At 43.3% G+C, this 288,358-nt stretch overlaps 6 protein-coding genes, 3 long non-coding RNA genes and 1 pseudogene across 22 annotated transcripts; 4 read left to right on the plus strand and 6 right to left on the minus strand.

Moving 5' to 3' along the window:
* The first annotated feature begins 2,243 nt into the window (after window positions 1-2,243).
* Window positions 2,244-73,178, plus strand: MAK (male germ cell associated kinase). Of its 10 annotated transcripts, XM_019420126.2 has the most exons (17): window positions 2,361-2,514; window positions 4,539-4,624; window positions 9,117-9,441; window positions 17,593-17,647; window positions 18,309-18,430; window positions 22,421-22,500; window positions 25,318-25,450; window positions 28,692-28,863; window positions 29,837-30,004; window positions 36,047-36,352; window positions 40,707-40,879; window positions 43,559-43,707; window positions 48,770-48,901; window positions 51,099-51,173; window positions 53,644-53,763; window positions 55,084-55,113; window positions 57,535-57,961. In XM_019420126.2, the coding sequence occupies exons 3-17, from the start codon at window positions 9,341-9,343 to the stop codon at window positions 57,687-57,689; spliced, it is 1,971 nt and encodes a 656-aa protein (XP_019275671.1). In that variant the 5' UTR covers window positions 2,361-2,514; window positions 4,539-4,624; window positions 9,117-9,340; the 3' UTR covers window positions 57,690-57,961. The 10 variants fall into 10 exon arrangements, with proteins under 10 accessions (XP_019275670.1, XP_019275671.1, XP_019275669.1 ...); XM_019420125.2 differs by lacking the exons at window positions 2,361-2,514; window positions 4,539-4,624 and adding an exon at window positions 2,244-2,352; XM_019420124.2 differs by lacking the exon at window positions 4,539-4,624.
* Window positions 73,179-75,020: 1,842 nt separating this feature from the next.
* TMEM14C (transmembrane protein 14C) lies at window positions 75,021-82,147 on the minus strand. Its single transcript, XM_019420137.2, has 6 exons — window positions 82,020-82,147; window positions 80,960-81,022; window positions 80,565-80,641; window positions 79,622-79,723; window positions 76,432-76,519; window positions 75,021-75,517 (listed from the first exon to the last, which is right to left on the minus strand). Exons 2-6 carry the CDS (start codon window positions 80,980-80,982, stop codon window positions 75,463-75,465), a joined length of 345 nt encoding a protein of 114 aa, XP_019275682.1. The 5' UTR covers window positions 80,983-81,022; window positions 82,020-82,147; the 3' UTR covers window positions 75,021-75,462.
* A 5,034-nt stretch (window positions 82,148-87,181) lies between these two features.
* On the minus strand, window positions 87,182-144,435 carry LOC128777718 (uncharacterized). The gene is made up of 2 exons (XR_008423050.1): window positions 144,397-144,435; window positions 87,182-87,871 (listed from the first exon to the last, which is right to left on the minus strand). It is a non-coding gene; the product is annotated as an uncharacterized LOC128777718 (long non-coding RNA).
* PAK1IP1 (PAK1 interacting protein 1) lies at window positions 89,220-102,273 on the minus strand. Of its 2 annotated transcripts, none has more exons than XM_053904912.1 (10): window positions 102,123-102,273; window positions 99,479-99,644; window positions 95,863-95,983; window positions 95,713-95,787; window positions 95,125-95,177; window positions 94,582-94,727; window positions 94,390-94,487; window positions 91,931-92,030; window positions 90,579-90,702; window positions 89,220-90,189 (listed from the first exon to the last, which is right to left on the minus strand). In XM_053904912.1, the coding sequence occupies exons 1-10, from the start codon at window positions 102,204-102,206 to the stop codon at window positions 89,990-89,992; spliced, it is 1,167 nt and encodes a 388-aa protein (XP_053760887.1). In that variant the 5' UTR covers window positions 102,207-102,273; the 3' UTR covers window positions 89,220-89,989. The 2 variants fall into 2 exon arrangements, with proteins under 2 accessions (XP_053760887.1, XP_019275681.2); XM_019420136.2 differs by having other exon boundaries at window positions 89,220-90,190; window positions 90,583-90,702; window positions 102,123-102,272.
* On the plus strand, window positions 107,807-117,009 carry CUNH6orf52 (chromosome unknown C6orf52 homolog). Its single transcript, XM_019420017.2, has 4 exons — window positions 107,807-107,952; window positions 108,173-108,350; window positions 113,358-113,403; window positions 116,652-117,009. Exons 1-4 carry the CDS (start codon window positions 107,882-107,884, stop codon window positions 116,798-116,800), a joined length of 444 nt encoding a protein of 147 aa, XP_019275562.2. The 5' UTR covers window positions 107,807-107,881; the 3' UTR covers window positions 116,801-117,009.
* Window positions 144,436-153,111: 8,676 nt separating the features above from the next.
* LOC109249650 (glucosaminyl (N-acetyl) transferase 2 (I blood group)) lies at window positions 153,112-208,772 on the minus strand. Of its 2 annotated transcripts, none has more exons than XM_019420141.2 (3): window positions 207,851-208,772; window positions 160,592-160,684; window positions 153,112-155,457 (listed from the first exon to the last, which is right to left on the minus strand). In XM_019420141.2, exons 1-3 carry the CDS (start codon window positions 208,770-208,772, stop codon window positions 155,267-155,269), a joined length of 1,206 nt encoding a protein of 401 aa, XP_019275686.1. In that variant the 3' UTR covers window positions 153,112-155,266. The 2 variants fall into 2 exon arrangements, with proteins under 2 accessions (XP_019275686.1, XP_019275683.2); XM_019420138.2 differs by lacking the exon at window positions 207,851-208,772 and adding an exon at window positions 183,996-185,330.
* LOC128777720 (uncharacterized) lies at window positions 171,998-176,461 on the plus strand. The gene is made up of 2 exons (XR_008423052.1): window positions 171,998-172,042; window positions 176,409-176,461. It is a non-coding gene; the product is annotated as an uncharacterized LOC128777720 (long non-coding RNA).
* Window positions 208,340-209,477, plus strand: LOC128777719 (uncharacterized). The gene is made up of 2 exons (XR_008423051.1): window positions 208,340-208,449; window positions 208,596-209,477. It is a non-coding gene; the product is annotated as an uncharacterized LOC128777719 (long non-coding RNA).
* Window positions 209,478-229,768: 20,291 nt separating this feature from the next.
* LOC128772451 (N-acetyllactosaminide beta-1,6-N-acetylglucosaminyl-transferase-like) lies at window positions 229,769-235,904 on the minus strand. 3 transcript variants are annotated; one of them, XM_053904913.1, is made up of 2 exons: window positions 234,294-235,899; window positions 229,769-231,148 (listed from the first exon to the last, which is right to left on the minus strand). In XM_053904913.1, exons 1-2 carry the CDS (start codon window positions 235,216-235,218, stop codon window positions 231,111-231,113), a joined length of 963 nt encoding a protein of 320 aa, XP_053760888.1. In that variant the 5' UTR covers window positions 235,219-235,899; the 3' UTR covers window positions 229,769-231,110. The 3 variants fall into 3 exon arrangements, with proteins under 3 accessions (XP_053760888.1, XP_019275687.1, XP_019275688.1); XM_019420142.2 differs by lacking the exon at window positions 229,769-231,148 and adding an exon at window positions 233,847-234,140 and having other exon boundaries at window positions 234,294-235,904; XM_019420143.2 differs by lacking the exon at window positions 229,769-231,148 and adding an exon at window positions 233,847-234,137 and having other exon boundaries at window positions 234,294-235,902.
* Window positions 235,905-254,327: 18,423 nt separating this feature from the next.
* Window positions 254,328-255,180, minus strand: LOC109249569 (F-actin-capping protein subunit alpha-1-like; annotated as a pseudogene).
* Window positions 255,181-288,358: the final 33,178 nt, after the last annotated feature.

The raw sequence follows: 288,358 nt of genomic DNA on the forward strand, positions 1-288,358 counted from the left end.
TCTCATCTCTTTGTGCTACATTCTGAGTGGTTTCTGCAGATTTTGGACCAGTTCCATAATTCTTTCTTTGGTTCTAACATGCTGTTTAACTCACTTGTTTGTTTGTTTGTTTTAAAATATGTTGATAATGATTATGTTTATTTTTAACTATTTTTTCTAATATTCTGGCTCAATTTTTTGTTCATTTTTGTGATTCTGTATGCTTTCTTGTATGCTTTGCCTGCATAGCTATTCTACACTCAAGCTGATATCTCCAATGTCTGAAATCCTCAAAAGCCTAAATATATTATTGCTTTTTTTTGCTAATGTGCATTTAAGGAGCTCCGTTTTTCATGTGGCTATTGGCTGATAGTTTTGTGAAAAACCTGGACGCCTAAACTGAAGATGCTTTCTCCAGAGAAGGTTCATGTCTATTTCTTCTGGGACTTAGATGATGCTACTGCCCTGGGACCGCTTTGGCCCCTTCCCAGTTTCTCAGGTTGATTTTCTAGTGTCTGGTTCAGCTCAGCCCCATGGCCACTGGTCCACGGCTTCGTCTTCTTGTTGCTGTGCTGAAAGTGAATCTGCCTTCGGGCCAGTTTTGCCTTCACATATATTTACTGCTCCTAGTCGAGGATCAGGTACCTCTTAGAAGGAGTTGGGAGTGCTTGGTGATCTTCCATTCTTCCTACTGCAATGATGAGATAAAAGTTGTGTCTTAAGCATGATGTGTTGTTTCAAATCAAGAGGGCTCCTCAGAGGATCTAGTCTACCCTCCTGCCCTCTTCTTGTTTTCCTCCTTGCTTCTTCTTCTTTTTTTTTTTTAACCTACCTTTTGTCATTCTGAAATATCTTTTTTTTTTTTTTTTTCCGGAGATTCGCTACTTCTCTGAGTTTTCTTTTTCAGTCCTTCTCACTCCCTCACCTCCATTTCTCTACCCCACTCTTTCAAGTATGGGGTTTTCCAGAATGCCAATTCTCCTTCCTTCTCAGTTGATCTCATCTACACGCTTGGACTTCAGCTGTACTTCTAGCTCTGACATAACCCTAAATGATACATCTATATTTCAAATTACCCTCTCATAATCCCCATTTGGATTTTCCTCAAACTCAAAATTTTCAAAACTGGCTTTATGATCTCCCCCATATTCCACCTACAAATCTGCTTCTCTTCAACGTTTCTCCACTTTTGGACACCACTATCCACCACTCACCTAAGCCAGATGGTCCTGTTAATTTTAACTCCTAAATAGCCCTTGAATTCTCTTTCTCCTCTGTTCTTATCATCACTGCTGTAGTTAGATCTTCATGGTTACTTCCTGATGAGTTGCAATTGCCTCCTTTTCTTTCTCTTGCCTCCAGATTCACTGCTGAAATTTGCCTGACGGCAATGCTGCTTTTGTGATCTTTCTGAAATGCAGATATGAATGTGTCACTCATCTGTGGAAGATTCTTCATCGGTTCTCCCATTAATGCATGGTAAATCTTAGGTTTCATAACTGGGCATGTGAGACCTCCATGATCTAACTTAAAAAGCTTTTTACTTTCCTGCCTATTTTTCTTTAAGCTGCAAGAAGGCCGTGAGCATATCCATCTTGTTTACTTTGGCTAGTGCCAAGCCCAGGGCTAATAACCTCACAGATAATTACTAAATGGGTACATCACTGCCTCATCTCAAACCATCTGATTCATGGACCCTTTTTCCTAGCCAATCTGGACATTTTTTGCTATAACAAAAGTCTGCCCTCCTCGCACAACTGTAGGCTAATTACTATTTACTCTTTTATTCACACATTCATTAGTCTATCTTGGAATTACCACTAACACTGTAACTGATACATAGAAGGTTCTCTGGATGAATAAATGAAAACAAACTTAGAAGTGTGGCCTAGGAGGTAACACATACATGAAGCATTGACTAATATAAAGGACTACTCCAAGAGCAACTTTTCCCCCAGGTGGTATATGCATAAACCAATATAAGTACAGGCAACCTGTATCTTTCTCCTGCCCTTTCCAAGTCCGAGAACCAGATTTAATGAATCAAATTCTTTTCTGGAATGAATCCACACAAAACCAAGACAAAATAAAGGGCAAACCAACCTCCTACAAAGCACTGAAAAGGTAATCAAGACTTTCCCAAGCCCCAAATACAAATAGCAGAGAGCACTAGCTCCATAGGCACCGCTGTGCTGACGGAAGCCCCGCCCCAAGGGAGGCGGGGCCCGAAGTGCGGGGCGGGATTTGTCCGGATCGACCACGCCCTCTCTGGGCGGGGCGTAAGCAGGCGGGCAGCGCAGAAGCCCTCGCACCCCCGCGGTTTCCTAGGAGACGAAACACAAGGCGCCAGAGCTTCACAAGGGAGCCTACGAGGTGAGCCGCCGGTGCGGGCAGGTAATCCCTAGCGGGCTGCGGGGCTGCCACCCTCCGTCCGAGCCCAGCCCCAGCCTGTCCGGCGAGGCCTGCCCGGCATGTCCCCTCCGCGCCCTGTCCTACGAGGGCCAACCTCCGCCGAGAGAAGGGGCCTGGACACTGGTAGGGGGAGGGACGGCGGGGAGGAGGATCCGGGAGCGGGGGTGGAGCGGGAGGGGTCCTTCTGTGTCTGCTGCGATCCGTGCTCCCCAGGCCCCCCGGACCACTTTTCCGCGCTCCTCGACGGCGGGGAAGGTTCGGGGCGGGAGGATGACGGCGGGCATCCGTCGGTCTGAGGGACCCGGCCCCCAAACCTCTCCCTTAGGATCCCCCTACTCCCCCCCCCCTAACTCCCCCAGTCTCCACCCCCAGTCTGGAGGGGAAACTGCTTTCACGAGTGAGAAGCGGGATCGGGTCTCGGGAAGGCAGCCGAATTGAGTGCCGAACGACTAAAATTAAAAAGGAGGTAGAAAGAAACTGGGTCTAAATTCCGCCCTCATTCGTGCACCCCAAGGGACTCCCAGGTAAAAGCGGGATCCCGGCGCAGGGCCCCAGGACGGACCCCTTTCCCCGCACACCCGCAGGACCCCCGCCCCAGGAGGCTTTAAATCCCTGTCCGCGAAAAAGGACGAGACTCGGCTTAAAGAAAACTTTCTTCCTGCAGATACGATTTTCAAATTTAGGGACAGAGTCGGGGGCGGGGAAGGGGGGAGCAATAAAACTGATTTTAGGGGCTTGTAGTTTCCGTTCTCAAAGGGATTCATTATATTTAAGTGACCATTTTTAATGAGCAGACATCTGTCCCGAGGACAACGAAATTCTCATAGAGTCAGTTATGGGACTTCCTTCATTCAGAAAACTCATTTGGTCAAAGCAGCGGAGGAGGAGCGAGTTACTCTCCAGCCTTTTGGTTTTCCTCTGTGACCCCACCCCCCAGTTCACCGCGGCGACTGGGGAAGGGAGAAACTCCCCCTTCCTCCTCCACCCCCAGGCGGCCACTTAACTGCCCCAGCAAACCTGGCCTTGGGCAAGGATGCTCGATCTCCGCGTTGGGGTGGTTCTTTGTTTTGTTTAGTTTAATTTGGGAATACCTTGTGAATATTAGCACACGGCACGATTTTTTTTTTTTTTTTTTAACCCTGGCAGCTTTGTTTTCCCATTGTAAACCTCTCCTTTTAATTTCTGTAAATACGTGTCTTACTTTGAGATCTTTTCTTTTCCTTCCTGTTTTGCTCTTTAAACAAGTTCGTGATTTTTAAGACGTTATTATTTTTTTATTTTTTTTTTAAATATAAGTAATGCCAGCCTTGGAGTGATAGAATTACAGTAGGTTCGACAAAGACAAGTTTCAGACTTCCAAAGGTTATCTGTTCAGTGATTGGCAGACAAGTTTTACCCTCCATTTGCCCTCTATGTTAATCTTCTTTAATCCTATCTAAATCCCTGTTAGCTGGCAGAAGCTCCTGAGAATACGGCTTAAGTTTACAGTAATTGTACACTTAAATAACAATACGAAAACTATAATGGGAGAGAAATTATAAGGGTATTTACTTAATGTAGGTCTGTAATTGGGCCTCTAAGTCTTTTTCTTTAAATCAAAATATAAGGTTTGCTTAGCCATAGAAAGTCACTAAATATCATAGCCTTATTGTAAAAAATTCCAAGTTCCTAACAGTTCTGTTAAATAAGGATCATAGTTGTATTACATTTACTTGTGTTCTGCCTCGCTGTGTATATCTACATACATATGGAAATATATACACAGTTTAACCCTTGAACAACACAGGGATTAGGGGTGTGAGCCCCCAACAGTCGAAAATTCTAGTATAACTGTTGAATCCCCCAAAACCTAACAGTCCGCTGTTGACAGAAACCTTACTGGTAACATAAAGAGTTAATCAACACATAGGTTGTACGTTATATGTATTGTGTGCTGTATTCTTCCAATAAAGTAAACGAGAGAAAGGAAATCATTATCAAGAAAATCATAAAGAAAATACATTTACAGCACTCTATGGTATTGATCAGAAACAAATCTGCATGTAAGTAGACTTGTGCAGTTGAAATGTGTGTGTTCAAGAGCCAACCCTACAGATGGAAATATTCACATACATAAGATGTCGTGTTGATACATCTCTGTCTTGCAGGATTAGTCTTCTATAGATGAACATAGAAGAATAAATGTAACCTACGGAGAAATATTATTGTGTGTGAACTGGGGACCATAGGCAATGTATGTTTCTTAAGTTATATCTATTGGTTTTGACTAGTAATTCGTTTAGGACCTTACTACGCTACACCGATGAAAGCAGTTGTTTACGTGCTATCAGTCAGTAGATACATGGGGGAAATTATTTTAAAAAACAAGAAAAACCTTTCGCCTTGATATCTGTGCCTCTTTCCATTAGGCCATTGTCTTTGTATTTTCAGGGAAGATAAGGGGACAGCTGGAATGGTCAGCCTCTAACTCTGGAGAACTATTTATTTTCCAATTCAAATGACCCAAAGAGGCCTTTCTAAAATTTTATGTAAAGGTTAAGCAGGGCTCAAACTGGACAGAGGCTCTGAGAGCCACCAATCAGACCTTTTGAAAATCGATGTGATATCCATAATCTTCGTCACCCACCCCATGGCTGGGAAATGGCCAAGTCCCTTGTTCATTCTTCCCTGAATGTAAGCAGACCCTATGGGATAGCCACCTTCACTTGAAATAAACTGTTCCCAGGGCCGCCAGGGTGGCTCAGTTGGTTAAGTGTCCGACTCTTGATTTGTGCTCAGGTCATGATGTCACCATCGGTGAGATCGAGCCCCATGTCGGGCTCCATGCTATCTGCTTGGGATTCTCTCTCTCTCCCTCTCTGCCCCTTGTCCCACGTGTATGTGCTCTGTCTCTCAAAAAAAACAAAAACAACAACAACCCCCCCCCCCCACAGAACCAAAACAAACAAACAAACTGTGTTTCTAGTGTTTATTTGGAACACTAGATGTGGATGGTTAGGCTTGGAATCCAGTTTCTATAGCTTCCATTCCAAAAACGGTTGGGGTTTCCAGGCCAGTGCAGAAAGTCATCAATGAGTGAATGATCTGTAATGCTAATAACACCGGTGATGGTGGTGCTGGTTGGTCTTAACAGTGGAAGACAAAGGAAAGGAAAGATTAATTCCACTTTTGGGGGTTAAGTCACCGCGAGGGAGAATTTTAACTATTGTTTCTTGCACACTCTCACCTCTGCTTTTCTGTTCCTACCCGGGCAGCTCCCTCTTTCATTCCCTGCTCACGCAATATGTCCTTTTCCAGAATTGCCTACGTTACTTCCTGCCCATCAGACCTTTGGTGCTTGTCCTCAGTGAGGTATTAACATGAAAGAAAAGATGATGCTATCATCCCATTGAATTTCTGAAGTAAGAAATTCATTCTCATAAGGGAGCTCCACTTAGACTGTCTTCCTCCTGAACTCCTACTTTCTTTTCCTTCACTGTTTCTGGCCTGTTATTTTCCAGTGTCCTTCCGAGCATGGGGCCAGATGCAGGCTCGGGGTCTAGTAGGGTAGAGAGCACCACTAGCAATTTCCATTCAGTAGCATCTGGATGTTTTAGGGTAAGGAACTGGGTTAGGAATCTTCGGGTGGAGGTGGGGGTGGGCAGCTTTCATTGTGGGGCAGAGTCTGCATGGTTTTGAGGCAAAGAGGGGCAGGGGTGGTTCCTTGAGCTGCAACAGTGATTGTAAAAGCCAGTAAGAACGGGTTGTTTAGAAGTTGGGGACCACCCTACAAAGAACAAACAGCCTCAAGCCTAATGCAGTTACTAGACTGACTCCATCTTTGATTCTCTGATTATAGACACATTATTTTATAGATTACAATCCTACTGATACAATGGATATATTCTCTACATTGTTACTCAACCAGAAGGATCAGTCAACTTACAGAGAACACTTTTCCTTAAAATAGAAGTGTATGTCTTCTTAAATAAGGTAACTAGAAAAGGTGTCAAGCAACATAACATGTTGATAATGAACTGCAAAATGCTGATTTAATAAAATTCTAAATGATAAGAATAAATACATTTTAGTCCACGTTTTGTTCAATCATAGCACATGGTACAAAACAAACAACCCAGGAGCTCCCAGCTGGCTCAGTCAGAAGAGCATGTGACTCTTGATCTCGGCATTGTGAGTTCGAGCCCCATGTTGGGAATAGAGATTGCTTAAAAATAAAATCTTAAAAAAAAAAAAGATCTTTCAAATATAAATTTCCTTATACAGATAAAGGAAAAATCAAGAAAAGCAAATACATGTTTGTGTCAGGAATTGTGCAGGAGTGTTCACTCTATATTAATGCCATAATTTTTTTTTTTTATTTGAGAGAAAGAGTGGGAGTGAGGGAGAGGGGCAGAGAGAGAGAGAGAGAGAGAGAGAATCTCAAGCAGGCTCTAGGCTCAGCACAGAGCCTGACATGGGGCTCAATTCCATGACCCTGGGATCATGTCCAGAGCTGAAATCAAGAGTCAGATACCCAACCGACTGAACCACCCAGGCTCCCCTAATGCCTTAGTATTTCGAATCCATGTATAGTATAATGTAAAGACCACTTACAAAAAACTTCATTTTTAGGCCAATGGGGAGTCATTTATTGGCATCCATTAAGCCCAGTAGCTCAGACTTAAGCTGAGGAAGGACCTCTAAGTAGATATGGAATCTACCACTACTGCTGTGATCTCTTTTTTAAGATCCTGGCTTCAGAGTTAGCACAACCTACATTAATTCGCACGTGACTTTGAAGGGGTTATGATCTACATGAAGTAAAATAAATGGTAAACAAATACACACTCCCTGTCATTAAAAAGCCCCCCAGGGTTCTTCCCACATTTCCTGTGGACAAATACATTCCTGTCTTGGGAAACAACACCATTTTATTGTCCTTCCCTGCACATATTTGTCTCTTTTTCCCGAAAGTCTTCTTTTGGAAGCCTTGGGTACTTTGCCAACTACGACATGTCTCTGTGGGTCCTAAACTTCTGCACATAATAGAGAAATGATTCCTATGATTTTATTTGGTGGAAATGAAACAGTGTTACAGTGAAAGAAAAGTCATCTTTGAATGAAGCACCGAATTGTAACAGGCATTTTAACACCAACTATTTTATTTTTTTTTATTTAAAAAAAAATTTTTTTTTTAACGTTTATTTATTTTTGAGACAGAGAGAGACAGAGCATGAACAGGGGAGGGTCAGAGAGAGGGAGACACAGAATCTGAAACAGGCTCCGGGTTCTGAGCTGTCAGCACAGAGCCCGACGTGGGGCTTGAACTCACGGACCGCAAGATCATGACCTGAGCCGAAGTCGGCCGCTTAACCGACTGAGCCACCCAGGCGCCCCAACACCAACTATTTTAATGGTGCCAAGCATTTTATTATCATCTGCAACTAAGCATATAACATTCTGTATAACAGAATGACAGATTTTTAAAACATGTTTATTTATTTTGAGAGAGAGAGAGAGAAAGAGCACAAGTTGGGGAAGGCCAAAGGGTCACAGAGAATCCCCAGCAGGCTCTGTGCTCTCAGCAAGGAGCCCTACACAGGGCTCGGACCCACAACCCATGAGATTAGGACTGGAGCTGAAATCAAAAGTCAGATGCTTAGGGGCGCCTGGGTGGCTTGGTTAAGCGTCCAACTTCAGCTCAGGTCATGATCTCATGGTCCGTGAATTCAAGCCCTGCATCGGGCTCTGTGCTGACCGCTCAGAGCCTGGAGCCTGTTTCGGATTCTGTGTCTCCCTCTCTCTCTGACCCTCCCCCGTTCATGCTCTGTCTGTCTCTGTCTCAAAAATAAATAAATGTTAAAAAAAATTTTTTTTTAAAAAAGTCAGATCCTTAACCAACTGAGCCACTCAGGCGCCCCCAAAATGAAAACTTTTTAAATAAATTTGTAACAATGTCATGCCATTATAGCCTTCATTTATTTTAGTGGGTGTACTTTTCAGATATTTTTCTACAGCTAGATTAAGATGCTGTTTGGGAAGTGTTACATAACATATGGTATATTCACCATACGACTTAAAAAAAATTTTTTTTAATGTTTCTTTATTTTTGAGAGAGACAGAGATAGAATGCAAGTGGGTTAGGGGCAGAGAGAGAGGGAGACACACAATCCGAAGCAGGCTCCGAGCTGACCCCAGCACAGAGCCCGATGCCAGGCTCGAACCCACGAGCTGGGAGATCATGGCCCGAGCCGAAGTCAGACGCTCAACCGACTGAGCCACCCAGGCGCCCCAACCATATGACTTTTCTAAAATGTGCAGATTCCTGGATTCCGAGTACAGCTGGCCCAGGAGTTTCACATAAGGGATCATGGGCCAAGTAAATGTGATGCAAAAACTGATTCAAAGAATGGATATAGAATAGATGGTGATTTTCCAGTGCCTGATTTAGAATAATATAGGTTATATTCAGTATAAAAGGAATCCTACAAATTCAACCAGTATTTACTGAATATTCATGGGATAAATAACACAGTGCGATGTAAATGAAGATTTCATAAATGAGTATTACCAGTCTGCTTCCGCAAACTCCATTCCACATCGCACAAAGGACTGACTGACAAATGGTTAGCATACTGGCATACATATTATAATTCTTCCCCGTGCTTAGGTTACCAGGAGATGTTTGAAGAAATTCCTTAATGAAAATTCCTTTTATTCATCTTGTTGTTTTCTTTCTTCTCGAGGGTGTTCGTAAGAATGAAAGCACCGTTTCCTTGACAGATTCCTTATTGCTGTACTTCATGAACCTACGTAATCTTGGGCAAGAGCCTGTGTTTAACGATGACACAGCTGTCACCAGTGTAGCAACAACAGTCCAAGGGAAGAAGACGGATAAGGAAGCACTTACGTTTATATTCAACAAGGGAGTCGTCTCAGTCAACAAGTTGTGTTGCATTATTTTTCCGAGATGAACCGATATACAACCATGAGACAGCTGGGGGACGGCACGTATGGAAGCGTTCTGATGGGCAAGAGTAACGAATCTGGGGAGCTGGTGGCCATCAAAAGGTACCGTGCGCGACGCGGCCGACTTTGAGCGTCCGATCTTCCTTTGCCCTTTCTTTAGAGACAGGCCTAGCTCGGACCCCATGCTTGTTTGGCTAATGCGGACTGCCGTTCTGGAGAAACACTGCCAAACGGGATTCCCCACGCACGTTGTTTCAGTTTTCTGGTTTGTCCGGCTACATTAATGATCGAAAAATATAAGTGCTCTGCTTTCTATGCCTGAGAAATATGAACTGAAACTGAAGGCAATGTTTGCAAAGTTTTTAGAATTTAAAGTTGAGTACAGAGTAGACCATATGATTGCTTTCAGTTAATAGGCCTTGAAAGATGGTATTCATAGGACCAGTCGAGTTCTGAATGGCGTATGGTATTTTCCTAAGCTTACCAATGAAATAGAATTAACTATTATTAACTTAATCATCTTCTTTTTTTTTTTATTTATTGATTTGGTGGGGTGGGGGCAGGGTCAGAGAGAGAGACGGGATCCCCAGCAGGCTCTTACGCTGTCAGCACAGAGCTGGATGCGGGGCTCGAACCCATGAACCGTGAGATCATGATCTGAACTGAAGTCAAGAGTTGGACGCTCTAAAGGCCTTTCTTTAGAGACAGGCCTAGCTCAGACCCCATGCTTGTTTGGCTAATGCGGACTGCCGTTCTGGAGAAACACTGCCAAACGGGATTCCCCACGCACGTTGTTTCAGTTTTCTGGTTTGTCCGGCTACATTAATGATTGAAAAATATAAGTGCTCTGCTTTCTATGCCTGAGAAATATGAACTGAAACTGAAGGCCCGACTGAGCCACCGAGGCGCCCCAACTTACTTACCTTCTTAAACTATCGTATTTCGTATCTATTATACGTAAAAAAAGTTACTCCAAAGCTTAGTGACTTAAAACAAGAACAAACCTTTATTAATTCACACTGTGTGGGTCCGGAGTTTCGGGGGAGCTTAGCTGGACGGTTCTGGCTCCAGGTGTCTCATGAGTCACAGTCATCCGAAGGCTGGAGTGGGACCGAGCGTCCATTTCGAAGGTGGCTCACTAGATGAGATTGCTAGGGCTGCTATAAAGAAGGAGCACAGACCGAGCATCTGAAACAGCAGGTTGCCTTCTTCACAGCTCTGGAGGCTGGAAGTCAGAGATGAGGGCGTCAGCCGAGTTGGTTTCTTCCGTTGCCTCTTCCGTTGCCGAGGAGGCTCCCAGATGGCCGTGTTCTCCCTGTGTCCTCTCAAGGTGTCCTAATCTCCTTATAAGGACACTAGTAATATCAGATTAGGACCCACCCTAAAGACCTCACGTAACCTTAATTAATTCGTTCAAGTCTGTCTTTTAATCACACTCAGTTCCTGGGAGTTAGAACTTCAACGTGGATTTGGTGGGGGGAAATGTAGCCAATAAATAGGCTGCTGTAACAAAGCGGAAGCCACAGACTGTGCGGCTGAAATGAGAGAAATGTACAGATTTTCAGTTCTGGAGGCTGGAAGTCTAAAATCAAGGTGTCAGAAGGCTTGGCTCCTTCTGAGGGCCATGAAGGAAGGATCTGTTCGAGGTCCCTCTCGTTGCCTTCTAGATGGCATTTTCTCCCTGTCTGTCTTTCACATGATCTTCCTTCCGTGCATATCTCTGTGTGCAAATTTCCCCCTTTTGTAAGAACACCAGTCACACTGGAATAAGTTCCACCCTAATAACTTCATTTTACCCTCACTGCCACTGTAAAGGCCCGTTTCCAAATCAAGTCACAGTCTGAGGTGCTGGGGGTTAGGACTTTAGCATATGGGTTTGTGTGCAGGGGTGGGCACAGTTTAGCCCAGAACACTCACTCACTGGCTGAGAAGTGGCCTCTTCACATGGGCCTCCACAGAGGGTTGCTTGAATATTCTCATGACGTGGCCGTCGCCTTCCTTCAGAACGAGTCTTGGAGACCAATTGCCAAATCAGCCAAGTGATGGCAATCTAAAATTTAAATGCTTTAACAAATGCTTATCAAGCGTTAAAAACTCTAAAATGTCATGATCGAAAACATTACATGTTTAAGGAAATAGTTTTATAAAATACTGACAGTAGCCATTATTATCAAATAAATGTACAATGTACCATAACTGAAATGAAATGTTTATGAGTGGGCTTAGTAAAATTCAATACCCATTCATGACTGGGAAAAAAAACAAAACAAAAAAACAACAAAAAAAACCTCTTAGCAAATAGGAATAAAAAGAAACTTCCCTAACTTGATAAGACTTATATGCTGCATCATCTTTATGTCAAAATATCAGAAGTATTGCCAGTAGAGTTGGTTTTAAAGCCAGACTGCTTGCCATATTTCTACTAATTAAGATTGCATTGGTGATCTAATTAATTAATGCAATAAGAGAAAAAAAAAGGGGGGATAAGTATTAGCCAAAATGAGATGAAATCATCCCTATTTGTAGATTAAATAATTGTATGCACTCACACAAATACTTCATTATATGTAAATTTATATATAAAATGTTTTGAAAGACCTGGAAAGCAACACATACAACTCACGAAAGCTGTGGCCTCTGGGAAGTGGGTAAAAAATGAGGAAGGAGATGAGGTCCGGTGGAATCATGCAACATTATTACCGGTGTTGGTTTTATTTTACAAAATGCTCATCGTGTCTTGTGGGTGGCAAAATCACGTGTGTGTTTCACGGTCCCATTTCGTAAAATAGGAACGAGGCCTCACCTGCAGAGAGCTGAGTAGAGCCTTGAAAGCACTGAGGCGTCTAAAACTGTAAGAAGTCAAATTCATTTGAGGGCTGAGAAGAGGCCATATGCATATAATTTAGGAATGCTTTGGTGTATGAAATTAAAAAAAAAAAACCTAACCAAATAACTTAAACAGGCATTTAACTTAACAAGTAACTTAGAGATTTATTTCTCTCACATAATAAAAAGTCTGGAGGTAGGCAGCCCAGGGCTAGTACCTTGTAAGGTCACCACCTTACAAGACCTAAGTTTTTCATAGACCTAAGTTTTCATAGACCTAAGTTCTGTTGTCTTCAGAAAATAGGCGCCTCACCTCCATCCAGAAGACCTCTGGTTACTTCTCATTGGCCGGAAGCGTGTCACATAGAGCACCCGGCTATTCGGGAGGGAGGCTGGGAAGCTGAGTACTTCGCTGAGCATTTTGTACCCTGAGCTGTGTTAGTAAAGAGGAAGGAAAGAGCGGCTTTTCGATAGTCAACTCACAATGTCTGCTGCTTTCAGTATCTACCATGTGCTAGACCGTGTTCCTAACTTAAGTAAGGACACAGCAAAAACAAATGAGAAGGAGGAGGAGTCATGTGGAAGGCTTGAGAAAAAGTTAAATGTCCATTCAGCACATTAATTGTTAAGCTCCCACCACACTGGTGCTCAGGCCGAAATGGGAATGAGATAGATGAGTTACAATGTAAGTGAGGAAAACCAACGGATTGGACAAATTATGACATAAAATATGGTAAGTCCTCTGATGGGGGAATAACGGGTCCCAGGGGAGCACAGAGAAGTGATGCTGGAGAAATGTGCTGGAAGCTTCCCGTAGAAAGTGAGATCTCAAGAGTGAGGGGAAAAAAAATACCAAGAAAAAGAGGAGGGAGAAGAATGCTCTAAGCAGCAAGGATAATATGTATGATGGCCGGGAGGCAAGAGAATAGGAAGGTTTGCGTGGGCTGCATAGCTGAAAGAAGGGTAGGTGGCCCGAGTGTAGGTTCTGAGTGCGGCAGAGGAGGGTCATGAGGCTAAAGGGTGAAGTCACAAAGCCAGGGCAATGAGTTCGTGTAGCTTGACTAGAAGGCGATGAAGGATTTTAAGCAGGAGAGTCGATACGATCCAGTACTGCTGTAGAATGGTCCCTTTGGCAAAAGAGCGGATACCTGATCAAAGGGGTCAAGGCTGGACATGAGGTGACCAGTCAGGAGGCTGGTGTAGTCCTCGTGGTTAGAGGTGGTGGTGACCTGATCTAGGAAGATAGCATTGGGTATGGACAGAAGCGGAAGCACTCAAGAGACATTTAGGAGCCAGGCTCTGTAGAAACTGGTGACTGGGCATGGCGGAAAGGAGGAAAGCATGTGGAAGAGTCCGGGCTCACTCCTGGGCTTCTTGCTGAAATGCCTAGTGATGGTGCCGTTCTCCACGACAGGGGAAATCACAGGCTTAGCGGTAAAGCTGGGTTCACTTGTGGACATAATAGCTTTAAGGTGCTTATAGGTAACTGAATATTTGCATTCAAAACAGGTCTGGGCTAGGAGCACCTGGATGGCTCAGTCACTTGAGCATCTGACTTCAGCTCAGATCATGATCTCATGGTCCGGGAGTTCAAGCCCCGTGTCGGGCTTTGTGCTGACAGCTCAGAGCCTGGATCCTGCTTCAGATTCTGTGTCTCCCTCTCTCTCTGACCCTCCCCCGTTCATGCTCTCTCAAAAATAAATAAACATTAAAAAAAATTTTACATCTTATTGGCTAGAAATGGATCACATGTATTATGGATCACCTTGTATTATCTGCTGCCATTTAAGAAAAAAAAACTGCAACACCATTCATTCTTGTGGTTAGCAGTAAGATCCTCTTATCTCATTAAATTTAAACTATTTATTAAACTCTCTACTTTTTAAGGACTTGAAAGGCAATTCTATTTCTGACGGTCTCCTGTTTGGGGGATAGTTCCTCATGAGCCCATCTGTGAGCACAGAAATTCATCCATTCATGTAGTAAATATTTATTGAGCACTTACTGTATGCCAAAAAACTGATCTAGGCATGTGGGGGTGTCCCCAAGGAGCTTACATTTGAGGAGAGGGGAGGACTCAACATCATAAGTAAGTATTCGACAGTATGTTAGAGGTGATAATAAGTGCTATGGAGAAAAAGCAGAGTAGGAGCAGTAACCTAGCAATAGTACTATCCTTTTCTTAAGAGGATGAGTTGGGCTGGGGCACCTGGGTGGCTCAGTCGGTTTAGCATCCGACTCTTGGTTTTGGCTCAGGTCATGAGCTCACGGTTTGTGAATTCAAGCCCCACATCAGGCTCTGTGCTGACAGTGCAGAGCCTGCTTGGGATTCTCTTCTCTCTCCCTCTCTCAGCCTCTCCCCTGCTTGCATGTGCTCTCTCTCTCTCAAAATAAATAAACTTAAAAAAAAAAAAAGATGACTAGTTGGGAATAGATGATTAGTTGGGCATAGCACCTTAATGAGTATAAATGAAATTCTGATTCACTAAGGATATTTTAGAAATAATAGCAGTGATGCCATTCATGTCTTATTGTCGCTGATCACAGATATTGGCAAAAACAAGACCATCCAGTATTTACTGAGTGCTGAACGAAGCAGTTTACAATAACCTTTTCATATGCAGTGGTTTCTACTTTGTAGCTACAGAATTTGAGGCACAGAATCGTCAATGGGCAATCTGTACAAGGTCACACGATCCATAAGCCACTGAGCAAGGATCTGAATCCAGCAGGGCAATGCCACAGCCCATGTTCTTAAAAAAAAATTTTTTTTCATTTTATTTATTTTAGAGAGAGAGAGACAGAGACAGAGAGAGAGAGAGTGCACAAGCAAGAGAGAGGGGCAGAGAGAGAGGGAGAGAGAATCTTAAGCAGGGTGTGCATTCAGCACAGAGCCTGATGTGGGCTCAGTCCTACAACCCTGGGATATGTAGAGATTATACCTGAGCCAAAATCAAGAGTCTGACGCTCAACCGACTTAGCCACCCAGATACCCCACAGGCCACATTCTTAGCTACCATGGCGTGCTGCATTCATTTACTCATTTCCTTACCCTTGTGTATGACACTCTTGTAAGGGCTCTGAATAATTCCTACAGGAATTAGTTTAATCAATAAAGACGACTTAAGCTTCCTGAGAATCTTCTAGAACATATCAGTAGGAGATTATACTACTAAATGAAAGCAGCAAGGCATATAGAGTCTTTATTTTCATAATCCAGCCTTGTAATTTCTATACACGAGGAAACTTTTTTTTAGAACGTGAATCCTCTTTTTTCTCGTGTCCCATTTTGCACGGTGACTAAAAATCTGTTCATATAAAAATACAACTTCTACCTGCGGTGTATATAGTGGAATTATTTTGTTGCCTTTATTACTTTATTACTTTTGGTATATTTATCCCTAATGGTAACACTGGGATGGAAGAGGGAAAGTAAAGAACAAAATTCAAGAAAGCTATTTCTGGGCAACCTACTGAATGGAAGAAGATATTTGCAAATAGTATATCTGATGAGGAATTAATACCCAAAATATAGAAAGAACTTATACAACTCAACACCAAAAAAAACAATCCAAATAAAAAATGGACAGGGGACCTGAATAGACGTTTTTCCAAAGAAGAAATACAGATGGCCAACAGACACACGAAAAGATGCTCAACGTCACTAATCATCGGGGAAATACAAATCAAATCCACAATGAGATACCACCTCACATTTGTCAGAATGGTTCAAATGAAAATGACAAGAAGTAATAAGTGTTGGTGAGGATGTGGAGAAAATGGAACCCTTTCGCACTGTTGGCGGGAATGTACACTGGTGCAGGCACTGTGGAAAACAGTATGGAGGTTCCTCAAAAAATTAAAAATAGAAATACCATACGATTTAGGAATTCTATTACAGGGTATTTACCCCACAAAAATGAAAAACACTAATTCGAAAAGATACGTGCACCCCTGTGTTTACCACAGGATCATTTATAATAATCAAGATATGAAAGCAACCCGTGTCCCTTGATAGATGAATGGATAAAGAAGATGCGGTATATGTGTGTGTGTGTGTGTGTGTGTGTGACAATTATAGATATAGATATATATTATATATATAAATTAATATATTATATAATTGATATATAACTTACATATTATATAATTTATATATAATTCATATATATCATATAATTTATATATAATTTATACATATTATATAATATATATTTTTATTTATATATATGTATGTATAAATATATATTGGATGTAATTTTATATATTATTGTAGTTTATATAATATATATTACATTTATACAATATATTTATATAATATATAATTCATGTAGTATATATAATATATACTATTAATATACTAGTAATATAATATATATGCCTGTATAATATATATTATATATTTATATATTTTAATATATACTTTATATATTTTATATAACTTGTATATAAAAGTATATATAAATATACTTATATACCTATATAAATATACTTATACTTACATAAATTTATATAAATTATATATATATAAAGTGATAATTATACACACACACACACACACACACACACACACACACTCCAGAGGAATATTACTCAGCCATTAAAAAAGAATGAAATCTGGTGATTTGCAATGACATGGATGGAGCTAGAGAGTACTATGCTAAGCAAAATAAATCAGAGAAAGACAAATACCATATGATTTCACTCATATGTGGAAATTTTTTAAAGTACAACAAAGGGAATAATCAATAATACTGTAGTTACATTGTATGGTGACAGATGGGGACTACACTTATGGTGAGCATTTCATAATGTACATAATTTTCGAATCCCTATGTTATATACCTGAAACCAATACAACATTGTATGTCAACTATACTTCAAGAATAAAAATTAAGAACAAAATCCTTTTGAAAAGAAAGCTATTTCTAAGGTTTGGTTACTTTTGAATTTTTATTGACTTGAATCACTTAACTTTATGGGCTTCCTGTTTAAAGCTGGGGTAATGATACAGAATTTGTCAGATCAAATTATTTTACTACATTTGCTCCCAAAATTTATGACTTCCTTCCCCTCTCCACCTCAGTGTTTCATATTTATCTGTTAAGTTCTAGAAAGAGATTTGGAAGAGGCCCTGTTAGAAAAACACAATCAACTGATTAGAGACATGCTAGAATTCACCCAGAAAGGAAGATTAATGGTAATACTTTCACCATTGTGTTTAAAGCAGAATTTCAGGTATGACATAAGTGTGAACCTGTACCAAACAGCCTTGAGATATACAGAAGGGAGGTGGCTCCCTTTTAAGGAGGAGGAAGAGAGAGATCACAGCTTGCCCAAAATGGAAACTAGAGTAAGAAAGCCAACAGTGTTATTGGTGTTGGAAATCCAGTCCCTGTACACTAAACTTGTCTTATTTTATTTCAGGATGAAGAGAAAGTTTTATTCTTGGGATGAATGTATGAACTTGAGAGAAGTTAAGGTAAAAAGCCTACGGATGGAAAGAACCCAAGGAGGCCTTAACTCTGCCTCACCCTGTCCCACTTCTGAAGATGGCTGCTAAAGGGGTTGTTCTGTTCTTTGTAGGAAGCAGTCCAAAGATAACTGTATTTCTTACGTTTTTTTTATCCTCCTACGTAAAGTAATTTCTCATTCCCCATCCAAATGTCAGTGGAGAACAGAAAATAACTCTACCCTCATATTTGAAAGTATACACTCTCACTTTTAAAAGAGCACTTTCCTTCATGCTGTCAAAGGAAAGACAACTTTTAACAACTACAAACCATTTCTTTCTATGTTACGCTGTATAACCTGGATACATTTTTGGAGACATTTGTATGGAATGTCACACAGTTAAGTCAGAAAAAAGTTAAACCTGTTGAATAGACGGGAGAGACAAAAGTGACAGATTGAAACGTTTGGTGGGTAACATCGACTGTTTATGTTGGCCCTTCCATTCATTCCGGGAAACAATCACTGCTTACTTTAACTTAGTCATGTAAAATATTGTAGACACTGAAACTTAATTCATTAATGAGTTCAGAAGATCACTTGAGGTAATTATCACAGGTAGCACTGATGAGGTTTTGCCAACTTCTATAACTTGGCTTTAAGAATTTTATTGCGTATTTGCTGTGCTGCAGTCTCTGAAGAAGCTTAACCACGCCAACGTGATCAAACTAAAAGAAGTTATCAGAGAAAATGATCATCTCTATTTTATATTTGAATATATGAAAGAAAACCTCTATCAATTAATGAAAGACAGGTATGTCTTTATTTTACAAAAACCATAATTTCTTCCCTGTTACCTCCTCTCTGAGTTCCTTGGACCCCTTCAACATGTCACACTTTACAGCATGAAGGGTTTGTCACCCCGAGAGTGAATCTAAACTAATTAGCTGATATCTTCATAACTCGAAGAAGAACCAGCTATGACACAGTCACCATTTTTCTGGTGTCATCTCGTAAAAGTCAAGGTGGGGACACCTGGGCGACTCAGTCAGTGAAGCATCTGACTCTTGATTTCGGCTCAGGTCCGGATCTCATGGTTCATGAGATCGAGCCCTGTGTCGGACTCTGTGCTGACAGCACAGAGCCTGCTTGGGATTCTGTCTCTCCCTCTCTCTCTGCCTCTCCCCGACTCATGTGCTCTCTCTCTCTCTCTTTCTCTGTAAAATAAGTAAACATTTTTTTTTTAGAGCAAGTAAAATGGACATTAATCTCCCACATGTGACCAGGAGCTACCACCAAAATATTAACCTCCCCAAGCTCGTGGCACATGACTGAAGCTCTCTCTCTTCACACGTTTAGAAATTAAAATGAGGATTTCTTTGGAATTGGTAACACATTAAGTCTTATCATTCACTTAAATGTTCTAATAAATGAACTTACTAGATCCCTTCATGAAACCTGCTTCCTTCCTCCTCTTTCATTAACCTTTCACAAAGTGCTGGAGAGAATAATGAAGCAATGAAAATTTTCTCAATTTTGTCCAAGGCCAGCTTTATCACTGAGCATGCAACTGTAGACAGGTTTTGTTTCAAAAAGTATAGTGTGTGCGTTTATATGAAATATTTATCTTGATTTTTTTTTCAAGTTTATTTATTTGCTGCGCTGACAGTGGAGAGCCCACACGGGGCTCAATCTCACCAACCATGAGATCACGACCTGAGCGGAAATCAAGAGTCAGATGCTTAACCAACCGAGCCACCCAGGCGCCCCCATTTTACCCGCTTTTAAAGCCAGAGGTGTTCAACAAAAGATCCTATAATACTTTATAAACACACTTCCCAGTGGAATGCTGATTGCTATCTGTGTATCTCTTTCATACACACACACATACCCACTCAAAGTAATCCGTAAGGATGGTGAGTGGATTTTTCTTTAATCACATTTTTCCTTCTTTCAAAACATACTTATTGAATGCCTTTTATGCTCCACAGGCTATCATTAATAGCAGTTAAAATAATGGTAAAGAAAATTTCAACCCCTCAAATCAGTGTTTATTTTTCTCCAGCTCTTTCTGGCCCATGGAAACAGGCATGCATGGTTTTTTTTTACTTAGTTTCAGTTTTAGTGGTGATAACTTTTTTATTTGATTGATTCACTTACAAGCGTTTTGTTTTGCTGATACATAATCTTCACTTACTATTGTTAGTATGTTCTGTTAAATGGCTATACCATGCTTCACTCCTCTCTTTTATTTAAAAGAAATAACTATCAGGGGGAGAATACGTTAATTATACTGTATCATACTGATGAGATTATTTTGTAGTCATTAAAAGTGATAATTATAATGAATATGAAAATGCCTATGAATGGATAATAAAACAAATAAAAATTATAATTATGTAACATTGAAACGTAATATAAAAGTTATACATGTAAATGGATTAGTATTGGACCAGAATACTGAAAAATCAAAATAGTTTTTTAACCAGGTGATGATGGATAGTCCTAAATGTTTGGCTTCTAATAATCATACTCTTTAAAATGTATGAAATGATATATTGAGATATAGTTGTGGAAGAAAAAGATATATTTAAAAAAATTTTTTTTAATGTTTATTAATTTCTGAGACGGAGAGAGAGCATGAGTGGGGGAGGGGCAGAGAGAGAGGGAGACAAAGAATCCGAAGCAGGCTCCAGGCTCTTAAGCCATCAGCACAGAGCCCCACGCGGGGCTCAAACTCACAGACCACCTGATCATGACCTGAGCTGAAGTCGGACACAACCCACTGAGCCACCCAAGTGCCCGAAAAAGATATTTTTAAAAAAAGATATGAAAGATTTAAAAAGTAAATATAAATATTTAAAATGTTATACTTTCATCTGATTTTAAAAATATCTAAATCTGTGCTGAGTGGATAATGCGATAGCAAAGGAACAATAAAAATAGTCAAGTTTGGAATTTCATGATTTAGTTCTGGATTTCTAAATTAAGTGGAAATAAAAATGATACTGTTTGATGATTATTCAATGTAAAAGGGATAAATTTAACAACAGTTGTACATGGCAAAGAGCTATTTGAGGCTAAGTGGCTTTCTTACACTTTGTTTTTGGTAGCTTAACTTCCTGAAGCATTATTTTGAGGATCAAGATTAATTTAAAAGCCTTTTTTATTCACATAATCTTTTTTTCTATTGTAACTGAAGGCCAATGTATATAAACCTTTGCTCTGATGCTATAACTGTACCTTTAATTTATAGCATTCATTATATAATTTAAATTGTTGGCAAGGATAAAAATATTTCGTTTTTCTTAAAATGTATTTTAAAAATATTTCAATAATATGGGGCTGGCTCAGTTGGAAAGACATGTGACTCTTAATCCTAGGGTCGTGAATTCAAGCCCCATGTTGGGTGTACAGATTACTAACATAAATAAATAAATAAATAAATAAATAAATAACTTAAAAAATATTTCAATAATATATGATCAATAGTATTTTCAAGCTTTATATAAGATCAGTGTGTATCTTTCTCTATTGTGTGTTTTTAGCCCATTTGGTGAGATATTTTAGAACATTACATAAGCATATAATATAGTTAACAATGTAATATTCAGAAATAGGCCATTTTCCATATGTTGAGAGCATTTTGAATAAACATTCGAATCCAGGGGCGCCTGGGTGGCTCAGTCAAACGTTAAGCATCAGACTTGGGCCCAGGTCATGATCTCATGGTTTGTGAGTTTGAGCCCCGCGTCGGGCTCTGTGCTGACAGCTCAGAACCTGGAGCCTGCTTCGGATTCTGTGTTTCCCTCTCTCTCAGCCCATCCCCTACTCGCTCTCCATCTCTCTCTCTCTCTCTCAAAAATAAATAAACATTAAAAAAAACCCACTCTAACCCAATCAATCATGCTGTGATAAAGATGTTAGAAAATGTTGAAATTATGATGAGCTTTAAGAGCTTAAAATGATTACTTCTAAAACACTGCTTGGTTTCAGGGTCAAAGAGAATTAATTCATGTTAACAACTCATATGTTTCAGTCTTAATTTAGGCTTTATTAGGGTCTTTATGTAAATACCATATAAAGCTGCACCGTCCAATACTGTAGCTAGTAGTCACATGTGGCTCTCGAACTCCTGAAACGTGGCTCGTCTGGACTGAGATGTTCTTTAAAGGTAAAATAAAAATACACACCAGACTTTGAAAACTTGGTCCAAAAAAAAAAAGTAAATTCATTAATAATTTTTATATTGACTACATGTTGAAATGATACCTGGTGTAGATACTAAATGAAATATTGTTAAAAATTAATTTCACCTGTGTCATTTGTTTTAATGTGGCTACTAGGAAAAAAGTAAACACATAAGTGTTTCTCATTTGTGGCTCTTAATATATTTTTCCATTGGACAGTACCAGTAGGCAATACAGAACTGAAGCAGTTATGCCCCTAAAACTCTTAAAGCCTCTATCACACAGATTTGCACACCTGGCTTCCTTGACTATTAGGAGTTTTCCAATTTACTTTGCTTCTCTTGGGACAGTTTAAAATTTAGCTATTGAATATTCATGCAGATACATTCATTACTGGGTTTGAGTTTCTACCGAACATCAACACAAACAAAAATTCTAATGGTCACGTTTCAAATTTACAACCTTTCAACAACTATAGAGCTACCTTTAACCAGTATCATGAGGCTAACAGGGGCTCGGAGGGAGGAAGAACATCTCCTTTCTTGTTTGTTTTGGTTGGTTGGTTAACAGAGTTACACGACTGTTTGACTGTTTATTTGTTCGTGTCTTCACAGAGACAAGCTGTTCCCTGAGTCAGTCATCAGAAATATTATGTATCAAATATTACAAGGACTGGCATTCATCCATAAACATGGTAGGTTTAAATTTCATTTCCCTGCCTTTTTAGATGACTGTCAAGGTCATGAGGTCACGTACAGGAATTGTCCATAAACTGTTAAATAACGTTCTATTGAGTAACTACAACTTTGGAGTATGTGCCTACTATATAAAATGGTATTTCTGTAATCTCTAACTATCTTCCTCCAGAGCAGAATTTGTTAACACTTTGATCATCAGCTGTTAGTCCCAGTTACAATAAACCCATCCTATAATCGCCTGCCCTGATTTTACCTTGGAAATGAAAACAAACAAAATGCCCTTCTTTTGGGAAAGATCGGAATGCTTTGATCACATGACCCCTTATTAACGTTTAAATAGTTTAAAGCGCCCATGCTATGGTGTTTTATAGTTTTCCTTAGTATTTACATTTAGTTGTTTCTGTTCTTTGTGTTTCTTATTGTTGCCGTTTCTGTTCTTTGAGTGAAATTAAGGAAAGTGCTTGGTCTTATTTTTATGAATCTCTCATTTATGTGATCTTCATTTATAGTCTTTTATATACCTATCAAACCAAAATAATTAGTCCAAAAAGTTAACATAATTAGTATGAAAGTTTTTAGCGAACATTTGTTTAGAATCACTAGATGTTCCGATATTAAATTGGAAGGGTTTGTGCCAGACCACCGCTGCGTTCTGAACGGAGGCATTTGGAAATCACCAGCATCAGTCTCCTTTCACGTTTCATCCCATAGTTTATATGAGAAGATATGAAAGGAGAAACTTTCCCCTTTAACTGTTACACGAGATAATTTAATGTCTAAAAATGCTATTTAAGGGCACCTGGGTGGCTCAGTCGGTGAGTCAGCTGACTCTTGATCTCGGTGCGGGTCATGGATTCACGGTTCGTGGGATCAAGCCTCGCATCAGGATCTGTGCTGATAGAGCAGAGCCTGCTTGGGATTTCCTCTCTCCCTCTCTCTGTTCCCCTCTCCCACTCACGTGAGCACACATTCTCTCTCTGTCTCTCAAAATAAATAAACATTTAAATAAATAGATAAAAATGCTACTTATGTATTCCACATAAGCATTGTCAGAACATTCCTGAATCCCACTTTTTGGTCCTTTAAACGTCTAAAACCTACGGTAACATACTACAACCCACTGGTAAAAGCCAGTCATTTATTAATTACATGGAAATAGAGGACATATGCTATTTTAACTGTTCATAATGGATTTTCCATCTTCAGCCCATTTTGTAATACTGACCAGCATGGTAACTCGTGATATTTGCCTGAGTTAATTTATGCCAGTAGAAACCAATGTGCGGAAAAATCAAAAGCATTATGAATTATTTGATTTTTGGAAAGACTTTTGTGATTTACTGATATTTTTTAGGTTAGGAATAAAATTGGTTTAGATTCCTTGGGTCTATAGGAGGAACTCCCAGCAACGTCAGAGCATAAGAGATTGCAGGAAGAAGCTGGCTTGGGGCTTGACAAATTAAAAGTAAAGAACACGAATGGTGTGCAGTTGGCTCCACAACTGATGACAGTGACTGGGGACGCCAGACTCCAAGAACAATAGATATTTTTACAGAAGCTACATTATTCTTGCTACAGTGGACAAGCATCTCAGATGTACTACTTTGAGCAAACATTTTTAAAACAGTGGCTGTCCCAAAATAACACTAATATTTTAGTTAAAATAGGACCATGTTACCAATACCCTTATATTAGTGAGAATGGGGAAAACCTCAACTGTACAAATATGTAATTGGTTTGATTCTCTACGATTTTACGGATTATGTCAGTCTACTCACCACCACGTGTGTTCCTGTTCTTGTCTCCGCGGTAAAAAAAAGTGCAGTGTATTTCCCTTGGAAGTTTGTGAAATGGATCTCAGAACAACTATTTTGAATAAGAAGTACCAGATGACACTGGGTACAAAACTGCTGTGATGTCACCAATGTAGAGCCCGCACTGGCTTAGAAGGAATTAGAAAAGCTTAGGCTTAAAACTCGGCTTAAAACGTTCAGGCTGAAGCTACGTGAAACCTGCTCCCACAATGATCACCTACAACAGACCCTACAAGGGACCAGGCCCCCTCTTGAGTCTCCCGCCTCGCAAGGTCATTGGAATACAGGCCACCCGCGTGTCACCGGCGTGCTTTAGATGGCCCTTAGAAATGTACGAAGAGGGTTTTCATGTCCTTCTTCCTGGGTTTTCTGCCTCGTGTTCACTGACCTGCCTTTCAGCTTCAGTCACCATTTATTTTACATACTGAATTGGTAAATAACCATTATAATTATTGGGCTTTTCAATAAAGCAGCTACCAAGGGAGAACTGAGCTGGTAAATAGAACAACTGCAAACGAAAGAATTGGCTAAAGTGGGTGCAGTTGCGTTTTCGTTTAATGGACTTTTCAAATAAGTGACGTCAGCCTGAATATGCAGCTTTCCTCGGGCTTTGATTAGGCTCCTTCTCTTCTGCCCTCCCCCTCCTCATCTGCTACACAACAGTGACCATAATACGTCCTTAAGATGGTTGTGCAAATTAATGGAGATAATCATAATGTGGCAGTGTCTAGCTCAGTGCTTGAACTTACGGGATTCACAAATAGAAATATGTGTTAAGTGGGAATTTTTAATGTCCTTAGGTACAGTGGGAACTTTCTTGCCAATTTATTTTGAACGCAGGGTGCCTGCCACCTTCACCTTTTAGACAATAGTTAGGGTTTATTTTTTTCCTAAGTTCACATTCCTAATTACAACAGAGAAGTTCAGTTATATTTTGTTTAGGTTTCAAGTATGTTTAAACGTGATGATCAATTATTGTTTTCCCTCTCTGTTCCCAAGGTTTTTTTCATAGGGATATGAAACCAGAAAACTTGCTTTGTATGGGCCCAGAACTTGTGAAAATTGCTGATTTTGGACTTGCAAGGGAATTAAGATCACAGCCACCGTATACTGATTATGTATCTACCCGATGGTGAGTAGTTTCATGCAATTCTGTAGAGGTTTATGTCTGTGTTAAAGTTTTACCACAAAAGATCGTTACATCGCTTTCTGGAGGTTCCATATCGAGTATTTAAAAGAAAATATAAAACTGACTTTTGCATTCTGTGGAGAAAGAAGGATTGGGTCATGACTATTCTGAAGGAAAAAGGATTTCATTAATTGATTCATTCATTTGACAAACATTTGTTGAGCATGTACTATGTGCTAGATTCTATCTCAGGCACGGGGAACACGGAAGTGAACGTCACAGGAAAAAAATCTCTGTCTCATGCTACTTACGTGACATCCAATAAACAAATAAAAACATCATGGGGGGCGGGGCACCTGGGTGGCTCAGTTGGTTAACCATCCAAGTTCAGCTCAGGTCATGATCTCACAGTTCGTGAGTTCGAGCCCCGCGTCGGGCTCTGTGCTGACGGCTCAGAGCCTGGAGCCTGTTTCAGATTCTGTGTCTCCCTCTCTGTCTGACCCTCCTCCGTTCATGCTCTGTCTTTGTCTCAAAAATAAATAAACGTTAAAAAAAATTTTTTTAAATAAATAAATAAATAAACTTAAAAAAAAACCCCAAAAACCAAGAAACGTCATGCACTACCAACAGAAAGACATGCACATCCTCATCAGAAGACATGTAATAGTCCCAAACTGCAAGCTACCCAAACGTCCATCATGAGCAGCGGAATATATTCACCCAGTAGAATGCTTTACAGCAATGAGAATGAAAAGCCTACAGCCACACACAACAATACGACTGAGTCTCACAGATATAATGCGGAGAGCAAGAGGCCAAACAGGAAAAAAGTACATATGGTAGGATTCCACTTATATAAAGTGAAACCTAACGTATGCTGTCAGCAGTCAGGGTAGCAGTTACGTGAATAGTGACAGTGAGTGCGGGAGAGGGACCTCCTGGGATGCTGACAACACTCAGTTTTTCTTGAACTTGGTGCTGCGTCAGTGGATGTGTTCTATTTGTGAAAATTCATCAAGCTGCCCTCTTACAATACGTGCACTTTTCTGTGTGTGTGTGTGTGTGTGTGTGTGTGTGTTACATTCCAGGAAAAACAAGCATATTGGTAAATCAGGTGGTGATACATTATTATGGAGAAAAATAAAATATGGAGAGGGACAGGGAGTTGGGTGGGTAGGGGAAGGACAGGGCATGTTTCTATTGTAAAGAGAGGCTCTCGCTGAGAAGGAGAGGCCAGGGCAAGAAGGAGCTTTCACGCAGACAAAATGCTGAGCGCAAAGGCCTTGAGATGGGAGCGCCATGTGTGAATTCTGCCAAGAGCAGAATGAACAGGGACGACTGTAGGAGGAAATGAGGCGAGAGAGTGTATGGAGTGGCCAGATCTCATGGGTCCTTACAGGTCATTGTAAGGACTGTGGTGGCTTGTTAATCCGGGCGTTCGCCCCTGGAGGGTATTGAGAAGAGGTGTGATATGATCTGACATGCCTTGGAAGTACCACTCTCACTGCTGTATTAAAATCAGGTTTCCGAGGAGCTAGGGAAGAAGCAGGGAGACCAGGCAGGAGGCTGTTACAGTAATTCTGGCAGGAAGTGACAGTGGCTTGGATCTGGTGGCCACGGAGGTGGTATTTTTAAAGCAGCGCAACCGTGACTTCCTGGTGAATCAGATGTGGGGTGTCAGATAAAGGAGTCAGAGACTTTCAGGTTGTTTTTTTCTTTTTTTCTTGAGCAACTGGAAGATTGGAGTCAGCACTAATTGATATGGGGGAGCCTCAGTTCTGTTTTAGGTTGAGTATCTGTTTTCATCTGGGTAAATTTAGGTTCCATACTGAAACGGAATGAAATTGAGACTTGTTTTCAACATCCAAACTTGGCAAAACATTCAAAACAATGAATTTTATCTCACAGAAAGCTCAAGGCATAGTAACAAGCATTGGCAAGGACGCGGAGAGTCCGGATCCCTCACACATCACTGGTGTGAGCGTGAAATGGTGCAAAAGAGTCAGTGGTTCCTCAGGGGTTAAACATCCAGTTACTACCTGATCCAGCAACACCACAGACATTTCTCCGTATGTAGCCCAGGGAAATGGAAACACACATCCACACAGAAACTTACACATGCATGTTCACAACGGCACTACTTATAATAGCCCCAAATTGGAAACCACCCAAGTGCCCGTCCACTGGTGAGTGGGTAAATAAGGTATACTAGGGCCATATAATGGAACACGATTCGGCAGGAAGAAGAATGAAATCCTGATACATGCCACAGCATGGAGGAACCTTGACAACATGCTAAGTGAAAGAGGCCAGTCACCAAGGACCAGAAAGCGTGTGGTTCCACTGGTAAAGCTAGAGCACTGGGAATACAGGGTTTTTGGGGAGGTATGGGGTTTCTTTGGGGGGCAATGAACATGGTCAAAGTTGATTGTGATGATGGATTACACACTCCATGAATATACTTAAAGCCCCTGAGTCATACGCTTTTAAATGGAGAGTTGTATGTTATGACATTATGTGAATTATATCTCAATAAACCTGTCAAAGGTACTCGGGATAGAAGCAAAAAAAACAAAAAAAAAAACCCAAAAACACACACTGTGACACATTTGGGCTGAAAAATCTACACATTTCAATATGGAAAAAAATAAGTGAGAAGTGAGAATATTTCCTACCATGTAGCTTTGCTCTCGTAAATAGTGTATTTTTCTCCATGAAAATACATGTTAGTTAAGGGAATGGAATCAATTGAAGGAATCAGCACTTTCAAACAGATAAGTAAAAAGAAGGAAAAAAAAACCCCACACTACTTAGGGACAATCTTTGCTAATCTTTTGTTTTCTATCCTTCATATAAATATAGCATGGATACAATGCTTGGTAAAATTATACAACTGTTCTCATTCAGAATGTATCTGCTTCCGTTCAGAGCCCTTCTCCCCGCCACCCCCCAACCGTGTCTTACAGCATTTATTTCCATATTTATTCATTTGAGTTCCTATCTTAGGCCACTTGGACACTTCATTTAAATTTGTCTCCAGCTCCACCAACTGTTTGTGGTCAGGGAAAATATGTTACGTCCAACGTAACCCCAACACATTGTATAAATGCCGGATGCACAGAAAGCACTTCATACCGATCCCTTGGTTGAAATGCGTGACCAAACAGAATAGAACCTTACTGCCACGCCATCTTTGAACCCACAGTCAAATTGGCCTGTTTTCTTTTGTTTTCTATTTTCATAGGTATCGTGCTCCTGAAGTTTTATTAAGATCTTCAGTTTATAGCTCTCCCATTGATGTATGGGCTGTAGGGAGTATAATGGCCGAACTGTATACATTAAGACCACTTTTCCCAGGGACAAGTGAGGTCGATGAAATCTTTAAGATTTGCCAAGTTTTAGGGACTCCCAAAAAAGTGAGTACTCTCGTCCTTAAGTTGTTATAACTTTTGGTTATTTATAACTTTTACCTTGGCTATCTGATATCTTTCATTTTCAAATAGGCTTATGTTTTAATGGTTATTTGTTCTTATAATCCTTTTTTTTTTTAATTGGGTGGGATGAGAAGCCAAAGTCCCCACCAGGCTAAAGAAGAAAAGATTCTTGCCTTTAAGAACTTAAGGGAATACTCTATATTTAGCATTGCTGACTGCATAGATATCCTTGCTTAGACTCTCCTACTTGCTCTGTGAATGTTCATTGGCATCGCCTCATTAATCCCAGGTGTCCTGGACCATTTCACTTAAGCTTTTCGTGTTTCTATGTACCTCTGCCCTGGATATGTGATGTCTTGAACCGACTACTTTTCAATTAACTATTGCATTCAGCTAGACCTTACTTTCTGATACGTACTTAATAAGTATGTATCATTATCATTACATCCTAATTGTATTCACATGTGCCTTGTAGTTAACATCAGACAAGTAAACAGTTATTAGAGATTTACTGAAATTTGTCATTTCCCAGCTATGTGCAGTTTTTAACACTGGATGGGATGTATATAACATATAATAAGGGTCTTTGGGATGATCAGCCGCTTTGTATATCTGTTGTCCTTGTTTATTCAAAGTCACCTGGATATCATCCTCAAGGTCCAAACACCTGACAAGAGTTGAATATTCTGAAATTTATAGAAGTGCTTTCTCATTTTTTCCTAACAGTTCTATATTCCTTCTATACTCTCCGTAGCACTGAATTGTATACATAGTCTGGTGTTTCATTCTTTCATCTATTTATGGTAGTTAACAGTAACATTTTCATACACCAGTGATTTTATATTATTTCTATGTTTTTAAATTGATTACTAAAAACCATTTTTCTTTTCTTTTTCTTTCTTTTTTTTTTTTTTTTTTCTCTCCCGTCCCACCTACTTATATATTCCCTAAATAGAGTGACTGGCCAGAAGGGTACCAGCTTGCATCCTCTATGAATTTCCGCTTTCCCCAGTGTGTTCCTATAAACTTAAAAACTCTTATTCCCAACGCCAGTAATGAAGCTATTCAGCTAATGACTGAAATGCTAAATTGGGATCCAAAGAAGCGACCAACAGCAAGCCAGGTAAGATGAATCCCCCTGATACAGTGTTTTTTCCTTCCCTCCCCTCCCCTCCCCTCCCCTCCCCTCCCCTCCTCTTCCCTCCCCTTCCCTTCCCTTTTCTTTTTGTTTTGAGGGTTTACAATACCAGGAATATTTTCATTTACAAAGACAAGTCTATTCTCAACCAGGGTTTTACCAACAGAAGTAAGCCCAAAACCCTAAGGCATCCAACATGTCCTGAATTAATTTCTAGGCCTACAAGATGCCTGGGAGAATTGAGAAGACAGCCACACCAATGATGTTCTGTGTCTGGCGGTTCAAATGAGGTTGAGGCTGAAAGAGATCAATTTCTCTAATGATAAAAATTCAGGGGGCGCCTGGGTGGCTCAGTCAGTTCAGCATCCGACTTCGGCTCAGGTCATGATCTCACTGTTTGTGAGTTTGAGCCCCGCGTCGGGCTGACAGCTCAGAGCCTGGAGCCTGCTTAGGATTCTGTCTCTCTCTCTCTTCCCTTCCCCCGCTCATGGTCTGTCTCTCTCTCTCTCAAAAATAAATAAACATTAAAAAATATATTTTAAAAAAATTCAGGCATGTGACGGAGAATTAGGAAGAAACTCATCACTGGTAGTAGAGAGGCATCTCTTCAGTTAGGAAACAGATTTTCTGTGCTCTCCTGTGGTTTAGAGGTGGGTCCTTGTTCACTCCACACAACAGTGTCATCCCTCCATAGGACTGGAATATTGTTCACTCTGCAGCCCCCACAAGAGGGCAGCAGGTGGTACCCTCGCTTGGCTCCTCTGTGACTAGCCCTTCTACATCCTACAGGTGTTCTCTCGAGTCGCAGTCTTGAAAATGCCATGGTTCTGTTTGCGAAGGGCTTAGATTAAAAAAAATCTAAGCTTTAGCGTATACTTATTGTTATTTAAATATAAATTCAGTATTAAAATTGCCAAAACAGGGGCACCTGGATGGCTCAGTCGATTGAGCATCCACCTCTGGATTTTGGCTCAGGTCGTGATCCCAGGGTCGTGGGATCGAGCCCTGCTTTGGGCTCCACAATGAGCATGGAGCCTGCTTAAGATCCTCTATCTCTCCTTCTCTCTCTCTCTACTCCTCTCGCGGCTCGCACTCTCTCTCTCTAAAATAAGAAAAAAAAAATTTAATTACCAAAACATTATTTCAGAAATAATAAGGTTGAGAAATGTTCTCGAAAGGTGAACTGGAAGAACAAATGGGAAAGAATAGTCAAGACAGGTTTGAATAAGTAATTGGAGGACAGTGGTGGGGCAGACAGCTTGCCCTATCAAATATTAAAACCACCTGTAAGGTGATAGTAATTACAACAGTGAAGGTACTAGCATAAGAATGGACAGACAGCTCAGAGTTGCAAAAGCTGTAAGTCAGCAGAGGGGTAAATACGGCATCACAAATGGGGGGGGAGGGGTACCGTCACAGGGACAATTAGTTAATTCTTTGGAAAAAAGTAAATTTAGGTTATTCCTCACCATACTTTTCAATTTTTCAAGTCAATCACAGAAGGTTTAAATAATAAGAAGGACAAACTATTAAGAACTAGAGAAATTATAGGTGAGTATCTGATCTCAGGCTAAGAAATAGAGGAGTATAAAAGTAATAGAAGAAAAATTTCTTCTCTGAGTTTTCCCTCAGATTTCCCTCAGTAGAGAGATGCCTCTCTACTACCAGTGATGAGTTTCTTCCTAATAGAGGAGTATAGAAATAGAGGAGTATAAAAGTAATAGAAGAAAAATTTGCCTCAGAAATCTGAGGGAAAACTCAGATTTTTTTTTTTCATCATGATAAATGCACTCCTTAATCCCCTTCACTGAGTTCCCCCTATTTCCTCCCTCCCCTCTGGGTGACCAACAGTTTGTTCTGTGTAAGGAAAGCTCAGATTTGATCGCATAAAATTAAAATTTTCTCTTATAAAAATCTTAAGATTAGAAGGCAAATAGCAACAAATCTTTTTAACAAATGTGGCAGTGTATTTTCTAATGTTTCTAAATATTGGTTACTTTTGTAATAAAAATGCAACAAAACTCTTTAACTCTTACCTAAAAAAGAAGAATGGGCATGAGACATGTTAAAAAGTCACAGAAAGGGGTGCCTGGGTGACTCAGTCAGTTAAGCATCCTACTCTTGGTTTCAGCTCAGGTCATGATCTGATGGTTTGATAGATCAAGCTCCACATCAGGCTCTATGCTGGCAGCGTGGAGCCTGCTCGGGATTCTCTCTCTCTCTCTCTCTCTCTCTCTCTCTCTGCCCCTCCCCTGTTCATGCACACACTCTCTCTCAAAATAAATTACATTTTTTTAAAAAAATCACAGAAAAAGAGGGGCACCTGGGTGGCTCAGTCTGTTGAATGTCCGACTTTGGCTCATGTCATGATCTTGCAGTTCGTGAGTACGAGCCCCGCATGGACCCTGGAGTCTGTTTCTGATTCTGTGTCTCCCTCTCTCTCTGCCCCATCCCCACTCATGCTCTCTCTTTCTCTCTCTCTCAAAAATAAACATTAAAAAAAATTTTAATAAAAAAAAATCAAAGAAAAAGAGAAAAATTACCAAAAATATTTTTTTTGATGTTCCCCCTCTTATTCCCCATGGTAAAATGCAAAAAAAAAAAAACAAAAACAAAAAACAAAAAACCAAAAAAAACAAAACCTTTGAAAAGCTATTTCTCTAAGTAATGGAAAATAGTTTTGCAACATAGTATATCAAGAACCTTAAAAACAATCAGAAAGTTGGATAAAGATTTCTGCACACAGATGTTAAAAGCTAATTAAAAACTTTCCATTGGGGCGCCTGGGTGGCTCAGTCGGTTGAGCGTCTGACTTCGGCTCAGGTCATGATCTCGCGGTCCGTGAGTTCGAGCCCCGCGTCGGGCTCTGTGCTGACAGCTCAGAGTCTGGAGCCTGCTTCAGATTCTGTGTCTCCCTCTCTCTCTATGCCCCTCCCCTGTTCATGCTCTGTCTCCCTCTGTCTCAAAAACAAATAAAACATTTAAAAAAAAAAAACAAAAAACTTTCCATTGGCAGTATAAACCTAAATGTTTCCAAGGGAACATTTCAAGTTTAAACATCATTAGACTGTTTGCTACAATTAAAAAATGGAGACTGCTATTTGAACAAGATATTATAGCAGATATTATAGTAGATGCTGTTAATGCCTCACCCAGATCTCCTGTGCCAGGATGATGCACCTGTCCTCCAGCTTCTGTAAAGTGCTGGTTGCTAATGCTCACAGCTGCTCCCTTTCCTGGACAATTGCTCCAGCCAGCAAAAACCAGCATCACTGAGAGGTTACGTACCCATACATCTGCTTTGGGGACAGTCTAGATCCTTTGCATGGCTGACATAAAGATACCTTTGTTTTAAGAGGGCAAAACCCTGAAGTCAGATTTTCATTTCAGAATCCCCCTCCTTCTCTGTGGATCAGGCCAAGGTAGACTTGATCAGAGTTGGTATCCTAGGTTGACCCCTCCCCACCCTTCTCCTTCACCCACGTCAGATTTTTTTTTTTTTTTTTATGAAAAGCACTCCCTCAATATATCACTGGTACCAGATCTCCTTCTTAGGCTCTGTTTCTAAGGAATCTGAATTAAGGCAGACAGTATGAGCTCCTGAAGTTATGCACACTTTATACCTTCAGATAAATTATATAATCTGTGGGCACAGAACAAAAAAAAATGGAATTTTTAAAATGAAACCATTTTAGAGAATTCTCAAGTTCAAATGCTAAGTTTAAAAGCAGGCTAGAATATTATAATACAATATGATTTTATTTTTAAAAATATACATATATTACATGACTAGAAGGAAGTTCTGAAAAAAACAACCCGTCACAATGTGAGCAGTAGTTTTCTTCTGGTGTTGGCATTAGAAATCATTTTAATTATAGAAATTTCTATACATCCTTTTTAAATCATTCTTTTTGTTCATTTTTTTTTATTTTGAGAGAGAGAGAGAGGGAGCAAGCAGGGAAGGGGCAGGGAGAGAGGGAGAGAGAGAGAATCCCAAGAAGGCTCTGAGCTGTCAGCCGGGAGCCTGATGTAGGACTCGAACTCACAAGAAGCCGTGAGATCATGACCGGAGTGGAAACCAAGAGTCAGACACTTAACCGACTGAGCCACCCAGGCACCCCTCTATGCATCCTTATTGTATGCAATGATCAAATATTCTCTGCATGAGCAGTAAAAAATAAATTATTTCTAAGACTCTCCTCCTCTGGAAGGACGGTAGCTGATATTAAAGAGGAAAGATTGTTACAGACGAAGCCGTGAAATTACAAAACGCATTTATAAAGGTTCCGGTTCCAAAATATAGCCCATTTCAAATTCAGGAGTATTGACACACTAATTCATATGACTTAATGCAGAATTTGAGTGCCTTCTGTGTGTCACGCAATGCTGTATTTAAATTGCCTGTGTTTGTAGAGCTCCACTTAGCAATGTCAGTGTAATTAACACGGACACCAGCTGTGGTAGGGGACATCGCAGAATTAAAAACTCTTCTGCCTCCGCCAAAATCCACCTCCCTGCCCTTAACCTCTTTCTTTTCCACTATGTCATAGCCTTGCTTTTTAGTAGAAGCAGGGAGGCCTAGTTAGGGAGAGATGGAAGTTATAGGATACAGGGGCCATGCTGTCCCCCCAGAAACTGCCCTTGCAGGCCTGAGAAGCAGCCAACTGTGGGTCAGGGCTGTGCTCACACACAGGTGGGGACCGGCTTAGGGCAGGATGTGCAGGGTAATAGGGCTGGGCGACCTCAAGGACCCCCTCCCACCTTCCCTCCCCTCCCCCCCTCCCCCCCCCCCCCCCCCAACACAAACAGCGGAACTGGGAGCCTTCCTCCTTAATCCAGGCACAGGCTTACTGGTAAGGGGCTCAGCCTCCACAGCTGAGCTGCACAGAAGACTTCGGACGTTCTCTAGGTCAATTTTCATCCACCTTGGTGCTCCCGACATTTGGATCAGATCACCTCTGTTGTAGGGCTGTCCTGTTATTATACTCGATGCCAGGAGCGCCTCCCACCCCCAAATTGTGACAATAAATAAATGTCTCCAGAGGGGACAAATCGCCCCAAGTTGAGAACCTCTACTGTAGCTCATGTCCCCAGACAGTCGTGAGGGGTCCTCCACTCCACCTGCCACCTCCATGCAGCAGCAGCAGCGAGTGGCTGACTGAACTAGTTGAAACTCAGTGATCAGGGGCACCTGGGTGGCTCAGTCGGTTGGGCGTCCGACTTCGGCTCAGGTCACGATCTCACAGTCCGTGGGTTCGAGTCTCGCGTCCGGCTCTGTGCCGACAGCTCAGAGCCTGGTGCCTGCTTCAGATTCTGTGTCTCCCTCTCTCTCTCTCTGACCCTCCCCTGCTCACGCTCTGTCTCTCTCTGTCTCAGAAATAAATAAAAACATTTTTAAAAATTAAAAAAAAACCCTCAGTGATCATTTTTTATTATTATTTATATTTTCTTTCCATAAATATCTGGTATAGTGCTATAATACACTCTAAAACATATTCACTTGTCATCTCCTTTCTTAGAATTTTTTTATTGCTAGTAGGTATGTAGTTATCCTTAGGCTAAGTGTAGGCCTGAATTTTATATAATGTGATAGTTAACCGTTGAAAATGAACTACATAGGTTTTTTTAACTCATTTTCTAATGCCTTTGGACCATGATCAGTATCTAGCATTTTAGTTTGAATGAATCGCAACAAATTTGGCCAGTGTTTATAAGCTAGATTTTTTTTTTTTTCATACAGAATCTTTAAATACAACGGTTGTGTTGCCTGGATGTTAAAATTACATGTGAGTTTGACATTCTTCCTACTATGTTGTACTTTGCTTTTTAAAAGAAATTTCTTTCCTAAATCATTACTTCCCAGTCCTCTTTTTGAAGGTACCACATAAGGGAAAACTGGATGCTTTCTGAGTCTTTGAAGCTTATCTAGTCTAGTTCTATATGCTGAGCTCGCCGCCGGTCGGTAGTTCATGTGCAATACGTGTAGGTGAGACCGTTTTCCATTTCTTATTTCCCTGCTTTTTGTAGGCACTGAAACACCCGTATTTTCAAGTTGGTCAAGTATTAGGCCCTTCCTCACATCATCTGGAATCAAAACAATCTTTACATAGTAAGCAGGTGCAACCACCAGAGCCGAAGCCTTCTTCAGTTGATCTAGAACCTGAGCCTCTGCCGGACATCAACGAGCAGACTGTCAGACAGCCGCAGCCGAAAAACAGCCACCAGCCACTGCGGTCCATCCAGCCGCCACAGAACACGAGTGTCCTGCAAGCGCCAAAGCAGCAGAAACAGCCACAGACGCTATTTCCGAGCATCGTCAAAAACATGCCGGCCGTAAGTAGCCCGTGAGGATCCTTTATACGCAGTAGTTTGGTTCAGTTAGGCTTTTGTTTTCTAGGCATTCCTAAAAATGCCTAGAAATGTTTGTTTATTTTTGAGAGAGAGAGAGAGAGAGCGCACACAAGTGGGGAAGGCAGAGAGAGAGAGGGAGACACAGAGTCCGAAGCAGGCTCCAGGCTCTGAGCTGTCAGCACAGAGCCTGATGCGGGGTTCAAACTCAGGAACAATGAGATCATGACCTGAGCTGAAGTTGGACGCTTACCTGACTGAGCCACCCGGGCGCCCCCTAAAAAAAATTTTTTTTTAAGATGTAAAATATGATTCTATGTTAAAGTCCTTGCTTCCTCTGGCCGGGGCTTAGCATGAGATAACTTAAGATTCTAATATGGTTTATGAAAAGAAAAACTACCAAAACTAATGTAATAAAGTTTTGATGTTAACAGATTTTAACAGTTACTTAGATACAGAAGAACTGAAAGCATTTAATAGAATATGGGACTCAAGAGAGCTGACCCTAAAATCTTAAGGATTTTAACAGTAATTTTATACTGGTTTTAAATACTATTGAACATGAACAGAATTTTTTTTTTTTTTAAGTGTCAGGCATAGTATAAAAACTTCCTCTTCCGACTTTGGTTGTTTGGTCGGTTCAGGGAGCTCATCATGTGCCATATTACTGGCTCCTCAAGATGTATACTCCCAAATGCACTGCGTTATGGGCATTTTAGGACTGAGAGATCTCAAAGAAAACTGCCTAGTTCCTTATCCATTCCTGCCACCCCTATAGAAGCAAGCCCTGCTCGCAAAGCCCTGACGTATTCTAACATACAACTAATTATGTGTATCTTATGTGTATTGTTTATTATCTGGCTCTTCCTACTGGAATGTAAGTTTCATGAGGTCAGGGATGTTGTCTGTTTTGTTTATCAGTACAGGCCCCAAACCCAGAATGGTGCCTGGCACACGGTAAATTCTCAAATATCTGTTGAACAAATGAGTGAATAATTGTCCACATTATTTCTGTTCAGCACCCCCAGGGTCCTGACGAACCCACATCACCTTTGGGGCATTTCTGACTATTAGAAAGTTCTTCCTTATACTGAGCTAAACTCTGGTCTTCTTTAGCTTTTAATAAAAGTTCATCACTCTTCGAGAAAGGCAGCCATTCAGATATTTGAAACTAGCCCTTATACTGCCTGCCCTTTTCTCTAGGAGAAACATCCCCGGTTCCCCCATGTGCTCCGCACATGGCATCATTCACCAATGACTGAGTAATCCTTGGTTCCTGGGTAGGAAGGAGCTGTTGAGTCCCCCTTACCATCCTGCTTCCCCGTTAGAATGAGGCTGCCAGAACCAGAGGTGAACAGCAGGCAGGGAGTATAAAGCATGGTGAATCACCTCCAACATCCCAGAACCAGAGGTCCATCCACTCGTGCCGCCAAAGATTACACTTTTGTCTTTTTCTTGGAAGGCACATCAAATGTTGACTCATACTGAGAGGAAAAGAAAAGGAATATTTACTGAGTAGCTACTAAGTGCCGTGTACTATGCCCAGCCCTGGTATGCACTAAGTCAAAGTACCCAATACCCTAGCCCTATACCTTCATGATGAACAGAATGGCAGGGAGCCCTTGGGCGGGCCACTAGAACTTTCTTCTAGATGGACATTGATCCACTGGCAGCACTCTTGGTCAGAGTACCAAACTACGTACTTAGTCTGCTATAACAAAATGCCATAGACTGGGTGGCTTTAAGCCAGAAATTTATTTTATCACAGTTCTAGATGCTGGGAAGTCCAAGATCAGAGCGTTAGCCAATTTGATTCCTAGGGAGGGCCTTCTTCCTGGTTTGTGGATGTCACCTTCTTGCTTTGTCCTCATATGGCAGAGAGAGAAAGCAGGCTCTCTGGAGTCTCTTTCATAAGGGCACTAATCCCCAGTTACCTTCCAAAGGCCACTTGTCCAAATACCATCACATTAGACGTGGGTTATAAATTGGGGGGGGGGGGGGTGGTCAGCAGTACTGACCCTGCCTTGTTGTCCTTTTGTCACTTCACTGATAGCCTCAAAGACCCTGTCACCCATTTTGTCAAAGGCCACACAGACTACATACATTGTGTGCTTCTTACAAAAAATGGTTGCCTAGGTGGTCTGCCACTCCTTTCCCTTGATGCTCAAAAACTTTCCCTTTAGTAACTGATTTTCGAATCTTTGTCCTCATCCTATACCAAACGTATTAAAGTGGAGTTGGCACAACTCCACCTCCTATGTTACAAAAATTACGTACATTTGCCCCTTTCCAGTCTTCTCAGGCATACGACTTGATGTTACTGACACTGTTCAGAAGCACACAGACTCAGCACCCTAAAAAACCATCCCACCAAAACCAGAGCCTCAAACTCAGCTAAGTGTAACCTTTGATCAGCTCTTCTTATCTGGGACCTGATAGCTTTTTATTCTCCTTAGTCTAGAGCTCATTCTCCCTGGCAAAGAAAACAATAACAGAAGTTGGCAAATACCATTTTCGTCATGGGCCATCACTGTGACACCACGGGCTCCAAGCAATAGTATATCCATTCTTTCAACATCGTGCTCCAGAGATAACTGTATTTGCTGACCTTGCTTCCAAATTCCCTAATTTTCAATTGCCTTTTGGACTCCTCGGTTTACAAACCCCAAAAACACCCCAAATAAATTTGAATAAAACCACTCTCTGATCCAAGCCAAGTCTTCTTCCTCGTTCCTTATTTCTGTTGACAGGGCCCCCATCCTGAAGTGATTGCTGCCTTTCCTTCTCTGCATCCATTAGGATTACACTCAGTGACTTACGATGGAAACCTGACCCCTGAGGCCCCAACAGTAATGGGTTGTTTTCCCACATGACAAGAAGTCAGTGGTGGGCCAAACCAGGGCTGCGGCAGCTTGTAGAAGGAACCAGACCGCTTCTGCCTTCCTGTTCTACCATGGTTAGCAAGCGACTTTCCTTCCTATGGCCACAACATGGCTGCTGTCCCTTTGGGACGGCATCTGCATTCTAGAAGAGGGAAGAGTGATGGGGCCCCTGGGTGGCTCAGGCCCTTAAGCGTCCGACTTCAGCTCAGGTCATGATCTCACAGTTTGTGAGTTCGAGCCCCGCGTCGGGCTCTGTGCTGACAGCTCAGAGCCTGGGGCCTGCTTCGGATTCTGTGTCTCCCTCTCTCTCTCCCTCTGTCCCTTCCCCGCTTGAGCTCTCTCTCTCTCTCTCTCTCTCTCTCTCAAAAATAAACATTAAAAAAAACAACAACAACACTGGCATGTCATGCTAGCTGTCCCAGAAATCCCTCTAGTAGACTTCCACTGACAACTCATTGGCTAGATTGTGTCACATGGCTACAAACAGCTGCAAAGGCAGCTGGGACTTCAGGTATTTAAGCATACCGCTGCAACGAGTGCTGCCACACTCTTCTCTCACATCTGTTCACATAGATGCAAAGTCCAGGCCTTTAATTCCTTGTTAAGAGCACACGTGTTCTTTCCCGAGCATTCCAACGACTAGGAATCTGTTGCCCTTGCCACTGCATGCCAGTATAACTGCAAAGGCCTCCCATCTGAAGAGTCTGGCCTTCGGGAATGCCGCCTGTATCTCCTCACTTTTTAGCTCAAAAAACATCCAGTGTTTTCCACTGCTCACAGGAGAGCTGCAGCTCGTTAGGCAGACGCTGGAAGGCCTTCAGACTCCGGCATCAGTCTGTCCTTGCAACCCTGTCTTTCACTACTTCTAGCACCAACTATCTGCCTTGATAAGCACCAACCACCCTTCCTTCCCAGAACACACTCTGGCACTTTTCTATCAGAAAGTCACCCTCTTTCCCTCTTCCAAACTCTGGAACAACAACAGTAGTAATAATCGTACCACCTAACTCAGTGACTCTCGTCACGTGTTAGGCCCCAACCGAAGGACTTCCGATGTATTTTACTATTAAATTCAGAAACACTAATTAGATGAACATTGGATATCACCATTTAAGGAGGAGGAAACCGAGCCTTTGAAATGTTCAGTCACTTGCCCAGAGAGACAGTCACACACATGGCAGTTTTCCAAATTATACGGCGGTGAGCAGTTCCGATCCTTAAGTGTTCGAGTCCTCCCCCAACCCAATGTCAGAGATCTCTCCTTCCTCGGAACCCCTATCCTGTTTTTAGCACGTGCTACCTATTTTTGTTAACACTTTTCAACGTGTGTACGTGTTATCTTAACGGTACGGAAGGCCCCTCGAGGTCAGGTACTCTTAGTATAAGGTAGAGTAGCTTGTGCATAAAAGGCATTCAGCAAATGATTAGAGATGATGATGACTGATTTTCCACCACAGAAGCCAAATGGTACCCTGGGGCACAAAAGTGCTAGGAGGCGCTGGGGTCAGACGGTGTTCAAGTCTGGAGACAGCTGGGAAGAGTATGAGGATTACGATCTTGGGGCCTCCTATTCCAAGCGGCCGAGCATGGGTGTATTCAAAGAAAAGAGGAAAAAAGATACCCCATTCCGGTAAGATTTCACATCCCTCAGGAAAATCTATTTTTATCACGTATCAACTTTATGTCACTCGGGACATACAAATGCAGGGAGACATTAAAGGCAATAAGTAGCTTAATATTGTTCTCTTCCATAAACCCCAAATCTGCACACGTACCTCCGGGAAGGTAAGAATCTTGGCTTCTCACGGTAAAGATTCTCAGTATTAATGGCTGAGTGCTGCAGGCGCGTGGAGGGAAGGGCTCTTGTTAAGTTTTGAGCGTACCCTGATGAAATACGATCCCACGATTCCCATCTGAAATCCGCATGCCTATTTGAAGAAAGCAAAGCACAACCTACAGAGGCAATGTTTTCTTCCGATGGCGTTCAGGTTCCCTTATTTGTTTGTTTGCTATTCTAAACCTTTGGGATCACTTCCTAAACTTTTCCTGGGAGTTGAACGTCTCCAGCAGCCCCCTGTCTTTCTCTAAGCCAAGTATTCATGAGTGCACTATTCACCTTTGAGGTGAGGGTGGGTTAAACGTTGTGAACCAATGTGTGGGGAAATACTGTCTTTCTCTCTCCCTCTTTCTCTCTCTCTCTCTCTCTGGAATAAAAGAATAGGGAGAAAAACATATTGGCAGGAGGCAGGGAATTTTATCTAATAGCTATCTGGCATTCCCTTGGGGTCCACATATCTCTGAAGGCACATGGAGATTCTGTGAGGGGGACCTATGCTTGGATAATCCTCAGTCAATACGTTTCTAGTTTCTCAAATTCCATAGGGACCCTTCCCTAAAATACATGAACTTGAGGATAAACCTGCTTAATCCCCCTTTGGAAAGTCACACCTCTTAGCATTTTCATATGTGAGTGGCAGGAAGGCCAAACAACTTTGGAGATGCTAAGCAAAAGGAGAAGTCAGACGACCAACACCTTCCACTTGGAAGGCTTTGTTGTCCTATAGTATTTCTCTTCAAGGGAAAAGCCCACATTAGAAATAGGGAATTTTAGCCTATTTGGAAAGCACGTGTTGGAAAGCACGGAGATTCAGAACCACTAAAGCACCAGGACCCAGTGATGCTTATTCTTTTAAGTGTACTAGAATGTTCTGTGAAACTGTCTGATTTTTCAAAACCTACGGATATACATTGTACATAATTTGTTGAAGATTCAGAGTGTTTATGGAATAAGGGTATGGAATAAGGGAATAAGTTAAGACTTATTTTATGAAGTCGTACCATGAAATACTCCAATTACAGTCAATCCTCATAATATTTCACTTTATAAATTATTTACTGTTTTCCACCTATTGTTAACAAGAAACAAGAAATAAAATGATTTAATTTACGATGGGAAATTATAGATGTCAGCTTGAAGATGTCAGCATCTTAAAGACGTGTAGAGAGCTGTATAATTCCTTTTTTAAAAAATAATTCTTTGCGTCTGCGTTGGCCTACTCTGTACATGACTTGAAAACTTTTTTTTTTTTTTAACCCATGACGTTCTAATTCCAGCTGAATTTTATCACATACTTTTAGGGGTAGAAGAGATTTGAATCCAAACCTATAGATCGAGTTTGTAGTCCACATACTTAATTCTGGCAAGGAAATGATTGATAAATTTCAGTATCAATTATTCCTTTTCTCTTGAAATTCGTTCGAAAAACTGTATGACAATCAATTTTTAATGTATTTCTTCCATTTTTTATTTTTTGGTATCTTCGAATGGCTTTATACGATTTAGACATAATAACAATAATGATTAAGATACTTCCATTTATTAAGCGCCTACCTAAATTTTAATTTGTAATCTTCATACTCCAGTACAACTATCTGCCGAGTAGACTACTGAGAGTCAGATAGGTTGAAGGAACAGGTTGCCTAAAGTCAGACGAGGCCTAATCCCAAACTAGACCTCTGTCTCTTTTTTTGCACTGCACTATTTCTTAAGCAATAAGAGCTCAAACACTTGGCGCACTGAATGGACCCTGCTATTGTCCGCTCAGTTCCTCTGGCGGCCTGGGCTTCCTCATAAAGAATACAAAAGACCCAATGCTAAAGAGTGAAACTTTTACTTACGAGGTTGTCTCTTTTAGAGTCAACAAAAGCAAGATGTTTATACTTGCGCGCACGCTCGGTAGACGTTTACTAAATACAGAGATGTATTAAGCCACGGCAGGAACAGGATGTGGTCTGTCTGCAGCCCATCAAACGTATAGCGGCAGAAATAAGACCTTCGAGTCAGCATGACACCAGAGCAGAGCGTGCACTGAGTGCTGCTAACGAAGGAGCTGCAAAGAGCTCAAAAGTCCTGTTTACGGGCAGCAGAGCACTTGGAGGAGAGGAGGCTTTCTGGAATGAGCGGTCTTGAAAGTGGGGCGAATCTCAGCAGCTGGCATGACTACAATGGGCTGAGCCAAAGGGAAAGAAGGCAGGAACGGGTGGGGCCGTTTCTCATGAAAGGGTCCACCTGCCTGTGTCTAGAACTACCCCTGAGCGGGTGGGGGCAGCCAGCAGCTGAGGGCCAGCCAGGCCAGTGTCAGCCTCCGAGGGGGACCCAGACGGCCTTACCGATCAGACGTTGCGTGAGTAGGCAGTGACGGTGGCCGCGACGGTCCTCCCGCAGACGCGCAGGGGGCGGGTGGGGGACGCAGTAGCTGCCATCGTCTCATTTTTCAAGTAGTGACGCTACCTTGTGTGGACTTTCAAGGCTTCCAGAGTCGGTGCCCTCAGCCTCCCGCCACTCAGCAGGGGAAAACAAGAGCTTACCCGCTGCCGTTTCCCAGAAATCGGATTCTGAACTGTCAACTGCTTCCACCGCTAAGCAGTACTACCTGAAGCAATCCAGATACCTTCCAGGTGAGCAGAGAACATACAACGTTGATGCTAACTAGGGGGGGGGGGTCAGGCTTAAGCGTCCTGGAATATCGGCAGAAAGGGCACCACTGAAACAGCGCTCTCTGCCGGCTCAGCCTGGTCACTACTTGTTCCCAAGTACTTTCTGGGTCCCCTGCCTCGGGGAAGTCTGCTCAAGAAATGCCTGGCAACCAAAAAGATGAGAATAGGCTTCAAAAAAAAAAAAAAAAAAAACCTCCCTCTCCCCCCAAAGCTCTGCCTTTAGCAAGCGCTAAGTTTTATTAAAACAATTCTGCACCCCCGCGACACCATTTTATAAAATGTAGCATTTTACACTGTTTCCTAAATGATCGGGATTGTGTTTTTGAAAGATCATTGTGGGTAGAGCATATTAGGGGCTCAAGAGGCCACTGCACGTGTCTGGAACGAGAGGGTGATGGCTTGTTCCAGAGTGGTGAACGTGGACACAGAAATGGGTAAAATCTCCATGTATTTGAGCAGTGGAAAGACAGGACTTGCTGACAGATGGGCACGGGTGGTGGTAAAGAACGGAAGAATCAGTGTTGTCCCCTGGGGGGGGGGGGTGGTGACTTTACCCGAGAAAGGGGGAGATCAGGAGGGGACGGATGTGCGTAACTAGGGAATCTCGGGAGTTGGGGTTGGGATGTCTAGTGAGCATCTGAGTTGATCTATCTAGGAGACGACTCAATATATGAATCCGGAGCTTAGGAGAAAGATCTAGACAGATGGTGGGTAGTTTATGTCACGCCTGCAGGTAGCATTTTCTCCTCAAAGTCCACTTTAAAAAGAAAAGTTTAAATTCAACCTAGCCTAAAAGGGAATCAATTTTTAAGTGACCATATATCTATACAGATTTATCTTTAGTCCAAAAAGAGGGAAAGATGAAGAGCTGAGAAAAGAAGTTTTAGGTGGAGGGAAAGACCCTGGCTTCTCTGAATAGAACAACAGGCCGCACATTTAGATTTTACAAGAGCTTAGGAGAGAGTGAGGAGGGGTGAGGTGGGGAGAGCCAGCAGTATTCTGGTAAGACAGCACCGTGAGGGCAGGGGAAGGAATTCTGGGTTTATTCCAGCTCCGAAAGAGGCCTTTGGGGGGAACCTTGGGAGGTGAGTGGTGACATGTGACATACGTGTTAAAAAGACTGTGTAAAGGGTGGATTGCACAGGGCAAGACCAGAAGCAGGGAGGCCAGCTGGAAGCCACTGTGGTCCCCCAGGGAAATGAGGATGATGACTGAGAGGGAGCAGGGCTCCTGATAGATTTTGGAAATGGTCTTGCTGATGGATGTTGTAGAAAAGAAAAAGACAAAAGCCAGTTTGTGGCTTGAATCCTAGGTGGATGGTGGTGCTATGCTCTGAGATGGGGAAGACCGACGGGGAACAGGATTGGGCAGGAAAGAGGTGGTCAGGCTTGCATGCGGGCGGTTAGAGTCGAGATGCTTGTGAAACATTCCAGTGTGGCGAGGCCATGCAGGAGGTGGGAGGGAAGAGCCAGGAACACTGAGGAGGGACCTGGGCTACAGAGAACGGCGACACCCAGACAGTATTTAAGTCCATGCATTGAACAGGATCACCTACAGAGAGACTGTGAGTGGGAACAATGATAGCGGTAGAGGAGGAGGAGGAGGACAACTCGAGAGAGAGGAAAGGAAGGAGCCAGGCAGCTGAGGGGGAAAAACCATGAACAGGGGGTTTGCAGAAGCTGAGAAGGAACCATTTCCCTGAAAGAGTTTGCTGCTTAGCGGTTATGAGAAGGGACAGAAATGCCTGATTAAACTGAACAGTGGGGAGGTCCTTGAAGGACCTGAAACTTGGCGAGCAGTTTCAGTCTGGAATGGTGAGGGAGAACGAGGCTGGAGTGGGCTGCAAAGTGATGAGAGGTGAGAAGTTAGTGACTGAACAGGTAGACAACTCTGGAGATGCTTCGCTGTGACATTTTGGTGTTGATACCATGAGGAGTTCCGATCCTGCTGCAAAAGCAGGGATGTAACAAAATTCCCAGAACACAGATTCATGGGGGATATTTTCCCCTGTTTAAACATAAATCAATCCTATAGCAAATCGATATTTTCTTATCTGTACAAGGGAGCCCTCTGGCGGTGGGAAAGGCAACTGTAAGTTTTTATCAGGATAAATAGACCCAAAGCACTCTGTTTTCATAGTTCTGCTCCCTAATGTGGTTTTCTGGGACATATTTCAGGATACCTGAAACTGGTCTGGTCATTTCCTTTTTAACTAGAAAGATCGATCTGATCCTGCAAATTACTGTGGGTCAGAAGCATGGCTATAATTGAGACCATAAATAGACTTGAAATTAGAGCTTGAAATCTAAACTTGAGTCTTTCTGTTTCCCTGTTGGCATTTTTTTGCCTTGAAGATGCCCCTCTAGAGCTGGATGAGATTTGAAACTAGAATTGAGCTCAGTTCAGTCACTTAGACAAACATTTACTGAGCACCTGTCATGAGCCAGCGATGACTGCAGAGGATAGAAACCGAAATAAGAAATGATGCTTGACATTTACGATCCATAGTTATTTTTATAATTAAGTATCTTTAGGAATTAAAAAAAAAAAAGAATATGTTTGGGGGCTTTTTTTTTTTTTTTTTTTTTTTTTTTTACCATAAAGCCAAGCATAAAACATAAAAGCATCAATTGATTCTTGTCAATCTTTAGGATCATGGGAGCTCTAGAAATGTACCATATACTTTCAGGGCAGCATGGCATTATTCTGCAAGACTTGGCAGATCTGTGACATTGGCCTGCAGGGAGAGGGACGCAAGAGTCCTAGTTATTGACCTGCTACTGACCGGCTGTTTACTGGAGCAAGACTTTGAGACTGTTTTCTGTTACTTACAGTGGGACTGCACTCACCTCTCCGCTCACCCTGTAAGCCTTAGGTACTTAATTATCGCATAAGGGAGCCGCAGAGTGTGCGACGGAAGTGAAAACCATCTCTGGGGGTGCCCTCTGGTCTCACTCCCTGCTCCCAGAACTGGGCTCTCTGGCACAAACCGATGCCACCACGCAGGCGGGGAGGGCCGCTCCTTCCACAGCACTTTTGAAACCCTGCTCCTTCTCAAGTCTGTTTATCGCCTCTGTCCTTCCTTCCACCCTGTGTATTCAACGTGCTGTGTTATTTCTACACTTGCCTTTCCCACTGCATTTTAAATTTCTTAACCTGGCACACAAATCCCTACTTGATTTGACCCCTGCCCCCTTCTCCATCTTTATTTTGTGCCAGTCCCACTTCTTTCTCCATCCATGGAATGTCTCGGGGTTCCTTCCCATCTTGGGTCCCCAGCCTACACTGTGGCCTCTCCCAGGAGCACAGCTCCCACCCCCTCCCGAGTCCTAATCAGATTCACATTTCAGCTTAAAATTACTTTTTTTAAAGAAAGACTGGTGGGACTTTTAAAGAAAGTTTCTTCTGTTATTTGCCTGTCCTCTCAGCACCAGATTCCTTTAAACAATTTATATACCATTAATTACCTATTTGTAACTGTTAATGTTTCCCTTCCCTTAGGTTGTTAAGACCCGAAAGGGTAGACACTATTTTGCTCACCACTTTTTGTCCAATGCCATACACAATGCCTGGCATGTGATAGGTGCTCAGTAAATATGTGTTCACTGATTTACTTTCCTCTGAGGCAAGGGATGATGGTATATTCATTTCTACCTCTGTCTATCAGTGTTTGGTATATAGAAGGTGCCCAGTAAAAGCTTGTAAACTAATATGTAAATGACTTCACATTCTAGATTGTGTCAATTTCCAAGAAATCTGGAATGTTCAAAAAGACAAAATTGAAGCAATTGTCTTTGCTAATGGATATATTTAAAAAAAAAAAAAAAAAAAAAAAAACTAGGGATATCCGAAGGCTAACTGGATTAACAAAATAATTTAACTGCTCAGGGCCCATTCTTTGTTGAACTACATTTATGAAAACTGTTCATTTAAGGAGATTAGTTTTTCCCCCCTACCTTGCCTTGTCTTTGGGGGTAAAGGATTTTTTTGTATTGACTTTTTCGTATGAGTTATTGCTACCTTTTTAGTAAGTGCATCTTCTTTACTGTCAGGCAAGTGCCTATGATATATAGTTCTATTGGTAGGTCTTTTATCAGAATCCGAAATCCATAAGGAGCTCTATGCGATAAGAAAGGCAAATTATTTACATGGAGGAGCGTTTCATTAGAGTACTGATGACTGGTAACTTTGAGGCTCAGTACAGAATAGCCTGGCCTTTTTATGGCTTCCAAACAAGGGATATTATTCTATGTCTCATAAATGTGAAACCTTGCTGAGGAGTTCACTCTCTGAAGAGCCAGAGCTCATCCTGTCCGGAAAGAGGTGCTAACTTCCTACGTTAATGGTAGTCCTTGGTGAGGCTTTTTCTTGTATTTGCTAAAGAAAACACATGTACGACCCAGAGACGTAGACTGTGTGATGTCTTTACCTTCTCGTAAGTTGCATCCAATTTATTATCAGTGAAAAGAAGTCACGTTCAGGAAGTTTTCAAATCTCTTAAGAATAAGTTAAAACACCACCCTTTGACCATTAGTACCGAAGTCTAAAGTTGCCTCCACATTTCACAGATTTCAGAAAATCATAAAGAGTTTAGATTTTATTATTGTCTAATATGCAATAAGTTTCGGAGATCTTTACACACCACATGCAAGCTCTCAATTCTCCTGGCTATACTGAGTGTTCCTCAAGGGTCTGGCGCATATCCATGTATTTTTAAGTACGTACTTAAAACAAGTCAATTTGAAGAAAATTTTTGTACCACCTCAATTTTTATAAGACGTTGAGCCAGAGATGTCCAATGTTCAATGATCATTACTTGTATTATAGAAAATACCTTGTGTTTGCAAAACGCACCGTGAGGATTCCACATTATTGAAGGAACTGCTACATTGTAACATCAATTTATTTCCATTCGCCTCCAACTTATTTCCAGTCTTCATCTGAATGTATTATGTATTTATCTGTCAAGTTAATGATCACACCCTAACTTTTCAAATGACTACTTTGATTTTGTTCTTCTAAGGTGTAAATCCCAAGAATGTGTCCTTGGTAGCCAGTGGAAAGGATATAAACCCACATACTTGGAGTAATCAGTTATTTCCTAAGTCATTGGGACCCATGGGGGCAGAACTTGCTTTCAAAAGGAGTAACGCAGGTAAAGTAAAAACACACTTAAAGTATAAATTTACATTGCTTTCCTTCTGCAGATTCTGACTTCTAACTGTATTGCAGCTGCCTTCTTCCAACTGAGATAACCTTGGGGGGCACACCAAAGTTTTCAAACTGGTACTTGAGCACAGGTGGTTTTAAGGCAGTCATGTGCCAGATCTCGACTTCCATGTGGATTCTTCCCTAAAATGGATCTCCCTGAGCTGTGTCTCTATTCTCCTACTTTACAAAACAAAAGACAAATTGCCTGTTTACTATGGTTGTTTCCTTTTTCCCCAAAGTGTAGAAATATCACCTATACCTGGGGTGCCAATCCAAGAGACAGTTTCATAAGTTGGGAACAATGTTGAGAGAGCGAGTAATTGTGATAACTGGGGAACAAGTCCTGTTGAAGTCAAGTGGTTTCCAGTTCTTAACCTTCACAAAATTGAAGAGCCTAATTGAATTATTAGCTGACAGATAGTCAAAACTCATTTCTAAAATCACTGTATGAGTTTTGGTCTAGAACTCTGAATTCACAGAATGTGGTGACAAAGCTGTAATAAAACACCTTTCATTCCCAACTATCTGTTTATGTTAAACAAGGTTTCTCAGTGCTTCCATTTCCAAAAAGGAACAAGAAAAAAGGGACGGAATTGGTCCTGAAACCTGATTTTAGCAATAAGCAACATTCATTTGTGGACACGCGGACAGCTTGAATAAGCTGCCGTCTTTCTCAGTGAGATGAATTTCCCCCCAAAATAATGCCTTTTAATGTCTAGTAATCAAAATTTATACTATTCAGCTTTTTTGGTTAACTACATACAATGAATTGTCATAATTATAACTAACCTAATCCAGGAAAAAAGTATTTTAACATACTTAGGGTTATAAAAAAAATTTTAAAGGTTTCAATTTATACATACTTTTGAGTGGTCAATTTAAAGACTTTTAAGCCTGAACTTATATTTGTTTTTCTTAACCTAAAATTATATTTGGATAAAATCTGGGCTTTGACATGAATGAAAATAAAATTTTAGAGAGAAATGAGATTAATGTGAAATTTCCAGCTGTTAAAAAGGAATATGTTCATGTATTTTGTAAGTCAGTATTGGTGGGCATAAAATCACCACGGTATTGGGGCACCTGGGAGGTTCAGCTGGTTAAGCATCTGACTTGGGCTCAGGTCCTGATCTCACCATTCGTGAGTTGAAGCCCTACACTGGGCTCCATGCTGACAGCTCAGAGCCGGGAGCCTGCTTCAGATTCTGTGTCTTCCTCTCTCTCTGCCCCTCCCCACTTGCACATGCTCTCTCTCTCAAAAATAAACCAACATTAAAAAAAAAATGTCTTTAAATCACCATGGTACTTAGATTCCATTGGTTATGGTTAAAGGAGAGATGGAATAGTTTTATTTTTCAATGTCTATAATTATAATATGCCACAAAGGACAACTTTTGGAACTATAAAACTTATGCTGAAGGATCTTACATATCATTTGAAAATGTGTAAAAAAGTAAAGCATTCTTTTTAAAAAATAGATAGTTTTCTGGTATTGGACCCAAAAACCACCTGAGGATCACTATGGTAATCTACTGGGATATTCTTTTTTTTTTTTTTTTTAATTTTTTTTAAGTGGTCTTATTTCTTATTACTTTTTTTGATGTTTATTTATTTTTGAGAGAGACAGAGACACAATGTGAGTGGGTTAGGAGCAGAGAGAGAGGGAGACACAGAATCCGAAGCAGGCGCCAGGCTCTGAGCTGTCGGCACAGAGTCCGACGCGGGGCTCGAACTCACGGACCGTGAGATTACGGCCTGAGCTGAAGTCGGACGCTCAGCCGACTGAGCCACCCAGGCGCCCCATCTACTGGGATATTCTGATGTGACGTTAATCTTAACACTGTGGACATTTTAAGTGTCAAACACTGCAGCACTGTAATTCACTTTTTTTTGCCAGTATTTTAAAATAATATCCACCGAACCAATACAAATGAGTTATGGTTAAATACAACTTTGAGTCTCGGGGGAATCTATACTTGGCTGGCATCAGATGAAAGCTGTGACCGCACGTGAGAATGCTTTCTCATGTTAAGGGTTCTTCCTGATCTTTCATTAATCATCTAATCAATCCATTTTTGTTCTCTGCTTTTCCTAAAACATTCTTATTATTCATTCTTTCTTTCTACCTGCCTTCTCTTCAGAGGAAAGCATAATTAAACCAATTGAAAAACTATCATGTAATGAAAGTTTTCCTGAAAAATTAGAGGATCCACAAGGTAATTTCTGGGCATTCTAGATGAGTACAACTTGTTCTTTGAATACCTTGTCCACTTTTCTTTTCCACATTTGCTCTGAATCCTGTCATACAAGGCCACTATGAAGGCCAAGGTCACCTTCTTTTAGAAGTCAGACGAGGACTAGGAGAAAGAGAAGCATTCCACATCATCAGAAACACCATTCTTCAGTAGTTGGAATTCTAAGACTAACATGCTCTCAGGAAGTTCTATGCTCATCTTAAATTAATGATGACAATTTATATAAGTGAAGCAGATCTACTGAAAAGAATTAAAAGATTTCCTTATTTCGTAATCAGTATTCCTGCAAAACTTTTTTTTTAAGTTCTGAAACTCATTTTTGAAGCGTTAACAATCATTTAAAATTAAAAACTAACCAGGTTAATGGAAATGGTAGATTTCCTAGGGGTTCAAGGTCGCTGGTATAAACAGTGCTATGGACTCCAGCCTAAAGATTTGCAGCTCACAAGGCACTTCAAAACTCCGTAGCCAAAGTAATTTAAGAAAATTTCTTTTTCTGTGCATTTTTCCGTAGCAACTTCTTCTTGTAATAGTAAGATGCAGCCTATTAACTATTCGGCACACAACTTTTAGAATCTGGCATATCCCCATACTATCACTCAGTAGGCCTTGTGACTGTGGACAAGTTCCTTAGGCTCCCTACGTCGGTTTCCCCACCTACAAAATGGAGGAAATAATATTTACCAATGTATTATTATATAACCATACCTGGGATTTTTGTCACAGTAAGCATTTAGTAAGTGTCTGCTCTGGTGAGAAGGATGAGACCAAGAGCAATGTTCTGAAGCTGCTGCTGAACGTGATCACTGCCTTGAACTTTCTTTCAAAAATCTTTCAAAGTAGAGGGCTGACTGCTGATTCTGAATGGGCACTCGAGGGAGGCGATCATGCTTATATTCAGTAGCGTTAAAACTGTATAAGCTGGTAACGTGCTCACTGTGTAAAATCCCATTTCTGCGACGACGCTGCTGTTTGACGTTTGTTGGTTCAAGAGCAGACACTTACTGGGAGCCTACTATGCACAGCGCTGTGACAGACTCAGGGACGAGAAGTTCAGAGTCCAGACTTGCGAACAAGTAACACTGTGAAAAATGCTTCAGTCATAGCTGCCAAGCAAGCAGTTCTTGAAACCACCACCACGATCTGAGCCCCGTTTCACCTCCTTGCTGACACACCTGTCTCCTCTCCTGCACGGCTAGGCTCTCGAAGGAGAAATTACATCCATTTCTTCCCTTATTTCCAGTTTGCTCTTCAGCTCACTGTCCTTTGTCCTCAGATGGCTTCAGGCCACTGAAACAGCTCCTGCCAGGTCCTGACGTTATCCTAGTGGCCAGATTCCAAGGGTGGTGCAAATCCCATCAGACCTCTGCCTCTCTGGCCTCCCTCCTCTCTCTGCACACTGTATCCTCTTGGCTATTCAGACCCTGCTCCTCCCATCACCTACCCTCCCTACTCCCTCTTCTCCACGGGGTCCTTTTCTGTCCTTTCCCTCAATGCTGGTGCTCCCTGGGGTTCCATTCTGGATCTTTGCACATCCACGGTCCCTCTGAGCTGGCTCCTCCAAGCGCATGGCCCATAATTGCCATAGCTTGATAATTCCAAATCTCTAGGCCTGCTCAACACTACAACTCAAATATCCCATGGCCATCATGTCTTTCCAACAAACCTGATTCTCCTGTACTGCTGTTGTTAGTCACCTAAGATACAAACTTAGGGGTTTATATTCCTCTTTCCCTCCCCCTCCTACCCCATATACCCACGCCGTTCTCTTCTGCATTGCCTCTGTGACTCCCTGAATTCAGGTCCTCATACTTACTCATTTCAGCTATGGCAATGACCTCCTGTCTTCTGCCTCTACATTTCCCTCCTTCGGCCCCTCACTCTACTGCCCCCAGGTTGATCATTCACTAATAGCGAGGAGGATGACGATGATGACAGCTGACGTTTATTGAACACCGGATTCTATGCTAAGTGCTTTGCCTACATCTCATTCAATCCCTACAACAACCCTATGAGAGTAGGTGCGGTCATGATAGTGATTTTACAGAACGAAGACAAAGCACAGAAAGCAGTGCAGGGATGGGGGCTTCCTGGCAGGAGACATACTCTCAGGGTAAGAGTGGAGTCATAAAAAAAAAAAAAACCTGGTGTGTTCAGGGCAAACAGCCTTGGGTTCACATTCTAACCTGGTCACTTACCGTGATAATTTAAGCAAGTTCTGAGAGCCACAAGGCGTGGGTAAAATATACCTCCCAAAGGGTTGTTATACGGACTGAATAGGATGATCTCTAAAGCCATAGTACAGTGCTTGAAATAGAGTCAGTCCTCAAAAAATAGAATCTAGAATTAGTAGGCGTGTAGTATTCAAGTTACTCTCGGGTGCTTTAAAATTTTCACCTTCTGACTATGAAACTTTATGATACATCACTAGGAAGTCTTGGAAGTTATGCTACTTACAATCAGTCAGGATACATTCCTTCCTTTCTCAAAAAAGAAGTGGGGTCAGCTGGCCAGAGGATACACTTAGCACCTCTTGGTGCAACAACGACAGGTAAGAACTTTAGAGTTTTTAAGATTTCTGACCAGAAAGGAGCTTTTTCTAAGCTTCTACACTTTGCCCAAGCGGAGACTTTTAAATTAGTCTCACTCACCTTGTTAACACAATTCTAATGATTTTTGGCAAAATGCCCCTTCTTCTGAAGGTGCGGTCTGCGAGTCTCTTGTAAGAGCTGCCTTTAACAAAGTGGTGACTTGCAAGGCATACGGATTATGCTGTTGAACCTGCACAAGACTGGATGAGGTAGACCTTTTACAGAGGAGGAAAGTGACATCAAGTAATTGGCCGAGGGTCACCCAGCTCCTAAGTGGTGGAGCTGGGAGAGGAGCCGGTTTGTGAAATTCGAGAACATGCTGTGTGACCCAACGGGATGTAAAGAAGGTGCATTTTTCAGAGCTGCCCACCCGGTCGGTACCTGGCACAGGGTGGGGGCTTCATAAACACGGAGATGCTGTTCGTGTATCACTCCACAGGCAGTTCCCGTGCAGAGTGAAGGGAGCCGTGGCAGAACTTTCCCACCCTGGCTCTGGCTTTGCACCGGTAGTAGATGGTGGAGGCTTGGCTTATGCCCCCGCCCTCCGGTTATGACCAAGTAGGCTGTGTGCCCTGCGGTGGCGTGGTGGTGATTCTGTACTTGAGCTTGACCAGGTCTGACTATGAAGGCTCTCAAAACGACTCTAAAATAGAAGTCCTCAGGAAAGCACTTAAAATAAACATTAAGGCAGACAGAAGTTTGGGAAGATAGGGAGTTGTATAAATTCCCTCCGAACTTCAAACTCCTGGTTAGAGTTCACACTCTAAAGTTCTCTGAAGTCCAACCTCTAAAGTTCACGCTGTTGGAGCTAAAACCGCGAGAAGCACGGGACTTCTGTAATTTATGATTTCGGACCACGGTAGCACTGCTCAAACAGTACTAGTTACCTTATCTGTGAAAAGCATCGCTTCATTATCTCTCTGCTGAAACAAAATATGTAAGTAAACACATTATACACAGCAAGTGATTTTTTTTTTTTTTTTTTTGAAGCCTCAGGTATTTTAAGCCAGCCTGACAGTGAGTCAGCAGCCATGGCTTAGTAGCAATTTTTAGAAGAAGAGGAGAAAATCAAAATGTTTCAAATTGGTTTGTTATCTAAGTGTCTGCTCTTAGAAAGTGAAAGTGGGCATTTTAGAAAACGATTTTTGTAAGATATTGAAGGCCTTTGTATATTAAGCATTCTGTCAGATTAGCATGCATGTTCCTGTTTTCTTTTCTTTTTTTTTTTAAGTAAATGCTTTCTCATAACTTTTCATCTCTTCATTTCCTCTGCTCATCAGATGTTCCTACAGATGGTGATAGGAGGAAAGGTAAAAAAAAGAAGTAAATATTAATCATCCTCAAGTGGTCAATGCCAATCCTTAGGAAAACACTGTTCTGTAAGAGATGTGTCTTTCAGTACCCACTGGTGTGAGAGTTTCCCACAAAAGAATAAAACCAGGTCATTACCGTATTTCCTCGACTATTTCCCCTTCTCTCATAGCCTTCCTCTCTACTCTTCCCCAGCCTCGCCCCCAGGATTAGAGAAGAAAAATCGAATTAATTTCTTCCAGCTTCCCCATGTAATCTCTCACCCCAAACTTCCCAACACCTCCTCCCCGACTCCCTGCCTTGTGGTAACAAGGACTTTGAGGAGTGACTTCTTCCCTACACGGCCGGCCGCCCTTTGCAAGGGCAGGGAGGGCCCTGTTCTAAGTGAGCTATGTTCATTAACTCTACTCCAGAAGGTACTGTTATTACGGTCTTCATTTTACACGGGTTTTATTTCTTGCTAAAGGTTACATAATCAGGGCACGGATCACAGGCAAACATCTTTCCTTTGGCAAATATTTTCTGCAGGAAGTTAAATGCCCTTGATAGGACACGTGCTGTTTTTAAAAAGAGGGCACAGAAAGCGTGAGAGGGCTGCCTGCCCCACTAAGGAGGTGCGGGGCAAGGTCCGGCTGACACAAAAGTGTTTCTTGCCTTGCCCCCGGATCTCAGCTCCTCTGGCAGCTGCTGAGTTCTTCACCAAGGGTGCTTGAGTCCTGAAATTATTATTTCCCAGAAAGGAAATCTTGGCAAAATGATTCCCTCTTCAGCAGTTTTAAAAATGTTTTCCTGGACATGGTTTCCCTCAAATGCATTCAGGACCTGACGTAGCTAGGTCATGAGCTGGGAAAAAAGTTCCGTTGCTCCCCAAATCCCTCATGTTGCAACACCAGAGGCTCGCCCAACTGTTAGCTGAAGACTGCGTCCCCTCTCCTGTCCCCTCTCCCGTCTCTGAAATCACTCACCAGGGGACTCTCTGCCTCTCTCTCCTCCTCGCTCCACTCCCTCCCTCTCACCTGCTCTCTCCTCCACCCACAGGCCCATTAGGTCTGCAGCCTTCCGTGTGGGCTCACAAATTTAACAGACTGGTGTGTGTCCACACTCCTGTGGGATAGAACAAAAGGGCTGTTCCTGGAAAACCTGGTTAACTGTTTAACCAGTTCTTCCTTCACAGTTCAGGGTTAACTGGCTATTAACCCACCTTGTCAGGTTGCTTTCTATCAGCTTGAACCTGGAGAATTTTAAACCTGGTAAGGGCAGGATGATAGGACCAGGTGATTATCCCCAGGGCAGTTCCTCACTTAATGCTTTATTCCCATTAAGCTGAGGTCAGCGGCAGACCCACGTGCTCCCATAATTTCCCCTCCACTCCCAGTTTTACAGAGAAAGTTTAAGAAAACAAAAACAAAACAAAACAGGGAAACCATGCAAGTGAATACAGTATGGGTAGTGTTCAGTGTACAAAATGGTCAGACTCGTCTCAAAATTGACACTTAGTTTAATCCAAGAGTGTCAGCCACCACACAGTGTGAAACGATACTTAAATCCCAAATTGAAGGATCAAACATCCCTCTTCAGATAGAACATCTATGATGCTCAGCCGTAAATATGAAGTGAGGGCAGGCGAAGGAAGGACTGGAGAAGAGATTAAAGTTCTCTGCAAAATGATTTACTGCTCTGTCATTTGAGATGTTTAAGCAATTTTAGCTTGTAAACTGTTCAGATAACAAATATTTAACAAATCAAAATTTCACAAATATTTAATCAGCCAAATTTATGAATAAAGCAGACCCTACGATGAACGGTTTGGGATCTTAGGACTGGCTCACCTTTTAAAGGAATTCTGCTATCGCCCTTCATTTTCCCAATTAAAAAAAAGGAAGTTTCTTGCTTCTATAAACCACATTTTCATGGTTAAAAGAAATCTACTATGGGATCCCATCTGTGGAGCTCCATGAAGCCCAAGCTTTATAGGATTCACGATTACAAATAAAGTTTCCGTAGTGAGTATTATTCAGATGTAACCACTGTGTGATTTTACAAAGTCACTAAATAACACTGTGGGTTATTGCCTGTTCAACCTGAACCAAGAATTTTCTTGGTCATCCTAATTCATGTTGCCAACCTAAGTGTGATAGGCATTTGAGTGAAACCACAAAAGCAGCAGCAGTAGTCAAAACTGTAAACCAGAAACACTGGCCCTTGAGCTACTGAGAATTCTCTATCAACATCACACCACACTAGAATTTTGCGTTTTACTATTAAAAAAACAAAACAAAAAAACCCTTAGAGACCACAGAACTAATCTTTTAAAGATAAATTCAAAACTCCCCCATGAAATGAAAAGATTTAAACTGCCTTATTTTCAATTTGACAATCCAATGAATAAAGTTCTAACTTCCAATTCTGATTTCTTCCAGAATACACCTGGAACACAAAACCCGGTCGGGGGCAGTTTTCAGGACCTACTTACAATCCTACGGCCAAGAATCTTAACATTGTGAACCGCGTGCAGCCGGTTCCCTCAGTGCACGGAAGGACAGACTGGGTGGCCAAATATGGCGGCCACCGGTAGGAGAATGGTGCAAAGCCCCACAGCATTCTCCATAGAATACTCCATAGTCCACGCAAGTCCCCAGACCCTGGGAAATGTGTACAGATGTCTATTTCTACTGAGTTCTGGAAGCAATATGAAGTAGTGGGTACTCTGCAGAGCAAAAATCATCTCCTACTATTTTCTTTCTTTCCTAGAAATGAAATCCAATTTCTTAGCATCAATTGCCCACAGCGCTGACACGCGTACGGGTAGGACTTTACAAAGTATTGAATAAACTATTTGCCAAAGTATCAAGTGTTTGATCTACAAATTAATAGTTACTAAGTATAAGACACTTTTTTAAAAAAGCCTCCAGAAAGTAAGTGTTTAGAATGTTTTCGGTTTCATCTGTTATTTGCCTAAATTAATTAATATTTTGATTGGCCTCAGAGGTGTTTTTGTTTTGCTTGGTTTTGGGTTGTTTGTTTTTTTTTTTTTTTTTTTTAATGGCAACCTCGGTGGTCTGTCAATCAGAGCTCGTATTTGGCTAAGGCTCTATCTTACCAGTTTGTCAATGGCAGAGAATGCTGATTTATCATCTGGTTTTCTACTCTGAAATTATGGAAGCAGTGGTAATTCTTGAGCAGGGCGTCGTTCTTCGGAATAAATTTATCTTTAACATAAAGATTTCAAAATTATGACACCCGATGTTAGTGGAGAAAGAGTCTATTGTTTGACTTTGACCAACACAACTCCTGTGACTTCGTGGAGACTATCAACCTCAATGGCTTAATGACTCCCAGATCAACCAAGGTTCTCATCTTTACATCATTAAGAGAGTTCTTGAAACTGTGATGCTTGCTCATCACACTTTCAAAATACCTTGTTTCCATGTTCCTACCACACACAAAGATGAGGTGCGCCAGCTTTCGCCCAAAGCAAACTCTTGCTGCGCTGCAGATCGCTGACCTGGCTCCGACCCTGATATTTACTCTCAAGAGCAAATGCAATTCAGTTGCTATAGCAGTGATTCACTTAGTACAATTTTTTTTTTCTTAGTTCTGTTTCTAAACTGGTACTTAAAAGAGACATCTTGAACTTGGGACTATATTTAAATTTGCCATTTTATGGACTCAACATTAATACTGTATATTCTTTTTAAAGAATAATACTGTTATCAACTGTAATTTTTACGTGTTTTTTGTCTTTGTAACAAATGCTAATGTAATTGGCATCATCTTGTGGACATTATCCAAAGACATCATAAAATAATAGTAATACGGTATTTTTGTATAGAAGATTCAGCTCACCTTGTTGAAAACTGTTAAAATCTGAAGAGTAATTTATGATGATGGTAATGGCTATATCTATTTATACAGTTTTAATTAGTGTCTCAAAGCTAAAAGATTATTTTGTGTTGCTGGAAGATTTTACACTTCTTGATAGAGATTAAAATTAATATAGTTAACTGGTGTGTTTTCTCTACACTTTTAAACTTTATACTTCTACTCTGAGGCCTATTTGTTCTTTTAATTATAGACTTTTGTTTTTCTAGCAGTTTTAGGTTTATGGAAAAATTCACTGGGTAGTACAGAGTTTCCATATACCCCTCCTTAAGGGCCCCTCCCCAATTTTCCCTATTAACACTTTGCATTAGTGGGGGACATTTGCTGTAACTGACGAGCCAGTATGAGTACATTAAGTCCTTCGTTTATACTAGGGTTTCACACTTTGTGTTGTCTATTCTCTGGGTTTTGACAAAATACATAATGGCATATATCGACCGTGACAGTATCATAGAGATTAGTTTCACTGCCATAAAAAACCCCATGTTCCACCTAGTCATTCTTCTCCACTGCCTCTTCGCCCCGCCAAACCTCTGGCAAACACAAATCTTTTTATGGTCTCCACTGTTGCTCCTTTTCCAGAATTGTCATGTAGTTGGGATTATACAGTATGTGGCCTTTTCCGACTGCCTTCTTTCAAAATTTAAGTTTCCTCCATGTCTGTTCTTAGCTGATCTCATGTCTGTTTACTGCTAGCTAATATTTCATTGTATAGATGCATCACAGTTTATCCATTCAGCCACTGAAGATCGTCTTGTTTTCAAGGATGGGCAATTATGAATAAAGCTGCCAGAAACATTCACTGCATACTTTTGTGTGGGCATCAGTTCTCACCTCATCTGCATAAATTCAAGAGGCATAATTACTGGATTATCTGGTAGGAATATATTTAGTTTTGTAAAAAAGCAGCAGGCTACTTCCAAGGTGGCTGCACCATTTTGCATTCCCAGCAGCAGCGAATGAGAGTTCCCACTGCTCCACATACTCACCACCACTTGGTGTTGGCAGGTTGTCTGTTCTAGATTTTGGCCATTCTTATACGTGTGCAGCAGTATGTCGTTTTAATTTGCAGTTCCCTGACAACATAGGATGTGGGCTATCTTTTCATATGCTTATTTTCCAGCTGTATATCTCCTTTTACGAAGTATTATTCAGATCTTCTACACATTTAAACACTGGATTATTTATTTTCTTTGTTATTGAGAGAGAGAGAGAGAGAGAGAGAGAGAGAGAGAGAGAGAGAGAGACAGCGTGAGTGGGGAGGGGGAGAGAGAGACAGAGAGAGAGAGAATCCTAAGCAGGCTCCTCACTGCCAGCACAGAGCCTGATGTGGGGCTTGAACTCACGAAACCGCGAGATCATGACCTGAGCTGACACCAAGAGCTGGGTGCCTAACCAACTGAGCCACACAGGTGCCCCTTCTTACTGCTGAGTTTTAAGAGTTCTTTGTATATTTTGGATAACAGACTTTTATCAGATTATGTCTTTTGCAAATATTTCCTCCCAGTCATTGGCTTATCTTTTCATTCTCTTAACAGTGTCTTGTGTACTGCAGAAATTTTTAATTTTAATGAAATGCAACTTGTCATTTTTTTCTTTCATGGATTATAATTCTGGTGTTGTATGTAATAAATCATCACCAAACCCTAGGTCACCTATGATTTTCTCTTGTTAGCTTTGGGAGTTTTATAGTTTTATATTTTACATTTATATCTGTGACCTGTTTCACGTTTGTTAGGTCTATGTCTAAATTTTCTTTCCATTTTTTGCATGTTTATCTCCAGTTGTTCCAGCACCATTTCTTGGAAGAAACTATCCTTTCGCCACTGAACTGCCTTTGCTAGTTCATCAAAGATCAGTTGACTTTATTTCTGGGCTTTCTGTTCTGTCCGATTGATCTGTATCTATTCTTCCACCTATACCACAGTGTTTTGATTACTATAGCTTTACAGAAGTTTTAAGTCAGGTTAACATCAGTCCTCCAACTTTGTTCTTCTCCTTCAATTTTATGTTGGCTACTTTGGGTCTCTTACCTCTCCATATAAACCAGAGTCAGGTGCCAACATCCCATAGAATAATTTACTGGGATTTTGGTTGTATTGGACTGGATCTAGACCAAGTTGGAAAGAACTGACACCTTGACAATATTCTCTTCTTGTAGTGCATGGACCATCTCTATTTATTGTCATCTTGACATCTTTCATCAGTGTTTTGTAGTTTTCCTAATATAGATCTTATAAATATTTGTTAGATTTATTCCTAAGCATTTCTTCTTTAGCGTTAATATAAATGGTATTGTATTTTAATTTCAAATTTAAATTGTTCATTGCTCATATATAAGAAGGCAAATGACTCTGTGTATTAACTTTGTACCTAATACCTTTTATTACCATTTATTAAGTCCAAGAGTTTCTTTGTTAATTCTTTGAGATTTTCTACATAGACAATCATGTGATCTGCAAACAAAGTTTTCTTTCTTTCTTCCCAGTTTATCTTTTATTTTCTTTTCTGGTCTTATTGTACTACAAGGACTTCCAGTAAAATATTGAATAGGTGAGGCAAGAGTGAACATCCCTGTCTTGTTCCTGATCTTAGTGGGAAAACATCTAGTTTCTTCCCATTAAGTACAATGTTACTTTATCAAACAGATGTTCTTTATCAAACTGAGGAAGTTTTCTACTCCTAGTTTGCTGAGTTTTATCAGGAATGAGTTTTAGACTTTGTCAAATGCTTTTCCTGCATCTATTGCTATCATCATTGGTTATATATATGATTTTTGCTCTGTAGCTTGTTGATGCGATGGATTACATTAATTGCTTTTCGAATGCTGAATCAGCTCTGTATATCTGGAATAAATTCCACCTGGTCATAATATGTAATTCCTTTTATACACGGTTGGATTCAATTTGCTAATATCTGGTTGAGGATTACTGTATCTATGCTTATATTTTATACTACATATATAAAAAGACACTATAGAGACTAAAGAAAGAAACTCAATGCTGAGACAACTGAATGGTTTATATATATAAAATATAGGCACATGTATAGATACAGATAGAGTGAGAGAGAATGTACCTAATGTTAACAAGTGAATTAAAATTAGGTAGAGGTTATATGAGTAGTTATGAATATTAATGAAACTTTTCTGTAGATTTGAAATTTTTCCAAATAAAACTTAAAACAAGATAAATATATGAAGCAAGATTTATCATAAATACAAGAAGAAACGGATATAAAAACAATCAGAGTAGCACGCCTGGGTGGCTCAGTCAGTCTAGCGTCTGACTCTTGACTTGAACTCAGGTCATGATCTCACGATTGTGAGATCAGTTCTGCATTGGGCTTGTGCTGGGCATGGAGCCTGCTTAAACTTCTAGCTCTCGCTCTCCCTCTGCCCCTCCCCCACTCACACATGCATGTGTGCACTCTCAAAACAAAAACAAAAACAAAAACAACCGAATCAGAGTAAGAGGCTTATTTCTCAACAGATCTAGAAGCCTAAAATAAGTAAATAAGTATTTGGATAATACAGTAAACAAAGTTTATCTGACATACATACCATATAGAGATACTTCAACCAATAAGGAAAAAATTCATGCACTTCTCAAATATACATAGCATTCACAAAAAGTTGACCTTATATTAGGTCACAAAGAAAATTACAATCTCCCAAATAAAGAAATACATAAGCCACATTTTCCCCACATTTTAATAAAACTAGACTATAATAATAAAAGGGTATATGTCTCCAAATTTTATCCACTTAAAAATATATTAAAAATATCATTCTAAACAATGATTCAAAAAGGAAAAGTAAAAAAAACCTCTTTAGAAATGAACAACATGCCTCTAAAACTTGCAAAATTCAGCCAAAACAGATCTCAGAGAAAAAAAGTATACAATGGGTCCATTTATGAAAAAAAACAAAACAAAACTAGGAACACTGAAAATATGCTGAATTTGAGCATTTAGCTTAAGAAAGTAGAAAAAACAAATGAAAAATTAAAAAAGATTAAAGATATAATTATAATCAAATAAAAGATTTCACCCCAGTAGCAACAAGCATATCTAGCATCCAGATCTTGATTTCTGATAGCATTGTCCAGTCTGGAGAAATGGCTGATTCTAGCGCTGAGCATGAAATACACAAGATGATACTGGAGGATCTTACAGTGCTAGAAAGGAACAAAGTTCTAAAAAAACAAAAGCAAAAGCAAGCAAGCAAAAGAAGCCTATGTTGACGGGCTATGTCAAAGGGACACAGGAGCCAAACGAAAGAGCTCCCGACAGCCAAAACTGCAACAATTTGAGAAAGAAAATTAATAAAGAAATACTGTATTATAACCCAAAGTGGGAAATACATATCCTTGAGTCCATACTGATATAAATGAGTAAGTAAGTAGGGGAGAAGAGACAAATCTCCCAAACAGCAGAATTCAAAGTCATTTATGTAGATACTCTGCCCTCAAGGAGGTAGAGTACAATTCCCAATCCTTAAGTACGGAGTATGTATAGTGACTTCCTTTCAAAGAGTACAGTAGGGGAAGGGGGAAAAAAGGAGTAACTTCACAGTGGAGAAGCCTGACTGAATACTACCTCAAGCCAGATGATCAAAGTCAAAATCAACAATAATACTATATCCATATATGTGACCTTAATAGGATGTGATGAAAATGGCACTTGACCTCTATGGCCTTCCTCCTAAAATTTTAGAACTCCAGTCTAACCGTAAGGAAAACACTAGACAAATTCAACAAAAAAGCATTCTATAAAACATTTGATCAAAACTATCACAGTCATCAAAAACAAGACAAATCTGAAACAATCATAGGCCATAGGAACATAAGAAGACATGATAACTAAATGTAACATGCGGTCCTAGGTGAGATTCTGTAACAGACAAGCAATATTAGTTTAAAAACTTAGAAAATCTGAACAAAATATGTACTTTAATTAACGTACCAACATCGACTCATTAGTTGTAACAAATGTATCATGCTAACATAACAAGGAAAACTGGATGGGGGGTGGGGTATATGGGAACTCTGTACTATCTTCTCAAAATGGTCCTAAAAAATCAAGCCCATTCTTAAAAAGAAGATTGGATCAGTCTATATTTTCAGCAAATATTTACTACGTGCCCATTACGTACTAAAGTGTACCATATACGATGGTGACAAAAGGGTCACTTGTCCTGATCACATTAAATAAGCATGCATAAAACTGTATATTGGCAAATTATTATGGGTGTTAAGAAAAAGAAAAGGATGTTCGTGAGACTAAAGAAGAACTCTAAATGTTAAGAGAGAACCGAATGGTTTTAAGTCTAGGAATCTAAATATACTTGAAATATACTTCCGTCTCCCGGCAGAAGAGAAAGAATTGTTGGGACGAATCATGAAAACAAAGAGTTCTATTAGAAGATTAAAAGATGGTGAGGCTTAGACTTCAGTATTAGCAATTGTATGGGAGAGAGCAGAGTATGACTGTTAACAGAAAGTTGCTGGATTTTAGTGTTTATCTTCTTTCTTGCTGCTTTATAGAACTTTCTCATTAATTTATTATGTTTTGAATTGTTTCTCTTGGATTTTCTAGATAGACATATATTAACCATTTAAAATGTTTAATTTCTTTTTCCACTATTAATTTAGACCTCATTTATTTCTCATAGTTTTACTGCTTTATCTAATGTCTCCAGAGCAATGTTGATCTTGTCAGTAACCCCAAGTATGTTATTTCTAACTTAAAACAAAAATTTAATGTTTATTTTTTCTGAGAGAGAGAGAGACAGAGAGAGAGAGACTACAAGCAGGGGAGGGGCAGAGAGACAGAAGGAGACACAGAATCTGAAGCAGGCTCCAGGCTCTGAGCTGTCAGCACAGACCTCGATGTGGGGCTCGAACTCACAAACTGTGAGATCATGACCTGAGCCGTAGTTGGGACACTTAACCGACTGAGCCACCCAGGCGTCCCATAGTATTTCTAACTTTAACATAAAGCCATAGGACTAGATAAGTGGTAGCTAATAAAAACCTAACACAGGTAATGCTTGAGTGGATCAGCAGAGACATTTATAGTAGAGTCAATTCATTTTGCTCAGATTGCTACCTAATTTAAAAAAGTTACTATTCATCAAAACTCTACAGTATCCAACAGTAATCTTAATAGAAATACAAGGAACTAAAGGAATATATGAAGACATTAAAAAAACTAAATTAACAACCAGAAAACAAAATGGCAGTAAGCCCACATCTATCAATAATTTCTTTAAATATAAATGGCCTAAATGCTGCAATCAAAAGACATAGGGTGGCTGAATGGATAAAAAACAAGACCCACCTATATGCTGCCTACAAGTAGACACTCATTTCAGATCTAAAGACACACACAGACTGAAAGTGGAGAGATGGAAAACATTTTCCATGCAAATGGAAACAAAAAGCTAGAGTAGCAATACTCATCAGACAAAACTGACTTCTAGGGGTGCCTGGGTGGCTCAGTGGGTTAAGTGTTCAACTCTTGATTTCAGCTCAGGTCATGATCTCATGGTTTGTGAGATCGATTGAGCCCTGTGTCGGGCTCTGCACTAATGGCCTGGAGCCTGGTTGGGATTCTCTCTCTCCCTCTCTCTCTCTGCCCCTTCCTTGCTTGTGCGTGCACATGCACTCTCTCTCTCAAAATAAATAAGCATTAAAAAAAACAACAACAAAAAAAACCCCTGACTTCTAAAAGAAAGACTGAAACAAAAGACAAAGAAAGAAATTACAAAATGATAAAAGGGTCAATCCAAGAAGAAGATAAAACACTTGCAAATATTTGCATACCCAACACAGGAGTACCTAAATTTATAAAACAAATATTAACAGACATAAAGAGGAAAACTGACAATAATACAGTAATAACAGGAAACTTTAATACCCCACTTACATTAATGGACAGATTATTGAGACAAAAATATCAGTAAGGAAACACTGGCCTTAAACAACACAGCAAACCAGATAGACTTGTTAGATACATACAGAACATTTCATCCCCAAAATGCAGAATACACCTTTTCAAGTGCACAGTGAACATGCTCCAGGATCACATTAGGCCACAAAATAAGTCTCAATAAATTTAAGAAGACTGAAATCATATCAAGCATTTTTTCCAAGTACAACAGTATGAAACTAGAAATCAATTACAAAAGTAAAACTGAAAAAAAAAAAAAAACCCACACAACACATGGAGACTAAATAATATGCTACTAAACAACTAATAGGTCAACAAAAAACTCAAAGAGAAAATCAAAAAATATCTTGAGACAAATGAAAATAGAAACAAGACTTTCCAAAATCTATGGGACACAGTAAAAGCAGTTCTAGAAGAAAAGTTTATAGCAATGAGCAATAAACATTTCAAATAACTAACTTTACATCTAAAGGAACTAGAGAAAGAACAACAAAATCTGCAATAATAAAGCCCAGAGTTAGTAAAAGGAGGGAAATGATAAAGATCAGAATGGAAATAAATGAAATAGAGACAAAAAGAAAGGCTCAATGAAACCAAAAGCTGGTGCTCTGAAAAGATAAAATCGATAAACCTGTAGCCAGATTCATCAAGAAAATATGAGAGAGGGACCAACTAAATAAAACCAGAAATGGAAGAGAAATTACAACTGACACTAAAGAAATACAAAAGATGGTAAGAGACTGCTACAATTATACACCAACACACTGGAAAGCCTAGGAAAAAATGAATTACCAGAAACACATAACCTTCCAAGACTGATAATGAATAAAGAGAAAATATGAATAGATCAATTATAAATAATGAAATCAAAACGATTAAAAAAACCACCCAAAACAAAAATCCAGGACCAGACAGCTTCACAGATGAATCCTGCCAAACATTTAAAGAGGAGTTAGTAACTATCCTTATCAAATTATCCCAAAACACTGAAGAGGAAGGAACACTTCCAAACTCATTTTATGAAGCTAGCATTACTCTTACTACCTAAATGAGACAAAAACATTACAAAAAAAGAAATTTGTAGGCTAATAGCCCAGATGAACAAAGATGAAAAAAGTCCTCAAAAAATATCAGCAAACCAAATTCAGTAATACAAAGGATCACACACCATGATCAAGTGGGAGTTTTGCCAGGAATGCAAGGATGGTTCAACATCTTCAAATCAACATGATACACCACATTAATAAAACAAAGGATAAAAATCATATGATCATCTCAATAGGTATCAGAAAAACCATCTGACAAAATTCAACATCCATTCATAAAAATTCTCAATAAAAAAAAAATTCTCAATAAAGTGGGTACAAAAGGAATGTATCTCAACATGTAAAGTCCATATATGACAACCCACAGCTAACACCATGTTCAACAGCAAAAAGCTGAAAGCTTCCTCTAAGATAAGGAACAAGACAAGAATGCCCACTCTTGCCACTTTTATTCAACATAGTACTGAAGTACTAGTCACAGCCATTAGATAAGAAAAATACAGGCATCCAAGTTGGAAAGATAGAAGCAAAATTATCACTATTTGCAGATGACATGATAACATATATAGAAAACCCTAAAGACTCCACGAAAAAATTATTCAAATAAATGAATTCAGTAAAGTTGCAGAATCCAAAATTAACACACAAAAATCAACTGTACTTTTATATGCTAATAATGAGTTATCAGAAAGAAGCTTTAAAAAACAACACCCCTGGGGCACCTGTGGTTAAGTGTCCAACTTTGGCTCAGGTCATGCTCTCATGGTTCGTGGGCTCGAGCCCCACATCAGGGTCTGTGCTGACAGCTCAGAGCCTGGAGCCTGCTTCAGATTCTGTGTCTCACTCTCTCTCTGCCCTTCCCCACTTGTGCTTTCTCTCTCTCTCTCTCTCTCTCAAAATAAATGTTAAAAAAAATTTAAAAACAACAACAAAACACAACCCTCTTTACCACTGCATCAAAAAGAACAAAGCACCTAGGAATAAAACCCAAGAGATGAAAGACCTGTACTCTGAAAACTGTATGATATTGATGAAAGAAACTGAAAATGACACATATAAATGAAAAAATATACTGGGCTCATGGGTTGGAAGAATTACATTGTTAAAATGTCTTTACTACCCAAAGCAATCTTACAGATTCAGTGCAATCCCCATCAAAATGTTAAATGCATTTTCACAGAACTAGAACAAAGAATCCTAATATTTATATGAAACGACAAAAGACCCTCAACAGCCAAAGCAATCTTGAGAAAGAAGAACAAATCTGAAGGCATCATGTTCCCTGATTTCAAACTATTCTACAAAGCTATAGTAACCTAAACAGTATGGTACTGGCACAAAACAAACACATAAATCAATGGAACGGAGCAGAAAGCCAGAAATAAGCCCACACATATATGGTCAATCTATGACAAAGGAGGCAAGAACAAGCAATGAGTAAAGGACATATTCTTCAAAAAATTGTGCTGGGGAAACTGGATGGCCACATGCAAAAGATAAAGCTAGACTACTATCTTGTACCATATACAAAAATAAATTCAAGACAGATTAAAGACAAACATAATATTTGAAACCACAAAACTCCTAGAAGAAAACCTAGGCAGTAAGCTCTTTGACATCAGTGTTAAGCAATATTTTTGGATCAGTTTCCTATGCAAGGGCAACAAAAGCTAACAAATAAATGGGATTACATCAAACTTAAAAGCTTTTGCACAGCGAAGGAAACCAACAAAATGAAATGGCAACCTAATGATGGAGGAAGATATCTGCAAATCATGTATCTGATTAAGGTGTTAATATCTAAAGTATATAAAAAACTTACATAGCTTAATATCAAAACAATAACCCAATTAAAAAAGAGCACAACTTGCATTGACATTTTTCCAAAGTTACACATATATGTCTGCCAGACACATGAAAAGATGCTCCACATCAATAATCAAGGAAATGCAAATCAAAATCACAATGAAATATCCCACACCATCTCACACACACATGGCTAGTATCAAAAACAAAAAAATAACAAGTGTTGGCGAAGATGTGGGAAAAAGGAAACTCTTGAGCACTGCTGGTGGGAATGTAAATTGGTTGCAGCCACTGTGAAAAAGAATACGGAGGTTCCTCAAAAAATTAAAAATAGAACTACAATACGATCCTGCAATTCTACTTCTGGGTACGGACACAAAAACACCAATCTAAAGAGATACATGCACCCATATTTTCATGACAGCATTATTTACAATAGCTAATGGGAGCAACTTAAGTGTCTACTGAGAAATTAATAAAGAAGATGTGGGATGTGTGTGTGTGTGTGTATACACAATAGACTATTACTAAGCCATAAAAAACAATGAGATGCTTGACATTTGTGGCAACATGGATGGACCACGAGAATATTATGCTAAGTAAAAAAAGTCAGAGAAAGACAAATACCACACTATTTCACTTGTATGCGAAACCTAAAAACCACAAAGAACAAACAAAACAGAGACAGACCAGGGACACCTGCGTGGCTCAGTTGGTTAAGCGCCTGACTCTTGATTTCAGCTCAGGTCATCATCTCACAGTTTGTGAGATGGAGCCCCACTTTGGGCTCTGCACTGGGTGTGTAGCCTGCTTGGGATTCTCTGACTCTCCCTCTGCCCTTCCCCACTCACATGCACTCTCTCTCAAAAACATTAATTAATTGGAAAACAAACAAACAAACAAACCAGACTGGGCACCTGAGTGGCTCAGTCGGTTAAGCATCCAACTTCAGTTCAGGTCATGATCTCATGGTTCATGAGTTTGAGCCCCCCATCAGGCTCTTTGCTGTCAGTACAGAGCCCACTTCAAATCCTCTGTCCCACTCGCTCTCTCTGCCCCTCCTCCCACTCATTCTCTCCTTCTCAAAATAAAAAACTTAAAAAAAAAATCTTAAAAAAAAAAATAAAAACAGACTGAGATACAGGAAACAAACTGGAAGTTACTGGAGGGGCGGGGTCCTGGTGTGGGGGCGGGGGGAGGTGAAATAAGTGAAGGAGATTCAGTGGTACAAACTTCCAATTACAAAATAAGCCATGGGATGTAATGTACAGCTAGGGAATATAGTCAATAATACTGTAATAACTTTGTATGGTGATAGATGATAACTACTTACAGGGATCATTTCATAATGTATAAAAATATCACATCACTATGATATACACCTGAAATTAATAGAATATTATATACTAATTAAACTTAAAGGAAAAAAATCAAATGAAGGGACAAGCAATGTTCTTGGGTTGAAGAATAAGTATTTTAAAGCTTTCAATTCCTCCAAAATTTACCAATAATTTAGTGCAATCATACCAAAAATCCCAAGTAAATTTTAAAAATAAAGAGGTAATTCTAGGGGCACCTGGCTGGCTCAGTCAGAAGAGCATGCGACTCTTGACTATGAGGTCGTGAGTTCGAACCCCATGTTGGGTGTAGAGATTATTCAAAACTAAAATCTTTTTTAAAAAAAGCTAATTCCAGATTTATCTGGAAAAATTATATATTAATATGTCCAAGAAAATCTGAAGAGGAACAAAGACAGACGTGCACTACCAAGTATCAAAATATATATAAATCTATAGTGATGAATATAATTTGGCACTGAGACAGAGATAAGTAAATCTATGAAAGATACTAGAAACAGAATCAGTCTTAAATATGGAAATTCAGTACAAGGTAAAGGTGGCATTTCAAAGCAACGAGAGAAGGATATATCACCTGAATAAACAATATTGAGGGTAATGCGTTTTTTGGGAGAACAGAATTCAGAAAGATCCCTAATTTGAAACATCACACAAAAGTAAATTCTAAGGGCAACAAAAATAGAAACCTAAGAAATAAAACTATGGAAGTAACAAATGAAAATAAGAACAAGCTTTTTTTTTTTCAAAAATGTTTAAACATTTATTCATTTTTGAGAGAAAGAGAGCTTCAGCAGGGGAGGGGCAGAGAGAGAGAGAGAGACACACACACACACACACACACACAGAATCTGAAGCAGATTCCTGGCTCTAAGCTGTCAACACAGAGCCTGATGCGGGGTTGAACCAACGAACCATGAGATCATGACCTGAGCCAAAGTCGGACGCTTAACCGACTGAGCCACCCGGGTGCTCCGAAAACAAGAACAAGCTTTTTTACTATATAGAGTCACACGCCAAGAGAAAAAGAAACAAAAACAGGAACAAAAAACAGAAAGAGCAGCTCACAGAAAAAATACATTATCACTGGTCAATAAACATGAAAAAATGTTTCATAACTTATTAATAATTTAAACAATTAGATATTTTTGGCTTGGATCAAGGGGTTGGCAAACTATGGCTAGTGAGTCAAATTTGGTCCACTGTGCCCGTTTTTATGCAGCCAGCATGCTAACAATATTTTTGTTTTCAATCAAAATAGCATGGCTGAAAAAAATAAGATTACTATTTCATGATATATGAAAATCATATGAAATCCAAATTTCAGGGTCTATAGAGTAAACAGCCATGTTCGTTTACATACGGTTTCTGGCGGGTCTTACTCTACAATGGCAGAACTGGGTAGCTAGGGCAGAGACAGTATGGCCCACAAAGCCTAAAATACTTACTATCTGGCCATTTGCAGATTCCTTATTTAACCTGCCAAAGCTTAAAATTCTCACAAGACATGATATTAGCAACTACGGGGAAACAAAATCTTACAACCATTGTTGTTCCAACTCTTCTGAGGACAATTAAAATTTTAAATGCTCATCTGCTTGGACTCAGTTTTTAGAGATGTCACCTATATACATTCATTTGCATGGTGCACTGTGATTTAGATGGTAATGTACCTTGGCTCAGCATGAACAGCAAAAGACTTTTTTAAACAAAGTACTTTTCTATCAGTAGGGGAAAGGTGAACTAGGTAGGTCTCTATGTCCAGATAAGAAAAGCTTTGTTAAACATAGTCCAGTGCAGCAAAGAGTGTAGTATTTCTGCTGTGCGCTGATTTACGTCAACCATAAGCAAAAAAGGATACATTTATATGATAATATAACACAGGAAATAATAATCTATCCAGGGAATTCCTGGGCCAATAAATAAGGCATAACAATGGTTACCCCTTACACTGAGAGATTAAGGGTCTGAGATGACAAAAAGACAATTTTACAGTTTACCTTTCTGTCCTGAATGCATTTTTTTCAATGTTTATTTATTTTTGAGAGAGACAGAGACAGAGTGCGAGCTGGGGAGGGGCAGAGAGAGAGCCACACACAGAATCCAAAGCAGGCTCCAGGCTCTGAGCTGGGCTCGAACTCACGAACTGCAAGATCATGACCTAAGCCGAAGTCAGCCACTTAACCGACTGAGCCACCCAGGTGCCCTACATCCATTTTTTTATCACAAGCATATTTTGCTTCAATTTTAAGTAACTTTGTTAACTACCTAATACCTAATTTGTATAATTTTGGAGAAAGGGCTTTATAAAGCAAATTAACAGATCTGAATACGCAAAAATGTACAGACACTATAAACAAAGCTAAACAATAAGTAATAGCCTGGGGGGAAAACACAATACACAACAAAGGATTAGTACCCATCAAAAATAGAGAGCTTCCACAAATAAGAAGCAAAACTAAAAGAAAAAAAAAAAAATGAAGACAAAAATGGTTTCCGTCCAAATTATTTGGTCTAGGATACCAAGGTCATCTAGATATGACCTCTGCCTTTCAGTCTCCTGTCCTGCTGTCCTGGTCATAACCACACGACTTGTTGTTGCCCAACTGTGCCAGATAGCGTCATGCCTCTGAGGCACTGTGCATATTTTCCCTTCCTGCAACATTTGTCAGTCCTTGTTTATGAATTCCTCATTTTTCAAGGCGTGGCTCAACCATCAACTCTTCTAGAGTCCTTCAACAGAACTGACCATTCCCTTTTTTTGTGCTCTGGCTGCAGTATCCATCTATCTCTATTAAGCATTTATTCCTATTATTGCCTCTGGTGGTTTAGATTTCAGTCTTCTCCACTAGATTCCAAGAAGGCAAGTCATCGCTTGTTCTTCTCCTTCTAGGACCCAGCACAATCTTAGGACAGTAAGTACTGGGGAAACTCTGCAAGGAAGGGGCAACAGAAACTTGGCAAGGGCACTACCTGGGCGGCTAGGCATTGAAGACCATCCCACCCACCCTCTAACCCCAGTCTGTGGACAGCCTTAAACCTTTCGGAGCTGACCACTGGGATCAAACAGTTACACGGGGATCTACTGTGGACCTAAATAAATTCCCACCTCCAGGGACCCCTGTTTTCAGAGTTTGATGCTAGAACTGAAGGTGACCAAAATTGGTGCCTTTGGAAACACTCCACAACAGATGAACTGAGGCCAACACGGTGATTCAAAATCCTATCTATGAAAGCCTGGACGGATGGCAGCTTTGGGTGGCCCCATGCACATGTCACTGGCGTACGTGCATATGTGGCTGGGCTCGGATGGAGAAGACAGAAAATATAGATGAGGATTACTAAATGGATCTAACCATATTTCAAGAAGCTATTTATCAAAATGATCATAGAAAGGCTAGCTTGGAACCCAAAATGTGTCTGATGAATAAATACAGAATGAGTATTGGGGGTTTTTTTTGTTAGTGGTTTTTTTTTTTTTTTTTTTTTTAGAATAATCTTTTTTCTGTGCTTCTGCTCTTATACTTCATAGGATTCAAACACCTGGGGAACAAGTCCACCTGGCTTTCACATAGCAGGGTTTTGGGGAAAAAAGCACTGAAGATGAAGGTTAGCTCTATGAACATATACAATACACACACTGCTCTTTGCTGCTCAAGAGAACACCCAGGTCTGATCTTTGTAACACTAACTACAAACAGTTGTTTCTTTTCTCCCCCAACACATTTCCATAAAAATCCATTCTTAAGATATCAAAAACATAATGCAATGTTCTACCTACCTGATTTTATCTGTTTTCTTCTTAGACCATAAAAGACTAATGTTTGAGAACAGTTCATAATAATCTGATCCACCAGGGCATGAAATCCTATCACACACCAATGAACTATTTGTAAATGGATTTGTCTTTATAATTTAAAGCATGAATTTGGTAGCACTACAGGATAAAAGGCAATTACTGACTATGCCAGGAATTAATGGGGCATTGTAATTTAATCAATGTATTTGCAAGTATGTGACATCAAGCAATAACCCCTTCCGATCTGTGAGTAGTTATTAATAGCAGCCTGCAAGAAAAGGGCCTGAAGTCTCAGTAGACCAAAAGCGTAATGAGTCACTGCTGTGATGGGGCTGTCCAAAAATCTTATTTTGATCCCAGCTGCATTAACAGAAATGCAGAGTCTCAGACACGGTACCTTGGTCGCACCCAACTTGTGCAGAGCTCCAGGCATTACGACTGAAGAGCAGGCCCAGGCAGAAATGTCAAAACCATGTTACATAAAACGAGAATGAGAAAACCAGGACTCCTTTCAAAGAGTTTAAGGAGACACATGATACTGATCAGTAAGTGCCTGAATTACACTATAAATACAATCAACAGCAGTTAGGGAGGAGGGAAGCCGCAAATATCCCTTTTTTTCGAAAGAGGGGGAAGCTTAAGTAAGAAGGACCAGATGGGAGTTAATTCTCAATGCTGAAAAAAGGAAAGTGAAGTGAAAATGTGTCAGTACCCAGTTAATGTGTGTAGAGACCAAATTAGATAACTCAAGTTTCCCACAGGTCTTTTCGTTTCACATTTATAGGTTAGCTAATTAACCACAATTTCATTTTTTCTTTTTCATTCTGTTGCTGTTGTTACACAGTCCTAACCATAGAAATCCTCACTAAAGATCACCTTTAAAACAAGCTTCGATGCAATGTACAATCAAGTCATACATAGCTTTCCTTGGTTCTTAAATTATTCAAAATACATAATTACTAAATAAAACATTAACAGAACACTTCCACGTTCCCATAGCTTCCTGCCATTCACATCCCAGTCTATGTTCTAGACAACTCTGGCAACGAAGACACCATAGAAAATATTAATGGTAAATTTTATTTTCATTGATATTTCATTTAACATAATTTCAAAGTAGGTCTGTGCTCTAAGATGAGCCAAAAAACAGAAACCCTAAAGCTCATAAGAGATGTTTTTCACACTGTTCTGAGTAGGGCATGGGGTTTGGGGGTCCCCAAAGTTGATACCTAACGTTTTACCCTTTGAGGTTTTACCTATAGACACAAAAAGAAGAGAGAACATCAACACACAAGAATCAAAGTGTAATAAGGAGCTCTTGGGTTACAAACTACCACCTCTTTAAGGCTGTAGTGAAATGAATGATTTCTTCTGCAAAGTTCAATGTCATTTTTTTTTTTTAAGTAAAATGTCAGAATATGTGAAAATGCTGCACTTGTTTCTCTTAATACACTGATATTGGAGAAGTTTGTAAAATCTTCATGAGTCCAAGCTGGGACATGACTACTACTGATGGGGTCTATTCAACACACTAATTCCAAGTTTGGCGACCATCAGCAAACTGTTCAAAAGAAACACATAAACAAAAACACATCAGGTAAAGAACACAACAGGTACTCGACTGTTTTTTTTTTTTCTTTTTTAAGAAACTAAGACTACAGGCCCTTCGCAACTACATGAGGAGACGCCGAGGCCGAGCAGGCAGAGGTGGAGACTTCATTCTTGGAAACACGAAAGTAGTAACATGCCAAGGGGCAGTCTTGCCCTGCACCCGCCTCAAAATGGTACGTGTGAATTGGGAGTTCCTAATCTCACTGCCAGTAATTCAAAGAGATGAGCAAACTGAAGGCTGAAAGACCAAGGTCTCTCCGGGGTCACTGAGCTAGTTAATGGTAGATTTCCAGTCTCCCAGTTTACTGCTCTTGACCTTGGTGTACACGGACTATAAAGCATTATGCCTGACAGCATAACTATGACTGAAGTCAGGTTAGTGATCTTCTTTCGAACAGATTTTTAAAAATCCTGTCCTCAGAGTATCTTTATCACACGTAAGGAAAACGTTTTTAAAAACAATCTGGTCTGAGTTTTGTAACTCAAGTTAGCCAGCAGGATTCAATCAAAACTCCCTTTTAACAAAATGGTCAGTGATAAAGGACACGCACACGTCTAAGAAAGCTGAAAGTCGCAGAAAGAGCCGCTGTCAGGGCTTTGCCTGAAGCTCCTTCTGAAGGAGGCAGGAGCCAGGATGGACCAGATTGCAAACGTGACAGCAAAGCCATGAACTTACTTACTTCATTTTGACATCAAATCAACTACTGTTTTTGCAGCCTCTCCTATTTGTGTGTAAATTAAATCATTTCGGTTGATGTCCAGCATCAGGTGTACCAACACAAGTAAATTCTGGAATGTACAGTGTATCTGGGGCCCTAAACTCAACTCCATCCCGGTGACGAACGGCAAGGGAACAGAAAATACCTGGCACCCGCGATTAAGCCCGCAGGCAGAAATTTCCCAGAGTGGTAGAATCTCATCCCCATAATGCCAGCTAAGGTTCCAGATGTAGCTGAGGGGAAAGACAGAAAGAATCGAATATCATTACATCTTCTATACGGGAGAACCAATGTCCCACCCACCTTTCAAGGGCCAGATCCCCTCTCATACCATCTCCTCCACGCTGGGGGAGCGCTGGGGGTGCTCCGTGGCCACCCGCGCCCTGTAGGACTAAGTACAAAGACTGGAATATAAGGCCCTCACCATCTGGGCCAAACCTGCCTTTCCAGCCTCACTACCCACCATTCTTCCGCCATAGTTTTCTCCACATTTGCGGTAGGTCTTCTTCTATTCCCTGTTGATGTATTTACCTTAACTGTATGCTCTGCTAGTCAGCATGTGAAGACCTATTACATGTATTCCCATGCACTCACTGCACTAGGTGCTGGAGGGCAAAACTACCATCATAAAAGGCCTCTAAGAGGGTCCCGCCTATTCGGGAAAATGAGGAAAGGATTTGCTGAGGAAACGAAGACCAAAAAGCCAAGATCTGAAAAGGAGTGAAGAGCTAAAAGGGGGAAGAAAGCACATTCCAAGAGAGGGGATAATAATGGTGGGGCCTTGTGGTGAGAGGGAACCGAAGGCTCAACTGTGGCCAGTGAGGAAGAGGGGCCAGAGCACAGAGCCCTGACAGCCCTACTGAGGACTATGTTCTTCGGCCCAAGAGCAATGAGAAGCCATCAAAGCATACCAAGCAGAGGGATACGTGAACATAAGAGGACTGTAAAATCAGAACTCGAGCTGCTCCATGGAGAACAATCCGGAGGGAAACCAGAGCATGTCGGGATACCACTGAAGAACTTCCTCAAGAATGCAGGTCAGATAAGGGGTACTGGGATGAGAACGGTGGCCATGGAGACACAGAAGGAGACACTTCAGGGTATGGGCTGGAGGTAGTGCAAATAGGGACTGACTGCTGAAGGAGACAGAAAGATGGGAGGAGGACAAGATCCAAATGGATGGAAAACACCGGCACCAAACACACCTGTAAGGACATGAGGTTACGTTTGGGCAGATGCCTGGAGACAAGATTTCAAGCACACAACCTTTACTTATGAGTAAAGCTTGGAGGAGTGATGCCTTTCTGAATCAATTTTCCGTTTCAATGGTAATTTAAGGCCTAGACCCCAATAACACTGCCAAGCAAGACGGTATAAAGAAGATACGGGGCGCCTGGGTGGCTCAGTCGGTTAAGTGTCCGACTTCGGCTCAGGTCATGATCTCAAGGTCCCGGAGTTCGAGCCCCGCATCGGGCTCTGTGCTGACAGCTCAGAGCCTGGAGCCTGCTTCGGATTCTGTCTCCCTCTCCCTCTGCCCCTCCCCTGATCATGCTCTATCTCTGTCTTAAAAATAAACATTAAAAAAATTAAAAACAAACAAAAAAAATATACAAAGAGCCAGGTCTTAAGAACTTAAATATTTAATGGCCAAGAAGAAAGATGGGTCAACAAAAGAGAACGAGAAAATAAGAAGGAAAACAGGAGAGTGGAAAATGGCTTGGTCTCCTATGCTGAAAAAGCTAAAAGGCCAACTAGAATGAGGATTAAAAAATGTACAGTCGGGTTGCCTGGGTGGCTCAGCTGGTTAAACATCTGAGTCTTGATTCCAGCTCAGGTCATGATCCCAGGGTCATGGGATTGAACCCCGTGTCGGACTCCACACTGAGCATGGAGCTTGCTTGGGATTCGCTCTCTCGCTCTCTCTCTTGCTCTTCCCCAGCTCAGGCACACGCTCTTTCTAATAAGTAAATAAACATTAAAAGTATATACACTGGATTTTGAAAATCTAGGTCACTGACAGGCTCAAGGAAAGCTATTTCCATGGACAAAGGACACAAAAAGGGGGGTCGAGAATGTGAGAGGTGAAGAAGTAAAAACAGGGAGTAGAACGGATTGTTTTAGGGAAGTTGCTGAAGGGGAAGAAGAAGGGCAGGCAACTGGAGAAGGAAGTGGGGTCACGAGAGGTCCTTTCTTTTTTAACGGGTAAGAGAGGACACCTTTGAACATGAGTGGGAGGGATTCACCCGCAGGGCAGAACACAAATAAGAGATGACATCTCTGGCAGCATAACACCCCAAGAAGGTGGGGAGAAGAGACCCAAAGCGTGGGTGGAGGGATTGGCCTTTGAGAGAGAAACAGCACAGTGGAAGGCCTGGGTGATGATGGCATGCTGGAGCCTCCGTGTGATGACTGCTGTTTTCCTTTACGTAGGCAGGGAGGGCAGTTGCTGAGGGCAGTTGCTGAGAGCAGGAGTAGAATCAGACACGAGGATAAAGGAAGCCTAAAAGTCATTCAGGAGCTTGAGCGAGGGAGCTGGGAGGCAGAGCTGAGAGCGGGGCGCCTCCTCCTTCCACGGGCATGCCCCAAATCAGCCGCCACGACCTCCCTTCCCAACCCGTGCCGACTTGTACGAGCCACTCGGTCAACACACTTGTTCTCCCCACCACTCTTCTAAGGGCCGGCACTGCACGTGTTCCCACTCTGCGTATCTGGGGAGACGGCGAGATGTCCACGCTCCCGGCAGAATGGCTGATGTGTGGGGAGAGCTCAGTGAAAATGCACCCCAGGCCACGCTGATAAGAAGTGATCTTCCTCCCCGGTGCTGCTGTTTGGGCTGCTCACGGGGCACTTCAGCAGCCCTGCAGTCACCCCAACAGCATCAGTCAACGTAAAGGCTCCTCGAAGGCAAGGCCTATGCCAGACATTCAGCTTAGTTTTAAAGGGCTAACACGTGATTTGCAAAGGCAAACAAACGCACTATTGAGGCAAACCTCACCCAGGCATGTGATCCTCCGGTAACGGTCAAGCACATGCTCTTCAGTGGGCAGACATAATGATTACGAGACGTCTACTTGCCTCGTACAAGCTTAACACTAATTCCGTTGGCTAGACCTAAACTGTGAGGCATGAAAACCTTTCCGTATTCTGTACATAGAAAGTAAACAGAAATCAGCACCACTCTCCCCACTCCCAATTTTAAAACTTCCCCAGCACTTGGGCAGAAGTAGTAAAACTGTCTTCATGTGAAGATCCTGCCACATGCCACCGAACCAGAGCCTTTGGGTAGAATGTTCTGGATACATAAATGTACCAGAGAGACAGGGAAGCGGACGTACCTAGGAAAACCCAAATGTTCCTCGGATCCTGAGACAGCTGATAGGCACCCAGGCCTGCTAAACTTCCGAAAAGAAGGCCAGCAGCCAGTGAAGGGACGCTACCTGCAGAGAAGCAAATACAGTCCTGCATTATAACGTCAGACACTCATCAACAGAAGTCACCAGATTTCCTTTCCCTCCAGGGGAAAACAGCCAAGAGAATTTCTCTCAACACAGCTCATAACCAAGGAGCTCTCAAGCAGGCAAATGTGTGCGGCGTTTGCTATTTTACGGAGAAGTCGGGGTAACGTCACATTATTCCTCTCCTTTTTAATATTCGGACACTTGCATCTGGGGACCAAAGAAGGGCTCCTAACCAGGCCTGATGAACCTGTCAAGCGTTGGAACTGTCCACAGGCAGAACCTCAGGCAAATCCCCAAAGGAGAAGGAAGTAGGGGCAGTGAATTAAAACAAAACAAAACAAAACCTGGAGAGTAAGAATTCTGGTGTGTGTGTGTGTGTGTGTGTGTGTGTGTGTGTGTGTGTTGGGGTGGGGAATGCAGGCTAGGAAAGAGGTAGAAACAGCAGGTTTGCTGATAGAACTATGCCTGATGAGAAAAGAGGTTTCTGCCTACTCCAAAGAGCACAGAGATAATAACACCCTGGGGTCAAGGCAGATGTGTGGTAGTCGATGATAATAACAATCTACTACCACTCCTGCCCGGCATCTTAGATAAAGACACCAAGAACAAGGGAGTAGACAAGAAGCTTGACTTAGGTCAGCCAGATAATGGGAAAGCAAGTGCAGGGGCAGCTACGGGACTGAAAAGGAGCCTGTACCCCAGCTAGAGGGCTTCAAACAAACCTGACTCAAACAAGATTGAACTCTGGGGACCCCGGGGACTCACTCTTTACCAGCAACAACGTGAAGATCTTAAGAGGTCAGGTAGCTACAAACCATACCTGCTTTCGCATAGCCAATGATCCCACCAGAAGCGACCAGTGCTGCATAGCCAAAGCCAATCCAGTGTAAAGGCACTCTGAAAATGAAAGAGTAAGAAACCAGTGCCAACCATGTCTAAAAAATAAAAACCACAATCACAGGATGGGACTAAAACGTCATCATTCCAGAACAGTCATATCACTGTACAAATGAAAATAAAGCCTAGAGGTTAGAGGACTTGCCTGGAGACAGTGACGGAGCCGGGACTCAAACTCAGGTTCCCGGCCTACATGGCCAATGCTCCGATACCCCAGGCTGTCCGGCACTCTACGCTTAGTGCACTTTTCAGATCAGGAAAGAAGCTCTGGTTTTGAGAAGTTCTTGGCTATTCTACTCCCAATCACTGTGTACTTACAGCGGGCCAGAGTCCTTCTGCATTGTTCTCTTTCACTCCAACAGAAGAGTACACCTGCTGCACCTGGGAACGAGGGACTGGATCAGAGGTGGTAAACAGCACGTCTCTCTAGCAGTCAGAAAGAAGTGGATCCTAGTTCCAGCTCCACTCCTTAGCAGCTAAGAAGTAATGGACAAGCTCCCAACCTCTCTAAGCCTCAGTTTCCTTCATTGTACCATGAGGATAAGAATGGTACAAATTTCCGACAGCTGCTGTGGGCATTAAACAAAATAATAAGTAAACGTGCTCAGCCGCTAGTAAATGCTGAGCAGATACCAACCATTTTGGTAATAACCTCCATTCCAATAGCACAGGACTACAGGAAACAGCAAAATTCACGGACCAGCTCTGTCCAGGTGATAAGTTTACCTTTTCACCAGCTAACCAAATTATTACTGAATCGGAAACTAAGTATCTCCTGTAACCTTAATTCAACTATTTCAGTTACCCCTTTCCACTCCTGCCCAAAGAACTGAATTCTTTCAAAACTCAACACGTGCAAAACTTTCAGACAGCTATTTAATCTTGCATCCAATTCCTAACTCTTGTTAGACTGGGGACGGTGAGGGGGGGTAAAATACAGGAAAGTCCAAATCATAATTAACGTGGAACACTTCGCTCTTGGCAAAGAAATGCATCTGGTATGGTTTAACTTGAAAGCAATACAACCTTTTGTTTAAATTTTTAATTGTCGGGCAGGGGCTACTTGGAATTGTGCCAGTCATTAATTGCAAGTAGCACTCAGCGAGATTTTCAAGCAGCAAGAGCAATAAAACCCCCAGGAAACTAATCACCGCTACGCTACACTGGTAAGCACTGGCCTCCAGAGCTCAGGGGTTCTGCAAGATTCACGACTACTTTAAGGAAAGCAGAAAATGCACGACTAGAAAGGAAACTGTGACGCAGCCTAAAGCCCCTGCCTGGATCTGGGGGACAACGAGTAAGCGGCAGCAAAGCCTCTTATATAACCCCAAACAAGTCAAAATGATATAAAATAGTAATTAATTCCCAAGCACCGAACCTCTTTCCCCTACGACTGCACCGGTAGACCGCGGGGTACCAGCGGCGAGGCGTGGGAGTCCGGGCCCCGCCGGAAACGTCGCGACGCGCTCTGCGTCCCGAGGGCGAGGCGGACCGAGGGGTGGGGCGGAGCATGGGGCGGGGCTTGAGGGGGAGGTGTCGCGGCGCGCGCATGCGTTCCAGGAACGGGAGACGCCTGGGGCGGGGCTTGAGAGGAAGCGTCCAGGCGAGCGCTCTGCGTCCGGGAGGTGGGGCGGAGAGTCGCGGCGCGAGACTGGAGTCCCTACGCCGGTGTTCCAATCGCCGCTCCGGCCGTGCTGACCGGCCTTCGAAGCTCGGCTCGCCAGCAGCCCGCCTGAAACCCAGAATTTGAGTCGGGTCTTTCCAAGTGGCTTCGCGAGCTGGCCATCCGGGAGGATTCTCACTCGCCGAATCGCGGTTTTTGCCTGCCATGGTTAAGAACTACTTTCTTCCTGCAGAGCTGGTGGCCACAAGCCAGACAATAATGTGGCTTTATTATTATCTGAGAAGCAACTTAAAGGAAGGGAGAGGATAAGTGAAATATAATTTCCTACTACCGCAGTATGCGCCAGTGTCCACGAAACATCATCTCCACTCCCTCTCCAGATCTGCGTCTCTTCCCTGCGTTTCCTGCGCGACCACTCAATCGCTGTAAACCAGAATTTGGGTGTTATCCTTGACGTCTCTCTCCCCCTCATTCCCTGTAAGGATCAACGTAGATAAATCTTATAAATACAGTCTTCAGTGAAAAAAAGGAGATCGCAGCTCCCGCATCTTCCAAAACAAAAACTTGTCACTTGCAACATCTCTTAACCTTTCAGATACCCAAACTGAACCCTGTGGTTACCATCGCTGATTCTTACCAGCCAAAGCAGATAAGGACTAAGAAGAACCATTGGTAACTCTAGTAGGCCAGATCCTCACCAAATTACTGGAAGACTCCGCTTAACAACCAACAACGGGACCTATCTTAACCACCTCGGAACGGACTTAGGGATGCACGCCTCCCGATACAGGGGTATACGTAAACCTTAGTTATCACCACCATGATCTTACCCCTGCCCTTTAGACTTAAATTGAACCACAGAGGATTAAGTTAATTACCTACAACTGTAATGCTTGGTAGAGCTGTTATTTGAAGTAAGGTCTTTCAAAACCTACACCCTCACCTTTATGTTGTATTGCCTCGTCATTCAACCCGTAGCACACCCCATTTCTCTGTGTGTAGTCCCAAAATTTATTGTCAAATACATTGGCTCTCTGCTCTGTTTCAGTTAGTTACAGAGTAAACCAAATTAACGATTTGTGTTCAGTAATGTTTCTCATTGGCATTAACATATTTTAGGAGATAGCTCAGTTCTCACCTAGGAACCCCTGAGCCACAAATGTGTCAATGGAGTGTGACCAAGATCGTGTGAGGGAGAAGTTTTTAGTCCTCTGGTCACTGGGGCTTCTTAACAGGTTGTTTCTGTTTGTTTCTTTCACAGAGGCCTAGGGTCCAGACCATGTTCGGTAGACAGACAAACGTAGCCACGCACATAACCAGAGCAGTAAAGTCCGTCGGCCAAAACGGAAGAGCTTGTGAAGAAGAAGGAATAGTGCCTCAGTTTCAGCATTATTTGACCCTTTTTGGAACCTCATTCATGTGTGACTTCACACATTAAGAAATCCCAAAACAAAAATGTCAAAAACAAATTCCCGGTTGCAGTGTTTCACCTGACGTCTACTGAGGATCTACAATACCAGTTTCTAGGTGTTCAGGATGTATTTTGTAGCTTTGAAGAGGACCATCATCCATCAATAAAACCTTTCCCCAGGAAATTGACGAGTGAGGTTATGAAAAAATATTGCCTGCGTTCTCAACCCACCCTATCTGCCACATGCTTCTGGGACCTCATTTATCAGAAAGAAAACATGCGGCGTGTTAATTGTAAGCCAGACACCGCATGAAGTGCTTTCCGTAGATGAACTCGTCTAATCTTCATACTAACCCTTGGACTAGAGACTCTTATTATCTCTTGCTTTCAAACACAAGAGGAGAAAGAGGTTACCTAATAGGGACATGGCCACTGGCCTTAATAAATGGCAGAGCTGCCCTAACTCCTTTCGTCTGTTCTCAATACAGTGACCAGAGCACTCCTGTTATGAGTCAGTTGTGGATACATATGCTCAAATCCCTCCAATGGCCCCCTTTCTCGCGCCCACCTCTGAGCACCTGCACGTGCTGCTTCATCAGCCCAGAGCTTCTCCCCAGATCATCTCCCAGCTCACTTCCTCACCTCCTTTGTCTTCATTCGAAGGTCACCCGCTCAGTGAGGCCTTCCCGGATTATCTGGGTTAAAACTGCAATCCCTCCGCAGTTCCCTCCACGGCTTATTTTTCTCCATGACGCTTACCTCCATACACAGTATGCTGTAAAACTTACTGACTGCACAATCATCCTCCCACCCAGCACGTAAGTTCCTTGAGAAGGATGTTTATGCGGCGCTTGGAACGGTGCTTGGCACACAACGGCTGCTCAGTGAGCATGGACTGAGTGAGAACAGATGTGGAGTAAGAGAGGCCGGTCTGCAGAGAGAAGCGTGAAGACAACGCGTGGAGTTGGAGACAAGGTGGAGAGACCGCCCTGACTGCACCCTCTCCCTTTCTGAGCTCTGGTTCTCTTCTGTCCGACGCACCTGTGTCTTTGTTAAAACTCCAGCCCCGTGCCCTCTGTTTAGAATAGCCAGAGCAGCTTTTTTGTGTCTCGCAGCTAAGTCTCTCTTAGCTGAGACAGCACCCCATTTCCTCTGCCAGAAATGCCCTTTTATCCTTGTCTAAAAACTCACATCTCCTTTTTTTTATTAAAGTCCTCAGTCAAGCGGCCCCTGACCATCCCAGGCCATTACAGGTGTTCTGCGAAAGGGAGGTGAATGTCAAAAGACCTCCAAAGACCAAAGGAGCCGCTAGACCAAACAGAAAGGCCGACGAGTCTAGCTTGACAAGAAATGGCCCCTTAGTAGGGGGCTTGTGGACGGAGTGTTCCTTTGGCTGCCACAAGACAAGTAGGTCTCTTGGATCCCACTCGCCCTAAGACTTGCTTTTCGAGTGCCAGGGGCAGGGAGTATGATAGGAAAAGATAGGATCCAGTAGGCAGAGAGGGAAAGGTGAGGACCGGAGGTCCCTGGGTGTGGAAACACATATTTTGGGACAATGCTGAGAGCATCTGACCACAGAAAAACTCCCTCCGGGGTACGGTTCCTCTTAAGAATGTAATAGTCACCACCTCCTCCCTCTCAGGTTCCCCTCAGGAATTTCACAAAAGGTCTTTTGTGAAAGACAGACCATAAAAGGTATGACCCACAAGGAATGATATGGCCACATAGCACCCACAATGGAATCGAGCCAATAAGGAATGGACAACCCAGCACCTAGAGTTCTCTCACCGATAAGAGGAGGACCTAAGAAGGAACCCGGGGGGAAGGGAAGGGAGGGCTGACCAGAATTATAAAACAAAGATCCTTACCTAGTGTTGTGGGTATTCACCTCCAAATGCCCCCGTCTATAAAGAGACATTTCATACTATTTTTTTTAACTTTTTTTAACTTTTATTTTTGAGGGACAGAGCGTGAGCAGGGGAGGGGCAGAAAGAGAGGGAGACACAGAATCTGAAGCAGGCTCCAGGCTCCGAGCCGTCAGCAGCCGTCAGCAGAGAGACCGACGCGGGGCTCAAATTCACAAACTGCGAGATCATGACCTGAGCCACCCAGGCGCCCCCTAGTCTTACTTTCTAATCTTCTACGCGAATAAACTTTTGCCTGCTGCTCATTTTGTGTCCACTTCTTCATTCTTCAAAGCGCCGAGACAACAAACCCCGGGGTATTGAGGCCAAAAAAAAAAAAAAAAAAAAAAAAAAATCCTGCAACAGAGTATGTGCTGAGGGACCACCCAAGAGGAGGATGTTAAAGACTAGGTATGTTTCTTAAATTCCACATATGAGTGAAATCATATCTTTGCCTTTCTGACTTATTTCACTTACAAACATAGGCGAAAGGAAGGAAAAAAATAAAAACAGAGGGAGGCAAACCGTAAGACACTTTTAAATACGGAGAACAAACAGGGTTGCTTGGGGATGTTGGGAAGATGGGCTAAATGGGCGATGGACAAGAAGGAGGGCACTTGTGATGAGCACTGGGTGTTATTTTAAGTGATGAATCACTAAATCCTACTCCTGAAACCATTATTATACTGTATATTAACTTGGATTTAAATTTTAAGTAACTGGGTGCCTGGGCAGCTCAGTCAGTTAAACATCCAACTCTTGATTTAGGCTCAGATCATCATCTCACGATTCATGGATTCGAGCCCCACGCTGGGCTCTGCGCTGACCCTGTTTGGGATTCTCTCTCTCTGCCCTTCCCCTGCTCGCACACTCTCTCTCTTAAAATCAGTAAACTTAAGCTTAAAAAAAAAAAAAGAATAGGTATGTGTCAGTCATATTTGCAGGGCAGATCAAGGATGTTATGCACCGAGGGTATACTTAAGGGTGTGGTTCAACAAAAGGAAAGAAGGGAGGGGTGCTCAAAAAGGCTTCAGGCTATAGGAGAGTCATCCAGGCAGATCTGTTCACTTAACGTGTAATTATTTACCAACTTTCGTCCTTTAGGCTGAGATCACACTTTTCCTTTCAGCACCCAGAATCTAGGGTAGCGCCTGGCACAGGGCTAGTGAACAAAGGAGGGGGAGATATAGGTGACATGGTGCATTCTGAATTGGGAAAGAGTGAATCTGGGAAGAGAATCTGCTCAGACACAAGTATCAAAGTGGATAATTCGACATGTAGATGGCCAAGACTATGTGCAGACTGTACATAGAGGGGAAGGACAAGTAGATCAACAGAACAGAATAGAGGGCCCAGAAATAGACCACCACAAATACAGATGACTTTTGAACAGCTCAGTTATGGGCCCTGACCCTTCAGGCAGTCAAAAAATCTGCATATTAACTTTTGTCTCTCCTCAAAGTTAATTAAAAGTCTACTGCTGACCAGAAGCCTTACTGATAACACAGTTAACACATATTTTGTATGTTATATGTGAATTATATATGTGTTCTTACAATAAAGCTAGAGAAAAGAACATGCTAAGAAAACACAAGAGAAAATGCATTTACAATACTGTATTTATTGAAAAAAATCGGTAAATGGACCCATACAGTTCAAACCCACATTGTCCAAGAGTCAACTGTACAATCAACTGATTTTTGACAAAGGAGCAGAGGTAATACTACAAAACAAAAATAGTCTCTTCAACAAATGGTGAACTGAACATCTATGTGTAAAAAAAAAAAAAAAAAATCTAGACACAGACCTAACATCTTTCACAAAACTTAACTCAGGATGGATCACAGACCTAAATGGAAAATGCAAAACTGTAAAACTCCCATAAAGAAACTTAAGAGAAAACTTAGATGACATTCGGGGATGGTGAAGCCTTTTTAGATACATCAAAAATATGACCCGTGAAAGAAAGAATTGATTAGCTAGGCTTCATTAAAATTAAAAACTTCTGCAAAAGATAGTATTATCAAGAGAATGAGAAGACAAGCTACTGACAGGGTAAAAAATATTTCCAAAGACACATCTGATAAAGGATTGCTATCCAAAATACAAAGAACTCGTGCGTGTGTGTGTGTACATACATATGCACAATTTTTATTTATTTTTGAGACAGAAACAGAGCATAAGTGGAGGAGGGCCAGAGAGAGAGGGAGACACAGAATCTGAAGCAGGCTCTAGGCTGTCAGCACAGAGCCTGATGTGGGACTAGAACCCACGAACTGTGAGACCATGACCTGAGCTGAAGTCGGACACTTAACCAACTGAGCCACCCAGGCGCCTCTAAAGTACAAAGAATTCTTAAAACTCAATAGTAAGGAAACTATTTAACTAAAAAATAGGCCAAGTAGCTTGACGCTTTACCAAAGATATCCAGATGGCACATAAGCATAGGAAAAGCTCCACGTAGGTCCTCAGGGAAATGCAAATTAAAATAACGAGATCCCACTACACACAAGATTGGCCAAGATCCAGAAAACTGACAAATGTTCTGGACTGAAAAATGGTACAGCTACTTTGGAAGATAGGATGGCCGTTTCTCACAAACCTACACATACACTCACCATACAGTCCATCAGTCACACTACTTAGTATTTACCCAAAGGAGTTGAAAACACATCCACCCCAAAACTTGCAAATGTTTATGGCAAGTTTGTAACTGCCAAAACTTGGGAGGCAACCAAGATGTCCTCTAGCAGTGAATGAGTGGTAATGTGTGGCACATACAATGGAATACTATTGAGCATTAAAAAGAAATGAGCTATTAAGCTATGAAAAGACACAGAAGAGACTTAAATGCATATTCCTAAGTGAAAGAAGCCAATCTGAAAAGGATACAGTACTGTAGGATTCTAAGTACATGCCATTCTGGACAAGGCGAAACTATGGAGGCAATAAAAAGATCAGTGATCGTGGAACGTTGGGTAGGGGAGAGAGGAACAGGCAGAACACAAGAGCTGTTGCAGAGCAGTGGAAATGCTCTGTGCATTATAATAGGTCATTCTTCCAAACCCATCCAGTGTTCAACACCAAGAGTGATCCCCACGGTAAGCCATGAACTTTGGGTGAATCGAACACGTCAGTGTAGGTTCATCCCTGGTAAAAAGTGTACCATTCTAATGAGTGATGTGGATATCAGGTGTGGCTGTGCATGGTAGAGGCAGCGGGTACATGGGAAATCTCTGCACCTTCTCCCTTTTGTTAGAAACAAACCTCAAACTGCTCTAAAAAATATTAAATATTTAAACAAAAACATAACAAATAACCCAAATCTATATTCATCTTTGTTTATAGGCCTGAAGTTAACGAGGAGGTAGCCTGAAATGTCAGACACGGATTCTGGCTCACTTCCTAGATGATTTCCTCCTGTGAAGTGAGTGGCAATTCCAGTGCCCAAATGCTTGATGTTTTAATTAGCCTGAACAGGAGGGATTCCCCTGTCGGCTTTAGGTATTTGACATCTGGTCAGCTAATTCACATCTATGAATCCTCTATTAATGTATCTTTTCTAAATACCAAGGAATCTACTGGGGGGGGGGGGGTTGGGCAAGGAAGAGAGAGATGACAAGATTATAATTAACAGGCTGAATTTAAGATTATCTTTATTGGATTAACTAAATGACTGTTTTTGTTGGCCTGAAACAGATGGGGAAAAAAAAACAACATACCCTGAAAATGTCATTTTCCAAACCTTCAATTATCTTCTCATCCACAGCGTGGAAGCAGAGTAGTCTGATGAGGTTTGGCAATCTAAGAACCTTCTTAAGGACATAGCCCTGAATTTAAGCATACACTTTATGCATACATATTTTACGTGTCCATGAGTTTTGAGTTGGTCTTAATATATACTTACTGGTATGAAAATCTTTTTATACCTTGGTTACGAAAAGGATCAAAATCTGCATCAAAAGTACTAGAATCATCTGAAGAAGCCAAAGGAAGGCTAAGTTTTATTCTTCCCCCATTTAGGAGAAAAATCTGAAAAACAATTTTTTTATCCATCTCTGGTAAAGAATGTGTTCAAAACTGTGCATATTTTAAACTAAATATTTTAAGATCTTTATTTGCTTTATACAACGCTAAAAATTATATATTACACATTAACATACTATATATCACGATATATAATATATAATAGAACACTGCCTACCAAAAATTGTTTTACCATTGTTAAAAATAAAAAATAAAAATAGAAAACATCTAAATGTGTTTGTCTGTTTTTTTAAGCTGTACATCTTCTCCAAAAGAAGAAATTTCTAGCTTTTACTCGTGGAGGGGAGGCAGGCACATTTGAAAAGAATGATTCCATCTAATAAGTTTTTCTCATAGAAGGAATGTGGGATTGACTGTATCACTCATATTTTCTTTTTTTTCTTCTTTTTTTCCAACATTTCTACCATTTTCCTCTTCTTGGTTGACACCAGGCTATTTCCTTTCGTTGGCTTATTACTGTCATCAGTTAAACCACATTTCTTCGTATTAGCTTTGGACTGCCTTTCTTCTTCCTGCACTATATTGCCAGCTTCCTTTTTGATTTTGGACTCTTCTTTACTTACTAAAACACAAGAGACAGTGCATTTATTTATTTATTTAGTTAGTTAATTTTTAATATTTTATTTACGTTTGAGAGACAGAAACAGAGCACAAGCAAGGGAGGGGCAGAGAAAGAGGGACATAGAACTCGAAGCAAGCTCCAGGCTCTGAGCTGTCAGCACAGAGCCTGACACGGGGCTCAAACTCATGAATCGTGAGATCATGACCTGAGCCGAAGTCGGATGCTTAACCGACTGAGCCACCCAGGTGCCCCGAGACAGTGCATTTAAAGACTGCTTTTTCCTTCTTGAAATAAACACAACCTGATGATGAAGTGAAGTTATCTGAATGTCCTCCACCTCAACAATTCAAGAGCTAACAAATTATTAAAAAACAATCACTTTCACTTACCAGGAGAAGGCTCTGCAGCCGGAGGAAGGCTTTCTTTTGTGTCTGTCACTCTGTCTAGCCACACTCCAAGGCATGTCAGCCTGGCATTAGTTTTTACTTCACAGAGTAAAGATGGAGGAACTTTCTAAAACAGAAGAAAGAAGAATTCTTAACATGGGGGAATTTTAAATACTTTTCTTTTTCCATAATCAAGTGAACTTAACTTTTTTTCAAAGGTTTTATTTTACATTTTTAAGTAATCTCTACACCCAACGTGAGGCTCAAACTTACAACCCCAAGACCAAGAGTCGCATTCTCTACTGACTGAGTCAGTCAGGCACCCCTGAGTGAACTTAATTTAAAACTTACTATATTTTCTTGAGAATAAAATAGAAGAATTCCATCATCTTGATCCATGTTTGGTCTGACTATGCCCTTCGCAAGGCACTTTCTGAATATTCAGAAATTGTAAATTCACCAAGGAAAAGGATCGTGTCTCGTTCATTTCTAGGTTTTAACAAAGAATCTTGCACAAAGCACACACTCGACAAACCACATTTGTAGAATGGGTTTATAAGAGAACCAAGCAAAACAAGTAAAAACAAGAAAATCTGTTAAGAGTGAGACCACTAAAGGGATTTAATTTTCCACTTATCTGGTTCAAAACTATTCTAAGATTACTGATCAGGAATTTTTGAGTTTTTAGTAATGGCAGTATTTTTTTTTAAATAGGCTCCACACCCAACATCGGCTTAAACTCACAACCCTGAGATCAAGAGTCACGTGTTTTACTGACCAGCCAGGCACCCCAGTAATGGCAGCATTTTTATCTAACAAAATCTTACAGAGAACACCAATCTACACACAAATGAGAAGAAAGCAGCATTTCTCTGATTGAAAAAGCATGAGTTCTCGTATCCTGCCAGCTGAGACTCACCACACCAACCCCCACCGTGGCTCTTCCTAACTTTAAAACTATGAGTATCAATCATGCGTGGAAGATTTCTCAGGTTTTTTTTTTTTTTTTAATTTTTTTTTTTTCAACGTTTTTTATTTATTTTTGGGACAGAGAGAGACAGAGCATGAACGGGGGAGGGGCAGAGAGAGAGGGAGACACAGAATCGGAAACAGGCTCCAGGCTCTGAGCCATCAGCCCAGAGCCTGACGCGGGGCTCGAACTCACGGACCGTGAGATCGTGACCTGGCTGAAGTCGGACGCTTAACCGACTGCGCCACCCAGGCGCCCCTCTCAGGTTTTTTTAAAGACCTCTGCCTTATGACCTTTGGAAAATATTCCACCTCACTTCACTCAAAACAATACCGATAATAAAGACTTGCATTAAAGCGCATTCACATTGTGCTAAGACACCAACCTTATTCTGCTTAAGCTTCCACATTTTGACGAAACCATCACTTGATGCTGTAACAATAACATGATGCTCTGGAATTTCAAAACTGAACATGTCCTTTATCCTAAAATAGAAATATTAACACCATAAAGGATCCTTTCTTCCAGATAGTACAATACCATTGTAGAGCTTCTACGCACACAATCTCTCGATTTTTCAATGTTTCAAGTGCTTCCAAACTGCTCAAGGAACGGTGCTAAAATAGAACTGTGCTTCACATCCCCATCAGTCAGTGCGCCATTTTCAGGGTCTAAGTTCTAAGATAAAGTGGATTATTAACCATATTTAAGAAAAAGTTGAAAAGATGATCATGATAACCATAAGTAATTAGGTTATCACAAATGACATAAAGATACTTAAAGTCCTTCACCTCAAGATACTCCAAGTTCAGTATGAAGAGCCAAGTAAGACAACGAAACGAACCACGGGCTTCCTCCTACGCACCCGTTTCTACCCCCCCTCCAATGCCACCACCCTAGTCTAAGCCACTACCCCTGTTCTTCTGGATTCCCAGGGAGCCTAACTGGTCTCTCTGCTTCCATTTTTGCTAACGATTTTTTAAAACTATCAATCAAATCATGTTAGTCCCAGGCTTAAAATCCTACAAAACTAGGATCTTTTTTAAAATAACACAGGATGAGGGTGTCTGGGTGGATCTCGAGGTTCATGGTTTCAAGCCCCATGTCGGGCTCTGTGCTGACAGCTCAGGGCCTGGAGCCTGCTTCGGATTCTGTGTCTCCCTCTCTCTGCCCCTCCCCCAATCATGACTTTGGCTCTTTCTCTCTCTCTCTCAAAAATAGACATTAAAAAAAAAAATTTTTTTTTTTTAACATTTATTTATTTTTGAGACAGAGAGAGACAGACCACGAATGGGGGAGGGTCAGAGAGAGAGGGAGACACAGAATCCGAAACAGGCTCCAGGCTCTGAGCTGTCAGCACAGAGCCCGACGCGGGGCTCAAACTCACGGACCGTGAGATCGTGACCTGAGCTGAAGCCAGTGCTCAACCGACTGAGCCACCCAGGTGCCCCCCAAAAAATTTTTTTTAAATAACACAGGAGAGGAGGAAGGATATGGGGGTATATATAAAGCATGTCTGGCCATAAACTGACAACTGCTGAAGCTGGGTGGTGGGTCTATGGGGGTTGCTTCCTTAAACTGGTCTATTGGCCTTTACATTTTTCCACAGTAGGAAACAAAAAATCTACAAAGGCGCTTAGCTAAAATCTAAACTCTTCACCAGTCTACAAGGCCATGTACCATTTGGCTCACTCTGATCTAGTCACAACGTTCTTCCATCTCTTGTTAAAATACATCCAGCTCTTTCCTCCCTCAGGTGACTGCGTGCCATCGCTCGTCTCTTCAGAAACGGCTCCCTTTTACCCCTCTCAAGTCCTACCCCCTCCCCCTTTCTGGATCAAACTGTGCAAGTTATGTCTGTTATTCTTAAAGCACACATTTCTATTCCTGTTCTAATTACCTGCTTACTTGTTCATCGTCTGTCTGTTGCTCTACGACTAGAGCCACTAAATGCAACTTCTTGTCTTTCCATTCATCATTAAATACTAAGTGCAGTTCTTAATGGATGCTCAATGAATACTTGTTAAATGAATAAACAGCCAAATATCCTAAGTGTTAGCTTAAGTGTACTAGTGTTATTAAGTACCTTTGACATGGCCTTGAATGAACACTTCCTAATGCAGGAGAAAACCAGAGCTGGTACACTGCAGTATTTGAGTATTGCCAAGAGATTTCTTAAAAACTGTTATTTGGAAAGTAAAAACTAGGACTTACTTAAGACATAAAAGGACAAGTAAATGAAGCACATTAAAGTAGAACAGTGCATTATCACCCTTCCCAAAATTGTAGTAGAAAAAGCAGAGGCAGACAGGACTGAGTTTGGATCCCAGCTCCAGCACACAAGAGTGGGGTAACCTGGCCAAGTCACTTAGCCTTTACTCTGAACGGCAGTGTCTACCCACAGAGATACAGTGAGCAGTGACAGGTAAGAAAGACTGGCATAAAACAGAAGTCATTGCTTCACATATTTCTCCTGCAGGAAAAACTAGTAGTGTGCACAGGGAGAAGTGGAAAAGAGGAAAAAAATAAAAGGACAAGAGAGATCCTGGCAAAGCTCAAGATCGTTTTTTTTTTGTTCCTCTCTCTTCAAATATGACTGATTTTAGGCCCCAAGCCTAATATTATTGGAAAAACATCTTGTGCAAATCACTAGTCCTGATGACAACTTCCCTACTTTTGCACTAAGGCCAAGACATTTCTACCATCCTCTCAGACTCCAGAAATCATATATATGTAGGAATGTACCCTACCTTATGAAACTGTTGCATACGTGACACTTACTGGAGACTCTACACTTACATACACACATACACATAGAGACTGGCAAGGAAAAAAAAAAAATACCTGTTATCATGAGCTTTAAATTCACAGAGACACATTAGTGAATCACAGTCAAAAAACCTTACAACTTCTTCATCTCCAGCCACTGCAAGGACAGACTCCTAGAAGAGAGAAAAAGAATATCCGGAATGTCATCAACAGTTGCAACCATCATCATATACACTAAGATTCCACCACTGATTTCTCATCACTTACTGAAAGAAACGTAACAGAAGATATTCTCTTTTCATTTGTGATCGTGCCACTAACGGATGCAGTGTCAAGTTGATAGATATCTATTTTATTCAGCATAACAACTACGTATTTCTCTCCTCTTGGGGACCATTCCACTATGTGAGCATCTGCAAGTTAAAAAAAAAGCTTTTTTTATTTCATAAACAATGACCAGAGTAATAACAAAAATAGCAAACAGCTGTACCATGCATTTCACATCCACTGTCCTATTTACCCTTCATAAGAAATTTTTGATGCATATTTTGCAAGTTAAGTTTTAGAAAATAAACTGGATTAAAGAATCATCAAATGTCAGAGACCTGGTAGGTGACAGAGTGACAACAAGAATCCCAATCTAAAATGGGAAAAAAAAGAAAATGGGAAAAGTAACCCAAAGCATTGCTCTAGGAGGTAACCACCATCATGCAGGGGAAACAAAGGTGAGCACGCACACACAAAAGAATGTGTGTGTCTACATTCATATTCCATCAAGTTATAAAAAACATTCCAAATAAAAGTACTCACTTTGCTTTATGTTTTTTATGAATGCTGATCTTCCTTCCACAAGATTCCATGTTCTGCAAAACAGGAAGCTCACTTATGGCATGGTAACTTTTACTAGGTGTAAAGGTAAGCGTAATGAACACTTACTCGAATGACAAGTTACTACAGATGCCGCTATTTGGAACTGTCATGTTTCTTACAACAACACTGGAAATATTTACCATTAAGCAAGATTAATGCATCCATTCCCACACCCCTTTCACCTACTTAAAATGTTTAATATATTTTCAAAAGGTTTCACCTCTTAAAACATTGCTTTTTAGGACCATCCTCTTTGCTTCCCAACTCCGAATGAATGACTGGGATGTAATGTGTATGTCTGAACACAGAGTCTGTCCTTTTTTTTCCTCTACCGTCATGAAAAGGTTCACTGGCTTTCAGCTTTTCCTTGTACTGCAGTATCTCTAAGTAGCTGACAGCCAGGACACAAGACAGAAGTGTATCTAATTATTGTAGTAAAAAATACCCTGATGGTTAGGTTCCTGCTATTGTACTTGGAGAACAAAGACCACAACTGAGAAAAGATGCTCTTGGCATTAATGACCTTACCTCAATGTCTTATCCGTACCCACAGACAGGGCCAACTTGCCAGATGGGTGAATAGAAAGGAAGGTCACGTGTCCTCTACAAGGAAACCAACAGTTAGCCCCCAACTTGACTGGTACCTGGAGACCACCAATGGGAAAGGACTAGACTCACTTGTGAGCTTTAATGGACTTCAGGCACTCCCATTTCTTTGCATCCCAGACACAAATGACTCCATCTTCTGCCCCACTGATTAAGTGCCTGTTGCCATAGAATTTCAGGCAAGTTATTGTGCCTGTGGAAAAACCGAAATAGACCAACTTAATGTTCATTTTGAATGCAAACTCCATTTCTGGTTTGAAGGCTATGCTGTGGTAAGTAAAAATCTAACGTCAGCATTAGTGAAATAAACCTTAAAGTCTTAGGTGAAGAAATTAATTTTTTCATATCAGAACATACAATTTCAAGGCTGTGCAAATACTTTCAACAGAATTTCTCTAGTTGTAGATACAGACTAGAGCTAATCAGTTCATTTACTTGCTCTATGGGTCCAGAATCATAAATTTAGGAGACGGCTGGCTAGGATTGTTTGAGCAGAAGTCAAAAAAAACCAACTAATAAACCAGCTAATCTGGGGAACAAACCAAGATATACAACCATATAACTTCTTCCTTTCCTTTCCCTTTTCTTTGTTTTGGTTTTTGTTTTTGCTTTGTGTGGGTTTTTTTTTGTTTTTGTTTTTGTTTTGAGAGAGAGAGAGAGAGAAAACACAAGTGGGTAAGAGGGGCATCAAGCAGGCTCCACGTTCAATGCAGATGGATCCCAGGACCTGGGATCTTGACCTGAGCCAAAATCAAGAGTTGGAGGCCACCCAGGCACCCTGGCTCCCTCCCTTTCTTTCTTTATTGAAAGAGAAGAGAGAAATGAATGATTATTACTTTCTAATCAGTTAGTTAGCTACCCAATCATCCACAATCCAATTATTATCACTCCGGAGCTGTTTTCTATTTGATTTCTACAGTTTTCATTCACTGTCCTAAGAATTTATTACAGGGGCACCCGGCTGGCTCAGTTGGCAGAGCAGATGACTCTTGATCTCGGGGTTGTAAGTTTGAGCCCCCACAATGGGTTTAGAGATTACTTAAAAATAAAATCTTTAAAAAAATAACTAAAAATTTTTTTAAATCTTAAAACACAAAGAATTTATGAAAACAATTTTATAAACTGTCCTACTGTTCAACTATGCCTTCTGTAATCTCCTTTGTATGGTTCACAAATTTTCCTACAGCTTTTCAACTTCTTCACAAACAACTCCACTCCCCTCTGCCCAAAAATTAAAACCTGAATCTCCCATGAATTTCTTCTACAGCTCTTGAGATAGAGAGACAAACATGTTCTATACCCTCAAATATTAACCTCGCTGGAAGGAGGTTAAGGTGATAGAGGAACCCAGCATTCTTCTGACCCCCAAAAGCAGTCCCTGTATATGGACAATGCATGATACCCTGACCCTCAAATAAAACTCCCTATCCTTTAAAGCTTGTGTCCGTCAGCTTACTCTTCCTATAGCTCAGTGGTCAACAAACTACTGTCTCTAAGCTAAATCTGGCTGGTGGCCTGTTTTAATAAATGCAGTTTTCCAGAACACAGACTTGCTTGTTCAGTTCCCAAATGTCTATGGCTGTTTTCTGCACTGCAACAGCAGAGCTGAGTAATCAAAACAGAGACCATATGGCTGCAGAGCCTAAATATTTACTATCTTGTCCTTTTCAAATAAGAATATGAACCCTTGGGTCACTGTTGTTCACCTGCCACCTCCTGGTCAGTCCTTTACATTGTCCTTTATATGGAAAGAGTAAAAGATCTCTGATAAATATAATTTTGCACACTGCCCAGCCCCATCCCCAAATATATGGGGTAATATACAACCTTATCAAAGTGGGAGTCTTTAGCCACCTTTGTCCATTTTCCTTTCTATCAACTTATTTTCTACCTTGGTAAAGATCTTATCTATTACCAACTGTTAGATAAACAGGAGTTATACAAAGAATGAAGGAAGTTAGGAACCGTACTTCATCCCCATCCAAACTCCTTCTAAGTCAGTCTCATCCTTATTGTACAACACCTGTACCAATGGCTTTAGGCAGACCAGATTGATTTAAATTATTTCTTCCACACCTAAGGGAGAGAGGACTTTCTTGAAGGAACTGGGAATAGGAGGCAGAAGGGAAAAAGAACATATGTTGAACTCACTCAAAGTCTAGCTTCTGTTGAAAAGCAAAAACTTGTCAAAGTAGCTAAGGACCATCTGAGAAAGACACTGAACACTCCAAATTACTGCTAGAAATCAGTGCGTAGCTGTCTTATCTCCCTTTAATCGCAGGAAATCAACAACCTGAGCAGAGCTTCCCCAAACTAAGTACATATCTAACTGATTCTACTATTTTGAGTTCTTCCTTTCCATTTCCCTTCTCCTGGAACACGTGTTAAACCTCATTCTTTGTGCCTTGGGAAGATACAATAAAAACAGAATAACGTTCAATACTGGAAAAACACACACCTATTCAGTCTTCTTATCCCTAAATCCTACCACTATCCTGGACAACTTCACCATCAGTGCGGAAAACCCAAGCATGACTGGAGAATCACCAGGCCCTGACCTCCACTCCAGTGACCTTTGCTTCCTCTCTAGTTCAGTCCCTCGCACCTACACCCAGGACATGTTACCACCTAGAGCTGCTCCACATTACAACTCTTGAAGAATCTCTTCCCTGCCTGCAACCTCACCTTTCACCAGCCCCTTCTTGCCCCCTTCATTCACTCCACCTGCTTTTTTATTTCAGAGATCTGCAGGCCCTTAACACCCCATTTTCTCTAGACTGACAACTTAAACCATCTTTCATCAAAATCCTTTGTAAATCAATCCTTCTGTTGCATGGGTACCGGGTAACTTTCTGCTCCCCACAAAAATGTCTGGAGCTTAGTGCAAACGGATGTTACTCGGGCCACAGCCTCCAACTTCAATCAGGCAGACTCACTAGTCCTTCTGCTTGTCCTTGGTCAGCCTCTCTCTTGTATGCCAGGTGCCAGCACTTTCCTCAAGCCCACACCGCCCCTCCCTACCATTCAATCCCTAACCTCTTCTTCTCAAGGACCATCCAGGACGTGGCCTGTCTAATTCCCCAATCACCTTAACCTCCGTTCTAACCTTCTCGTAATACTGACTTGCTTACGGGTCCCCATGCACCCAGTGGTTAACGACATGGGCTCCACACCTAGGTCTGAGTTCCAGTTCCACTGTTTTGTGACTATGGGCAACTCACAAAACATCTCTGAGTCTTGGTTTTCTCTTCTAGGAAGCCAAAGATGCAACTGTACCTTACTGGCAAACTGCTGGGTACGTGGTACTCCCTCAACGAAGTCAGCCATCAGCATGAGGCTGCTACTGTGCTCCGTGCACTTCCCGCGCTGCCTGGGATGCCCTCTCTCCCACCTTGAAAACTTCACCTGGCTAACAACTGGCACTTCTCTTCTAAGATAATTCAGTCAGATGTCATTTTAGGGAACTTTCTGCTTCCTCCCACTCCCCCCAGATGCAGTTAAGTGCCCCCCTTCTGTCTCTCACTATGGACCGTGAAAAACTTAAAAACAAAAGACATGTTTTTTTTCATTTCTGTATTTCCTAGCACAGAATCTACTATGTAATAGGCACTTAATGAATTGTTCAACTCAAGTCAAATTGTCAAGTAATGACGCCTCACCATTGTCTTAAAGGATATAATTTTCTTACCGTTGTGATGCACTAGAGCCCCATGGTCTACCTTCTTTTTCATGTCATATATGTGAATTGTTTCATCTTTGCTCCCAGTGACTACAAAACGACTATTGACAGCCACTGCTGACAAGGAGGCAGTGTGGGCATGGTGAGTGAAGTCAGCCACAGGAGTCCATTTTTGCTGAAGAGTAAAACATGCAATCAGTGTCACAATCCCATCACAGTTCTCCAGAAACACGTTAAGTGGTTCCACAATTCATGAAAACTACCAGTGGATACTTACAAATTGAGAAAAAACTATGCAAGGATAGCAGACTAAGAAAAACAAAGACCCTGAGAATTAAAAAAGGCAGGCAGCAAGGAGACAGGAAGGCAATCAAGACTCCAAAACAATTATGGAGACCGGATTACTTTAAGGTCCTATTCCAATCCTTAACTCCTTCATGTATGTATTTATATGTGAGACTTCACTATTCATTCATTCAAATGTTCAAATTTGATTTGAATTTATTCGTTCAAATACTAAATGACTACTATGTGCTTGGCATCATTTTGGACAGTTGATACGTAACAGTGAAGAAAAGAAAGCCGTAATTCTAATGTAACTGCATCCCTGTGGGAGAAACAAACTGTAAATAAATATGGTATCACATAGAGAGGAGTATAAATGACAAGTCTTATAAAGAAAAATAAACAGGATAAACACTGTGTCTCCCTTAGTACTAAAATAAGCCCTAGAGAATGACCCATGATGAGATCTCAAGAACTCTACGCTTATTGATATGCAACTTTTGGACAAAATAAGTGAGACTGGTTGAGTGCAAGGAATAAGAGAGCTGAATACATACACACACCTCAAATTGAGGGAGACGCATCAAGAAGTATTAGCAAATTGGGGCACCTGGGTGGCTCAGTCAGTGTCCAACTTCGGCTCAGGTCTTATCTCGCGGTTCGTGGGTTTGAGTCCCACATCAGGCTTTGTGCTGACGGCTCAGAGCCTGGCGCCTGCTTGGGATTCTTGTCTCCCTCTCTTTCTGCCCCTCCCCCACTTGCACTCTGTCTCTCTCAAAAATAAACATTAAAAGTTTTTTGGGGCGCCTGGGTGGCTCAGTCGGTTGGGCGTCCGACTTCAGCTCAGGTCACGATCTCGCGGTCCGCGAGTTCGAGCCCCGCGTCGGGCTCTGGGCTGATGGCTCAGAGCCTGGAGCTTGCTTCCGATTCTGTGTCTCCCTCTCTCTCTGCCCCTCCCCCGTTCATGCTGTGTCTCTCTCTGTCTCAAAAATAAATAAACGTTAAAAAAAAATTTTTTTTAAGTTTTTTTAAAAAAGGAGTATTAGCAAATCAAACAAACCACGGAAGAAGAATCCATCAGATTTCTTTGAACACACTTAAGATGTGTCATTGCAAATTAATTTCTAAATAACTACAGCATCAGACAGTCCTTCCATCAATAGGACCAAGGGAGCCTCTTTTGAGTAAAGGCACAATATTCCTGAGGGGCTGCTATGACCATAAATCAAAGACAATCTTTGCTTGTGCACTTTACAGAGGGAATGTTGATTATCTGAGCTCTGGTCTGTCTCGGTTTAGAAGCAGCAGCGGGTAGTACAAGAGCTTCATGTTTCAGAGACACCTAGGGACTTGAGTCCCAGGTCTCCCAATATTAGTTGTGTGGCACTGCGCAGGTCACTTAACCTATCTCAACTTCAGGCTCCTTATCTGTAACATGGGGATAACTGTATTTGCCTCAGGAGGCTGCTGGGAAGACCACTACATGTCTGGAACAATGCAGTGACTTTATTACAAAGAGAACACAATGGCATCATCTTTAAGATTCAAGAGATGGCACCTTCCAGCCAAAAAGATTAATAAGCAGGAGGAGACAAACAAAGTAATTATTCAAGTTATATCCCTCCAGTTTTCTGGTTAATTCAAGACTGACACCTTGACTTTTTCACAAAGAAGTACTGAAAAGAATGGGTTTCTAGGAGATACTTAGGTTTGCTTAGGGAAAAATACTACTGGATTAAAAGTTAAGAGATCTTATTTCTAATCCTGGGTATGTCCTATCTGTTTGACTAACGGCAATTTACTTAACCTTTCTGCTCACACATCCAGTAAAAATACTTCTATTTTGTTCTAATTTGCCTCCACGCATTTGTCTCCTTTGCCCTTATGTCGGCAAGCTCTCTAGCGCTGTACCCATTCCTTTGGCTTCTTTGCACCTCCACTACCAATTAACGGCCCCGTGGTAAGAGTTCAAAAACACTGAATGAACTGGAGACACTTTATCAACGAGAGGTTTAACCCGACCCAGATCTAACATTGTGTCAAATTCAAGGACAAAAACTCAGTAAAAGCGAACTGTTCTTTCTTTAAATCCTGAACGCGTACACCGGCTGTCAACGGACTTTGCCAGCTTCCTTCCCGCACCGTGGCCAGAATGTCTACTAAACCGAACAAACATGATCTCGTTTTACGAAAATGCCTACTCCAGGTTTTAAAAAGCTAAATTATACGTTTGAGTTTGATTCATCAATTAATCCCTAAGAGATCAGTGTGTTTACCTGTGATGATGTGCTTACCACGGCCGTGCGGGAATCCGACCAGACCTTCCCGCGCCCCTCCTCCCGCAGTCCCTCCCGGCGCGCGCTCTTACCTCGTGGTCGTCGCCTGCAGCTGGCTCGGGGCGTACTGCGAACCCAAAAAGGACCTGTTCGTAACAACCAGCGACCAGCTCCATTCAGCAGCGCACGTGCCCCTTCAACCAGCGCCGCTCAGCTGAGACAGTGACGAAAGCGGATGCCAGAGCAAGTGGGGTCCTTCCTGCGTCGGCGCTCAAATTACGTCATGGGCGCAGGGCTGCCTTTAGGGCGCCTGTCTCCGTGGAAGCGGTTTCAGCGCTCGAAGATCACGCGGAACTTCCAAAAGGAAAAAAAGAAAGGATGTCACACGAGGAAGTTCTCACGGCGAGGAGAAAAATGTTGGGGGCAAGCAGGCATATTCTAGGTGGCTGTGAGGTAGGCCGGTCTAAAGGGGAATGGGGCGGGACATCCTCTGCGGAAGCCCCTCATTTCCGTGACGTCACGAAGAGGGCGGGACCTCTTCCGGTCTGGGGGGGGGCCCCTGGCGGTGTCGCGTGCTGAGTACCGAGCCCGGTGTGCTGTGGGCTGTCAGACGGTGGACAGGAATTGGGTTTCCTTTTTGCGCAGGCAGCATAAGCAAGCGTTTGTCTCTCACGTTCTCTCGTAACAGGGCAGAGAGGGGTCGGCATTCATGGTTAGCGGCTTCTAAAGCAGGCCGCACACCTTTCCTTCTAGCTTGATTGGTTTGTCTGACTTCGGGGTCACATTGGCCAACGTCGCCGCACATCCCGGGGGGGGGGGGGGAGGAGGACGCTTTACCTGAAGTGATAACACGGGCTGCTTGAGGACGAAGTCCGCAGTCATCGTAGGTGAATGTACCGAAAAGAGATCTCCCATTTCACTTTGACCACCCCCCGCCCCGCAGTTTAGGGACCACATGAAACATGCATGAAAGCCAAGATCGCCTTAATTAGCATTTGCAATTCTCATAACGTGTGGAGATTCAGAGGTCTGTTGAAATGACAGCTTTGCACAAATCGGAGTAAATCCTGAAGCGTCATAATTAGTCTCATAAAGGCGACAGCAGGTGGATTTGACAAGCAGGAATTCGGATGGCATCCTCGGTGTCAGTTCTTCAACCCCCGCTTGAGTGCTGATCCTACAGGATCCTACAGGATCAGCATTTTGACCCTTTTGTTTTCAAGACTATGTGTTTCTCTGGTATTCTGAACTGTCGCTACGTGTCTAACTCGTGTTTGTTTTAATTTCCGCTGGTTTGGGTCTTGTAGAAATGATTACTCTTTGAATGCTTTGGGTGTCATTGCAATTCAGGGAAGGCTTTGTCTTCTGCAGGCTTTAGCGACTCCACGTGTAAGCGCTCCCCAGGCACTGAAAATGCTGTAGTCAAACTAACCCTCTGTCTCGGAAACACGTGTAGTCATTCAGTGTTTTAAACTAATTCCTTCGCTTCGTGCTGGTTATCTTCATTATGTTAAAAAAAAAAAAAAAAAAAAAAAAAGTCAAGTTATCTTACTATTTATTTTCCTATTCACCATCTCTTTCCTGTGTCCTCCAGAGACCTACCAAAGTGAGAGGGGTGTGAACAGGTGCAGTGGATGTTGGCTGGGCATGGGACAAAGAATGAGTGAATAGGACATTTCTTTGAAGTCTCATGTTTTATCTTGAAAACTGTTAGAATGGGGCGCCTGGGTGGCTCAGTCGGTTAAGCGTCCGACTTCAGCTCAGGTCACGATCTCGCGGTCGGTGAGTTCGAGCCCTGCGTCGGGCTCTGGGCTGATGGCTCAGAGCCTGGAGCCTGCTTCCGATTCTGTGTCTCCCTCTCTCTCTGCCCCTCCCCCCTTCATGCTCTGTCTCTCTCTCTCTCTCTCTGTATCAAAAATAAATAAACGTTAAAAAAAATTAAAAAAAAAAGAAAAAAAGAAAAAAAAGAAAACTGTTAGAAATCGTTGGAACCAATTCTAGAGCTCAGAAGACCTTAGAGAAGCATTTATCCAGGTGATCCCACTCTAGGGCAGTTTATGGATAAGTTCTGAGGGCTCTCCAGCCCTTGAAATTAGATGCACAATTGTTTCTGTACATTTTTGAAGGAGAGCATTGATAAAATTTCATTACATTTTCAAAAGGATTAGTGCCTCTAAAGTTAAAATGCACTAATCCTGGGGCGCCTTGGTGGCTCAGTTGAGCAGTTGAGCTTCCGACCGGCTCAGGTCATGATCTCGTAGTCTGTGGGTTCGAACCCCGCTTCGGGCCCTGTGCTAACAGCTCGGAGCCTGGAGCCTGCTTTGGATCCTGTGTCTCGCTCTCTCTCTGCCCCTCCCCTGCTCATGCTCTGTCTCTCTCTCTCTGTCAAAAATAAACATTAAAAAAAAATTGTTTTAATGCACTAATCCAGTCTGAGGTTATAAATGTGAAATAGGTCTAGAAAAGTAACTCAAAACCACCCAGCTAAGGGACAGTAGACCTATAATGCTGCTACTTTTTACATTTCCTTGGGCTCAAACTTTCTCTTTAACAAAGAAGAAAGAAAAGCAGTTTTTCACTGTCTAAAGAAAAACAATACAAAATTACAAACTTGTTCAACTAGATTCGAGCTGAGCATACTTCCTGCAAACCTCCTGGTCTCTTTCCAAACACAGGATGCAAAAAACCATTTAATCCTCTTCTTGTGAAAACTGCAGTTGCCAAGAAACAACCAACTGTTAAGAGTTCATTAACACCAGAGCACAACAGGATTTTTTTTTTTTAGTTTTGCTTTTAAATTATTGATCAAAAAGCTTTTTACACTTGAGCTGTGTGTTGATTTATTCATTCATTCAACAAATATTTATGGAGTGCCTGGCTTTGTTTGGTTTGCTGAAGAAAAAACAGTTTTTTTGGTGGGGGGGGGGGGGTAGTAAGGTGGATATGCTGTGCTAAAAAGCAGGATACAGCAGAGAAAAATCAGCCATGTTAGAAATATGAGAGTCTCATATTTTTGCTCAATTACCCCTCCCCACCACCCCACTTTCTCACTGTGGCAGGTAGCAAGTCTTAACTTTTAGGACTACAGAGGTACATGTGCATATTCCCAGAGGACTTTTTGTCTCCTTTGCACATAGAAGCTGAGAGTGGGCTACTTCCCCCTGGACACTGGCCAATTGTCTGTCCTGGTATAAATTTGCTTCAACTGCTTCACGGGAATAAGACAGGTGAAATATGAGGAGTTGGCCTTTGGGGCTTTTAAAGAGCAAAACAGCATTTGTGAACCCTTCCTTGTCGCTGTCATCAACAAAGCCCCTGAGTGTCCATCTTCTCTGGAGATTTGCTCCTGGTCCTCTGTCCCCAGCTCCTGCCACGCTGCTGGGGGATTCAGACACGCGACATTAACTTCCTTCCCCAGCCTCTGTAACCACCTTATTATAAACGTCTAACTTCTGCTTTCTTTTCCAGCGATGGCTTTATCTCTCACCCATTTATAGGCAACATTCTGATTTTCCTTTTACAAAATCCAGCTCTAAAGAGAAGGAACAAAACACTGATGAAAGTTTTACAAAAAGAATCCTCAACTGATAGGTTTTATTTGAAGGCTAAGCTGCTCTAGCAGTTAGGAATTGTGTTTAACTTCATACAGTAACCTAAATCAGCCGTGGCTTAAACAAGACATTTATCTCGTAAGTAAAAGAAATCTGGAGGGAGTCAATCTAGTGCTGGTACAAGGAGTCATCAGGCACGCAGACACATTCTCTCTTTCAGATCCTATATTCCGGTGTATGGCTTCCCCTTTGATGTCACCTCATAGGCCAAAATAGGTGCAGCGTTTGGGTTCCAGCCATCATATCTCTAATCCTAGCCCTAGGTCCGGAGAAAGGGTGGAGTACCACAGGCCTCCTTCCAGTTAAGCAAACACCCTTGGCCCACACAGCTGTCCTCAGTCCTCTTATAATAGTCCTATTTACATCTTATTAGCCAGACTTTGGCCACTCGGCCACATCTACCTGCACTTGGGGAACTAGGAAATGTCTTTTAGTGAGGCCTATCTCTGCCCCCAAATAAAATCAGCGTGCTGTTATTTCCCCCCCTAAATTTTTATTTAACGTTTATTCATTTTTGAGAGACAGGGAGACACAGAATCCGAAGCAGGCTCCAGGCTGTAAGCACTCAGCACAGAGTTTGATGCGGGGCTCGAACCCACAAACCATGAGACCATGACCTGAGCCGAAGTCGGACGCTTAACTGACTGAGCCCCCCAGGTGCCCCTGAGATTTGTTATTAAGGAAGAAAAGGAAACTGAATAGTGGCTGGCACCCAGCAAGGTGAGGCAGAGCTGCTAATCAGTAACCTCTCCCAGGAAGCATGGGGACATCTGGAGTGTAGGCCCCACTCTATCACCCTGCTTTGCACAAGTAGCTGTTCAGTAAATAATGGGTGAATAACTGAATGATTTGAATTCATGATTATTCTTCTTTACAACACCGGCAAATATAGACTACATCAAGCACTTATTAACAAGCTGCAGGGAAATGGCCAGACCCGAAGTGCCCCTATTTGGACTCAAAAGTTACCTTCTCACATTTGGACACTGTGTAGGCTGGCTACTTAGGCGGAATCTGAGTGAGGCTCTAATCCAAACCTATGGAATCAGAACCTACGTTTTAAACAACGTGCTGAGGTGATTCATATGCACGTTGAAATTTGGGAAGGCATGCTGTATTTGGTGTTTTTAAATAATTTTGAGCCACAGTATTATTTCTTTAAAATGTTTTCCTGTAAACCAAAGTATAGTAAAAAGAATGGTGATTTTTTTTAAATCCTCCATTTGAAGTAGTTTCATGCACATAAGAAATACATTTGACATTTATTTGGAAAGCTATAATTTACAGAATTCTTTAGAGCTTTACCATAATCCTTAAAGGCAGGCAGAGAAGATTCTATTATCCTCACCTTAAAAATCATGGAAGAACCACGACTCATTAGGGATATTTGTTTCTGCCATAATCACAGTTATGAAGAGGTAGAGTCAGGATTTGAACCTTGGTCTTCTGACTCCTGGATCCTATATACTTTCTACTCTATTTGATCCTTGTTTCTCATATAAAAGAAATGTTCAGTCAATGTTTGGCAAGTGAATGTATGCAATATATGAATAAATCAGATCTCACCAAAAATAAAAAATAAAAAAAAAAATAAAATGTTTTCCTGTACCCACATTAAGAGGGTAGGTTAGTGTGTGTGTGTGTGTGTGTGTGTGTGTGTGTGTGTGTGTGTGTGTTCCTTCTAGGACTTCTTTCCACTGGTTGGTCGGGGTAATGATTTCAACCTGCAAGAGCTATTAAAAAAAAAAAGTCCACTAATTGCTGCTTCCAATAGTTAGCAGATAAGTGAACTGAGGAGGGAAACATCAACAGTGCGGTACTTCTTTTACGGTTTTCGTTGTTACAAATGACTCAATAATTATAGAGGGTGGGATGGAGACTTCAGTGGGTTTCACAGTTGCTCAACACGCACTCCTCTGTGCCCCCGCTGGCTTTCGGCTGCCTTCCCCTGGGCCTGGAGCTGGGAGAGGCCGCTGGCAAGCTTAGAGCCAGCTGCTAGCGTGCAGAAGGTCCCCCCAGGTGACCCCTATAGACTCCTACCCCACCCATGCCTTAACCCCATTGTAACAAAAGTCAAGCAATTCATCACCCAGCAGGAACTGCTTCTATGTTAATTGCTCTCTCTGGCAGTGGGGAGAGAGATTTGCTGGGTGAGAGGCTTTAGCCCCCAGAGCTGGAGTTATTGCTTCCCGAATAAAAACTGTGGATACCTGGTCTCTTTTTGCGAAGTTTCTGGATAAATGGCTGGGCAGGAGAGTTTTGCAGGCTGTGGCATAGCTCAACCAAGTACTTATTACTGGCACTGGCAAAGGTGAGCTGGTCTGTCCTACTCCCAGTGAAAATGAAGGGCGTCCATGCTCTGTTTCTTCCGTGCTTTTTGGCAATTTCCAAACCATCGCTTTGGAAATTGGTGTCCTTAAACAGTTAACGCAGAAATCATCTTTACCACAGCCTCCTGGGAAAGAAGAAAGAGTTTTGAGTGATTCTACCTTGCTTGGTGATGTCATTCTTGTCTCCCCTCCACTCATTAGGGGGAAGCCCGTGTTCCAGCCCTGCCTGGGTTACCAATCGGGCAGCTGGTTTGAGCAGCAGCACAGCGGTTACTCCCTCTCTGGCTATGACTACGGCTGTGCAGCAGAGAGAGATGGACACAACCTTTCTGCGCGTGAGACCTCCGGACGCCCAGCTGCAAGTCTGGTCGCACCTAAGGTACCCCTCCCTGAAATGAATCCTGTGTCGTCCGTGAGCCCAGCATGGAGGTATCTTTTTCCTACCTTCACACCTCCGGATGCTCTCATTCAAATTCCCACAGCCATGGCTTTTGCTCCCCATTTCAATGCCAGGGAGGAAAAGCTGATGATTTGCCCACAATTTAAGTCATCACTGTCTTCCAAAAACAAAATTATAGGCTGATGAAGTCCGTGCTTAAATTCTAACTGCTAAATTTTAGATTACACTCATTTGATTTTACTCTTTTTAGAAAAAAAAATGTTTATTTTTGAGAGAGAGAAGAGAAACAGAGTGTGAGTTGGGGGAGGGGCAGAGAGAGAGGGAGACACAGAATCCGAAGTAGGCTCCAGGCTCTGAGCTGTGGGCACAGAGCCGGACGTGGGGCTCGAACTCATGAACTGTGAGACCATGAGCTGAGCCAAAGTCGGAGGCTTAACCCACCGAGCCACCCAGATGCCCCTTGATTTTACTCTTAAACACTTAAAATAGGACTAGAGATAGTTTTTGTTTTGTAATAGCAGAAAACATGAACATACTTTTAAGAGCTGTTCCAGGGGCATCTGTGTTAAAGTCGGTTAAAGGCCTGACTTCGGTTCAGGTCATGGTCTCACAGCTCGCGAATTAGGGGCTCTGTGCTGACAGCCCCGTGCCTGGGGCCTGCTTCAGATTCATTCTCTCTCTCTCTCTCTCTCTCTCTCTCTCTCTCTTTCTCTCTCTCTCTCTCTCTCTCTCTCTCTCTCTTTCTCTCTCTCTCTCTCCCTCCCCCCTTTCCCCACTCATACTCTGCCTCTCTCTCTCTCTCTCTCTCTCTCTCAAGATTAAATAAGCATTTTTAAAAAATTAAAAAGAACTGTTCTAATGTTTTGGTTACTAATGCGAGCTATTTCTGAAATTGCACAGATTTCTGTGTTAGAATAAGAGAAAGCTTCCCCCGTCCTTGTCCCTTTCCTCTTCCCCATTTCCTCCCCAGTTAGAAGAAACCCCTGTTCAAGGACACCCATGTCCTCTAGATTTTTCCCTTCTACTCTTGCTAAATCAGGGTGATTGGGCTTTATTTCTGTTTGCGGAGAATTGAACAAGAATGAACTTGTGTAGTACATACTGGTTTACTCCTTGCTTGCTTCTGCTGACAGGTGGCATTAGCAGATGTTCCCCTTTAATTTTTTTTTTTTTTGAATGTTTATTTTTGAGAGAGAGAGAGCGCGCACAACGCACAAGCGCACAAATGCGCGCAAGCAGGGGAGGAACAGAGAGAGAGGGACAGAGGCGCACTGATAGCACAGAGCCCGGTGGGGGTCTCGAACTCAAGAACCATGAGATTGTGATGTGAGTGGAAGTCAAGACTCAGACATTTAACCAACTGAGCCACCCCGCCTCCCCGAGACGTACCCCCTTTGAAAGAGCTTTCTTTAAAAGTTGCCCATTTGGACGAGCTGTGATATTAGCTCATCCCTTGGGGGCTAACATTTTAAATGTTCTTAGCACTTCAACAAACGTTTACTGATCTCCAAGCATTTGTCAGAGTGTTCTTTGCCTAAGAATAGATTGCCGGAAGTAGAAGGTCGGGATTAAAGGATGTAACATTGAAAATTTCGGATCGCGAATTACTCACCAAAAAGCCTGTCTACGTTTACACTTCTCATTGCTGTTGTGAGTGTGCTTGCCTCTCCGTGTGCAATTTACCAACGTGACAGGTGTGGAAGGCGTTTGCCTATCATTGAGGGCAAATACCTTTTAAGGCGTTGCCTGATGATACCTGCGTTCTGTGACCTCATCGATGTTCTTTGTCTACCTCTCTTTCTGTTAGTTATACCCCCTTTTATCTGACTGTGCAGATGCTTGCCTATTGTGGAAATTAGCACTGAGCAAAGTGTTAGTGTTCTCTCCAGTTTGCTTCCTAGTGTTCCTCATGGGATGGCCTGTACCTTAAACCCAGAGTTGGATTTAATATTTCAACCCTCAGTTTTTAGAACTTACATTTGCTTGGTATCTTCTTTTTTTCTTTTTTTCTTTTTTTTTTCCCAAACTTTCATTTTCAATTTTTCAAGTATGTTTTAGGCGTGCCTTCTTTTATATAAAATATCTTGTTATATTTCTTGTTTTTTTTTTCTTTTTAAACCCAGATCGGGTTTTACCCTGTTAGCAGATGTTTGATGTTGCATCACTTAAAAAAGAAAATTTTGCTATATTACCTGAGGTTTTAGCACATTTTTTTCTTCTACCCCTTCTCTTTTTCACTAGTTTGGGAGATAGTCTATGTGTCTTCCTGTGGTTACCCTTATCTTTAAATAGAGAAGTATAGGTTTGACTGCATTATCAACTTCAAAAATGAAAGTATTTCTTGATTTCTGCCCACTCATGAGAAAACAAAATTAACACCAAAGAAAGAAAAGACAGTAAGAAACAACACCACCAAAGGAACAAAGAAACATAAATAAATAAAAACGTTTTTAATGTTTATTTATTTATTTTGAGAGACAGAAATCAGGTGAGCAGAAGAGAAGAAGAGCTATTTATTTATTTTGAGAGCAGAAATCAGGTGTCCCTCAGAGAGAGAGGGACAGAGAGAATCCCAGGTAGGCGCTATGCTGTTAGGACAGAGCTCGACTCGGGGCTCAAATCCCCGAACCCTGAGATCATGACCCAAGCTGAAATCAAGAGTCAGATGCTTAACCCACTGAGCCACCCAGGTGCCCCATAAATAAATAAAATTTTTAAAAGAAATTAACCATTTTTTGTCTCCTTGTCCCCTCCCTCTTTCTTCTCGTTTTTGTTGATACCTGCTGGGATTTTCATCCCACTCTCCTGTCAAATTATTACCGTAACATGCAGTTTCTTTCCTTCATTCCTTCATTCCTTCATTCCTTCTTTCCTTCTTTCCTTCTTCCCTTCTTCTTTCTTCCTTTCCTTCTTTCCTTCTACCCTTTTCCTTCTTTCTTTCCTTCTTTCTTTCTTTCTTTTCTTCTTTCCTTTCTTTCTTTCCTTTTCTTTCCTTCTTTCTTTCTTTCCTTTTCTTTCCTTCTTTCTTTCTTTCCTTTTCTTCTTTCTTTCCTTCTTTCTTTTTTCTTTCTTTTCTTTCTTTCTATCCTTTTATTTCCTTCTTTCTTTTTTTTCTTTCTTTTTCTTTCCTTTTCTTTCTTTCTTTCCTTTTTTTCTTTCTTTCTTTCTTTCCTTTTCGTCCTTTCTTTCTTTCTTTCCTTTTCGTCCTTTCTTTCTTTCTTTCCTTTTCTTTCTTCCTTTTCTTTCTTTCTTTCTTTCTTTCTTTCTTTCTTTCTTTCTTTCTTTCTTCCTTTCCTTCTTTCTATCCTTTTCTTTCCTTCCTTCTTTCTTTCTCTTTCTTTCTTTCCTTTTCTTTCTTTCTTTCTTTCTTTCTTCCCTCCTTCCTTCCTTCCTTCCTTTCTTAACACACAGTGTCAAGAATTAGAAATCTATCCACTTTCGTGGCTGTGGTTAGCACACTTGTACCACCTGCCTGCTTTCCTGGCGGGAGTCCCCAGTTATGAAGCTGTTCAGCAGTATTCACAACAGTGAGGCTTTGCCGTGGGCCTCTTTTACTCCCGAGTGCCCTCGCTTTATTTTTGCCTAAGAAAGGATGACCTCTGCCAGATGTCCCAGCTCTATTGTCCATTTCCCCCTCTGGGGCACGCTGGTGTTCTTAACGCTTGTGTCTCCAGGATAAGAGGTTAGCCTCCCAAGAGCCCTGTGCGTTTTGACATTGTGTCTTTAGATCAGAGGGAGTGGATGTGTTCAAAATGATTCTCAGGTCTTTGGGCTCCTTCAGCACAATGGTCCCACACTCTCACCAGCAGAGTTAGCACTCTGCTAGCAGAACATTAGCAAAACCACTAGCGAAATTTAGTAGATGTGCCCTTCTTCAAGAACAGCAGGTACTGCCCAGGTGACCCTCACACCAGAGAGAATGCTCTGTCTCCATAGAGCACCTGCTCCCTGCATCCTGGTCAGGTGAGATCCACAGTTACCTGAGCACACGTTGCAAAGGAGGAAATGTGAGGTTACTCGGGCATTGTGTTATGAGAAAGGCCTCCTTTAAGCCCAGATTCTGGCTGTCTTAGCTGTTTCTAAACAGGAAAAAATACACCAATGGTGAGATTAAACTTATGGTAACTACATAATTTATTTTCCAAACCAGGACCTATTTCAGAGTGAAAGGGAGGGATGCTTTCTGACAGATTGAAAAGAAGAGACAGTGGCTCTTTGGTTTTCAATATAAACTTGTTCTTCTTAGCAAGGGAGGCTTCATGAAGTTCATTGGGTCCCAAGAGCTACCTGGGCTATTCCTGGATGGCTTGGTTCCTCGGAACAGCTGTACATGTTTAACAGAAACACTTCCCAGCAGGTGCCTATGGAGAGGAGTCATAGAAACTTAACCTGTCCCAGGAGAGCCAATAGGGTCTGGGCTAACCAAACAAGATTTATTTGGGGAGTGCTTCTCGAATTTACTTCTCTCATTGACTGGTTAGCTCTTCTCTACTCTCTGTTATCTGCTTAAGCACCTATTGTCCTGGTCCTTAGCTGAGCTGTGGGGTCTGGGTGTGATTAGAAGGCTCTAGGGAGAATGTGCTCGTGAAGATTTTACAAGTCATCATCTGGAAATAGGGGCAGAGGTCCAGACAGAGAGTTGGGCATTTAGTGCAGGGACCGTGGAGTCTGGATGCCAGGGTCCCTGGTGTCTAGTCCCTAGCCCAGGCCCTAGGATGCCAGTTAGTTCCAGAAGCTTCAGGGAGGCCAGAGTCCTTGGTTAGGCATGCTCCTCCTTTGTGACTTTTCATCTGTTGACTCAGATTACCTATTTCATAACTGTGGTCATTATTACTTAAAGATTCTTCAAATCAAAATTCAAAACAAATTTGATCTAAAGGGAGTTCAGTGTCTTAGATATTATTTTTGACAGAGAGTGTTTTCTTTAAAAGCATGTGTTGATAGTAAATCTTTATTTTTTTTCTTAACATACTGATTTCCTTGTAGGAAAGCACGGCTCTGGCAGAAAAGCAAGATGAAAACCCACTGGAAGGTAACGTAAACCCTGTGTTGCCATGGTTGAAAACAAAACTAATCCATTCCCAAGGTTACTCATTACTCAACTGGCTCGAAACTGAGAGATTCTACTGGAAAATTCCTACGTAGGTTGTGTAAGCCATTTTCTTCAGCAGTTCATCTGGTTTTTGGAAATTGTTTTTGTGGGAAGCTTGAGCTAAGCCACCTGTTTGGGTCTTTCTGAAGGACTAGGAAATAGGGACATTTCCAAACAACATAAAGACAATAAATTGTTTTTAAGATCAGTTTCCTCCATAAATTTAAACTTTGGGATTAGTAATGCTTTAATTTTGATTTTTAAGGGGAGAAGTAGGAGGTGATCACTGTGACTTTGGCTTCCTAACTTCCCTCAGGGTTATTGTTTCCTGGGGGACCTCACAGGCCCAGTCTGTAGGGTTAGGCAGTGCTGCTTGTAGTTCCTGATCTATTTTGAAAGAAAGAGAGTGCATGGGCACGAAATGCCCAGAGCAGGACCCTATTATTAATCGAGGAAGGGGAGAAAATGTGTGGCTTGTTTTACTTAAGTTACAGGCAAGAAAAATAGAAGAGACTCTCAGAGAGAACACCTTTGCCAGTTTCTTACCACCTGCCTGTGTTATCACATGGCCATCTGGTGGTTTCCTCCACCCCCAGGGGACCCCCAGCAGACCAACCCCCCCCCCCCCCACTGCCTCGTGACTGCATCAAAGGTGAGAACAGCTGTCTTTGTAGTCCCAGTGACTAATACAAAGTCAGCAAGTCAACAGGTGCTCAGTGTTCAAATGAAATGAAACTGATGTTTAAAAGAAATCTTTAAATGCTATGGGGGAGTTCTAGTTTTATCCAAATACATTTGATTGAAATGTGAAGAAAAGGTACGCATTCCATCTCTCAGGGGAATTTCATTCTGGTTAAAGCCTGAATCCATTCTCCCTGCCTTCTCCAGTCCTGTGGACGGTATAAAAATTACAGAGAAAGACCCACAATAAGTGTGCTTTCTGGATGCAGACCGCCTGGGTTCAAATCACCCTGACAAGCTCTGTAATTCCAGGCAAATTCCCCTCTAGGACATCAGTGCCCCATCTGTGGAATGGGATGTGAAAATGAACCTCCTACAAAGTGTGACAATAGCTCTAAACTGTTTTTAAGTGTCTTAACTTCATCTGGCAGGTAATAGCAATTTTGGTGGTTAGTATAAGCTCTTCATAGAGCGGGGGGAGTTCTGTCCAGGGCAAATGTGATTTAAACACAAATCCAACCACATAGAGAGTTTTAAATTTTCTAGTAGCCAAATTAAAAAAAAACAAAAACTAAAAACTAAAAAGGAACAGATGAAATTAATTTCAATGCTTGAAATATTTCTGTCGGCACAGAGCCTGATGCAGGGCTCGAACTCACGGACTGTGAGATTATGACCTGAGCCAAAGTCAGATGCTCAACCGACTGAGCCACCCAGGCACCCCAGGAATTTAAAAAGTGTATACCAAGTTTTTGCAATGCAGTGCATATTTACATCACCTCTCTGATAAGGACTAACCTCATTTCCAGTGCTGAATAACCACATGTGGATAGGGGCTGCTGGATTAGCTTGGTCTAGAGGTCCACCAGGCTTAGGGAAGATGTATTCGTTTGTCTTTTATGGGCTTCTTCTACCACTAGGGTCAATGTCACTGGAAGGGCCTAAATCGTTAATCTGGGGTTCATAGCTGACCACACTGTGTCTGTTTCTAGGCCACAAGTTAGAGGACAGGCAGTACTTATATGGATGTGGTCCTGACACCTTTCCTGTGACCAGGAACCTAAGTCAGGAGCCTTTTCACAAATACCTGCCCATAACGGTGAAGGAAAGAACCCTGGGGCATGACCTTAAGAAAGAGAATTTCAGAAAGCTCAGAAAAAAAAAAAAATCTAATTTTATGACCAGATGCTCTCAAAGGAAAGATAAAAAGGGAGGGGAAGCTCTAAACAATAAAAATCAGACAACACAGTCACGAATGACTCCAGGGAAGAAAAGTGGGAAGTAGCTCATGAAACTTATATGATGCTTTAGGCCTATGATGACGGTTGATAATCTTGGTTCTAAAATAAGCACAGAAGGATGTTAGTCAGCTCAGGCTGCTGTAACAAAATACCACAGACAGGGTGGCTTGAATAACAAATTTATTTTTCATAGTTCTGGACACTGAGAAGTCCAATATCAAGGCACTGGCTGCTTCAGTGCCTGGTGAGGGCTCTCTTCCTGGCTTGCAGACGGCCACCTTCCTTCTCATTATGTCCTCATATGGTGGGGGAAACATAGAACACCATCACTGGTGTCCTTTCTTATAAGGGCACTAATCCCATCAGACTAGGGCCCAACCCTTATGACCTCATCCAACCCTGATTGTCTCCCAAAGGCCTCGTGTCCAAAATGCCATCGCATTGGAAGTAAGTGTCTCAATGAATTTTAGGGGGCACAAATATTTAGTCCAGGACAGGCATACAAATACAAATGAATAGTGTGGTCCCTTATGAGTATTAGGAAGTAAAAATTATGGTCCTGAGTGAGCTAAGGCTTGCAAACATTACAGAGGAACACAGCAAGGGCTGCTTCAATTACATTCAGTACAAGGAGAGGAAAAAACGGATGGCATTCAGCACCTTGGAAACCTGACAAGTTGGAATGAATATCTAGGTCTGACGCTTTCATGGTAACTTAACACCACCTCACCATAGGGTTCCAGGTTTCAGAGAAGGAAGCCTGTGCCCCCCTCTGTTTCTGAATGGGCTGCTATAAACAATTTATTCACTTATGTCAATCTGTTAATTAAGCAAATAAAGCAACATGTTTATTGTTTCAAAGCCCCGTTCTGCGGATTTAGTCCTGGCTCGCTGGTGTCCTGTCCACCCAGGTGCTCGTGCTGGAAACTTAGGGCTCATCCTTGACCCTCCCTTTCTCTTTTGCCCCAAATTGAACCCATTTCCAAATACTGTCCATCCATCTCCAAAACATCTCTTTATCCGTCCATTTTCTCCATCTCTTCCACCACGGGGACGCTGGTTGAGCCTGGTCATGCTACTTTCCCAGCTCCCATTTGTATTTTCAAATCTTCTTGAAAGGAAACGCGCAGTTTAAAAACTCTAACGTGAAACGTCTGCAATATTTTCCTGCTGATGTTTTTATGAAACTCTCATTTCAAGCCATTTCTAATATGTGTCCTGTAACACTTTTTTTTTTTTTTCCATATGCGTTATTGGCTTCTGCAGATCCAGATCTTCATTTGAATATTGAAGAACTGAACAAGGAGTTTATGGTGAAAAGTGAGGAACTCTATGACTCTCTCATGAGTTGCCACTGGCAGCCTTTGGATACGGTTCATTCTAAAATCCCAGATGAGACCCCCAAAGAAGCATGATGCTCACTAAGCTACCCAACTGTCAGATCAATTGCATCTTGTTTTGTTGGGGTTTTTTGTTTGTTTGTTTGCTTTTGTTTTTGTTTTGCTAAGACAAAAAGAATTCTGCCAGGAATGTACTCTATGCTATATGTAAATACAAATCTCCAGGACTTAAATGTGACTGACATGATAGAATGTAATGTAAATAAACTTTACCAGCATATCCATTTCTGGAAGTGTGTTATATTAAATAAATGCCAGAAGAGGTCACATAACTATCATGGTAGAGTAAGCTGCACTGTAAGACATTTGAAAATAGGTTTGGAGCCCCTGGGTGGCTCAGTTAAGAAACTGACTCTTGAATTCAGCTCAGGTCACAGTCTCACAGTTCATGAGTTCGAGTCCCACATTGGGCTCTGCACTGACAGCGTGGAGCCTACTTAGGATTCTCTCTTCCCTCTCTCTCGCTCTCTCTCCCAAAACAAATAAACTTTTTTTTTTTAAATGACATTTGAAAATAGGTTTAATAAGAAGTGAGCCTGACCTGAACTGGTTGGGGCATTGGTGGATAGATGTGTAAATGGGTAAAGAGTGTGGAATCACATAATCTGGCTTGATGGCAATTGATGGCCAGAAGTTAGCAGGAGAATGATTATGCTTGAAAATTTGGGGGTCGCTCTGTAATTGAAGCTCAGTTTGGTGGGGCAATATATATTATGACATGCAGAAGTTGGTGACATTTGATTCAGAAGATCTAGATTTAGAAGAAGATAAGTGAGTGAAAGATAAAGCGAAAGCATCAGCATAAATGCATATGGTGAACAGTCTCCCGTCCTGTGGCTGGAATAGTCCAGACTGCCGCTGCTTTCCTTCTGCTGGTCACTATTAATCCTGTGAAAGGATAAACATCCAGCCCAAGCACGAGGATGTCTTTACATTCTCTAATACCAAGTGGAACGAGGGTAACTTGGGAGGTAGCAAATGCTGGGTCGTGGGGCAGAGAAAGCAAGAACGGCCCGATACCTCCGTTGGAGATGAACGGATTCTTCCGAATTTTCAAATTAGCAATGATGGGGACAAAGTGTAGCGTGAGCAGCAAAGGACCCCTCTCGTGATTGTAACCAGACAGTGGCAAAGGGAGTGTGAAAAGCAACGATTGCTGCCAATTGGAACAAATTCCAACCTCAAAAAGGGGCAGGAGCTCTAATTCTAAAAGAAAGAGGAACAAAAAGCTCTTCACAGAGCGTCAACATTGTTTACCAGAGGTATCGGTAAATGGTATTACCAATGGTATTGTTTACCATTGTATTTACCAGAGGTTGGTGTAGTTAGATGCGTCTACTAAAGTTCTGGGTAAACAGTGATCATCAGTCACTGGTTGGTGTGGTCAGACCTGTTCAGTCCTTCTGCTGAGGGTTAACAGTCAGTCATCTAACTGGTTGTGATAACCCCCATTGGGCCTATTTTGTGGATCAGTGTGGGCCATAGGTAATCAACAGTGGACTTTGCAGTTCTGTTTGTGGTTTCATGTCCAAGCAGACGAGCCCCTGAGAGCAAGGGTAGGCGATATTTCCGTGCTGCAAGTAGAGAGATAAGAAAACCGAAGATGGAAACTTGTGCTCCATTCTTAGAGATGACTGCTTGGAAAAATGTCTTAATTTCTGGTGCTGCTGTGTTTTGCTCTAGGAAGAACAAGAAAACCAGGGGGCCGGTGGGATGGAATCCCCAGTGTCTGATGAGGCAAGGTTAGGATTGTGTGGACCTACGGACCCTTGCCTCTCATTAAGTAGCCTTCATGGAGATGGGGACTGGGAAGATTAGGCTCCTTCTTGTGGTGCAAGAGGGAGGAGGTGCTGAGAGCTGACTAGGGGGTGGGCATCTGGCGGTATACACTGATCGTTGTGGGGTGCTTTGAGACCCAATGGAATGCTTCGGCTTTCCCTGAGTGAACTCCGTTAGGGTTTCAGCAGCAGAAGCCACAGCCCAACAGGAGTCCCGTAGTTACTGAGATGTGATCTGTCTTCAAAACCTGAGGGAGAGGGGATGTGACTGGCCTCACTACCTCCTTTCTCCACTGTACCTTCTATAAACAGGCTTCAGCCTCAAGAATCTGCATGTTGTACAGTCGGCACTTGGTTTTGTCAGTCACCTTATCTTTTCTAGGAAATCTTTTTCTGACTCAAATCTTGGGATTCTGGTGATGTCTTTCCTGTCCTTGGTGACCCTTCCTTTTGATCACAACTGATGAGTGTTCTATCCCTGGGCTCCAATGCAGCCTAAGCCACAGTACCTGCCTCAGCTGATTGGCCAGAGTGATCTCACGACCCTGTTCAATCCATCAGACCTTTCCTCGAATTTTTGAAGACACTCAGTCCTTCTCTGGTGGTGAAGCTAGGAGAGATGGGGCCCAGGAGCTGCTGTAGCAATGTCTCCTCCTGTGGGATACGGTGAATTTACAGAGAGAAGCAGATAGAAGGGCTAGCAGGAGAGAGTCAGGTGCTGTGTATTCTCTCACTTTTCTTTTTTGCACACTATTGTTTTCAGGAATCCCTACATTTCCGACGCAATTCCCTTGTTGGTTCAGCTTCCTTCATTGCAACCCAAAGTGTCTGAATTTAATCAAGTTCTTAATTTGGTCATCCCATGGGGGCAGGTTAGAAAGACTTGGGTGGCGCTCTCTATTTCCATTCTGCTAGTTAACAACCTCCCAGGACACATGTTCTGTCTACATTTTTCTCAGGGTGTGTTCATCCACTTCCTGTACCAGAAGCCCACACATATGTTTGCAGCACAGACCTTTCTTTCGAGCTTCACATTAAGTGCATCTTACCGCTTACTTGATTATTCACCTCGTGTGCCGACAGGCGTGCTGAAATGACCAGATGTGTAAAGGATTGTTCTTTTACCCATGTTAAGAAACATCACATTCAATCAAACGGTGCTTACACTCATGCACTTCCCATGGAGGGATTTAGACATGGGAGAGGGGAGATGGATGGCTTCGTGAATTTACTGCTGTTACTGGAGGGTAAGTTTCGGGCTTTCAGCTCTAGAGAAAGGTAGAGACTGGGGTTACGGGGTGGCAAAGCTCCCACCCGCTCTAGTGAAGATCTGGCCCAGGTTGGGGGGTGGGAACTGACCTCTCTGCAGTGGCTGCCCTCACAGGTGCTGGAACAGAACACTTTTTGCAACAGGTTTAATTTTCTTCTTTTTTTTGGGGGGGGCGGTAAAATACACATAACATAAAATTTACTGTCATACCCATTTTTAACTGTGCAATTAGGTGATATTAAGTACACTCACCTTGACACACTACCATTACCACCATTGGTCTCCAGAACTCTTTTCAACCTGCAAAACTTAAAACTCAGTACGTCAATACTACGTCCACAATTCTTGCTTCTCCACTCCTGGCAACCACCATTCTACTTTGTGTCTCTATGGATTTGCCTATTCTGGCTATTTCATATAAATGGAATCATATAATACGTGACCTTTTGTATCTGGCTTATTTTCCTTAGCATAATGCCCTCGAGGTTCATCCACGTTGCTGCAAATGGCAAGAACTCATCCTTTTTTATGGCTGTGCAATATTCCATTGTGCGTATACACCACAGTTTGTTTCTTCCTTCATCCATCAGTGGACGTTCTTGGTTTGCTTCCACCTTTCAGCCATTGCAAATACTGCTGATATGAATGTCCCAGGTTTTGAAGGCAAAGCAGTGTCTGGGAATTACATTCTCTTATGACGGCACCTGGGAGAAATAGGCCTGAGCTCCGAGTAATAGGGCTCTTGGCCATCAGTGTCCTCAGCTCACTAGCACACTCCCCAAGTGCCATCTGGCCATGGAAGGACCCAGAGGATCACCACCTCAAGGGCCGGTTCCACTGTCTTCTTTCTTCCTGGTGACCAATTCTTCTGCTAAGAAGTAAGACCAATTTTCACAAAGCTCTCAAAATTCTCCTAGGAACTTTCTCCTAGGATAACAAGGCTCTTGGCCTATACTTCTTTTTTAAATTTTTTTTTTATGTTTATTTATTTCTGAGACAGAGAGAGACAGAGCATGAGTGGGGAAGGGGCAGAGAGAGAGGGAGACACAGAATCGGAAGCAGGCTCCAGGCTCTGAGCTGTCAGCACAGAGCCCGACGTGGGCTCGAACCCACGCCCCGTGAGATTATGCCCTGAGCCCAGGTCAGACGCTCGACCGACTGAGCCACCCAGGTGCCCCATCTTGGCCTGTACTTCTATGACTATCCAGTCACCTAGTGATTTTTGACACAACCAGAAAGATCTGCTTTGCTTTACGATGACTTTCTATCCATGTATGAAATAGTTGGACCCTCCTCTCATGAAGATGGGGAAAGGAACCCAATTTTATCTCCTTCATTGGGACAACCCACAAAATACATAGTGACTTTGGTTAAATGGGTTAGATTTATAGTTAAACACTAGGAAGAAGCCACTTGTGACTAGGTACCAAGTGCAGAAGATTGAAATTTGTTGTAATGTTATCTGCCTTGGGAGTGACCTTGAGGATATTGTTACTGCAAGTTCACAGGCTGGCCACAGGTCTGCAATGTGTCGTAGGCAAGATCTATGATGAAAATAGAGCACATATTCCAAAATGAGAGTTACTGTTTCTAATTGTAATATAGTAAAACCTTGGTTTGCGAGCATAATTCATTCGGGAAACATGCTTGTAATCTAAAGCACTTGTATATCAAAGCGAATTTCAAGAACCATTGTGATCATGTGACACCCGGCATCACGTACTACTCATATGGCAAGACATCGCTCATTTATCAAGTTAAAATTTGTTAGAAATGTTTGTCTTGCAGAGTGCTCACAGAACAAGTTACTCACAATTCAAGGTTTTACTGTATATTATTATTTGTAGCATGTTCTTTAAGAAACAAAACAGATGCGGGGCACCTGGGTGGTTCAGTCAGTTGGGCGTCCAACTTCGGCCTAAGTCATGATCTCGCGGTTCGTGGGTTTGAGCCCCACGTCGGGCTCTATGCTGACAGCTCGGAGCCTGGAGCCTGCTTCGGATTCTGTGTCTCCTTCTGTCTCTGCCCCTCCCCTGCTAATGCTCTGTATCTGTCTCTGAAAAAATAAATAAACGTTAAAAAATTAAAAAAAAAAAGAAACAAAACAGATGAACCTAGGGAAAGGGAAAGAAAAAATAAGATAAAAAGAGAGAGGGAAGAAAACCATAAGAGGCTCTTAAATACAGAGAAAAAACTGAGGGTTGCTGGAGGGGAGGTTCGTGGGGGGATGGGCTAAATGGGTGGTGGGCATTAAGGAGGGCACTTGCTGGGCTGAGCACTGGGTGTTATACGTAAGCGATGAGTCACTAGGTTCTACTCCTGAAACCAATGCTACACTGTATGTTAACCAACTGGAATTTAAAGAAATACATTTTTGAAAAAGTAGCTCATAATTTGGGAGCAAATACCAATCTGGCTCCACTGGGACTTCAACTTGATTTAGGGCTCTCTCTTGAATCCTCACTTCTAGGCATTCCTATGGATATGACTCCAATCCAAACTTGTTAGCAAACTTGCTAGAAGATTTACAGATCCACTTTAAGTCACCAGGTCCATAGACACTCATATCTTGGTAACAGTGACCATGCATGAACACAAAATCAAGACACACGCAGTAAAATGATAACCAAAACAAAAACATCTTACATTTCTGAAAAAGAAGGCCTTTTAGATTCTTTGGACTCGCTAAAATGAGTAAATTTATTATACAAGATCTGCTTTTTCTTCATTTTCAATGAACAGGTCATTGCAAGTGAATCTATCAACTGCATTTGTTTGCGTGAGCAGCAGGGGTGAATCTCAAATAGAATTCTGTGGAGAACGGAAGTTTCAAATTGAGAAGTCGCAGAAATTTATAGCACTAATTTATTCAATAAACACCTATTACTATACATTACACTTTAGATTTGCAAGATGAATCAGGCATCTGATCATACCTGGAAAGGCTCATCAGCTGAGGAAACTTCCCAAACGGCTAAAATATAAGATGAAATGTAATGCATGCCCCAGAGATGTACAGAGTGCTGTGGGAGTTCTAATGGGATCAAGGTGTAGAAATAAATCTCGATGGGAGGTAGTCGATCTTATTTCATTTTCTATTGTCTCAGATTGTACCTTAGTTTCAACTAACCATCTTTGTATAGTTCAGGAAGCAAGGGTTTGGGTGATTCGATGTTCATTGTGAGGGGACTTCCTTAAAGTTATCAGTGGCTTTGTGGCCCCTACGACCGTGCTTTATGACGGCACAATAGTTATGCTGTGTGTACAGTTGGAAGTTTTGGAAGTGAAGGGCTTCCCTTCTCCCAGTGGATCTGAGGTCATTACATCCTTTCCAAAGAAGCTACTCTTCTTCTTGTAGTCCCTTCTTGTCAAGTACCTCCTCTGTCCAAGGTAGAACTTTGGAAGAACTTTAGAAGCCATACATTGCTCTCTTCCTCCCCACAACTGTCTGCCTTGACAGAAACCCAGGGTATCCCAGAGGTGATGCTGCTAGCCCCTTGGGAAGTCTGATCTCAAAATGTCCTGTGCTCCTCTAGCCTTTTTTCATCTCTCTTACTCCTTTAGCTGCCATCCTACCCTGCGGTGAAACTCACCTGAAGGGCTCCCAGGTTCTGACCACACAATGGCAGGCGGAGATAGTCCAGAGTTGGGAGGCATGGGGCTCAGATGCTCTTGTCCCTTGTCAAAGGACTCTAACGAGAAGGTAGGGAAGCACTGGAAGCAGAGGCATGCCATGCTTGGATTTGGGGCTTTTAAAAAGACTCTGGCAACAGCGTAAAGGAAGAATTTAAAGGCTAAAGATGGCTTCGCCTGACAACCAAGTGGGGAATTCACGGGCCCAACAGAAAAGCATGAGGGAAAATGGCTACGGGAAGGAACTGGTTGGGCTAAGAGAAAGGGGAAAGGTTCTCAAGGCTCAGGAGTTTCACTGGAACAGCAGGTGTAGTAATAGAAGTGAAGCAAGGTTCACAGGTGATATCAGTTGGCACAGGGAGTGGAAAACACTGGATTAATTTTGCTTCTTAACGAGGTGCAGTCATGGGAAGAAGTGTGGGCACACCAAAACATCCACACGTTTCCGGTACGGCTCGTTTCGGAGCCCCAAATGGAAAGTTAGCATGAGGAAGGTGACATGAGTTGTCTCCTCCAAGTGACAGGCACATGCTATGTTCCAGAGCGCCATTTCCCAAACTGCGATCTATGGAACGCCAGAGTTCAGAGAAAGACATTAGAAAGTTACTTGAGGCATCTGGCTGGCTCAGTTGGTGGAGCACGTGGTTCTGGATCTCAGGGTTGTGAGTCGAGCCCCACGTTAGGTGTAGACTGCTTAAACATAAAACCTTAAAAGAAAAAAAAAAAAAAGATGAACTACCAAAGAAGGGAGTGGTAGTTCTGTGGCCAGATAAGTTCAAGAAATACTGTAATATTACTCCGCGTATCAGCAGGTGAAAGGCTCTGAGCGTTTCCTGAATGAATTGGACCGTAGAACCCCTTCACCCATCACACCTTTGCAGGGCCTGGTGTTGTAAAGAGTGTTATGCTGAAAATTAAACATTTAGTGTACTGAAAATGTGTTCTGCCGACCTGTGCTGGTCCTCCGACTCCTTGCCGATCTGCAGCAAGATTAACCCAGAAACTGAGCAGGTATAGAAACTTTTATAGCAATCTAATATTACTGCAGCATTTCTAATAACTTATTCATTATCTTTTACAAAGACATCGCTCCACAACTGATCGGAGCGAAAAAAACTGGTTTTTCATCACAGATTATTTTACTTTATTTATTTTATTTTATTTTATTTATTTTATTTTTTAATTTAATTTAATTTAATTTAATTTTTAAATTTAATTAAATTAAATTAAATTTTATTTTATTTTATAAGAAGTACTTTCAAAGGAGCAATGGCTGGAGATGTCATTCTCACAGACATTTTGATTTCATGGATCAGAACAAAAATTTTTAAGTGAAATCTGTATATAATGGCCAACCCTTGGTTTTATTATTTCAGTGATTTCCATCATCCACTCCCATCATTTCGTTTTTAAATATGGCATCTGAATGTCAAAACAAAAGAGGAAGAACTTACTTTCAAAGAAAGGACAGCACTTTAAACCTAAGAAATCCAGCTTTAGAAAAAACTAGCTACGCTTTGTTTTTCTTCTTATTTTGCCAAGGACCAGTGAGACTTTGTCACCCAGCTGTGAAAACCACTGACTGAGAAAAATGAGTTATTGGGTTCTGGCACAGAGAGGAAGGGGAAGGGTGTAGGGAGGAAGGGCTTTCCACAGACTGTTCCTTTGAACATGACTGAGAACAAAACCAGAGAGGACATCTATTGTGTTTCACAAATAGGAGGTCATTTTCCTATTTGTATAGCCATTAAGGGGGATGCCCGAGCAGAGAAGACTATATATACCAAAGAATTTTATAAATGGTCCTGCATCAAACAAATACGTACACTAGTGGAGAAGGCTCATCAAATGTTAGCATTTACAGCAATCTCCTAGTGCAAGGGATTTCTGGGGTTTATGTAGTTACTACTACAAAAAAACCGTAGATTTTAGGGGAAGCACGTTATAGTGACAAAATCCTACACTCCAAGTTAGGATGGCCACGTTCTGTTCCTGGTTCTGCCTCTCACCGGCGAGTCATTTAGTCTCTTGGTTTCCAAATAGATAAAATGAGGAAGATTAGAGGATTTCCAAAGATCCCAAGAGTCCTAAAACTCTAAAGCTCCAAGATAAGAGAGGGGAAAATGGGGGATGGGCACTTGTTGGGATGAGCCCTGGGTGTTGTATGTAAGTGATGAATCACGAGAATCTACCCCCCAAACCAAGAGCCCACTGTACTCGATGTTGGTTAGCCAATTTGACAATAAATTATATTGAAAAAAACATAAATAAATCTCTAAGATGAAATAGTTACTGCGGATCTGCTGGCATGTTTTCAGAGCTGTTCATTCTTGACCACTTGCTCTGTGACCCAGACACAGTTATTCTAGCTAGAGTCTATCATTCTAAACGCCTTTACATCCCCTGTGGGGCGCCTGTGTGGCTCAGTTGCTTAAGCGTCCAACTCTTGGTTTCAGATCAGGTCATGATCTCACGGTTCATGGGATCGAGCCCGAAGTCAGGCTCTGCACCGACAGCCCAGGACCTGCTTGGGATTCTCTCTCTCCCCCTCCCTCTCTGCCCCTCTGCCCTCTAGCATGTGTGCTCTCTCAAAATAAATAAATAAACCTTAGGGGCACCTGGGTGGCTCAGTCAGTTGAGCGTCCAACTCTGGCTCAGGTCGTGATCTCACAGTTCGTGAGTTCAAGCCCCGCGTCGGGCTCTGTGCTGACGGCTCGGAGCCTGGAGCCTGCTTCTGATTCTGTGTCTCTCTCTCTCTCTCTGCCCCATCCCCACTCATGCTTTCTCTCTCTCTGTCTTAAAAATAAATAAAACATTAAAGAAAAATTTAAAATAAAATAAAATAAAATAAACTTTAAAAGAAAAAAAAAAGCAGACAAACCAACTAACCCAGAACCACTCTCTTCCTGGTCCACCTCTGTTCATCTTTTACTTAATGAGATATGGAAATTTAATACATTAGAGATTTCATTTTTTATTATTTTTTAAAGTTTATTTATTTTGAGAGAGAGACAGAGTATACATGCATGAGTGCAAGTGAGGGTGAGGCAGAGACAGAGGGAGAGAGAGAATCCCAAGCAGGCATGGAGCCTGATGCAGGGCTTGAACTCATGAACTGTGAGATCATGACCTGAGCCAAAATCAAAGGGCAGATGCTTAACCAACAGAATCACCCAGGTGCCCCGAGATTTCATTTTTTAAATGTAATATGTCATTAGCATTTTAATAAATATGACTTAATATATACAACAGGGATTCAAACACATAAGCCACTTAGTTGGATTTCTCATGAAACAATAAAGGAAGATTTTAGCAATGACAGCAGTTCTCGAAGGTGAACATGCATCAGACTATCACCTGGCCAGTGAATTAAACACACATGACTTTCCTCATACCCCTTAGGGCTTCTGATTGTATAAATCTAGGCTCGAACCTGAGAATTTGCATTTCCAGCAAGTTCCCAGGTGGTGCTGATGCTTCTCCAGGGACCATACATAATCTAAGAATCGCTGAGGTACCAAAAACCCTACATCTCGATGAATTCTTATAATACATGTCGTACACGCTTATTCTGTAGAGGAAAAGAAATGATCCCAACAATACTCCCCCCACCCAAACTGGAAACACATCATCTTTCGAAGACAAAGAAGGAGTTGGGGAGATTGGGTCCTGTCAGGTTCCCTTTTAACTAGAGAGTTTCACACATAAATACTAAATCTGCCACTTGACCGTCTCCTTCCTCGCTCCTGGTTATTTCCATGGAAACATCTGTGGAGTGGTCTGGACTCAACTCCCCTCACACCCTCCTCTTCTTTCGGAAACTGCCTGTTGATGTCATTTGTGCAATTTTCCATGGATATAGTCCTCTCGTTGATTCATAACTGCCCTCTTCATATAAACAGAGAATATTAAATCTTTGTCAGTCACATATGCTGAAACTACTTTTCCCACTTTGCCTTTTTTTTTAAAGTTTATTCATTTATTTTGGGGGGGGGGGGAGAAATAGAGAGTGAGGGAGAGAGAGAATCCCAAGCAGGATCTGCACTGTCAGCAGGGAACTGGATGCGGGGCTCAATCCCATGAACCCGTGGGTTCAGCTCATGACCTGAGCTGAAATCAAGAGTCAGATGCTTAATGACTGAGCCACCCAGGTGCCCCTCCCACCTTGCCTTTTATAGTGAATATTTCGTGTTCTGATTATTTATGGATACTTCATGTTAGGAAGACCTTCCCCCATTATGTTTCTTAGAAATAGTCCAAGAAAGCAAGTGAATTTCTTATGTTTCTGTTTGCTAATTTGGCCAACTTTGCAAACTCTCTTTTTATTTCGAAGGCAGTTCACTTAGCCAAGTAAGATGTACTAATGTCCATCTTTTTAGGAAGTCACATAAAGTTGGGATGGAATCAGTAGGTTCCCGGTAACTCAGAGATTGCCCAGCCCTCTGATCAGTTCCAAGATAGCCATTTGGTCGGCCTCTGCTCTGATTGAAAAAAAAAAAAAAAAATGAGTATTCAGCGGATGATGTGTAAGGGAGTCCAAGACCTTGAAGAAGAGGGAATTTGTATCATGGTATCTGGTGTGTTGTGATAGTTTACTAATGTTTGACTAGAAGGAAGGCTATTGACAGCATTTCTACATTTAGTCCCTGCATGTTACCACTGTCAGTGAAGGAATTCCTGGTCTTTCTGAAAGCTCCCTAGGCTAGGGAAGATGAAATTAGTTTGTCTCTTATTGGCCCCTCCATTTGTGGTCACCATTTGTGTCCACCATTACCAGAATGGAAGGGCCTAGATCTGGGCTTCATAACCAACTGTCCTGTGTCTGTTTTCTAGGCCACGGGTTACAGGAGAGAGAATTCTCATAAGCATGACCAGGAACATGCAGAGTCAGGGGCCTTTTAGCAAACAGCGGCCCATGACAATGAAGGAAAGAACCCTGGGGCACGACTTTAGGATAGAAAATTTCAGAAAGTTCAGGAAAAAAAAAAAAAATAGAAGCATCTAATTTTATCACCGGAAGCTCTCCAAGGAAAGATGATTCAAAAGGAGAGGGGAAGTTGTAAAGAACAAAAATCGGACAACACAGCCATGAAACGCTCCCATGAAGAAAAGTGAGAAGTAGCTTATTAAACTTATATGAAGACCATTTGATGATCCTGGTTCTAAAATTATAGATATAGGGGTGCCTGAGTGGCTCACTCAGTTAAGTGTCCAACTCTGGATTTCGGCTCAGGTCATGATCTCACAATTTCGTGAGTTTGAGCCCCACGTTGCTCTGCTGCACAGAGCCTGCTTGGGATTCTCTGTCTCCCTCTCTCTCTGGCCCTCCCCCACTCATGTTCTCTCCGTCTCAAAATGAATAAATAAGCGTACAAATATTTTTTAAAAATGATAGCTATAGAAGGACATGCAAATAAAAATGAATTGTGTGAGCCCATGTAAGCACTGGGAAAACAAATTGTGATCCTGAATGAACTAAGGCTTGTAAACATTTGAAAAAAAACCAGAAAGGTCTTTAATTATGTTTAGTTCAAGGACAGAAATAAAGGAGTAGATTGAGCCTAAGAAGCCAATGACTTCAGAACAGCCAACGCAATCTTGAAAAAAAGTTAGAGGACTTATACTTCCTATTTCAAAAGTTACTACAAAGTGATAGTAATCAAGACTATGTGGCAGTGTCCCAGAGTAGACAGATCAACAGAAAAGAATCGCCAGTCTGGAAATCAACCCTTATAATTGTGGTCATTTAATTTCCAACGAGGTTGCCATGAAAACTTGATAGGAAGCAATAATCTTGCTTTATTTATTTTTTAAAAATGTTCTTTTAATAGTTATTTATTATTGAGAGACAGAGAGAGACAGAGCATGAGCAGGGGAGGGGCAGAGAGAGAGGGGGAGACACAGAATCCGAAGCAGGCGCCGGGCTCCGAGCTGTCGGCACAGAGCCCGACGCGGGGCTCGAACCCACAAACCACGAGACTATGGCCTGAGCCAGAGTCAGACGCTTAACCAACTGTGCCACCCAGGCACCCTGTAATAATCTTTTTTTTTTTTTTTTTTTTACAAATGATACTAGAATAACCTAATATCTACATGTAAAAAATTGAATTCAGACTCTCGCCTCACATCATTAACACAAATGACGTCATTTCCTAACGATATTTTATACCTTCCTGGTCAAAGGCAAAATCCAAAAGATTCTTTTTTTTTTTTTTTAATGTTTATTTATTTTTGAGAGAGAGAGAGAGAAAGAAACAGACAGAGCACGAGCCGGCAAGGAGCAGAGAGGGAGACACAGAATCGGAAGCAGGCTCCAGGCTCTGAGCTGTCAGCATGGAGCCCGACGCCAGGCTCGAACCCACGAACCATGAGATCATGACTTGAGCTGAAGTTGAACGCTCAGCTGACTCAGCCACCCAGGTGCCCCCAAATCCTAAAAGATCCTATATAGAGAAGGAGAGAGGATAGATTACCTATAAAGATAAATGTCTCATTGGTAACACATTCCTCTTTATTGACACTTGCTGCTGAAGGTGATCAAAGCAAAGCTCCAAGGGAAATTATTTTAAATTCAGAATTATCTATGCAACTAATCTATCATTCAAGAGTGAAATCAGCCCAGTAACTTGGATAGTTTATACCACTTTCAGAACCTTTATTTAAAAGTTATCCAAGGATATACTCCAATTCAATAAAACATTAATCTAAGACAAAAATGGGGGCCCTGGCTGGCCCAGCCAGAGGAGCGTGCAATTCTTGGTCTCAGGGTCGTGAGTTCAAGCCCCAGCTTGGGCGTAGAGATTACTAAAAGTAAAGAAATTAATCCACTTGAAAAAATAAGAGAGAAATAGCCTATAAGGAAAAATAGCAGAGAAATTAGTTACACTCACAGTTAAGTCTAAGTCGCTGTTGAGGACACTGCTTTGAGGCTCGGGGCAATTGGGAAGAAAATGTTCCTAGAAAATAGTAGAGATTGGATAAACATTGCGGACACTCCCCTCCCGCCCTGAATCCTACCCATGACAGAAAAGATCTCTCTCTTTCTTAGAAAAGACCCATACTTTTAGACTTAATCAGTTATTGACAGCACTGGAAAACAATAGGAGTAACATCAGGGCGTCCTCTGGAAGACAGAGAGCAGTAAATCGTGTTCAAAGCTTATAGAAGCCATGCGTTCTGGTCAGGGTAGGAAGGGTCCTGGGACGGCCAGGCACAGAAACAGCAGGAGTGCCCGAGAGGAAGAAGGTAGGGCTCTGGGCAAATGTCAGTGTCACTGGCTGGAAACCTAAATTATGAGGAAACTGAGAAGTAAGTCCTCTCTTTCACCTTCCACCTATGCTAAGCAACGGGAAAGAGGCATTTGCCTCAGGTTGGAGGAACGAGGGGACAATCGGAAAAAGAGTCAGCAAACCATGGTCCATGACCAAACTCTCCTGTGGCTATCTTGGCTAGCTGTGAGCTCGCTATGGTGGTTTTGTTTTTTTGGTTTTTTTGGTGTTTTGTTTTTTTTTACATTTTACGTTTTTATATTTAAAACATTTTTTTTTTTTTTTAAAGCAAAGAATACATGGCAGAGACCATATCCAGCCTGCAAAGCCTAAAATATTTACTACCGGCAACTTTACAGAAAACGTTTGTTGGCCTTTGGTGTAAATGTCCGGGAAAAGGAAGTTGTGCTGTCTCTGAATAACCCGTGGTGCTTAGGGAGAGTACGAGGCAGGAGAACAAGAAATCTTAAAAATAAAGAAGCAGACATACTAACGAATATCAAAAAAAATTAAAGAAAACAGACACACGAAGGAGAATCCCCAGATTGAATAAACAGAAGCACTAACACCTAAGAAAAGCAGTTAGTAAAGAAAAGACAACTAAAATAGAACTAAAATACAGACATCCAGTTTGGGGTTCTTCTAGTTGCAAATTAATACTAGGGGCAGCTTTAAAGTTCTGATAAGAATGCCACTGTGGGGCATCTAGGTGGCTCAGTGGGTTCAGCGTCCGACTTCGGCTCGGGTCTTGATCTGGCAGTTTCTGAGTTCGAGCCCCGCATCTGGCTCTGTGCTGACAGCTCAGAGCCTGGAGCCTGCTTCGGATTCTGTGTCTGCCCCTCCCTGCTCACACTCTGACTCTCTCTGTCTTTCAATAATAAATAAATGTTTAAAAAATTTTAAAAAAGAATCCTGCTGTGGTTTTTATTGGAACTGCATAGAATTTAGAAATTAATCGGGGAGAGTTGCCATCCTTAAAATATGGAGTCTTTCAATCCATGAAAATTGTATATCACTCCATTTTAAAGTTTTTAATAAAATGTGGCGCACCTGGGTGGCTCAGTTGGTTGAGCGTCCGACTCTTGGTTTTGGCTCAGGTCATGATCTTGCAGCTTGTGAGTTTGAGCCCCGCTTGGGTTCTCTCTCTCTCCCTCTCTCTGCCCCTCCCCTAATCCCTCTCCCCTCTCAAAATAGCTAAATAAACTTTTTAAAATATAAAGTTTTTAATAAAATGTATAAATTTATCTATTAAGGCCTTGCACATTTTTTGTTAGATTTATCCTTAATGCCTTATCGTTTTATCATTGCTCTGAATATTCTTTGCTTGTATATATGAACACCATTCACTTACATGTAATGCTTTTATATCCAACAAATTAGTGATGTTGCCTATGGATCCAAAAGGGTTTTTTTTTTGCAGATTCTTAGGCTACATACGTCACATCTTCATTATCTATTCATCCATCAATGAACACTTAGGTTGTTTTCATATCTTAGCTACAGTGAATAATGCTACCGTAAACATGGGAGTGCAGATATCTCTCTGATGCCCCGTTTTCATTGCTTCTGAACATATACCCAGAAGTGGAATTCCTGGATCATATGGTAGATGTATTTTTAATTTTTTGAAGAACCTCCATGTTGATTTCCATAATGGTTGAACACATTTACATTCCCATCAGCAGTGTAGACGGGTTTCCTTTTCTCCACATCCTCCCCAGCACTAAGCTCCTCTTTCTCATAATAGCCATTCTGACAGATGGGAGGTGATATCCCATTGTGGTTTTGATTTGCATTGCCCTGAGGGGCAGTGATGTTGAGTGTCTTTTCTTGTACCCACTGGCCATTATATGCGGCTGATCTAGAGTAACTCTTGTGTCTCTCTGAATATGATCAGGAACTTTGTGGAGTCCTATGGACCTTGTAGTTAACTGTAGGGTAAGAGCCTGACATAAGCTTTTTGATTGTGAAGTGGCTGACATTAAGCTTTTATTCCTGGGACATCCATTTCAAAAGGCGTCCATATCGGATATTGCCATATATTGCCAGTTGCATGACACAATTAATGGCAAAACAACCAGATGAGGAAACTGGCTGCCCCCGTTCATGAAGTTCCTTCTTTCAGAAAGCCCTGGATAACCTAGATAACTGACCTCCTGAGTCACCCTGCTTCTCCCTTTCTGTACCCTAATTCCTGCTCCTATGACTTTAAATTAGCTAATAAAGACGGAACCCACAAAACCCTAGGAAACGCAGCACCTGCGCCCTCCGCGTGTGTGTGTATGTCTCTCTTTCTCTTTCCATGACCTTGCTCGGGTGTACCATGCACCCTCCAGAACCTATGAGTGATAAATCTTGTTCTTCACCATGTGCGGGGACGTGGATGGAGCTAGAGGGTATAATGCCACGCGATGTATGTGCAATCACTATATTGTACACCAGAAACTAATATAACACTGTATGTCACTGACTGGAATTAAAATAAAAACTTAAGAAAAATCTTGTTCCTCCAAGTTTCCCAATGATTTTTTTTTTTTTCTGAAGTGCGTCCTGCAATCAGAAGAATCCCAAGGGCCAGTCCAGCCATGACATTGGCCCTGTGGGTAATACAGTAGAGAAAGTGCCTCAGGCATTGCCAGCCAAGAGCGTCATGATCAACAGGCTGGGACCCACACCGCATTAACGCTTATTACAAAAGTGGCCTCACATCTTCCCGAGCATCCTTGTTCTAGTCTGCCTTGTTCTAGTCTGTGAAATATTGCCGTGTAAATTTTTTCCTACGTCTTACATCAGATTAAGATTGCTAGCACATACTGAATTTAAGATTTTAAACATTTTATTATATTAACTATATTCAATACATAAATATACTAAATATAATCCAATCACTAATAAAGAAGGGCTAGAAATACACTACTTATTCAAATACTTATCCTACTCATTCACATGTTAGTATTGTCTGTAAGGGAAACAGTCATTCAACAGTGAGCATCTAATGCAATCAGGTGTAAGGAATTTAGGGCAGCGAATAAAACTTCGTTTCTTCTAGAAAGATTTCCACCCTGGATATGAAGAGAAATAGTAAGTATATAATGGGATAAATCCAATCGCAGAGGAATAAAAGCTGATGAGTATTCTGACTCTCTGGGAGAGTCAGAGGGATGAACCAGTGTTCCTAGTTCTATTTGTTTCAAGCCTACTCAACATTCTCCATTCTGGAACCTTCTCAAGCTAGGGCAGTGTGCTATGCACAGAGAAGAATCCGATACAAGAAATGCTCCTTGTTTAGAAACCAACTGGAATGTGGGAATCAGTGAAAAGGGAAGAATGCGAAATATCTCAGAACATTTTGTCTGGAAGATGAATAAATAAGGAAGAGCAATTGGGGGGGGGGGGAGGAGTGTGGGTAGATTCTCCAGGGGATACGTTTACGGGGCAGTTAAAGGAAGTGAATCTTCCTGAAGTCACTTGTGTATTTTTACACCCCTAAAGTGGAGATATTCAGACATTGTATATATCCTGATTCCGTGCAAGAGGCTCCCCTTGCCCTCCCAGCCGATCAAATCGTAATTTAATCAAGATTTTAGATCTAATTTCCAGTCTGTAAGAAATGCATGGGATAGACAAATTAAAAATGAAACAAGGAAGTAATCAGTCAAATCTAGAATGTGGGATGTTCTACATGACTGAAGATCTGTTCTAGAAAAAAGTAACTTAAAAGAGCTTTGAGACATCATAAATTCAATTCAGAGAGTGAAACTTGTTCAGATCCTTATTTCAACAAACTAAGAGTATAAATTTTTTTTAGACAGGAAATTTGATTTTGAATTGGGTATTCAATTACACTAGAGAATTAGTACTAACTTTGTTATGTGTGTTAATGGTGTTCCCTTGAGTAAGAAAATGGTCTCTTTTTTCTTTTAAGAAGCACACTGAAGTTTTTAGGGTTGCAAAAGACATACTAGCTTGGGATTTGCTTCCAAATATGGAAGTTAAAGAAAATTGTGGTGGGCAGTAATTGAATCAAGTATAGATAGTATTATATGGATGATTCTTAAAGCTGATTGATAGGATTCTGGGGTTTGTCATACTCTATATTCAAAGTATGTTTGGACACTTTTCTCTTTTTTTTAATGTTAATTTTTAAGAGAGAGAGAGAGAGAGAGAGTGAGGAAGGGGCAGACACACACACATACATACACACACACACACACACACACACACACAGAATCTGAAGTAGGTTCCAGGCTCTGAGCTGTCAACACAGAGCCCTACATGGGGTTTGAACTCACGAACCATAAGATCATGACCTGAGCCAAAGTCGGATGCTTAACCAACTGAGCCACCCAGGTGCCCCTGTCGGGACACTTTCCTATTGAAACATTAAAAATAAATTACACCAGAAAAAAGGCTGGATATGGAGCTGAGGGGAGAGGTGGGGCTAGTCATAGAAACACAGGGTGTGGGGGAGGGAGCGCCTGGGTGGCTCAGTCGGTTAAGCGTCCAACTTCAGCTCAGGTCAAGATCTCACTGTTTGTGAGTTCTAGCCCCGAATAGGGCTCCGTGCTGACAGCTCAGAGCCTGGAGCCTACTTTAGATTCAGTGTCTCCCTCTCTCTTCCCCTCTCCCGCTCCTGCTCTGTCTGTCTCTGTCTCTCAAAAATAGATAAACATTAAAAAGAAATACAGAGTAGGGTTACACCAATTAGAGTGAACAGCTACAGTGTTATAGTAGCAGTCAGGGGCGACTCTGAAGGGTAGTGCTAATGGGAAATTCTCCAAAAGGCAGAACTTGGAGTACATTTGGTAGTTCGCTTTGTCTGAAAGGAGAGATGGCCGGAAGTATGGATCTGTACTCACTACACGGGCAGTGGCATAGCTGGGCTGGATGTTAGGGACTTGGGAGAAATAGGATTGAAGATTGGTGACAAGGAAGTCTGGGGACGAATGGATGGGTCAGTCAGAATGGGAAACGACTATGAAGACATTTGTGTCTTCTGTGAATGCTCACCAAACCGCATGCACTGCAGAGGAGGCTCTCAATTATCAGGTGAGGCAAATGATACATTCTGTGTACATTAGCCAGCCACTTACCCCCATCACCCAATCCTTTCTCATTGGGCCCATGAAAAGAGTGGCTCTGGTGGTGAGGATGGGAGCTAAGTATGGGCTCAACAATACGGACTTTCCATTACCAAGGCTGACCTGAATGCCTAATCTACTGACGGCAGGGACCAACACAGAGCCCTGAAATGGTACTATTGTCTACGGGGCCAGTCCTCTATCAGGTGTCAGGTTGATTGCCCTGGACCTCTTTCATCACTGGGCGTAGAGATATGCCCTCACCAGAATAAATGTACATTCTGAATATGAAATATGGATTTGCCTTCCCTGCCCATAATGCTTCTTCTAGCACCACAGTCCCTAAACTCATAGGATGACTTCTCTATCACCATGTCATTTTGCACAAAGATCAAGGAACTCATTTCGGAGCAAAGGAGGTTCGGCAATTCGCTTATGTCCATGGAATTAACTGGTCTTGCCACATACCTCCTCAAGTCCAAGTGGCTGGCCTAATTCAAATTTGTAATGGCTTTCTGAAAACTCAGTGCCAGCTCCTCTTGAGACGCAAAATCCTGGAAGATTTCTCTCTGAATAGGGTTCTCTCATAGAGGATGCCATATATACTCTGAATCAGAGACTATTTATACGGCGGTCTTCTCCTTAGCCAGAATACGCGGGTTTGGGAAATCGAGGACTGAATCCCACACTATTGTCACTTCTTATCCTGACAACTTTGACTTCTGTGATTTGGAAGTCTTGGTTTCTAAGGCCGAATGCTCCCTCTAAGGGACACAACAATGGTTCCATTGAATTCAGAGAGGAGATTTCCACTTGGTCTTTCCGAACTCCTTATGCCACTGAACCAATAGGGAGAAAAAAATCACTCTAAAAGAAAAAAAAAAAAGCATCACTCTACTTGGGGGGGGGGGGGGGTGGGGATGATTACCATTTTCAAAGGTAATTGCATTGCACTACCCAGTGTGGGCAAGGGGGACACTTCTGGGAACCAAGGCAGTTCTCTGGGGATCACCTCTTAACGTTTCCATGCCCAATAATAAATGTTAATGGAAAACTACAGAAACCAAAAAAAAAAAAAAAAAAAAGACTAGATGATAAAATTTCAGGACGGAAGATTTGGATCACTCCACCAGGTAAAGAACCCTGAGCACCTGAAGTTCTAGCTGAAAGCACGAGAGATATAGAATCGGTAGTGGAAGGAGAAAGTCATAGCTATAATGTGTAAACTGGTGACTGATTAAAAAGTGAGGACTATAATTGAGGATGAATGTAAAATGGTATAGTCACTATGGAAAAGAATATGGAGTTTCCTCAAAAATGTTAAAAACAGAATTATTGTATAATCCAGCAATCCCACTTGTGGGTACACACTCAAAATAATTAAAAGTAGGACCTTAAAGATATATTTCCATACCGTTGTTTTTCCAGCATTATTATTCTTACTAGCCAAAATGTGGAGGCAATTCGCATTTCCATCAATGGAGGAATGGATAAAGAGAACGTGGTCTATACATACAGTGGAATATTATATGGTCTTTGAAAAGGAGATCCTTGGGGCGCCTGGGTGGCTCAGTCGGTTGAGCGGCCGACTTCGGCTCAGGTCATGATCTCGTGGTCTGTGAGTTCGAGTCCCGCGTCGGGCTCTGTGCTGGCAGCTCAGAGCCTGGAGCTTGTTTCGGATTCTGTGTCTCCCTCTCTCTCTGACCCTCCCGCATTCATGCTCTGTCTCTCTCTGTCTCAAAAATAAATAAACGTTAAAAAAAAATTTTTTTTTTAAAAAAAAGGAGATCCTGTCACACACTACAACATGGATGGAACATGAGGGCATTATACTAAGTGAAATAAGCCAGTCACAAAAGGGCAAACACTGTATTATTCTACTTAGATGAGGTATCTCCAAATAGTCAACTCCTAGAAACAGAAAATAGAATGTTGGTTGCCAGGAGCTAGCAGGAGGGAAAACGGAGAGTTGTTGTTCAATGGGTATAGAGTTTCAGTTTTACAGGGTGAAAAAGTTCTAGAGCTCGGTTTCACAATACTGTGAATATACTTAACACAATCGAACTGTACGCTTAAAAATGGTTAGGATGGTAAATTTTATGTTACGTGTTTTTAAACGCAATTTAAATAAATGATAGAAACATTGAGGACTATGGTAGCTTTGCATGTTTTCTCATTGCTTATGTTTATCTGTATATATTAACCATTTTTTCCTCATTCTTCCCATTATTATTATTATGTATATGTATATTTTTAAATTTTTTTAACGTTTATTTATTTCTGAGACAGAGAGACACAGAGCATGAATGAGGGAGGGTCAGAGAGAGAGGGAGACACAGAATCTGAAACAGGCTCCAGGCTCCGAGCTGTCCACACAGAGCCTGACGTGGGGCTCAAACTCACGGGCCGTGAGATCATAACCTGAGCCGAAGTCGGACGCTCAACCAACTGAGCCACCCAGGCGCCCCTATTAGGTATATATTTTTATACATACAAGTCATTGAAGGTCAACTTTACAATGTTTTCCTTAGGCAGTGGAATATTCAGTGCGACGTGAATAGAGCCAGTGATGGATACAATAGCTGTTTTGACTATGTGTCTCCCAATTTTGGAGAAGCGTGAGGTCCTCTTACTTACCCAAAAGGTAGCCAGATCTTGTTGGGTGAAAACATAGAGTTGTTTCGTTGCATGGAGCAGTTCAAACGTGTGTAGAAAAAAATTACCTCTAAGCTCCAAATGTATCCTTTTTGATGCTGGAACTGGATCCTCATTTTCTCTTATCATTTAGCTAATTCAGCAATAAGTGAAGACTTGAGTGATTCACATAAGAATATAAAGGACGTTTTCCTTCATAGATGTGTGTGTGTGTGTGTGTGTGTGTGTGTGTGTGTACGAGGGTGTGTTCCAATCCGTTAACACTGGCACGTATAGCCAGAAAGACTAAACAGATGGACTCCGGATGAGTGAAGTGTTACTATACATCGACAGTGAGTTTTCGGTCTCCACCCAGTGATATAAACACTAAAGCTTCTCCTCCCAGCAGTCATGGCCCCTAAATGCACTGCTTCATTTTGCTTTAAGTATTGTTGTTTACCTTTATTAACAATACACAAATCATCCCTTGAATACATACAACAAATACCTGCAGAACTGAACAGGATATTTTTAATGTCTTTTTATTTATTTTTGACAGAGCACAAGCAGGAGAGGGGCAGAGGGAGAGAGGGACAGAAGATCCAAAGCAGGCTCTGCGCTGACAGCAGCGAGCCTGAAGTGGGGCTCGAACTCACACGCCTCGAGATCGTGACCTGAGCTGAAGTCGGTTGCTCAACGGACTGAGTCACCAGGTGCCCCAGGATATTGTTAACAAAGGAAAAGAATCACAACTTAGTGTACACATCTTTATACAAGCTATCAAGGAATGTACACCGGCCATTTTAATCACGTGATTGAGAACTAACAAGCTATAGTTGGAAATATTCTTTTTTTTTTTTTTTAATTTAAATTCAAGTTAGTTGACATGCCGTGTAGCCCTGGCTTCAGGAGTAGAACCAAGTGATTCATCTCTTACATTGACACCCAAGGCTCACCCTGAAAAGTGCCCTCCTCAATGCCAATCACCCCTTCGGCCCATCCCCCCACCCGCCTCCCCTCCAGCAACCCCCCAGTTTGTTCTCCGCATTTAAGAGTCTTTTATGGTTTGCCTCCCTCTCTGTTTTTATCTTATTTTTTCCTTCTCTTCCACTATGTTCATCTATTGTGTTTCTCAGATTCTACACATGAGTGAAATCGCATAATGTACCACTTTAAATTTCCCTTTCTGGGGCACCTGGCTGGCTCAGTTGGGAGAGCATCCAACTTTTGATCACGTGGTCATGAGTTCGAGCCCCACATTAGATATAGAGATTACTTAAATAAACTATAACATAACATAAAATAAAATAAAATAAAATAAATCTCCCTTTCTTCTCCGTAGCAGATTCCTTAATAAATAGCACCTTGAGCAGATTCCAGAACTTTCAGGTCACCTTCGGTTATTGAAAAATCCATTCCCTGAAAACCGGTGCAGCCACTCTGGAAAACAGTATGGAGGTTTCTCAAAAAACTAGGTATTGTGCTAAGCGAAGTTAGTCAGTCAGAGAAAGACAAATATCCTATGACTTCAGTCATATGAGGACTTTAAGAGACAAAACAGATGAACATAAGGGAAGGGAAGTAAAAATAATATAAAAACTAGGAGGGGGACAAAACAGAAGAGACTCTTAAATACAGAGAACAAACAGAGGGTTGCTGGAGGGGCTGTGGGAGGGGGTTGGGCTACATGGGTAAGGGGCGTTGAGGAAGGCACTTGTTTGGGATGAGCTCTGGGTGTTATACATAGGGGATGAATCCCTGGAATCTACTCCTGAAGTCACTGTTGCACTATATGCTAACTCACTTGGACGTAAATTTAAAAATTAATTAATTAAAAAATAAATAAAATAAAATAAAACTTAAAAAAAAGAAAGAAAGAAAGAAAAAGAAAACTCCATTCCCTTTAAAGCTATAACCTCATTCCAATCTAAAGCTTTCCTTACCTTGTCACTGACCAAACTCCTGGATCGAGGGAGGCTGAAGCATGGTGGGAGGCAAGGTCTTGTTCTTTGAGCCCCCTTCACTCTTCGTCACCTCCGAGTGTGTGGTTTGATGGGGATGAGAGGACACGTCATCTTGCCTGTCTCTTCTCGGGAACAGATGAGTGTCTCGTACTGATCTGCCTGCTGATGTGGCCTTTTGTTGGCTGCGGCTGTCTCTGTTTTTCATTCCAACTGGTTATGGATACCCTATTTCATGGCGGGTCACCAGACACTCTATCTCTGCAGCATCGTGTGTATTCTTGGGAAAGCCTACAAGCCTGCCTATTGACCGGGTTCTCTGATGTGAGAGGTCTGGTCCCTCCTCAAAAGGAGTCTTTGGGCAAAGATGCAAATCCTCTTAGATAAAATTAGGGCAAAACCAATCAAGCTCAGTTTCGTTCCATAATGACCCCTGGAACTAAGGGAATTTTACATGTCTTTGTCACCAGATGGTTGCTCATTCCTTGGTTTTACTATCTCTTGCTGCCCTGCCAATTCTTTCCAGTTCTTTTCCTTGTTTCCTTCTCTTCCTTCTTTTCCTTTCATTCCTGAAGTGCCGAGCCATAAGTTCACTCCTTGGGCAAAGATCTAACTAGAGAAGGAGATGCCAGTCTTCCCTTTGTACACATCTTGTATTTTCAAGTGATTCTCTTCTCTTCCTCATTTTGCGTGGGAGTGGGAGGTGGGGGGCAACCACAGCAGTCCCGTCGGGCTGATAATTCACATTTATGATGATACTGTTTCTCCCTCATCAGTCTTAGCCTGATATTAGGGAGGAGGGAATGTGTATATCTGGAGTCCACAAATTACAGCCCATGGGACAAATCAGGCCCACTGCCTGTTTCTGTAAATAAAGTTTTATTGGAACACAGCCACATTCATCTATTGTCTATGGTTGCTTCTGCACTACAAGGCAGAGTTGAGTATTTTTTACAGAAACCATACCCACAAAGCCTAAACTATTAACTCTCTTGCTCTTCACAGAAAAAGATTACTGACCTCTGGTTTAGAGAATCACGGTTGATTGTAGTAAGACTAATTTCGCTGGGCAACTGGGTGGCTCAGTCGGCTAAGCATCCGAACTCTTGATTTCGGCTCAGGTCGTGATCTCTCAGTTGTGAGATTGAGCCCCGCATCAGGCTCCAAGCTGAATGTGGAGCCTGCTTGGGATTCTCTCTTTCCCTCTCTCTCTCTCTCTCTCTCTCTCTCTGCCCCTCCCCCGCTCTCATGTGCACTGGAGCTCTCTCTCTCAAACAATAAAATAAAATAAAATAAAAATAAACGTTTTAGAAAAAGAAATAAACATTTTAGGAGCGTCTGGGTGGCTGAGTCAGTTAAGTATCCCACTTGGGCTCAGGTCATGATTTCACAGTTCGTGAGTTTGAGCCCCGCATCAGGCTCTGTGCTGACAACTCAGAGCCTGGAGCCTGCTTCTGATTCTATCTACCTCTCTCTCTGCCCCTCCCCAGCTTGCGCTCTGTCTCTCTGTCTCTCTCTCAAAAATAAACATTAAAAAAATTTTTTTTTAAGAAAAATAAACACTAAAAAAAGAAAAAGACTGTTTTTGTCATCTCTTAAGAATCTCTTATGGAGATTTATGACCCTAATTGTATGAAACTTAACACCCCTTTGACCACTCTCCATTCCATGGACAAGAGCTTAATCCTATTTAATATTTTGTTACAATTGCTTAGACACACACACACACATACACACACAAACACACACTCCCCATTTGAAGTTTGACTCTTTGCTTGATACTTTAGTCTTTGGAACATAGACTTAAAGTCACCAAATAATATTACTTGAATTTTTTTTAAGATTTAATTTTTAAGTAATCTCTGCACCCATTGTGGACTCAAACTCACAACCCTGAGATCAAGAGTCACACGCTCTGCCAACAGAGCCAGCCAGGCTCCCCTAGTTGAATTATTTATAGCCAAGATTCAATGTGACTTTCAGAGACAGAGAGAAATAGAATTATTTCTTACTCTATCCCTCAAGAAACTTATGTTTGAGATCTCTGAATAACGAAGAATTAGCTAGCCCCTGACTTTGTTGATTTTCTTTACAGTATAGTGTTTCCTATTTAATTAATTTCTGCTACCTTTATAATTTGTTTTTCTACTTTCTTGGGTTTATTCGGTGTTCATTGTCTACTTCCTTTTTTTTTTTTTTTTTTTTTTAGTTCTATTTATTTATTTTGAGAGAGACAGAGAGGCAGACAGAGAAGGAGAAAGAGAATCCCAAGCAGGCTCTGTATTGTCAACACGGAACCCGACAGGGCTTGGATTCATGAACCGTGAGATCATGACCTGAGCCAAAATCAAGAGCAGAGAACTTAACCAACTGAGCCACCCAGGCGCCCCTGAACTCTTGCTTTTAAGGATGAGCCCAGGACCCTCATGCAGTTCTTATTTAAGATTTTTTATTTTGGTTTGGTTTGGATTTTCTGCAGCTTAGCTATGGTGTCTCTGGGTGTAGAATACTATTTGCCAAATTTCATTGACTTTAAAGTTCACTTTTTTCCTTCATGTTTTAATATTTCTGAAATCAGGATGCGTCTTACAACTAAAGGCCTTTTACAATAAGCTGCTGGTCAGACAGCCATCATGGTATGATTGTCATTGCCACATGGGCAAGCATGGGTTAAGCTTGGGTGACTTCAGGGCTTCCATAACCAATCTCTTTGGACTTTGACTTTTGTCCCCCAGCCCAGGCTTCAGCAAACTGTGGTTCACAGGCTGGCTGCCTATTTTTGTAGGACCTGTTTTTGTACAAGCAAACTGTTATTGGACCTGTTTTTGTACAAGCAAACTGTAAAAAACGTTGTAAAATTTTATTGGAACACACCCACGCTTATTTGTTTACATATTTTTTATGACCACTTCTTTTTTTTTTTAATATGAAATTTATTGTCAAATTGGTTTCCATACAACACCCAGGGCTCATCCCAACAGGTGCCCTCCTCAATGCCCATCACCCACCCTCCTCTCCCTCCTACCCCCCATCATCCCTCAGTTTATTCTCAGTTTTTTGAGAGTCTATGACCACTTCTTTAAAAACCTTTTTTGAATATTTTGATCTACATTAACAACCTCATTGATATTCTTTTCTGGTATTACTGCCTTTCTTTCTTTCTTTCTTTCTTTCTTTCTTTCTTTCTCTTTCTTTCTTTTTTGATAGATAGAAGGAGTGCAAACAGGAGAGAAGGGCAGAGGGAGAGAGAGAATCTTAAGTGCCATAGTCAGTGCGGAGCCAGACTCAGGGCTCAATCCCACAACACTGTGATCATGACCTGAGCTGAAATCAACTGGCGGATGCTCAACTGACTGAGCCACCCGTGCGCCCCTGCATACATTCTTTATTGCGGTTAAAAAAAATAATGACATAAAATTTACCCTCTTGACTATTTTTAGTGTAGAGTTCAATAGTGTGAAATATGTTCACATGGTTGTAAAATAGATCTCCAGACCTTTTTCATCTTATTAGCCTGAAATTCTATATTCATTAAATAGCAATTTACCTTTTCCCCCCTTCCCCAGCCCCACAGAGTCACTTTCTATGTCTATGACTTTCCTTCCTTTTCAAGGCCGAATTTTCTCATCCACTTATCTGTCACTGGGCATTTGAGTTGCATTCATGTCTTCGCTATTAGGAGTAGTGCTAGTTAACATGGGGGGTGCAAACATCTCTAACCATAAACTGCTTTTGTACTGCAATGGTGGAATTGAATAATTATGACAGAACCAGAGACTATATGGTCTGCAACCCTAAAATATTTAACATCTGGACTCCTTTTTTTTAATGTTTTAATGTTTATTTTGAGAGACAGACAGACAGAGTGTGAGTGGGGGAGGAGCAGAGAGAGAGGGAGACACAGAATCCGAAGCAGGCCCCAGGCTCCGAGCTGTCAGCGCAGAGCCCGACGCGGGGCTCTAACTCACAAACCCTGAGATCATGACCTGAGCCGAAGTCAGACGCTTAACCGACTGAGCCACCCAGGCACCCCTTAATATCTGGCCTCTTAAGAAAAGGTTCCAGACCCCTGATCTTAGGCCAGTAAGCCTCTCAGCTGTTTTCCTCAAATCACAAATCTCTGGACGTCCATTTCTCTGGTATCTTGGCTTACTAATGCCTCAACATCTTGCTGTGTCTTTCATGCTGTTAGAAAGGATGCATTTATATTTCATCCAGCTTCTTGGTTGTTTTCAGTAGAAGGGTTGGTCTGAATTGCACAGTCCATTAAAAAGTAAAAGTCAGCTCTAGCACCTTTTAATAAATTCTTTTTCTCTTTAAATCAAACGGAATCAGTTTCTGGGAATTTTTTTTTTTTTAACGTTTATTCATAATCTTTGAGAGAGAGAGGCAGAGACAGAGCGCGAGTAGGGTAGGGGCAGAAAGAGAGGAGACACAGAATCCGAAACAGGCTCCAGGCTCTGAGCTGTTGGCACAGAGCCCGATGTGGGGCTTGAACCCACGAACTGTGAGGTCATGACCTGAGCTGAAGTTGGATGCTTTACCCACTGAGTCACACAGGAGCCCCTCTAAATTTTTATTTTCATGCTCAGAGCATCCCATGTTAGCCAGTAGAGGCCCTTCAAGGTGACTCTGGTGTCTTTGAAAGGTTCTCATCCTTCTTGGAGCACTACCCAACTTTCTGTGCCACCTTGTTTTGCAGACTTATCTTACACTTTCCCTGACCAAGCTCTGGAACTGGTCTTTTCTCCAAGGAGCTTTAGATTAGCTGAAATGTTAGCAAAGCCCAGGAACACATTGGTACAAGCAAGTCTTAACATCCAACTACAGTCTTTGTGCTCAATTGCAAATAGCAAGACTCTAATCTCAAAATAAGCCTTGCCTGACAGCCTCTCTTTTTTTTTTTAATTTTTTTAATGTTGATATTTATTTTTGAGACAGAGAGAGACAGAGCATGAGCAGGGGAGGGGCAGAGAGAGAGAGACACAGAATCCGAGGCAGGCTCCAGGCTCCGAGCTGTCAGCACAGAGCCCGAAACTGCAAGATCATGACCTGATCTGAAGTCGGACGCTCACCCAACTGATCCACCCAGGCGTCCCCTTGACAGCCTAAACTTTGAACATATAAAGCACCATGATCACCGTGGTAAGTCCACTTACCTCCTGCCAGCATACAAAGTTGTTACAATATTTTGCCTATATTCCCTATGGTATACTTTATACTTTATATCCCTGTGACTCATTTATTTTATAACTGGAAGTTTGTATCTCTTTTTCAAATGTTTATTTGAAAGAGAGAGAGTCAGAGAGAGGGGGAGAATCTCGAGGCTCCATGCTGACAGCAATATTTCTATTTTTAGTGTTTTGTGGAAACTCCATACTGTTTCCTATGGAGCCTGAACCAACTTACGTTCCCACCAACAGTGCCCAAGGGTTCCCTCCTCCCCACATCCTCACCAATATTTGTGATTTCTTGTCTTTTTGATACTAGTCATTCTGACTGGCGTGAGGTGGTATCTCACGTGGTTTTGGTTTGCATTTCCCTGGTGATTAGCGACGGCGAGCATCTTTTCGTGTATCTGTTGGCCATCTGGATGTCTTCTTTGGAAAAATGTCTATTCAGGTCCTCTGCCCATTTTCAAATTAGAGTGGGGGAGCGTTGTTTGTTTGTTTCTGGTGTTGAGCTGTATATGTTCTTTATGTATTTTGGATGTTAACTCCTTATTGGATATGTCATTTGCAAATATCTTCTCCCGTTCAGTAGGTTGCATGTTTTGTTTTCTCGAAGATTTCCTTAGCTGTGCAAAGTTTTTGACTTTGATGTAGTCCCAACTGTTTACTTTTGCTTTTGATGCCCTTGCCTGAGGAGATGATCAAAAAAAAAAAAAAAAAAAGTATTGCTAAGACCCATGTGTAAGAGTTCATGGCCTGCGTTTTCTTTTAGGATGAACAGCCTAATCTAAAGGACCCTGTCTCCCTCCATGTCTGTTGATCTCTGTCACCTCACTTTGTTTTATTCTCTTCCCAGAACTGGCTCACGGTCTAAAATTGTCTTGCTTGCTGATATATTCTTATAGTTTTTCTATCTCTTCACCGTGGCTATAAAAGATCTATCTGTTTAAATACACAGGAAAATTGCCAGCGCGTGAAACTGGCACAATTTCTTTGCGAAATATATAAGTGAATAGGTGGAATCTTCTTGCTTAAAAATCCCATGAAAACACAACCTATTTCTTTACCCTTATTTTACATTTATGACTGTTTTTCCAATGGCATTTGCCCAGAGTCCCACCATTGCTTAGAAAAGTTTCTCAACTATATATCCAGATAGGAAAATTTGGATGCACGGTAATGACTACCCCGTTAGGGTTTTAGTAAATTTCCTACATTTTCCATATCTTTGCCTACCAGTCTACAATGTAGTCAAGTCACACTGTTGCTTTTTGTAACCGTATCCCCCATCAATCTCATGCTATTACTGTGGTTACTCTTTAAACCATTCTTCTTCCACTGGGTGGGTCATCTCTGATGCGCAGCCATGCAAGTGGAAAGTCTAATTTAAACACTTCCTGTGGAGTCCTCTGTAAAGGCCACCACATGAATGCTAATTGTGGCGTCTCCATGCCTGGGCCACTCCGAGGTATGCGGAAAGGGATCACCAAAGGTGTTGAGCACCAGAGTTTAAACGTGTAGACGTGGCAGTAATCAGTGCTTTTCCTCCGAGCTCTTCGTGACCCAGGAAATCTGCTTAGTGAAATCCTGAGAAAATGAATCTAAATGATAGTTTTCCAGCCAGTGATCCATGAGATGCAAGATGCACGTTAACCACCATGCACCCGTTTGCTCCTCCGCATTTTCTTAGTGATATAACTATGGATCTACTCTTTTGTCTTCATCTTTTATCTCACTTCCATAGTCTGGAATAGAGAACTACAGAGTTTTCTTTTCCGTAGTAAAATTTTCATCAGGAAAAAAATCACTTGAGACCGGGCCCTTGCTCTCATTTGGTCTAATGTTCTACACTACACTACATGTTCTTGGGACTCACGTACTGTCTGCTCTGTCCTGGGCAAAGGTAAGAGGCAGCTGGCCACAGCTCTCAATACACAGCCAGCGTGGAATTAAAAACCAAACAAACCGGTTTCGATAATTCAGCTTTGGTTCTGTAAGATGTTAACATTGGAAGTAGTGGGCTGAAGGATATACAAGAACTCTCTGTAATTTTTGTAACTTTTTTCCAAATTTAAAGTTATTTCAAAATAGAAATTTTTAAGAAAGCCCTCGAAAACCCTACCTTTTTGCTTTGCGCACCCGGCCTGAAGTTCACTAAGAATTCACTTTAACTGAAATAAATGGCCCCAAGTTCATAAAAAATTCACTTTAATCTTGCACTAACTTTCTCACCTGTTTCTCTTAATAGTCTCAGCCCCTGATCACATTATGCCCGAGATTCACCTCTACAGTTTGACACTGGATGCCGGCCATCACTTTCTGAATTTTGTTTTCTTTTCCCAAGCACCCTTTATTTTTGGAGCCCATTTATCTGATATAGCTCCTGGGATCCTTCCCAAGATGTAGGTCAGGCTTCCCGGGGCTCACAACAGGACTCTCGTCTTCCAGATAGCTACCGTGGGTGCCCATCACTTTTAAGTTTGTAGGTTCTTCCCTCACGGAAGAATGAACATGGACAGCCCCTCACCCTCCTCTCAGAGACGTTGCTGACAGTCCTCCTTCACCAGTCAGAACTTGGCTCTGAGAGGTTGACCTCTGGTATGTTTCCCATTGGCGCTTAAGCCCTAAGCCACCCTGACCAGAAGAGGGAGTAGTTACAATAAGGAACCTTCCAGTTTAGTCATTAGTTTTCCCAACTCCAATTGTTTGCCTACTAGTCTGTTCAAAAGGATCCCTGATCCAGTTTCTCACTTGGCATAGACTGCTGCACTAAATTCTTACCGTTTAAAAAGATTAGGACCTTTTCCTCTCATTTTTTGAAACAACGTGTGCAAAGAAAAAAATTTTTAAAACCAAAGTCTCTCTTAATTGCATCAAGCAACGAAAAAGAGAGATAGCAACTGGGATAGCAACTGCCATATATATATATATATATGGCAACCGAGATGTGTGTGTGTGTGTATTTAATTAGAATCATCATATATTTCAATGTATATTTATTTTCTGGCATTTTGATTCTTAACTCAATAAAGAGTATCTACCAGAAAGACCTACATCAGACCTCCAACATCGTGCACAGCAGTTAACGTGCTCTCTAATGTTGGGAACAACTCAAGGATATTGCTATCACTGCTACCATTTAAAATTGCATCACAAATTTCTGCCAATGTAAGAAGACAAAGAAGAAGAAGAAGAAGAAGAAGAAGAAGAAACAGGTAGACTTAATACTGGGAAGGAAAAGACAAAACTGTTATTTATAGATAATTACCACAAAATGCGAGGTATAATATACTATGAAACTACTAGGAATAATGAAAAAGTTTAATAAAATCCATATACATGATCAAAATCATTGTTTTCTTTTATACTATCAACAACAACACAGAAATACACTTTAAAAATCCCTGCCATTTGCAACTACGTGGATGGAAACTGGAGGGTATTATGCTAAGTGAAATTAGTCAGAGAAAGACAAATATCATATGACTTCACTCATAGGAGGCCTTTAAGAGACAAAACAGATGAACATAAGGGAAGGGAAACAAAAAATAAAAACAGGGAGGGGGACAAAACAGAAGAGACTCATAAATAGGGAGAACAAACTGAGGGTTACTGGAGAGGTTGTGGGAGGGGGGATGGGCTAAATGGGTAAAGGGCTTTAAGGAATCTACTCCTGAAATTATTGTTGCACTATATGCTAACTAACTTGGCTGTAAATTTTTAAAAAATAGAAAATAAAATTAAAAAAAAAAAATAAAGTAACTCTACCCCCAACAACTACACACTGAATCACATTGCCTTGAGTTGTTTCTTTTGTAGCTCATGTAACTTGTAAAAATTATCTTATTTCTATATTTGTTTACCTGTTTGTTTCCCCAGCCAAATAAAAATCATAAAGGAAAGGAAAAAAAAAATCCCATTCCCAGTAAGCGCAAAGAACTCTTTAAAATACAGGGCAATAAACATAACATGATATGTGCAAGACTTACATAAGAAACACCTGTATTAGTGAAACAGGGACACTTGGGTGGCTTAGTTGGTTGAGCGTCCAACTGATCCCACGGTTCGTAAGTTGGAGCCCCACATCCAGCTTGCTGCTGTCAGCAGGAACCCCGCTTTGAATCCTCTCCCTCTCTGTCTCTGTCCCTTCCCCTCTTGTGCTCTCTCTCTCTCTCTCTCTCTCAAAAATAAATAAACCTTAAGAAAAATATGTTAGTGAAATAGGGGCGCCTGGGTGGCTCAGTTGGTTGAGCGTCCGACTTTGGCTCAGGTCATGATGTTGCAGTTGACGAGTTCGAGCCCTGCGTCAGGCTCTGTGGTGATGGCTCAGAGCCTGGAGCCTGCTTCGGATTCTGGGTCTCCCTCGCTCTCTGCCCCTCCCCCACTCACGCTCTGTCTCTCTCTGTCTCTCAAAAATAAATAAACATTTAAAAAAATTTAAAAAATACTAGTGAAATACATAAATGAGGACCTGAATAAATAGATGTATTCCAGAGTGATGTTGTCAAGGTATAATTACCCCCAAATTAATCAATATGAATTCTGTGCAAATTCCATCAAAATCCTAACAGGATGTTTCAAGGGATTTGATAAACTGTTTCTAGCATTTGCCTGAAAGTGAATGAGCAAAGATTGCCATGAACATGTTGTAAGGGATTCTTTGTCCTGTGCAGAGCAGAGATCTACTGTAATTTTTGAAATACGGTTTTGGCACATGAATAGCCCCAAACATCAATAGAACAGAGTAGATTCCAGAAAAGACCCCCAAATATTGAGAATTTAGTACATAATCATATTGGCATTTCAAACCAATGGGGGAAAAGATGGTATTTTGGGATAACTGGCTTTCCTTAGCAGAGTAAAAATTTAGGTGCCTACCTGAAATAAATTATAGATATTAGATGTACACACACACACACACACACACACACACTAGGTGCCACAAAATAAATTACAGATGGCTGAAATCCTGAAGAGTTAAACATAGAGGGAAAAATAACTACGAAAGAAAAAAAAATACAGGAAAATTTTCGTATCTTTTGTGTGGGGAACATGTTATAGGTGAGGTTCTCCCAAAACCAGCCTCTGAAATGGAAATTTGTGTGCAAGGGAGCTCTTCAGATTCAGTACTTATGGGGGAAGAGAAGGGATCAGGATTAGGTAAAGAAGCCGGGCTGAGATACAATTACAATGAAGCCTCATCCAGGCACTGGGTGCAGGCTGACCCCCATGGGGGAGGTGACCGGGGATGCAGGGTGGCTCTCTTAGGCTGAGAGTGACCCTCAGAGAGGGCTGCCGGCTTCCGTCCCGAGGAGATCTCATTTGTGCAGTGCACAATCCACACTTGAGCAGCATGGATCAATTTCTTCTTGTACATTTGGGCAGCAGCTCCTCCAAGATCCCACAAGTATCTTTTCTTAGGGAAAACTTACAAAGGGAAGATTAGTAGAATGACTTACAGCTTCCACTGCTGCCGCTGGTCTTGAAGCCATAACTGATACTCAGTGTCTCCTTCTCTTTCCCAGTCCAGATTCCCCGTGTCCTTCACCAGAACCCCAGCGAGTTTGGATGGCTTACTTGTTGAGGTGAGCCAGACCCTCATCTGAGGGTCCGAGCCTCTGATCACTATGCACTTCTTTTTTTTAATTAAAAAACATTTTTTTTAACGTTTATTTATTTTCGAGACAGAGCACAAGTGGGGGAGGAGCAGAGGGAGAGGGAAACACAGAATCGGAAGCAGGCTCCAGGCTAAGAGCTGCCAGCACAGTGCCCGACGCGGGACTCGAACTACAAAACTGCGAGATCGTGACCTGAGCCAAGGTCGGACGCTTAACCGACTGAGCCGCCCAGGTGCCCCTGATCCCTATGACTTTTCATGCCATGGCTATTGTATTCATTTGTCCTCAAAACCGAATAAGGGGGGGCGCCTGGGTGGCTCAGTCGGTTAAGCGGCCGACTTCGGCTCAGGTCGTGATCTCGCGGTCTGTGAGTTCGAGCCCCGCGTCGGGCTCTGTGCTGACAGCTCAGAGCCTGGAGCCTGTTTCAGATTCTGTGTCTCCCTCTCTCTGACCCTCCCCCGTTCATGCTCTGTCTCTCTCTGTCTCAAAAATAAATAAACATTAAAAAAAAAATTAAAAAAAAAAAAAACCCGAATAAGGGACATAGATGCTTGCACATTCTGCAGTGCCAGAAAATAAGAAAGCGTTCAAGGAAAAAGCCCAACAGTGATGGGAGTGTGTCGAAGAGAGGCAGGAACGACGTGAAAAGAATTACCTCTGGCCAAAGCTGAAACAGTTGGGGGGGGGGGGGGGGAAGAGGGGAGGAGTATTGGATTATAACCTGAAGTTTAAAATAAATATCTACGAGCCTCACTGATATAAATATTCGAATGAACTGGGGGAATTGACAAATCTCTCTTTTAAAAAGAAGTTTATTTTTCTTTATTTTGAGACAGAGATAGAGAGCAAGTGGGGGAGAAGCAGGGAGAGAGAGGGAGACAGACTCCCAAGCAGGCTCTGTGCTGTCAGCGCAGAGCACGAAGCGGGGCTTGAACTCAGGGACCATGAGATCATGACTTAAGCCGAAATCAAGAGTCGGACGCTTACCTGGCTGAGCCACCCAGCTTCTCAGAGACAACTCTCTTTTATAGAAGAATTCCAAATAATTGATGTGGGTATTCTACTCTAAAGAAGGTGGGGCTCAACTCCCCATTCCTTATATACAGGCTGCGAATAATGATTTCCTTCCAAAGAGTACTTACTGAGTGGAAAGGGGAAAAAAGAGTAACCTTACAGTGGAGAAACATGACAAACATTACTTAAGTCAGGTGATCAAGGTTAGCCTCAACTCTGATAAGTCATGTACCCTTGATATGATGTACCCTTGATATGATGTGATGGAAATGGCACTTAATCTCTGTGGTCTTCCTCCTCCAGTCTAACCATGAGCAAAACATTGGACAAAACCACGGTGGGGGCGGCGGCGGGGGGGGGGGGGGCACTTTACAAAACACCTGACTAGTACCCGTCAAAATCGCCAAGGTCATCGAAAACAAGAGAAGTCGGCAAAACGATCATAGCCTGATGACCAAATGCCATGTGGCCTGCTAGATGGGATCCTGGAACCAAAAAAAGGACATTAGGTAAAAATTTAGGAACTCTAAATAAAATGTGCCATACTAATGTAATATGTTGATAGCAGGGGAAACTGAGTTAGGGGGTATATGGGCACTTTCAGTGCAACCTGCAATGTGTCTGTAAAACTATTCTAAAATGAGAAGTTTATTTATTCTTATGTATTTATTTATTTTTTTAAGATTTTATTTTTAAGAAATCTCTACACCCAGCCTGGGCCCGAACTCACAACCCCGAGATCAACAGTTGCACGCTTCACCAACTGAGGCAGCAAGGTGCTGCTTTGCACATATTTAAAATAAATTAAAAAAAAATGCTAGAAGAATTATCTTGTGAAGCTTGGTCTTTGGTGCATATTACCCAACTATCGAATAAAGATACACCATAGCCCCAAAGGTGGAAAACAATATATTAATTTATTTCCAAGACAATAACATGGAACATCATGAAAAACAAGGATGGGTTTAGAAGTTTCAGCCATCCCTGGAGGCTAGTGGAAACCCACTTGCCCAAACACTACAATCTTCCAATATTAAGGTTTTTAAGACACAGAGATGGACCAACGACAGACATGTAAACATCTTCTATTCCCAAAGGCTTCTCGTTCTAGAGGAGAACGATCCAGTGTAAAACGTGTCTTCTTCTCAGGTGGGGTCATTTAAAGAAGTTGAAAGAAAAGATGATTTTTAGACTCATTAGCTCTAGATGGGTTCCTTATGCTTCAACCCTTTACCACTTTGCACAGTTCTGTCTTTTTCAGTAGCTGGACAAAAATAAGGCTTTACTTCAAAGGCATTCCCTTAAATACAACGAACATTCAACAGACACAGTGAGAGGAAAAAAGGCAAAACCGTGTTAAGGGTATCATTAGCTGTAGTTAACTTTTTTTTTTGGTGAGAATAAATAAATATTAAGGAACTCAATGGATGTAGGAATACAAAAGTAGACTTCACATTTTTCTGACGTGATAGGACATTTTCTCATATTAACACTGACACTGCTCTTAAAACCTACCCTCTCTGGTATACTAACTACGGCTTTATTTCACCTTCTCAGGAAACTGAACTAAGGAGACCAATAAGAACATCCCAATCCTCAGAGAACTTGTTTCCTAATGCTTATCAACAACCTCTCTAAGCCTTGCTTAATTTATCTGCAAAATGGGGGTAATCGTGTGAGCCTCCCAAGAGTGTTTGTAAGGTTTTAATGCAATGAGCCCGCTAACAGGCCTCAGCTTCGGTCTATTCCTTCCCTTCTTTCTTTGGAATGGTCTCTGATTTAGACCCTCATTTCTGACTACTCAGATCCCTGGCCGGACAGCCCAAACTACGACCCTGGATGTGAATGCGTTAAAATACAAGCAATCTGTGAGATTCTCTAGAGCAGCCTTCCCCACATGGATGCTATTATCAAGAATTTCAGACGCAAGTAGCTTCTGTCTTACTTTTCTCCTTGTCTCAAGCACATATCTGGTGTGTAACAGACGCTCAAGAAATATTTACCGTGTGCTGAGGGAACGAATTGGGTAAGAGAACGGGACAAGGGATAAGCGACAGAGAAGCTCACTCACAGCTGAAAGCTCTTAAAAATCTAGGCACTCTTATCAGCACCAAGCATTGTAAAGCTACTCAGAAAATACTCTGGAGTCCTTAAAGTGTCGCGGCATAGAGTCTGGATTCCATTTTGCAGGTAAGATCACTTTGGTGGGGGATGGAGGGTGGTGATCCAAGAGGCGAGTGATTCATTCCTGAGGGTTAGAGACTTGGGAAGAGAGCCATGCAACAGCACCTCAGTTCTAGAAATATCTTCCTTCTGTGGGAACTTTTTAGCATTCGCCATGGAAAACAATGGAAGAGGGACCAGAGTACATTCTGACCCACAAGAAAGGTCCTGTTTCCCTGGGGTCCCTCTGCCGAAGCAGCCACCAGTGACTGCTGTCTGATAGCATATCCCGCCTCTTGTCAACGACTTACATTCTGTACAGACCTTCAGACACGGTAAGCTCACCGTGCTCGTGTTGAAACTCAGGAAACATGATCTAGTTCTCCATTCTAGCAGCTCAGGCTTTAAAGGAGATTGCTGAGGTGCCCAGGAAGCTGTTTCTATGCCCGGGGGGGCCGCTGAGCAAAGAGGAGGGGTATCCATGAACGCGTGGCTACGGGTCTGGCATAAGAGATTCCTTCTCCGGGGAAACACAGTTCCTATTTTCCTAAACAGTATTATCTATAGCTCTCCTTTCCGTGAGAGCATCTCTCTCTCTGATGAGTATCTGGTGTAAAGGTCTGACGCCAGTTCCACTGGCCAGGGTTCCGATCACGAGCCCGACGTGGAATGACCGTTAAGAGAAGGCCAGGATGCCGAACGTGCCAGCATCGACCTGTGCAGCCCTCCTGATTGCACAGTTCCCAGTGCCCGGCGGGGGTTGTAACACATAATAACCCGGCCAGGTCCTGCAGCCGTGACCTCGCGGCTACAACCGTTACTGTAAGCGGGGCCGGGTTCTCTCACGAAGAAAAGGCCGCGGCTGCCCTCCGATCACGGGTTAGAGTGGCTCAGAAGTACCAGCTGGGTTGGATCACGGTTTCGCTCTGATTCAGGGTTCTTTCTCGAAGCCTCAGTTCCAGGCATTCCACAGTGAGGGGGTACGTAGTCAGCTCAAACTTGTTAGCAAAGAGGCTGGGCGAATTGATCAACCACTTCAAGTCCCCGTTTCCATAGATACAAATGCCGTGTACGTAGCGGCCTGCAGAGGAGAGAAGAAACCGTCAGAACATGCCTGGTCTGGAAAGCTGGGGGTGGTGAAGGGGCGCAGCGGCAGAGTGGGGCCTGTCTACTGAGTAGCTAACGCTGTGCCCGGTGCTCTGGGACTCCGTATGACACGGGGTCGTGTCGGCCCGGCCCACAAGGAAGTGAAACCCCTTCTGGAAAGCTAAGGGGGACACATCGGTGCTTGAACAACAGGAGGGTTCAATGATATGAGGCAAGAGCGGCCACAGGCATCGTGAGACGATTCATGTGTTCTGGCCTGAGGGTTATGGGTAAGAAGTTCCAGAAGCGGACGGGTGGGAGAGGTCTTTCTGGGAGGCACCGGTCAGACCTCTTCTTTGAGCCGGGGCTTAGTCTCTCCAAGTGCTTACGTTCGTCTCCTCTTAGAGGAGAATCAACCCCACTGATGTGACATGTCTCCACACGCCAGCTTGACTCCCCTCCCAATCCCCGCCACGTCTTTCCCGTGACACCCACACCACTCCTATTTTTTCAGCGCCCTGGGCATTTCTCCCCCTTTCTCTCACAGCCCCCACCCCTGGTAGCAACTCTGGCAGCTGCACCTTCAAGATCGTCGCAGAATCTGATCGCTTCGCACCGCGTCCGCTACTCCCGTCCCGGCCTGTGCCACCTCTATCTTCCCGCCAGAGCTGTCACAATAACAACTGGGTTCTACTGTCCCCACCTCTGCCTGTTGGTATGTTCTCAGCACCACGGCCACGGGGACTGTTCTGCTCGCAAGCACACCATGATGTCGCCTCATCTCATGTGCACGCACAGCCCAAATCCCAGCAATGGCATCGAAAGCTCCTGAGTCTGGCCTTTGACCTCCGGCCCCTTGCTCACCTGATTACAATGCTTCCCAACGCTGCTCATTCACTCCCGCCGCAGTGGCCTCCTTGCTGCCCGCCCCCCAACCCCCCCACCGCACACCAGGCATGTTCTACCTGAGAGTCCACATAGTTCTTCCTCCCCAGGCAGCCCCCTTCCGCCAGCTTCCTCCAGACCTCCCGCAGACTCCCTCTCTCACCACCCCAGGTATCTGCCTCAAGGCCGAGTTCTCAGGGAGGCCTCCTCTGACCCCCTTCTGCCTTCCCCAATTCATTTTTCTCTTAGCTCTCGCTGCCAACGGATAGATTGGTATGTCAGGGCCACGAACGCAAATATTTGGCTTATTGTCTTTCTCCCTGGCCTGGGATGGAAGGTCCGAAGAGCTGGAACCAGAGGCCCTTTTGCTGTTCTCTCTGTCCCAACCTGCATCCGGGACAGTTCCTGGGAAGTATTAGGTGTTAAATTAATAGCTATTGAATGAAAGGATGGAGACGAATGAGTGGAGAGTTAGTGGAAGGACAGAACTTGGCCGGCGGGGGGGGGCGGGGGGAGGTGGCATCAGGGGCATGGATGGTGGCTTCATTTGGGGAAAATGTGCAGGGGGCGGATTTTCTCTACAAGAGAGAATTTGGTTGGCAAGGGGGTTAGAAAAGGAATGGGAGGAAGTTGAACCTCTTTTCTAGAGGTTTCTTGGCTCGCACTGGAAAGACTACGGTTGACTGACTTAAACTGAAGGGCTGGGCCTTTTTTAATCCCATAAATAGGGAGAGTCTTTGAAGAGGTTTGAATGGAAGAATCAGAGGGTAAATTGGGCTTTAGCAGCATTAGTTTTACAGAGCTTTGCAGGGTACAGTTAGAAATCCACCACGAGGCCGCAGTAATAACGTAGACCAGAGAGCTGGTTCCAAGTTCATGGCGTTGGCATGAGTGGGAAAGGAAGGGTCATCGAAACAGAACAGAGAGAGGCTGACAGGATTAATGTCATTAATCGTGATTCATTTAATACAGCTGGCAGGAAGCACAATAGAGAGGGGAAATGGATGGGGGACAGAAGCCAGAGTAGTGGGCAGTCGGAGATAACTGGGGAGTGAGAACGGAATGCAGGTGCATAAGCACACCCATGCTTAAGAAAACAAAGTGGAGAGACCATTTCAGGGCACGTGAACTAGAGGCTCACAGACAACGGGGTCTTCAGGCTACAGGCGATCATGACACTGAAGGAGAAGGAAAAGGGCCAGCACGAGGGCACCACTGGGACGCAAGAAAACAAGGGGATCCCTTAAGGGAAACCCGCACATAACCGAGACCCCGGATGGGGACCCTGGTTGTGGGGATGGGTGACTTTTCCTTCTCGGGACAGGAAGGAACAATGAGAAGCGTGTGTCCAAAATACCCTGAGATGGTGGAAGGGGACGGCGTGACAATCCGGTTAAGGGGATTTGGGTCACGTGTCTTGAAAGTTCTTCCTCAGGTTGAAACTGTTACCTTTTGGGGTCCGAAAGGACGTTTGGGCATAGGATTGAGAGTTCAAAGCAAGCAGGAAAGATGAAAAGAAGTACGTCGGGAAGGGCACCGGGACAGTTCTGGAACAGTCCCCAGCAATGCTCTGGTCAGGGAAACACAAATGGCCAAAAGCAGATGGTGGAAGTGATTCCATGTGTGAGTTGGCCTTGTAGGGTCAAATGGCAGGGGAGCCTGGTTTGTTCGTGAGAACAGCAGGGGACGGCTGATCCAGTATAGAGGCTGGAAAAGGAGTCCTCAGAAGGATGCTAGCAGAAGGAGGAAGCTGGGACCGTTGAAACTCTGGCAATCCCAATTTTATTTTATTTTATTATTATTTTTTTTAACGTTTATTTATTTTTGAGACAGAGAGAGACAGAGCATGAACAGGGGAGGGTCAGAGAGAGGGAGACACAGAATCTGAAACAGGCTCCAGGCTCTGAGCTGTCAGCACAGAGCCCGATGCGGGTCTCGAACTCACGGACCACGAGATCACGACCTGAGCCGAAGTCGGCCGCTTAACCGACTGAGCCACCCAGGCGCCCCAATCCCAATTTTAAAAAAGCAAACACATCGGGGACTTAGGTGGCTCCGTCGGTTAAGCAACCGACTCTTGATTTCGGCTCAGGTCATGACCTCAAGGTTCGTGGGTTGAGCCCCGCATCGGGCCCCACACTGCTTGGGATTCTCTCTCTCCCTCTCCCTCTGCTCTTTCCCCCTCCTCTCAAAATAAATATGTAAACTTAAAATAATAATAATAATAATAATAAAGCAAACGCATTTCAAACAACAACACATTTTAGGTGTGGGATATAGCAATAAACAAATTGGTCAAAAATCCTAACCCTCTTGGGGCTTCACTTCTGTTCTGGGGAGAAAGACAGTAAAGATATAAAGTCTGTAAGTCAGTGAAGAAAACCAGCCGAGTAACAAGAAATTGTCACCAGAGATGGGAGCTCCAAGTTCCAGACCGTAGAGCTAGAGTATTCTCTGTGATTCTAAGGGCCTATAAAGTAGGTGCGCATCCATGGGTTTGGAACAAATCCACCACTCACGACCAAGGGGGAAAGGTCCGGATTGTACTCCAGACTTACAAGCACTGTTCTGCCTCCTCTGGGTTATGTCTTTTCTTTTCCCCATCTAGTGGTTTGGGGGACAAACTATTTTTAGGTTCGGAACCATATCAGGCTTTCAGATGTTCACCGGCATCACAGGCACTAAGAGAAGAAAAATGAGACATTTGTCTCAGAGGCTTGGGCTACCCAAGCTGTGTACCCTCTGCAGGTTCCTGGCTTGGAGCTACTCTCATGGGCCCACCTGTCGTGTGATAAGTAAAGGTCCCTATAAAAATGGAAACCTGACTAGCTGGTACCTTGTCTATGGGGTAGGGCCTGGATACAGGTGAGGACAAGGAGAATGAGAGTAAGGTTCTAGGGAGGGGCAGGGCTTGGTGCTGACACACAGAACAGAAGCTTCCGTGGTAGAGGCCAGAGGCGCAAAGTAATGACGTCACAGGGGTCCCTGCCGTGGCGGCTGAAGTCTTCCAGTGTTACAGCTGGAGAGGAGGTGGAGAAGCAGATCAGGTGACCACAGCAGTCCCACAGGGAGGACGACAGGGTTACAGGAGGACTGTGGAAAAGGCAACACATCTCAAGTATTGGGACCTCGACTAATGGCCATGGTCTCTTTTCTAAAGAAGTCCCCCAGAGATCAAAGAGCAAAGCAACCTTCTCTCCACTCTCTTCCTGCTCCAAGGAGGGCAGGCTGTGATGAGAATGCAGGCAGGGGGCGGGAGATGTCCTCTGGGGAAAATGTGGGCTGATTAAGGTAAAGAGATGAAGACGCTGAAGAGCAGGGTGTACGGGACGAGAGCGTGTTACCATCTTCAGCGGATGGGGACCTCAGGAAGACACGAGAAGGGGGTGGGGTGTAAATCTGAGACAGAGCCTTTAAAGAGGAAATCAAGTGAAAATGAGGTCACACAGGCTGGGCCCTGATTCAATATGGGTGGTGTCAGTATAAAAAGAGATTGGGACAGAGACGCACACAGAAGAAAGAAGACCACGTGAGGACCCGGGAAGAAGGCAGTATCTCTAAACCTCTCAGAAGAAACCAAATCTACAGCCACCTTGATCTCGAACTTCGAGCCTGCAGAACTGGGAGGGAATAAGTTCCTGTTATTTAAGCCATCCGGTCATTCATCCTAGTGAATGAATACCATGCTGAGTAGGTACCAGACAGTGTGAATGGAACGTATGCCAGGGCTGATAAAAACACTTCTTTAGAAAGTTCTATCGCAGGGTCGCCTAGGTGGCCCGGTCGGTTAAGCGCCCGACTCTGCGTTTCGGCCCAGGTCGCGATCTCACGGTTCTCGGGTTGGAGCCCTGTGTTGGACTCTGTGCTGGCAGCGTGGAGCCTGCTTGGGTCTGTGGTGAGACCATGACGTCACTTCTCATCCTGACCACTTCCCCTCCTCACCACCGCACTCCCAAAAGAAAGAGAAATAAATCATGTGAAGACAGCAGAAACTAGCAAGAAAATACCATTATAAGTCGAGCCCACCTCTCAACCCCCTCAGGAATCATGAGCTGGAGCATGTCGGCGAGACCCCGAAGTCTCCTTTTCAAGGCCCATGTCTTCAAGCCTCTAGCTACTCCGGGAACTCGGATTGTTTTAAATACACAAGCAGTTCTCTCCGCGAGAACCCCTGTATTCCACAGCTACCTCCATGCCAACACCAACAAGCAGTGTGGCCTCAAAGAGTGAAGTGAGTGCCTCACCATGGCAGCCTCCGTGTTTATCTTCCATGTCCATCCACTTTATAGCCCTGAGGTTACCGGTCCACGACGCATTTGGCATGGAGCCCGGGACACCTGGAACATTGATAAGGGAGAAAAGCAGACATGAGAACCAAGACAGAAGGGTGTCGATTGCATCAGTGAAGCCTCCAGGTCATGTTCACTTTTTCACTACGTTATCTTTCGCGTTAGATTTTCCATCACTGGTGCAAGACCTCAGAAGCTCGTGGTGTGAGTAGCTGGTGGTTATGAGCTCTGCCTTGCTACCAGTAAAAATACATATGCACATATAGGTGTTTTTTCATAATGTGTGCCCAAGCCTGCAAAATAGAGGTTAAGAAATACCGTAGCAGGAAACCGTAATGCAGATGGACAAGTTGAGGAGTTTTGGGTCATCTCTCAATGGCCTTGAGCTGAATTCACTTTCAATCCTAATATCACAGCTATTTCGGACTTTCCATGTGACCTCGATCTTAAAATGAAAGCTCAGGAAACAGGCTACCCTAGGTGCTAAGCACTAATTAAGTGAACTTGCAGTATGAGGCATACAGAAGGGAAATATCTTGCTTACTACATATAAACTCAAACAAATCCCTTAACACACGATCCTTCTTTATTTGTTAAAGTGCTTCTTGAGCATTTGGTGTTGCCGAGCATTGTGTGAGGCCCTGGGAACAGAGAGAGAGGAGACAAGACGTGATTGCCGGTCACCCAAAGAAGATGAACAGTTGACCCCAAGCAGGAAGTTGTGAGCTTTGAGTTTTTCCTAGGAAGACTGGTGTGCCCTGACCTCCCCAACTTCTCTATTTCTTTCAGGTGTTCTTTTGGCCAGACGTTTAGTTGCCGACCCACTACCCAATTAGTTACCGGATTCACCTTTGAAAAGTAAGAAGCCTTGGGGCACCTGGGTGGCTTGGTCGGTTAAGCGTCCGACTTTGGCTCAGGTCATGATCTCACGGTCCGTGAGTTCGAGCCCCGCGTCGGGCCCTGTGCTGACAGCTCAGAGCCTGGAGCCTGCTTCCGATTCTGTGTCTCCCTCTCTCTCTGACCCTCCCCCATTCATGCTCTGTCTCTCTCTGTCTCAAAAATAAATAAACGTTAAAAAAAAATTAAAAAAAAAAAAAAAAAGAAAAGTAAGAAGCCTTGAAGAGAGGAGAGGACAGCTCTAGAGGTCGCCATCTTGCTAAGCAGGGCTTTTCCTCCTTGGCATTATTGACACTTTAGGCTGGATAATTCGTTGTTGTAGGGCCTCTCCCGGGCATTGTAAGATAGCAGCATCCCTGGATTCCACCCACCAGATGCCACTAGTACACGCCCCCCAGTTGTGACCATTAAAAACATCTTCCGGTGTTGCCAAATGTCCCCGGGGTCGGGGGTGGGGGGGCGGAACTGCCCCATTTGAGAAACACTGTGCTAAACTATTTTAAATAACCCTCTCCATCTCAGTAACTTTTGCCTACTCCTATCGAATAGTTTTACCCCAAGGTTCCCATTATTGGAAAATAAGTACGTGGGAATCAAATGCAAATACAACAAAAGAAGAAATATTTTGCTTCATAAGAGCTCCGGCAATTTTCACCAGTGCGCAATGCAATCTGAATGTGATTCTAATGTATTGACACAGGTATGACATGTGTACCCAAATGGTAACAGTCCCTTCCTACAAGATCTGGTAGGCTGAATAATACCACTCCCCTCGACATATGCTCAAAGAAGTCCGAATCCTAATCTCTGGAACCTGATAATATGTTATGTTACAGGTGAAAGAGAATTCAGTTTGCTAATCAGCTGACCTTAAAATAGGGAGATTATTTTGAATTATCAAGGTCAGTGCAATGCAATCACAAGGGTCTTTAACAGTGGAAGAGGGAGGTAAAGAGTTAGTCTTTTTTTTACTATTTAAAGGTAGAGGAATGGGGTAAGGACCATGGTCATTAGAAGCTGAAAAAGGCCCAGACCCTACAGAAAGGAACGGAGACCAGCCAATGTTTTGGTTTTAGTCTGGTGAGACCGTGTCAGAATTCTGTCCTACCGAACTGTATCATAATACATCTATGTTGTCTAAGCTTCTAAGTCCGTGGTAGATTGTTACAATGGCAAATAGAAAACTAATACACATACTAACTAGACAAAAACTTACTCAAGATGATAAGTATTTTTTCATAAGAAAAAAGAAACTGGGCAAGACCAATAATTTTCAAGAAGTTTAAGTGGATTGGGCACATAAACATGTTTCCTCTTTAAAAACATTAATAAAAATGTGCATCTTCAGAAGAAAAAAGCTCTGTTCTTCTGCCCTGATGTCACATGATAATTATATGATGCTCTGAATCAAGAATTGTACCAAGGTCTCCCAACCAAAATTAAATTATGCAAGCCTTTCCTGTAAATAGCATGAATCCTTACCCCCAAGGGCTCACTATAAGACTGATTCTTTTTTTCTTGTTGCCAAACTTGAAAAGTTTGCTTATAAATCTTGAGTAGTGAAGAAAAACAGTATTTATTAAGCAATAATTTTTCCTATTGCTTTGAGTTGCATTTATTACTTTAAAAACTACTTTAGCATTTGCCTTTCCCAAAAGAAACTTCTTTATTTTGTTCTTAGTACACATTTTAAAAGAATTCAGAATAAAACTTGCCTTGGTTGAGTTGGGGGTTGGGGGGAGGGCCGTCCAGAAAACAAAGAGATAATTTGGTATATTTAATTGTGTCAGCAAGATTAGCTGACCTGGACGTGATTTTTTTATGATTGTTTGTTTATTTGTTTTTATTAACTTTTTTTTTAGGGAGGGAGGGGCAGAGAGAGAGGGAGACAGAAACTGAAGCAGGCTCCAGGCTCCCAGCTGTCAGCCCACAGCCTGACCTGAGCTTGAACTCACGAAACACAAGATCATGACCCAAGCCAAAGTTGAATGTTCAACCGACTGAGCCACCCAGGTGCCCCTACATGGATGTGATTTTTATGAGTCTATTTTGATTAAATAACTATAGCAGAAGAGGGTGAAGAATGCATTGCCATGAGAAAAAGTCCCTACCCTCCTTTACATTACATTTTTTTTTTTACAAAATGAGATATTTTTTCCCTCTCCTTTTCGTTAATACTGTTCACCAAAAACTGACTCTTCCTCAGAAACACATTCCTTATTTTAGAGATAAGATGGTGACATTTACAATTAATGACTGCTGTCTTTTTTTTTTTTTTCCTTAATGTTTATTCATTTTTGAGAGAGAGACAGAGGGTGAGCAGGGCAGGGGCTGAGAGAATGGGAGACACAGAATGGGAAGCAGGCGCCAGGCTCTGAGCTGTCAGCACAGAGCCCAACACAGGGCTCAAACCCACAAGCTGTGAAATCATGACCTGAGCTGAAGTCAGGTGCTTAACCGACTGAGCCACCCGGGCGCCCCATAATGGCTGCTTTAATGTCTTTAGAGTAAACACATAGCACATGTGAACCTCCTGCTCATGAAATTATAAACCTCAACTTCTATACTTTCTGTTTAATGACAAATCTCCAACATGCCTGTTTAAATACTACTCATATTCGTGCCTACAAAAATCATAGTTTGAAAAATAGAATCGGAGAGGGGCGCCTGAGCGGTTCGGCTGGTTGAGTGTCAGACTCTTGATTTCGGCTCAGGTCATCATCCCAGGGTTGTGGGATCGAGCCCCGAGTCAGGCACTGCACTGAGTGTGGAGCCTGCTTGGGCTTCTCTCTTTCACTCTCTCTTTCTGCCCCTCCCCTGCTCACATGCGCGTGCTCTCTCTCTCTCTCAAATACATAAAATGAAAAAAAAAATTGAAAGGAAAAAAGTAGAACAAAGGAGACGGACAAAGTCAAATTCTATTTTGTCTTTTCTTGCGAAGAATGCTTCCTGAGGCACAGGAATAACTGGCAGGAGTGGGCAGAGCCCCTAGCGTTGCAAGTGTGGTGGTTGTCGGACTGGGCACCCCCTTGGTGCTTGTTAGAAATGCAGACTACCAGGCCCCACCCAGACATCCTGCACCAGAATTGGCATCTTCACAAGATCCCCAGAGGATCCTGGCACACGAGGAAGTCTGAGAAGCCCTGGGCTTTCACCGACATTGCAAAGAGGACAGAGCTCCTGTGTCTCCTCGCCTTGAAGTCCCTCCCTCAGCCTTCAGCAGGTTTCCAGTTAGCTTCTCTCTCCCCTTTCCTCATACTTTGCCCTTGGGAAGGAATCTCGTACTGTGTACCTTCCATCCTTTGGTTAATTTAACAAACTCGTCCCCAAGGCCAGGAATACATGCGTTTGAGAAGACCTCTCAAGTCACTTCCTTGGAGATGATCAGCCTCCTCCGTGTGAGGAGAAGCCATGTTGAACAGAAGACCAGTCTGCACTGTGCCTTGACTTCATAGCATTTGGCCCACCAGGGATTTTCAGTCAATGTTAAAGGGGTCAATGAGTGCCCATGGTCAAGGGTTGCCCCTCAACTAGGTCTTCAGGGATGGTGGTAGGACCGCTTAGCTTGGGTGTCGACAGGACAGGCCTGCTTGCTACCTTGGTTTTCCAACAGGCCACTGTACTTTAAGGTGTAATCATGTTCTACCTCTTGATATCAAAAAGTACTTATTCAATTCTCTCAGCCAAGGCCAACCAGCTTCAGTTTGCCTTCCAGCAATTGTTTAAGTGGCCACCAATCACTTATTCTCCACATCCGTCCTACTGGTGCAACTAGCTTCGGGAAGTGATAAGACCCTCAACAAGACTTCTGGTCACAGCTCGAATATCAGCTCAATGTGAATACTTTGCAGGCATCGCTTGATTATTATTTTGAGGAGATAATGGCAAGCAAGAGACTGAATGGTCTAAATGTGCCATGTGACCACTATTCAGTAACTGAAGGGGCCTTGGGTTAAAACATACATGGAGACCCCAAAGCTACTGATCCCATCACTTGGGCCAACGTCCAGATGCTCCTTCTCTTCTAAAAGTGTCCACTAAGCATAACTATTTCCTGTTTTTCTCCCAGAGATTGACCCAAGGCAGAATCATCTACCACCCCCCTCCCCATGGAACACACTGGCCTTCCCGCTGGGATTGGGGAACTTAATTATTATCCCAGCTTTGTTGCTAACCAGCTATGTATGCTGGAAAACCATTTAACACCACATAGTCTCTCTTTCAAATGAAGCATAGATCACATCAGTGGTTGTTCAACCTTTTACACATTTTTTAGAATTTTATTTTATTTAATTTTTTTGAGAGAGAGAGAGAGAGTGTGCACACATGTAAGCATAGGAGAGAGAGAGGGAGAAGGACAGAAAGAATCCCAAGCAAGCTCAGTGCGGAGCCTGACTCCAGGCTTGATCTCACAACCATGAGATCATGACCTGAGCCAAAATCAAGAGGTGGGACGCTTAGCCCACTGAGCCACTCAGGAGCTCTGATTTTTCAACCTTTTAGATTGCAATCTACAGAAAAACTATTTTATTTTATTTTCAGAGAGAGAGAGAGAGAGCACAAGCCAGGGAGGGGGGAGAGAGAATCCCAAGCACACTCCAAGATGTCAGCGCAGAACCCAAAGGGGGGCTCGAACTCACAACTGTGAGATCGTGACAAGCAGAAATCAGGAGTCAAATGCTTAATCGACTAAGCCACCTAGGCACCCCAAAACAATCATATATCATCATATGCACACACACATATGTAAAGTAAATGAAAGTTTCGCAAATTACTCAGGCTTATTACATGTAAGTAAGGCACTTGTTTATTTTATGTTATTTTTTCATAATAAAATTCTGGTCAAAACCGACTCAAGTGATTTCTGGAACCACTAAATGGGAAATAGTGCTGTTTTAAAAATACTGTACTGGGGGAACCTGGGTGGCTCAGTCGGTTAAGCATCCAACTCTTGGTTTCAGCTCACGTCACTTTCTCACAGTTTCATGAGTTTGGGCCCCACATCAGGCTCCGTAATGACAGTGCGGAAGCTGCTTGGGATTTTCTGTCTCCCTTTCTCTCTGTCCCTCCCCCATTCTTGCTGTCTCTGTCTCTCTCAAAATAAATAATAAACCTTAAATTAAAAAAAAAAATAAATAAATAAAAACACTTTACTTGATGACTGTGTCATTATTACTGCTGTTATGATGATGATTATTATTGTGCAGGATTCTGGGAGGGTAGTTATGAGGTATTATGGATAAAGTCTACCCTCCATTCTTAAGCGTCCTAGGAAGGGTCTATTTTGCATTATTTCTAGGACGGGGCAAACAGAATACACCGATATTATCAGAGGAACCATCTTAAACTATAAAATCCAATTCTCTGATTTGCTCTTCATAGGCTAATGTAAACAAAAGATTTGAGATAAGTTTACAGAGTAACCAAGACAGTTTTTCTTGGAGCTTAGCCATTATTAGTCAAATAACTGCATTTGTTGAATAAATGAACATGGTTCTTTGAAATGCAAACTTTATTTATATTGACTTGACTTTCTCCTTATTGTTCTTAGGCAGTGCTGGCCTCATTTTGCGAGACCTCCATGTGGTAACAATTCCAGCAACTGCTTATTCCTTAAGCTCAGATATATACTTTTCAACTTACCAAATTTTGTTTTTACGTGTCAAAAGTCAATGCTAATGCCAATGTACAGACAAGGGTTTTCTCACAATTAATGGTGGTGCCGTAAATCGGCATGACTCTGGAAAATCACTTTGGAAATACGTGGGGAAAGTCACCATCGCCCTCAATTCCCTTTGGCCATTTAAACCAATAGCTTCACAATAAGCTAAGGAAATCATTTTTTAAGTATTTATATATGAAGGTGTTTATTTTGACATTATTTATACATAATGATTAACATCACAGCTCTCAGGTCAGAGTCAACATTTCAAATCCTTATCTCTGCTATTACTGGCCGGGTGACCTTGAACAGTTAGGCAATCTCTATAAGACATCACATACTAATCTTCAAAACCTCACGGGGTTTTGTTAATGTTAAATAAAATAATGTATGTGTTGTGCTTAGCACAGTGCCTGGCATACTTAACTAAATAAATGGTTGAAAACATAATCTATTAAAATCACGGGGACAGGGTAGCTGTGGCAGAGATTGCTTCTTTACTGTAACCAGAAGCAAGTTTACCAACTTCGGCGCTACTGACATTTGGGCTGGATAATTTGGGCTCTGGGGACTTTCTTGTGCACTGGAGGATGTATATATACCAGCATCCCTGGCCTTTACCCACCGGATGCTACAAAGCAGTCTCCATCCCTGTGCCTCCTACTCCCCACTCCCCACCCCCCACCCCCATGACGACCCAAAACGTCTCCAGATGTTGCCAAATGTCCCCCAGAGGGCAAAACTGCCCTTGACTGAGAGCACAAAATTGTCCATTATTAATAAAATCACGAACAAATATTTGCATGTTAAATGACCATATAGTTTTTAGTTTATAAAACTTTCTTCAATGGTACTGCTTTTATATTTTTAATGAGCTTATTTACATACCTCTGAGACTTATCTGCTTTGCTGACCGAGGAATTGTACTTGTGAATATTTTAAGAATAAAGCAACAAAAGAAAAAGATGCACAGTGTTCAGTGGTGATTCGCTTTCACAACAACAACAACAACAACAACAACAACAACAAAATGGAAAATTATCTAGTAAGTGGGAAATACACCGTTAAGTAACTTGTAGCCTTTTTGTCTCATTGTTAATTACGGTCATATTTAGCCATAAAAAGGTACATTTTTGGTTGTTCATTAATCACTTAGGATCTGTAACACACAAACTTACTAAAAGAGATCCTGCTTTGTTTCAGGTGGATGTTTTCTAGAGCTCTGCAGTCTGAGACAATGGCATAGTATCCTTAAAACAACATCACTGCATTCAGCTCAGATAATTGCCAACAAACTGACTCACCTTTGGTTGTAAATGAAAAGATGAAATGAGTAAAGGAAAAAAAAAAAACCCAGAATTTTATTTTATTTTTTTTAATGTTTATTTATCCATCCTGAGAGAGAGAAAAAACTGGAGGGAAGGGCGGGGGGGGGGGGGAGAGGGAGAGAGACAGAGAGAGAGAGAGAGAGAGAGAGAGAGAATCTCAAGCAGGCTCTGTGCTATCACAGCCCTACACTGGACTCGATCCCATGACCCTGGGATCATGACCTCAGCCAAAATCAAGAGTCAGATGCTCAACCAACTGAGCCACCCAGGTGCCCTTAAAAAAACCGGAATCTTAGACTCAAAAGGCTTTTAGAAATTTTAGTATGTTTCAATATTTTAATATATTCCTTCTCATTGGCATGCCATGTAAACTAGAGCCTGGGAAATTTAAGTGAATTACCCAGGAGTGTGGATGTGCTAAATACCTTGTTGATTTTGTTTCAAGATAATTCACCCAATTATTCAGTTTTCCCGAATGCTTCCTATGTTCTAGAATAGATGCTGAGGGTAGAGCTATGAACGAGATGTCCTTGGAGCTGTTGGCCTAGAGTATTCAGAAATTATATATTTATTAATATTTTTCTGAGTAGCCCGAACCCTCCCCTCAAGAGGGGAGGTGTCGGATTACTTTGAACTGTCTGCGCTGTGTCTGTTTTTTCAAGCCACTTGGAGATGCTAAACCCACCAACCACTCATCCCCGACAAATGAAAGCAAATTCACACTTGGCCATCATCCCAAACCTCTCCTGTGGGTGCCCATTCTACCTCTTACTAGAATTCTCTCTCCTCGCTCCGTTTCTCATTTTACCGCTGCTTCTGCTCCCCCTGGACCCAGTTTAACATTTATCTCCTCTCCCAAAAGCTTGACTCTCAACTAGCATTTTTAATTTCCTGCTTTGGATGGTCGCTAATCAAGCAGCTCGCCCCAGCGAGCTCACCAGAACCGAAATTATAGATCACATTCAGGCCACTCAGACCACATTATAGGTCACATTCAGGCCAGGGCGATGCCAGAATACTGACCGTGACGCAGAAGGACTGTTGCCATCTTGCCCCCAGACTACAAACAGCAAACTGGCCGCTCACAGGCCGCATGCGATCGATCGTAGGCCTGTTTGGTTCGACCCTCACAGAAGTGTGGGTTGAACACTGAAAAAGAAAAAAAAAGTTCCCCACGGAAGTTCAGATTGCCAGTGTCCCTCGACAACAATTCACTGGGGCTTTGAGAAGCCAGGGATTCTCCTACTGCCCTGTTCCCCACCATGCTTCACTCACTCATATTGTCTACCTGGCCCTGTCAACGCATAGTTTGTAAAAGTGGGTTCCCAGACCTCGTCTTTCACATTGCCCACCTCATCATGCATCGCTGTCCACGCACACCTGGCTGTCCCGCCACCCTCGGGGGAATTCCTAAATTGGTCTCCCATTTTCAGCGGTCAGGGGTGAGGCTCAGACATTAATGTTTTTCAACACGTCCCCATAATCTTAAGGTGTAGCCAGGGTTGAGAGCACCTGTTTTTCACAGAATATTTTATTGAACATCCCTTCATAGGGATAAGACTTTTTAGCTTCTAAAATGCCACGCGTTATGCCTCAGTAAGGAGAGATTTTCTTTTTCACCAAAGAAAGCAAGTTAAAGTTTTAGAGACTCTAAAAGTACGGAACACTCCAAAGGGACCAGTTATGTTCCAGCTGCCCCAAATTAGTCATCGTGGCACCTTTGCCTTGTGAATATTTCCTTCTTGTCCTCTTAAAAATATTATCCTATCGTTGGTGAAAAATTGAACCCTGGTTATGGGAATGGATTCATATAATGCGTAAAAGCACAAAGAACAAAACTGAGAAGTTAACACAAAACCCAAACACCACACCATCTACACCTACTGGTAACAACCATTACAAAACCATTATTTCACAAGAAACAACAGGTGTTGGTGAGGATATGGAGAAAAAGGAACCCTCTTGCACTGTTGGTGGGAAAGCACACTGGCACAGTGTCCTCAAAGAGTTAAAAATGGAACTACCTTATGATCTAGCAATTCTGCTAGCGGGTATTTACCCCCCAAATGCAAACACATTAATTTATGCACCCCAGTGTTTATAGCAGCATTATTTATAAAGCCAAATTACAGAAGCAGTCCAAACGTCCATCAGTTGATGAACGGGTATATCTACATATGATGGATTATTACTCAGCCATAAAAAAGAATGAAATCTTACCATATGCCATGACAAAGGTGGAACTGGAGGGTGAAATACTGAGTGAAATAAGTCAATCAGAGGAAGACAAATACTGAATGATTTCACTCATGGGAAATTTAAGAAACAGAACAAATGCGCAAAGGGAAAAAAAAAGAGAGAGAGAGAGAAATCAAGAAGCAGACTCTTCACTATTGAGAACAAAGTGATGGTCACCAGAGGAGCAGGGCTTGGGGGGGTTGAATTAAATAGGGGATGGGGATTAAGGAGGGCACTTGGGATGAGCACCAGATGATGTACGGAAGTGTTGAATCACTATGTTGTACACCTGAGACTAATGTAGCAATGTATGTTAACCATGGGATTTTTTTTAAAAAAAGAAAAAGAAAACATTATTTCATAAAGTATCTTCTTATACAAATAAATATTTCCATGTCACCTTAAGATTTCAACATAGTGGGGCACCTGGGTGGCTCAGTCGGTTAAGCATCTGACTTCGGCTCAGGTCATGATCTCGTGGTTCGTGAGTTCGAGCCCCACATCGGACTCTGTGCTGACAGCTCAGAACCTGGAGCCTGCTTCAGATTGTGTCTCCCTCTCTCTCTGCCCCTCCCCTGCTCGTGCTCAGTCTCTCTCTCAAAAATAAGTAAAAACATTAAAAAAAAAAAAAAAAAGACTTCAACATACCTATTAACCAGTTGACTAACCTATATTGGGTAATGATTGCAAATAACCCTACACAAGTGGCTTTTACCATTGAGATATATGGGTTGGGTTTCCTTAAATGAGTCTAGGCATTCCCTATGCACGTGTTTACTGCTTTCTAAAGTTTATCAATTCAAAAAACTGTTACCTTAGGACTGAAGTTTTATTAGATTCTAGAAACTTGAGAGATTCTGTTATTTGCAGCATGTGAACATTAAGTATGGTAATTTTCTCTGTGATCTATTTATTTAGATGTGTTTGTTTAGAGCGCCATTCCCTTACATGATAAAGATTTCTCGTCAGGGTCATTTGCTATTGGAATCAACTGAGTATAGCATGCCCTGTATTGCTGTGTTGTCTGGGAAGAGGTTCTCAGCAAATCCATTAGACGAATTTTCATCTTGCCCAGGACACAGGGCCTTCTTCACCTTCAAAACAAGGCACCAGGCTACACCCAGTTGGACGTACATCAAGAATTCATTTGCAAGTGGTAGAACGTTTCCTCCAATTCCTTGTAAAAGCAGCCAAATAAAAACCATGCCTGTTTAGGACTCTTGTCTGATTTTAATCCCTATTTTCAACCCAAGACAGGTCCAGAGGAGCTGAAGGTCCCTGGTAAGTTGCATTTGTTGCTGCACGTACTGGGGTGTATATACAGGTTGCCAATTCTGGGAATTAAGTGCCTATCTATAGCAAGCCTAATCTTTTATACAGAACGGGACAAGTAGTTCTTCTGTTTACAGTAGTCTTCTGCAAAAATGAGAAACATCTAAACAAACTTTCAAAAGAGAAGGAACACGGGAGGAAGAGTCTTGGGATGTGCCCCGGACACGTGGGGGAGGACCTCCCCCCCACCCCTACCCTGCCACCCCCTCACCCCATGGAGTTTGCAGCTGTTTTTAGAAATACAGAAAGCCACAGAGTAGGCCTAGCATTTCTTCTGGAAACATCTCCTGAAGCTGAACATTTGGATAAAAAGCACTGGGCTGCAATTAGCACAGCAACCCAAAGAAAGGCAGAAGTAATTTATGGGGGTGGGGATGGTTGTCACTTTTGGAAGTGACCGGGGTTTTTTGGAGTACTAGCCTAACATGGGTTCTTGTGATGGTTACTCAGGTAAGGATCAGTTTGAGAGTTCAGTGGTCAATTCTAATAAGTGCAGTTTTGTCTATATGCAAAAGCTCAATAAAAAGTTTAAGAAAGTGGGGGCGCCTGGGTGACTCAGTTGGTTAGGCATCTGACTTCGGCTCAGGTCATGATTTTCGCGATTTGTGGGTTTGAGCCCTGCGTCGGGCTCTGTCCTGACAGCTCGGAGCCTGGAACCTGCTTCGGATTCTGTGTCTCCCTCTCTCTCTGCCCCACCCCTGCTTGTGCTCTGTCTCTCCCTCTCAAAAATAAATAAAACATTAAACAAGTTTTTTTCGGTTTAAGAAAGTTATAGAATGTGTAGGAAAGTGATAAAATAAAACGTGAGCCAAAGAAACGTTGGCCCCTTCAGTTCCTTGCCCTTGTCTCTCGTCCTCCGCCCAGAGTCGTTTTAGGAATGGAAGTGCCAGTTCTGAGTTATCCAGCTGTGAGGTTTTGAGGCCTCTATTCTTAAGGACTTGATACTGGTGTTTTCATTTGTGCAATCGTTATTTTCAGTATTTTAGAAACTCTGAATTATGGACATATTTAGATCAAGACCAATAACTAATACACTTAATTCATAGTAAGAGATACACTCTTTTTTTTTTTTTTAATGTTTATTTATTTTTTGAGAGACAGAGAGAGACAGAGCATGAGCGGGGGAGGAGCAGAGAGAGAGGGGGACAGAATCCGAAACAGGCTCCAGGCTTGGAGCTGTCAGCACAGAACCTGACTCAGGACTTGAATTCATGAACCGTGAGATCACGATCTGAGCCGAAGCCGGATGCTTAACCGACTGAGCCACCCAGCTGCCCCAAACTCTTTTTTTTAATGTTTATTTATTTTTGAGAGATAGTGTGTGTGAGTGAGTGGGGGAGGGGCAGAGAGAGAGGGAGGCAGAGCATCCAAGGCGGGCTCTCTGCTGTCAGCATAGAGCCCAGTGTTGGGCTCGAACACACAAACCGTGAACCAAAGTCAGACCCTCAACCGACTGAGCCACCCAGGAGCCCAGTAAAAGATAAACTCTAAAGTCATCTACAAAATCCAGACAAATCCTCTTCTGTATGAGTTTTTTTGTTTGTTTGATTTTCAGTAGGCTCCACGCCCAATGTGGGGCTTGAACTCATAACCTGGATTAAGGGTCCCATCCTCCACTGACTAAGCCAGCCAGGTGCCCCCTGAATGAGTTCTGATAAGAGATCATATTGGGATGTTGTGACGTGCTCATTAGGCTGTTCTTGTATGACTGACTGAAAGGACTCACAATGGAAGTTTTGTGAGTCGGTCATATGTGTTTCTGGAATAAAAGTGGAATTCAGTTTTTGTTATTCTTCCAATTAAGTTTGTGACATTCCCGCTATGTAAAGATCATCCTTGACTTACAATGGGGTTAAGTCCCAATAAACTCACTGTAAATTGAAAATATCAAGTTGAAAATACATTTAATACACCTAACCTATGGGACTTCAAAGCCTACCCTAGGCTACCTTAAATATGCTTAGAATGCTCATATTGCCTACGGTTGGGCAAGATCATCTAACACAAAACTTATTCGTAATACAGTGTCGACCCTCTCATGTAATTGATTGAGTACTGTATGGAAAGTGAAAAACAGAACGGTTGTGGGGCACCTGGGTGGCTCAGTCGGTTGAGCGTCCAACTTCAGCTCAGCTCACGATCTCACGGCTGGTGAGTTCCAGCCCCGCATCGGGCTCTGTGCTGACAGCTTGGAGCCTGGAGCCTGGAGCCTGCTTCAGATTCTGTGTCTCCCTCTCTCTCTGCCTCTCCCCTGCTTGCACTTTGTCTGCGTTCTAGAAAACCTTCCAGATCCTTGGTAGTAATCTCAGAAGCCTCTGCATCTTGGGAAACTGCCTTCTCCCAGAGCCTGTTGTCTCTTAATGCGGACGATTGGGTGGAATCAAAAAACAAAACAAAACAAAAAAACCCTGACAGTTTTTAATACTTACTAGGCACCATGCGGCATTTTCAGCACCGATATTATGACACGTAATTTACTTATAACGGTAGTACTATTTTCGTCCTCATTTTACAAATACAGAAACTGAAATTCAGAGTGATTACATAATTGGCCTCACATTGTATACACTAGGAATCTGCAAAGCTGCACTCGAAGCCAAGTAGTCTGGTTCCAGAGAGCCTCTTCCCCTCCCCCACAGTTCATACACGACCCAGCCTCTGTCTCGCTCAGCATTTATAGGCACGCCCCCCAAATACCCTCCAGAAACAAGGAGAAATGTGCTATATTAAAACAGCCAGGCAAATGGGGATATTGTGTTAGTACTAGGTACCCAATATCCTCATGTGGTCAGAATTTTATGGTACAAAAATCACTTCTCCCCACTGCCTAAGGCGATTGGCCTGAGTTTCATTAAGTCATGGCAGGAGTGGTAGCTGGCATCTAGACAAGAACACAGTGACTGCGACAAGGAGAGAAATTCACTGCCCAGAGGCCATTGTTCCAGTAATCCCACTGGAAGGAGGTGGGGGAGGGATGGAATTGGTCATAGAATCACCAATGGCCAAGCTGGGAGGAACATTCTCCATTATCTTGTAAATCATCGGCATTGTCTCCATTTTACATATGAGTAAATTGAAGCCCACATAGGATAACGTAACTGCTCAAGGTCATACACCAGGTACCTGAAACCTAAGCCTGTCTGCCTCTAAAATTTTTACTCCTTCCACTGCATGCTCCAGAGTTAAAGCAAAATAATGCAGGAAAACTTTTTTGAGATCACCCAGTTCAATTTCCTCATTTTATAGAGAAGGAAACCGAGGCTCTAAGAGATGAAGTGACTGAAGTCCAGTTAATCAAGGACAAGAGGCTAGAACCTAGAAGATAATTTTGTAATGTGCATATGTAGGTCACTGGCCTTTCTTACATGGTTCAGTGGCTGGAATCTGAAGAGCCTATGTGTTCTAATCCTTGAGAGTCTTTTGGGGTCATCCAAGACCTCATCCTTAGAGGCCACCCAGAGATTCTTCCGGCTCTTCTACAAACATCTTTGAAGAGAAATACTAGCAAGTCATAGCCAATGCTGTGAAATGCATTATTCTCCAGATATATACATATGTGTGTGTATATACATATTTATACATACGTATGTATATATACATATATATATACACACACAAATGTATGTATCTGGAGAATACATACATACATATATATATGTATTATGTATTTGGGGGAGGGAAATTGAATCAGAACTGCCCAATATACAATTCTTACTTTTTAATAAATTCCCAAACACCTTCCCAACTGTCTCCAATGTCCTAAAACCAAAATTAACTGAGGCTCAGTTTGGTTAAGTCATTCGGCTAGTGTCCTACAAGCTGACAAGGCTGGGATGCCTAAGTCTGTATTCTCCCCTCCACACTGTCCTGCAAGATGAGAGAAACCTCGCACAAAGCTCAGAAGCTTGAAACCTGGGGAATCTCAGATTAAATGACATATGTGAAAAATTAACAAGATAATTAAACCCAACAGAGAAGGCTCTACGAGGACTTGTGATGGAAAATACATTAAGATTTAGCTGAAGGCAAAATTTTTCCTTTTGTCATTTCCAAAGTCAAACATACAGGGACTCATAAAATAGACGGTCAACTTGGCCTTTTTTTTTTTTTTTCCTAAATAGAGGAAGCAGTATACAGTAGCCACAAGAGATGAAAAAAAGCATCTCTAAACACTGCCCATGAACAGTCTATGTCACCAATCAGCTTACTACTCTTAGTAACATTCTCTACCCATCTTCCCTACAGAAAGAGGAAGGCCAAGAGAATGGACATTGTTAGCAATCATTATTCTGACTCTTGCTTCTAATGCTTACAGAATTTGTAGATTCAGCTTTGTCCATTAAAAAAAATTAAAGAAGAAGAAGAAGAGGAAGAAGAAGAAACAGAAGAAAAAGAAACAGAAGAAGAAGAAGAAGAAGAAGAAGAAGAAGAAGAAGGAGGAGAAGAAACAAAAGAAGAAGGAGAAGAAACAAAAGATGAAGAAAAAGAGGAGGAGGAGGAGGAGGAAGAAGAAGATGTAGTCTGGTTGATGTAACATATCCTAAAAGTTTAAGTTGGATACAAAGAGTTTCACTTTTCAGCAAATCATTATTATGGGATACATAGAAAGCCTTAGCCTGGACTATTGGAATGTTATATTTCCTTTGAAAAGAAGCAGCTTACTCATTTCTGAAAACTGGAGTCTACTCCATGATTTTCTATAAATCGTGTTTTCTTGCTTTGAGTTTGTGTGGTAGTTGTCAAAGCTGGTCAGTGGGCACAAGAGGGTTATGGTGGTGTGTGTTGGTGAATTTCATGTTAGAGTTTATACATTATCCCGGTGTAAGCAGCTAGGAGGGACGACGTCTGTTTTAACTTTGAGGAAGTTGAACGCCCAAAATGGGAAGGATGTGGCTGGGCCAGCAAAAACCTGCACAGAGTGATTGTGAAAAAGCTCTCATTTCTTTCAGGTCCTTGCCGCGCTGATTTCCTTTCCTGAGAAATTATATTATGTTCCACATAAATACTGCCTTAAGTCCCTTCGGGTTCACGGTATGGCTTAAGAAAACAAAACAACCTATGAATCCCAATCCCCGTTTCTTTCCCATGATGTGATTGCAAAAATAAAGTCCTGAAGACGCTATCGACATCCTTTGAATTTCCGAGGAAATGCTTCTCACGGAGGATACTTCACAGTGTTGTTGGGAGGATGAAGTAAGCGGTGTTAGTAGTTTTAAAAATTACACCCAGTAACATTAAGGGAAATCAAAGTTAGAAAGAATGAGTACCCATCCCAGCAAATTAAGCTGGTACATGGTGGTGGAACTGTAGTGTAGACCCTTTTGTGGTAAGAATATATTTAAATTTTATCTTATTGAGGATCCTCTTGTTACCACGTAGACAAACTCTTTTTTTTTTTTAATTGTTATTATTTTTTTATTTTAGAGAGAGAGCATGGGAGTGAGGAAGAGGGGCAGAGGGAGAGGGAGAGAGAGGGAATCCCAAGCAGGCTCCTTGCTCAGTGCACAGCCCAACATTGGGGCTGGATCCCACGACCCCGGGATCGTGACCTGAGCTGAAATCCAGGGTCGAATGCCCAATTCACTGAGCCACCCAGGTGTCCCTAAGTGGACAAATTCTTAACCTCTCACTTTACACTCAAGTTTTTCATTTCCTTCTCAGAACGGCTGAGAAGTAGCTGCTGTTACCATGAAGGTATAGATGAGAAGTTTGAGGTTAGGGTTACCCATGATCACCAAGCTAACAAGGGCAAAGCTAAAATTCATCAGCAGTTTTGCCTCGTTCCCGAGTCCAGGGGATATTTGCTCAATACGAGTACTTCCCAAACATCGGTTATTTGCACATCACTTTTATAACAGCCACTATAATGCAACCAGCATCACGCTTTTCCTTATATAGGCTCGCTTTCCTTTTCCCTGGTGACTGCCTTTTTTTCACAGTCAAGGAGAACCTCTGACGGAAATGAACAGAGCCAACATTTGCTGCCAATCTAAAAAGGGGCCAGTGTCTGTGAAAGATGGTCTCCACCAGTGGTTCTCAAAGTGCGCTTCCTAGACAAGGAGCATCAAGTCACCTGGGAGTTTGCTGGAAATACAGATTCTGGGGTTTGCCCCAGGCCTCCTGAATCAGAAAGTCTATGGGTAGGGCTCGGCTATCTGTGGTCCAACAGGCAGATCCTGGGGGTCCGTCTGAGAACCACTGCACTGTATACATTATCTTATTTAATACTCATAACTGCTCTGCGAACTAAGTGCTATACGTTATTCCCGTCATCGCAGATGGGTAAACTGAGGGTCAGGAGACACTAAAACCAGCAGCACATAGTTAGCAAATAAGGGGAGCCAGGGCTTAAACCCTGTTTGTCTGGCTCCAAAGCCTTTTCAGAGTATCACCTGGACTCAAAGGGGGATGGAAGGAGATGCCGTTGTAGTGGTTCAGAGAAATAGAGTTGAGACATTTAGGTTAAGAAGATAATTTTGACATTGATTATACATCTATTATGGCTTTGATACACAAAATAGTTTATTTTATTGCTTAAAGGGTCACTGAAATGCAATACTATGTTTTTGTTTAAAAAAAAAAAAAAGGCAACTGCTGCTTCTAGAAAATATTTGTCTTGGTCGAGATGATGCCAGGTTGAAAATTGGAAAAAATGGTCTTGCCTCTTCTAAAATGGAGGCTGTATTAATCCTTTGTGCTCGAATAAAGTCACATTAAGTTCAGCTTAGTGAATGTTTACCAATCATAATGGTATTTATACTTAATTAAATCTTCATATATACTTTAATCCAATTTCTCTTGTCTTGCAGAATGTTGTTCTAGAGATTAGGAATTAAAAGCTAACTGAGAGCAGTGTTTCTGCATTCTTTCCTTCACGGGGGTGGGGAGCAAAGTATGTTTGGGCACAGATTCCCCAGTAAAGATGATCCAAATATTGTAGCATCACCAATGACCGGAAGCATCATAAATGATCCTTCAACTGCCTACAGCTTCGGCATAGCTCAACTATGTAGATTGTATGCAACCTGTCTAAAGTTTCTCTACTAGGAACTCAGCACGTTGTGATCCAGACTCATCCATCAGTCTAGGTACTCAAGAGCCAGAGTGAATTGTAAATTTTCAATCTTCCCCCAAATTTCTGGTCCTCAAAGGGTCTAGGTTTCCTCCATGAGGAAACACAAGCCAGAAGGCCCAAACCACCAACACAATATTTTAAAAATCATGTCCAAATTTATTACGCGTATTTAATATTATGACCTGGCTATACAAACGTAGCATCGTTTTAAAATTCTGTTATATGGACAGGAACCCATGGAAGTTTCTGATTTATACAATTTTTCCTTCAACCAGAATTCACCTCCATATTGGTCAAATAAGTGTCAGTGTGGATTTTCATCTGGCCGCAGACACACACAAATAGCTGTATGGTAGAGCTGACTGTTCTAATGACATTTTTAAGACATGATCCTACCAGTCCATCAATATTTATAATTCTCGGTCCCCGGCATGACTGAATGCATCCTTTGTGGTTCTAGAAACTGATTTCTAAACTTAGGTTGATGTACAGAGAACACAATGCATACTTTGAAAAACACTGGGAGTGATCCGGCCACGCCCAGATTTAAGGGCCAGGTAGGTAACCTTTCGGGTAGGGAACACCTACCTTCTAAATAGCTCAGTGTTTACATCTGCTGGGAGCGACACCTGGAGAAATGTTTCAAGTTTCTTTCTATTGTTGTCTTTTCTTAGCCTTTCATTTCCTTATACCCATGTTTCTTTCCCCCTAATCCAGTAGCGAAGGAGCAGCCCAGATCAAATGAAGACAGGAGAAGCCCACTGCACGAAAGGGGAGCAGGCCAGGAATCTAACAGCAATACTAACAGCGGGGCTGGAGGGGCGCCAAGTTGGGGGAGAAACTCCAAGCAGGCGCACGTAAGATGGAAACGAACCGCAGGCGTCCACGTTGGGAGCAGGTGCTTTCTCTTGGAATCAGATGCGACTGCATGATGGGCCCGGGGCGGCTACCTGGAAACCAGATTTCTTAAGGAGGAACTTTGCCCTATGACATTCCGACTGGAACTCCGAGGCTTGCCAGTTCTACAAGGTCTTTCTGATACTTTTATCTTCTCCTTCACTGATACCACGTGTTGGCCTAGCTCTCGTGGAATTATACCTCCACGCGGTATCTTACCTGCCATTTCTCTAATCCTTACTATCGAAGATTACGCCACCCCTTGTTTGGATCCAGGTGACAAATCGCTTCAAAGTAAGGAAAACTAAAGCGTTTAAGTCAAAAGCAGCTTCCTAAATATCGGCCGATGATCTGTGCAAATAAAGAACACATTGTGTCTGTCGTCCTTTGTTTCTCGCTTACAGACAATAGGGGACCTGCTATAAAGATCATTTTTCTTCGTCTGTGTATTTGTGGGATAAAAAGAGTATAGGTGGGGGCGCCTGGGTGGCTCAGTCAGTAGAGCATGTGACTTGATCTCGGGCTTGTAAGTTCGAGCCCCACATTGGGTGTAGGGATTTCTTGTAAATACATACATAAATAAATAAATAAATAAATAAATACATAAATACATAAATAGACGGACAAAATACTATTTAAAAAAATGAACAGACAAAACAAAACTCATAGAATACAGAGATGGGTGGTTATCAGAAGGGAAAGGGTCCGGGGGGTGGGTAAGATGGGTGAAGGGGGTTAATTGCATAATGACAGGTGGTAACTAGACTTCTTATGGTGGTCACCTTGTAGTGTGTCCATAAATCAAATGATTATGTTGTACACCTGCAACTAATCCTATGCCAAATTTTACCTCAATTAAAGAGAAAAAGGATGTGTACAGTTTTCCACGCATGATGTTTCATTAATTTTATTGTCTGTAAACGTAGTAAAATATCTCTGGAAGGATATATAAGGAAGCAATCTATCAGGAACTGACAGAGTGCAAAATAAAGAGATCTGACACCTTTTGAATATATTTCCTGTTTTTTAGAAAGCTAACTTAAAAAAAAATGTTTTAAAAACAGGGGCAGATATTCAGGAAAAGAAAAAAAACAACTACAACAACAACACATTTTTTGAGTGGTGGAGTGGGGGGAAATGAGTCCAATATACTAAAATTCTAAATCCGGAAACAAACTCCTTGAGGTCATGTCTGTCTTCTTACAAAAGGCACTCTTGGTCCATGGAACAGTAGTTGGTACAACTAAGGGCTAAATAAATATTTGTTGACTGCTAAAAATATAAATGTCAAAATGTTCTACTAATTTTTGAAGACTTCTATTCACTGTGAAGACAAAGTCTCGATACACTTCACAGGGACTAGGTTCAAAGTCTCAGCCTGCTTGTTCCTCCCCCACCCCCCCCAGCCTTTTGTAAGAACACTGGCCATTTCCACTGGCTCACAGAAGGAAGAGCCAGACCAAAGCCTGTTCCAGATGGGGACTGGGGAAGCTGTCACAGAAGCCTGTGTGGGGTTGGCCATCAGTTCCAACAAGGACACCTTCCCATGACTCCAGTTAGCACAGCGGCCCTGCTAAGCCTCAGCGTGTTCACCGTGTTCCAACACACGCACACGCACACACACACACACACACACACACACACACACACAGACACTCTCTCTCTCTCTATTCCTGTTAACTTATTTCCAGCTTAAAGTGGTCAGCTGGAACTTACCTCCATGGCCCCCCCCCCCCCTCATTTTTTTCCCCACCCTTCCCCTGTCCTGTCTCCCTTCTGGGATTCTGCAGGGAATTTGCTTCAGATATACAGGAAAGATGAAATGACTATTCCCTTCTTTGCTGGTGCAAGTTCAAACTTCAGTTCACACAAATCCAGGGTTAGATCCCAGCTTTGCTTGGACAAGCCGTGTAAAGATGAGCATAGTACTTCAGTCTCTCTAAACCTCCTTTTCTTCCTCTGCTCGTGAGGATTACAATGATCATTTCTCCTAATTAAAAGAAATGATGGGGGCACCTGGGTGGCTCAGTAGGTTAAGCAACCGACTTCAGCCCAGCTCATGACCCCGCGCTTTGTGGGTTCGAGCCCTGCGTCGGGCTCTGTGCTGACAGCTCAGAGCTTGGAGCCTGCTTCAGATTCTGTATCTCTCTCTCTCTCTCTCTGTGCCCCTCCCCTGCTTGCAAAAAATAAATAACCCTATTTATTTAGGGTTAAATAAACCCCTGTCTCCAAAAAATAAATAAATATTTAAAAATTAAAAAGAAAGAAATGATGAAATACATACGTCTGCAGCAAACTATACCAACAGAAAACAATATTAGACACCACGTATCATATATTTACACGTTTTTTTTTTTTAATTTTTTAAGTTTATTTACTCTTGAGAGATAGAGACAGAGCATGAGCAGGGGACGGGGAGAGACACAGAATCGGAAGCAGGCTCCAGGCTCTGAGCTGTCAGCACACAGCCCAATGCGGGGCTCGAACTCATGAACCGCGAGATCATGACCTGAGCCAGAGCCGGACGCTTAACCGACCGAGCCACCCAGGCGCCCCTATTTATGTGTGTTTAAGACAGTCGTTTGTAAATAATCAGGATGAACACTCACTACACTATGATACTGTTGGTTTACTCCTGCTCCTACAAGTCTGTGTGATCTGACAATTTAGCAGCTCATGGGATAGCATATGTCTCTGTTCCCAGTCCCCTTGCCAGTCCTCTTTCTGCCCTGAGTAGACTTTTGAGACCATGACTCCAGTCCGGCTCTGAGGAATGCGGAGTGATTGAGAAAGGAGCAACCACTATGCATCTACTTCAGAGATGAAGGTGGCTTCAAACCACACTCCAATGTGTCACCGGCAGTCGTAGATGTAAGCACAGGGAGTGATTTCACACACAGCAGACACCGGGCCACCCTCACACAGGGCCGGTACCCACAGCCAGGCTGGCACAACAGTGGAAACTAGTCGATGGAGGCATCACCAGGAACAGGTGGTGCAGGCCACACAGGTGTTCTCGGGCAGCACACAGAGAACAGAACTTTGAAAAGATACTCAGTCCTGAATCAAAGAGGGAATTGCGTTCTGTTTTCTGCCTTCAGTCGCCTGGCACCCCTTGGGCCCCTTTCCAGATTATCATAAACAATGGAAAAGACTTAACAGTATATAAAACCAAGCGGCTGCAAACTGGAATTTCTAATTATCTGTGACTTCGAAATTGAGAATTTACTTTGGATCGACCCCAGCTGTTGATCAACTCTGTCTATTCCAACTCATTTTACCCAGTTCTTCTAGGCAACACCGTACCAGACCGCTCGTGTTGAAGCCAGTCGGTCGAGACCTGGGCACTTGATCAGATCTCAGACTAGAGACATTTCACTGAAGAGATCATTTATCAACATCCAAAGATTCTAAGATTCGAAAAACAGCCCCATCGACTTGGAGCATTGACTTTGAGGATCAGTGTTAATACCCCGTAACACGCTCTGAAAGAAACACTACCTATTAGAACTCATAATTCTAGACTGCTTATGAAAAATCAATTCCATCACGTTGTAGCTGTGCTTATCCAGAAAAGCATGAAAAGCATTCATTCACAAGACTGAGCTAGCACATGTCGATTACACCTCAGTTAAAACAAAAGCAAAAACAAAACACTGAGCTACAAGTCGGTTACTATGTGATACATGATCAAAACAGCTTTGCCAGACCTCATAGTCTGCATACTTCTTAGATCACCATATTGCACATAGTTACAAGAGGACAGAGCTGGCACTAAACTGTCACTAAAAAGCAACCAGACTAAGAGTTTTCTAAGGGCTAACATTTTTTCCCAAATAATTTCAAATGGGTCTGTTCTCTTAGAAGCGTTCCATGTTAGTGGACTCAATCTATGAATAAGAAAACGTTGGAACGGCAACCGGCACCTACCTGGAATCCTGTTAAGTGTCACCCAGAAATGTTCGTCGGGGCTGTAAGTATCTTTTGACCAGTGTAGTAGATCAATGGCCCTTTTGTCATGGAAGACAAAGTTGACAAACTCTCTCGTAAGGGCCACATAGGCAGTGCCAAAGTAGATGGTCAGCTGATGTGGAGGCGAGGTTTTCAAAATATTAGTATTTTTCACAAAAGAGCCATCCTTGCCTATGTGCTCCTGGTGGACATACTTAGTCCGTTTAATTGCGTGATCCGGAGGCAGTACCCCCGGGGTAATGTTTTTCCCTTTAAATCCTTTCAGATACCGGACTATCTCCTTGTTGGTTTTCAGGGGGAAATCTTGCCCACACGTGTTGATGGCGTACCTCCATGGGACCTTGGAGGCCGCAAGATCTTTTAGGCAATTCAGGTCAGCCTGGAGCCTGGAAATGCCTGCGTAGACCACAGGTTCTATCTTTGACGCGACAAAAGCGTTTTGGAAGCAACTCAGTAACCGCCATACAGATTCCTTAAACTCAGCCGGGGCTTTCTCATCCACATGAACACAGTAGACGTTTTGGGGCATATAGATAGCCCTGAAGAGCCTTTCAAAAGTGTCAAAGTCCTTATGGATGACCATGACATAAGCCAAAGGGAAAGCGACTTCTTCTTCCGACAGGGGTCTTGTGATGTAGTGATTCTGGATCAGGTAGTCCTTACAAGGGACGCTTCCCAAAGGGGATGGTAAGGTCTTCCCCCACAGAAAAGCTGACTTAGCTCCTAAGGCATCATCACAGGCTTGCACTGGAGAATACCTTGGACTGGAACTGTTCACCTTCCCGAAACTCTTTGGCACGTTTAACTGGCTACTATAAAGGATCACCAAAATAACCACACAGAGCAGGATGAAAGCAAAACAGCAATACCTCCAAAAGTTCATTATTTTCACTTCCTTGGAGAAGGGATCTCTCTCCAGGGATGGAGAAATGACCGGCCCCTGAAACCTCGCGCGCGAAGAGGCTGAACTGACGGCTCTTCGCAGTCTGGGATTTCGACAGCCTCGCAGCGGGGCGTGAGCGCTTCAAGCCTCATCTACTGTCTCCCGGATCGCGGCGTCCCTCCTCCGGGGCGCCGGCCGGAGAAGAAGCGATGCTCCCCGGGCTCGGCGTGCTCTTCCGACCCTCGGTGCTGAATCCCGGCCGCGCTCCGCCCCGCCCAGAGGCCCTCCTCATTTGCATACGGAATGCGAGTGGCGGATCGTTGCAAATTACCTACTGCATTGGAAGGACGGGTCCTTTTCGCCGGGGCTGAGTCTCCCCGGCTTCACCCCGCCCCCCTCCCATCCAATCTATTCCGATACCATCTCCCTTCTCTTCCCAGGCTCCCCCCCCCCTCACCTGGCAGAGTAAATGCTCCCACTTTGCCCTCCGGGGAGCCCCGCGACCTGCTAGCCGCCCCGGGGAAACCACAAGGTTGAGGACCTCTGCCCCTCGGGTTTTTTTTGTTTCTCTGCCCCTCTTTTTGCTTGTCAGTGTTGTTTCTACCTCTGGGCATGCAGACACAGATAAGAAAAAAATGCACTTGTAACACGTGTTAAGCAGATTATCAGCTGCAAAAAAAAAAAAAAAAAAAAAAAGGAAAGAAAGAAAAAAGAAAGGAGAAAAAAAGAAAAAGAAAAAGAAAAAAGGCTGGTGAGGTACGTGTTCCCCGGATTAAATCAGCCAGTTTCCCATGGTGTTATATACCACCGAGTCTGTGGAGGCTATGGGAAGAGGCAAAAAAGCATCACCCTCTTGGGGTATGGCAGAAGGAACCTAGCGGTGACTGACTTGTAACATTGAAGGGTCCGTGTGGATGACACAAATGTAAATGAAACAAACACACGTTAGTTTGCACACCAGACCGAAACGTGAGAGTCCTTGCTCCCAGAGAGAAAAGTTGGTTCCCCTTTCACACAGAGCTTCAGATAACTTGAGCTGTCAACACCGTATTTATCTACGAAATGTGGAGTGACTAGCCACTGGGTCTTTTGAAAAGTCTGACAGCTTCAGATTTGAGTTCATTTCACAGAACTCAAAGAAGTCTCCTTCCCACCAAGCCACCTCTCCCACTTCCTTATTCTGAAGAAAGAACAAAGGCTTCGGGGCTGCTGCAAAATTCCTGGAAGTATCGCTCAGTGTAATTCAAGGGAGGCAGGAAGAAAGAGAAGCCCAGCAGGTCCGGTCACATTACACAGGGGTTGTCACAGCTCACCTGTGCCAGGTGCCTGGAGCACTCAGCAAATGTGGAGTGCCTTGTAGACCTATGAGGGCGGTAAGGACGCTTCTGGGGAAAAGGGACTGGTCCAACTACAAAATCCATTGTGACAGTCAGAGTGGTATGCTAAAAATGCCTGCACCCATCTCCCGTCCCACCTGTCTGGGCAGGATCAGCTGCCTCTGTTAGGAAAGTGTTCGGTGTATAATGCAGCGATCTCCTTGCCCCCTTCCTGTCCCACCCCTCTCCCCTTCCCCCGACTCCCCAGCTCACTGTAATGGGCTGAGCTAATGAATGACAACAGTGTCACGGATGTGATGGATACGGATTTGGACACAGACCCGAAGAGTTGGCGGGGACCTTAAAGATATCTAATTAATACAACCCTTTATTTTACAGATGAGAAAACCGAGGCCAAGAAGAACATTCTTTTCCCAAGTCATTCAGCTGGAGAGAAGCCAAAAAGCTTCACTGTGCAGCTCCCTAGTCCAGATGCTGGAGCCAGTCCATTTGAGCCTCAAATCCCTGCTGGTCGCTGACCAGCTGTGAGACCAGGGTAAAGTTACTGAACCTCTCTGAGCCCCAGCTTCTTCAACTGTGAGATGCACAGTCACAGTGGTTTCCGTTTCACATGGCTGAGAAGAACATAAAAAGAGATGACTCTGGGGGCACCTGGATGGTTCAGTCGGTTGAGCGACCGACTTCGGCTCAGGTCATGATCTCACGGTCCATGAGTTCGAGCCCCGTGTCGGGTTCTGTGCGGACAGCTCGGAGCCTGGAGCCTGCTTCGGATTCTGTGTCTCCCTCTCTCTCTGCCCCTCCCCCACTCATGCTCTGTCTCTCTCTGTCTCAGAAATAAATAAACATTAAAAAAAAATAAGAAAAAAAAGAGAGATGACTCTTGTTCAGGGTTTATGTTTATGATCATACATGTTCAATAAGCATTACCAACTTTGTTATTGTTTCTCTTTAGAAAAATATCCAACATCTCCTGACCTTGTTGATGAACTGATATTTTGACTTCTGTTCTTAGCAATGGCAAAGAGAAATTTTTACCCTCTTAAGCCTTTCCAGTGGGTTGCTTTATTTCTACTGAAACAGAGGGGAGGTTAAATTCCACTCTTATCCTTCCCCATCACTCTCCCCCTTCGCCCCAGACACAAAATAGAAATATGCTGTAGGAAGGGAAGAATTGAATAGCCCATGTGGATGCCTTCACTTCCCTTCATTCTTAGTAGAACCACGCCCTTTTCTGTAAAATACATCCTTGGCAGAACTTTCCCGGAGAGCAGGAGTAGGGGAGGGCTGGGGGGGCGGGGAGGGAATTCTGGGCTCTCATTGTAGGTTCGGGGTGGTTTTCCCCTCTTTTTGCCTTGAGCCTTGACCCTACAGTAGAGTCCCAATGGAATGCCAATACAAAGCAAACTCAACAAATCTTTCATCAGGATTTATTCAACACAGATTGCAAGCGGGGCTGCGAGAGAGGCGCGATGTGATCTACAGCTCCAAACAGCACGACCCAGGAGACGCCTCTCTGGTCTGTCCTGAGACAGACCTTATGTACAATGGTTTAGATGAACAACGTGAGATTGCGAGGTGATGCCCTGCTAAGCAGTTAGCCCAGCGGGTAGGTTTGTTTTGCTTGGTATCTGTGGCAACTGAACAGGCATTTTCTTCTAGCAAATAATTGGGGCGGGGTAAGCTGTTAACTTCCAACCAGTACATTATTTCTGCTCTGGTCACTGCAGTTGGCTTAACCTACTGCAAACTGTCATCAAGCGGGCATTTTGTATGACCTTCCCCTGCCTCTCCGTACCCCAGGATAATCTTTAACATCACAAACGAGGAGATAGCACAGGAGGCAGCTAACAACACATCATCAGCTCAGCTCTGCACGAACACACAAGGCGAGGCTACCTAAAGGTTTCTGAGAACACGACGGGATCTTTTCTCCCTTACAGTCACTGGGTTCTTAGTAACTTAGGAGCCACGTGTCTGCCCCAGCTGAGCCATGAGGGGTAAACGTGGAGGCTGGTTTGGTTCTCGGCAGGGGCAGGCTTGGAATCCGGGCCTGACTCCTTTCCAAGTGCTCATACCTCTCTACCACAGATCACTCCTCTCAGCTTAATTATTGCTGCTGGCTCACGACAACGCTTTTTGACGGGTCCCCTCATTTCCGCCAAATGTATACCATGCTGTGTCAGTCTGGCAACCCCAAATGCTTTGGCTATGCGGGAGACACAGAAAATAAACAAGAAAGGATCTCCCAGCAACCAACGATCACAATTTATGGGCTGGATTCACACACGTGAATGTGTTGGGGAAGAGAAAAGAAAATAGTAGGTGAAGCTGGAGGAGGAAGGGAAAGACAGGGCTGGTAAGTTCACAAGTGGCAGCTCACATTTGGGCGAGGTGTCATGGACACAGAGGGAGGGTGGGGACTGCAGCAAAGAGCCTATGTCCCACCTAAAGCAAGCAGCTCCCTCTCAACGCTGGCCAATAATGCCACGCTGGCCACGGGCCTGTACTTTTTTTTAATGTTTATTATTGAGCGACAGACAAGGAGCATGCGTGGGGGAGGGGCAGAGAGAGAGGGAGACACAGAATCTGAAGCAAGCTCCAGTCTCTGAGACATCAGCACGGAGCCCGACGCAGGGCTCCAATCCATGAACCGTGAGATCATGACCTGAGCTGAAGTCAGATGCTTAACTGACTGAGCCACCCCGGCGCCCCACTCTTCAAATATTTTCAGAAGTGAGAAATCTGAATTTTACCCTTTTTTTACCCTGAATTTTTTTAAAAATTCCCAGACTCTTTGAATGTGACCAAGCACTTAAGAAATTTTTAAAACACAAGTGCATGCATGTACATGCACCCTGAAGGCTGCATGGAGCCTTCAAGATGCAAATTTATCATCTTTGTTTTAAGCATCAAAGGTCCTGTTCATGTACGTTGAACCCCTCTCCGGTCTTAGGCCATGAGCTCTTAGTATAGTTGCACAGTGGACAAAGTTATTCAGACCCAAGCAGCTAAAAAGTCACAAATTCAGGAGGACCTGTCTGACTCAGTTAAGCGTCCACCTCTTGGTTTCAGCCCAGGTCATGATCTTACGGTTCATGAGTTCTAGCCTGGCATCAGGCTCTGTGCTCAGAGTGCAGAGCCTGCTTGGGATTCTCTGTCTCCCTCTCTCTCTGCCCCTTCCTCACTCATGTGCTCTCTCTCTCTCAAAAATAAATAAATATTATTATAAAAAGCCACAAATTAACAGAGGGATGTAGCACGGGGACACCCAGGCACCCTGTTGTCAGCAAGTGATGGGCTGCGGGTGAGTAGGTTCAAGAAAAAATCCAGAAGCAGAGCACTTCCAAGACCATTCAGTTAAAGGATGGCTGCCATCCGTTCAGCTCAGGAACCATTTTATTACTGCCGATCAGTACCCCCAGCACTTGTAAATTATCAAATACGTTAATGTCTATGAAAGGGTTTGACAATCATAAAGATCAGTGCAAACATTGAGCCAAGCAGACCGTCTCTGAAAACAAGCAGAGCGCTAACATTTAGTGAGAAGGTATATAAATGTATTTATCTATCTTATGCATACCTGCTGCACATTCTATTTAAAAAGTCATTTGTAAAGGATGTTTATTCAGAATTTTTTTTTAAGTAACCAGTTTCTGCACAAAAGGGGAGGCTTTTAATTATTTAGTAATCACAATTATGACACAAAATTTTTCCCTGAAAGTATTAGGCAATTATGTTGACCACATGATTCTACGTCAGGCATCAGCATTTTTTTTTTCTATAAAGGGCCACAAAGTAAATATTTTAGGTTTGTGAGACATTTGGTTTCTGATGTAATAACCACTCACATCTGCTAATGCAGCTCGAAAGTAACCATAATATGCGCCTGTGTCCTGTGAAGTCTTTATTTGTGGACACCGATATCTCAAGTTCATATAACATCCATGTCACTAAATAGTCTTCGTTTGGTTTTTTCCAACCATTTAAAAATGTAAAGTCATTCTCAGCTTGTGGAGGGTACAGAAATGGGTGAGACTTAGCCCATGGGCTGTGTATAGTCTGGCGATCCCTGTTCTAGACTGCAATCGGGTTCCTCCAGGCCTATATTTTGCAATACTGGAATCTTTGCAATCACCTATAGATTCTGTATCTTTCCAGACAAAGAAATGTGAAATGGGGCCAATTACACCTGCCTGAAGCCCCTTTACATCCATCATCTGGGTTATAGTGCACAGCACTGGACTGTATGCTTCAGTTTCCTTCCTTCTATAAAATGGAGGTATTAAGAGGACTGACCTTATAGGGCTTTAAGGAGATTTAAATAGGTTCAGGATATAAAAAGAGCTTAGAACAATGTCTTGCACGTAAGAATTACTCAACAAGTCTTAAGGCATCTCTCTGTTGCCAAACTTGGCTCACCCAGGAACATACCTGCCCCGTCTACTTCCTAGATACTAAGCAGTGAAGCAGAACAACTGTGTTTGAGGGGTCATTCTGCCGCCTGAAAGATCCCAAAGGATAGGTGGGAGCCCTCAAGGTCACTGTTATCATGGGTGGCATTGGCCTCTTCTGTCCTGTGCCCCCGCCCCAAAGTGGGGCAACTACACTTCAGGCTTCTTCAGCCTGTATTTCCAAACCATTTCCAAATGGTTACCTCTTCAGAGAGCCAGCCTGCTGGGTCACCCCACAAAAAGGTTACCACAGAGACAAATACACAGCATAGTGGGGGAAGACCAAGGCTTTGGAGCAGCATTATATATTTTTTAAGACTTTATTTTATTGTTTTTTAACATTATTTATTTTGAGAGAGAGAGAGAGAGAGCACGTGCACCAGTGAGGGAGAGGGGGAGAGAGAGAGAGAGAGAGAGAGAGAGAGAGAGAGAGAGAGAGAGAGAATCCCAAGCAGGCTCCACGCTGTCAGCGTAGAGCCCGATATGGGGCTTAAACTCACAAACCATGAGATTATGACCTGAGCCCAAGTCAAGAGTGAGACACTTAATGGACGGAGCCACCCAGGCGCCCCTGGAGCAGGGTTTAAACAAAGCTCTGCTGCCTCCTACGTGACCTTGGAAAAGTCTTTGGGGATCACTGTCCCTTAGTTTCCCAATTGTTAAAAAGGCATAGTCTTTCTAAGTGGTGGAAAGTCAATCTGGCTATGAAGCCTTCTTCCGAATCTTCTCCTGATCTTCCACATACGGTCACCCTAGCTTACCTCACTCTTCTGGGGTCGCACTCCCTTTTCTACTTCCCTAGAGGCCTTCTTGGGGTAGCAAAGCTCTTTCCCTTCCGGGGTCAATTGCCCAAACAAAAACAAAAGCGAAAACCAGGCAAGAAACACAAACAAAAATGTTATCTTTGGTTATATTCTGCTCAACTTCAAGGAACAGAATAGTGACGGTTGTCTTTCTATGCAATGTGTCGGTTTCCAAATGTCTCCTTTGAGAAAAATGATGGCAGATTCATGAAGTGAATTTGCACGTTCAAGGTCTGTCCAAATCTGGGATATGCTTCTGCTACCCTTCTCGCACCAACTGCCTCCAAACTCCTCCACCTACATATTTTTGAAAGTTGAACTGATGTTGCAAGGGGTTGGTATTTCTACTAAGACCCAGTGTTTTACCATTCAGCAGCTGCGGGAGATCTGTATCTTGAAGATACTCTTTATCTTTTGAACATTTTCAAATAAGTGGAAACAAAACAGTTTTAAAATAGAAATAGGGCGTGGCTTCCTCCAACTTCTACTTTTAATAGCCCTATTAAATTCTTGACTTGAGTTCAGTTTATTTAATCCACTCTCCTACTAGCTTCTTTCCCACAGAACCTGTCATTAACTTGAGCTTAGACAGTGTATTAGGGCAGAGGGCTTGGATCAATCCCAAAGAAGCAGGCATTTCTTCTTTCCTAGACGTTAAAGCCAAACAAATTTGTCTCCAGGATATGTCCTGTGTTTGCACGTAACTGAAGAAGATCTTTGTATTTGATTCTCCCACTGGTTAAATGGTTTTCGATTCAGATTTTATGTTTACCAATTTATCCTTTGAAATGATTTCCTTAAACTCTATCCTTTCTCCTCAAAAAAAAAAAAAAAAGAAAGAAAGAAAGAAAGAAAGAGAAAGGAAAAAAGAAAAAAAAAGGAAAATTTCTTATAAATAAAGGAAGTATGGCCCCAGTCTGCTTTGGTTAGGGCCCTCGTGAATGATAGCGTAGTTTCAATCACTACCCTTCGATGTGTCTTCAGTGTTTTGGAATCTGCAGAGCTAAGTGCTTTTGATGATAACAGTTTTCCAATTTACTGATCAGTGCTGTTCTGTGGAACACAAATATCTAAGGCATTAATTCTTGATCCCAAGATGACCTGGGCATTGGGAAGCAAGCAGGAATGTGTTGGGGCAGCACTTAGGGTGACCATCTGTCCCAGTTTGCCCAGGAATGAGGGATTTCTCAGGATGTGGGATTACCAGCGCTAAAACTAGGAAAGTCCTGGGCATACCAGGATGAATTAATCACCCTAGACACCAGCTGTCCTACCCACTCACAGCTGCAAGATAGTTGACAAAAGAGTATTCGGGGCACCTGGGTGGCTCAGTTGGTTAAGCGTCCAACTTCGGCTCAGGTCATGATCTCACAGTTTGTGAGTTCGAGCCCCACGGCGGCCTCTGTGCTGACAGCTCAGAGCCTGGAGCCTGCTTCAGATTCTGTGTCTCCCTCTCTCTCTTCCCCTCCCCCATTCATGCTCTGTCTCTATCTCTCATCTCAAAAACAAATAAAAATGTTAAGCAAAAAAAAAAAAAAAAAAAAAAAAGTATTCAATAACTGGATGAGTGTGGAAGGAAAAGAAATGTTTAAACTATTGATCCGGGTGGAGGGAGTAGAGGGAATGCAGAGTAGAAATGCAGATCATCAAAAGTCTGCAAACTGTAGTGTGTAAAACCCATATAGCCCTTCCTTACCTATCCCAAATCACTAAGGCGTGGGGACCAAATGATCAGCGTCTGTTGGACAGCTTTACAGTGAGCTGAAAAGAACCCACATACGTTATTCTAACTACACAGATGTTCCCCAGGGGGTAGGAGAATGTCTTAGGAACAACCTATATAATGCAGGGAGAACCTAAAAGGAAGATAGCAGCTATCGCAGTGTTAACTGTGTCTGAAGTCCCCTCCTCTCCACATCACATGTGACTCGAGAGGTCTTCTTTCTGTTAAGGGGAGACGAATAGAAAAGCATGAAGGTCTTATGAATGGAAGCACTTATTTTAACATGTGTAAGAAATGGCCAGTAAAGCCAGGAAACGTTAACTCATTTAACAGCAGCAGAGTCAACCAGCCATTCGATCTCTCCGACTCTCAATTTCCAAATTTGTGCAAGCTTAGCACAAATTGGAACTAGATGCTCCCTCAGGCTTCTTTCAGCTCTAAATGCTGTGATTATTCTAGATTCTTCCCAGAATAAAGAGGAGGCTGTTTTTACAGGAAAACTGCACTGGGGAGTTTTGTTTAAATTCACTTAAGTGCAGGGGAAAGTCCAAAACGTGGTAGGATAACTGACCAGAGATAAAATCCAAGAAGACTTGGAGGTGGGGTGGAGGGCGCTTGGCTCAGACAGACCAAAGTCCTTGGAGAGGAGAAACCACATGGGGGGAGGGGTAAGCAGCCTTTCCGGGAGGCCCCCCCACCGAACACCCCACCTGGACTTCAGGGTCTAAACTGGGCAGTTTTCACGAGGGATGTAGGAGAGTGTTTGGGGTCCCGGGCAGGAGGGCTTTCCTTCTGTAGACCCCCAAGGAGCTCTGATTTGAATTGAGGACAGAATCCCAGATTTTCATGAAGGAGGAATCCTGTGAGGAGTGGGGCTAAGGAAGGGGATGGCTCAAGAGGAAGAGACTAGAGAAGGTAGATGAACTAGAGAAGCTAGAGACTAGATGGCTCAAGAGAAGAGACTAATGATGGCGGGAAGCTAATTACGTTAGGATGATCTGAATATCTTCGGTTTGCTTAGTAAAAAAAAAAGAAAAAAATGGTAGCTTCAGCCTTCAATATGTTCACAGTTAAGTTCTGATCTTTTAAACCTGGCTTGAAAAGAAAGATTATGGGGAAGGAATATCATCCACCTATTCTCAGAAAACATGGCTATGGGGTAAATATACTTCGGGGAAAACCTTCTGATGCTCATGGCTTTGACCAAAAGTAGCTCAAGAAAGAACACGATATAGTCTGCAGGTCAGGAGATGAGATTTCAAAAGATGGGCTTGTAAGCAGCTCTGGCAATAAGAAACCACATTAACACAAGGTTAGTTCAGAAAGTGACTAATACATTTACTGCTTTGGATGTAACTTTCTTTTTTTCCTTAAAAATTTTTTTTAAGTTTATTTATTTTAAGAGAGAGAGAGAGAAAGAGAGAGCAGGGGAGGGGTGGAGAGAGAGGGAGGGAGAGAGAATCACAAGCAGGCTCCACGCTCCCAGCTCCAAGCTCACCACAGGCTCGAACTCACGAACCGTGAGATCATGGCCTGAGTTGAAATCAAGAGTCAGACGCTCAACTGACTGAGCCACCCAGGTGCCCCTGGATATAACTTTCTAAGATGGTTCACCAACTGATGAGTTAATTTCATCAAATAAGTAGCCTTATGAAAACCCAGATACGTCCTTTAAAGCAGGGGCTTCTGCTGTTGGGCTGTTCTTTTTTACTTCTATGGTGTGGAGTAAGGCACCAGTTTGGTAAGCTCAGGGACGGTCGACCTCGGATTGAGGCATAGTCTGGCTAGGGCCAGCACTGCTCCCCAAATAAGGTTGGCACTGTGAAGTATTCCCAAGGTGAGCAAGATGCTTTGGAAGCACAAGGAGAGAGAACAGTACCATTGCTATTGACCAGGAGTAGAAAGGAAATGTCAGAAATGTCCCAGAAGGACTGAACATGGCTAGAAAATGCTGTCTGAAACTGATCCCTCAGGACATGGCAAAGTAATCTAGGGTGTGTGTGTGTGTGTGTGTGTGTGTGTGTGTGTGACAGGGGTGGAGGTGGAAGGGGTGATGATTTGCAACTGACTGGGCAGCAGGCTGAGGGGCATATTAAAAACTATTTCCATTTAGGAAGAACAGTGCTGAAGGTATCACAATTCCAGATTTCAAGATATACTACAAATCTGTAGGAATCAAGACAGCAGGTACTGGCACAAAAATAGACACACAGATCAATGGACCAGAGCAGAGAGTCCAGAAATAAACCCACCCTCATATGGTCGGTTAATTCATGACAAAGGAGGCAATAATGTACAATGCGGAAAAGACAGCCTCTTCAACAAGTGGTGTTGGGAAAACTGGACAGTTACGTGTAAAAGAATGAAACTGGACAACTTTCTTACACCATATACAAAAATAAACTCAAAATGGATTAAATACCTACATGTTAGACCTGAAACAGTAGCATTCCTAGAATGAAACATAGGCAGTAATTTCTTTGATGTCAGCTGTAGAAACATCAATTCTAGCTATGCCTCCTTAAACAAGGGAAACAAAAACAAAATTACACCATTAGAACTGCACCAAAATGAAAAGCTTTTGTATGGTGCAGGAAATCAACAAAACAAAAGACAACGTACTGAATGGGAGGAGATATTTGCAAATGATATATCTGATAAGAGTTGATATCCAAAATATATAAAGAACACATACAATTCAACACCAAAACAAAACAAAACAAAACAAAAAGAAAAAGAAACCCCAAACAATCTGATCAAAAAATGGGCAGAGGACCTAAAGAGATATACTTTTTTTCAAAGAAGATATACAGATGGTCAATAAACACATGAAAAGAAAGAAAAAAAAAGCAAAGAAAGAAAGAAGAAAAGACAAACAAAAACCCAGACTCTTCAATGCACAGGACAAACTGGGGGTTGCCAGAGGGAAAGTGGGTGAGTGGGGTGGGTGACATAGATAAAAGGAATCAAGAATCTACTTATTTTTTTTAATTAATTAATGTATTTAGTTTGAGAGAGAGAGACAGCACGTGCACACACGGTAGAGGGGCCGAGAGAGAATCTCAAGCAGGCGCCACACTCAGCACACAGCCTGATGGGGAACTCGAGCTCACAAACCGTGAGATCATGACCTGAGCAGATGCCTAACCGGCTGAGCCACCCAGGCGTCTGAGAGCACACTCTGACAAGCACTGGGTCACGTACAGAATTGTTGAATCATTACATTGTACACCCGAAACTAATATAACATTGCATGTTAATTACACTTGAATAAAAAAATTTATTTCTGCCTTTCACAAAGATGGTGTTGACGGTGAAGAAGGAAGTTCCTGTCCTTCCCAAAGGCAAAGCAAAGGCTTTGAAGTCCAAGAAAATGGTGCTGAAAGATGTTCACAGTCACACACACACACACACACACAAAAGGAAGATCTGCAGGTCATCTACCTTCTGATGACCCAAATGTCTCTGAAGGCAGCCCAAATATCCTTGAAAGAATGCCCCCAGAAGACACAAGCTGGACCACTGTGCCATCATCAAGTTCTCCCTTACTACCCAGTTGGCCATGAAGAGCATAGAGGACAACACACTTGTGTTCACTGTGGATGTCAAGGCCAACAAGCACCAGATTAAAGACACTGTGAAGAAACTCTATTACCTTGACGTGGCCAACGTCAACACCCAGATCAGGCCTGTTGGAAAGAAGAAGGCATATGTTTGACTGGCTCCTAATTATGATGCTTTTGGATATTGGCAACAAAATTGGGACCATCTAAACTGAGTCCAGCTGGCTACATCTAAATCTAAAATTTTTCACCATAAAAAAAAAAGATTTATTTGCATTTATGTCAATTCAATAACTATTCTTATCCCACTGGATGCTCACTGTGTTGGGCTGCCAAAAACATGAAAGACCCCATATGAGATTATACTTTAGTCAGGGTAATACGATATTCACATTCATAATCATAATGTAAAGAAGATTATAAAATGACATACAAGCGTTACAAAGGTTTACAAAGTGTATCATCGAGAGAGGAAAAAAAAAAGATCAGGAAAAGCTTCCTAAATGACAGGCCATTAAAACCAGACATATTAAGGCCATTATTTAAATGGGAGAGATGGAGAAGAGTGGCCCCGGTAGAGAGAGAATGACCTGAAGAAAAGTGCCAAAGGCAGGAACACAAGGAAGGTGGTTTTTCTGGAATATTCTTTTCAGAGAAAGCAGCAGTGAGAATTGACAGTGAGGTGGTATTGGTGATAATGAGGTGATATCTATTAGGAGTATGTTGATATCCGACATCCCATGAGATGTTTATAGTGAGCAAATCAATAAGCTGTGGGAACTCCCTGCAGCATGTGAGATTGAGAAGTTATTCTTAGAGCCATGCCTTAATTAGAAAAATATGTCGAGTGTTAGAATGGTTTGAAGAGAGAGAGACCCGGGCTAGAGAGGGCACTTGGACAGATCTAACAATCTATTTGAGAGGCATGACGGGCTGGAGTTAGAGTGGCCGTGATAGGAACAAGTTGGGTAATACTCGCTAGAAACCATCCCAGACAGAATGTACAGAATGTGCTGATTAGATATGGGGCACAAAGCAGTTGGCTCCCAGGAAAGAATGGCAGTGCCAGTCACGGAGACTCTGGCGAAGTGGGTTTGTGGGGAGTAGGGAGGTGGAAGGGAGAACATATCAGCAGGTGTCAGTGGGAGCCTCAGGAAGAGATATCCAAAAAAGAGGGAAATGTGGGGGGCATGATACAGTGTTATGATTCATCAGAACCCAAACCGTGATGTGAATCACCAAGTAACAAAGAACATTAAGAGCCAAAAAGCAAGCTGAGGAAAGATTCAAGGAGGACAGTCACTGCAAATTAAAATTTCCCCGTAATTCTGAATTTCTCTGAGAGTAGTGACTCTAAAATCAACTATTAACCAAGGCTCAATGGTCGGCGACCAAGAATCTGAAAAGAACAGTATTATCCATAGTTGGATGGATAATATCCATTATCCAAGTTCCTCAAAGAGGGATTGTAAAAGCAATGCCCTTTCACACATTTGGCAACATGACAGCCTTTACATAGTGTTGAAATCGTAGCTCAGAAAAGTTAAAAACAGAACCACCCTCCGATCCCCAAATTGCACTGCTAGATATTTACCCAAAGAATACAAAAATACTAATTCAAAGGGATACGTGCACCCGCCCTGATGTTTATAGCAGCAGTATCTACAATAGCCAAATTACGAAAACAGCCCAAGCATCCATCAGCGGATGAATGGGTAGAGAAGAAGCTGTGTCTAGATACAACGGAATATGAATCAGCTATAAACAAGAATGAACTCTCGCCGTTTGCAATGACATGGGTGGAGCTAGAGCGTATTATGCTAAACAAAATAAGTCAGTCAAAGAAAGATAAATACCGTATGATTTCACTCATATGTGGAATTTAAGAAACAAAACAAATGAGCAAAGGGGGAAAAAAAAGAGAGAGAGAGAGGGAAAGCAAGAAACAGACTCTTACCCATAGAGAACAAATTGGTGGTTACCAGAGGGGAGGTGGTGGGGGGATGGGTGAAATAGGAGACAGGGATTAAGGAGGGCATTTGTTGTGACAAGCACCAGCTGCTGTAGGGAAGTGTTGGGAGAGAGAAATATATACATTTACACAATAAACGTATACGATGCATTTACCTAAATGTATCGTATAAATGTACACATATACAATAAATGTACATATTTATACAATAAACGTACAATAAATCCAATTCAAAGAACTGTACACATCTTATAGGGAGTCTAGGTTGCAAAGTCAGGGTGTAAAGAGGAGATGACACACAGTCAAAATTCCTCTGGAGAAATCCCTGGGGAACGTGCCACATTAAGACGACACAGAGTCTCCCGAATTCCAACATGGCCAATTTTCCCTCTCATCTTGATCTAGATGGTAGTTTCTTCTAACGAGCCCCAGACGAAGACGTTGGCTGGAACTGAGGAACTCTGTGTTATGAGATGTACACGGTATCATTAACGTTAGAGAGCCATGGGGACGAAGACACATCATGGGAATAAACAGAATCCACCTCGGGCTCACTCGAAACCCCAGACAAATTGCATGGAATGGAAGGCAGGGTGGGATGGCCCAAACCATTTAAATTTACCCACCGTGTGGGCCTGTGTGTGCCCATGTGTGCGTGCATACAGTTGAGTTTGTGCAAGTTGAACGAATAAAAGTTGAGACTCCATTGTGTTGAGCATTGCTCACGTATCAGGGGTTGTGTTAGGCGTAAAGGAAACAAAAATTATCAGGTGTAGCTTCTACCTTTGAAGCTCAGTCTCAAAGTCCGCTGGGAACACAAACACAGCACTACAAGACTAATAATAGTACAGTGTGATACGGGAGGAGTGAGTCCATGGCAGTGAGAATTAGGAAAGTCTTTTTAGAGAGTGACCGTAAGTTGACTCTTACAAGAAAGGCCCATGTCAGTCAAGTGAGGGAGAAGGAGAAAAAGCCCAGAAGATCGTGGCAGGGCAACTGGCATGAGTGAGGCAGGGACGGTGGAAGTGGCACATTTGGGACTCACAAGTCACCCAGGTAGAGCTGGAGTACAGCATGGGATGGGGCACATAGCGAGAGAAGGTGCTGGAAAGCCTAAGAGACCAGATGGCAATGAGTGCCCTGCGCTCAGTGAAGGAGCTAGGACGTCGTGTTGAAGGTGATGAGGATCTGCCTGAAGGTTTTCAAGGAAAGAGATGATCACATGATCAATTTTTATAAATGTCATCCTTGTCACTATGGAGATGGATGAAAGCAGGCTGAGAATAGTCGGGGAAAATACGTTGACCCTTGAATAACGGCAAGTGTTAGAGGTGCCAACCCCTTGTGCAGGAGAAAATCCACACATAACACTTTTTTTAATGTTTATTTATTTTTTGAGACAGAGAGAGAGAGAGAGAGAGAGAGGATGAGTGGGGGAGAGGCAGAGAGAGAGGGAGACACAGAATCCAAAGCAGGCTCCAGGCTCTGAGCTGTCAGCACAGAGCATGATGCAGGGCTCGAACTCACGAACCGTGAGATCATGACCTGAGCTGAAGTTGGACGCTTAACGGACTGAGTCACCCAGGCGCGCCCCACATAACCCTTGAGTCCCCCAGAACGTAAGTACCAGTAGCCTACTGTTGATTGGAAGCCTTACCAATGACAAACAGCCAATGAACACATATTTTGTATATCATATGTATCATGGACTGTGTTGTGACAATGAAGTAAGCTAGACAAAAGAAAATGTTAGGAAGAAAATCATAAAGAAAAGAAAATACATTTATAGGGCTCTATTGTAAAAAAAACAAACAAACACCTGTAACTGGACCCACGCAGTTCAAACCCGTGTGGTTCACAGGTTTGCTGTAATTAGAAACGAGACGAGGGGCACCTGGTGGGGGGGGTGTAGTCGGTTAGGCATCCGACTCTTGATCTCGACTCAGGTCATGATCCTGCAGTTTGCGAGTTCAAGCTCCACGTTGGGCTCTGCTCTGACGGTGTAGAGCCCGCTTGGGATTCCGTGTCTCCCTCCCTCTCTGCCCCTCCCCTGCTTGTGTGTGCTCTCTCTCCCTCTCTCAAAATAAACCAATAAACTTTAAAAAAGAAGAAAGAAAGAAAGAAAGAAAGAAAGAAAGAAAGAAAGAAAGAAAGAAAGAAAGAAAGAAAGAAAGAAAGAAAGAAACAAGATTACTGTAGGAGACAAGAGAAGACAGATGGCGGCACCAGAAACAGAGAGGAGGCTGACAGCCAGGTTCAGTTTATTGACTGTTCAGTCTGTAGTCAGCGCTATGCCAAAAACTTACACGCATCGCCTTGCTGCTTCTGCCAGTAACACCTATGAAGGTGGGGTGGCCAGGTCACATCGTCCCCGTGGCCGTCATACGAGGTGCCCACCTCAGTTCATGTACCACGTCCACTGAGAAGGCTTCCCCGACTCACCCCATTCAAAGCAGGTCCTTTTCCGTATCAGCCTGTGTTCTCTGCAGAGCACTTAACAGAATCTCTAATTATCTTATCTGTCTGCTTTTTATTATCTGTGTCCCACGTCTAGAACATACACTCCACGAGAGCAGGGGTCTTATTTGTTTCATTCACTACTGTATCCCAGTACTTAGCACGGTATCTAGGTGCTCAACATTTATTAAATGATGACATTTTATAGATATTTATTACAGACGGCCTTTTAGAGGCGAAGGCCAGAATCACAACAATAACAACGATAAGAATTAACGCTTAAAATATGGGCTGGGCAATAGTCCAACTCATTGAAGCCTCACGTATTTGATACAAAATTATTATTTTCCGCATTACAGATGGGAAACTGAGGTCCCCAAATTCAGGTCACTGGTCCGAGGTCACCCAGCTTGTAAACGGCAAAGCAGGGATTCAAATGCAGGCAGTTTGGCTCCAGGCTCCACGCTTTCACCACCTTGGCTTTGCTACTTGAAGACTGGGCTTTTGTATAAACACCGGATCATGTGGCTGGGATGGGGCAGCTAGGATTCCAGCCTGGCTCTCCCCAACTCTTGGAACCCAAGCTCCAGGGAAAGCCAGATCCCCCAGGATGGGGCAGTGAGAACGACGGAGAGAGAGAACCCAGCCTGCAGGGAAGAGCTAGAAGAGGACACACAAAGGCGACTGTGTAAGTTGTGTTCTGAGTGCGTTGGATTTGCGGTGCTCCTTGTATCCACTCTATCCTTCACTGTGCCTCCTGCTTTTGGAGCAGAGCATGTTCCTCAGCCCTTCCGATTCCCTCTTCGCCTCTCGGTAAAATGGCGAAATGTGCGTTTCAATACTGACCAGACGAGATTCTTGAGAAGATTAAGCTGAGATAATGCAGACCCAGATGGGGCAGATGGGCAGTCCCCTCCTCTTTCCTGGACCTCCTGCTCACACAAAAAAGCCCCGAGTTCCAGAAAGAGGGGCCAACCATCCAGATGACTTAGGGAACAAGAGAGAATATTTTTGGGTGGGTCCCATTATACATCATTCCTCAAGCTCGACAAGACTCAGAATCCGCTAAGGTTCATCTTCTGGACACTTGCAGTTTTTGCAATAATTAATGAAGGATTCATAAAACCAGGTATAATTTAATCTAAATGTGTAACACAGATCTTATCTCTCCTTCCTCTAGAAATTTCTTTTTCTTTTTTTGTTTTTAAATTTCTTGCTAGGTTATATGAAATACTTGTCTTTGCGTAAGTCACATATTTTCACCTTAGTTTCTCTTCTGCAAAATGGGGATGGTAGCCTTCCTTTTACAGGGGTCTTGTAAGGATTAGACGAGATCCTGTGTAAGTACTTTTGCAAAATAAGTACTATCCAAACATAACAAAGAAACATTATTAAAAATGTTTTTATGAGACAGAAGGGGTATGTTTATTGTGATGACACCACTTCCACAGAAGTAATTTAATTAGTATTCTCTAAGTTACGATTGTTCAAGGGCTTAAAGCTTTAGGTCTTAACCTGAATCTTGCCCTTCTAATACCAGATGGAGATGTTCATTAACACTCTACCTACAAGACAAGGAACGATTTTGCAGTGGGGAGCGTCCTTTAGTCTGACCAGCGTCACCCTAAGGAACCATCTTCAACTGTAGCCTGCCCCTTGGGAAAGTGACCCAACAAAGGCTCGTCAGTATCCTTCACCCCCTCGATTTGGTTAGGGATAGTGATTGGCACCAAGCAGGACAAATACGAGGTCTCCCCTAAACTTGTTGCTAGAACTCTCAGGAAAAAGATTCTCTTGTTCCCTAAGAGTGCCAACTGTCAGAACCAAGAAACGAGAGCTACTTGTGGCCATCTCTGACTGCAGGTGGGGGGAGTCTGTCTGAATGGGGCCACCACAGGCAGGGAGAGTGACCAACTTGGCCCAATTCACCTGGGGCTTTCCTGGTTGTAGCACTGGGAGTCCCATCCTGGGACCCCCGCCCCCCCCACCTTTAGCTCTGGACAAAGAGACAGGTTTTCACACCACAGAGAGACCATCTGGCAGACAGAGTCCTGAATTCCTGAATATGTTGTTTCCACTCTTGATCCAGATTTTTTGGAGTCCTTTCTTGGGCATCTCAATTCTGTGACCCGATAGGCTCTTGCGTCTATTTAAGCAACTTTGAGTTGTGTTTCTGTTGCTTGCCACTTAAAGAGTCATAGCACATTCCCAAAGAATGTGCACATATAAATAAAACTCAGCGTTAAAAAAGCAAAATAAATCGAAGTAGGAAACACGCTATTTTTAGGTTTGAAAAATGAGGAAATGCGACCATGCGGTCACTGCTGAGGTTGAGATAATTTATTTGAAGAAGGGGCTCTGAAAAAAAAAATGTATACAAATGGAAAAAGGAAGAGAGGCAAACGAAAACATTCTTATGGAGGAAAAACCTCACGGCATGAGAAAGGTCAGAGTAATGAATGCACGAGCAAAAATTCAAAAGAATAAACTTACACAGTGAGAAGGGGGGGAAAGTATAGCTGGAAAAAAAAGTAACAGTTTTGCCTTTTCCATTAGGGATGGACTGGCCCTGAAGTGTGACCAGAAGACAATTTAGCCATGGGAATGGACTGTAAGAAACAAGCCTAGCGGCTGTTTCTGTGGGTACTGAGCAATTTCACAAGATTTAAAGCAAAAATCGAAATGGCCTCTAACATTCCACCATGGGGCAGGGAGGCCAAAGACAATGCTATAGGAATAACCAGAAAAGCTAGAGAAAATGGTGGTTTCTTAAGGTGACACAAATGATTACAAAGATCTGATGAGTTAGAAAATCTAACCATGCACCAGAATTCAAGGTGGACTATTGGCTCTCTGTTTGTGCTCCTGGAGGGTTTCCTTTGAGAATATGGCCAGAAGAGAGAGGTCTAGACCATCTGTCTCTCCAAGAGCCACACGGAATGGGCTGATAGCCGCTCCGCCTGGCCTCCCCTGAAGAAGGATGTGAGACTGGGGCCTCTTACCCTGAGAGACTCTTTTTGGCCTGTTTTAGCACCATTTTTTTTTTTTAATCTTTATTTCTTTTTGAGAGAGAGACAGTGTATGAGCAGGGAAGGAGCAGAGAGAGAGACAGAGAGAAAGAATGCAAAGCAGGCTCCAGGTTCTGAGCTGTCAGCACAGAGCCCGACGCGGGGCTTGAAATCACGAACTGTGAGATCATGACCTGAGCTGAAGTGGGACGCTCAACCCACTGAGCCACCCAGGCGCCCCTAGCACCATTTCTAATTCTAATGCAGATTGGAACAAGCCTAAGGGTTGAAGACCAAGAAAGAAATCATTTTCTCAATAGAAACACAACTTGAAAAAAAAAAAAAAAAAGCCAGGTGAAGCTACGTAATTCAGTGCTACCTCTGCGAATATTCTTTCTATTGAGTCTCATAAACTATTTTCACTTGGTTTTCTGATGTCATGTAACGGTAGGGTACTAGTCATTTCCTTGGTCCTATGACAACTGTGGGTGATTTGGGGAAGCTGATGTACCTGTGCATGGTATTTCTAACACAACCACTTTAAGTTAGGGTGTTAGGTAGAAGAGAGAAGGAACTTTTGAGACAGGAAAGGAACAACACTATTTGTACTTGCACGTTTTGCAAAAACAATGTTGACACCGTACTTATTTACTGAAGGACTTTTCCTCTTATAACATGACATCGAACATAGAAGAGCTGGGGCACCTGGGTGGCTCAGTTGGTTAAGAGTCTGACTCTTGATTTTGGCTCAGGTCATGATCCCAGGGTTGTGAGACTGAGCCCTGCGTGGGGCTCCGTTCTCGTGGAGCCTGCTTAAGAGTCTCTCTCTCCCTCCGTCCCTCCCCTGCTCACATGCACTCTTTCTCTCTCTCAAAAAAAAAAAAAAAAAAAAAAAAAAGAGCTGATATGGTTAAAAGCTATCTGGTAATGAAGGACCAGACTCACATCCCAAATCTTAAGTCCCAAAGGAGACTCAAGCATAAAATCCTGGAGTTACTTGAGGGTATGATTGGATTTTACATTGCCTTTGAAGATGGAGATATCCAACACGGGCTAGAGCATTTGAAGATACTTATTTAATTTAATTTATTTATTTAGAGAGAGAAAGAGAGAGCATGAACAAGGGAGGGGCAGAGAGAAAAGGAAAGAGAGAGAATCCCAAGCAGGCTCTGCACTGTCAGCAAGGAGCCCTACCTGGAGCTCGAACTCATGGACCCATGAAATCATGAGCTGGGCTGAAACCAAGAGTTAGATGCTTAACCAACTGAGCCACCCAGGCACCCGATGATTGTTTTTTTTTTTTTTTTTAATACCTTGCAATTCATGAAGGCCCACGTACAAGCAGGATATCCTTCTGCTTTCTCCCTAAACCAGAATGCCATCCCGCATGTAAGAAAGGAAGGAAGCAAAGCCACAGGAGACGTCACATTATCCTGAAAAGCATCCCTTGTAGAATCAGATCTGACAGACCACTGACCCTGGACCATGCTTGCTTTTCTCCCTGGAGGATGCTCTTGGTGGAGCTCTCACCTCCGAAGGAGATGGAATGCATTTGCCGAGGCTAATGGGCAACCGGGAATCTAGACTCACCAGCATTTCCACCTTCCTACAAATTCCTCATAGCTGTATGTGCAGTGTTCATGTCGTTCTGGGCATTGAGTCTTCCTCGAGGAGAGGCAAAGGCAGAGATGAAGGGGGTCTTCTTACCTGGGCTCTCATTTGGTAGCTGGGGAGATATGAGGCTCCAAGAGATTATGTGATTTACATGGAGCCATACTATCTCTCTGAGAAGGCAGAAGCCAGCATACCATACCACAGCCTATAGCAAAAATGGTTTCCTTTCCTCTGCCTATCTACATATCAGTCTTGGTCTCCTATCTTGTCTATTTTTCTAGGGCTGGAAAATGGGGGGGGGGGGGGAAGATTCTTTTTTTCCCTTGGTTTTCTCTTTATTTACTTTGAGAGGAAGAGAGAGAGAGAGTGCGGGAGGGGCAGAGAGAGAGACAGACAGACAGACAGAGAGAATTCCAAGCAGGCCCTGCTCTGACAGCGAGGAGCCCAACTCGGGGCTCAATGCGGGGTCTCACTCGTGGCTCAATCCCAGGAACTGTGAGATCATGACCTGAGCTGAAACCAAGAGACAGACACTCAACTGACTGAGCCACTCAGGCGACCCTCCTTGGTTTTCTTATATTGATTTGACATTGAGAAGACTGATCATCCATCTGTCACAGTAACCAGACATTTAACCCCAGCCTAAATACGTGTTTTTCTTCTTTCAAGATGTGACGATTCAGGCTTTGTTAAGAAATGCCTTCATCTCAGACCAGATGTAAGGAACCGCATGGCTGGTACCAAATGTTATAAATCAAAAGGGAATAGTGAAAAAAGGAAGGGATAAATACTGAAATGTGAAAATCAGCCTCTAAGTACTGAGTCCCTCCCAAATTATATGACAATGATGGAAACAACAGACAGAAGGTGGAAAGATGGCGGCCGTACGGAGAGGGAGGCCAGGAAAGACAGAGGGCACAGTACAAGAGCAAACCCTGTTCCCCAAGCCAGTCGCCCTGAGATTCAGAGACCAAACGTGGTATTTTCCAGAGAATGCTGGCATGTTTATTGCCCAGCAGGCCCTGCCCTGCAGCCTGGGAGGACCTACCAGTGTTTCCAACTTGGCAGGCCCCCAAAACCAGAACAATGATTGTTTTTCTCCTGCTATAATAATGCTGTTGAGTTCATCAGAGGTCCATTTTGTATTTTTCATGGAGACCAAAGCTTGAGATTTCCTGCAGAAGAGATTCTATCATGTTTCATGTAGTTTTAAAAAGAATCCATCTGGTTCATTAGTAAAGGTGGAAATGTTTTGATGAGAAAAGAAGGAGCTGTTCCTAGAATCTCATTCTTGAGCTAAAGCAAAATGTATTTTCTTTTCCAAAAGAAAAAAAAAACCCTACCCGTGTGATACGGTATACACATGAGTCCAACCATTTCTCAACTCGCCGGGTCTGAGGGAGACAACTCTGGTGTAAAACTTCATGCTTGGCCATTCGTTCATTCACTCACTCACTTATCTAATATATATTTATTGACCATTTACTATCTGTTCTAAGCACTGAGGATGCTTAGCAGTTAACAAGATAGGAAAATGACCCCAACTTCGCACAGCTAATAATGCAGAGGAGGCCAAGAACAACCTCATACAAAGACGTCAATGTGATTATTCCAAGGGGTGATACACCCTTTGAAGGAAGAATAAGGGGAGTGGTCAGCTCATATCTGGCTGATGGATGGGGTAGGAAGGAGAAGTGCTGGCAAGAGAGGGTCTGGCAAATTTGGGGGAAAGAAAGAACACCACTATGGACTGACAACAGCGATACCTATTGTGGTAAAGATTTAGTAAGATGAACGCAAAAGAATACGATCAGTTGTAAAGCCATACCTCTGAAAGGTATTCCTTGGCCGTGCTAGAACCTGATTCTGCATCCAGAAAGGATCAGAGAGAACTACAGATGTTCCCTTTCATCTTGCACATCTACTAAAAGGGAGCAGGCTCTCGAACGGCCTTTCCAAGTACGGCACGCTGCTGTCCCCTGAAACACGGCGTCGCACATACCTGGGATCCTGTTGAGCGTCACCCAGAAATGCTCATCAGGACTGAAAGTATCTTTGGACCACCGGAGCAAGTCGACCGCCCGCGGGTCACGGAGGACAAAGTCGGTAAACTCTCTTGATAGAGCCACGTAGGCAGAGCCGAAGTAAATGGTGAGGTTATGGGGAGGAGGTGATTTCAACGCCGTGGTTCTGATCACATAAGAAAGCTCTTTGCCCAGGTGCTCCCGGTGGACGTATTTAGTCCGTCCAATGGCGTGGGCTGGGGGCAGCACCCCTGGGGTAATGTTTTTCCCTTTAAATCCTTTCAGATACCGGACTATCTCCTTGTTGGTTTTCAGGGGGAAATCTTGCCCACACGTGTTGATGGCGTACCTCCATGGGACCTTGGAGGCCGCAAGATCTTTGACGCAGTTCAGGTCGGCCTGGAGCCTGGAAATCCCCCCATAGACCACTGGCTCCATTCTAGAAGCCAGAAAAGCATTTGGGAAGCAGCTCAGTAATTGTTCCACCGCGCCTTTAAATTCAACTGTCGCCTTTTCATCCACGTGAACACAGTAGACGTTCTGAGGCATGTAAATCGCTCTAAAGAGCCTTGCAAAGGTATCGAAATGGTGATGGATGACCATTATATACGCCAAAGGAAATTCAGCTTCTTCTTTAGACAGAGGGGCTGTGATGTAGTGGCTTTGGGTCAGGTATTCCCTGCAAGAAGACTTGTCTTGTATCCTCAGTTTGTTTCTCCACAGGAAAGGCGTTCTGCCTTTGATAAAGGATGTGCAAACCTGAGTCAGCATCCAAGTGTCTGAATTATTTAGCCTCTGGAAGCCCGGCTCTCCCCCGAACCCAAACACGTAGAGCACGATAAAAAGGACGACGCAGGAAACAGAAACTACGAAGAGGTAACGCATGGATGAAGGCAGCATGCCTCCCGGAGGAGCAGGTTGTCAACGACGGGCAAAATCTGCCAGGCCTCCCCCAAGCTTACTTCTCCCTCTGCGTTCTTATTCTGGCACATACTCCGGGAACTCCTAGCCTGAAGGACGCGCTGGGAATCGATCCCCTTTCAGGCCGGGAAGTCCCGCTGCTGGCTCCGGCCCCCCCACCCCCGTGCTGATACTAGCAACCGGTCCGCCTCGCGGTCTCTGCTTCTCAAACCGCCTTTGTCTAAAGCCCAGCAGCAGGTTCCAGAAGCCCGGCCTTTCCCCTCCCTCCGCTTCCCTGCCCGCATCTGCTGGCTGTGGCCCTAAAACACCGGCAACTTCTTTCCCCTGCGGATTTCGTCTCTCAGATCTCTTTTCTTTCAGTTCCCATGTGTTTCCCGCACCACGCCCCCCCCCCCCCCCCAGCCTCCCCCCTCCCCCCCTCCCCCGCTTGTTATTGCCATTCAGGGAATTAGCACAGTGAAAGGCAAAGCTGAAATGTGTTCTGGCAGGCGTGCCGTTTCCTGCTGGCCATCCACGGGCTGCCGGGTTATCCCCTCCTGTGGCTCGTGGCAATCCCCCCTTCCAGGGGTCCCCCCACTCTTCCAGGTGACGCGGCCTCCATGCTCAAATGCTTTAAGGAAAACAACCAATGCTTTAATGACAAAAGTGACTGAGGTGACAGAGATCTAAAATGAAAAAAAACAACATCATCCATCCTGGCTTTCCGGCCCCGCCCTACCTTTTTCTAAAACCAGAGATCACAGGACTTCCAGTCCTGGGGGGAATCTGACAGCGCAGGCTCCTGGTCCTGTGACTCATAGGTGAGGTGCCATGAGGTGCCAGCCACACCCCCTCAACCAGCCCCCCCCCCCGCCCCCGCCTCCACCGGCTTACGGCATCCACTGCGGGCTTGTCACAGAATGTTGGGGTCACAGAACAAGTCCCCAGCTGCACCCCCTGATTTCCTTAAAGCCCTAGAGCTCCACCGGAAAGAACTTGAATCCTGGCCACAAGTGACGTTCAGATTCCGGGACCCCAGGGCGGGGGGAGGGGTCACTCAAGTTTTAAACACCCAGAGAACATCATCTAATACTCAGATACATCCTTTATATCGGCTCAGTCGGATACTGACCACCTAGGATGGACGCGATTTCCTCCAACCTGTAAATAGCAGTGTTTTGGGTAAAGAATATCAAGCTCTTCGACTTAGAAGTTTCTTGTCTTCAACCCTTCACTTTCCCACCAGCTGTTTTTTTTTTTTAATATAGATGAATATATTTTATTTCAAATGACTTTGGAAATGCCAGTTCAACCACTGAATGCCTTCCCATCTCTCCTCGCTCTCTGAATTCAGAACCCCAGTCCCTCCACCCTGTGGCATTAACTCACAATGCACATTGAGCCCCCACCCCGTGAAGAAATGATGCCCTCCAAGGTGCCTTCTCTCCTTCCTCTGGAAAAGCCTGTACACTGCTATTAATGGAACTAATAGGACAATATGCTGATTCCTTGCTTTGGCCCGGGTAGGAAAACAAATGTGAGCCCCCGCGATACGAAACCACCCTGCTCCAAGTAAATGCCACGTCATTTCCTGAACACAGTGGTTTTTTTGTTTTTGTTTTTGTTTTTGTTTTCAAGTCAGCTCGACGCCCAACGCCGGGCTCGAACTCACAAGCCCAGAGCCCAAGAGTCACATGCTCCACCAACCGAGCCCTGTAGTTTTCTTTCTGCCAGTGTCCATTGTTCCCATTTTTTATTCTTCCAACTTATACCTTATTTTCCTCTCTCCTTTACTAAATCCTCCCCGTTCTTGAAGACCTGCCACAGATAAACTCCATGTAGAACCCACCTTCAGATTTTTAGGCCAAGCGGAAAAGAGAAAAGGTAACCCTTATGCGGGTAAAGCAGATGAGTCTAATTCTCAGTGTCTTCCACGGAATAGAGCAAAGAAAATGATGGAGAGCGCATGATAATGGAAAGCTCAGTGACGAGCTTCTCTTCTTCCAAATGCCTTTAAAGATTAGCTTATTGTATACTTTATTTCAAAACAACAGAGAGTAATTTCAGCATCTCGTTTGGCAAAGCCTCTTGGCTTAGAGTGAATATTAATGCATTTGCAGTCTGACAAAGTGTTCAGGGTACAGACGCATAACTTAATCAGGCCAACAGAGTCTGTTTACATTGCTGTTTCCAACTGGCCAATAACACAGGGTTTCAGATCTACACAGGCTTAGGGGACAGACTTTAATGCCATTATATTAAGAAATAAACACACACCAGCCAAATTAGGAGCGATCCTAATGTTTCTGTATTCAATCTATTACCTCGAATGGCATTGTTTGCGTGTTAAACATATAGCTGTTTTTCCTCTCTGCCCTTTCGGCTGTCATTGGGCCAATTTGCCCCCCGCCCCCGATTCTGGTATTTAGAAAAAAAAAAAAAGCTCACAGGAGAACCTTTTAAGAAACTTCATGTTGCAATAGAGAAAGGCTGTACCTGTTACCTTTCCCTCCTAATAGGCCAGAAGACCTGCTTACTCAGAACACACACCACGGTGTGTGTTTTCACTACTGAGACTGAACAGCTCAGCCTTCCTTCCCTACACACCTTTGACTACAGGCAGGGACCGGTTTGGCACCTGCAAGCCTAGCAACCAAACCTTGGGGCTCCTTTGGAAGCAGTTATTCCCGAACCAGCCAATTAATCAGGCTAGACGTGTTGACTCTCCCCTGGGGCCACATTCAGAGCCTGCTCTTCATTCCATTCAGCAGTTTTTATTTTCTGTACATTATTTAAGAATTTTTCCAGCTATGGAGCTGTCCAGAACCCCGCTCCAAAATGAAGAGGGTATCCCTTTATTTGAAATGATAGAAGACTCAGAATCTCTATGAAATAAAGAAATAGGGGCTCCTGGGTGGCTCAGTTGGTTAAGTGACCGACTTCAGCTCAGGTCATGATCTCAGGTTGTGAGTTTGAGCCCCTCGTCAGGCTCTGTGCTGACCACTCAGAGCCTGGAGCCTGCTTCCCATTCTGTGTCTCCCTCTCTCTCTGCCCCTCCCCTGCTCATGCTCTCTCTCTCTCTCTCTCTCTCTGTCTCAAAAATAAATATAAATATTAAAAAAAAATTTTTTTTTTTAATAATCAAAGAGGTGAAAGAGTATCCTCTGACATCCCAGCACTGATCGGCTTCCCATGTGAAGGGGGAGACATAAAGAGGGCTGAGCTGAAGACAGTGGCACAACAGAAATTGTGGCTAACCAGGCAGTCGTAAAAGACCTTGCATGAAGCACTTGGCCTTCATCTTGCTGCAAAGGAACACCACCAAAGACATTTTTAGGTGGAGGAGTGTTCCCAGGCAACACGTGCCAACAGGAGAACAGGAGGAAGGGCGAGAGCAAAATAATCCAAGGTGAGAAGTTTACATCAGCCCATAAACGCTTACGTTTATAATGATAATATAATCACGTTAATAATGATAATAATCAGAGCACCTGGGTGGCTCAGTGGGTTAAGTGTCTGACTCTTGATTTCAGCTCAGGTCACGATCTCAGGGCTCGTGGCTTTGAACCCTGCGTCTGGCTGTGCACCGAAGGTGTGGGGCCTGCTTGGGATTCTCTCTCTCCCCCCTCTCTCTGCCCCTCCCCCGCTTGTGCACATGCACACGGGCTCTCTCTCTGTCTTAAAAGAAATAAATAAAAACATTAAAAAAATAAAGTGTTTAAAAAATAATAATTGTAAATAAAGCCTCTGAAAGTATGAGGTAAAGGTGCTGGCTACACCTTAATTAAGTGTCTTCTAGAAACAAGTCCAAGGCTTTAATGAACCAGAACATCAGATATGGCATCTTTTGAGTTTTTCCTTAAATCAAGAAATGCAGATAGAAGGATTTAAAGTCCCAGGGTCGCTAAGAAATTAGTGGAAAGTGTAGACTTGCTTTTTCATTCCCTCAACGTTGTAATGTAGAAATGTGAATGTTACCTTATTTATACTATTTACCTGTTTGTATGTGTTGAATGAATGAATGAAAGACCACACCCCCCCCCCCCATGGTTCCAGGTGCTCATGGGTAAATGCGCTCTTAGCTGGAACTGGGAACAGAACAACTGGTGTCTTTTATTTTGACACACAAAAACTGACCAGATTGATTGACCAGAGAGATTAAACGATATTTAAAAACCCACAACTTTCAATCAAATTTCTGTGGGAAACCATGCAAGATGTGTTTTCATTCGAATATCAAGAAGGGGTGCCCACTCACCCCCACAATATTGCTAACAGGTCATGGTGCAAAACTCAGGACACCTGCGTTCTAGTTACTGTTCCACCTTTAACTGATTATATGATCTTGGGCCCCCACTTGCTTCATCTTTAAAAAAAGAAGATGCTCCCGTGGTGCCTGGGTGGCTCAGTCGGTTAAGTGTCTGCCTCCCGGTTTTGGCTCAGGTCATGATCTCATGGTTCGTGAGATCAAGCCCACCATGGGGCTCAGCACTGACAGCACAGAGCCTGTCTCTCTCTCCCTCTTTCTCTGTCTGCCCCTCCCCTACTCTTGTGCTTGTGTGCATTCTCTCTCTCTCTCTCTCTCAAAATAAATAAACTTAAAAAAAAAAAAAAAAGGATGTTCTCTATGGTCCCTTTTGGCTAAAATTATGGCCCTTTGAGACGTAATTCAGGATGTGAAAGGTGAGTCCACAAAGCAGCAGTGACGAATCCAGGAAGTGTGAAGTATGGCCCCATCCCGCAGGAGATCGTCTCCTCGTTAGGCTTCAAAATACATTTAGCCGAAAATACATAACCAATGAAACATCGAAGACTATGGATCCGTTCCAAACAAGAGGGTAGCCACTAAACGTAGGGGGCGCTCAGAGGAGAAAAAGCTCCCTAGAAGCTGGAATGGGGAGAAAGCGCCTCCAACGTGTGTGTTCCTACACTCAGAATCTGGAGAAGGCATTCATTCCAGTTGGAGACGTTACAGGAGGGAGCAAGAACGCAAAAACAGGAAAGCCCGATGTGGAGAAATTTCCCAGGCAGAGTTGTGAATCTAGAACCTCACGGGCTGAGCAGCACATAAAACCTTCCTATCAGTGAACCGCGACCTCAGAGTACCAGTCGTAGCTAGAAGGTGACCTGTAGGACGGCAGGGACATCTCCCCCCTGTTCCTACCATGGTCCGGCAACTCCAAGGGTCTTCCCTTGTGTTACAGCCGGCGGGCCATTGGGCACACACTGCGTTCAATGCGTGTTTAAGAGGTCCAGAATTTAGCGATGGGGAAGGAGTGTTAAAACCTATAATATAAATTTCTATTTCTGTTTCTATTTTAATTTATACCCGCCGTTTTATTTTACATATTGGAATAGCATAGGAGAGCTATGCTAGGAGAGCCCTTCATGATTTTTTCTCTTAAGTGGATGTTCTAGTTACGTCTAGTTCTAGATGCGTGATTTTACTGTCCCGATAGTCCTTTCTTCACTCTCATGTTTCAGCATACACCTAGAGAGACCTAACTATGAATGTCCCACGTCAGCACTGAACTGTGTTTGCATTTCCTCATGTACCTTTTCTTTGTTTAATCGCGTGTACTTATGTAAACTTCATTACACTTTCATCATTGTTCTGGGACTTGTTTTTCCACTCCCAATTAACTGTTGTCCTTTAGTTGGGAGAGACATTGAGGGGATACAGGCTTGAGCAGGCATACCACATTTAAAATGTTAAGTAACAGCAGAATGAAGTTTGTTGAAGGAGCATTGAGAGCATAAGTCACACGCTGGCAGAAATGGTTGGGTGAATGAGGTGAGATTATATCATTTCTTGGGTTTGCTGATGGCTGTCCTTTGGAAGGTCATTTTTGTGTGGTTTCCTTTGTTATTGAAGCAGACCAAATGATGCAGGGATTCATTTTTAATTATAAAATGTAGGTGGGGGGCACCCGGGAGGCTCAGTCGGTTAAGCGTCCAACTTGGCTCAAGTTAAGCAGTTAAGCATCCATTTCGGCTCAGGTCATGATCTCATGATTCATGGGATTCTCTTTTCCTCTCTCTCTGCCCACCCCCCCACCCCCTGTCTCTCAAAATAAATAACTAAACTTAAAAAAATAAAACATAGGGATTTATGTTTTTCCCTTGAATGCAATTCACAGGAAATTCACAGGAATTCACAGGCAAGTAGAGAATGCGGACAATCTAATCCCGTTTGGATGGCCAACTACATAACTCTGTTCTGGGGGACCAGATAGTTTGTCAATGGAGGTTTTTGTTTGTGTTTTTCATGATAATGATCATGATGTTAAAGAGAAGAAAGGAGACATTTCCAAAGCACATCTTTAAAACAACAATTCTCCCATAACTGGGGAGTCCTGGGGTTCACTGGGGAAAATCCACCTTCTCCTGAGACACAATCATTTTGCTTTCTGTACCCTTCATCTAATTAGCAAGAGAAGAAGCTGTTTTCTAGATCGTGGAACCCAAAGCGTTATTAAAACTCTCATTTTGGAGGCAGGAAGAAGTTTAACGTGCAGAATCTTAAAACCTAGAGAGCAGGTCCAGAGCATGGTCCAGCTAGATGGGCCACATCACAGTGGTGTGAGGTGAAGTGATCTGCCTCTGATTTTGATGGAGTGAAGGGATCATGGAAACACTTCCTGGATGCTAAAGAGTGCTAAGCAAATACTTGCAAAGCACAGTCTACACACATTCAAATAGGCAAATGTCCAAGCATGTGCAGATAGGAGGCAATCTCCCCGTAGCTGGAGGCTTAGAAAATGAAAAACAAATGACCCCAAAGAAGTCACGGCCAATTACCACTGATGAAACGTACCACTGAATGTACGTGTGGAAGTGAATTCTTTAACCCTGGAAGAACTAAAACATTTGTTTTTAAAAGTGTCCAGCCCAAACTAGGTGTTCTCGTGGCTTGGGGATAAGGATCATCCAGATCAAAAGTATGCAAACTTCTGTCAAGCATCCCATCACCTGGAGGGGTTGTTAAAATACAGGTTGCAGGCAAGAGGTAGTAACTTCCAGGTGGAATTTAACAATCCGCATTTCTAGCAGGCTCTTGGGACCAACATATACAGCAAGCACACCTCTGCATAATCCCAGTCTCCCACAAAATATGGAACAGGATTATTTACTGACAAAAGCTGATGTTTTGGGCATCTAATATGCCATAAGTTGAATTAGAGGAGGGGTGTAGGAGAGAGATTAAAAAACAAGAACGAGGGGCACCTGGGTGGCTCAGCATCCGACTCTTGATTTCGGCTCAGGTCATGATCTCATGGTTCGTGGGCTTGAGCTCTGCGTTGGGTTCTATTCTGAGCCTGATCGGGATTCTCTCTCTCCCTCTCTCTCTCTGCCTCTCTCCTGCTCACACATGCTCTCTCTAAATAAATAAATAAATAAATAAACTAAAAAAAAAAAAAAGAAAATACAACCAAGAGGAAAAAAAAAAAGAGAGAGCGAAAGAGAGAAAAAAAGGCAGAAAATACCAAATCTTGGTGCAGGTGTGAAACACCCTGAACCTCATGTACTGCTGGTCAAAGTGGGAATGGACACAACTCTGGAAAATGCAGTATCTACCAAAGTTGAGCACAGGCAGGTCCTACGACCCAGTGATGCCTTTCCCGGGGATTTCGTCAATAGAAGTGCATACACGTTTATCAAAGGACACGTTTATCAAAGGACAGCGAATATTGACTACGCTGCAGCCATATTCACAGCAGACCCTAACGCCCACCAACCCAAATGCCATCAGGGTTTCTCAGCCTTGGGACTACTGGCACTTTAGGTTGAACGTGCCTTGTTGTGGGGGCTGTCCCTTGCATTGTAGGATGTTTAGCGGTATCTCTGGCCTCTACCCACTAAGTGCCAGTAGCCTCCTTGCCCCCCTCCCACCCCACCGCAAGTGGGGACAACCAAAAATAGTTCCAGGTATCGCCAAATGGTCCCTGGGAGGCAAAATCATCCCTCCTCACCTCATGCACCTCCTTCTGTCTACACAGCAATGAGAATGAAAAAATATAGCTGCCTGAAAAAAAAAAAAAAAAAATATATATATATATATATAAACTGCCTGCCACACAAAACGTGAATCTCACAGACACAACACCGAGCAAAAAAAGCCAGACAGAAAAAGAGTACATGTCGTTATTTCCATGTTAATGAAGAACAAAAAAAGGTGAAAGTAATCTATGGTGTTAGACATCAGGGTAGTGACTGGGATACTGGTCACGTTCTGTGTTTAGATGGTTGTTACTTGGGTGTGTTTTGTCAGTGACACCGCACTGAGCCCAACACTCCTTACTGATCTGTGCACTTTCCTATGTTATAAAATTCTTCACCAAGAATGAATGAATGAATGAATGAATGAAATGAGTCATGGTCCTTCTGCCAGAAAAACTCTGCCAGGTGAACCTTCCAGGTGAGTGGGGATCAGGAGTCCTGGAATAACGAACGCTCACGCGTTATCATCGCCTGTGGCCAAATACTCTCCAGTACCACGTACTGGAGCCCCCTTACTTGTTCCTTAAGCAACCTGACTGCTAAGGGCGTTCCCCCTCTGGCTCCTGACACCAGCCCACCTGCCCGACGTGGAATTGACGCTCAAGAACCTCCCGGTCTGGGGTCACTCGGTGAGGAGGGGTGACCCAGGGCTGGAATGTGAGTCATTGTGCCATCCTGCGCCTCTGCACGCAGGCCCCCGAATGGCATCAGTACCCGGATGTGCCCGATCGCTTCTTCCTCCTCCGTTCTGACTTGGGGACACCAGGTGCTCAGATCTTGTCTCATGCTTCCTGGATCCCCAGCCCTTCGCAGTTCTCAGACACCTGCTGTCCCGGTGACTTTTGCCAAGTTTCTTTCTTTTTTTTTTTTTTTTTTTTTTTTTTTAATTTAAGCTTTCCTTTCACAGGAAGACTAAGTCTGAGGCCATCCACATGATTGATATATTGACAGGGGTTTGATACACTATTGCAAGAATTCTGCCAGAATCAGTCATCAGTTTTACCAAAACATGCCCCTGCCCCACAACTTGAATAATGGAGTCAAACAGCTTTCATTTGGCCCTTTTATTGTTATTGGCCCATATATATATTTTTTTTTATTTTTATTTTTTTTTATTTTGAAGGAGAGAGAGCACAGGGGAGGGGCAGAGAGAGGGGGGAGAGAGAGAATCCCAAGCAGGCTCTGTGCTGACAGTGCAAAGCCTGACATGGGGCTTGATCTCATGAACCATGAGATCATGACCTAGGCCAAAATCAAGAGTCAGATGCTTAACCCACTGAGCCACCCAGGCACCCCTTTATATATATATATATATATATATATATATATATATATATATATATATTTAGTGGGGGTGGAGAACACAAGCAGGGGAGGGGGCAAAGAGAGAGGGACAGAGGATCTGAAGCGGGCTCCACACGGACAGGCTGACAGCAGGGAACCCGATGTGGGGCTTGAACTCACGAACCGCGAGATCATGACCTGAACCGAAGTTGGACGGTCAACTGACTGAGCCACCCAGGCACCCCCGTTGATATACTTTTAAGGATTTTATTCATAAGTAACCTCTACACCCAATGTGGGGCTCGAATTCCCAGCCCTGAGATCAAGAGTCACGTGCTCTCCGGACTGAGCCAGCCAGACACCCCTCCATTTGGCCCTTGTAGATCCCTCCCTCTGTTCTCCACCCTGTAAGAGGGCTGACATATAGGGTCAAGCAGCTCTGGCTCCCATTGGGTTTGCCAATGAGGGCACAAGACAGGGCTCAAGTGGCTGGCTCCCCAGCTCTTTTCTTGCCATCTTCAGTAGGAGAGCTGCCTCCTTTGACTGAAGTTCTTCTCAAAGGGCCCCTGGCCACAGCACTTTTTTCCAACCACTCCTTTCAGGTCGAGAAATGGTAATAGTTCCACTATTACTGGCCCTCGGTTTTGTAATACCCCTTAGAGTTTCCCTCCACTCTGCCCACACCTTCAGAAATAGTCCCTGTGGTAAGTCTTTCTTGCTTAGCCTAATTTCTAAGTACAATGTGGGTTTCCTGCTGGGTCGCTGACCCATACAACACTGATAAAGATAACACTTGAGATGATACTCGGCAGGTGCCAAGTCGTCGGTCAGCATTTCACAGAGCATCATTCAAGGCTCACAGCAACTCTGCAAAGTAAACACCGTCATTAGCCCCATTTTACAGATGAGCAAGTGAGACTCAGAGAGGCCCAACATATTACCAAAGCTCATGATGTCAGGTAGAGTTGGAGCCAAACTTTGTGTTTTACATATTGACGTACTGAACGGCCTCCCAACACAACTAAGTTTATGAAAGTATCAAAATTCATTCCGAGCTCCCGGTCTCTCCCAGGGGCTAAAGCTACAGCCAGGGGGGAGGTGGATCCTGGGAGCACGTTGTGGGGTGGGCATTTCAGCTAAGCACCCCGAGGAGGACTGATTTCCCAGGGCGGGAGCGAGGAAATCCGTGAAGGCACTGAGGCGAACCAGGGCTGGGTTCCTCGCTGCTAGGGAAGGAAGTGGCGGGAAGAAACCCCGTGTTGTTGGATTGGCACTGGAGATCTCAGTGTGAACTTGTGGTTGTAATATCTATTTGGAAACCTAAACTATAGACGGGCATGTGCGTGTGAATATGTGAATGACTTGGAGTACCTGTTCGAGAATGCACACGCGTGTGTGTGTGTCATGCGCGTAGACCGATGTTATGCCTACACACACGTGCATTTTTTTCTAGCTCAGAGCCCTGAAAGGACGTAGAAGTAATCATGCGCTTGAGGGCCCAGACCGTGGCTTCTAAATATCGTTCTCTATGAAATGGAACTGGGTTCCTTGAAGAAAATGACTGGTTCCAAGACAGGTTAAATGCAAGGAAGGAAGTTCTCAAAGAATCACGGTGTTGAAGGGACACAACAGCCAGCTTGAAGGAGCCCCCGTTGGCTAAGCCTGGGATCATTTCAGCAGAAAGATAACTACAAGTTGTAGTGGATTGGAACCCAGTGAGTGAAATGGGAATCCGTGTTCACAGGGATATGAACAAACAAACACACGGGAAGAAGAGAAGGCTCTACCTTATAGATGAATGTCAACTAACGTGTTTCCACAGCATTATTTCTTTGGTATCTCTACCCAAGAGGCATAACTTGAATCTAATCATGAGGAAACATCAGGACTGCACTCTTCGAAAATGATAAGATGTGAGAGGACACCGACAGACGGAGAAATTGTTTCAAATTTGAGGAGATTAAAGAGGTAGGACCGCTAGGGCAGCTTGAGAGTGTTGATCAGATGCCAGGTTTATGAAGGACATTTTTAGGATAACCAGTAAGACTGGAATAGGGTCTGTGGTTGAAAGAGTGGTGATGTGTCATTGGATCATTGTGCTGGAGCACGTAGGAGAGTATCTTTTGGTTAGGTTTTTTTTTAAAAAGGTTTTAATTCCAGTAGAGTTCACATACACTCTTGTATTAGTTTCAGGTGCACAATAGAGTGATTCAACGATTCAACGGTTTTACCCAGCGCTCATCACAGGTGCAATCCTTAATCCCCATCACCCATTTCACCCATTCTCCCATCCACCTTCCCTCTGGTGACCATCAGTTCTCTTTAATTAAGAGTTTGGTTTTTGGTTCCTCTCTCTCTCTCTCTCTCTCTCTCTCTTTTTCCCCCAGTCATGTTTCCATTAAATACCCTGCTTCAGGGGCGCCTGGGTGGCTCAGTCGGTTAAACGTCCGACTTCAGCTCAGGTCATGATCTCGCAGTTTGTGAGTTCGAGCCCCGCGTCGGGCTCTGTGCTGACAGCTCAGAGCCTGGAGCCTGCTTCGGATTCAGTGTCTCCCTCTCCCTCTGTGCCTCCCCTGCTCACGCTCTGTCTCTCTCAATAATACATAAACGTTAAAAAAACAAATTTTAAATACACTGCTTCAGCTGTGGGAGCTCTTACAGGCAGCATGGTGGATTAGACCGATCCTGAATTAAAGGTCAAACAAACCTAGATTAAATCACTTTACCTTCTGAGGCCTCAGTTTCCACATCTGCAAGTTCCAAGTAATGATATCTCCCTCCCTCAGAGGATTTTTGTGGCACTTAAATGACTCACTCAATGAAGCCTCAATGTCAAGTCTTTCTGCTTTCTCCTTGAGAAAGCATTTGGTCTACAGAATTTCTTCTTTGATACAATGTGCATTACTGACGTCAACAAAACTGCCAATGTTGGGGCTGTCCAGAATGTGGAAATATCCCCATTTTGTGGAATTAACAGAGGATAATGATGCTACCTGAAGATCGACGCTCCGTTACTGGATTCAGCTCTTCCCTACATTTTACGAACAACTGGAAATCTTGCCCCTCTGAGATTCTGAAATGTAGGCTCTACTGTGTGATGCTTTATTAAGGGAATACTTTTCCGCAGTTTCTACCCCATGACATATATTGAAAACAATGATTTGTCTGGCACCAGTTTAAAAATATATATGTGTGTGTGTATATATATATATATATATATATATATATATTTGTGTATATATATATATACACGTGTGTATATATATATACACAAATATATATATATATATATATATATATATATATATATATACATATCAACATGCAGCTTGTCTGTGACCACCGCCAGCCCACTGACACACACAGGCACAGCTGTGAGCACAAACCATAACCAGGAGAGAGGTTGCTGTTACAGGAGACAGTTCAGGAAGAAGCTAAAAGCACGCTACACACTTTGGAAAAAGGCCCAGCTGTTTCCAGCTGCACTATGCATTCGGCTATGTTGGGTACTATGACCTTCAGAACAAGTCAAGGTCTCTACTCTCAGGACCCACATTTTGTCAATAGCGACCTATCATTGTGAGTTCTTTCATCCCCAGTCCTGCTTTGTCATTGATTTCCTTTCCCCTGCTGTCTCAACCTTCCCTTTTATGGCTTCAGAGAGAGTAAACAACCAGAGCCTCAAGCCTCAGCCCTCGCCTGGCTTTTGCCTGATTCATGAGACCGAAGACACTGGAGTCAGACAGAACAGGACTGAGCCCTGTAAAGTCCCAAGAGCTGCTAAAAACAGCTGCACACGGCTCAGCATGTGCATGGAAAATTCTACAAGGGTGGCTTTACCTTCCATAAAAATTGTTACGATCTTTCACCAAGGCAAGAAGGGGGTGAGGCAGGATTGTATGCATTGCAGGAATCTGAAGTTCACTTCATTCCTAATAAGGAGAAAACTACACACAGAGACACATTTACAAATCCTCTGAGGTAAAAAATGGTTATGAAACCCTGTCAGACACCGCCCTAAATTTGTCAAGCTCAGTAACACAAGAATTAGTATTAGAAGCAGTAGACCGATGTGGCTTCAAACAAACCCCCCTCCTGCTTTTCTTGGTGTTCGAATGACAGTGAACACACCCCAAAATGGAGACCACAGCCATCGGGTGACTCTTGAGAAATGGAAGGAACAAAGACTCAAAGCTGTAGAAACTCTAACCAGGACTCCCGTACAAACCCTTCCTCTCACTTCTAGAGAAGAGCAAAGATAAGGACATGGACTGAAATAGCCAACAGGGTTTTATTAGAAAGGAAGGAATTGCAGCCATTCGGTTCTTAAAAAGAAGAGGAATTATGGTTTGCATAAACCCAGAGAAAAAGGGTCATATCACCGCAACCACGTGTTCTAAGAGCGTCTCAATTACATGGGTTGCTTTACTTACTTTTTAAAGGTTTTCTTTTTTTTAAGTGTATTTATTTAAGCAGTCTCTACACCCAACATGGCGCTCGAACTCACGACCAGGGGATCAACATGACTCCACCAACGGAGCCAGCCAGGTCCCCCGCCATATTTATTTTTTAAAAGAGTCTTAGCCAATTGCTTATCAGAGGATTCAAGAGGCAGAAACCCTAATGCTCTGGCCATGCAATGTGTCCTTAACTCAGTGTTGGACAACTTCATCTCTTAATCCACACCATCTTCAAAATGAATTTAACCATCTTGGCTCTGGTACTTCCACGCCAGGTGTCCTTGGGCAAGTACCACAAATTCTCCATACCTCGGTTTCTCCGTCTATAAAATAGGATTGCAATAATACCAGGATTCAAAGAAATAATGTCCAAAAGGGAGTTCATCCTCTCCGAAGAAGATATACCAAAAGCCACCAAGCATGTGTAAAGGCGTTCAACGTTGTTGTTCGTTTGAGTGGGGCAAACCTACACCGCAGATATAATTTCACACCCTCTAGAATGGTGTAAATAAAAAAGACAGGCAGTAACAAGGGCTGGTGACGCTGTGGAGTAATTGGAACCCTCACCGACCGCCGGTGGGAACGTGAGAGGTTGCACCTGCTTTGGAAACCAGCTTGACAGCTCCTCAAAGTGCCAAACAAAGAGTTACCATATGGATCGGCAATCTCACTCTTGGAATCTACTCAGGAGAAAAGAAAGTACATGTCTATACAAAGACTCGTTCGGGAATGTTCACAGTAGCATCATTCCTAGGGGCCAAAGGGTGGACACAACCCAAATGTTCTATCAACGGATGAATACACAGAATGTGTTATAACCATATTATGGAATAGTAGGTCATCCATATAAAGGAGTAAAGTACTGATTCAAAATAGCACACAAAGTAGAAAGGGCCCGACATGACAAAACACATATCATTTGATTTATATTTAATGTCCAAAAAAGGCATACCCAGGCAGACAGAAAAGTGGGGTTTGGGTGTGGAAATAGAAAGTGGCCGTAAATGCACACGAGGTGACGAAAATAATCTAAATTAGGCTGGGGTCATGGTTGCACATCTCTATAAACATCCTAAAACTCATTGAGTTGAAGACTTGAAATGGGGGAATTTGGTGCTTCGAGGTGTGTGAACTGGATGGCTGAATTGCATACCTCGATTTTGCGATATGTAAATACCGCCTCAAAGAAGCTGTGAATTTAGGGGAAGAGAAAAGGTTATCTGTCCAGTTCCTGACATTGTAAGGACTCACGGCTTCTGGAAAGGCTTCACAGCACCTAAACCCAGGGTTGACAAAGCAGCTGGCAATTTCCATCAGACTCTTGTAGGCTGTCCAGACATGGACAGTAGGAAACTTCTGGATTTGCCTGAAAGCAACACCCTATTTATTTCGTAGTGACAACATAAGGTGAATTAAATTCAATCTGACACCCAGCTTTGTGTGGGTTGAGGCTGGCAAAAAGGTAAAGCCCTCAGGACCCTCCAGGCCTGCATTCCATGAGGCCAGGCAGCTGCTAAAATGACAAAACCAAAGAAGATAAGGGCTATCTATTTGGCAAAAACAGAGCAGCCGGGGCACAGAGGACAAAGGTGGATTCGGCCTGGGGCTGGGGCTTGTCAAAGGTTCACAGCGATGGTACAACTCAGCTCCACCCTTCAAAGAAAATCAGGATTTTTCCAGGCAAAGAAGGGCCCAGGGGAAGATCTGGCATGAAGGCCAAGGGGCCTGTTTGGGGCCTTACAATTACACAGAGAATTCAAGTTGTAGTCAAATATCTTTGACTATATTTTCTGGATATTTTATTTATTTTTTATATAAAGTTTATTTTTAAGACAGAGAGCACAGGAGGGGCAGAGAGAGAGGAGGAGAGAGGATCCCAAGGGGGCTCCACACTGACAGCACAGAGCACAATGCAGGGCTCGAACTCACAAACCCGGAGATTACGGCCTGAGCCGAAGTCGGAAGCTTAACCGACTAAGCCACCCAGGCGCCCTTATTTTCTGGATATTTTAAAACAAAGCCTCTCAAGGCCAAAATGAGTCTGGCGAATTCCTTTCATTGTTGATTTCACTTTTCCAGACCCAAACTGAAAGGCACAACTTCCATCTCCAAAATGCATAAAGAGGGTAAATTATGCTGACCTTAGCAATCCGATGGCTAAGAACTCCCACAGGCCAACTGCACTCCCAAGAGTGTTTTCCAGTGGATTCAGCATAGGCTTATCCTTTGGAAAAGGAGATGGGAAGTTGGGGGACAGGACCCCTGCCTTGTGGACTGCTTAAAAGCTGAACCAGAACTGAAAAGAAAATAAACTTTCTGCAAAGCTTAAGAATTGTCGTCATCTGATACCACATTATACCTTTTATGGCTACCATTAACAACTTAGGCAACAACAGGTGTTGGCGTGGATGCGGAGAAAGAGGATCTCTTTTGCGTTGTTGGTGGCGATGCAAGCTGGGGCAGCCACTCTGGGAAACAGTGTGGAGGTTCCTCAAAAAACTAAAAATAGAACTACCCTACGACCCAGCAATTGCACTAGTAGGCATTTGTCCACGGGACACAGGTGTGCTGTTTCGAAGGGACACATGCACCCCCATGTTTATAGCAGCACTATCGACAAGAGCCAAAGGATGGAAAGAGCCCAGATGTCCATCGGTGGATGAATGGATAAAGAAGATGTGGTACATATGTACAATGGAGTATTACTCGGCAAGCAAAAAGAATGAAATCTTGCCATTTGCAACTACGTGGATGGAACTGGAGGGTATTATGCTCAGTGAAATTAGTCAAAGAAAGACAAATATCCTATGGCTTCACTCATATGAGGACTTTAAGAGACTAAACAGATGAACATAAAGGAAGGGAAGCAAAAATAATATAAAAACAGGGAGGGGGACAAAACAGAAGAGACTCGTAAATATGGAGAACAAACAGAGGGTTACTGGCGGCGGTGGGGAGTGGGAAAGGGGATGGGCTAAAGGGGGCACTGAGGGGGCACTAAGGAATCTACTCCTGAAATCATTGTTGCACTAGATGCTAACTGATTTGGATGTAAATTTAAAAAATTAAATTAAATTAAGAAACGGAAAAAAAATGTGAAAAAAAAAAAGGATTGTCCTCATCTGTAGAAAATCTTGTATTAGACAAGCTCAACAGGGCTCCTCTGTCCGACTCATCCGCTCCTCAGTCAACATTATATGGGAACTCTGCAGAATGATAAGGCTAGGCACATGTCTCAGTCCTGGTGCCAATCATTGAGTTCACGTTCTCACATCTGGGGCACGTGTGGTAGGTGGGAGCCTGAGATCCATGCATTTAGTTAAAATGCAGGGAGGAGACAGAATCCACCCAGGAGTAGAGTTGGTGGGGAGGGTGACTGCCTCTGTGGGGGAGGAAAGGAGAAAGGAAACTTCTCTGAGGAAGTGACATATCGGCTGAATCTTAAGAAGTGCCGAGCACGAACAGGGAGAGTGAAGAACATTCCAGAACAAGGGGATGGTACCCTGCAAGGGTGGAGAGACCATTTGTCTTTGGACCAATCTCGATGACAGAAGCCTGGCAGAGTGGGAGGCTTTCAACCAGTCATGGAACCCTCCTTCCTAATAAGAGGAAAGAGAAACCAACTTCTTAAGGCTCTACACATTTGACATGGCTAAGAAAAGCTACAGCTGGGGGAGGGGGAGGGTCACCTCGTGGGCCACAGACCCCATTTCTAGCAAAATATCCCTGCACCTTCCAAACCAAACGTTCATGGTTTTTGGGTTTGTTTTTTTTTTTTAATTTGTTTCTTTGTTTGTTTGTTGTCACACACAGAAGTTTTGGAATAGTAACATTCAACCTTCAAAAATCAGTATCTAAGAAGTTAGTCTGTGTCCCCTCTTTTTGAACACTGAGTTCCTACAATGTGCCAGATCCTTCCAACAGGCTGACAAGGAGCCAAGATGTCTGCTTTAAATCCCACCAGCAAATAGCAGCCACCTCTGACACCCCGGGGTAAACAGATCTTTGGATCATTTATTCAATGCACTTCACAGACCTCTTAAGTCTGGAATGCATTCTAATTGACCCCTGACTCCAGTTCTGTGAGGCCTGATGGCCCTTACTTTTTCTCTCTTCAATCTACTTTGATCTTCCTCGGTATAAAATTAAGATGAGTCGCCGAAGAAAGAGATGTAATTTCTGAACATTAAGTATTCATAATATTTTCATTACATTGATTAAGTCCAAATATTAGTATCTTAATTTAATGAAGTTAGGGTCATGTCTCTGGTTCTTCCTCAGAAATCCCAGAAGATGGCATAATTAACAAAGCAAACTTGTTCATGTACATCATCATTATTAGGCCAACTATTTTTGAGAGTAATACTTGGGGCTATGTAAAATGCACATTAATCAACTAAACTACATCGTAGGGCAATTTCTGATTTGCAGAAATTATAATCTTTTTAAAAACTCAAAAAAAAAAAAAAAAGCCAGTCAAAATCTCCAGCGGTCCTTGGTTCCGTTGGGTCATCAGAAGCAAGTAAGCTTGTTATTCCATAACTTAAAACATAGAAGACACTGTATTTCTAGGTGCCCTGTTCCTATCAGGGTGAAACTGGCAAGATGACACAGGTCTGAATTATCTATCCTCTTGAGAGAAAAGAACCGGGAAAAAATAGCCTAACTTCATGAGGAAGGATAAATAGAAAATTCAGGAGAGAATATGAGCCACAGAACACCCCAAGAACAAATCCATTGATCAGGGAAGGAGGGCAGACAAAAATGCAGCACAGATGGGACCATTCACAGGTTGCAAACTACTTCCCCCTGACGTGCCCCCATCTCTTCTGGAGAAAAAAAAACCCTGATACTAGCATTTCCTTGGTTATCTACATAAAGGTGAGGTCTGTCACACCATTTATCCTCTTCTCAAGAGACCACATTTCCTTGAAAAGAACCGATTCCCCATTCACCGATTCCCTTTCCTGTAAGTTGACAAAAATTGGTATTTTCTAACAGATACATGAAGAGATTGTTCAAGCTACTTGTAAGGCTTACCTCCCCAAACTTTCCTCCCCCTGCAAGCCCACCCCTTACGCCCAGTGGATCTTGGAAGCTCCGTGAACATAATGCGTTTGAGGAACACGAATTCGGTCTGGGTCTAGAAGATATCAGCCCAGTCACTGGGGGCACAAGCATGAGTTCCCAGGACCGTCGTGACTCAGATCCGCTCTTCCCTGACTCTCTCAAGAGCTTGGCATCTCAACATCGCATTTCTATAAAGACTGGAACTAAAGAGATCAGTCAATCTCAGATAACGGTGGAGTCAAGCTAGTATGGAATCGACAGCAACAGGCCTCCCCTACCAAGGGCATTGGGGTACATGGATGACACAGAAAACCATCAGCTCTGGTCCATAGGCTGGCTCCAGGGGGAGAGAAAGATGAGAAGCAGGGAGTCTGCCTTCCAGGTCCATGATCTCCAGTTTTCTTCCTTTCTCTGTTTCATCCCCCCCAGGCACCATGACATTCCTTTCCGACCCCCACCCCCCACCCCATCGCCACCAAAACCTGCTGTCAGGTTTCTTTTTTTCACTCATTCAGATTATAATGTGAATTCCAAAGAAACTCCCACGGAATCATATTACGAATGCTCCTTTGTAGCAAGTGAGGCAGAAATCATTGGTCACTTTTTAAATCTTTAAATCCAAGGAATATTGGACCAGTGCAACACCCCCTAAAAGTCCCTATCCCAGGCAAAACCACGCAACCCAGGTGAGCAACTCAGAAGTAATTCAGAAGGAAAGTGGAGGTGTCTCCAGATGGATCTTTTCCACAACTGGAAATCATGCCCAGCTATGTCAGAGGATTAAGAGGGTGCCATCTTGTTGCGGACTGGAATAAAGAAAAGAGGTGGGGGAGGAGAGAGTTTAGAGGGGGGCGGGAGATGGAGGTAGAGAGAGGAAGCAGGAAGGGCAGGAAGCCCTGACTTCACAACAGCTTGTGAAATTTATTAGGCAACTTCTTTATTTTTTTAAATTTCTTTTTATTGGGGGTGGCGGGTGGGGCAATCACTTCAAGACCACACGCGAACCCCCTTTCTGTGGCCCTTTTGTCCTCCTGAGCACCTTCTCCTCTGGACTAGGCACAAGTTCTTACCTTCTGAGGCTTTCCAGAGGACCTGCCGCTCCTTAAGGAACTTACTGTATGGACAGGGGGGCCACGTCTCATTTTGCGCTTTAAGCCACATGACGCAGCCACCTGGGTCACGCTGACTGCAGCAACTTGGGACCCAGACGAAGGTCAGTCATCTACAGAGAAGGCCGGGGCACCCTATGAAGTGATGCGAAATGAGAACAGAGATGCTCACCGTGCCGTTCCCACGTGACGCAAAGCAAGACTCTGGGTGTATCTGAAGGGGACACAGTGAGAAATTGGTATAAACAGAACCGCACAGGCTCTGGCAGCAGAGTGGAAAGACGCAGAAAGTATAAGCCATGGGGCAGGGGGCACCGGAGACGAGTGGAAGCTCTGAGGCAGGGGTAGGAATTTCAGATAAGGAAGAAGAAGCAGGCAAAGCAAAGGAAGGGAACAGGGATGAAGACGCTGGGACACAAGCGTGGCTGACTTCTCAGCGTTGCTGCGATGGCGTTGCTATCATCCGACCATTTTACCCAGAGTGGGGAGGGCGCCTGGTACAGGTACACCCGTTACCGTAGCTCCCAGCCACGTGTCCAAATGATATTTGGGGTATACGGGGTTAAACAGAATATATTACTTAAATTAATGGCACCTGTTGATTTTTCTTGCTCTCTAATGTGGCTGCTGGAAAATCTAAAACTACATTTATGGGGGCACCTGGCTGGCTCAGTCAGTTAGGCGTCCGACTTCGGCTCAGGTCATGATCTCACGGTTCGTGGGTTCGAGCCACCCCTCCCGTCGGGCTCTGTGCTGACAGCTCAGAGCCTGGAGCCTGCTTCGGATTCTACGTCTCCCATCTCTCTCTGCCTCTCCCCCCCCCCCACACACACGCTCTCTCTCTCTCTTAAAAATAAACATTAAATGGGGCGCCTGGGTGGCTCAGTCGGTTAAGTGGCCGACTTCGGCTCAGGTCATGATCTCGCGGTCCGTGAGTTCGAGCCCCGCGTCGGGCTCTGTGCGGACAGCTCAGAGCCTGGAGCCTGTTTCGGATTCGGTGTCTCCCTCTCTCTGACCCTCCCCGTTCATGCTCTGTCTCTCTCTGTCTCAAAAATAAATAAACGTTAAAAAAAAAAAATTAAAAAAAAAAAATAAACATTAAAAAATAAAAATAAAATAAAATTACATTTATGGCTCACAGTATATTTCTACTGGGTGGCGTTGCTCTAGTTCCCCATGAGGCCATTTTGTCTGTGAGATTTCTTTCCCCTGACCTATGACTTCTTTGAGAAGCCTAATAAGCCCCCAATCACTACAGTCAACTACAATAATCTTAAAATGTCCTAAACGACCAACCACCAATTCGTATGTCAACTAGAAGTACCCTCAAAATAGAACGGACTCAGACTTCCACACAGCAAGAGCAGTAGTTAAACAAGACAGCCACTTAAGTTTTCGGTTCCCTTCCCTCCTCATGACCAAGCACTCTACTCAGGCCCGCTCCAGGGAAGGGACACTGGCTTCCAGAAAGGATCCGACATACACATAAGACGGAAACGACTTCAAGGGCTCACTCCTCTACATTTTTGAAAAGCATGCAGCAGCACATTTGTTTTCCATTGTTTCACTGATCTGTAACCAATAACCAGAGGTGTAAAAGTCCATCTCCAACAGGTAAATCAGGTTGAGAAGCTGGGGTGTCTGCTTAGAATCCTCCTTTAGAATCGCAGACCCTCGGAGTGGAAAAGACAAGGCCATCTTGTCTAACACTTGATAAATGAGGCGCCTTTACAGCATTTCTCCTTCTCTGTGTCTCCATGTCCCTTGGGCTTGTGCACCACTGAGGAAACTACCCATTCTAATCCCAGACTGATGGGTTTTTATATCTCCCACCACTAACCCTGGATTCTGCTCCCAAATGCACAAATCTTTTCATTATGTGAAGATAGCGATTCTTCTTCAAATCTTTTTCAGATCGAATATGCTTTTTGTTTGTCTTAGTCCTTTGTAGAGAAAAAAATGGGGTTTGGCCTTTTTCCAAAGCTATCTTTGGAAGCCGCTTTGTCAATGCCTCCCTTAAAGCATGGTGATTATACCTGAACAGTGTGCATCATACTTGATCCTAGCCACATGTGAGAGAGAAGTGGGGCTCTTACCTCCTTCATTCTGGACACTGAATTCCACATAGACAACTATATGGTCATGACTCCCCCACCACACTTTCTTGAGCCCTGATTTCTTTTATCTCTACAACGTCACGTCTTCCAGCTTTTGGAAAACCACATTTTAAAAAACATTCTATGCGATATCACCTCACACCTGCTTGAATGGCAGTTTATCAAAGGACAAGAAATACCAAGTCTTGACGAGGATGTGGAGAAAAGGGAACCTTCTTGTACTGTCGGTAAGACTGTAAGTTGGTGCAGCCACCAGGGAAAACAATATGGAGGTTCCTCCAAAAATTAAAAATAAAACTATCCTATGATCCAGCAATCCACTTCTAGATATTTATCTGAAAAAAACAAAAACACTAGATGAAAAAGATATGGCAGTCCATGTTCATTGCAGCATTATTTACGACAGCCAAGACATGGAAACAACCTAAGTATCCGTAAGTGGGCACATGGATAAATAAATAAATGTCGTCGAGGTCCATCCATGTTGTCACGAATGGCCAGATTTCATTCTTTTCTATTTTTTTATGGCTGAGTAACATTTATATATAAAAAATATATATTTAAATATATATTTAAATATATATAAAAAATATATATTTAAATATATATTTAAATATATATAAAATATATATAATATATAGATTATATTTATATATTAATATATTTAAATATGTTATATTTTTATGTAAATATATACATAATATATAAATAATATAGTTATTACTTATATATATTTTTATATTATATAAAAATATAAATAACATATTTTTAAATATATATTTAAATTTATATATATATTAATATTTTTTTATATATAAATGTTACTCAGCCATAAAAAAAATAGAAAAGAAAGAAATCTTGCCATTCGTGACAACATGGATGGACCTTGAAGACATTATGCTAAATGAAATAAGTCAGACAAAGAAAGACAAATACCATATAATCTTATTTATATGTGGAATCTGGGAAAAACAACACCACCCCCACCAACAAAACAGTCACAGATACAGAGACCAGATTTATGGTTTCCAGAGATGGGGTGGGGGGTGGGTAGGCAAAATGGGTAAAGGTGGTCAAAAGTTGCAAACTTCCAGTTTTAAAATAAATAAGTTTGGAGGGCGTCCAGCATGGTGACTGTCGTTAATGACAGCATTTTGTATTGTGGGGGCCGAGGACAGTCCACTCCAAAATGTGCCATTTTGGCATTTTGATTGCTTTGAATAAAAGTTACTTAAGAGTCAGTACAAAAACAACATCCTGACCCTCCCCTCTCCCCTTTGTGCCCAGAAAGCAGGAAGTAAATCTCCCATGTGAAAGCTACTTTCGCTGTATCAGGAGACGAAGATACATCCTTATCAACAGAGGTAGGAAATTCAGAGCTGAGAAGAATATATAAACAAACCTTGGTACTTCTATTCATTCACTATCTCAGCCCAAATCCTGTTTAGAATTTCTTACTGATTGAAGCTCCCCAAAATAAGTTTTCTTTGTCCTGTCAATTCCTCACAGATTTATTGTCTCTTTGTCTAAAATGTATAAAAGCTGGATGCCCTCGTCATTTCTCTGGGTCTCACTTTCATTACTGGGTCTCTTCATGCCGTAATTAAATTTTGGGTTTTTTTCCCCCCTTCCCCTTAATTCCTCACATGTCAAATGAATTTTTAGACCAGCCAGAAGAACTTTGAAGAGAAGAGGTAAATTTTTTCCTCTCCAACAATATATTTGAAAATTGCTATTCAGAAAGCTCTTAAAAGTTCTCATCACACATACAAACAAGTTCTCATCACGGGAAAAATAAAATTTATAGTGGTAACCATTTTGCAATATCTACAAACAGTAAGCCATGCTTTACAGCCGAGACTAATAGGTTATATATCAATTATACCTCAATTAAAAATAAATCTTAGGGGCACCTGGGTGGCTCAGTTGGTTAAGTGTCTGACTTCGGCTCAGGTCGTGATCTCACGGTTCGTGAGTTCAAACCCCACATCAGGCTCTGTGCCGACAGCTCAGAGCCTGGAGCCTGCTTCGGATTCTGTGTCTCCTTCTCTCTCTGCCCCTCCCCCGCTCACACTGTCTCTGTCTCTCAAAAATAAATAAAGATTGAAAAAAATTTTTCTTTTAAATAAAAATTTTAAAAAATCTTAAAAATAAATAAAGAGGTTGTTTTCAAGTGGTTGGGGAGAAAAAACAGGTTTCTAGGTCTATGAAGTTTTGTATAACATCTAAAACAGGCACCTGGTTCGCAGCCCTGGGCGTCTCTGAGAATTACCTGGACACGGAATGAATGAACATTTAAGGCGAAGTCCACCCAGGTGGTCAGGTCCTTTGGGAAATGGTACTTGGCCTTAATGAAGCAACAAGCTCAAGAAACCGTGAATCTGATCGTCATATTGATTCCAGTTGCTTTTCCCTTGGCTGTGAATCTGAATTCCTATTTTGATTTGAACTAGCAGGACTGAATCAGTTCAGTGTCAACAACCTGAGATCATTCAACTCATTTAGAACGTGGACCAAAGGGAAGGTACAGTTAATTTAGTAACCACTGAGAGCTAATTGAAATCAAGTTAAAGGAATACCAGGCTTACGAGACCTGGTTTATACAATGGGCAGGATCGCGTGCTAGCTGGGTACCTTGAGCACATTCATGCAATCACATTCCTTTAAGCCCCTCTAAATGTCTGGTTTGATTCCAGGAAAGAACTTGCAAATAAAAAATTTTGAAGTCGTCCCCTGCTCCCATGTTGAAAGGATGGGAATTTGCAACAGGAGCAAAAGTATTATTAAAATGTCCGAGGGTGCCTGGGTGGCTCAGTTGGTTAGGCGACCGACTTCGGCTCAGGTCACGATCTCACAGTTTGTGAGTTCCAGCCCCGCGTCGGGCTCTGTGCTGACAGCTCAGAGCCTGGAGCCTGCTTCGGATTCTGTGTCTCCCCCTCTCTCTGCCCCCTCCCCTGCTCACACTCCGTGTCTCTCTGTCAAAAATAAATAAACATTAAAAATTTAAAAAAAAAAAGTGTCCGAACTGCCATGCAAATTTACTTTATGAGCTTTATTCCCGATTGTAAATAACATCACCCTTAAAGGAGAATTGGGTTTGATCTTTTATAGGCACAGCCAGCTTTGCCCTCAACCCTTTGGCCTGTCTCGAGACTGCCCCACACATTTGAAGTGAGTCTACGAATCCAAAAAGGCAGCGTGGCATAGCAGCAAAATCAAGTCAGACGGTTGAGCTCTAGCTCTGCCCTGCTCATCACTATGTCTCAGTTTCCTCATCTGTGGCATGGAGATGAGTCGGATCATGAGTTACATCTGGGAGCAGAACTGCTGGAAAGATTTTTTGATTAACATTTAAAACGGTAACGGTCTTCCCCATTCAACATTTTTTTTTTTTAATTTTTTTTTTTTTTTTTTTTTTTATTCAGTACCGATCGTGCAACGTTTACTCACAAGAACAAAAGTTAAGAGACACACTCGTACCTGGAATCCTATTGAGCGTCACCCAGAAATGTTCATCGGGGCTATAGGTGTCCTTGGACCAGGAAAGCAAGTCGAGTGCGTGCTGATCTTGGAGGACAAAGTTGGCGAATTCCCTTGTGAGGGCCACATAGGCAGTGCCGAAGTAAATGGTCATGTTGTGAGGAGGTGGAGTTTTTAATTTTGTCGTTTTAATCACGTAGGAGTTTTTTTGGTGTAATAGCTCTCGGTGGACATATTTAGTCCGTCCGATAACATGACTGGGGGGCAGCACCCCCGGGGTAATGTTTTTCCCTTTAAATCCTTTCAGATACTGAACTATCTCCTTGTTGGTTTTCAGGGGGAAATCTTGCCCACACATGTTGATGGCGTACCTCCATGGCACCTCGGAGGCCGCGAGATCTTTGATGCAGTTCAGGTCGGCCTGGAGCCTGGAAATCCCACCATAGACCACTGGCTCCATTTTAGAAGCCAGAAAAGCATTTGGGAAGCAGTTTAGTAATTGCTTCACCGCATTTTTAAATGTATCCGTCGCCTTTTCATCCACGTGAACACAGTAGACGTTTTGGGGCATGTAAATCGCCCTAAAGAGTCTCTCAAAAGTGCCAAAGTCTTTGTGGATGGTCACTGTGTAAGCCAAAGGGAACCCCGCTTCTTCCTTAGAGAGCGTTTCTGTTATATAGTGACTTTGAGCCATGTAGTCATAACAGGTAGATTCACGGAATGTAGTTTTCAGGGCATTCTCTGTTGGGTAAAATAACTTCCCCTTAAAAATCTGATGACAGACTTCTGCTAACAGCGAGGCGTTGGACAGAGATGCCCTCAGAAAATGCTTATCCTCCCTTAACTCGTTCTTATAAACAAATACAAAGATCAGGGCCATGATAAGAGACACACTAAAAAGACAATGCTTCCAAGAGACCATCATTCAAAGCCAGAAAGTGAGTAAATGCCTCTTGAGATCGGATCAGAGTGTAGATATATTTAACTTACATTGCCTCCGGAATCCGTAAATCATCCTCTGGGGACTCGCAATTCTGATCGACTGCTCTGGGCCCTTCCAGGAGACGGTTTTGTCCTTTTTCTTTCTTCCTTTCCGGCTCATTCGCGGCTGTGTTTCATTTCAACCTCTCTATGACACATTTCTGAAGTAGCTCCTGGGGACATCTGCTCTGCTCTCTCTCCGGTGAACCTGCCACCTGTTACCACACGAAAACCAGCTGCCTCGGGAAGATTCTGATTCTGATGTGTCCCCCCGTCCCCACATTAAAATCACCGAAGGGTGAGGTCACCATTCCGCAAGTGATCCCTCTAAGATTTCTACCGCAGCTTCTTCTCCCGGACAAAGGTTGCCCACTATGTCAGCTCCCCAACTTCCTGTTAATCATTGCGTTCAACTGACTGACTTTGTTTGCTTAAACAGCACTGCCAAGTTAAAAGCTTCAGCTCTAAGCATGTGAACACTGCCTGGAGAGACACTCTGTCAATAAATATTTAGTGCTTAAAAATTAATTGCTTAACCCTGTCTTTTTCCACACACACACCCTCCTCCCTATATTGGCCGGCTGTGCTATTTTAGCAAGGCATATGACTGGCTGCTGAGCCAAATTCTTTCCAGGGCTTAATTTTCTCTGCGGCGAGGTGAGGTCCTTTAAAAGGTACATTAGCAAACTTACGTCACCACCTAACTTACTACACAAAGCGACTGGGGGGACTTGGTGAATAAAGGTTAATTAAAAAAAAAAAAAAGCCACCCCCAAAAGGAACAGCTGTGGTTACCCAGAAATTGTGTAAAGGCTAAAACTGAAGTTAGTGAAATGTCAGGTTGATTTCACACCCGGCCCAAGTTGGGCACCCTTGGAGTAGACTGACGCCCCGAGAGGTAGGAGAGAAAGGTTGTCTCGGTCTGGGAGGTTCCAGAACTCAAGGAGAGAGGCTTTACAAACGTACGAGCGCTTCCAAATGAGTACCCCTGTGTAAAAAAATGAATTTTACCGCCTTCATAGGTCAGTCATGAGACAACAAATAAAGAGTTCATGGCCACGCCCAGCGACACCCAGGGCTGCAGAGAGGAGAGGGAACAAAAGCCCCCTCCCCCGTCATGAGTCAAGAAAATGACGCAATCATCACTTCTCCTTTGCAACCTTTTTTACACTTCCCTTATTCTTTGCTCCGTGAGTCTATGCCAGTTAGATGATCTGTCAAAGACAGCAGGGATCACTTTTACTTTATTTGGTAGCTTGATGCATGTGGGGGTGAGAGCGTGCCGCGCCCACTCACAGAAGTTAGCGCCGCACTCGCATCTCTCTTGTCTGTTTCTGGCTCCCACCATCGTCTGCCCGAGCTAGACGATCAAATATTTATTGATCGAGAGAGCTCTAGTTTTCATTTCCCTGTTTCCCTGATCACATTAGTGTGAGATTCCAAGTATTAAGGATTTCTCATCTTTGTGTATGTACACGTGGGTACAGCCGACGTCTCTATTTTCTCAATGCATCTTCGTTATAAATACCACATAATAGGGGCGCCTGGGTGGCTCAGTCGGTTAAGCATCCGACTTCGGCTCGGGTCACGATCACACACCCGGTGGGTTCAAGCCCCGCGTCGGGCTCTGTGCTGACAGCTCAGAGCCTGGAGCCTGCTTCGGATTCTGTATCTCCCTCTCTGTCTCTTAAAAATAAATAAACATTAAAAAAATTTTTTTTTCTAAAAGACAGCATAATATTTTAGACTGCTTTGTAAACACAGTGTTTTACAACTGTGAAAACAGTGTTTTCATGTCAGGCAGTCTTGCCCATAGACGCACACGTTCTGACTTTTCCTGAGAACACCAGGGCGATGCCCGTGTGCAGCCCGTGTCTTGCGTTTACTATCACTGCCACGGGGCCACCGGGTCCTCATTGGGCATTGTCTTCCCAATCATCACCTTAGAACACAAGACTGGAGTTAGTATCTCGTGTTGTTTTTCCCACCCCAGTTGAAAGCTGACGCATTGATGAGGTGATTGTCAATTTTATTTTGTAAGCCTCAGGAGCAGGAAACGATGATAGGGCCATTCTTGTGGAAATTCTCCAGAACTAGGTGAGTCAAGTCTTACTTGTTTTCTAAATCCAGTTCTAGAGCATGATTCAGATGCATACAGTCTTGTCAATAGGACCCAAAATAGAATTGGATCAACCCAAATACCTGTTTACATAATATTTCTTGTGTGCTTAATGGCCTAAGCCACCCAGGCACCGCCCCGGGAAATGCATGTCTTTTCTTTCCTTTTGTTTTTTCTTTTCTGTTCTTCAAAAATTGTATTGGCTTGTGTTTCCTTCGATGTGCCCTTTTAAGTTTTATTCACTGAAAACTTGTATGAAAAAAATGTGTTTTTTTATTAATTACTTTATTTATTGTTTAATTTATATCCAAGTTAGTTAGCATACAGTGCAACAATGATTTCAGGAGTAGATTCGAGAATACCCCTTATCTGTTTAGCCCACAACCCCTCCAGCAACCCTCTGTTTGTTCTCCATATTTACGAGTCTCTTCTGTTGTGTCCCCCTCCCTGTTTTTATATTATTTTTGCTTCCCTTCCTTTATGTTATCTGTTCAGTATCTTAAATTCCTCATATGAGTGAAGTCATATAATATTTGTCTTTCTCTAATTTCGCTTAGCATAATACACTCCAATTCCATCCACGTTGTTGCAAATGGCAAGATTTCATTCTTTTTGATTGCCAAGTAATACTCCATTGTGTATATATACCACATCTTCTTTATCCATTCATCCATCGATGGACATTTGGGCTCTTTCCATACTTTGGCTATTGTTGATAGTGCTGCTATAAACATGGGGGTGCATGTGTCCCTTCGAAACAGTACCCCTGTATCCCGTGGATAAATGCCTAGCAGTGCAATTGCTGGGTCGTAGGGTAGTTCTATTTTTAATTTTTTGAGCAACCTCCATACTGTTTTCCGGAGTGGCTGCACCAGCTTGCATTCCCACCAGCAGTGCAAAAGAGATCCTTTCTCTGCATTCTCACCAACATCTGTCGTTGCCGGAGTTGTTAACGTTAGCCATTCTGACAGGGGTGAGGTGGTATCTCATTGTGGTTTGGATTTGTACGGAAATGCATCTCTAACGGCTGGCTGACTTTTCTCTGAATCTACAGCTCCCTGAATTTATAGTTGCAGAGCGAAGAACATTTATAATTTAGTGCTTTGCTGCAGTTGAATCCTTAATTGCACCTCACCTGAACTTTTTGGCACTGTTACAAAGCCCGCTGATGCCAGAGAAGCATTCACAGTTATGTAAAATAGAATCTTCAACAATGCTAAACATTTTTAAGGACTAGTATCAGGGTTCCTGGGCGGCTCAGTTGGTTAAGCATCCGCCTCTTGATTTCGGCTCAGGTCATGATCTCACGGTTTGTGAGTTTGGGCCCCGTGTTGGACTCCAGCACAGAGCCTGCTCGGGATTCACTCTCTCCCGCTCTCTGCCCCTTCCCCTCTCGTTCACATACTCTCTCTCGAAATAAACATTAAAAAAAGAAAGAAAGAACTAGTCCCAATCGGTTTTGGTTTGTTTTTCATCAACCCAGTCTATCTGATGCTCTCTCTCCTTCTTGGTGCTCATGTAGGAAACGTGGGAAACGCTGGTTCTGATCCTCCCAGTTTTCCTGAGACCCCGTGCAACGTGCACCATTCATTCTCTTAAGTCCTGAGCTCTGATGCATTTGCGTTTGTGCGAAATAATAGAAGGGAATGGTAATGGGTGACCAAAAAGAACAGATGATTCTCCATCCCAGCTTGAGCATTAGATCGACGTTCATGTCCCAAATTCTAAGTTGGAGGCAGCGACTGGGTGGGATGGAGTTCTGAAAAACGTGGGAACCAGTACAGACCTGTGGCTTGGTCACTCAATAAATTGCAGGGTGCATATTTGTGTCCCACAGTTCAACCTATGCTTGCTTTGTTAGTATTACACATACTATAAATTCTCACCCCCGGACATCAATGAATTTCTGTTCCTCTAAGAAAACTGCACTTAGAGTGTAATCTCAACAACGGTCTGTAGAAGGGAGCAGAAGGGCTTCGTTTCTACGGAGGTGGATAAGCTGTCATGATCTTCACCTTACTTGTTTTGGGGGCCACATGATGCCCAAAGCGCTTTCTGCGTAGTATCGTCGTGACATCACCTCTGCGCCCAAGTGAGAAAAACCAGGGAAGCCACATGGAGACTTGCTCGGAATCTACGAAAGCCTGGGTGAGATCGCAGGAAACAAGCGTCTTGGATTAAGTTGGTTTTACGTGCACTTGACATTTTGCCCTTTTTCACTCTTCCAGCTCTTGCCCAGCCTTGGCTCTCCTCTCTTCCTCTTCTGTCTTCCTCTATTTATTTGTGTATTTACTATCGTTAAACTCAGGACCCTGTTTAATCCTCATCAGTGCTTTTTTTCTAACCACAGGAAATAGCCTGAAGCAACAGGGCTTTAAATAGACAAAAAGAGCCCGGGCTCGCAAGTCAGAAAGTCTCCAGTTGGACCAACGCCAACGTGGACAGCTTGGAGCCCCTGAACGACACATTTAGTCTCACACTTCACAGCTTCCTTGTGGGTAAATTTGAGAAAACACCCTTGTAGCTGTTCTAACTCCCAACGGCTGCTTCCTTCCTAGCCATGTCACCCGCACCTCCGAGTCTTGGTTTTTCATATCCCAAATCTAGGCAACATCAACCTCCTGGTGGAGCTGAGAGGATTCTAGATGGAATACAGCACCCAGCTCGGGGCTGGCCGGAGGCGTCAGACCTTGAGGGAAAGGCTTGGAAAAGCAGGGTGCAGAGAGGAAATGAGGAAGGCTGTGGTAGTTTAACACAGAAAAACTGGATATAGGATAGTGTGGAAAGGCACGGAAAAGCTGGTTCTTTTCAAGCACTCAATTAAGTATCACTGGGACAATGCAGAGCTGAGGAAACATGTTGAAAAGTGAACAGCACTTCAATAGTGTCAAGTTGGGTCTCTGAGCCCAAACACTTTCCAGCTCATTTGCACACGAAGAGATAATGGGCAACCCTCAGTTTCAATGCCAGGGGCCAACGGAGGAGTCTGAGCCCACGGACTTCGGATGTTTGAACAGCTGGACCTCCCCCCAGTTCAGAAAATCCTCAGGTTTGGGTTCTGGTTGGATTTTAGAGGTTGGGTGTCAGGAGAGAAAATAGAACAGGGGTCCGTCCAATCCTGGTGCCTTTCTAGATTTCTCTGCTTTCTCTTTTCTGCTCTATTCCTCAGAAAGTCGTCAATTTGATTTTGAAGTTAGAGGAACGTAAGGCCTCTGCTGCAGCAAGTGATCCTACGACAGGGGAGACCCTGTGCTTCTGATCACTGAGAATAACAGGCTGAAAGAGCATAGCCTCCCTTCTTCCAGCTGCAATATGCTGTTCGATCAGAATAGAGTACAAAGAAATGAGCCCCTCATCTGTAGGACGCCCGGACGCTGGAGTTACAGGGTCCCCATTTTTAATTCCCAAAGCCCACAGTCTACAAGAAACTCTTTAATGCCTATTCCCTCTTTGGCCAATACCCCACTGGATGGGAAAAACCTTCTTGGGGCATCTGAGTGGCTCAGTCGGTTGGGCATCTGACTCCTGATTTCCGCTCGGGTCATGATTCCAGGTCGGGGGATTGAGCCCTGCGTCGGGCTCCGCGCTGAGCGTGGAACCTGCTTATGATTCTCTCCCTCTCTCTCTTTGCCCCTCTCCCCCGCTCGTGTGCATGCTCTCGCTCGAAAAACAAAAACCTTCTTTACAAGAGGTCAAAGGCTTTGTAGAGAGCAAGATGGAGTCACTCACGTCAAGTAGTGAGGCAATCAGGAAAGCAGCCAAGGGTGCTGCAGCTAAGACCAGATACCCCCCAGTGCAGCACGGGCTGACAGGACGAAGGACGGTTAATTCGTAAGGCTACACGAACCTGGAAGAACCAGAGCTGATCATCAATAGGATCAGAAGAGGCCTGCAAAGGCCAGAGACTGATTAAACTCTTAAAAAGGAAGGGCTCTCGTGGCAAATTGCCCAATGCTCCACACGTCGGCTCTTACACGTCCGACCGCGTTTGAAAGGCAACTGCCACCACAGGCTGTGTGCCTGGTCGATCTCTGAACACGACAGACATCCTCCGCTGTGGTACACACCGAGAGCTGACCCAGACCAGACCAAGGCGTCACCCCAACGGCGCGCCCGCGGATTGACTTCAAGCGTGGTTTCCTTCGTGTCGTATTCCGTATTGCATCCTGTTTGTTGCGTGACTTTGTACCGTGCTTTGTTTCGTGTGCTGGGGTGGAAGCCAAGTCAAATTCGCAGTGAAACGTCCGGGAGTTTAGAATCCCGAACCTGCTTTACAAGTATGTTCACCTCGCCTCAGGATTGAATAAAGTCAACGTGGTAGAAAGACACAACCTCAGGACGCGCCTTCCTAACGCGCTCGCCACGGGCCCAGCTTGCAAAAATAAGAAAAATAGAACAGTAGCTCCGCGTTTGGCAAAACCCCAACTTACTGAGTGGATCCGTCTGTGGTTCTGGGAGACGGATTGTCGTAGAAATCACTTGCAAAACTACGTTCTTTTTCTAGCTGGTCCAGCGTTCCATTTCAGTGATCCTTATTCTCAGCTGAAGTTTATACCTCACAGGAATGTTGTGGGGACTGATTAAGTAAAGTACGTTTTAACCACCAGACGGTGCCAAGCATTTTATTAAATTCTGGAAACACTTTCCCCTTGCCTCAAGGAAACCGGGGCACATAATGTAAACCATTAAATTAGAAATGAGTGTTGTCCTTTAATAAAAACTTTAAAGTTGTAATTAAACATATATGGACACCAACGATTTACCAAGACAAATGAAAAATCACAGTCCCCAGGAAGAACATCACATAATGAAACACCACGCTAACCCGAGCTGTTCTTTGAGAAACCCTGAGGAATGGAAATCCCATGTACCACTATCAAAGGGCTCATTCACTTGTTCAACATGTTTTGTGGATTTCCTTTAGGCCAGGCAGGATGCTACGTTCTGGAAATATACAACGTAAAGGCAGCCCACACGAGTACAATCGTATGGGATCGTACACGGCTCTCAGGATTAAATCGAGGTAACTCGGGGCTCCTGGGTGGCTCGGTCGGTTGCGCTTAGACTTCGGCTCAGATCACGATCTCGTGGGTTGTGAGTTCGAGCCCTTTGTCGGGCTTGCTGCTCAGCGTAGAGTTGCTTTGGACCTTCTCTTCCCCCTGCCCCTGCCTCTGTCCCTATCCCCCGCCCCCACTCATGCTCTCTCTCCCAAAAATAAATAATTAAAAAAATATTTGAAAAAATTTAAATAGAGGTAGTGCAGTGTGCCTCTTCCTTCAATCTCCTCTCTCTGGTCATTTTCCCCAAATTAATCTCTCTCTCTCTCCTTCCCAGGAGGATAAGGTTGCCCAGAAACACCCTACAGCAAATACCTGTTCTCTTTAAGGTAAAGGCAGCCTAACCAAATTACCCTTGGTGTTTAGAAGCAGAATAATAAAAGCTGGAACGTGGCCACACAAAGTTTTGCTCGCCTTTAGTCCCACCCTCAAAGGGCTGGCCTGGGAACACAAGAAGGAACTGTGGCTGGACCTTTGATGTCTCAAGTTACTGTAATCGGGTTACTACCAGCTGATCCCTTCTCTACAGAATCCCGAAGGGCTTTGAATCTAAGGCTTCCAACCCGAGAGAGGTTATAAGAAGTTGCATAGGGAAATAGTCGTCCTTGATATAACCGGAGCTCCCACGAGGGCTCCCTGAAGTAGGATGCATAAGCATGGTTCTCTGGTATTTTTCAGAGACTACCCTCCATTTCCCCCACTCATAGTTCGCTTTTGCCAGAGAAGGGATTTTGGGGTTCTCTTCACAGATCATTTGTGCTGAAGATTCCCCCTTAAATTTAGTTCCGTTGGGAAATCCTATAGTCTCAGATCCACAGTGAGTTCTAAGGGATTTAGATCTGTACTCCTCACACACATCAGCCCACTGAAGGAAGGGGAATCACAAGGAGGCAATTCATAGGAAATGCCCCAGATTAGGAGTTAGGAGGGCAGATTCTACCATCCACGACGCAAATTGTACCTGAACAAGTTACTTCTTCACTCCGAGCCTCAGGCCAGGCAAACAGGAGGGCCTATGTGCTCTTAAGGTACTCTTCCAGGAATGAATTATGATTCACGTTCCAGGGAACAGGCTAGGTGCTATTACGCTTTTACCCAAGTTCCTCTTTTCCCATTAATGGTTAGAAGCAACTTATAAAATCCAATAGGTTTTCAAACTCAAATTTGTAGTAGAGTCAACAGAAGCTAAAGGAATAGCAAATCAGCAATTCTTTCTTTTTTTTAAGTGTATTTATTTATTTTGAGAGGGGGAGTTGGGGGAGGGGCAGAGAGCGGGGGAGAGTGAGAATCCCAAGCAGGCTCCGTGCCTGACTCGGGGCTCAATCTCAAACTGTGAGATCATGACCTGAGCTGAAATCAAGGGTCAGATGCTTGACCGACTGAGTCACCCAGGGGCCCCAGCAATTCTTAAAACAACTTTCTCCTGAAAAGACTAAAAGCAGCCCAGTTGTGTGTGTGTGTGTGTGTGTGTGTTTAATGTTTATTTATTTTTGAGAGAGAGAGAAAGAGAGAGAGAGGGAGGGAGAATGAGAGGGGGAGGGGCAGAGAGAGGGAGACACAGAATGGGAAGCAGGCTCCAGGCTCTGAGCTGTCAGCACAAAGCCTGACATGAGACTCGAATCCAGGAACTGGGAGATCGTGGCCTGAGCCAAAGTCAGATGCTGAACCGACTGAGCCTCCCAGGCGCCCCAAGGAGCCCAACTGTTTTAATAGAATTTTCTCTTGAGTGTAAGGATAATGAGAAATTATTGTCTTTATATACTTATTCCTGTTTTCCATGTTTATAGTCATGGATAATTTTTCTAATCTGAAGAGAAAACTTGTAACTGCTTTGGCTGGTTATCTTTTCCCTCATCCTACACTGTGCTCTGTGTAGACACAGATCTACAGTTCAACTTCCTTATTTGTATTCAACTTCCTCATTAACTTCTTCACAGCCTGGCATTCTGTACCACTTGCAAAAGTATAAAAAACAGAGCCCACTCCGTAGGACTCTTGCTACAGAGGTAAATAAAATGCTTTATGGGAGTCTACATCTTTTACCAACAAAGGAATAAAGTCAACAGATATCTGTATTCGTATACATCAGAGTTTTTCAGACCCTTCCAGCCTACGAAGATGGAAGAGGGGAAGAAGAAGTAGCTCTTCTGAGGGCTAAGGATTGGGTCCTCTCATTTTAAAGAGCCAGTCAAGCCAAATGATGTCAGCCAAATGGATTTTCCATTCCTTGGCGATGACCTAATTACTTCACCATACTCCTTAACAGGTCCCGCCCATTCAAATAACTTCAGGCCTTCCCTGCTCATTAGGAGCTGCATTCTCTCCTCCAAATACCCTTATCATTTCTTCTAGGGACCCACCTAACCTACTTTTCTCCATAATTAGCAAGACAACATTTAAATTCCACGCCCACCACGGAGAAAACTGGTAACTCACAGACACAGAAAAATGGCTAATATGCATTAAAAATTCACCTCCACTGAATTGCAAAGAAAAACAATAATGCAACTCCTTTGCTCTTTAATTCAAATAGCTTAAAAAAATTTTTTGTTTTAATGTTTGTTTATTTTTGAGAGAAAGAGAGAGAGAGGGGGAGACAGTGTGTGAGCAGGGGAGGGGCAGAGAGAGAGGGAGACACAGAATGGGAAGCAGGCTCCAGGCTCTGAGCTGTCAGCACAGAGCCCGATGTGGGGCTTGAACTCACGGACAGTGAGATCATGACCTGAGCCAAAGTCGGACGCTTAAATGACTGAGCCACCCAGGTGCCCCTAATTCAAATAGCTTTTAAAAAGAAATACACAGGAATATCCACGGTTAGCAGAGCTCGATAGCCTTCCCACTGCATCTTTGAAAGTGGAGATGACTTTCTCATCTGCATGAACATAGTAGAAATTTTGAGGTGTACAAATAGTCTCAAAGAGCCTTTCAAATATATTCAAGCCTTTGGGGATAACCACGACCTATACCAAAGAGAACTCAGCTTCACCTTCAGGCAGAGGCTTCAGTAGGTAGTGATTTGAGATCCAGTATTGTTGACAAGTTACGTTTCTCAGTGGTGTTGATGGGATTCAGAACAGCCTGCCCCATATATGCCTCTTGGGCATATTGATTATTTTGAATTAAGATTGAAAAAAGGGGGGCGCCTGGGTGGCTCAGTCGGTTAAGCGTCCGACTTCAGCTCAGGTCACGATCTCGCAGTCCGTGAGTTCGGGCCCCGCGTCGGGCTCTGGGCTGATGGCCCAGAGCCTGGAGCCTGCTTCCGATTCTGTGTCTCCCTCTCTCTCTGACCCTCCCCCGTTCATGCTCTGTCTCTCTCTGTCTCAAAAATAAATAAAACCTCAAAAAAAAAAAAAAATTAAAAAAAAAAAAAAAAAAGATTGAAAAAAGGTAGTTCAAGAGGAATGCACTGACTCTCCTTTTTCCCCTGAAAGCAGAAGATAAATCTCTCATGCGAAAGTTACCCTCCTTGTACCAGAAGGGGAGACATTCTTATCACCAGAGATAAGGAACTGAGGGCCAAGAAGGAAGGCCATATAAGCAAACCTTGTATCTTTGTCACTAATTTACTACCCCAGCCCAAACGTCATCTTCTGAATTCTTCACGCATTCATTATTTCTTTGTCTGAAAGATATAAAAGCTGCCTCCGTGGGTCACTTCTTCGAGTATCAAATTTCTATGAGCTCCTACACCTCCGAAATTAAATTTATTTTTCTCCTTGTTCATCTCTCTTATGTCAATTTAATTATTAGACCAGCCAAAGCACCTAGAAGGGAAGAGGGGAAAGTTTTCCTCTCCCTGCAGTGTCGCTGGTATATTTTCATCCCAGAAGTTTTCCTTTCCTGTCACCATCCTGTCATGGACTTCTGCAAACACTGGAGTAATTTTGAAGTTTGAGGTTTTCCTCATTCGCGGGTATTTTTGTGAAACTAAATTGGCATACAGGAACACAACAGTTACAGAAATGGCTAGAAGCCCTTCAACAAACCCAAACACCTTCACCTTCATTTTCCCCATCATCTCTTTTTATTTTTCCCTTGCTGGACTTCATACCGTTGCTGACGTCAGTCTTCACGTTTATCCTGAGATTGTTGGGAAATCTACTCCCACTTGTGATTTTGAGCAAGAAGAGAAATGGTGCCACTCACTGAAGGGGATCAACCACAAGTCTGCAGCTCCTCTCTTACAAGGAAGGGGGGGAGCAGATCTGAGAACATGAGCCACTGGGGCCGACAGAGCAAGAGCAGGGCAGTGTTGACTACCTTCGTCCAGGTCAACCTCCAGTGAAGACCCTGATGAATCTGTCACAGCTGCCCCTTCCAGGGGGTCTTCCCATGTGGGGGGTCATTTGTCCATCTTGCAGCCCTTTTACTCCAGAGAGGGCCACCATCACAATCACTGATGTCATCTCTGAATACAAGGGACAATATATTTCTTCAACTTTGGGCAGTTTCAGCTGTGGTAAGGCAGGTCACTGTTGACATTAATATTGACGGCATCCAGAATTGCTCAATAGCAGCGTTTATCTTTATTTAAAAATAAATATCAAGGGGGGGTGCCTGGGTGGCTCAGTCGGTGTAACGTCTTACTTACTTCGGCTCGGGTCATGATCTCGTGGTCCGTGAGTTCGAGCCCCACCTCAGACTCTGTGCTGACAGTTTGGAGCCTGGAGCCTGCTTCACATTCTGTGTCTCCCTCTCTCTCTGCCCTTCCCCCGCTCATGCTCTGTCTCTGCTTTGTCTCTCTCTCAAAAATGAATAAACATTAAAAAAAATTTTTTTTAAATAAATAAATAAACATCAAGGGGTTACCTGGATGCATCCGACTTCAGCTCAGGTCATGATCTCACGGTTCGTGAGTTCGAGCCCCACAACGGGCTCTGTGTTGTCAGTTCAGAGCCTGGAGCCTGCTTCAGATTCTGCTTCCCTCTTTCTCTGCCCCTCCCCCACTCATGCGCATGCGCGCGCACGGGCTCTCTCTCTCTCAAATAAATAAACACTAAAAAAAATAAATAAATAAAAATAAAAAATAAAAATCAGGAATTCATAGAACTTCAGGACTGGAGGGAGTGTTGCAGATTATTCAGACCAACTCATTCAATTCACGGGGAACACTGACAATGAACTATAGCTAATATTCTTTCACACTCTGGTCTCCATTTTCTCACTGACAACTGGTGAGGTAAGCGTCGACATTATACCCATTTGGCACACCAGTAGGCACCAATGGAAGCCCACATGTACACTGACTTGCCTGGTAGCCAATAATGAGTTAATGGTAGCATCGATTCTCAAGTCTAACTCTTCTGACTCCATGGGTCTTCCTCCTGGAATATTCTCTTCCCCTACCTTTTCCTGTGGAGTCCTTCCCACCCATCAGGTCCCCGTGGGGCACTACTTCCCTGGTGTCCCTTCCCTATTCTCCCCAGTCTGGGTTAGAAGAACTTCCACCTTCCATATAGGACTTTGTACCCTTCTGATTGCTTGTTTGCTCCACCATTAGCCCATGGAAGGTCCTTCTGTCTACTGATCACTGTATTTTCAGCACCTACCTTATAGTAGAAACTCATCATTGAATTAAGTCTGGTGTCTCCTTTTCCCTCTACACAGACTATGGCAGGGGGTGGGGACGGGGCCTCAATGCAGGCTTCCATGTGCTTTTTTACAGCCCGTGAGCTAAGAATCGTTTTACATTCTTAAGCTGTTGCAAGAAAATCTGAAGAAAAAACTGCTTTGTGATGGATGGACATGATAGGAAGTTCACCTTTTAGCGTCCATCAGCAGAGTTTTATTGGAACTCATACATACTCGTTTGTTCACAAATCGGCTCTGGCTGCCTTCCCGTTGCAAGCACAGAGTTGACTGGTTGTAACACAAGCCATCTGACCACCAATGCCTAAGACACTTACTCTCCGGCTTTTGACCAGAAAAAGTTTGCTGATCCCTCCCCTGTTAATTACTGATGTCTCTAGAAGTCGTATTTTTTTCACGTCAAGATGATTGTTGTGGACTTCGTACAATTTTACAACTTTTGGATTACTTCCCTTGCTTTACTCTTTTTCCTTGTGAATGCTAGAATAACATCATATTTAATAACAGGGCACGGGTTTTCAAGAGAGGCTTATGTGGCTGTGCTGGTTCCTCGCTGGGTGACCTTGAGCAAGCTGCCTTACCTTTCTGTTTCAGTTTTAGCCTCTGTAAAATAAAGACGATACCAGTAGGGGTTTTTTGTGAGTTAATGAGTTCATAAGTGGCATGCGCTTTGTGCAGACTCTGACACATGGAAAGTATTCTCAAACTGCTGGTTATTATTATCTGCACATGGTCACTTTTAAAGTCTCCCAGCACCCCTAGGGAATGGGAAATTCGTAGCACAGCACTCTGCCTGACTCTGTCGTTCACAGACATTGACAAGATGTGGTGTTGCCACACAATGGCCCTGTACCATGTAGCTTGACATGTCTTTCCTTTCCTCTCCGTTGTTGAAAATCTCATGAATGAGAGGACAAAAGATTTTCAGGCCATTATAGCATTGCGTTCCCCGTTAGAGTGGGCATAACTTGGAGGAAAGAACACGTCTTCAAAGACATAGGAACAGTGCTCAATGGGGCATCGGCGGGGCTCTGGAAAGCGTGTCCCCCTCAAGGTCTCAGTCCCACCAGCCAGCCAAGGGGTCCAGAATGCTATTGAAGAGGTCTCATTAGGAAGCCCATGACTTAAGTGATTTCGCCAAGAAGGGTGACACAGCTTTCCTTTCTCCATATCATTAAGCCACTAGCAACCAATGCCACTCAACAGAGGGTCTGAGAAAATGGGACGAGCAGCAGGTTGGCTTAGCTAGAAGAAAAGCAAGCGAGCTCTGGGGTGTGGGGTGCTATCGGGCATCCTTCATAGTGTGCTGGCAGGAAGGGAAGGCAGGAGGGAATACGAAAGCAGGAAGATGAAGTCTGGGGTCATGCACCATCACTTACGTTATCATGTTCGGAATTAGAGATGCCTTAAACATGCAGTCGTCCCCCAACGTCCTAGGTCCGCTCGCCTCAAAATTCAAGTTTCGTCGTAATTATTTTCGTGTCGTTTGACTATTACATTTTCCATTCTAGTGCTTTCTAAGAAAGTTAAACGGCTACAGAAGAGAATAGGAAGGAAGGTAGGGTCATCTTATCCCATGCTGCCGCTTTACACGGGAAAGCAAGGTGCCGTCCTGAGAAAGAAAGGGACCTGCCTCAAGTCACAGGGTTATCGAACGCCGGCCCCAAGAGTGCCAGCTGGCCAATGCAGTCAGCCACTTTCCAAAGTCTTTCCTTCCTCTGTCCGACAGAGAAGAGTTCAGAAAACAACATTTCACAAGCGCTTGCCTATCCCAGCTCACCCCCCAACGGAAAGACAATTGAACATGGGCTGAGATGATCTTCATAAGATTTGTTCTTATACTCAGTTTCTACCCTCAGAACCCAAGCCAAAGGTAACATTTGTGCTTTTATTTTTTTTTAATTTTTTTTTAACGTTTATTTATTTTTGAGACAGAGAGAGACAGAGCGTGAATGGGGGAGGGTCAGAGAGAGGGAGACACGGAATCTGAAACAGGCTCCAGGCTCCGAGCTGTCAGCACAGAGCCTGACATGGGGCTTGAATCAACGAACTGGGAGATCGTGACCCGAGCCGAAGTCAGACACTCAACCGACCGAGCCACCCAGGTGCCCAATCTCGTCAGTAGAATATTTCTGGTAAAAACAAGAACGGACCCAGCACACGAGCCCACTTCCACGCATACGTTTGATGTCTCCACCGTGAGGTCCCACTGCGGATCTTTTCACCCCTCTCCCCTCCATCACCAGCACTCCGTCCTTCCACGGCTGACAAATGCTTACATTTCTGTCTGATTGGCTGGAACAGGTGTGCCTGCTGCCCCAGGAAAATCTGACACAGAATCGTTTTCTAACCCCTAGTACTGAGGTCCGAAACCTGTAAGATTCAAATTCTGTCCCTAGTCACTGACGTTGACGACGCGCCAAATCATTTTCCTTCGCGATATAAAAACACACAACATAAAACTTCCTTTCTTCGCCACCTTTAAGCGCACAGTACAGAGCGTGAACCATACATCTATTGTGCAACAAAGGTCTAGAACTTTCATCTTACGTAACTGAAACTCTGTACCCACGGAACACTTTCCAAATCGCACCCCCCCCTCCACCGCCTCTGGTAACCACATTCTGCTTTTTGTTTCTATGAATGTGACTACTTTAGATACCGCATGTAAGTGATATCTCGCAGTCTCTGTCTTCTTGTGACTGACTTTTTTTCATCAGGTAATGTTTGCCGAAACGTTTTAGCAGGCACCGCTCTATCCAGCAATCACCAGGTGAGGGCCTGGTGCTGGCGAATGTTCCCGGGAATTACTATCATACTAGAGAGTAAAACAACAGAGTAGTTTGTATTTATACAGTGTTTTCACATATATTATGCCATCGTATCATTTCAAACAGGGTGTTTCGGTCTCAGTTCTGTTGACGTTTGGGGCTGGAAAATTCTATGTTGTGGGGGCTGTCCTATACACTGCAGGAAGTTTAGCATAAAAATTCTGGCCCATCCATTCTGTGTCTCCCTCTCTCTCTGTGCCTCCCCTGCTCATTCTCTGTCTCCCTCTCTCAAAAATAAATAAACATTAGGAAAAAAAGAAAAAAGAAAAAAGAAGAGCCACCTGGGTGGCTCAGTCCGTTAAGCAAACGACTTTGGCTCAGGTCATGATCTCATGATTCGTGGGTTAAGACCCGCGTCAGGCTCTGTGCTGACGGCTCAGAGCCTGGATCCCTGCTTCAGATTCTGTGTCTCCCTCTCTCTCTGTTCCTCCCCTGCTCATTCTCTGTCTCTCTCTGTCTCTCAAAAATAAATAAACATTTAAAAAACGTTGTTTTTTTTTTTTTTTTAATTCTGGCCCATCCACTAGATACAAGTAGCACACCCCCAGCTGTGATAACCAAAAATATTCCCGGACATTGTCAAACGTCCTCTGTGAGGCACCTTGGACAAGTATGCTAATTTCTTTCTTTTTTTTTTTTTTTTGTAATGTTTATTCATTTTTGAGAGGGGGAGAGAGGGAGAGAGAGAGAGTGCAAGTCGGGGAGGGGTAGAGAGAGAGGGAGACACAGAATCCGAAGCAGGTTCCAGGCTCCGAACCGTCAGCACAGAGCCCAACCTGGGGCTCGAACTCACCAGCTGTGAAATTATGACCTGAGCCGAAATCGGACGCTTAACCGACCCAGCCACCCAGGCACCCCCAGTAAGCTAATTTCTAAAAGCCATGAAATGGAGCTAATGTTACCTACTTCACGAGATTCGTATAATGACTGGTAAATACTGAATGAAGCCTCCTGGCAAGCAGCAAACACCTAAGAAATGAGTCATCATTTAATAACAATGTTATATAAAAGAGATAAAAGTGATTAGCCAGATATTGATTATGATTCATTAATATGACATTGGACAATAGAAGTTCACTGGACGGGAACTGCCATATTTTTATTCTACGTCTAATTGGGCTCTACTTGTAATTTGCTGTGTGATGTTGGCAAAATCACTGAGTCAGTCCCTCTGGGTCTCAATCCCACCTACTGTTAAGGAGATTAAATAAACTTGCCCCGTGTCCTTCATAAGATTATAATGAGATTAAAATTATATACGAAAAGGAAGGTACTTTGAAAGTTTAAACTGACTACAAATACAGGTCATTGCCATTATGATGTGTTTTTTGTAATGTTTTTAAGGCGATGTTGTGCGCACACCATCGAATCCCCCCATTTGAAGTGTGTGCTTCAGTGGTTTTTACTATATTTACAAGGTCAGACAACCATCACCGCTATCTGATTCAATAACATTTTTATCATCTCCCAGAGAAATCATATGCCTATTAACAGTCACTGCTCTAACCTTCCCCCAACTCAGAGCCCAGCAACCACTAATCTACTTTCTGATTCTATAGATTTGCTTATTCTCAAGGTGTCATACAAAGGGAGTATGATATAAAATTGAATGTGTATAATTTTACGATCATTTATGCAAGAATATTTAGTCAATTTATTGGATAACTTCTCCACAACAGGGATTGAGCTCAATAGGTTCTCAGTGCTTGGGAGACAGGGGTGAGTGATAGATTCTTTCTAGACACACACACACACACACACACACGTACATTGGTTTGTGAATAGTGGTTATCTCTAAGTTATAGGATTACAGGTTTTTTTCAATATACAAACATATTTTATTTGAAATAAACAAAAATGCTTACACAGCTCACCAGGTCCCTTGGAAACAAACTTGTTTGACTGTATTACTGAGCAAAAACAAAGCTGAAACACAAACCCCCTTCTTTTTTGACATGTATTTGGATAGGTAGGTAAGCCACTGCTTGTTTTTTTTAAAAAACTGAGCTTCCCTTAAGACCGGGTCATAGAAGTGTAAACAATGTAAATGAATCCACCATGACCAGCTGTCATAGCATATCTATGTCACCTGTGTATTCGGAGATCACACATACACCTGCCAATATACCCGGGAAGGGTTGCTGTATCACAGTTACATTTAAGTTCTTGGCAGGGCAGGAAGGAGGAAGAATAACTTGGAACAAGTTTTACATCCTCTTTAGAACAATTCACTAGTAGTCCCTTAAATAACAGGTTACAAGAGAAAGCTTGGAGTGTGTCCTTTTCACTTGGCTTTGTTTTTGGTTTTTGTTTGTGATTTACGTAGTTGTTTGAAGCATCTGTCTGTAGTACAATCCCGCCACAAAGTATTAAAGCACGAGATACTGTCAGTGCTTCAACATCTGCATTTTTCAAGTTTTATACTGTACTACATCCCTAGTATGTCAGCAGCTCTTGAATAATAAAATAATAATAATAATAATAAATGGGTAAAACTCTTCTAAAAATGCAGATGTCTATTACTATAATGGTACCAGGTGGGAAGGAGACAATGAGGGAAGAGAAAAAAGCAAACACGTTCACGTGCAGGGAATGTGGTTCAAGTCCTTGGATTTAAAACAACTTCTCCAGAGAACCTGGCTATAATGGAATTTCCAGAAAACTTCCTCTGCCCCCACAAAAGGACCAGAAAAGCCCAATCCAAACTATTGAAAAGTAGTTATGAGATGCTGTAAATGATGATCAAAGCAGTCAGAGGGAGAAGGATGAATGTGTCTTCCATTGTAGCATAGCCTTTAAAAAAAAATTTTTTTTTTTAATGTTTATTGTTGAGAGACGGAGAAAGACAGAGAATGAGCGTGGGAGGGGCAGAGAGAGAGGGAGACACAGAATCCAAAGCAGGCTCCAGGCTCTGAGCCATCAGCACAGAGCACGCGGGGCTCGAACTCACAAACTGCGAGATCGTGACCTGAGCTGAAGTCGGACACTCAACCGCCTGAGCCGCTCAGGTGCCCCTGTAGCATAACCTCTTTAGTTGTTGGTGGATCAGGAGAAAGCACTGAAGTGCCGAAAGTGCTTTGAAGGATAGGGGTAGAAAAGTGGCGAGCTTGTTAACTGTCGACATCAATAACAGGGTTTCATGGCTAGGAAAATTTTCTAAACAGTAAAATGACTCCAGTATAGCTCTCTCTCTCTCCATTGTTAAACGTGACAGAATTAAAAAAAAAAAAAAAAACAAGTACAAGTGGGTATAGTGAAAACTGAAAATTACAAGGCAGAGGACACAAAAGAATCAAGATGATGCTATAAGGTTCAACAGTTATTCCAGGAAGCTAGAAAACCTGTTAACTTTGAAAGCCCTAGCAAAATATCATTCTTGTTTATAAATCACTTATTATCCTAGGACTGCATGTTGAATCCTTTCTTTCCACAGACCGAAGAATCCTACATTCAGCCTTTAAGCATTCTGCATTTCTCTGCCAGTCCTGTCGCTGAGGATCTTGTTCCAGTCGATTTCGGTGCGGGTAGCCGGCTCAAGGCCTTGAATGCGGCGTCTGACGTCGTTTTGATGGTTTTCACTAATTGCTGTCTGACGTTCATTTTCTGCACGCTCTACGATTTGAAGAAACTCCTTGGCAGTTCGGACTTCATTCGAAACAGTTCCTGCATCCTGTACACCTTCCTGACTCACCGACTGAACATTGCCATCTTGGTCACAGTGAACCTGAATCTTAAGTATTCCGACCACCTGGGCTGGAGGTGGTGTGGTGGTGAACTTCCGCTCTGATCTCCAGCGACCATTCCGGAAGTTCTTAGGCTGCAACGGTGGCTTTCAATACAGGCAATAACGGTCTGTTGCCCGTCTATAGTTTTAGCACAAACAGTACGGAAGCCGTTGGGGTAATGATCTTTCACGTAGGCCCTGAAAGCACCGTCAGAGGATTCTCTCCAAGACTTCAGACCTCCATCCGCGTCCTCTGGCTGGGAGGTCACTTGCTTCTTTCTGTAAATGATGGAGCTTAAAGGAAATTTTGGTTCTCGGGTCTAGAAATCTGCTATTACCCAGGTCACCACGTTCTGTAATTAAGACCTGATCTTCATACCCTTCTAGCTTCACAGGAGCGAACTGATCCATGTTATACCGAGCAAATGCATGCGCTGCCCCTTCCCTGAGGAGATTGTCATTATTAGGTAGTAGCCGGACATCGTTGAACACTTCATTAAATTCCCCCTGGTGGTGCCTGAGTGATGAATTTAGCAGCTATGAGTACCTTCTCCACATCCAACGTCCGATCCTCGAAGTCGGCCATCTTGGACTGCTCCGGCCCACCCAGGCCAGGATTATGGATTATTTTTGTTACTTTCACTCTATTCCAGAGTATGCGTTGCTTTTATTCAGGGGGAAGCATTTTGTTTTGTCTCGTTTTTAAGAGGTAAATACTGGAATCCAGAAATATCAAAGTGGAGGTGAGTTTCGCAGAGCACTAAGTGTGGGCCTCCTGTTTCAAAATGACTGTGGATCTGAAATTCCTAAGAGAACTACCCAGAGACTTCTGGTGGCATATATCAATGAGAAGAAAAAGAAATAGTATCTGATTTTTTTTTATTAAGCTCTTTTCTGTGTCCTGGATAATTTGATTCAGTTTAATGAAATTAAGAGATTAGTCAGGAAGAAATAAAACACTGTCTTTCTTTCTACATAGTCTTTCCATAGCCGAGAAAGATTGCTGGGGTGGGGGAGGGTGGGTAGAAGCATTCATTTCCTTTAGTTCTTCCATCTGCCCTCTCCTTGACTTTGACCTCTGGGCCACTGAGTGCAGCATGCAGGCCACCTGTTATATCCTTCCTGGCCAAATGCTTATAGAGTGGAACCCTGGACTGATTAATGAAAACAGTGCTCAAGATCAATCCTTGTTCTATTTTGTTCTGCTGTCTTATATTTCAAATTTAAATGCCTAAAAGTTATTTATCAACTTTTATTGTGGATTACTTCTGCAAAAACAGGTGATCTGAGACATGCTAACTCCCCTTCTCCAAGACTGACAATTCTAACGAATTCTGAGATGCCAGGGGCCCTGCATGGCTCAGTTGGTTAAACATCTTCAGGTCATAGCCTCATGGTTTGTGAGTTCAAGCCCTGTATCCGGCTCTGTGCCGACAGCTCAGAGCCTGGAGCCTGCTTCTGATTCTGTGTCTCCCTCTCTGTCTCTGCCCTTCCCCTGCTCACACTTTGTCTCTCTAAATAAAGAGAAAATAAAATAAAAAAAGGTTCTGAGATGCCATGTGGTATTCGATCCAGTGTTGTCCAACCTCATTTTTTTTTACCAATCTAGTTTTTATTTTATTGTGTAAAATATACATAAGATTAAAATGTATAATCCAATGGCATTAAATACACTCAAAATGTTGTTCAACTACCACCACCATTTCCAGAACTTTCTGATCATCCCGAACAGAAATTCTGTACTCATTAAACAATACCTCCCCATCTCCATCCAAGCTAACCTCTATTCTGCTTTCTGTCGTTATGAATTTGCCCATTCTAGATACCTCATATGAGTGCAACCAAATGATCTTTGCCCTTTGGGGGTTGGCTTCTTTCACTTTGCATAATGTTTTCAAAGCTCATCCATGTTGAGGCATGTGTCAGAATCTCACTCTGTTTTGGCACAATAGTATTGTGTTGTATGTATGTTACATGTTTTGTCTCTTCATTCATCTGTTGATGGACACTTGGGTTGTTTCAAACCTTTGCCTATTGTCAACAATACCTGCAGAAACCACTAAAGTAGAAACAGAAAACGAAAACAGAGGAGGTCTATGGGAAAACAGAAAAAAAAAAAATCATTGGCGTCAGACTCTCGTTTTGTTAAAAAAAAACAAAACAAAACTGATCACACTGAGCCCGTCAGGTGCCCTGGGAGTTTCTTCAAATGTTAAATATATAACATCTGTAAGACCCACCCATTCCAGTAGTACCATACAGCAGATTCTAATTATTGGAGGGAGTTATTTCTATAAAGGCACCACAAAGTCTGAATTAGCTAACAATGAATCACTGCTCCTCGAAGAAATACATATATCATACATAAAAGATATAAAGAGATACATATCATATGTGTATATATATGTCACATAGATTATTGTCTTAAATCTTAAAGACAACTCATCCCAGTAGGTTCTATTTTATTTTACAAAAAAGAAAACAAAGTTCAGAAATGTTAAGTGAATGGACTGAGGCTACCCCCCTAACAGGTGCCCGAGTGGGGATTCAATCCCTATTCAACTGACCCCAAGGTCTGGAGCTTTACGTACACCTCTGAACGGTCTGGTCGTCTCTGTTTGACAGAAGAAACAAGAAGGCAGAGCATCAGACAAAGCATTGTCTTGTTTGACTCTGGCTGGGAATGTGCAAGTCTGGAGACTCGTTTTTTTTTGCTCTGCACATGTGGGCAGATGACCACGGGTACTGATTTGGGGTTACAAATGTTAGTGAGTAGGTGAATTTGCAAGTATCAAACCCATTAATAAGGAAGAGAAATCAGGGGCGCCTGGGTGGCTCAGTCAGTTAAGCGTCCGACTTTGGCTCGGGTCATGATCTCACGGTTCATGGGTTCGAGCCCCGTATCGGCCTCTGTGCTGACAGCTTGGAGCCCAGAGCCTGCTTCGGACTCTGTGTCTCCTTCTCCCTCTGCCCTTCCCCTACTTGTGCTGTCTCTCTCTCTCTCTCTCAAAAATAAACATTAAAAAAAATAATGAAGAAAAATCAAAGCATATCTTCATGCATAGTCTGTTCAGGGTATGGCTGAGCAGGGCATCTTTAGTTGTAACAGCAAAAAAAAAATTGGATATAATACAAATGCTCACTAGTCTATTTCCTGTTCTCCTTCATGTCCTACAGGCCCAATTTCTTCCCTAAATCAGCTGTGATATATTAGACACATCCTCTGTCACGTAATACAGATAAGTGGCAAATTATACGGAGAGTAGGAATGAGGAGAGTGATCCCCACTTCTCGAAAAAAACCCAATCTAATTATTCCCACCTCAGGAGCTTAAGTTCAAAACCCCATTCCCGAGGGTAAGCTGGATTGAGCAACTCATTTCCAAATTACGGAGCATGGAAAGGGAAAAATCATTACTCTACCGTGGAGAAATCTGGCAAACATTATCTTGGCCAAGTGATCAAAATTAACACCTCAGTGTCATTGCATGGATGTCGGGGACTCCTTGATAAGCTGTGATGAGAAGGGCGTTTCACTTCCACCTTCCCCCCAAAACTCAGAATTGCGGGATAATTTAGAGACGATACATCAGACAAATCCAAATTGAGGGACATTCTAGAAAACACCTGGCCAGTATTCCTCAAAATTATCAAGGTCACAAAAACATGGCAGAACAGTAACTCTGAGACCAGAGGGGACCAAGGAGACACGGACAACTCAATGCAATGAAGGTATGATGGGTGGGACTCTGGGTGGAATCAAATAAAGTCTGGAGTTTGGTAGCAATGTATCAGTGTTAATTTCTTAGTTTTGACAAAGGTACTACCAAAGTAACGTGCGATTGTAACATTAGTGGAAAACTAAAACCAGGTGACTGGTATATAGGAACTCTCTGTACTTTCTTTATAACTATTCTGTAAATTTAAGGTCATTCCAAAATAGAATTTATTTCTTTAAGAAATCGGATTAGTAGCTCTTATTCAGGCAAAAGCAGAGCTCGGACCCTTGTTGCACAGTGAGATATTTAGGGGCACTGTGGATGCAGCCTGGCTTTCAGACAGGATCCAGCACCGCTGACAGATCCTCTGGTCCCGCACTCAGGTCTCCAAGGTCAAGCCCCAAGTCCAGAGAATGCCAATTGGCTGACATTTAACATTCTGTTGGGGCAGCTTAAACATTGACAGCTTCTAAGTAGAAAATTGTCGTGAGGTCTTTTGAGTCCATAAAGAGAATAAGGGTGGGTGTTCTTTCATTAATTGTGGCATCCATTGATAATCTGATTTGATAACATTCTAGAAAAGTTTGGAATAAAGTACAAAAAAACTGTCTCAGCTTTATTGGGTTGCTGCTCTGGTAAAAAGGGCAGAGTTCTGGAGTGCCTGGGTAACTCAGTAGATGAAGCGTCTGACTCTTGATTTTTGGCTCAGGTCAAGATCTCACATTTGTGGGTTGAAGCCCCGCATAAGGCTCCACGCTGACAGTGTGGAGCCTGCTTGGGATTCTCTCTCCCTCCCTCTCTTTCTGCCTCTCCCCTACTCATGCTCTCTCTCTCTCTCTCTCTCTCAAAATGAATGAATAAACAAAAAAAAATGTAAGCGGCATTATTCTATGGACAATAACAGTTGTCCTTCTCAGAACAGTAGACAGGTTGTAGAGCTCCAAACAAACGTAAGTTTGGGTGAGTAGGTCAATGAGGGCTGTGTTTCCTAGGGGGTGGGCTCCCTGTCCGATGCCGTGGAGACATAATTCATCTCAAAAGCGTGAAATACAATGACAAAAACAACCCACTCGAGACCAGGCTCTGGAGCATATCATATGCACCTCATAGCACACACAGAGACAGAGGAATATGTATGTACGCATGCTCTGGAGAAAACATGGCTTTTTCATAGTCTAAGGATTCCAGATATTTCTTGCTTTCATTGCCAGAAAGCGCAAGCGATTGCTACTAGCGAACATCGCCTGCGAGAAGTCATTAGCGCTAATCTACCACGGTTGGTACCAGCCTCATGGAGCCAACTAGCCCCGACGATGAGGTCACAGGACTCGAGCCATGTGTACGGTGATCCGAAAACAGCCAAGTAATGAGCAAATGTGAGGAGCCACCTGGCTTTCAGCTGCCAGGACGTGACTTCACAAATAGGTGACTGCTGCTCCATAGGGGCTTTCTAAGGCTGGCCAGAGACCTTAATGATAATCAAGATGCTCCTAGGAGAAGCTACTGTAAATTGAGTTAGCACTTCATTTCATTCAATTAAACTTCCTATTCCACGACTGACGCTTTCATGCGGAGAGCCAAATAAACACCTGATGTATATATACAGATATATACGTATACACACACACACATATACATATATATATATATATATGGCATCCAACCCTAAAAGTCATACCTATATATATATATACGTATATGTGTGTGTGTGTATACATATGTATATACGTAAATCTTTTTTTTTTTATTTGTATACACGTAAATCTTAAAGCAAGACCTAGGCAGCATAAAATGTTCAGAATCCATACAAATGGTTCAGAGCAGGCTTCTCTAGTGACCCACCGTGATTCAGAGCACTATGATGCCCTCTCTGCCTTTCCTGTCAGGTGCTCACTGGGCAGCGAGGAAGGCTGTGACTCTCGATGCCACTTTCTTGCTTTTCTTGAAGGATTGGGCACGGGCCTCTGCACGTTTTTCCAGTGAAGAAGTCAATGCAGCAGCCCTGAAGCTTTCCAGCCCTTGGGAGGCTCAACTGAGCCGCTGGGGCAGCAAAAGCTCTGAGTGGATCCAGTCAGGCTCAGTCTTTTCCCTGTATCAATGCAGGTGTCAGGAGGGCCCCTTTTTCACTTGACATTTATGGGAAGTAAGATCAATGCTTCCAGAACTAACGGCAATGGAGAATAGGACTGGTGAAGCTTTGAGAGTCCTTTGTGACACTCCTTCCTCACGTCGCCGGTAGATGGGGAGAGCCAGGATTCCACAACAGCTGCCCAACCCTAAGAGACAGGAGACAATCTCTCAGCCATTTTGAAAGGAGGGAATGTAAATGACCACAATTTTCTCAAGCCAAAGTTCAAGTTGGGGCAAGATCAAACTTGTCTGACCATTCCGCCCTTCAACTTTGTTTGCATTCCAAGAAGGCAGTTGAGGTTGGTTCTAGAGAACCCACCCTGGGAGGTGGGTGTGGTGAGAACACACTTGAGGAATGTTCCTTCCTTTCCAGGTGCCTCCAGAGATCCCAGATGCAAGTAGAGGTCCCATCCATCCATACAGTGATAGGGAACCAAGGTCCTAGTGCTCCTGAGATCGATGTGAACATGTTAACCTATCAGCCGCACCAGACTGCCTCGGAATCCATTTAGTTGGCTAATTAATTGGAATTCCCCATTAGGATTAGCCATTGCATTCTAGACTAAGCCTGATCAGGACTGGGGCTGTGGGGCCACCCCAGACCAGCTCGCCTCTGCTTTCATGAATAACTTTTCTTTTTTTACCCCAATAGCCTGTCCCTGTGTTGGAAACATCATTAAAGAAATTGTCTACTTACACCTTAGAAACTTTTTTTTTTGCCTTTATCTCACTTTTAATCCTGATTTTTAAAAAATTTTTTTTAATGTTTATTTATTTTTGAGACAGAGAGAGACAGAGTGCAAGTGGGGGAGGGGCAGAGAGAGAGGAAGACACAGAATCTGAAACAGGCTCCAGGCTTTGAGCTGCCAGCACAGAGCCTGACGCGGGGCTCAAACCTACGAACCATGAGATCATGACCTGAGCCGAAGTCGGACGCTTAACCGACTGAGCCACCCAGGCACCCCTTAATTCTGATTTTTAAAAAAATTTTAAGTTATCTTTGTACCCAATGTGGGGCTTGAATTTACAACCCCAAGATCAAGAGATCAAGAGTGGCCGGCTCCACCAACAGAGCCAGCCAGGCGCCCCTAACCTTGCTATTATAATGCACATATTTTTATCATGTACTTCAATAGTATGTAAAAACAGACACTGAGACCCCACCACGTACCTTGTCAAAGCCTCCGTTTTCATTCAACTGTGGAAGCAACAGGACTAGGGTCACCCTACAGACATTAGTTGTATTTATTGGATTCTCACCCCTTTCCCAAGAAGACAGGAGCAAGCACCCTTATTCATCTATTATGTACAGAGTTACCCAGATCTTCAGCTCTGAGAGTTTCTACCAATGACCAAGAAATCCTGAAGGCACATTAAGCAAAGCGGAAAGTCCAAGGGCAAAAAGAAGAAAGGAGAATGGAGACCTATGAAGGAATCCCTCCTTCCTGCAACTATCTTGTTCTCCTCACCTCCCTGCCTGGTGAGCTAGGACGCATTCTTCAAGTCCTGGCTAAAGGTCACCTTCGCCAGTGTTTCCTCAACCTCCTTCCTCTGTGCCGTCTTGGTGAAAAGCTTTACCTTTCTAATACGCCCTCTGCCTCGTGCAGTCCAGCTGACGGATCACCCTAACCAGTGTGTGCTGTTTTAAGCAGCCATCGTCTGTGAAAACACAGATTTACAAGATCATTTAATTAAAAGGTAATTTACCAAGAAGTTGTTTCACAAAGTAAATTCTCAGATTTTTCGTTTGTTTGTTTGGTGGAATTATGGACAATAAAAACATTAGGAAGGGGCACCTGGGTGGCTCAGTGGGTTAAGAATCCGATTCTCGATTTTGGCTCAGGTTGTGATCTCACGCTTCCGGAATTTGAGCCCCACGTCAGGTTCCATGCCGACAGTGCAGAGCCTGGTTGGGATTCTCTCTCGCTCGCTCTCTCTGTTCCTTCCCCTCGCACTCTCTCTCTGTCTCTCTCTCAAAATAAAAATAATTAAAAAAAAAAAAAACATTTAGGGGCGCCTGGATGACTCAGCGGTTTAAGCATCCAACTTTGCCTCAGGTCATGATTTCGCAGTTCGTGAGTTTGAGCCCACGTCAGGCTCTGTGCTGACGGCTCAGAGCCTGGAGCCTGCTTCGGATTCTGTGTCTTCCTCTCTCTCTGCCCCTCCTCTGCTCACACTCTGTCTCTCTCGAAAATAAAATAATAAAAATGTTAAAAAAAAAAAAACAAACATTTAGGGCTCCTGGGTGGCTCATTCGGTTGAGCATCCAACTTCGGCTCAGGTCATGATCTCACAGTTCGTGAGTTCAAGCCCCCCTTCAGACTGGCTGCTGTCAGCACAAAGCCTGCTTCGGGTCCTCTGTCCTCCTCTCTCTCTACCACCCTGCCCCGCCAGCTTGTTCTTGCTCTCGCTCTCAAAATAAATAAAGAAAGAAAGAAGAAGAAGAAATGTCTCCAATAGAACCCCTGTGAACAAGCAAAGTGTAAGACATTGGGTGATCAGCATCCGAAGGGCAGGCGTGGACAGAAGGGCCTTTACACATTTTTTTTTAACGTCTATTCATTTTTGAGAAACAGAGAGAGGCAGAGCATGAGCAGGGAAGGGGCAGAGAGAGAGGGAGACACAGAATCCGAAGCGGGCTCCCAGGCTCCAAGCTGTCAGCACAGAGCCCAACGTGGGGCTCGAACCCACGAACCGCGAGATCATGACCTGAGCGGAAGTCGGACACCCAACCGACTGAGCCACCTGGGCGCCCCAGAAGGGCCTTTCAAAGAACTCAGAGTAACTGGAAATCCTGGTGGAAGTCCCCACCGGCAACAATAGGCCACACCGATGTCACTGTGGGTCTAGGAAGTTGTGGCTAGAAATACTAACTCACACACAAGCGTGTCCCCCTCCGCGACATATGGAGACACTTGATGATGAACACCTGGAGGACGAGATGAACCCGGGGAACCTTGGCCTCTGTGCCCGCTGCAACCAGGCTTCTCTTCCGGGGATGGAAAGGCTTCTCTTCCTGACACACGTCCACGGGTGGACAGTCATCATGCTTAGAACCTGCTTCACTAAGCCGGTCAGAACACAGAGAGAGAGTGCCTTGGCCCCGCACAAAATGACGCAGGCCCAGAAGACAGCACGGCAGCAGGCAGTGTGTGCTACCCTCGGGCGGTCGGTGAGGCCACGTCTGTTCTGACACCCGTGGCAGTGTGGTGGGGTGGCCAGGAGTGTGGGTTTTGAGGACAAACAGATGTGGTTTCAAATCTCTGTTTTTCTCATCTTCGCTGTGACCTTGGGCAAGGAAGGGGTTTATCCTCTCTCCATCTCATTCTCACTATCCCCAGGAGAGGGACTGTTATGGATTATACTGGGCCCCCCAAAATTCATGTTGAAGAACTTCACTCCCAATATAATGATATTTGGAGACAGAGCCTTTCAAGAGATAATTAAGGTTAAAGAGGTCACAAGGGTGTGGCCCTAATCCTGTATGACCAGTGTCCTTATGAGAAGAGGAAGAGACACCAAGAATCAGTGTGTGTGTGTGTGTGTGTGTGTGTGTGTGAGAGAGAGAGAGTGTGTGTGTGTGCGCGCGTGCAAAGAGAAACAGCCATGTGAGGACACAGTGAGAAGGCGGCCATCTGTGAGCCAGGAAGAGAGGTTTCACCAGAAACCAACCTTGCTGGCACCTTGACCTTGGACTTCTCAGCGTCCAGAGCTGTGAGAAAGTAAATTTCCGTTGTTTAAGGGAGTTGGTCTGTGGCATTTTTTGCTATGGCAGCCTGAAAACACGAATATAGGGACCAGGGGCGCCTGGGTGGCTCAGTCGGTTAAGTGTCCGACTTCAGCTCAGGTCACGATCTCACGGTTCGTGGGTTCGAGCCCCACGTCCGGCTCAGTGCTGACCGCCCAGAGCCTGGAGCCCGCTTCGGATTCTGTGTCTCCTTCTCTCTCTGCCCCTCCCCCGCTTGAGCTCTGTCTCACTCTGTCTCTCAAAAATAAATAAATGTGACAAAGAAAAATTTTAAAACCACACTAATATAGGGACCAAAAGAGTGCCTAACTTCCTGGATTACCATGAGAGTTCATAAGATCATGCACTTAGCACAGTGCCTGGCAAGTAGAAAGCACTTGATAAATGCTTATATCCCTTATCCTCATCCAATGTCATATATCCCAGGAGACAGTCAGTGCTGATTTCTCCCAGAACATGGGTGCTCCTCATTAAGTCATATCCCGTCTCACACATCTTCCAGCATTTTCATCACTGGACAAACATCAGTCATAAAACTTTTCCAACACTGCACTCCTTTTCGGGCTGGAGCCCTGTGATCGCGGCTGTCATTTACTGACCTTTCCATACTCTGGCCACTGGCGGGGGGTGGGGGGGGGGTGGGGGGGGGGGAATCTCCTTTATGAATTCTTGCAGCTTAGCAAGGAGCACACCGGCTACCTCATTAACACATCAAACAGAAAAGGCTTCACACAGAGCCCTTTCAGAATGGCAGAAGCAACCATGAGACCACAGATTGGAAATTGGCTCAGGAAGCTGTCACACAGCAGGAACGGAGGTGGAACACCCACATCAGGCATGAGCAGAGTGCATGAGAATCTCGAGGGTTTTGTTTTTTTTTTTTTCTGAGATCAAGCACCAGGGATCAGCAAAAGGGGTCACCAAGTCTGAGGACGGGTGAAAGAAAGATCCAGAATCTTAAAGCCATTTGAAACTGGGTGGAGAAAAGGAAAAGGTATGGAAATGAGGAGGCTGTACCAACAGTATTAGCCAAGCACTGGTTTTCAGGGACTGTTTGGAAAGCCCAGGGCCAGGGATTCCTGGGTGGCTCAGTCAGTTGAACGGCTGACTTTGGCTCAGGTCATGATCTCACGGTCCATGAGTTCGGGCCCCACATCAGCTCGCTGCCTTAGCAAGGAGCCTGCTTTGGATCTTTTGTCGCCTCTCCCTTGCTCACTCTCTCTCTGTCTCTCTCTCTCTCTCTCTCAAAAATAAATAAACATTAAAAAAAAGAAGAAAGTCCAGAGCCCATGTCCCATGAGTGTACCTTTTCTGTTCTTAAAGAGGCGGTACTTGGAGATTAACAATCATTCCACAAGTACTGACTGAGCACCTACCTCATATAGGCACTTTGCTGGGTCCCACAGGGATAAGGCAGAATCGGGACAAGGGTAGAGTTTAACAACATACCAAGGAACAGGAGCCTTAGTGCAGACAGCTTCACTCCTGAATAGGGAAGCAGGTGAGATGGTGTATATGGGATTGGTGTGTCGGGGGATGGGACAGAATGGAGCTTATCCTCCCTTGAAAATGACTTATCGGGGCGCCTGGGTGGCTCAGTCGGTTGAGCGTCCGACTTCAGCTCAGGTCACGATCTCGCGGTCCATGGGTTCGAGCCCCGTGTCGGGCTCTGGGCTGATGGCTCGCAGCCCGGAGCCTGTTTCTGATTCTGTGTCTCCCTCTCTCTCTGCCCCTCCCCCGTTCATGCTCTGTCTCTCTCTGTCTCAAAAATAAATAAACGTTAAAAAAAAATTTAAAAAAAGAAAATGACTTATCAACATGAATTAAAAAAAAAATTAAGGGGAACTTCCACACTAGCAAATACTGCTGGCTTCCTCAGAGGGTCATCAAACCTGAGCAAGTAGCTGAAGCCCAGCCCCCGGTTACGCCTAAGCACTCAATAAACATCACCGACCCTCCTGTCCCCTACTTCTGGGGAGAGGACAGAGAGAAAGGGCACAGAAGGATTTTCTCTCCCGTGAGAAAGTTCAAGGTATGGCCTCTTGTAGAAATCCGCCCCGTACAATACAAATATCAGAAACAATGACAAGGGCCAAACCCAGAAACATTCATTTATACCTAATAAGAAGTCTAGAATGAAAAATCTCTGCCCATACAGGTTGAATTAAGAAAGCATTATGACACCACGGGGAAAGTTTGGGCCAGCAGATATACAGACCCGCAGTGCAGGAGATTCAGCAGCAAACATGAGAGCAACAAATTACCAACAAGGACTTCGGAAGAATTGTGAGCATCGAGGGATCACGGAGGCAAAGCACCTGCTGTGACAGGCCTTGCCACCTGCTGTCCACTGTGCTTATAGGAGAGCAGCAAGGGCTTCTGTGCCAGAAAAGCTGGAAAGCTCCTGGGCTAAGATCTCGCCTGGGAATAAAGGGTATTCGAGGCAATTTCCTTTTTTTTTTTTTTAGACACAGCTCCCTTTCAGAATTGGTTGAAAGCTGTGAGCCCTCCCTTTAAAACCAAACATGTTTAGGGGTCCATGGACTTCTCAAAGTTGATCTCTGGAGAGCCAAGCAAAGGATCCCTTATTCCCACCATAAGAAAGAAACAGTTCTGGCCAAAATTCACGACTCAGGCAACAACAGGTGTTGGCGAGGATGCAGAGAAAGAGGATCCCTCTTGCACGGCTGGTGGAAATGCAAGCTGGTGCAGCCACTCTGGAAAACAGTACAGAGGTTGCTCAAAAAATTAAAAATAGACCTACCCTACGACCCAGCAATTGCACTACTAGGCATTTATCCAAAGGATACAAGAGTGCTATTTCAAAGGGGCACATGCACCCCCGTGTTTATAGCAACACTATTGACAATAGCCAAAGTATGGAAACAGCCTAAATGTCCTTTGACAGATGAGTGGATAAAGAAGATGTGTTGTATGGAAACCAATTTGACAATAAATTTCATATATTAAAAAAAAAGATAAAGAAGATGTGATGTATATATATATATATATATATATATATATATATATGACTATTACTCAGCAATCAAAAAGAGTGAAATCTTGCCATTTGCAACAATCTAGTTCCTTCTCAGAACTAGAAGGTGTTATGCTAAGTAAAATAGGTCAGAGAAAGACAAATATATGATTTCACTCATATGTGGAATTTAAGAGACAAAACAGATGACCACGAGGGAAGGGAAGCAAAAGTAAGATAAAAAACAGAGACGGAGGCAAATCATAAGAGACTCTTAAATACAGAGCATAAACTGAGGGTTGCTGGAGGGGTGTTGGGTGGGGGGATGGGCTAAATGGGTGGTGGGCATTAAGGAGAGCACTCGTTGGGCTGAGCACCGGAAGTTATACGTAAGTGATGAATCACTAAATTCTATTCCCGAAACCATTATCACACTCCACGTTAACTGCCTTGGATTTAAATTCAAAAAAAAAAAAAAAGCAAAAAAATGAAAAAGAAAGAATTCTCTGAGCAATCATATTGCAATATATGAATGTATCTCATCAACGTGTTGTGCACCTTAAACAGACACAACAGTATACATCAAACATACTTCAATTAAAACACAGACACACACACGCACACACAAACCCTATTTGAGAGGGAGCCTGGAGGCAGCTGGTGGGGACAGTCCCTTGGGTCACCGTATGACTCCACCTGGGCCACCCACTGGAATCATCTGGAGACTGATGTCTGGGGGGGCTGGAAAAGTACCGAAGCTGGGGCCCCATCCTGGAATGTCTGAACAGATTGGTCTGGATGCAGCCCGGGCATCTGGGACTGTCAGAACTCCCCCCGGGTGGTTGTGAACAGTGCAGCCAGAGCTGAGATCTAAGGTATTAGGAGAAAAGGTGCCAAGGATCAGGCAAGGGACAGGAGCAAAGTCTACAGGGCAGGAGAAGCAGGACGGTGTTGAAGAAAACAGGAAACAGAACCCAAACATGGAAAGCGGAGCTCTGGTTGAAAATCACTAAATGTGAAATAATGAGCATGCGCATAAGGGAAGAAGTGGTGATGACACAGTTGGTGTGGAACAGTATTGTGGGAGGCAGAGACGTTCACAGAGCTCTGAAAAATAGCCTTGATGTCAAAAGGCCAAAGGTTGAGCAATGCTGAACATGCCCTTCCCCCAGCAAACCCAATTCATAGCAAAAGTACATCAATAATGAAAGCCTCAGTAGAGGCCCTAATGGAGCCCAGGAAGTGAAAAATAAAACCACAGAAAGGAAAGAAAGAAGCCATTGAATAATAGGGCTGGTATCAGTTTCCATGAGCTTCTCCCAAGAACTGGGAAATAAAATATTTCCCTGAGAGAGAGAGAGAGACTGTGAAACCAGCCTAGGCGGCAAGGCACAGAACTTGACCCTAACTGCTGATATTAATGTTCCCAAGGAGAGAAGAGAGGGTGGCAAAGTCTTGGAAAAGCCATCTGAGAATTGTCCTGGGGAACCAGTGCTTGGTCAAGGACTTGGGGTCAGCGTGAGGAGACAGAGCAGCAGCCTGGGACATTAGATGTTCAGATCTAGCAATGCCTCTTGATTTGATGATGGGCTCATCAAATCACCTCCTGGTTACGTTTCATTTTCCACGTGGTATTTCAGTCTACCTGCCCCGGCCGGGAAGAATTTGCAGTTCTCATGCACAGGGTAGGTATGCGGTGTTCTGATCTCCCATCAGTCTCGAGGGTTTGGTAAATGTCTATTCCCGACAGACAGATTGGCTCTCGACTTTCTGACAAATTCGATTCTGCATTGGCACGGCTGAAGAACAGATTCTGGATCAGAGGAGAAGACCCTCTTGTTAAATCTCTCGGGAAATACCTTCTTGGCGTGGCCTAGGCTAGGCTTCCCATGCCCATTAGAGATTTCTGCAAGGATCTTAGAAGTCACAGAGAAAGCAGGAACCCCTCTGTGGCGTCACCACCTATGGAGATCTAGCTAGAAGAGTAAAGAACATGGGATCTGTAGATAGACGGCGGGGATATTTGCAACACAATGTGACCATACGTAAGTGCCACTGAACTATGTATTTACAAATGGTTAAAATGAAAAATTTCGTGTTGTGTATACTCTACCACAATAAAAAGGAGAAGACAAAGAAAGTCACAAGGGAATGGGTGGGGCTTCTGCCCTGGAGGAAACATCTTAGACCACACACTGGGGTCACCCCGCTAAATCCTGAACCGTGTAACTGTTATCCTTTGTAGCAAAATGGGGCAGTGATGTGGAGTTCAGAGACATAGATTTGGGGCTCAGAGAGTAGCACAGGAGAAAGAACAAACCTTGCTGGTGAGGAGGGTGGTCAGATGCACAAGCATCCTGCTCTGGACGCTGTAGACGTGATCACGGATTCATGGAACACAGATTAATAGATCACTATTGAATGGAGAAGAATTACCTGTTGGGGGCAGAGTAGCACGTACATTCTGATTTCAGGAGAAGCGCCCAGGTGATACTCATGCCACTGGTTGGTGGAGACTGTTACCAGAAGTTACCTCCATAGGGGTTCTGGTTCTCCCTGGAAGGCTGGTGCTTCCTCAGAAATAAACCCCACGGTAACTTGGAATGCCTGACGGCGAACCTCTTTGGAGCTAGTTAGACAGACCCCTTGTCCTGTGATTTCCCAAGATCGGCAGAGCCACAGATAAAACTGATACCTGCACACCATTCAATCAGCACCAAAATTTTACTCATCCAACGCCCACAGAAATGTGACTCAACGTCCTGAAGTATGAATTTTATGATCATTCGAGTGTGGTGAGGCCAACAGCTCAGACAATGGGCATTGGAAAGATGGTTTATTACTCAGGGTTCACAAGTGGAGGGGACACATCATGCATGGGGTAGTGGGCGCACAGGGAATCACCAAGGTTCCTCAGGAGGAAGAGGGAGTGGAGGGAGTGGGCAGGATGTGGGCAAGAGCCCTTACTGTGGTTTCAGCAGGATCCGATTGAATCATCAGGGGCTATATTAAGAAACAATGGAAGGGAAATGAAATTTATTTATTTTTGAGAGAGAGAGAGAGAAAGAGAGTGAGAGCGAGTGAGAGCGAGAATGAGCATGAGTGGAAGAGGGGCAGAGAAAGAGGGAGAGAGAGAATCCCAAGCAGGCTCCACGCTGTCAGCACAGAGCCTGACTTAGGGCCCGATCCCATAAACCATGAGATCATGACCTGAACCGAGATCAAGAGTCAGATGCTCAACCGACTGAGCCACCCAGGCACCCCACAAGGGACTTTTTTAATGTGCCTGTTCCCCTATCCACCATTGGTGTCCACCTCACTCCCCCACTGTCTCCCACTTAGATCTGCCCTCTGCCTGGGCTCTCAGTCCCTTGGACATCAGAACTTGGTTACGTTTCCACCCTCAGAATTCAATGCACCTCTTTGGGGTGCGTTGAAAATAGGAGAGCAGCTGAGGAAGGCTGCTGTATTCAGAATTGATCAGATGTTCGGGCAAACTTCCCTCTGCCTCTGCAAACTCTCTGGCACCATCAGGATTCAGTGCCCTGCCTCCCGCTGTGGAAACGAAAGTGGGGACATCGGACTCCCACTCCATCAGCCAGAGCCCAAGCAAGTGATCCAAGCTCTGCCATCTAGATGCTGCGGCCAAGTGCTTGAATTCTAAGGAAGTGATGCAATGATGCAAAGACAATTCAGAAGTCATTCACGGCAACAGCAGTGATGTCCTGGGCCAATGCGCTTACCCAATCATCTCTGTCGTGTAGCCTTGGCTGTGACCCCCGTTGGCTGGCCTCCCTTGGGTCCTGTCTAGTTTTAAGCCTGGATCTGCAGATTTCCCATCCATTCCATGAACTCCCTGGTAGTCTATCAACCAGTTCTTTCTCTGTGTGTGTGCACAAGCATTGTTTTCTGTTGCTGGCCACCAAGATCTCAGCTCACACAACCAGAGAAAAGATGTCTGTGTTCGTGCCCAGCCGGCCACCTTGCTGACACATTAGTTTCCCGTTGCTGCTGTAACAAATCCCCACAAACGTTAATGACTTCAAACAGCACCAACTTATTATCTGACCGTCTTGAGGTCAGATGTCTGAAATGGGCCTTACAGGCTAAAATCAATGTGTCAGTTCCTCCTATAGGTTCTAGAAAAGACTGTTCCCTTGCCTTTTCCAGCTTCTGGAGGCCACCTGTATTCCTTGGGTCCTGGACCCCTTCTCCATCTTCAAAGAGCATCACTCCAACCTTATTGCACCTCTTTCCTGACTCTGACCCTCCTGTTTCCCTCTTGTAAGGACCCACGTGATGACATTGGCCACCCAGACAATCCAGGATAATCTTCCCTACCTGAAGTTCCTTAACTTCGGCATAGTCGCAATGTCCCTTTTGCCATGTAAGGTAAGCTATTCAAAGGTTTCAGGAATTAGGACATGGACATTTTAAGGGGGACCATTAGTCTGTCCATCACAGCACACTAGGGAAGCTTCGGCTCCAGAATGTACTCCCCGGGCAGGTTTAGAACGGATGGCACTAAGTGCAACCCAGAGTGCTGTGTAGCACTCCGACCCCAGCCCGACTGAACTCACTCCCTTCCCGACTTCTTATCGCTGATGAAGTTGTTCGAGAAGCCGTCACTCACACCAATGAGCAAGAGAGAACAGACACAGAAGAAATGACGACAGCAGCACTGAGGCAGGCCACGGCAAGGAGAAGTAACACAGACTTAGCACAGCGGCTAGAATCTCTGGTTCCTCTTTCCAGGCTCCACGGAAGCTCCCATGAGCTGCCTGCCAAAGTGAAGGGGCTCCAGAACCCCACCTCGTGGGCATGGGCGCCAGTTGGCTGTTAATGTGACGGCCCGGGACACAGGCTAAGATACCATGAGTTGGAGGATGAGGCAACCAGCCAGTTTATAAAATGTACTTTCTGCCTATAGAGGGGAACTACATCAGAGAGAGCAGGGAGTTTGGGGACGCACAAATGCTTCTCGTTGGCTCTGCTTGTACAAAAGGAATCGTGCCCAGTGACAGAAGTTACCAGTCCATCATGACGTTGTGGGTGTTTGGAAATTCAGAGAAGGATCTGGGGCGGAGGGGGTGCTCAATAAATGCTTCTTGAAGACATGCATGTATGGGTGAACGCATACATGAATATAAAATTGTGAACCGGGTTATATACCAGACATGGCTGCCATCATCTGTTCAGCAGCAGCATCTTTGAGGAGGGACCGTGCTTCGCTCATGTGGGCTGACAGGAACCACGACTGGCTTTCCAACAGCTATGTTGTTGTGCAGCTTGGCTTGAAAGGTGAGCTGGGCAAGTCAAAGTCTTTTGAAACATTGGAACAGGGGTATTGAGACAGCAGATCAATAAGTCATAAGTGCTAGAGTCGGAAAAGCTAATGGATCTAGAATCAAATCATTATAGCCGGGGTGCCCGGGTGGCTTAGCTGGTGAAGCGTCTGACTCTTGATTTCAGCTCAGGTCATGATCTCAATGTTCGAGAACTCGAGCCCCGCATTGGGCTCCCCGCTGACAGCAAAGAGCTTGCTTGGGATTCTCTCTCTCTCTCTCTCTCTCTCTCTCTTTCCCTCTGTCCCTCCGCCACTGTTTCTCTGTCTCTCCCAAAATAAATAAACCCAGAAACAAATGAATCGTTATAGCCATGTTCAAGGTAAAGCTAAGAGGAGCTGGTCGGGAGACAGGACATAAGAAAACATCCGGACATGCTCATTTCTGCATGGGCAGTGCATTTTCCCCTCTGAATACTCTCATCGTGCTTGTGTGTGGTTTCTGCCTTCATATCATTTGAGTTTGCCTACACTTTTCTTGTCATGGTCCGGACGGAGCTCTCCACCACTGTCATTCAAATGTCCCTCTTATATGCCCAAACTTCTGTGTTTCTTGGTTCAGTTTCTTCGTTGTTCAGCCGCATATGGACCAGGCTGTGTATCAGGCATCTACCTCTGACACTCAGTCAGCTATGGACGGGGAGATGGGGTCACATAGTCCCTAGAGCGCTACAGGGGTTATAGGGTCAGGAGAAGTTAGGTAAGAAGAGGGGGTTTGGCCTCACAGATAAATTAACTGGAATGTTCATCATAACCCAATCAGCAGGCTCACTCAGGGATTTCATTCTCTTTCAACCCAGAGGACTGAACTGTTGTATTTTTTTTTTTACATTTATTTATTTAAGCAATCTATACACCCAACATGGGGCTCAAACTCATGACCCACAGAACAAGAGCTACAGGCTATACCAACTGAACCAGTCAGGTACCCCTGAACTACTGCATTTCTTAGAGTTACTACTAGCAACTAGGGGCGCCTGGGTGGCTCCGTCGGGTAGGCGTCTGCGTTCGGCTCAGGTCATGATCTCGCGGTTCGTGGGTTCGAGCCCCACGTCAGGCTCTGGGCTGACCGCTCAGAGTCTGGAGCCTGCTTTGGATTCTGTGTCTCTGTCTCTCTCTGCCTCTCCCCTGCTGGCACTCTGTCTCTCTCTCTCTGTCTCAAAAATAAATAAACATTCAAAATAAAAGATACTACTAGGAACTGGTCTTGCCAAGTTTACCAAATTTGGGATTCTTTGGAATTTTCTCCCATCAGCTGAGCTATCATTCCAGAGTTGCTGTATTTCAGATTCGAGGTGTGATTTCTATTTTGCCCTTTAGGCGAAAATGGTTCCACGGTAAAGAAATCAGAAGGTGACAACATCTCCAACACGTCCTGGGTAGTACTCGGAAATGACCGTTGAGCTCAGAAACCGCGGTAGATTGCAAGCTGCCTGCACATTCTTTCCCCCGGGGACACTGCGGGTGCCCCCCCCCCTTTTTTTTTTTTGCAGTGTGGCTTTGCAGCTCCTCCCTCCCATCAAGAGACTGTGTCTCCATCCCTGGAATCTGGACTTGGCCTGGTGACTTGCGTTAGCCAATTGGACATTGGCACACGTGATCCAAGCAGAGGTTTGAAAAGTGCTCGTACATTGAGATTCATCTTCTCTTGCTGCTGTCAGCAGCTTGTCTGTTAGCAAGTCAGTCTTGGCTTGCTTCCTTGAGAATGAGAAACCGTGTGGAGAAAGGCCTCCATCATCTCAACTCTTCCAGCCGAGGCCCCAGACGTATGAGTGAGACCACCTTAGTCTGTGGAAGCCCAGACAAGAACCACCCAGTCAACCCTCAGAACTGTGCAAAATAACAAAGCTGCTGAGCTTTTGGGTGTTCTGTTATGCAGAAGCTTCCTGATGCTGACGCCTTCTGGGGGGACCCTGTAGCATCCTGCTTCTCATCCAATCCTTTGGCTCCAAGGTCAGGGTCCCAGTCTTGATAAGATCTGCTATCTCATGATCTAATGGCCATCTTTAGACTACACGTCTTCCAACTGCCCCTCAGTCCCCATCAGCCCAGTCTGGTGGTGATCTTCCCACTGAGAAAACCACAACTCTTTCTTGTATGCTAATGGCCTTGGCACATTTCGATATTCCGTGATTCTTCTTTGAGCCACTTACTGGCAGGAAGAAGGGCAGGTATTGACGGTAGAAAAAGAAGAAAGACTTGCTCTAGGTGTATGACACACAGCGAGGCTGTGAGTGGGAACGAGCGCGTGGTCGAAGCTGTGCAAGGTGGATGACAGGAGGGGGAATAGAGGCCACGTGTGCCCTCCCAGATGGTGCCACATGAGACGTAACGGAGCACCCTGGGCAGGCTCACTGGCTCGGCCATCCTACTGCTGGGTTTAAGTCCTCACTCAGCCTTTACCTGCTGGGTCATCTTTGGTGAAAGATCCTGCCATGGCCGGAGTCTCAAAAGCTCTGATATCAGTTAGCTAGTGCTGCCTAACAAAGCTGTCCGGAATGTAGTAGCTTTTAAAACAACAACATTTATTATTTTTCCACAGTTTGTGTCATCTTTGGCAAACCTGACTTCTCTGTATCTCAATCTCTTAAATTGTGAAAGAGGAAATACCGGGATGTACTTCACGATGTAAACCACTTAGAACACTCTGTTGCGCATCATCAGTGCTCTTTTTAATTTTTTTTTTTAAGTTTATTGATTTATTTTGAGAGAGAGAGGGCAGGGTAGGGGCAGAGAAGGGGGAGGGGAGAGAGAATCCCAAGCAGGCTCAGAGCTATCAGCACAGAGACGGATGTGGAGTTCAATCCCACGAACCGTGAGATCGTGACCCGATCCAAAATCAAGAGTTGGATGCTTCACTGACTGAGCCACCGAGGCTCCCCACCGCCCCATCCATCAGTGCTGTAATTATTACCCCCAGGTTCTTGTAGGTTTGAACTCGAGTCACTGACCCGCTTGCCTGCTAAGGGAGCGAGGTTTGTATCTTGCTAAGTCTAGCCTTACATCTTCTATGAATCATTTTGAGGCTTCAGCTCATGACAGTCATGCTGTGAATCAGTTTCCTATTCTTGACAACAGAGAGAAGATGCTATCTAATGGGGTCGTGAGACTCTTGGAGAGTATATACTGAGCTTCCAGAACTTGATATGAGACGACTAGTCAGTTAAAGAAAATGGGGCGCCTGGGTGGCTCAGTCGGTTAAGCACCCGACTTCGGCTCAGGTCACGATCTCACGGTCCGTGAGTTCGAGCCCCGCGTCGGGCTCTGTGCTGACGGCTCAGACCCTGGAGCCTGCTTTGGATTCTGTGTCTCCCTCTGTCTCTGCCCCTCCCCTGCTCACTCCCTGTCTCTCTCTCTCAAAAATAAATGAACATTTAAAAAAATTAAAAAAAAAAAAAAAAAAGAAAAAGGAATCATGTCGTCTCAGTTCCTCTTAGACCTTGGTGGAAGCTGCAAGGTCAATGTTACTGGCCTGGTGTTACCATCAGGGAAGCTGGGGCTGAGGTTTCTCACAAAGCCTGCAGGGAGCCCCCTGGCTCTTCTCTTCAGAGCCCACTTGTGGTCATCATCTAGACTCAGCTCCCCGAGTTGTTAAAAAATAAAATAGAAAATTCAGTTTCTTGGTCACACTAGCCGTATTTCAAGTGCTCAACAGTTACATGTGGCTGTGGCTACCCTGTTAAAAAGTGCAAGTAAAGGGGCATCTGGGTGGCTCAGTCAGTTAGGTGGCCGACTTCGGCTCAGGTCGTGATCTCGCGGTCCGTGAGTTCGAGCCCCGCGTCGGGCTCTGTGCTGACAGCTCAGAGTCTGGAGCCTGTTTCAGATTCTGCGTCTCCCTCTCTCTGACCCTCCCCTGTTCATGCTGCCTCTCCCTGTCTCAAAAATAAATAAAAGTTAAAAAAAAAGTGCAAGTAAAAAATCTCTCTCTTGTCACAGGAAGTTCCATCAGACAGCACTATTAGATCTAAGATTCCATTGCTGATTCACACCCTGAGTCCAGCTGGCAGGTAACAAGAAAAGAATTTCTCTGGCACGCTGTAATTTGAGAGGCCTCCCCACCAAAAATATTTTCCTTACTTACAAAAGAAAGTATCTGAGTGTTCATCATCCATTTCTTCAGATGAAAGTGCCTCTGTGTAAACTTTAAATAAAACGCAAATATCTCAGCAATACGATATAGCCATCAACACCTTATTTCATCTGCGACTTCACTATTCTTTCAGCAAATATTTGTTGAGCATCCAACGTGTACCCACATGCTGGAGATGTGGCCTAGTTTTTGTTGTTGTTGTTGTTGTTGTTCTGGAAATGCTTCAGAAACTAACACAGATTTCCTATATTCATAAGGCTAAATATACACATAAAGAAACTTATATATAACCCTTCAGTTGCTATGGAGAAAGTCAAAGTAGGGTAGAGGAATAGAGAGTGTGAGGCAGCAATGGGGACTATGGACTATTTAAATCGAGCAGTCAGAGGGGCTTCTTCATTAAGGTGCAACAGAGAATTGAACAGAGAATTGAATGAGGTGAATAAGGAAGCCCTAAGCATCTCTGGAGAAAAAGCTCTTCAACCGAGACCATAGCACGTGCAAAGGTCCTGAGGTGGGATTATGCTCGGCACTATCAAATAACAGCACGTGGCAGTGTGGAGACACATGAGTGAAGGAGAGAAAGGGAGGGGATGAGGAGAAGAGAAGGGCAACAAGGAGAGGTAACTGGGGCCACATCAGCAGGCACGTGCACGCTGTTGTAAATTTCACTTCTACTCTGAAACGAGCCACGAGAAGCCTGGAGCAGATGCGACCTGATTCTGATTTTAAAAGGATCACTCCGTCTGCTGTAATGATAAAAGAAGATACGAAAGCCATTTGTCACACGTGGCTGTCGAGCCTCTGAAATGCAGCCAGAGGGACTGCAGACATTTTCCGTGCAGGAGCAAAGGCGGGAGTGAAGTGGGAGACTGGCGAGGAGACCATCGTATTCATCCAGGTGTGAGATGATGCCAAACTGGCAGTGACCGAGGCAGTAAGGGGTTGTCAATTTCTGGATACATTTTGAGAATGGGGACAAGAGGGGCACCTGGGTGACTCGGCTGGTTAGGCGCCAACGTCCACTCAGGTCATGATCCCACGGCTCGTGGGTTCGAGCCCCGCGTTGGGCTCTGTGCTGACAGCTCGGAGCCTGGAGCCTGCTTCCCATTCTGTGTCTCCCTCTCTCTCTGCCCCTCCCCTGCTCTCTCTTTCTCACTCTCTCTTTCCGTCTCCCAAAACAAAAAATAACGTTAAAAAAAAAAAAAAAAGAAAATAGAGACAAGAGGAATTTTCTGGTGGATAGGTTGTGGGGGTTGTCGATTTTAAGTAGAGATTCCTTTCAAAATATAGGCCAACCTGTCCCACATACTCAGTTGGGGCACAGCGTTCCCCTCCAGCCGGCCTAACGCGACGCTATTGGGTGCTCAGGCACAGGAGGTGGAAACAGGGGTGTGGAGCCTGCTAGAAGGCGGGAGGGCGAATAAAACACGTTTTGCTCGCTCCGTGATTCGTCAGTGGCTCTGCTCGGCCAGCTGGTAGCAGGAACACCAAGTTTCCCTGCTGGCCTTCTAGCGGAGTGGTTACGCGCACGAGACGTTGGAGTCCCCCAGTCCTGGGTTAGAATTCCAACTCTAGCGCCTACTGGCTGTGTGTCCTCGGTCTTTCTATCTGCAAGATGGGGCTAAGGGACTACTTCACAGAGTTTTTGTGAGGAAGCATCTCTCCATAGGTGATTAATCTCCATTTCCCACCTACCTGAGGGACTCCCCTTTACCACCAGGGCTACGGATAAACGTGTTCTCTATGGAGGATCGAACAGGGGCCAGAACTTCTCCTCCTTTGGAGCTATCAACTGGTAAAGGGCCGCTGAACCGTCTAGTTAGATGTCTACTAAAGCAGCCCTTCCAATTCTCACTCACGGAAAGACACAAATGCATAACGCAGCACCATTTTCTGGCTCTTAGGCACCGAATAGACTACTTAACATCTGAGTTTCCATTGCGTCATCATCCAAATGAGGATGAGACCATCGCCTCGCACTACCATGTTGAGGATAAAGCAAGATGGCGTGTGTAAAGTGCCCACTTAAAGGTGCTGCACGGAAGGCAGCTGTCATTATTGTAGCTCACGTGCTACAGGAAGCCAAGGGGAGTCGGTCTGGCCGAAACCACCCAGCTGGGGCTTTCCCTTCAGTCCACGGTCACACAACACCAGGGGCTGACTCACATGCTTCCCAGGCCTGCAAAAAAAATCCCTTTCCTCGCTGAGAAACCAGTTTGAGCCACTACCGGGAGATACAAGAGGTGGTTAGTCACGTGACGCCAGAGTCTCACCTAGGAACACAACAGCGCCCTTCTGAGGGGCTGGAAGCCCTGTAGGACGAGGACAAAGCCTGGAGCCAACGTGTCTCCCGGGCCACCACTGAACACGCTAGAGAATCGTTTAAGTGGGTTGAAATTCTCTTCTCCGCTGGAATTCTACAAAATATGAGAAAACCGTTAGAGAAGTTTTGGGGGTAGGAGCTAGGAACTAAACATCACCTCCCAGCCCCCTTCCCCAGATGCACTTAAAACACCAATTCCAGACACAGTGAAATGTCTTACTGCTCCCCAGACCTGCCAAACACAAACTCCTGTTCTGGGTTCCTCCCTTGCCACCCTTCCTTCCCGCCATCTAGATTCCTGCACATTCAAGTTTTCTCCTCCGTGAAGTCTTTTCCTGACTCCCTTGCTCCCAGTTGCTCCAGACTGTTCCAAAATCACTTTATTCTTCCATTATTACACACACCACATGTTACATCATTTGTGCTAACAACCAGGATCATTGAGTGACCTCCTCGGGGCTATATCTCTAGCAACATGCCAAGCACATAATTGTTTAATAAAAAGCTTCTTTGATGAATACGTAGGTTTCACTTAGAGAGCTAAAAAAGGTTGGTTTTTGAGACAGAGAGAGACAGAGCATGAACGGGGGAGGGGCAGAGAGAGAGGGAGACACAGAATCTGAAACAGGCTTCAGGCTCTGAGCGGTCAGCACAGAGCCCAACGCGGGGCTCGAACTCACGGACCTCGAGATCGTGACCTGAGCTGAAGTCGGACGCTTGACCGACTGAGCCACCCAGGCGCCCCTGTTAAGAGCAACTTTAGAGTCACTTAGAGAGCTAAAAAAGGTTGGTAACATAAGATTTCTAGGACTCTTATAAAGAATATAGACGTAAGAGAAATGCTATTTCAACATATTACCAAATAAAATCTACTCATTTAAAAACCGCATCACGGAAGGGTGCCTGCATGGCTCGGTCAGTGAAGTGTCTAACTCTTGGTTTTGGCTCAGGTCATGATCTCGCGGTTCGTGGCTTCGAGCCCCACATCCGGCTCAGCACTGACAGTGCAGAGGCTGCTTGGGATTTTTCTCCCTCTCCCTTTCTCTCTCTGACCCTCCCCTCTTTGCACTCTCACTCTCTCAAAATTAATAAATAAAAGTTTAAACATAAAAAAGTAAAAGAGAAAACGGAAAAAATGCATCTTGGAGAAAGAAAATACTATTATCTATATTCCAACGGTAGGTCAGCGTTAGGAGGTGCGTATGTCTGGAAGGAAATGGCTGGCTAAGAACACGTATCCTTTTTAGGGCCGTGAAAATACTGTGTATGATACTCTAAGGTTGGATATATGTCACTGTACATTTGTCCAAACCCAAAGAATGTACAACACCAAGAGTGACCCCTTACGTAAACTACGGACGTTAGGTGATCATGATGGGTCAATATAGGCTTATCCTTGGTGAAAAATGTAGCACGCTGATGAGTGATGGCGGTGACAGAGGAGGCCACGAGGTATGTGCACAGGGGGTGGGTGGGAAGTCTCTGTTCCTTCCTCTCAAACGCATTGTAACTCTAAAGTTGCTCTTAACAGGGGCGCCTGGGTGGCGCAGTCGGTTAAGCGTCCGACTTCAGCCAGGTCACGATCTCGCGGTCCGTGAGTTCGAGCCCCGCGTCAGGCTCTGGGCTGATGGCTCGGAGCCTGGAGCCTGCTTCCGATTCTATGTCTCCCTCTCTCTCTGCCCCTCCCCCGTTCATGCTCTGTCTCTCTCTGTCTCAAAAAAAATAAATAAACGTTAAAAAAAAAAATTTAAAGTTGCTCTTAACAAAGTCATTTAAAAAAGTATCCACCTCTCCTCCTATCCAAATTAATTCTTATGAAAAGCATTTGTTTTAAAAGGATAAAGTTAGAATAGCACTGGCAAATAGTGGATGGTCCCCGTGGGACCCGGGTGCTCGCCCCTGCCCCAAGCTGCTGCGTGGGGGGCTGCTCATATGGGAGCTCTCTCCAGGGACCTCCCTCAGCTGGAGGAGGCTGCGTCCCCTGAGGTTACACCCTTCTCCTGGGGTCTCCTGCATCCAGAGACTAGCCTACTTGAGGGTACTCGGTGCCCCTGTCTCAGCGGGGCTGAGTTCCCTGTGGCACCTGCAACACCATTGCAGTATTGAAGTTGGCTTCTTTCTCTGCCCACTCCTGGCCCCTCACCCCACTCCCATCATCCTCCTGCGTGCAAACCTGAGACTCAGACCCTTTCCCGGGAAACGCGCCCTCTGACAATTTCATGGGTGGCCCCCAAGCTGTCAGGCCCTGTGTTTGTGTTTGTCAGGCACTGTGCTAGGCCAATGACAGGAGGATGCTACCCAAACAGGGAAGCTGTAGGCAAGGTCTCACGCTACTCCTTTAACGGAGATCATCGAGCAATCCCTTCAAGAGTTTCCATCAAACTGGCCATCTAGGCCTTCATCCTCAGTCCTTGGGTCATAAGATTCGTTTTACTCTATTTCCACTCAATATCACCCTATTCCTGCGCACGCTTGCTCCGTGTGTTTGGAAATGTCCAACTCCCCTCTGGCTTCTAATGGGAAAGGTTTATCCCATCAACTCCTAATGCTATTAACGCAGTCAGTGTCCCTTTGGGTTTCATGACCAGGAATGAATTTATGTTATGTCTTTAGCTTCCCTCTGACCTTCTCTCTGAGTTTTCTCAGGGTCTATGCCTTTGGCCTCTTATTCTGGGAAGCCACCTGAGAAGAATATGATACAGGAGAAGGAGAACCAGAACTGGAGTCACAAGTTCAAGGTTCAACCTCTACCTCCCACAATTGTTAGCTGTGTGACCTTCCCAGACTCTCCCGGCCGCCATATTTTTTGGCCCCTGCTGAGCCTTACACTGAGGCTCACTTTTTACATGATCTCTGCAGCATTTGCCCTTGTCACACATCACAGTACTCAGCCCAGGATTCCCCCCAAACCCATTCAAGTTGTAGCAAAATTCAGCTTTATGCATCAATCAAACTTCTAAGAGCTGAAGGGGCTGAGCAAGACCATAGTCGTGTGAAGAGATCTCAGGTCTTTCTCTGATGTTCCTATGCTACTTCAGATTTTAAGCCACTTCAGGCTGTTTATTCATCTGTCAACTTTATGGAATAGGTAGCTTGGGTAAATTAAGTTAAATTTTATTAAAATTCAAATTAAAAATGAAGTCACAAAAACGAAAGAATCGGCATTTTAAAGCGGACATTGCCAGAAAAGTTTTACATTTAAACTGCTATGCTGACATTAGAATAAAGACGTAAGAAGTACTTATTTAGAATATTTCACATCATGCAGCATTCTGGAAGCCAGGCATTGTTGTACCCTCCCCCCTAAGCCCACAACACGTGGTCCACTACATAACCCTATTCTGGCGGCTTACATTTTACTTGTAAGATTTACTAAATCTTTCCCTTTACTGAAAGATTTTTAAAAAGGAAAACTATTTAGCAAGCATTTGAGGGGCGCTTCTGTGGTTCAGTCAGTCAAGTGTCCGACTCTTGGTTTCAGCTCAGGTCATGATCTCGTGGTTCGTGAGTTTGAGCCCCGCACTGGGCTCTGTGATGGCAGCGTGGAGCCTGCTTGGCATTCTGTCTCTCTCCTCTCCCTCCTCCTCCTCTTTCTGCCCCTCCTCCACTAATTGTCTCTCTCTCTCTCTCTCTCTCTCTCTCTCTCAAAATAAATACATAAACTTAAAAAAAGAGAAAGCATTTGAAATTGTGTGAAATGCTTAAACACTTAAAAAATCTTCCTGAAAGTTGCTCAAACTACCAATGACTAGGTTCCAGAGTAGTCATTTAGAAATAGGGAAGATTTTAGATAAAAATTTATGGAGGCATTGCCCAAATGGGCACAACAGGCATAACAATAAAACATCAGTTAGAATTTTTAAAAATACAAAAGACCAGAAATGGTCAAAGATGCCATCAGAAAACAGGCATAAAACAACTTAACTCAGACTTCACCAAGAGTCTAACTAAGAGACAAAACTGCACGAAAACACTACATTTCTGAAGGGAAGGATGTCCTAAAACCCCTCCATGGTGGCCTCAGTCTCCATTTGTATTAAAATGGCCAAGAGGCCCTGTTGGATCAGGGTGCAGGTGCTTTCCAACGCTGGGTTCAAGCATCATCCAGGATTGCCTGCTGAGTCCGCCTGACCCGCTTCACCAAAGCCCCATCATCTTTCCTCAAAACACACCGGGGCCCTGGGTGGCTCAGTCAGTTAAGCGTCCAACTTCGGCTCGAGTCACAATCTTGCGGTTGGTGAGTCCGAGCCCCGCGCCAGGCTCTGTGCTGATAGCTCGGAGTCTGGAGCCTGCTTCCGATTCTGTGTCTCCCTCTGTCTCTGCCCCTCCCCTACTTGTGTTCTGTCTCTCCCTCTCTCTCATTCTCTCTCAAAAACAAACATTAAAAAAAACAAACACTTTTTCAGAGTGTCTAGATTGGCACCTATCTCTACTAAGGCTCTTTTCTGTCTTGTGGGCTGGTGTTGTTTAATCCACCATGCATGTTGTTGCCATTGTATACTAAGCTTGGGTAGTGCCATTAGGGTATGTGTTTTGCACCCAAAACATAAGGTTCCTTGCACCAAGAACCATAAAATACCTCGGAATATACCTAACCAAAAATGTGAAAGATCTGTATGCGGAAAACTATAGAAAGCTTATGAAGGAAATTGAAGAAGATAAAAAGAAATGGAAAAACATTCCATGCTCATGAATTGGAAGAATAAATATTGTCAAAATGTCAATACTCCCCAAAACAATCTACACATTCAATGCAATCCCAATCAAAATTGCACCGGCATTCTTCTCAAAGCTAGAACAAACAATCCTAAAATTTGTATGGAACCACAAAAACCCTGAAGAGCCAAAGTAAGGTTAAAAAAGAAAACCAAAGCAGAAAGCATCACAATCCCGGACTTTAGCCTTTACTACAAAGCTGTAATCATGACAGTATGGTATTGGCACAAAAACAGACACATAGGCCAATGGAATAGAATAGAGAACCCAGAATTGGACCCACCAATGTATGGCCAACTGATCTTTGACAAAGCAGGAAAGAGCATCCAATGGAAAAAAGACAGTCTCTTTAGCAAATGGTGCTGGGAGAACTGGACAGCAACATGCAGAAGAATGAAACGGGACCACTTTCTTACACTATACATAAAAATAAACTCAAAATGAATAAAAGACCTAAATGTGAGACCGGACACCATCAAAACCCTAGAGAAGAAAGCAGGAAAAAACCTCTCTGACCTCAGCCGCAGCAATTTCTTGCTTGACACATCTCCAAAGGCAAGGGAAATAAAAGCAAAAATGAACTATGGGGACCTCATGAAGATAAAAAGCTTCTGCACTGCAAAGGAAACGATCAACGAAACTAAAAGGCAACTGACGGAATAGGAAAAGATATTTGTAAATGACATATCGGATAAAGGATTAGTATCCAAAATCTACAAAGAACTTACCAAACTCAATACCCAAAAAACAAATAATCCAGTGAAGAAATGGGCAGGAGACATGAACAACCACTTTTCCGAAAGAGACATCCAGATGGTCAACAGGCACATGAAAAGATGCTCAACATCACTCATCATCAGGGAGATACAAATAAAAACCACACTGAGATGCCACTTCACACAGAGTGGCTACAAATAACAACTTAGGAAACAACAGATGTTGGCAAGGATGTGGAGAAAGGGGAACCCTCTTGCACTGTTGGTGGGAATGCAAACTGGTGCAGCCGCTCTGGAAAACAGTGTGGAGGTTCCTCAAAAAATTAAAAATGGAACTACCCTACAACCCAGCAATAGTGCTACTAGGAATTTATCCAAAGGATACAGGAGTGCTGAATCATAGGGGCACATGTACCCCAATGTTTATAGTAGTGCTTTCAACAATAGCCAAATTACGGAAAGAGCCCAAATGTCCATCAACTGACGAATGGATAAAGAAGATGTGGTTTATATATACAATGGAATACTACTTGGCAATGAGAAAGAATGAAATCATGCCATTTGCAACAACATGGATGGAACTGGAGGGTAAGTTCTCAGTCAGAGAAAGACAGATATCATGTTTCTGTCATATGTGGAACTTGAGAAATTTAACAGAGGACCATGGGGGGAGGGAAAGGGAAAAAATAATTTCAAACAGAGAAGGAGGCAAACCATAAGAGAGTCGTGAATGCAGAGAACAAACTGAGCATTGATGGGGGGGCAGGGGTGGGGGAGGGAGGAAATGGGTGACGGGCATTGAGGAGGGCACTTGTTAGGATGAGCACTGGGTGTTGTGTGTAAGAAATGAGTCATGGGACTCCACCCCCAAAATCAAGAGCTAACTGCATGTTAGCTAGTACATTTTTTTAAATGTCAAAGGATTTGCACCAAAAAAAATCCACATAGGGTTCCTGTAATAGCGACAGCTGAGTGGTGGTCATGCCTAGATGTGAGTTAGTTTGAGTATGCCATACGCCTTCCCACATCCTTCCTGGTTTCGGAGTGGGGCTTTTCCCCAGGGCAACTCGGATGAATCTCTGCTTTAATACCATCAGAGACCCACTGTTTATCCTGATTCTGCTTAAAGATTTCCCATCCACAAGAACAAGGGTGGCATGCATTTGTGCTTAGCACGCTGTGGCACATTGGGCATGCTGCCATTATACTTGTTCTTGACCATCAAAGACCTTCCTAAGTATTTGATCACCAAAGTTCATAGTTATGTGGTGATCAGTCTCCTGAGAGTGTTTAAAGTCCAAGAAAGAAGCAATTCTTGGAAATTCCTTTTCCAACCATATTCCTTGTAGTAGATGTAGTCTAAAAAGTAGGAGTCAAAAGACACTAGCACGTTGGTAGAGTTGCATTTAGTCATTAATCATCGGTCCAGTTCATCATCTCTTTGGACCAGAATGTCTCCCTGAGTGATGTCACTCAGGTTTACAGGCTGCTATTCGACCTCTCCAGGTTCCAAAAGTAGGATGGGTCGTGGCAAACATAGCTTCACTCTTCCGGCCATCTGGTATAATCGTGCTAAAAGATATTATTCTTTTGCTCTGAGCCTCCCTTGAAGCATTCACATCATGTTGGGTTTCCCTCATCACATAACCCTCTCATTCCTTTTTTTACTCTCAGCTATTATTTCTTCTTCTCTCCCTTTACCATTTATTTTTACCCAGACTTTTCCACCTTTGGAAGGGACATTAGGTTCAGCCGCGGTGCCGGTCCAGAGCTCTGGCAGCAAAGCTAGTCTAGGAAATGCCTCCCCTCGGTTCACTTCCATTCATATAGGGGACGGTGATCCAGGCACAGAACCAGCTGGCTGTCTTGACCACTAGGCAACATGGCGGTCAACCCCAAGTTTGCCAGATGGGATGAAAGCACAATCCACCCTACCAGGCCCTTAGGAATTCTGGCATAAGATTTAAAAGTGTAGTTACGGTTTCTTGCTTAAGAATCATCCCTGGTTCTGGTGCCCTCAGCCACATCCCTAGTCCTGGGACCACGGCATCAGGTAGGAAAAATAAAGTTGAGCTGGTGAGGGAAAGAATTATGTAAGTCTCCACCATCCTGCCTTCACCCCCTCTCCTCCCCCCTCCCCAACACTGTTTTGCAGAGCACATGTTTCAACTGCCTGTTCCCATCCTCTATTAAACTATTACTCTAACGAGGATATGCAACCAGATTTCTCCATTTGATAATGGACACTGTTGGACATTATGAGCCATTAAGGACCTCCCAAATGTAATTTGGCGGCCCAAATTGATACAGGATTGTCCGTTCCAAGTTTTTAGAACTGCTTTGAGCATTTGCATCTAGCTTTGGGTATGCAAAGCTAGTCCAGAGTAAGTATCTCTTCCTGTTAGGACCCATTTGCAGCCCCCGGGGTTACTGGCATCAGCCGAGTGTAACCCACTTTATCAACTCTGTGTGAGGCTTTCCTACTGGGACTCTTCCCCTCATAGTTGTTGGGGGGGAATCTTCCCCAACAGTTGTTGTTATTTTGTGCCTCTGTGAATGCACGAGGAATATATCTAGCTTCAGGGCATCTCTGTTTTGCCGCATCACACCATATGTCTGCTCATTTTATGGACCGGGGTGCCCACCCTGAGGGGGTACAGCAATAGGGCCTCTTGATGGTGTCAGTCACCTTCTGAACCTGGGCCGGGGTTCTTCTGGTGGGCACCCACATGTCCTGTCATAATGCGTCCCTTAGAGTAATGTCATCGAGATGGCAGCTTAGGAGAAGCCCGTCACCATCCACCCCCAATGATCGACAATTAGACAGCTATCCACACACAAAGACAGAGCGCTCTGGAGTCCATTTAGGTCTCCTTAGAGAACCTCAGCAAGATCGTAGGACAAAAAAAAAAAATATCTGAGAATAACCACATGGAAAGAAGGAAAGAAAGAAAGAAGAAAGAAAGAAAGAAAGAAAGAAAGAAAGAAAGAAAGAAAGAAGAAAAGCTTTGTTTTAGCTACATCAATCCATCCATTCCCCACGCTGGCGTTGTTCAGTGCCAAGAGGGAACCCCCCCCCCCAGTTAGAAAGCCCCTCACCAGGAAAGGGAGAGCAGGATGAGCGACCAGCTTCCCCAACCTTTTAGGGCACCACGTGAAAGTCCCCTTCTGATTTCAGCCAGAGCGGCAAAGCAGAGACATGCAGAGATGGTTGGGAACAAGGGAGAAAAGCAGTGGCTACCGATGGTCAGCACAGCTGCCCGTGGACCCCCTCTGCAGATCTCACCCCTGACGCCAGCCACCTGAGTCCCTCCCCATGTCCCCCCTCCTCCCACCGCGGTTGAAGGCCAGGATCCGGCCGGACAGGACACCTCACCAGCTCCACCTCGAGTCCTTGCCTCAGGGGAGACCACACCCAGTAGCCAGGACTCCCACTGCCTCTTGTGGACCCCGATCGATCGGGTCCTGTCTTCTGGCTCCACGTGCTTATATGCAGCAAGCCCCTCCAGCCAAGCACCTGAAAGTCTCCAGCCTGACCCCTCTCACCAGCCTTCACTGCCGTGAGCCTGCATGGGCTTCTCTCTCTCCCTCTCTGCCCCTCCCCTGCTGCCCCAACCAACCAAGCAACCAACCAATAAATAAATAATAAAATAATGGAAACAATTGCCCAAAAAGCCACGTGATTTAATAATCCTTTGTATCCTTACAAGGAGGATAATGTTTAAAAAGATTATAATTGTGCTGGTTTTCCTTTTGAATCGTTCCACTGTAGATGATTGAGTTTCCTTTTGTCAACCCAAGGCGCTCGTTTCCCGGTGTCAGACCAGCCTCTCTTACGGGGGGAATGGAGAACGAGATAGTGAGCATTTTCCCGTTTCTGACATACCGCAAAAAAAAAAAAAAACAACAGACGGGAAAGCCAGGTTTTACGTGAGAGACTTCTCCTCTCATCCCCATTTTAATAGAACCGACTCAACATGCAGAGAAAACTGCGATGAC

The sequence above is a fragment of the Panthera pardus genome, unplaced genomic scaffold (genome assembly GCF_024362965.1).
Source record: "Panthera pardus isolate Hobbes unplaced genomic scaffold, ASM2436296v1 HiC_scaffold_17, whole genome shotgun sequence".
NCBI lineage: Eukaryota > Metazoa > Chordata > Mammalia > Carnivora > Felidae > Panthera > Panthera pardus.

What these genes read in the sequence shown, in the direction of transcription:
- MAK (XM_019420125.2), top strand. Translation starts at nt 9,341, where the DNA reads ATGAACCGATATACAACCATGAGACAGCTGGGGGACGGCACGTATGGA. An exon ending in AAAATTAGAGGATCCACAAG is followed by an intron (nt 51,174 to 53,643) that starts GTAATTTCTGGG and finishes ATACATCACTAG; the next exon opens with GAAGTCTTGGAAGTTATGCT. An exon ending in TCTTGGTGCAACAACGACAG is followed by an intron (nt 53,764 to 55,083) that starts GTAAGAACTTTA and finishes TCTGCTCATCAG; the next exon opens with ATGTTCCTACAGATGGTGAT.
- PAK1IP1 (XM_053904912.1), bottom strand. Translation starts at nt 102,206, where the DNA reads ATGGAGCTGGTCGCTGGTTGTTACGAACAGGTCCTTTTTGGGTTCGCA. An exon ending in CTGCAGGCGACGACCACGAG is followed by an intron (nt 99,645 to 102,122) that starts GTAAGAGCGCGC and finishes TTTACTCTTCAG; the next exon opens with CAAAAATGGACTCCTGTGGC. An exon ending in GGCTCTAGTGCATCACAACG is followed by an intron (nt 95,984 to 99,478) that starts GTAAGAAAATTA and finishes GTTTTTCCACAG; the next exon opens with GCACAATAACTTGCCTGAAA.
- LOC109249650 (XM_019420138.2), bottom strand. Translation starts at nt 184,920, where the DNA reads ATGAACTTTTGGAGGTATTGCTGTTTTGCTTTCATCCTGCTCTGTGTG. An exon ending in GACACTTAACAGGATTCCAG is followed by an intron (nt 160,685 to 183,995) that starts GTAGGTGCCGGT and finishes TCAATGTTCCAG; the next exon opens with GTGTCCCGGGCTCCATGCCA. An exon ending in TAAACACGGAGGCTGCCATG is followed by an intron (nt 155,458 to 160,591) that starts GTGAGGCACTCA and finishes TCTCCTCTGCAG; the next exon opens with GCCGCTACGTACACGGCATT.
- TMEM14C (XM_019420137.2), bottom strand. Translation starts at nt 80,982, where the DNA reads ATGCAGAAGGACTCTGGCCCGCT. An exon ending in CAGAAGGACTCTGGCCCGCT is followed by an intron (nt 80,642 to 80,959) that starts GTAAGTACACAG and finishes TTTCATTTTCAG; the next exon opens with AGTGCCTTTACACTGGATTG. An exon ending in GGCTTAATCGCGGGTGCCAG is followed by an intron (nt 75,518 to 76,431) that starts GTATTTTCTGTT and finishes TCTTTTGAACAG; the next exon opens with TTTGCTGATGGTCGCCAAAC.
- CUNH6orf52 (XM_019420017.2), top strand. Translation starts at nt 107,882, where the DNA reads ATGGCTGGGCAGGAGAGTTTTGCAGGCTGTGGCATAGCTCAACCAAGT. An exon ending in CAAGTCTGGTCGCACCTAAG is followed by an intron (nt 108,351 to 113,357) that starts GTACCCCTCCCT and finishes ATTTCCTTGTAG; the next exon opens with GAAAGCACGGCTCTGGCAGA. An exon ending in AGATGAAAACCCACTGGAAG is followed by an intron (nt 113,404 to 116,651) that starts GTAACGTAAACC and finishes TGGCTTCTGCAG; the next exon opens with ATCCAGATCTTCATTTGAAT.
- LOC128772451 (XM_019420142.2), bottom strand. Translation starts at nt 235,218, where the DNA reads ATGATGGTCTCTTGGAAGCATTGTCTTTTTAGTGTGTCTCTTATCATG. An exon ending in GACGCTCAATAGGATTCCAG is followed by an intron (nt 234,141 to 234,293) that starts GTACGAGTGTGT and finishes AAATCTTTCCAG; the next exon opens with CAGTTCTGCTCCCAGATGTA.